The sequence below is a fragment of the Drosophila arizonae genome, chromosome 3, assembly GCF_054131065.1.
Source record: "Drosophila arizonae isolate 15081-1271.41 chromosome 3, UAZ_ARI_1.0, whole genome shotgun sequence".
NCBI classification, from domain to species: Eukaryota; Metazoa; Arthropoda; class Insecta; order Diptera; family Drosophilidae; genus Drosophila; species Drosophila arizonae.
Genome location: NC_142923.1, coordinates 16,389,056 through 16,632,848, shown reverse-complemented (window position 1 = coordinate 16,632,848; position 243,793 = coordinate 16,389,056). Strand labels below are relative to the sequence as shown.

Here is a 243,793-nt window from a genome sequence, read left to right as displayed (position 1 = left end):
TTTGTTTTGTTTCTTCTTATTTGTCGCGTGTAAAAGGTCTATAAATTTATTCGTTTTCCAAATTTTCCAAGTTTTTATAAAAAATTTATAGGCAAAATATTAATAATATAGACCAACTATATTTAATTTTAAATATTTAAATTTTTTATTTTTATAATTCTAAATATGCTTTTTAATTTTTTTTATATATATTTCTTTAAGTATACATTTATTGTATATGTACATATATCTGAAATCTTAAGGATGTTCGTCATTTTATACGAGTGTATAAGTTAGTGCTCAAGGCAGAGCTTTAAGCTTAATATATGCACTGCTGCAATGTGTAATGTGCTACCAGATAAAAGCTTTTTAAGCACACTTGCTATAACGGGAAATTGGCATAAGGCAAAACAGAAATGATTTGCTAAAGTCTTTTTCTAGTTGGCTCTCCCTTTTTCACTCACTCTCTCTCTCTTTCTATCCCACTCTCTTTCTCTGTCACTCTCTCGGTCAGTCGCTGGGCCGCTCTCCCCCTTCGCCTAAACTTTGGCTCTCAATGTTTATCCGCGCGCAGATTGAGAGCTTTTTGCATTTTGGACGGGTTGCTGCTGCTTGGGATGTTTATGCTCTGTGTCTGTGGTGCAATAGCGAGAGACGCGATATCTGTCGTCTCTGTGATTCTATATGGCCACAAGTGGCCCGCCGTCGACTGCTGCTGTCTGCTGCCTGCTGCCTGCTGTTGGCGTCGCCGTCGACGCCAGCGTCACAGTCGCTGTCGGTGTCGCTGTTGTCGTTGCCGTAACTCCGAAAAATCCAGTTCCAGTTTATCCCCAGCAGGCAGCATGTGCGGACGTTGTCGTCGTCGTCGTGGTTGTCATCGTTGTTGTTGTTGTTGTCGTTGTCGTTCTTGCTGTCTTCGTAGCTGGTCCATTCGCGTCGCGTCTTCCACTGTTGTGGATGCTGCAACATAAGCCGCAATCGTCGGTCAAATGAACAGATCGAAGTCGACTCACGATCGCCGAAATCGCACAATGTTATCAAATTGACTGCCAACATCTCAACATCTCAATAAAGTGTGAAATTTAAATCAAGTGAAATACAAATTGCTTGCGCATGATTTGATTTTAATTTTGTATCGAGTGTTTATCGAGTGTGCATTGTGCGCGCCTTCAACTTCTTAATTTCTTCATTTCCCATTAATCAGCCACACTTTTACCATTAAATATATGCAGGCGAAGCAATGAGTGAGCTGTTATCATTATCAGATGGCACACACCTTGTTGTTGTTGTTGTTATTGTTGTTATTATTATGCGTGTTGATTAGCTCCGCTTATCACTGGATTGTTGTCTATGGTTTCGTTTATGACACCGCGCCCATTCATTACCAGTTCCAAATTTTGTTTTTAGTGCAATATGCCAAGTCAATGCAGCTTACAAAATGAATGAATGAACACAGCAACAAGTTGCATTTATTAAAAAAGAATAATAAAAATAATAATTTTATTCTGTTTCGTTTTGCATGACAAATGTGTCATTTTATTTGGCATCATCATAAAAATGATTAGTGCACAATTTGAAAGCGATGAATCAAGTCTCATATCAAGATATTAACAGAATCTCTAATTAAATTAATGGCCCAAGCATTTACTTAAGCCACACAATGCTCATACGCCCCAGTGGTTCGTTGCTGGTTGCTCGTTGCTCATACGACGCGTTGTCTGCGCTGTCAAACCGTAACAATTACCAAACAGATTTGGCTCATTTGACGTCTTTATGTTCATCATCTGTAAATACTGCGAGGCCATCAAATCAATTTAGCACTCGGCGCTCCATCAAAAGTGTATACAAATGATTAGCATCGATTTACATTTATCTTTATGTGTATTTGCCCAGGCCGCCATGAAATCATAAAAGTTCAACAATTTCATGTAAAAACGCATAAAAACCAAATGTACGAAGCATTTCGTGTCACATGTACTGCGCATTAGGGAGGGCGGGAGGGCGGTGTGGCGGTATGGCTCACAATTTTCAAGATATTTTATCGCATAATTTGCAGCGTACGTGTTTCTATTGCCAAAAAAAAAACATATATATATATTTATGTGTGTAGATATACTGATGCTTATACATACATATGTGTATAAATTCTTATATAAATAATTTATATATTTATATACATATATTCATATATACAGTTTATATAAAACACAAATGCTTTAAATCATTCATATGAATATCTTCTTCGATATTCTGATGTGCAATAACAAGTTTATATAAATCTTTGAGCTGAGCTCAATCAAATCTTGATAGCTATACCTATTTTAATAATCTATATAATTTGTAGACACTTCACGATCTATCAAATACATTTATTCAATTTACATTTCTTTTAAAGTGTATAGATTTTATATTGAATGCATAATGCATTTGAAGGAATCAGTAACTCAGCCATAACTTCTGATACTCTACTTAATATAAAGTGTTCTAGCATGATCCACATCGTTCAGTTTGATTTGTGTAAACTGGATAGAAGTAATGTTAATAAATTTTCTACAAGCTAAACCTTTTATATATATTAAAAATATAAATATATATAATTTTAAACATTTCACAAATTTCACATTTTGAATACATTTCTGTTGCAATTATTTATGAATACTTTTTATACTCATTCACGAAAGTGAATCAGTATATTGGTTTTGTGCAATGTCCGTCTTGCTGTCCGTCCGTCTGTCCGTCTGTCCGTCCGTCCGTCTGTCCGTCTGTCCGTCTGTCCGTATGAACGCAATCTATTTCGGCGCTATTGAAGCTAGAGACTTGAAATTTGGAACACATACTCGTGTATATCTCCGATTTATAAAGTGTTAAAATTTTCCCGATCCGCCCACTAGGGGCGTGGCAAATCGGAAAATGCATTTTCCGATATACCGGAAATCATGTTTGTTGAAGAGCTAGAAAGCTGAAACTTGGTATGTAGGTCCGCGTTGACCACCCAAGATCACGAGCTATGGCGGATATATCTACGCCCATTGGGGGCGTGGCAAATCGGATAAAACTGTATCTCCTAAAGTTGTAAACCTAGAATGCTGAAATTTTGCACGTCAGCTAATGGTATGATTCTATAAAGTCTGAAGATAAATTATAAGTCTACGCCCGTTGGGGGCGTGGCAAATCGGACCTGAAGATATAGTGATTTTTTAAATTCTCCTATATTTTGGACACTATTGATGGCAGAGACCTCAAATTTTGTACATATACTCGGACTGATCACCCAAGACCAAAAAGTTTTGTCGGATATATGTCCGCCCACAGGGGGCGTGGCAAACCGCAAAAGTTTATATCTCCTAAAGTATAATAGCTAGAAGCTTCAAATTTGGATAGTTGAGTTACTGGTAGCCTCCTCTATCGATTCCCCAAAAATAATTTTTACGCCTCTTTAGGGGCGTGGCATATCGAAAAATACCCTGTAATTTTCACATTTTTTTAGGGTAAGCATTCAAACTTTGCAGTTAGGGTAACGTTATCTCTTTCTAAAAACTGACCAAAAATGAGGTGTCTACGCCCAGTTGGGGCGTGGCAAATCGGAAAAACCTGTATATTCTACAGTATTAGAACGAAACTTAACTACTAAATTGTTGATGGGATGTGAATGAGTATTCCGCAGTCGGTAACGCCCGACTGCAACGTTCTTACTTGTTTAATTACAAATTGTTATGTGTGTAGAGATATTAAATTTTACTAAATTATATTGAGAATACAATAATTTAATAGCAGCCTGAAATTTAACTACTTTGTTAGCTTACTACATAAATAGGTATATATAAATATATATACATATGTATATGTTCTAAATGTGGTCAAATGCTGCATTCCGTCGCTGACTGCGCAAATTGTTTGTATACAAAACCGAAAAAATTATTAAATTAAAATATTAAATTTTACTAAATTATATTGAGAATACAATAATTTAATAGCAGCCTGAAATTTAACTACTTTGTTAGCTTACTACATAAATAGGTATATATAAATATATATACATATGTATATGTTCTAAATGTGGTCAAATGCTGCATTCCGTCGCTGACTGCGCAAATTGTTTGTATACAAAGCCGAAAAAAATAGTTGCGCGGCAGTTTTTTTTTTTTTTTTTTTCTTTGCCATTTTATTTAATTGCAAACAAAAAAAAAATCACAAAAAATGTACCTCAAACGCTGATCAAAGCCAACTGCGCACCGGACGCACGCGTCGCAGTCAGCGTCGCGGCGCCGACGTCGCAGTCGCCGAAGTTGTCGGCGCTGTCCAAAAACATTTTGTGTCTAGCCGAAAATTCACAACATTTGCATTCAGCCACACACACCTAACGGATGCAATATCAACAAACGCGCACGCAGATACAAAGATACAAAATGTTTATTTCTATTGGCGCTGCGCACGTTTTCAGCGTTTACGTTTACATTAACCGACGTCACAAGACCAAAACCAGACAACGCTGTCGGCAAAGCAAAAAAAAAACATATCGAAAAAGATATAAAAAAATTGTTAATTGCCCGCATGGCAATTGTCAACCAGCTGCCCGCCACCCCCCTCCACACACACAACCCCCCACGCTACGCACGCTAAAGCTGAAACTCAAAACTTGAAAAAGATTTTTTGTTGTGATTGCGATTGCATTTGCAAAAATTTGTCTGTCTGCTGTCTGTCTACGACATGAATATTTGTAGCTGTTGTTATTTGCTATAGTTGTGTTTCATTTTTTTCTTTCTAATTTGGATTATTGTTAGATGCCAAGCCAGCGGCCAGCTCGAGATGCGTGTTGGGCCTCCACAGTATCATTCAACTGAGTCGATGCCGAGCTGCTGAAGTATGTCTTTTACAGTTGGCTTTTAGTTTTTTCACTCTTTTTGATCACATATGTGACTGGCTGTGACAGCTAATTGACAAGCCCGGGGGATCAATTAGACTGCGTTAGCGCACAGATTTGAAAGCAATGCAATTGCCCGATTTTGGTTACCCTTCGTGTGACTTTTAAGTCCGGCCACTTGGCACTCGAGAAATGCCAAAAATGCTTAACCTACATTTTAAAATTATGAGCCAAAAGCCGCAACACGAGACACAGCAGCAACAGCAACAAAAAAAAAAAAAAAAACTCATTAAATTTTATGCAATCCAGCTGCAAGGTAAACGCATCAAAATGGATACAAATGCAGCGTGCACAACAACAACAACAACAACAAATTATTGCATTCGCCGCACATCAATTTGCAATGTTCAGCCATAAACTGGACCTGGTTCCACCAAAAAAACATAAATAAAACACGCACATCGCTAAAAGATAACGGAAGACGTTGTTCCTCAAGTCGAACAGACGAACAGACGGACGGACGGACGAACGATCAGGCGCAGACACAGGCCATTTAATGAAATGCGCTTTAAGCCCTTTTTTGGGCTACTGCGGCAATTTCTTATTTCATTTCACCCAAACTGAGCTCCACGAATTGGTAAAGCAACTGGCCAAAAGCTGCAAAAATATAGAGAGATATATAGACATATAGATAATCCACTTATATCTATATTAGAGTAAAAGTATGCCACATCTAATTCGTCATAATTAGTCTTCATGCATTTTACATGCTTAATATTATTTTAGTAAATTTTAATTATTCAGTTATTTTGATTTATTTCGAGTTATTTTTATATATTCCAAAAATGTATCAAACGTCAATCACAATCAAACTCGTTGAAATATCTCAATCCCCGAACAGCTTATTAAAATACACTTATTTAGAGTATCAAAGTCATCGGCTTGTCATTCAGGCTATTCATCTTCCACTTTCGTTCGAGCGCCGAGCTCACAAAAATTATTTATATATTTCGTCGATAATGAAAGAAACCAGTTTCTGTGTCTTCAGATGGCACCCGAAAGAATGCCGATATGAAGAGCCTGGACCATTGCGAGTGGTCCCCTAAAAACTGTATTAAATGATGTTAACGATGCCCTTTGGGTGTTAATTACAAGTGCAATTTTATCTGAACAATCGACTGTCATTAAGTGTAGCGAAATGATCCGCCAATGTGCTAATGAAACTGACGAACCTTGAAATATCACAGCCAGCCCAGGCAAGAGATCGACATATCAACAAAATTACGAAGCTAACGCAGAATGAGCGTGGCAATTTTGAGACAGCAAATAAAGAAAAAACAACAAATTTTAAGAGAACTTTGCACAGATTCATTCATTCAATTAGCCAGAAACAACAGCTTTTTCTTTTACTATATTATAAACAGGCCGAATGTCGCCCATATATCTCTATTTATATATATATACATAGATATAAATGACTTTGTTTATAGATAAATTTAGACACGAGAGCGAGCATAAAAACAGAGAGCAAAACAATTGTGTTTCACCACAGAGATCGCAATCACATCTCAGCAAAATATTTAAATATGCAAAGTGAAGCAATGATCGAATGCCAAGCGGGGCTGGGAGGGGCCTAAGCGGAGTGCTTGAAAAACTCTCTAAAAATTTCATCTCTGGGGTTTCCTTTATATTCGCTTCGCATCCCCTTTTAGCACTGAAAATAAAGATTGACGAAGAGTATCACAGTTTTTGTGCGAGTGTATGTCACAGAATAAAACATGAACTCTTTAATATCTCTGTCTCTGTCGGACCTGAAACAGATATAGATATAAAAAATAGTAGTGGAATGGAGCACTACATGTTAGACAAAATAAAACTTAATGATACTCAATAATTAGAAACAATTTTCAGCAAATATTAAAAGTAACATAATGAAATATAATAATTTATTATTAATACATTTTCAATATTAATTTTTTTTTTTTTAATTTTTAAGTTTTTGCTACAACATTTTGCTGTATCTATTATATAATATATATGAGCTGTGTCTATAATATCTGTTCTTATTAAAATAGTCTCAATTTACCTATTATATTTCAGATAGAGACATAATGTACATTTCTTTGTTTGTCTAGATATGTTATACTCATAGCATAACTAATGTCGCTATTTATAGGATATCTCGTAGTCTCCTCTTTCTGCCAGTTACACCACTCTCGCTTATTTTAACTTTTCGCCGTGTAGATTTCGTATCTATTGTTTTGTTGCCACATCGCATTGTCTCGCGCCTTTGTCTGATATTATAGGACAGTCTGGGGGCGATGGGGGTGCTGATGAGCCATACAATAGCTGACAGCTATAAAAAATAAATGCCACTTTGAGCAGCTTGATTGAGTGACACAAAGCCAGTCCAATTGGGCAGGTGTCATCAGTACAGGTATGCACTTGCTATCAATCGACTAAACAACCTTTCTCCTCAAATTCGCTGGGAAGATATACAAATAATATAATACACATATATTTCAAATAGTTCTACATTTTTAAAACGTTGAAGACATTTAAAAATTAACTTTAAATATCTAATAAATTATTGCTCTTAATAATTACAGAATACTTCGGGAAAATCGAACCCACTCAACAGATAATTCTAACAAGTTTACGATATCTGTTTAGCAACGAATTTGATTGAGAACAAAATGCCACAATTATTTATTTATGACACATAAATATCTTTTATGTCAAATCTCGAATAAAATAATTTGTATTATTCGGGCAGGCCTTAAACGGAAATCTCTTATCTCAAATCGAACATAAGGGCGTTTAATAGGCTTTGCCGATCAGCCAGCTCCAGCCCCAGCCCCAAGACATCTCTCGGCAGTTCCATTCAATCTAATCTCTGACAGGCGAAGCTTACGGCAGCTCCCACCCTCTGCCATTTCACTTTGTGCTGCTCTTTGGCCACAAACTTGTTCAAACAGGGGCGAAACGCATTTCAGTAACACCTGTCCAAAAATATATGTATGTGTGTGTGTAATGATGGCAGGACACGACTTAAGCCCAGGTAGGCGTGAGTTGCATGACAAACTTTGATTAGCCGTTGCTCTTCCTTTGGCCAAGCTGTCGGGCCATAACGACAGCGCTTTAATGATGAATCGCTATTTAAGTTTACGAAGCAGTCGATGAATTCGCCCAGGACTAAATCAAATTCCCGCCCCCATTTGCCCATGTTAAGTGACTTAAGTGTCGTCGAGAAGTTTTGGCTCTTTGTTTTTTTTTTTTTTCTTCTCTCTTTATTTTTATATTTTTCTTTTGTTTTATTTTATGAGAAGACTTGGCACTCTTTGTTTTTTTTTATTTTTATTTTTATTTTTATTTTTATTTTATTTCTCTCTTTTTGTCGTCGGGCGCTTATCTAATCAATAATCACGAAAAATGTCAAAATAGCAAACGTGCAAAATCTGTGGGGACATTGACAGCAACAAGGACGAGCCCCAAAAGTCCCATAGCCGCAGTCCTGGTCCGGGTTACTGTAGTGAAAGCGAACGTGCTCGGCCCTTAAAAACAAAACAAACAAAGCAAAAATCTGACAAAAGTTCAATGTGTGTGTATGTGCGTGTGTGTGCGTGTGGCTGTATGTGCGTAAAACTTTTAAGCAAACAATTGCTGGCTGGCCCTCGACAGCCTAATAAAATCAACATCCACTAGAGCAGAGCCGAGCAGAGCTAGTAACACGCATTCGGAAATTGTCAATATTGATGGCTCTGCCTCCACTTGATAATGGTTTTGGTGGTTTTACACGCCACCGACATTTGATAAAGTTATTCGTGGCTCCTCTTCTGCATATTGCGAAATAGAATTTGGTTAATCAAAATTCGCATGTCTCGCTTTTGTATATGCAATGCCTCCTTTTCTCATTCGTCATTATATGCTTAATCTATTTCAGTTGAATACTATGAAATAGAACAAAAATATCAGCAAGGTCCTACTTGCTCTAGCGATGCTTTAGTATTATGATTTACTATTATTATGATGATATAATTGCCTCTACCTCTACCTTTACCTCTACCTCTACCTCTACATCTATATCTAAATCCACATCCACATCTACATCTACATCTATGTATATCTACATTTACCTCTACCTCTACCTCTACCTCTACCTCTACCTCTACCTCTTCATTTTCATCTACATCTATATGTATCTATATCATCTATATCTACATCTACATCTACATCTACATCTACCTCAATATCTGCCTCTACCTCTACATTAACAGCTTAAGGTAGAAGGGTCTATAGTTCTACATTAACCTTTACCTTCACTTTTACCTTTACCCATACCTCTACCATTTACTTTAAATCACCATATCATCAGCATAAACACAATTTATTCACATTTAAAGTATTCAATAACATTTACCAAATTAGCACAGTCGCATTTACTTGGGGCGTATTTGATTTGTCTTGAGTGATGCAAAGCTAAAGTTTCTTTTTGGCCAAATAACGCACACGTGAGTGCTTCTCAAGTCAAATAGAAACAAAAAACTTTGTCCACATTTACTTTGCATGGCCGCCTGTTAGCCAAGTCGTCCTCCGGCCCTGATGCACTGACAATATGTTTGCTTGGGCTCTCGAATTAGAGGCGCCATAAAACCCAACACAAATAGACACAAAAGGCCCGCCTGCCAAAAATCAAAAACTTTACCCAAATGCTCTATTTCTATATCACACACACGCATTACACAATTGTGTGTGTGTGTGTGTGTGAGTTTTGGTTTGCCAACTTTTTGCTGACAATTTGCAACTTTTGACGTCGCAAACGTTCCTTTCATTCATTGCTCTTTTATTATTGTTATTGTTTCTGGTATTTTTTGCTATTTTTTTGCATCCTCACAAAACGGTTTCACATTTCAGCACGCCTAGAGAACTATGCAGCATTGTTGGTTGCCTGCCAGGCGCATGACAGCCGCTCTAACGTCAAACCGACTGTAGCTGAGCCACAGCCAGAGCCCGAGCCACGGCGGCGACCAAAATGTTTTGGTAAACTCATTTTAAATTTCAGCCTTCTGCATTTGGCCCGCAAATTTGCGGCAACAAATGCGCCTACCCACACACTAAACATTTGGCCAGGCGGTTTTTCACAACTTTTTAAAGGGCAACCACTGTCTGTGTATTAATTAACCATATATGTATATATACAGATATATATTATGTATTCATATACAAATTGTTATCGTTTCACTGTTTTAGTTGGGCCTTTCAAAGAAACGCTGCATAGACACTCACATTGATTAAACTTTTAATATGAATTCAATTTTAAAAGCCTAACGGCAAATTAACTAAATTTCAGAAACTGTTGACTATATTAAAAGCTCATTAGCACTATATTAATATGTCATAAAACAACTTAACAGGCAATTTAGGCTTTCCAGAAGGAATGGAGATATAGCCGAGAGATATAGTTAATGAAAGGAATTTTATTTTATATATGCAAGATTTATGTATTTATATGTAAGGTGGATAATCAAAGAGGAGTGATATTATTTTTAAGAACTTGATTGCCACAATTATTCCATTTATTCATGCTGAACTTCTAATTTATTTCGTTAATGAAAAATTAAAAAAGGGAAGTTGATTAAAGATAATGAATTAATGGTTAGTTTGGTTCAGTTGAAAAACCTCTCTTTTTTTCGCTCATTTCCCCTCTCTCTCTCTCTCTCTCTCTGTCTTTTTTTCTCTCTCTCTCTCTCTCTCTCTCTCTATCTCTCTCTATTTCTCTCTGCTAGTCTCGCTCTCTTTCTCTCTCTCTCTCTCTCTCTCTCTCTCTCTCTCTCTCTCTCTGTCTCCGTTTCTCTGTCGCTTTCCAAGTCTCCCTCTCTTTTTCCATCTCTCTCTCACTCTCTCTCTCTCTCTCTCTCTCTCTCTCTCTCTCTCTCTCTCCCTATGTATATGGGACATGTGTAATGGTTGCCAATTTGTAATATTGCAAATTGCAGCGCATGTCGTTTGCGACAACATTGTCGCCTGCGCTGCAATGCAATGCACGAGAGAGACAGAGAGCGGAGCTTTAGCGATCGAGCTTTCGTTAAGCTTACGCTGTGCTCGCTCGTCGGAGACAGTGGGAGAAATACGCTCACTAGCATCCCGCGGTCCGAAGCTTCGCTGAGAGCGAAACATTGAAACCAAGAACACTGGAATGTGGGCGTATAAAAAGCGGCCACATTGCCAGCTCCATCTTTTTCCGGCCCACATTTTCAAGAAGATACCCTCAGCGTGGAGTGCTATCCAGCTAAAATTTTTGTTAATAATTATATATATATCTATCTTTATATATATATTTAACAAAAAGAAACATACACAAAAGATTATTGCCCTCCACAAAAGATTGGAATTTTCTGAATTTGGCCCACCGTGACCAGCTGAGCTAGTCAGTCATTGACTTTGGTGCGCGCAGCCGCACGCATTTTTATTCGTGGGAAACAACAAGTGTGCAAGCAGGCAAAAAAAGGTATTTCGATCAAAATTAATATAAATTAAAACTTAGTTTACAGAAACTAAGTTGGTTTTTTGTATTTTGCAGCCTTTAATATAACCCTAACCTCTCGGCCAGCAGAAGGCCACATGCACATATGCGCTGTGCAGAGGTTAGGGCTATATATTAAAGTAGCCCCCGAAAAAAAAAAAAGATTAGCCACCGAAGAAAAAAAAAGAGCCCCGAAAAATAGCACCCGAAATAAAATGTATAGCAGATCGCAGAACGGCGAGGGATTATTGACGACATATTAGTGAAAAGAAAAAAAATATATATATATAGACTAAAAATTACAAATCATTATATGTGCGGTTTAAAAAGAAACAAAAATTAGAGAAAGATATGTATATATATTTGCACGTGTGCGCAATGTGTATGTGAAGAAAAAAACATAAGAAAAAAAAGCTTCAAAGACAAATTTGATCAAAGTGAACGTGCAGCATAAAACTGCAAGTACACGAAAAAAAAAAAAAAGAACTTTAAATGCTTAGTGGTTAAATAAATTCTTGATTTAATAGACAATAATGAATATTATACATATATAGAATTATAGATATATATAATATATATAAAAAAAAAAGAAAAAAAAAAAAAAAAAAAAAAACCGAAAAGCATGATAGTATAATTCACCACTAAAATAATAATAATGCATTAAAATAATACACAATAGTACACACATCCTCCATATAGCAGCAGCAGCAGTCACCAAACGAAAGGCCTTTCAGCGGTGGACATACAACAAAAAGAACTGTGAGTGCTAAATTAACCCTTGTCTTCCCCTCCCTATCATGTCCCCAAAATGTATAACGAAATAAAACTAAATAAATAAATAAAGAAAAAAAAGAAAAAAATAGAAAAATAAAGAAAAAAAAAAAAAAGAAAAGAAAAAAAAAAGAAGAGAAAAAAAATTTGAATAAAGAATGAAATACAAACTAAGAAATAAAAACTATGAAATAAAAGCTATGAATTAAAACTAAATTTTTAAATTAATATATATTAACGAATACTCCCCAAATGTCTAAAATATGATTTAAACATTTTTTTAATATTTTATTGTAATATTATATTATTATATTATTATGTTATTATTACTATATTGCTAACCTTTTTATACATTTGTAATTTTTTCATATTATGTAGTTTTTTTATTTTATTATACACTCCAACTACATACCAAACACATGCACATACATAAATATAAATTAAAGAACATGAAGCGACAGTAATTAAGAGTAAATGAAAATGTAATAGTCTAGTTAGAGTAATTTAAAGAATAAATGTATCTTTTAGAATTTTTTTGAGTTTCCTTGATGGATTAATATGGTAGGCTAGAAGCATAGCGTTGGCCTAGAAGAGAGAGAGAGTCGAGGCAATCTTTATTAGGGGATCTTCATAAACAATTTAAAGCTGAAGATCATGGTTGGGTTTGGGTAAAGACAGCGAGAAGCCAACACCACCTCGGCTTCCGCGTCTTTCTAACTGTCCGTGTTTGTTTCGTTTTTCTTGTTGTCCGAATGTTTGTTTTGTACAGGAATCCTAAAAATTTTAAAGTTTGTGTGTATTGGTGAAGGTATGGCAAGACCCACCCCACCACCGACAGAGCTAAGGGAACCAGAGGATTCCGCCCGCCACTACCCGATCCACGTCTTGTGTATGTTGATGTATGTTGATGTATGTATGTATGTATACATGTATGTGAATAGCTATATGTGTATATATGTATATATGTAAACATGCGAATGCACGAAGATCGCTTTCATACTCGAGTACGCTCGTTACATAGATTTTATGGCGCCCAACGGGGGGCCTGAAATTCGAAGAGAGAAGTTAACGCCCGCTGCATTCATACATAAGATCGATACATTACATAAATTTTATGGCGCCCAACGTGGGGCACTGTGAGTTGTTACGCTTTCAGTGAACCGAAATCCAACGTGGGGCACTGTGAGTTCATTAGCTTTCAGTGAACCGAAATTGTTTGTGGGGCACTGTGAGTTCATTAGCTTTCAGTGAACCGAAATTGTTTGTGAGGCACTGTGAGTTGATACGCTTTCAGTGAACCAAAGTTTTCTTGTATGGCCACTTCTTCTATATGGAGTAGTAGTCATACAAAACACCCCCTTTTGTGAGAATATTAGTTGTCTCAGTAGCCTGTATTGCTGAAATAGACTTAGACTGGGTTGGTCTAGCTATCGCAACAGCGACTGCTGAGAGGAATAGATTTGTTTTCATAGGTACTACGAAGCTGCTGGATTCAAGCCTGGATCGCAGACCGAGACACCTTGAAGAATCTTTCAACTTTAAATGAATTAAAGCATCTCTGCTTTGGAAAAGAACATCTTCCCTCACAATTGTAGCTCGTTTTTGTTTGCTGTGGATGAAGCCACAATTCAATCTAGTTCTAGAAAAACTTCTCTAAATAATTCCAGAATATTGTGTATTCGGCTAGGATACCAATACTGATTATCCCTGGAGGGTATTCTTTACTTAAATGAAGAATGGTAGAAGCCTTAAGCAATGCTAGTTGTGTGTTGATAAGTTGTTGTCGTTGCGTCTTTAAGTGTACTATTGTCTGGAACTCGGAGATATGCTGCCTGTGCATTCCCTTGCCGAATAGTATAGTTTTTGATGGTAGCGATAATAAATTTGTAAATACCTGCTAGATTTAGTTTCAATAGCCCAAAATGAAACAATTCGGAACAGTTAGAACTAATAAGAATACCTCGATTTTCTCTCTCTATGCCATTTATAGTCAAGCTTAACAACACTTTTTAGTAATTATGCCAGTTATAAATACACCGCCGCACGTCGCATCTGTAGGTAGTACAGAAAATAAATGCGCACTATGTGCGACAGAAATGGATGATACATATCCTTGCTATTTATTAGCGTGTCAGCACATTTTTCATAAAAACTGCGTAGAAGCGTGGTTAACAGAAAATACCATCTGTTATACTTGCCAGACACCAATAGATAAGCAGCAAATGAAGCTAGTAGTAGGCAATTGCTCACCCTCTCGGAGGCACGAGACAGCTCCGCCACCAGCTCCAGTAACTCGTCGAGTTACAACCAGAAATCTTGCCAGAACTTTAGCACTAGCAGAGGCCAACAATACAGCTAATGTACAAGAAGCTGCTTTGTTGAATGCTAGTGGCGCACAGTCATCAGCTTTAGATGCGAGTCAAAGCCCGAGTCAGGCTGAAGCTGCGCGACCCAGAACTACTAGGGGACGACCCAGAGCAACTCGACCATTCCGTGGTGCGAATCCTCAAAGATCGCAGCAACCGGACTACAATGTTATACAGAACATGATTGAAGAAACAGTCACTAGGGTCATGTCCTCGTTAGCCATAAACAATCGCCCTTCGCCAATCGAATCATTGCCGGTAGCGAACAGTCGCGAGTCCCCATCAATAGGCGCTTGCTCCTTGAATAGTCGAAGGATCGTTGACATTATGCAAAAGTGGGGAGTTCAATTTGATGGTTCATCAGATGGATTAGGGGTTAATGAATTTATCTATCGCGTTAAATCGTTAACAGATGAGACCTTAGATAGTGATTTCACAGGCATGTGCAAGAATATGCATGTGTTATTTACTGGAAAGGCTCGATCATGGTATTGGAGATACCACAAACAAGTTGATCATATTATTTGGTCTGACCTCTGTGCATCCCTTCGTCAACAGTACGATGATTATCGGTCAAGCTTTATGAAGATGGAGATGATCAGAGCTCGAAAGCAAAAACCAGGAGAGTCTTTTTCAACTTTTTATGAATCGGTAGCCTCTCTTATAGATAAATCTTCACTCAAGGTAGCAGAAGAAGAATTAATGGAAATTTTAAAGAATAACTTACTCCCTGAAATACGCGGGAAGCTATTATATCAGCCAGTTCACTCGGTAGGACACTTACGCCGTTTAGTTCAAATGAGCGAAAACTTAGCGTATGAGACTAGTTGTCGTTTTAATCAGGCAAAGCCAGTAGTACAGCGTAGACAAGTTTATGCTGTCGAAGAAATAGCTGATGATGTAGAAGGCGATTCACTAGATGCAGAGCTTGCAGCTATACGCGCCTCTCATCAGAAACTTCGTTGCTGGAATTGCGAAGAAATAGGCCATATCTGGGAAAACTGTCTATCTGAACGTCGCATTTTCTGCTACGGTTGTGGACAGCCCAATGTATATAAGCCACAGTGCAAAGTCTGCCTACAGAGACAGTCGGAAAACCGGCAGAAGGCATCCGTCAACAGCAGGATGCCCACGAAAATGTAGAACCCAAAAGCACAGATACAGATACACCCGAGTTGCAAAACTTGCACTCGAATACGTCTGCAATTCGTTTTCGTCCCTACGAAGAACGCTTACAAAATTATGTAGAGGTTCGAAATCGAATATTTCAAGATAACCCGCCTGCTATTAGCAAGCGAACTCAAAGATTAAAGACATATTATTCAGAGGTAAAGAAAAACCGGAATTTGCAAATATCTACGATTTTCAATAATGGAACCGACTTTCGTAGCTATGCTGAAGTTTCGTTCTTAAATTATACAGAACTTGGTCTGTTAGATACTGGAGCAAATATTAGTTGTATAGGTTCGAAATTAGCAACACAAGATTTTTCGAAGCTGTCAGAGTTTAAGCCTATAAAATCGAAAGCAAAAACAGCCGGAGGAGAGAGTCAAACCATTATTGGATATTTAGACGTAGAACTGACATATAACTCTGTCACCAAGCCAATCACATTATATATTATTCCCAGCATAAAGCAGAATCTCATTTTAGGACATGATTTCTGGAAATCCTTTCGCCTTGCACCAAACATTATTAACGCTATAGAGATAGCTGATACAAGCAAGAATAATTCCCACGAACAGTCATATCCTTTAACGAAGACAGAGATTCAACAACTAGAGCTAGTAAAAGGATTATTTCCAAATGCATCTCATAGTTTGGGGCGTACAACACTTATAGAGCACCACATAGATATTGGAGACGCAAAGCCAGTGAAACAAAGATTCTATCCAGTCAGTCCCGCTGTAGAAAAGCTGTTATATCAAGAAATTGATCGAATGCTTCAGTTGGATGTGATTGAACCTTCTGTTAGCCCTTGGAGTTCACCTATGCGCCTCGTAGTAAAACCTAATAAAGTTCGCTTATGTTTAGATGCTCGCAGACTCAATGATGCTACTAAAAAGGACGCGTATCCTTTGCCCAGCATTGATGGAATATTTTCGCGATTACCTAAAGCAAATCTTATTTCGAAATTAGATTTGAAGGATGCTTTTTGGCAAATTAAACTCACTGAGGAGTCTAAGCATTTGACTGCATTCACAGTCCCAGGCCGCCCTTTATACCAGTTTAAAGTTATGCCCTTTGGTTTATGCAATGCCCCCTCCACAATGTGTCGTTTAATGGACCAGCTTATTCCACCAGATCTGAGGCATTGTGTGTTTGGATACCTGGATGACCTTTGTGTCGTCTCAGAAGATTTTCCATCTCATTTATCAATTTTAGTCCGTCTAGCAGATCAATTTCGAAAAGCGAATCTAACTCTGAACATAGATAAAAGTCACTTTTGCGTTACAAGCATTAATTATTTAGGCTATGTAATTGGAAGTGGAGGTATTAGCCCAGATCAATCCAAAGTATCTTGTATAATTAATTGGCCACCGCCCAAAAACTTAAAGCAAGTTCGTGGATTTCTAGGAGTGTGTGGGTGGTACAGACGATTTATACATAACTTCGCAGATCTTACTTGTCCAATTACTGACGTACTCTCAACAAAGTCAAAATTTGTCTGGCCTCCCGAAGCACAAATGGCTATGGATAAGTTAAAGAAAGTATTGACTACTGCTCCCATTTTAACAAATCCAGATTTTAGCAAAAAATTTTATTTACATTGCGATGCCAGCGATTTTGGTATTGGTGCCGTGCTTGTGCAACTCTCAGATACAAATGACGAAAAGCCAATCGCATTTATGTCGAAGAAATTAAATCGCTCTCAACGCAATTATAGTGTTACCGAGCGCGAGTGTCTCGCAGTGATACTCGCAATTGAGAAGTTTCGATGCTATTTAGAACTGCAAGAATTCGAAGTGGTTACCGATCATTCTAGCTTGCTTTGGCTTATGCGGCAGCAGAATATCTCTGGTAGACTAGCTCGCTGGATTTTTCGTTTACAGCAGTTTAAATTTACTTTTAGTCATCGAAAAGGCAAAGAACATGTAGTCCCAGATGCATTATCTCGATTAAGCGAAAATGAAATATTAGAACTTGATATGAACCCGATTATAGACCTCACATCAAATGCTTTTTCAGAAGATTCTTATTTAGAGCTCATAAAGAAATATTCCGAGCAAAAGTCTCGATTTCCCGATCTGAAATTGGTTGGAAACTTTTTATATGTTCGCACCGAACATGCAAATGGTCAGCAAGAACAAGAAAAACTATCTTGGAAGCTATGGGTCCCCGAGAGCCTTCGAGCAAGTGCCCTTAAACAAGCCCATAATAGTTGTACTTCAGCCCATGCCGGAATGCAAAAGACCATAGAAAAGCTACGTAGGCATCTCTTTTGGCCAGGTCTAGCAAAAGATGTGAGAGACTATATTCGTTCATGCGATACTTGTAAAGAAAGCAAAGCCCCTAATTATACATTGAAACCCCCAATGGGTGATCATATCCCTTCATATAGGCCGTTTCAAAGACTTTACATTGACCTTCTTGGACCATATCCTCGTAGTAAACAAGGTCATATAGGGTTGCTTATAGTTTTGGACCATTTTAGCAAATACCATTGGCTATGTCCATTAAAGAAGTTCACGTCTGCAAAGATTCAAGAGTATCTGCTAAAGCACATATTTCATAGTTTTGGGGTCCCTGAAACTATCGTTAGTGATAATGGCACTCAGTTCAAGTCAAAAGAATTTAACGCCTTTTTGACGGAACTAGGCATCAAACACGTATACACCGCTCTTTACTCACCACAGAGTAACGCGGCCGAACGTGTAAACCGATCTTTGCTAGCAGCGATTCGTTCATACTTGCAAAACGATCAAACTGAATGGGATGTTCATCTCACGAGCATTTCATGTGCGTTACGCTCAGGACTGCATCAATCGCTAAACTGTTCGCCATACCGAGCACTTTTTGGACTCGATATGATAACACACGGAGCGGACTATAAATTATTAAAAGATTTGCATTTGCTCCAAGAGCCAATAATCCCGATCTCTAGATCCGACAATCTGGCTCTATTGAGACACGATATCCAGATCAATATCCGTCGAGCCCATGAACGAAACGCAGGCCAATATAATCTCAGAGCTAAATCGGTTACTTTCAAAGAAGGACAAGAAGTCTTTAGAAGAAATTTTGCTTTGAGTAAATTTTCGCAAAATATTAATGCCAAACTAGGACCACAATTTCTAAAATGCCGAGTTAAGAAAAAGTTAGGAAATTGTTACTATCTGCTTAAGAACCTGCAAGGCCAAGAAGTCGGTACTTACCATGCCAAAGATATTAGAAGCTGATTCCCGCTAATATACTGTCTAACGTTGTATATTATCGGGTGGTGTAATGGTTGCCAATTTGTAATATTGCAAATTGCAGCGCATGTCGTTTGCGACAACATTGTCGCCTGCGCTGCAATGCAATGCACGAGAGAGACAGAGAGCGGAGCTTTAGCGATCGAGCTTTCGTTAAGCTTACGCTGTGCTCGCTCGTCGGAGACAGTGGGAGAAATACGCTCACTAGCATCCCGCGGTCCGAAGCTTCGCTGAGAGCGAAACATTGAAACCAAGAACACTGGAATGTGGGCGTATAAAAAGCGGCCACATTGCCAGCTCCATCTTTTTCCGGCCCACATTTTCAAGAAGATACCCTCAGCGTGGAGTGCTATCCAGCTAAAATTTTTGTTAATAATTATATATATATCTATCTTTATATATATATTTAACAAAAAGAAACATACACAAAAGATTATTGCCCTCCACAAAAGATTGGAATTTTCTGAATTTGGCCCACCGTGACCAGCTGAGCTAGTCAGTCATTGACTTTGGTGCGCGCAGCCGCACGCATTTTTATTCGTGGGAAACAACAAGTGTGCAAGCAGGCAAAAAAAGGTATTTCGATCAAAATTAATATAAATTAAAACTTAGTTTACAGAAACTAAGTTGGTTTTTTGTATTTTGCAGCCTTTAATATAACCCTAACCTCTCGGCCAGCAGAAGGCCACATGCACATATGCGCTGTGCAGAGGTTAGGGCTATATATTAAAGTAGCCCCCGAAAAAAAAAAAGATTAGCCACCGAAGAAAAAAAAAGAGCCCCGAAAAATAGCACCCGAAATAAAATGTATAGCAGATCGCAGAACGGCGAGGGATTATTGACGACATATTAGTGAAAAGAAAAAAAATATATATATATAGACTAAAAATTACAAATCATTATATGTGCGGTTTAAAAAGAAACAAAAATTAGAGAAAGATATGTATATATATTTGCACGTGTGCGCAATGTGTATGTGAAGAAAAAAACATAAGAAAAAAAAGCTTCAAAGACAAATTTGATCAAAGTGAACGTGCAGCATAAAACTGCAAGTACACGAAAAAAAAAAAAAAGAACTTTAAATGCTTAGTGGTTAAATAAATTCTTGATTTAATAGACAATAATGAATATTATACATATATAGAATTATAGATATATATAATATATATAAAAAAAAAAGAAAAAAAAAAAAAAAAAAAAAAAACCGAAAAGCATGATAGTATAATTCACCACTAAAATAATAATAATGCATTAAAATAATACACAATAGTACACACATCCTCCATATAGCAGCAGCAGCAGTCACCAAACGAAAGGCCTTTCAGCGGTGGACATACAACAAAAAGAACTGTGAGTGCTAAATTAACCCTTGTCTTCCCCTCCCTATCATGTCCCCAAAATGTATAACGAAATAAAACTAAATAAATAAATAAAGAAAAAAAAGAAAAAAATAGAAAAATAAAGAAAAAAAAAAAAAAGAAAAGAAAAAAAAAAGAAGAGAAAAAAAATTTGAATAAAGAATGAAATACAAACTAAGAAATAAAAACTATGAAATAAAAGCTATGAATTAAAACTAAATTTTTAAATTAATATATATTAACGAATACTCCCCAAATGTCTAAAATATGATTTAAACATTTTTTTAATATTTTATTGTAATATTATATTATTATATTATTATGTTATTATTACTATATTGCTAACCTTTTTATACATTTGTAATTTTTTCATATTATGTAGTTTTTTTATTTTATTATACACTCCAACTACATACCAAACACATGCACATACATAAATATAAATTAAAGAACATGAAGCGACAGTAATTAAGAGTAAATGAAAATGTAATAGTCTAGTTAGAGTAATTTAAAGAATAAATGTATCTTTTAGAATTTTTTTGAGTTTCCTTGATGGATTAATATGGTAGGCTAGAAGCATAGCGTTGGCCTAGAAGAGAGAGAGAGTCGAGGCAATCTTTATTAGGGGATCTTCATAAACAATTTAAAGCTGAAGATCATGGTTGGGTTTGGGTAAAGACAGCGAGAAGCCAACACCACCTCGGCTTCCGCGTCTTTCTAACTGTCCGTGTTTGTTTCGTTTTTCTTGTTGTCCGAATGTTTGTTTTGTACAGGAATCCTAAAAATTTTAAAGTTTGTGTGTATTGGTGAAGGTATGGCAAGACCCACCCCACCACCGACAGAGCTAAGGGAACCAGAGGATTCCGCCCGCCACTACCCGATCCACGTCTTGTGTATGTTGATGTATGTTGATGTATGTATGTATGTATACATGTATGTGAATAGCTATATGTGTATATATGTATATATGTAAACATGCGAATGCACGAAGATCGCTTTCATACTCGAGTACGCTCGTTACATAGATTTTATGGCGCCCAACGGGGGGCCTGAAATTCGAAGAGAGAAGTTAACGCCCGCTGCATTCATACATAAGATCGATACATTACACATGTCTAAATACATCATATTACCAGAAACAACCTGATATCTGAAATCATTTTGTCATTTTTTTTTTTTTTACTTCAATAACTTTTTCTATTCCTCTGAATAGCGCATCCTTAAAAAACATTTTATATACCATATCTGTCAGTCGATCATTTGTTACTATGGTAAATTTATACATTTTTTTCTATTACGTCGCTTTGCGGTCTTTGATGCTTCTTTAATTAGCAAAAACTTTGTTGTGGTACAGCTGTCATGCTGATGTTTCGTTGTTGTTGTTGTTGTTGTTGTTATTGTCCTGGGACCTTAGACAGGTGCCCGTTATTTAGCCACGTCGCTCATTTGAATTGCTAATCATTTGATTTTTTGTGTATGGCCACAAAAGAATCGCCCAGAAAAGATGCGCGAGCGTCTAAGAACTTTTTAATGATGTTGCAGCCAAAGTGTAAAGTTTGAAAGCCGAAAGTCAAAAGAGAATAAGCAGAAAAAATGTAACTCTAATTTGGTTTTAATTAATGCGACGTTGCTGCTGCTGCTGCTGCTGCTACCAAATGCAGCCGAAGTGGCGTCCGCAAGGGAAAACCTGCATGGGATTTGTCGAAACTACTTCAGACTTGGATACAAAGTTTTTGGCTGGCTGCCAAAAGGGGCAGAGCTCTGCTGTTCTGCTCCAAGGCGATAAACCAAGTAAGGCGTCGAAGCCAACGCTCTGAGTAGTGCACATAAAACACAGAGAGCGAGCGAGCGAGCGAGCGAGCAAACCAAGTTGCAAACGTTTGCAAATGCGATGTGCAATGTGTTGCAGCAACTTCTCAGCTTTACAACTGGGTTCAATGCAAAAATCATGACCGAAAACTGTTACACCAACTTTGTAGCACTGCAGACGATGCAGTCTATGAACAATGCTGCCCGGTTGGCCAGCCAGCCAGTAAAATAATTTTAATCCCTCTGCAAGCCTTTGTAAGCGAGGTGAAGCGACTGCTCGCCAGCAAATAAAAGGATTTCTCGGGGTTTAATGCTGAAGTTGATTCCATGAACAGAAAAGTGTCGCCTGCTTGAACTATTCAACTGCGCTTTGACTAGCCTGAACACCTAGTTAAGGCAAATGCATATAAATCAATATTTCATCAAGGTTTGTTAAGGAATATATTCCATAAAATTATAAAATTATACAATGAAGTCAAGTCCCGATAATTCGAAATGGCTAGGGGATTCGTTTTTTTTCAATCTACACAGAAATGCAAAATGTCGATTTTATAAGTGATAGATTTTTTCGATTTATCGCGATTTTCGATTTAGCGGGGTACAAATTATCGAGACTCGATTGTATACAAAACTCTACCCATTCAGCTGCTAAGATATCTCTCTTCAAATATTAACTAAAATATTTGCAGGTTAAAGAACTCTCATATGAGCCATTCTCTTAATAACTTGCACAACTGCATATGCATATCAAATCTAAATGAGCTAAATTGGACCTTTATTGTTTAACCTTTCTGTTAAATGGATATCATTTTATGTAATGTCTGCTCGACTACAGCCTAGGCCTCAGTTTGCGCAAACACGATTCTGCTTTCACTCGCTAATAAAGTTGATAAATGGCAAATGGCTTAGGCTTGGGTCTGGGTCTGGCTCTGGGTCTGGCCGAGTGCCTGAGTGCCGGCCCGCTTGATTCTGGGTAACCTCTGAGCGCCATTTTGAATTTCACGCCATTAGATGTGGGCAAATGTAGCAAGATTTGAGAAATTGCGCATCATTTGGGGCAGACAGGCCAAACGGTGTCGAGTGTCGAGTGTCGGCTCTCGGGTGATTCGGCAAAGTCATCAACAGCCGGTAGGCAGTGCAGGAGGCGCCATCCGCACTTGCCAATGCCTTCTCCTTTATTTACCCAGCAACAACAACAACAACAAAAAGAGTCGCAACTTTCGTAACATGTATGCTCAATATAAATACAAAGCAAATATGTGTAGCATATTGCTTATACACTTATACACAGACACAGCCACAGACATTCTGCGAAACAAATAAACGCCGACTTTTAGGCCGTAGACTGGGCAGGGCTACTCAGGGCTAGAGGTTGGCGCATTTGTCAGTCGTTTGTCAAAGCGCTCCACATACGCCGTGACGTGCTCGACTGTGACGTAATGTGCTCCTAGACTAGGCAATTACCTCTAAAGCCTCCCCCCACAGTTGAAAATAAATATGCTGCCCCACCTTCAATTCAATTCCATCGGCAACTTGATCAAAGTAACTGCAATTGAGAAAACGGAAAGCAAAAACAAAAAAAACAAAACAAAAACTGTGAAAATATTGCTGCCCATCCGGGCATGAAATATAATCAAAATTTGTGAATGTGGTTCAGGTTATTCAAAGCATTTCAACTTGTGCACAAACTTCAATTTCAGCATTTGCACACTTTCAGATTGCGCATACGCACCGTTTCACAGTTCAGCTGGCAATTTTCCAATCTAGAACAGAAACTTTTGCCCAAGAAACAGCGCACAATCAACGACTCTGCCAAACAAAGTCATTTTACCAAACAAACGTTGTGCAACTGCAACTTCAATTGCATAGAAGGGTTTGCCATTGTGCTTAAATGGTACGAGCTGATCTCTTTCATTGAATTAGAAGGTGAATGAAAACGAAGAGCCAAAGCGCAAGCCATTTGTATATGGGATAAAAGTGAATATATTTATTGTATTTATAGAAATTTAAGAGTCCAATTCCAATTCCAATTTCAGTTTAACTCTCTTCGGTTTGATTGCTGAGCAGAGACAAAATATATATTCTAGTTGCCTTACTCTTGAGCTTTCATATTCATATATATAGAATGAAGTTAATTCTAGTCGATTGCGCCTGGATGCAAGAGTAAAGCCTTCTAGCTTCTTAAGCTGAGAAGCTCGAAGAATTGAATGGTTGAAATTTAAATTCAAGTTTTTTTCAATTTGAGGCAAATCTTTTTTTAACTTAACTGCCTGTATACGAATGAATATTTTTGAAGATTTTATTATTGATTTATATTTATTTAATTTGTATTTTTTTTTCTGCTTTCGTAGTAAAATTTAATTTTATTATTTTTTTCGCTTTATTCCTTTTGAAAATTTTAAACAGTCATACAAAACTATTGACGTAAATTTTATTTTATCAGAGGCTAAAATTATTTGCTAGTTAAGGATTTTATATGTTTTTATTTTGTACAAAATATTTATTATTTATTTAGAGAGAAAACGTTGCTATTGAATCGATAAAATTTAAAATCAGTAAAAAATTGAAATTTATCAAATCGATGAGAAACTCAATTTTAATTACTTTCAGCTCGTGTCATTGCACAGGTAACAAACAATTAGACAAAGGTGCTGCCGCAACATGCCAAAGCGTTGCAAAGCCAGTGCAAAAAGTTGCAAAGCGACCTAGAAACGTGCCACATCAACGTTTCTTTGATTTGCCTGCCTGAATGTGCTTGCCGCACAAATGAACGGCAGATCGGGGAGGCAAGGTGCAAGTGCAACGGGGCGCCACTAAACATTCTCAGTCAATTGTGCAAAAACAAGCAAAGTGCTGAAGAGTGGCTCCAATGGGGCCGATAGTCCCATGAATTTACTGCAGCCTGCAGTCACCAAGGGGTGGGGGGGGGGGGGGGGGGTCACGGGGTGGTTACAGAACTAGGGTTAACCGGGCGTTGGTTAGTTAGTAGCAACAGCTGCAACTGTAAACAAAATGAGGTCAGTTCTAGCGCTGCTGCTGCTGGTGTTGCATGTTGCTCGGGCATTAGGGCAACTGTTGATAGACGTTGGCTACTAATCACCAACTCTACTGGAGACCCTTGCACAGCTACCTACACACACACACACAGTCGGACACAACGAGCAACAGACAAGCCACATGCAAATGAAGCCACAAAATGACTTTTAAGTTGCTGCTGACCCATTCACAGCGCCAACTTCTTTGCTTGTGTGAACTGGCGCCAGAGCTCTGCCAGTGTCCTCTGGCAGAAGGATATCACAGATTTGCTCTCATGTCTGTTATCTCTCAGCTAATTAGTAACCATCACTTGTCACTCTCACTCAAGCGAGCTGTGCCATTGAAAAGCATATATTAATTATATACAGGGTATATACACAGGGTATTGCCAAGTCGTCACGCAAATCTGATGTGAAATCCGTAAGTCATATAGAGTATTTTCAGCCGACTTTAAAATACCTTCTCTATTGACTTTTGCATTCCTCTGTGCGCCGACTGCGTGTGCTATAAATTATAAACATGCTGCGTCATTTTGATGCGCTGTGACAGTTTTGTCTACTGCGTTGAATACCATTCATGACTCCTGCTTGTCCTTTCTAGCAATTAATTGTCAATTGCCGCGTACTCAAACACTCCTCTAGCACCCCTCGCCCCTCGCCCTACAGCTGCTGCACATGTTTGCTGGCGAAATAAAGTCATAAAGCGCTGGCCCCAAAGTCAACAACGAAATGCGGCAGGCGACACCACAGTGGGTTAGGGCGATTGTGGTGCGAGCTGGTGAAATGCAAACACGACCTGCGAAAAAGCACGAGACAAAGTTTTTTCATTTTGCTGCGCGTTTGTAAAGTACATACAACATTTCAGCAGAGACAGAGCTCCTGCTCCTGCTCCTGCCCAGCACCCGCCACAGCCTCCTCCTGCTCCCCTCTTGCTGTAAGATGCGCGCACGCAGTGCGAGCTTTTTTTCACAATTTATTTATGTGTTTAATAACGACATCATCAACATGTAAATACGAACATACACACACACACACATACAAACGAAACACTTCCGCTGAAGTGCGGAGGCGCCTACTCCCAGGCGAGAGTAATAAAAATGTCGCTGATTTGACAATGTGCCGTATGTCTGTGTAGCTGTTAGAGGACACCCTCTCTGGTAATCTACTCGGGACAAAGGTCTATATATTATGCATTAATTTTGGATGACTTTAAGCCTGCTATACGGAGTGGCTCTCATGAAAATTACATTAATAAAGCAGACAACTCATTTAGTCAATGCCAGACTCATTTCCTGGCTTAACAGCTCCAAGGAGAGGGAGGAGGAGGATGAGGCAAACAGGACTCTCGAGCTGTTGCGTCGAGCAACTAAGCACAACATATCCTGCCAACGCCACGCCAATACGCACTCATCGCTTATGCGTCAATGCCACAAAACGGAGCAAACAAACATTGGCTATAAATAAGCAGCTAATAAGGATAATTGCCTGCTTTACAAATTGTCCCGCTCTGGCATTCAAAGTGCGCCCAGGCCCCACGCCCCACGCCCCACGCCCGTCGTGGCGACTGATTGGGAACTGAGAGGGTGCTCAATTTTTCGCCTATTTGTATTGCACACATATCTACGAGTCAAAATAGCAATAAATTGCTAAAGAAAATTGCGTGACGCTAAAAGAAAAGCGAGCCGAGCTACGCCAGCCAGAAAGCCGCAGTTTTCGCAACATATGGCGAGTGGGCAAGTCCTTTGAAACGCATATGTATTTTGACTAGCTGTCTACACACACACACACACACACTGGCACACTCACATCTACATATTTATGAGAGACAGCCTTATTTATGGTCGTGCGGTGCGGCAAATTAATAATACGACTTTCTTATTTGTTGGCTCACAGTTTCTATAATATGTAAATAGAATAGAAAGAGAGAGAGAGAGAGAGAGAGAGAGAGAGAGAAATGCACAGAGACTGGCTGAAGCTAGATATGCCCCATTTAAAGTCCGCATGCGATAAATATCAAATGAGGGGTATTTCATATTCACTCAAGTAGACAGTTTACCCATAATTACTTTTTTAAGGCATGCAAATAATTAGATTGGGGAGAGGGTAGCGCCGGCCTGTGTCGAATCAGTTCAGCTCATTTGCTTACAGAAAATCGATAAATCACTATGAGCATTGCACATTGGCTGACAATGAAAAGCATGAAAAGCACGAGAAATCAATATTTAATTTCAGAAAAATATATGATATTATGAGGGCAAGTTTAGGCATATGGAATTCTTTGAATTTATTTTATGAATTGAATTTAAACTATGTTAACTCACTGTTAACAAAATTTTTACGCCGCTATTACTTTCTGTTCGCCTGTGGGCCTCAGCGGTTACTGCAACAGCTCCTTAAGTTATGCAACTATATATTTTATCTGTTAAATAAGGAATGAACAGTTTGGCTAATTTATAACAAGAATTCTGTATTGCTTTTGAGCTGTACACATAAATGATATATTAGTATACAACCCCGATATTCTGGTTTGAGTTAATGCTTATAGTTAGACTAGGCAAAGGTTAATTTAAATTTCCATGTGATATTGCTATTAAAATACGCAGATCATACGAGGTTCAAATTTTCTCTTTGTTGGGCACATTCTTAAATGTTTGTGTATATGTGTATATGTTCATATATATATATTTATAACTATTTACATATTCTATATTGATTTCTTAAATAACCTAGTCAATATATTTTCCGAGTATTTTTACAAGTAATCCCAAGTAAACCTTAATGTTTATATCTGCGTAAATAAAAAAAATTTGCAACGATCAACATTGCCCGGACTTCTTGGAAAAGCAATTTGCAATTGAAATTCTGCTTTGATGATGATGAAGACAAATACACAAATACACAAATACACAAATACAGAAAACACACAAAGTAGACAAAACATAGTAAACTTGTCCAGTTGACTTCTGGGCCTGGGCCTTGTCACCTCTCTGGCTTCCTTTCACATGTCCTTATGCTTTTGACGGCCCCGAATGCTAATGAGCTAGCCAAGCAGCTTTCTCTCTCTCTCTCTCTCTCTCTCTCTCTCTCAACCGTCTCACATGTATATAAATATAAATTTCATTCCTTCTCTCTCTCTCTTATTCTCTTACGGCTGTCTTCCTTGTGTCCTTCGTCGACAGTTTTTACTGAGGCGAACAAATTTATTGCATACTTCCTGTTCTTAAAAGCAAAGGCCTCACGACTTTATACATTGAATGTATATGTATGCTCGTATGTATGTGTGTATTCAATTACATGGAATATCAGCTGGCTATTGTTTGTTATTGCATACATCGATCGACGCGATGGCAACTGACACGGTTGATTAACGAGTTTCAGTTTGGAGTCCTGCGCAACATTTTTCCACTGATTCGCATCTAGCGGACTTTAGCCCATTCTTCCTTCAGCCCCTGCCTTGCTCGGTGGTGGCGTCATGCTGGCGCCATACAGCAACAAAATACATCAACAACAACAGCGAAATGCCCGAGGAAAATTACAACAATTAAAAGAGAGACAGACAAGTATAGTTGAAAGGCTTGCAGTCGAGCACTGAGTGTGTGTGTGTGTGTGTGTGTGTGTGTGGAGGAGGGGCGGATGAGAGGACTTTAGCTGCATGAATGCAAATGACAACGAAGGCAACTGCAACTCGGTGGGTTATTAACGACGAAGCCCCGAAGTGGATCCAACCACTTTGGCGCACAGCTTGTGAGGCTAATAGTTTTTATATAACATTAATAAATAATAAATACTGAATAATAAATAATAAATAATAAATAATAAATAATAAATAATAAATAATAAATAATAAATAATAAATAATAAATAATAAATAATAAATAATAAATAATAAATAATAAATAATAAATAATAAATAATACAAAATATTTAATCATAGGGATTTTTTTTATTTGAATGAATTTAATATTAATTTGCTAATTATTCTTAGCTAAAATGTAGCTTGAAATCTTTGCAAATGTAGCTAATTTTAACCCGAAGGGTATCTGCAATTTGTGCATAGTTTCTATGCTCTTCGCGCTATTCTCGTTTGTGTTTTATGTATCTCACTTACCGAGTGACATTTCCTCATTTCCCTTTAGCCTTTCCAACATGCCCGCTGCAGCTACATTCGTGTTTTGCTGGTATTACAGCTACTTCTGCGCACTGTATACTTTTAATTATTTGCAGATGTTTTTCTTTTTATTATCATTATTATTCCCCTCTCATTATCCGACACGACTGCGGCCTTGACTACAGCCTTTGCCCTTGCTCATCCCTCTTACTGCCATAACAACAACGCACATTAGCCGAAGGAAGTAATTGACTTGTGCCTTGCTTGCTGCTTTCATTTATCAAATCTCTAAGAACTACTGCTGGGCGACTGTACTTGAATGGAAGCTACCCTATAACTAACGGCAGTACCTCGAGAACAACTCTGATTTTAATAGTTTTGGCTAGCAATGAGGAAGCCCAAAAACTATGCGACACAGCTCGCATATAAGTCAAGTGTGATTGAAGTGGTTTTATAAGCTTCAAAGCCTTATTTAAAATGCGATTTTAATTGCCACGCTGAAAATGGCAAGTTCAAAAAAGTCCATGTGCTTGATATAGAAGTTGAAGCATAATCTTTAATTTATTCAGCGGGAATGAATATGCAGAGACATAACCAACGAGTCAGAGATAACTCGTCATACTTCATGTTGTCTGATATGCCTGCAGTGGTTCGTCTCTTATCTACGCATAAGCATTATACCCAATTGTAGCCAAAAACAATGTCGAACTATATATACAGAGATGTGTGGCCAATGATGCTGGCTGATTAAATTGAGCAGCAGACAGACGGACGCTCTTAGTTGGCCGGGTTCAACGAAACCCTTCGACCATAACTGAGAGCTAGTTTAACTATTGATGCGGGTTGAAAAGTTTTATCGATATCATGTCACAACAAAGGACCAACCCAGCCAGATAAATGGCCAAAACTATGCGCTCTATTACTGTGCATACAAATTTTAAATTTATGCCACGAGTTCCCTGAACCCCCAACGTGCATTGACTTGTGGTACTCCTTGTGGCATCTTTATGTTGGCGCGCTGGCTCATAGATAGCACAATTTATGGACCAAAAGCATGGCTAATAACTTGCGGTTAGGCATTAATGGACTTGAGCATTGATTTCAGACAGGGCCTTAATTGTGTCGTAAATGCGTTATTGATACATCATTAGGCAAGCGATAGACATGGCGTATGCGCAACATTTCGAGGCGAACTTAAGGCCACACAAATTTAATACCAGATACATATTCCACGCTCTCAGCATTTTTGCCTACGCTCCAAAAATGAGTTTAAAGAGCACTTTATTACCATTTGAAGAGCCAGCACCATATGGCTAATAAAACAGAGCGTGGCTGGATAAATAGTTAACAAAAGTCCGTTTGATTTTATGCCGACGATTTGATGGCCCTAACAAGTGTTAAAATACCAAAATAGTCCATATTACTTTAAGCAAATATTGATTATCATTTCGAGTTTTACAAACTTCTTTAATGAAAAAACAACACCAAATTTCTTTGACTTAAAAATCATTCCTATTTGAAGGACTCACAGTATTATTTTCTTAAGACATCACGTATTCCAACTGACATTTGCTCTACTTTAAGTTAGAGACATATTTGCGTGGGGTGCAACGGGGGCATAATTGGTAAACATGCCAAAAAAAAAAAAAGAGTGAAGCAAATAAAAAAAGAAAAGAAATGAAAAAGCCTTCACTTTATACACCTATCCCTACATTCGGGTGAACGTGACGCCTTGAAAGTCTCGACCCGTTTTATTGGGCGAACGTGTCAAAGGAAAATACATGCAAAAATGAAATGAGCGCACACAAACAGAAAGGTATACTAAATGAAAAAATAAAATAAAATAAAATTAAATAAATTAAATTATTCGAACATTTCTTAAGCTACAATAAATGCGAGCAAAAATTTAAAATGGAGCAAAAATTTGAAATACAATTTGCAATGGAAAGAGATTGCAACAGTATTAATTCCTTTCATTGGCATTGATTGATTCTGATAAATGAGCAGACATTATGACGAATATGCAAATATATGCACATATATATATATTTAGATATATAGTGATGTATAAATCAATGACCAATGCATACAATACATACAAACATGCTGTCAATATTTGTGCGATAAAAATCAGAATCGAATAGTGGCCCAAACAATGGCCAGACAGTCAGACGAGGGGACAGCGGACTGTGAGTGAACTGTGTTTGCGTGTAAAGCCAAATAATTGGCAGCAGCATGGACAAGAACTGCAATTAGAGCAAAATATTGACTAACAGCTGCTACAGCACTGGCCATGCGCATAGATACAGGCTGGAGAGATAATGCTTATATAAATATAGCTACGATTATGATTTAACTCGAAAAAGTATTCAATGCAATTTATATCATACTAAAAGCTAAATATATATACATTGAAAGGAATTAAAAATTTGAAAAATCTCTCTATCTTCCAGTCAGCTAAATTTGCCTAACTAGCTTGATATACCAGAAGGATAGTACCATGAAAATATTCAATGAATGACTTACATATATCTCTATATACATAAATCAGTATATATATCGCAATGCTTAATCTAGAATCTCTGCAAAATTGTATCCAATGATCCATTTAACTGTCCAGTGCTGTATGGTCAGAGTTGAAACGCAAATGGACGAAAGCAGTGCCTCAAATAAATGTCAGCACAAAAGTAATTTTGATAGCATTCATAAAAGATTCAGCTTCAGTTTTGGATGATGCATTGTTTCTCTCTCTCTCTCTCTCTCTCTCTCTCTCTCTCTCTCTCTCTCTCTCTCTCTCTTTTTCTCTGTATCGAGTTTTTGCCATGCACAACGTTGCGTATGCTTGTTATTATTTTTTGTTACTTGTTTCATGGCTGAGCACTAAACATCTATCTCGTTAGCTATTTCATTCCCTCTCTATCTTTCTCTCGCTCGCTCTCTTTGTATCTGACAGACGTTTCAGTTTCATTCATTGCGATTCATTTCAGCGTGTTTGGTTTTAATTAAATTTTATGCTTGCGCAGATATAAATATAAAAGTGGTTCACATAAAAAAAAGCTGCAAGCAAATAAGAGTGCAATCAAAAATTTAAATATTACAAATAAAACAAAATTAATTAATCAACTGGCGTAGACGACAGCAGGCAAAGTTTTCCCCAACAAATTCGAAAACAATGAGCGCGCGTTTAATTTAAAAAGAAAATAATAAAAATAATAAATAAATAGGAAAGAAAAACAAATCGAGAAATCCTAGTGCGAGCCAAACTTTCGCAATGGGCGACACTTTGGATGAATCGCCGCCAACGCGTCGCGATAAGCCACAATCGCTGAACATTAGCTCGGAGGAGACGGCTGCAAGCGATGCAGCCCACAGCTCCTCCGAGCGCTACACGCGGGCGCGAGCACGCGATGAACCGGTTCGGGAACGCGATCACTCCTGCGGCGAGCTGAGCTCCGCGCGTAAGCGCCAGGATGAACTGGCTGGCACTGCGGCACCTCCACGACGCGAGAGTCTCAACAGCTGCGACAGGCCACAGCAGCAGCCAGCGATAAGCCCTGGCGCTGCCTTGCACAAGTCGCAAGGGCTGGGCAGTCGACCCACAGCGGCCGGCAACAGTCCACGGTACTCGTCCAGCGTGGTGGTTGGCGGCGGTGTGGGCAGCCTGGCCGGCACCACCACGCGCAAGTGCGTCCTCACGCTGGACGGGTACTCCTATGTCATAGGTAAGAGAAGCGGCCGCTCCCGCCCCCTGCGACCAGGTCGAATGTCACCTTGGGCTTGCTCCTTTGTTAGGGAAACTCTTGGCTGGGTTTTGACTTTTAATTCTTGAGCTGCCACCCAGCATAGCATAATAAATATGTATCTATTTTTCTATCATTTCATTGCAGGTAAGTCAATTCAGAGGGCAAACAGAAGCGACAGATTGTAGCGTTCGCCCAGGTACGTGGTCCATTGCAGCATTAAATTGAAAATGAAATTGAATTTTACTCCAAAGCGGGACGGGGCGGAACGTGGCGGTGTGCGACCATTGGCTATTATAAAACTTTGCTCCCTTTTCTTATCCTTTCTGCTAGGCAGCCCAGCACAATTCATTTCGAGTAGCTGTTGGAAATTTATGGGCCACTTTTAATACTGCAGCAGATTGCGTATACGACGCATGGTCAGGGCAAACATTTTAGAAAATAAATACGCAAAGTCTCAGGCACAGGCAGAGGCAGGGGCAGAGGCAACGGATGGAGTGACAGCCCTTATACTCCTTGCGGCTGGACGCACGCATTGGCCGTGCCACTCAGCTTCCGGGCATCCACAACATGTCTGTGGCAAGCCGACCCAGCCGCCCACTTGCCCAGCTAGACACTGTTTATAAATAGTTAGTTAGTGAGGTGTAGAACACGCCAGCACAGCTGTTGGTCAGTTGTTTCTGAACAGGAGGCCAGGCATTTTTTGTTTTCGGCTATGTGTGCGTGTACGTGTGAGTGTGTGAGTGTGAGTGTGAGATAAAATTCATGAATTCAATTTAAGCTGAAATGAATTTTAAGCTCAAATGAAAGGTATACAAATAATCTCAGTTATGTTATATATGAGTATGAGTGGTTGTGCGTGTGTATGTGTAGTAGTAGTAGTATTAGTGGTAGTAGTAGTACTGGTAGTAGTAGTAGTGGTTAAAGAGGAATAACAAAAATATTCTAATATGGAAAATGGAAAGCTTAAAAAGCAACTACAACTAGCTATCTGCATATGAATTTTCAACTAGATTTTCATTTGTATACAAACCAGAGAGTTTTGAGGCTGACAAGGCTAGAAAATCTGCTGAAAGTCAGAGAATGGCTTTAAAGTATGATCAACAATATAAACTTATATAATTCCATATTCAGCTTCAGTTCATAGTTGATTTACAATTGTTAGCATTGCATATGAGCAACGGCTCAGTACTAATATTATCTTAGATAATTGTAGCAGTATTAAATTGTATGCTATGCTAAGATAATTCGAAATGGCAAGGGAATCAGTTTTTTTCTTTTTCGATTTACACAGAAATTAAAGTAATCGAGAATTATCGAGAACGATAGATTTGTTTTCGATTTACGACGATTTTCGATTTATCGGGCTACAAATTGTCGACACTCGACTGTAATTATAAATTATATAAACTAAATGTGCTCGTAAAGCAATTAGAATAGTCTTTAGTAAAGATTATTCCTATTTAGAATGTATATGTCAGTATAAAGTATAGTCTTTATATTCCAAAGTCCCCCTCGTTCTTAAGTTAATTTTAATACAAATTATTTACAGTGTATTTATGATTACAATGTCCTGTACTTTCAAAAGATAAATGTCAAACACAAATTTTAATGCAAACTTATAAATTAAATTCAAATATATGTAATAGTCAATATATTTACTCCCATATAGTCTGCCGTGGGCATCAGCAGAAATCTTAATCTGTAAACAGTTTATAACTGCTTGAGCACCCATTAAAACTGATAATAAATCAAAGGGCAATCAAATTTAATATTCATAATAATCACATTACGCTTAAGTAGCAAAGCCGACGTGCCGCAGGATCGCGTGCAAGAAGAAGCAAAGCCAAACAAAGCCGTAACTGTTAAGCAGCCTAATCAATTATTCAGTTAAACGTTAAATAAATAAACATATAAAAGAAATAACAAAATGTGAGCCCGGCCAGATGGAATTTGTAGAGCTCGCTCGCCGGCAATTTGTGTGTCACGTAGTTTGGCCCAGTGGCTGGGGAGACGCCTCCAGCCGGACCAAGTCAAGTGACAATGTGCTGCGAGGGAGGGAGGGTGTGGGGGCCAACAATTTATGGTCGCTGCAATATTTTGCAAATATCCATAGCATATCCTGCGGCGACAGGGCAGACAAACAACAATGCAATAAATAGTCAAGTGTTTGTTTTTGTCTTTGTGTCTGTGTGTGAGTGTGTGTGTCTCTGTGTGTGTGTGTACTTGTTGTTTTCGAAGTGTGTCCTTCAATTGACATATTACACTTGTTGTTGGCTGTGTCGCGGCCGCTTTCAATCCTTGCCTGTTTGTTGTTGTCAGCCGCAGACAAAGGCTGCAGACGTGAAGACGAGGGGACGAGGGGGCGAGGGGACGAGTTTGACCGTCGCCTCCTCCTGTCTGGCTGATAGATCACAGGGTCTAGCCGCCTACTCAAGCAGGCTTCACTTATTGACAGCAGCCCAGCGAGCTAGCGTCTAATTGATGTACTCTTTACCTCTCTCTCTCTCTCTCTCTCTATCCCTCTCTCCCTATGAAACTGGAGGCAAAAAATAGCTGAAGAAAAAGGGTTAAGTGGCCAATTTAGCTGCTGTTCAATGATTCTTCATTGGCATTAGGCAATTTATTAAGGAACAACGAGAAAAAGCATTTACTGAATTAAGCGCCTAACAAGCTCGAAGGACACTGAAAATTTACGAAAAAATATCCGCATAATTTCATGGCGCGTATATGAATACAGAAATATACATATATGCGTGTATATGTATATGTGTATTTATGAAGAAATCCATTTTGGCAAAGTTGAGCGCATAACTCAAATGCTTTTTGCCTTTGACCCTCGTTTGGTTTTTGTTTTTGGCCAGTGCTGAGCAGGCCATGAGAATTTACATAAATTCCAGTCATTGACTTAAACGCACAAACATTTCAATGCATATTTCAAGTTTGCTGGAACGGCTGAGCAGCCAAATAACATGACAATACCCTCAGGCGAATATATCGAAGAAAAAAACAAAAAAGTTGAAGTTGAAGCAGCTTTATTGAATTTGTTTTCGGTCCGGGCTTAAAGGGATAATATATGCAACTCTTGGCTGGCAGAAAGTTTTGTATTTGCCCTAGCGCCAGCAGCGCCTCAATTGCCAATCAATTTGGCTTTTACTCTCTGCGGGCCATTAAAGCCGACAACTGTTTTCAAGTGACAGTCGAGTCGTAAAAAAGTATCATATGTGGATGAGTGTGTGCTTGACTGCCTAATACTCTGCAATTGATTATATGTGGGATGTCAGCAAAATGCTTTCGTTTTAATGCTCGATCGCTTCTCAATATTGTGCCTCAATAATATTTTAAATAGCATTCACGTGAAAATTATAAACTTTTATGTAATTATAGATACATCGATGCTATGATTCCCCTTAAATAATTGTTTAAAAAGGTGGAAATTAATTTCATAAAACACCTTTGGGCATAAGGCACATACAAACATACGCACTCACACTCACAGCTCATTATCAATGAAGTAATTTTTTGAATACCCTGCAATAATACCATGGTTAAAATGGGTAGAGTTTATAATTTCCTAGATTGACTAGGCAATCGAATCAAATTGAAGTTGATTCGAATATAATTTATTGATAGTTTATATTTACTTCTTAATCTGAGAGCTGATTAATTTAAATGGCAAGCGATAATAATGGCATATATCAGCTGACAAATAAATACCGAAATTGTATTTTTATTATTATTATTAAATAAAGAATCAATTCTACATCAGTATACACGTATATATCTCAGTAACTTGAGCACCACTAAAAATTCAATTGCCATAGCACAGATATTTGCACTTATTTACCAGGCTGAGTATCTCTCAATTTAATACAGCCGACTACAGTACTCTTATTTTAATTAAAAACAGTTAAAAGACGGCGCCAGTTTCGCGAGTGTCTGTAAAATTTATGAAGCCAGCGGCAAAATGGCCAAAATGGCTCTGCCACAAACAGAAAACGCAACACCCACACACCCACACACACACGAATGGAATGGCCGGGGCTGGGTAAAGTTGGCAACGAGAATTGTGTTTGGACCGAAGATTCCAATTAGCTGGGTCATCTACGTTCCCCGTTTCCCCGTTTACCCGTCTACCCCGGCGATCGCCTTCAGCTGCTGCCCCGCCGGGGTAGACATCAAGGTGCACAGCGCGTCCTGCCAATTTTCCCAGAGCTACTCAACATTTCGCAGCGTTAGGCTCAAAGGATTTAACCTGTACGTGTGTGCTGCGGCATGAATTTTCGCCGTAAATATCAAAGAGCAGCCGCCAGAAACTGCGACGCCATTGTGCCCAATTGCCAATTGCCCCCCTCCATCGCAATACAACACAATCAATTGCTTTGTTGTAAATTAATCAATTTTAATCAAGTTTCTAACTTTTCCTACCGACTTTTTTTTGCAAATATTATTTTCTTTATTTTACTTATATTATTATTATTATTTTTATTTTTTTTTTTTTTGGCATAAAATATAAATTGTTAATGTAAAAAATTGAAAAAAAAAATTGTTCATACTTATGATCAAATAAATATTAATAATAATAAATAATATATAATAAATAATAAATAAAAAAATAACTCAAAAGTATTTAATTTTAATAAAAAATTACACTAAGAAATAAACGTGAAAGACTTCATATTATTATAATAAATAATATTTTTTATTTATTCATTATAATAATAATGTAGCTAGAACAAAAATAAATAAATGAAGAAACAAACGTGAAATAATTTATTGTTTAGTGTTCAGAGATAAAATACATAGCAATAAATGTTTTGCTAAGTGGAATTGCTTCTAGTTTCACTTTAGAACGACTTTAATTAATTTGAGTGGAATTTAGCAATCAATTATTTATAGCTCAATTAGTTTTCAAGACTTGGGTAAATTTAGCTATCGATTAGTATCAGTCAGAAACTATCTGAGTTTACGCTGCTCTAAACAACATTTGTGCATCCAGTCGAATAATCAGATATGCGCGTCGCTTTAAGTTTTCGGTCAGCGATTAAATTTCCGTCACTTGAATGGAATAAATATTATTGGGGGCGCCGATGTAGAGCGACGGCACGCTGTCAACTTCCGGCAATCAGTGTGGCAACAAGGATATCCACTTGCCAGCCAGTAAACCGTTAAATTTACACTAGCAGCTGCCGGCTGTCATCTCCCATCTGCCATCTGGCATCTGGCGTCTGCGTTGTTCTTGGTTACTTCGTCTGCGCTTCAGTTGCAGTCGACGAATTTGAAGTATGAAAAGAAATTCGTTATTTTAACGGAATTTCCGTTTAGCAAATTGAAAAAGAATTATGGTTGACATTTTCCGACAGAGCAGCAGCACAGAAATGCATTGAAATTTTATTGCCATCCACTAGGAAACCCCAACTGCACTCGAGCTAATTAATACGATGCAATTGCGAAATGAAGCGAACTGGATATATATCAGCATTAAATTGAAAACTGTAGTCGAATCCTTAATTCTCAATTGATATGTCTGATCGATTATACACACATACATACACATACACATACATATATAATCTATACTATCTGGCATCCACTTGACAGCGATAAACGGAAACTTAATTCGTCCACTTGATGGCCGACAATCACAACTGTAAATGACATTCGGAACACAGTTCGGCCGATGCTCTTTTTCTCTCTTCCTCTTGTTGCACAGTTTATTAATGACCCAATCAATCAGTGAGCACAAATTAATGATTGCTTCTAAATGTCTAATTGAAATTCACTTTCGTCCACTTGTGACGCCACAAATTGTACATTAGCAGAGCCACCAGCACCACATTGAATGACTTGATGATCTGCTTGAGCAGCAGACGCCGCTGAGCACTGCAAAGGAGAGACAACTTTAATTGAATTACTTAAAAAATATAATTGATTAACCTCATGCCCGCTGGCCCATGGCTCAGAACAAGGCCAGCAAAAGGCGAAAGCTGCAATTGCCAATTTTTGTCACTTTTCTGACTGCTGGCCATAAATAAAAAATCACTGAAACCAAAGAGCATTAAATATGTAAAAATGAATAAAAGCAATTACCATTAAAATTTGAATAATGAATGGATTTCCAATGTCGTGCACAAACCCTCATAATGCGGCTTAGCTAATTGCTGATGCTCCATTTGAGTCCCTCAGTTGCTATGCCAATCTTCAAATTACGAAAGAATTTCTCTAATAACTTTTCACAGAACATTTTTGGATTACTTGAATTATCATTTTACATACTTTGCAAAGAGTTTTCTGACAGCTGCGAGACATCAAAGCGTGTCATAATCTGCTGGAACAAGCCGAAAGCCTCAGTAGCCAGTGATTAATTCCTAAGTTAGTTTTAATATGAACTAAAAATCAAATTTGCTACGATAAAATATTGTATGGTATATTCTATTCCAAATTTTTTTTTTCATAATCATTCACGAAAGTGTGACGAGCATATTAGTTTTATCTTCGTCTTGTTTTTTAATAGAATTTTTAATTTATTATATTGGTTATCATTTCATCAAGAAACTCTAAGGCCTCTTAATATTTCCAGTACTAAATCAGGGCAGACTGAAATTTATCAATCGGATATAACAGACTGAGGTTTTATCAATGTCTAAATCCTGTCGAGAATAACAACAGAGCAGACTAAATTACAATTCAAATTACTTTTGATCTCCTCAAAAGGTGGCTGAGCTCACAAATGCCCGAATGAGTGGAGTCATAGTTGATTGAACTACTTTAGGAATTAGAGCTCCGTTATCTGCGCAGTGACAGCGTCATAAACTATTACCTGAAAGAAACAGTTCTATTTCAGATGTAAAATTTGATGATAACCAAGAGACCGAAGCTGGCGTAGACAACCCAGTTAGTGTAGAAGCAGTTAAACTCTGTCAACCTAGGGCGGATTTGATGGCCACGTTTGCAACGTGACTGTTAAATCTGAGTTCATCACTCGCTATCAAAGTGCCAGAAAAGTCATGTACTTGCGTTTGAGATTGAAATGGAGATGCAAGAGTCTGATTCGAAACTTGAAAAATTTTCTCTTTATTTTGCAACAGTAAAATCTTTTAACCTTATCCAAACTGCCTTTAAAGAATATTTATGATGACATGCAATGCAACATTTGATGTGTCTCCGTTGCTAAGCTTCAAACTTATTGACGCTTTATGGAAAATGCTCAAATGAGTGCAAAGGAGCAAGTTTATGGTCATGGCAAATTGGACAAGGAACATCCTGCTCGTTACTTTAGCACACACAGTGGCATTTGAAACTTTGAAACTTTTGATTAAAGTGAACCTTTGTCCTCTTGTCGCTACCACTCCATGGCCCAGCCCAGCTCTGCCGCCTCCTTGGCCACACCCATGGCCATTTGTAAAGCGACAGTTCGCAAATCTGTGCGCTGTGCTTCATAAATCTTTGTGCTCGTGCGCCCAGCCACATGAAAAATTATACGAACGAGCAAACCAGAAGCGCAAAAATAAATTTCGAGGTGCCAACGACTATATACTGTTGCATTAAATAAATATAAAAAAAAAAGCAACTGTATAAACATAATTTAAAATAATTTAAACCGTCTACACTTTGTGAGCTGAAGTTATAATGTTTCATATACTATATCTAATGGAATATATTTACTAATATATATGTCGATTTATTTATCGATTTTCCTTTAATTCTATCAAAAATACACTTACTTTACACACACTTTGTGAGCTGAAGTTTTAATGTTTCATATACTATATCTAATGGAATATATTTACTAATATATATGTCGATATATTGATTTATTTATCGGTTTTCCTTAAATTTGATCAAAAATATTTTATTCTAAATATCAGCAGCTCACAAAGATTGCATTTTAAATATTGCATAGAACTACGAATATTTTCACTTCCCAAGTAGCGTATCCCCTGCCATATCTCTAATGCTCGCCAGGGCATCTAAATGACTCTACACTTCGCTTGGGCAAGCAGCCAGAGCGAAATGTCAATGGCGACGCCATGGCCAGCAGACGTTCTTTTTTTTTTAATGTTTTATTTTGCAGCTAATGTCGCAAAGGAAGTTCAGATTTTAAAAATGCATTTGTATTTGAGAGGGAGCAATTCGATTCATTAATTTTCAGTTCATTTGATGTTTTTTGTATTTATTCAGGCTCGTGACAGTGTCACATGGCAATTAATGGAGCTTGGGCGATTCCTATGCCTCGATCAGTTTGCAGATGAGACCTTCGTGGGGGGCCAGTGTGAGGGCGCTGCTGGATAGGGCTTGTCTGTGGAGGGTAAGCAAAGGGAGGAGGCATATGTATTCCGTATATGAATATCATGATTCTTATGCAATACGAGCAACACGAAACTTACCCTGGATTATAGGTGGACTCGACGCCCGCCACTTCCACAATCAATTTGTGTGGCCCGTTAATAAAGTCTGTTAGATTAATCAGCTGTTCCTTGGCGCTCACATTGATGATGGTTACGATTGTCTCATAGTCCTTGAGAGTGCTAGGTAAACCGGAAGATATATGAATGTGCTACATGCGAACCATCTATTATTACCGTTTGAGGGCAAACACGGCCCGAGACAGCGGCTCGATGCTGAATCTGCCGCGTCTTAAGGTGGGCAGCTTGCGCAGCTCAATCAGCGCCTTGTACACCTTGTAGTGACTCCTGGCTGCCTCCTGCTGTGCCGCCAGATTCAACACCAAATAGTTGGGATTTACAGGCAGCCAAGTCTTTGCAGCAGTTGAGAAATCTAGCAAATATCAGAGACAGCAAAGAGACAAATATTTGAGTATGGTAGATATCTATGTATGTTTCCCAGTTAAAGTATTTAAGTTCATTCATGTGCTCACTCACCTGCATTGCTGGCATTGCTCCACTGAAAGGGTGTACGCTCTGGATCCCTGGAGACCTTTTTATAATCCTTTTTGCCAGCATTACGAGCTGGCGGATCGACCGTATCCTCCCAGCTAATTTCACGATAGTCCTCCATGCCCAACTCCTCACCCTGCAAGGGGGAGACCATTGTAGCCTTATGCATAATACTCATTCATATATTACACAATCAGAGAAGATTTCTAGGAATTCACTTACCAATCCTGTTGGGCCTAGACTAAAAACAACGTATATGTATGTAGATATGTAGATATGTGCATATAGATATACATAAATAATTAATTAATCTATAGTTTAGTCTAAAAGGCTGTATTATATAGTACCATGAGACGGACATGATACTCAACCAATATACTCTTTTCAATTCGTGAACGAGCATAAACACAGTAATACACAGTTGCTACAACCCTTGACCTTTCGGATGCGAATGCGGACGTACTTACATTATAGGTAACTGCGATGCCGGGCAGCGTCAGCAGCAACATGTTCATGGCGTCGACACTGGCGGATCCGAAGCGCGAGGCGACACGCGGATTATCGTGGTTGCCCATGACCCAATTGGCAGCGTGCCCGCGCGGCATGTAGATCAGCCACTTTTCCACATTGTAGACGAAGTCACGAGCATCCGAGTCGCAGTCCACATCCGTGATAAAATGAAAGTTGAAGGGCATCTGAGAGCCGCGCACTCCATCGGCCGTCTCGTAGTAGTCCATGAGCACATGCAGGTCAGCGTATGCCTCCGTCATCATGATGCGTGTCACACCATCCGGATGCTTGGCGCTGTAGTCGTCCAGTAGCTGCCGCCAGTGCTGCACCATGGCCAGCACCTCGGGCAAGTCCTTGGTGTGGACGTGCTTGGTGTACTCATAGGAGAGTGGATCCGCCGTCTTGCCGCTGAGTGGCTCATCGGCCAGGTCTTCGCGTTCAAACAAATGATTCACTGCGTCAATGCGAAAGCCAGCCACGCCCTTGTTCAGCCAGAAGAGCAGCACTTCATCCATGGCCTGCACCACTGCCGGATTGCGATAATTCAGATCCGGCTGCTCCTTGGTAAACTGATGCAAATAGTATTGCTGTCGCTGTTCGTTCCACTCCCAGGCGGAGCCGTAGAACACTGATTGCCAATTGTTTGGTGGCTGGCGTACTCCCAGCTCATCCTTCTTTCCATCTGCCCAGACATAGAAGTTCTCATAGATAGGATCGCGAGCCACCGACTTTTTGAACCACTCATGCTGATCCGAGCTGTGATTGGGCACAAAGTCCAAGATGATCTTGATACCCAGACTGGAGGCCTTATGCACCAGCTGGTCGAAGTCAGCCCTGCTTCCATATTCCGGCTGTATGGCCCTGTAGTCCGATATATCATACCCAAAGTCGACCATGGGTGACTGGAAAATTGGACTAAGCCAAGTGGCCGTGATGCCTGTTTCGGCCAAATACGGCAGCTTCGAGATGATGCCCTGCAAATCCCCAATGCCATCGCCGTTGCTGTCCTTGAACGATCTGGGATAGATCTGATAGAAGACCGCGTGCTGCCACCAGTCAATAAAGTCCTCCGTCTGACTGCTCACCAAGCTGGACATACTCAGGCCGGGCGCCTCTATCCACAGCAAGCTGCAAATTAGAATTAGTTGAGTTGGTCGATTTAACTGTTGCGCTGCGAACATCTTGACTCCAGCGACTATTGCTGCTAGCCGCATGGAGCTGTGTTTTAAACGACTCTTTCTCAATTGCCCGCTGTGCAATTATAATAATTTCCAAAACACATTAACTCTTAATAACACAGCACATCTGATTATAAATAATTGAAATTGGAAAAAAGAAGACAACCAATAAAATACAAACAAATACAATTGCAAGCAAATTAAATTCTATTTAATGTATATTATTATATTTTATAATATATTCGCGCAATATTTCTATTTTATTTTAACACGGTTTTTGCATAGTTGCATTTTTAAGCATACTCTTAGCAGCACATTCAGAGAAACGATGAGTTTATATATTTTGCCGAAGCTTTTTCTCTTTCAATTCCTTTGTGCTGGCACGCTCATTTGCTAAATTTCGCTCTTTCTATTTCTGTCTCTCTCTCTCTTTCCCATTCTATCTATTATATGAAAGCAATTTTAGCATTCATATCACTTTCTTGCTCGCTCTCTCACTCTTTCTGACTCTCTCTCTCTCTCTCTCTCTCTCTCTCTCTCACTCTCATTACCTATCACAAAATATTTAAACACAAATAAGAAGAAATACGTCGCTTCGCCTTCGGCAGCCGTGATCAACTGGAAGCTGCGAGAACTTTGTGTGCTGCAGCCTGCAGCTGATAAATGCTTGCACAAGCTTACGTTCCACTTAAAGTCCACGCCGTCGCTCACAGCATCCACCATTCCAATATAGTAAACAACAAAGGGCTTTTAATTAAGCTCAACGGCAAATTTATCTATAGCGCCCAGACGCGCTGACAGTTATGAAATATATTTCGGCGAAAATGCGACGACAGCAACAGCTAAGGAGTCGTATGAGAGTGGGCGGGGCTTGAGGGCTGGGTGGGTACAGCAACAGAAACAGCAAATGCTCGCAATTCAATTAAAGCGTGCAAAACGCTTTCAAGTGTAAATAAGCAATGGAAATTATAATTCAATTGTAATTTAGATGAATTTTAAATTATATAATGCTAAAGCTTAAATTAATACAATAAATATGCAATGCTGAAGGCTCTCTATCAACATAGATTTCCTCTACAAAATATAGTATATTGTAATTTAATTACTTTTAAATGCAATTATTTTTGTAATTTGTGTTATATTTATGAAATCAAATTTATATTACATTTTTAGTATTTTTTTAAGTTTCTTCTTGAAATGTAACCCAAATTATATAGTATTAGTCTTATCAAAAATAATGATAATAATAATATGCTCAGGCTGAAATACGAAACATAGTCCGATCAAACCCGAGTGAAACCATCTGATCTATTTCAAGGCACGCTATGTTATCAGTTGAATGCCATCTAATTCATAGAGAGATTAAGTGGAATATATGTCTAATGTTGTCACTCGAGCATTCTCGAAATACTTAGATTCAGATCCCCAAATTAAACGCAAATTTGATAGTAATCAAATCAAAATCAAAATCTTCCGTCTGAAAAACTTTGATACATTTTTCATAATAACCTTTATTTGTAGCATTCGCAACACGTTAAGTTACTTGCTGGGCTTAAGCTGTATAACTAAACCTTCGTGGGGTGTCAGCCTGATTTCATCTGGCTTGAGACGTTCGCCCACTCTGTACTGGGAATTGACACCGACAACCAGGAGGGTAAGGCGATTGGGTAAATCGATAAAGTCGCTGACATCCACCTGCTGGGTGCGATTGCTCACGTTTATGACGGTCAACAGGCTGGGCTGGCCCCTCAGCTCGCTGCAGGTGACAGAGACCAATATAAAGGATGGAAATAGCACTATCAAAATCGTATCCCACTTACCGCTTGAGTGCAAAAACACGTCGATTGAGAGCCTGGGCAGTATATGTACCGTCCTTTAGCACCTTAGAGCTCCTCAACTTGATCAGGGACTGGTAGACCTTATAGTGACTGGACGGTGCCAACTGCTGATTGGCTAGATTCAATTCCTGATAGTTGGGATGCACTGGCAACCAGGTGGAATCGGCCGTGGAGAAGCCGGCATTCTTCTCGTCGCTCCACTGCATTGGCGTACGCTCGGGATCTCGTGAAATCCACTTGTAGTTATCCTCACCAGCTTCACATGCGGGCTGATCCACTGTATCCTCAAAGCTAATGTCACGATAGTCCTCCATACCCAGCTCCTCACCCTAAACAAGGAACCAGAAATCGAATAGAAGCAAATAATGAGCTGAAAGTACAGACGGGCATCTTACATTGTAGGTAATGCCAATGCCCGGTAGAGTCATCAAGAGCATGTTCATGGCGTCGACCGACTTGGCACCATATCTGGAGGCCACGCGGGGATTGTCATGATTGCCCATCACCCAGTTGGCTGAGTGTCCTGGCGGCATGTAGATCAACCATCTCTGAATAGTGAAGACAAAGTCCTGAGCCGTCGACTCGGAGCTCAGCTCGGTTATAAAATCGAAGTTGAAGGGGAAGTTGGCGCCCTGGACGCCATTCTCGTCCTCATAGTACTGCATTACTTGCGGCAGCTCCGCATAGCCCTCGGTCATCATAATGCGCGCTGGACCTCCATGTTTTTCCGAATAGTCATCGAGAAGTTTGCGCCAATGCTGAATTAGGCCGTAGTTTTCCTCTTGATTTCTAGTGTAGATATGGGTCAGATAATCAACGGAGTTGGGATCGCTTGTGGCTCCGCTCAAGGGCTCGTCGCGCAGCTGTTTATCTTCAAAGACATAGTTGACGGCATCGATACGGAAACCGGACACGCCCCGTTTCAGCCAGTATGTCAGAACAGCGTCCATGGCCTGCAGCACAGCAGGATTACGATAGTTCAGATCGGGCTGTCCCTTGGTGAATTGACGCAAATAAAATTGATTCCGCTCTTCGTGCCATTGCCAGGCGGAGCCAGAGAACACGGATACCCAATTGTTAGGCGGCTTGCGTTCACCATTCTCTTCAGTTCCATTTTCCCACACATAGAAATCCTCGTAGCCTGAGACTCTAGCAGCGGACTTTTTGAACCATTCATGTTGGTCAGAGCTGTGATTGGGCACAAAGTCAAGAATGACCTTAATTCCCAGCTGATTGGCGGTGGCAATCAGTTCATCAAAGTCATCCAAAGTACCGTAGTCCGGATAAATGTCCCGGTAGTCCGATATATCGTAACCGAAGTCCACCATGGGCGACGAGTAAATGGGACTCAGCCAAATGGCCGTGATGCCGGTCTCCACAAAGTATGGCAGCTTTGAGGTGATGCCCTTAAGATCGCCAATGCCATCGCCATTGCTGTCCTTGAAGGATCTGGGATAGATCTGATAAAAGACCTCATGACGCCACCAGTTGTCGTCCACCTCCTTTGCCTTCTTATCCTTTGCCGAATCTGCCTGCGTCTCGGCAAACAGCCAGCACAAGCATAGCGCTAATTTCAATAGTTTCCAAGCCATCCGAGCTCCGTAAAGTTGTGTACGGGTTTTCTTGCATCCGGTGGATCTTAACGGCTTTTTATAGCCCCCAACGCTGCTTATAAATATTAGATGCCGGCTTGATTATGTAATAATCTATAGGTTGCAAGTTAAATATTTTACCAGATGGTCAGATGGACGCGTTCATCAGCTATTACATTGTAGATTCATATATATTAATTATTTATTTGGCCTACACAAAGGACATAGTGCATACCAAATGATTAAACAGTGAAAAATGAAATGCATTTGAAATTATTGTTTGCTACCTTTGTGACTAGGACAACATCCGGGAAGAATAATAAGTCGCATTTGTTCTGTTTGTGTTGCTCGGCTGAATGAGAATATTAAATGCTTGCTACAGAAGCACAGTCTTAGGGGTAAACAAGTGTGCAATAGTTAACAGTGCCCGACTAAAGGATACCCTGTGAGGAGCATTTTCGACTTGTGTGTCAGAATAATAAGGAACTTACATACGTCAATAGGTCATTCTGATAATAGGCTTAGCACTTGAATATATGATCCAGATTCAAAGTCTCGTTGACTAATTAATGCTTAATTAATACAAAAAATACTAAAAGTCGCTAAAAGTCGATCTTACTCCCTCATCAACGCACATGAGAGGACATTCTACCTTCCCACTCTTAAATCATATATGCATACATATACATATACACATATTAAGCAACCAATATACCCTCTTGCACCCAGCTATATTATGTGGGGTATATAAAAGTAAACAAGTTCCGCGCAGGCTGAGCTCAAACTTGGTAATTACATACATTTGACAAAAACAATTAACAAGTTGCAGAGAAAAGTTTTTTAGCTGGCATCCACAGGGCACAGAGGGCAAGACATGCTCAGCTTTTGGCTAATTAATCAATTATGCAACATTAAAATTTAACTACAGTTGCTGACAATTTAGGAGAAACCACAGCCAGCGAGTTGTTTGTCGAAGTACTAAAGTATGTTTGAATAGAAATACTTTGTGTAATCCGCAGCTTGAATTGGACTAAATTGAGCTGAAAAGCTGCAATCATTATTAAAAAAAAAATTTTTTTGACAAATTTTGAAGAACATTTATTTACTCATTGGAGATTAGATTTAATCTCAAATTAAGACTGACTCAGACATTAAGTCATATTTGATTCGAAAAGCAATAGCAAATCAAAGTAAAAAGAGATTTGATAGATTTTTAATCAACTCTAAAACTGTATAATTAAATATAATAATTGACATTCATTTGAATTTACTACAAATATATTTTTAAACTTTGTTTAAAAAGTCTATATATAATCTAAAAACAATTTCTTTTATTATTAAACATTCTCAGCTCATCAACGACAGCTGATTCACATATTTATGCAACATTGTATAAACATTTTTATTTACTTAGAAGATACTTTAATCTTTTTTTATTAACCTGTATAAGCTAAGTAGCTTACGCAAGATAGGCTTCTTATTTATATTTGCACATGTGTTCCTTCATTTCTGTAATCACTCAAGTATTAGCTAACTGACCAATACAAACAAGTCACAAAACAACCTTTGATTGACTATAGCTACCCTGTAAATGATGTAGCATGACTTGGATGATGCTCCACTAAACTAAAAGAACTTTAAACAAAAGTGTTTTCTATGCAAATGAAAATTCCATCGATAACTTCAGAAATTCCCTTTTAAATTTGTAGCAGGTTAAGCTACTGTGTTTGGTTATGTAAAGTGTTCATGGACTTTGGCGACCTTTACCTTTTTTTTTTTAGCGTGTTTATCAGATTGTTCGTGGTGCTGTCACGTCGGCTTTTTCGCATCTCTCGCCACTTAGCACGTTGCATTTTCATTTCGTTCACCTTCCATCGCCAACTTCCGCTGCGTGACCGTGCACTAAAATGGAAAAGCCCGCCGCTTCCGCACCCATGCGGATGGAGCGCGCGGATGGGGGCGTGGGAGCTGCATCAGCTGCACACGCCCACTTTTTAGTGGGCTGCTGCCTTGGGTTGGCTAATTAAAGCATTTTGCAACACTGTTGTTCAGCAGCGCGCTGCTTGCATAATATATATACTGCTCGTAGTATAGGCCAGCTGCCTAGGGCAGAGGCGCACATGTTAGAGGCATACGAGTGGAACTAGAAAAATGTCGAAAATGTTTGCGGGAATATATGTAAAATAACTTCATATCCAGACTTGATGAAAATCCGTAAACTTTTTGGTGCTAACCCCGAATCACTTGCAGCATTTTTTGCGCAACTTATTAATTCCGTTGAAAATCGTGGAAATGACGTGAAAAGGGTTTGACATTCAATTTGGATTTGGAGTTTTCCTTATCTTGTTTGAGGCTTGCTGAAAGTGCTTCACACGTGCGGCTGTCTAACAATTTTCATACATTTAAAACAGGTTAAATTGTTTGAAAAAAATCCGGAACTTTATTTGTTGAGTACAGCCTACTAATCCCGCCTGTCGCCTGTCACCTGTCCGTTTGTCCGCCTGTCGGCCTGTCTGCCTGTCTGCCTGTCAGTCTGTTTGTCTGTCAGGGCGCCAGGAGTTGGCTTACGTTGATGTCGTACACTGATTGAATTGCGTCGGAAAACGACCAAAACAGCGCCAAAAAAATACAAGAAATTTTGTTTGCCCAGATCGGACCCTTGCCAAGGAATTTTCAGGCCGTTTTTACAATTTTTTTTTTTTTTTTTTTTTTTTTTTGAGCAGCCTGGATTCCAGCGGCCGCAGCCACATGAATAAATAGCAGCCTACGAGTACATATTTTAATATGTAAATATTTAATAATATCAAAGCAAAGCGAGTTTGGCATATCAAAAAAAAAAAAAAAAAAAAATAAAACTGAAAAAAAAGGTAAAAAAAAAAAAAAAAACTGTTCACCCGTCATCGAGTCGGCAAAAAAAAATGTGAAGAAAATACTGTGATTAATTCGCTGCGAATATCTGATTCATATTTAATATTTAATACACGCTCTGCAAACATATGTTTTGGGTCTCTTGTAAACAAACAGTTTGGCAAAGGGTATTGTAACCTTTATCGAAAAAAAAAGAAAGAATGGAAATCTAAATCAAATACAATGTTTAAATATACTGAAATTGTAATTCAAATTTCTTTGATTTTGGTAAAGGTTATAGCTTATTAATTAGTACCTCCGAGATCTTAATGTCTGACTTGCCAGCTTGCCAGTTATTTTATTTTATTTAGTTTATTTTAATGTGTGCATCGACATGGTATATAAACATAAATTGATTAGTAAAACTGACCCACACACAGCGTAAACAACAAACAAAACAAGAATAATCAAATTCTTATTTAGGCTGTTTGCTCTAGCTGCATGTAGTATAAAACTAAGAGTAAGAGCAAGCCTGAGTACATTTGAATTTAATATTATTCAAATAACTAAATTGTTATTTTTTCATAATTTTTTTTTAAATCAAACTTAAGTCAACCTATAAAAAACTAAAAAATTTTCCAAGTGAACTCTATTAAAAAATAATGTAATTTATTTAAATAATAATTTATATATTCTAGGGTATTAAATTGTCGGCCCTTTGATGTATGCATTCGAATTCGGTGCACACTCGTTGTTCTTTTTTTCGCTCTGTCTCGATTTTCATATCTATTTACTCGTATTTTATTCAGCTCCGACAACCCTTAAGCGTCAGCAAATTGGTTCAGTTCGATTCTAAGGCACACGGCAGATTCGTATTTTGATTGGTATTTGTGTAGCCATTTGATGTCGTGAATAGGTTTACGCTTATCAAACACTTGTTATCAAAATCGATTACAACAACAGCGTGCCAGCTTTGCTGTCAATCGTACAGATTGCTAATGTGTAATATGGGACTCGCTGTCTATGCAACGAAAAGGTCTATACTAGGTATTAGCACAAATACGCTCGTATTTGTATTTGTATTTGTTGTTACTTTTTTATTGCATCCAATTTACCTTGATAGATTAATACTAATCCATGCGCAAAAGCCGGGTGCACAACGTTAATATTTATTAAATATTCAAGCTTATATTGAATACTTGAACTAAACGAGGTTATGTCAATGCCAATTGTATTTTACTATTGTTTCTGCGAGAGTCCAATAATAACATGTAAATAAATAATCCTTATAAGCTTTGCGTATATATCTACCTAATTCGTCTCGAAAGCTTAGCAAAGTCATAATCCTATTTGTGTGTTATCCGAAAAGTAGGCAGTAGAAAAGTAGAATGCCCATTTGAAAAAGAAAAGATAAAAAATTATCAGACTCTGTAGCACATTCAGTAATTTATATACTATATATATATGTACTTATGAAATAATAAGAAACGTTAGCTAAGATGCACAGCTGTGTTTGAAGTCATAATGCGAAACAGCTGTTGCAAAGCCGAGCTGTGACTGATTGATAAGAATGCAAATAGAAACAACTAATACGTAACTAGCTTAGTAAATTTCTGCATTTAACTTGGCTGTTGCAGAAAATGGCACAGTGGAATGAAAGTTGAAAAATTTGTTAAAAATTTAATTTGAATTGGATATATATTTATTTAGAGACAGAAATGTTAATAGTGGAAGTAAAATAAATACAAAAACAAATGCAAATACAAATAAAGTAAAATACAAATAAAAATAAAGTAAAAAAAAAATAAAATAAGATTTAAAAAAATAATATAATATAATATAAGAGAAAAAAGAATTAATTAACCGAAAATTAAATTAAATTAAACAAAATAAAATAAAAATAATTAAAAAACAATTTTTAAAAAAATTTTAATAAAATAAAAATTGCATAAAATATATGTCATATTTATATTATATTAGCAATTTTTAATAATTATTCTTGACGTAGAATTTAAAAAAATATTTGTATATATATTTATATTTCTCCATGTTATTTAATAAAAGCAAGGCAATTTTGAAGCATTTTATCCTTTAGCGCATTCATCTTTATGGCATTGCAAATAGTTCATGTACATATTTATAAAAATATTAATAAAATAAGAAAATGACATTTGAAATGTAAAATTCAAAGCAGATGACTAAAAAATTAATTGTTCCAAATAGCAGCCATAAAACTAGATTCAGGCGAATTGTACTAATTACCGCCCGACTAACTAAGTAATATAGCTGACTGATAAAAAAAAAAAAAAAAAAAAGATGCATTAAGTAATTTTTAGGCTCGCTTCTATGCATGGCATTTCCATGCTTCCAAGTGTACCCTAGGCAACTTTTATTTTGTTTTTCTGCACAGTGATGAGCCATGAGCACATAGAGATAAAAGCACATGTCATCAACCGAGTCGACAGCGCATTATCTTTTTAATAACATTCCCTTCATTTAACGCGGCTGACAGCTTCCTGTCATAAAACAAACGGTAGTCCCGTTTTGCTCTGCTCAGCTCGGCGATGTTCGTGCCTCATAAATGTGCCCCGATTGTATTTGTTGTTGCGCGCCGAATGTTGCACGGTGGCATTTGAGTAATTTGACATTTGTGTCGCACGTATCGTGATTCAATTAACGAAACGTAGTTCGTAATGCAGTTCATAAATCACAGTCCACAAATCCGCAAATGGCAAACCCCACCCCGCACCCCGCACCCCGCTGCAGGCGACCGACCTGTCGCTCGATTAATTATGCACAATTTGATGGATGTACGTGAGGCGAGTATTTAAGCAACGCATCGAAGCCGCCCTCTCCCACTCTCCCACTCAATGGCATCGAGCTCAAACCTGTTGATGACGTAGTTGCGTAGTTGTTGGTGCTTTTAATTAGCATTTAATGGCAATATTTGCATACGGACACAACGATAAATCGACGACACGCTTCAGCGCGGCTCAATGAAAGCGGCTATCAGACCCAGTCAAATTAAGCCTGTTTCCACGTTTTAGCACATCCATCAATTTTTCCACTGCCACTTTGCATAAATATTCTTATCGATATTTATGCAAAGTGATTTATAGTAGATGGAGGGGGAGAAAATACTTGATCCGTAAATTTTGAGTCGGTCAAAATTAAAAAAAATTAAAAAATTATATTTAATTTCATTTTGTTAAAGTTTTAATATCTACATAAATTAGAAACAGTGAAACAAAAACAAATATATATATGTTTACCACTTTATCATAATTAATATATTTTATTATTGGATATTATTAATAAAAAAAAAACATTTGAATATGACATATTTTATAATATTAAAAAAAAATAAATAAAATAAAAACATATTTCTTGCAGATATGTTATAACAATATATTTTGTAAATATCTCATGGAAATCGTGTTAAAAAAAATATAACAGAAAAAACAAAATGTCATTAAAAATATATGTATATATAAAATGAGAAAAATATTTATAATTAAATATATTATATACGTTCAATAGGAAAATATAACCGTAGATGCTGGCGCCACCTTAGCAAGGTCCCATCTTCCGTATGCTGAGCTGACGACCCAGTCCCCTGTATTCTCGCTGTGTACATTCAAATTCACAACGATTCGTATAGGTAATGCCATTCGAGCCGCAGAGCTGAACCTTTTCGTTGAGGTTGCAGGGGCAAAAGTTGGCCTCGCTCTGGCCAAGCCAAACGACAGTTAGAACAAAGCTGAGCAGCAGAAGCAAACTCAGAGATTTCATCTTCACTTTCAGCTAATTAAACAGCAGCCACGAATAAGTAAAGTCTCAGGTCTGTGCACTACGGCGAGATTCTAAAAGATTTGATGAGATGCGACTCAACGAGTCGAGCGCTGAATTTACACTGAGCGTCAAAAGCAAAGCAAACGCAATCTTTTTAACTGAAAAGAGCGTGTTCCGGCGGGGCTGGGGCTGAGTCAAGTACGTCTCTGAGTATGCGTCAGTTTTGCTAATTAGTCAACAAATTGCTGACTATTTTTTCGTTTCTGATTGTGATTGTGTGTGTGCGGGAGCGTGTGTGTGTGTGTGTGTGTTTGAATAAGAGTGTGCTTCCACTTAAAAACAAAAACATCTGTGGCATTCCATCCGCCACGCTATCCTGCTCTATGATAACTTTGCCGTGGTCTCGTCTCATTGAAATTGTTTAGCGCTTTGTTTGCATTTGCTGTGCGCGCCTCCAACAATTTACAGGGCCTGGCAATTGATGATGGCCTCCGCCTGGGGTGTGCCCCGCCAGCTATGCAGCCAGAGGAGCACCAACAGCAGCAGCATTACCAAGCGGACAGCCCAAAGACTCGAAATGCGCATGGCTATGCCAATTTTGCAACTAAGACGGAACGAGTTATCGTGCGCTCAGTCTGATTTCCCCAGTGGCCGAGCTCTACAAATTGAGTGAATTACTATCAAAACTACTTAGTTGGGCAACAAAAGACTGCACAAATTGACATCAAAATAAATTAGAATATATACGCGATAAATATGGCATTCCATTAATTGAAATTGTAATGGAAATTGTCATGGAAATGCAAATTGAAGTGAGCGAGTGCCTTGAGGGCCATCATTAACGCACCAACTAACTGAGATACACCTATTATTTTAGCCAAATTACTTTTTCCCACCTGCCGATTATCAAGGGCTGTGCCACGATCGCGGCAACCCAGTGCGCACCTTTTTCCGGAGGTGTCAATGCTGATAAGAAGACAGAGAGCAAGTGTGTAAAGAGAGTGAGAGAGAGAGAGAGAGAGACACAAAGAGAGCATACATATACATAGACTGGTATTAGAGATGGGCGCGTGAGTCAATATCTTATAAGCAAAGTATAGTAAAAAATAAGACCTCAAAGACAGTTAAATATCCTATATTAATAAAAAGAATAAAATATATATTTAAATATATTTTTTGTATAAGTCTATTATCATATATGCTAAGCTTTTGCAGACTGACCTTACGTACTTAAGTTATTTACTTCAGCTTCATCAGAAAAGCTGTAAAATTTTAAATGACAAAAACTGAAGCCAGCTGGAACTTAGAATCTTATATATAATTATTTGAACATAAAGTCTAACTTTATTTAAGCTATATGACACTTTAACTAACTTTCTTTAAGTGATATGAAACCCAGAGACAAAGACAAAATTGATAATTTTTTATATATAATATAAAATATAATTTTATTTTATTATAAAATTTATATATCAGCAATAATATATAATACCAGTTCAAATATAAACTTCACTTCGAATATTATCAAAATACCTATCATTTCTGTTCAGATAGGTATTTTGATAATAGTCGAAGGAAGCTTCCATTTGAATTGGTGCCGTTATCTAATTTGACACGTGCGCATCTCTAAGTACATGAAAAGCTTGTGGCAAAGCTTTTTGGGAATGCAATTAGTTGGCAACGCGAACACGAATCAAAGCAGCAGCTGTTGATCACTGGCAAAACGAAAAGCAACAATCAGAGAGCATCAACAACTAATAATAATTAGAAAATTCCTAAATATATTAAGCAAATATGTGAGCATAAAGCTCGACCGAAATATTTAAAGCAGCAAGAGAAAAGGCGTAAAAACACTACCCAAACGACGGAGCACCTGTGATAAGATAAGAGCCATGCATACAAGCGAACCGATGGAAGTGGCCCAGCCAAAATAAAAAACCCAATTGTCAGTATCAATATTGAGCAACTAGTGGATTAACCTGCTGTACGAATACAATGAAATACAATTTATTGCTGTTGGCCCTGTGCCTGCTGCTGGCCGCGTTTGTCAGCGCCAATCCGAAGGACGAGAAGCTGGCCGCAATTAAACAAATCTGCCCGTGTCCTCGCAACTATGATCCAGTCTGTGCCAGCAACTTGATCTCCTATCCAAATCGCTGTCTATACGACTGTGCGCGTCGTGAACTCGAGCGGGCTGGACGCAGCTTGGATTTGCTCAGATCAGGAGACTGCTAAGCGGACTTTCAATCTGTTTCAAATCTGTTCATTCCAACACAAGTTTATAATCAAAATTCAAAATAAATGGAATAATATTTTATAAAGGCCGTGCTGAATCACCGTCAATGGGGAAACTATAAATGTATTTGTCTAAAATTATTGCTTATCAGCAGAGACCATTCGAAGCGACTATTGATAGTGACTAGCTTTATCTCTGCAATGTATAAACAGCTATTAATCAGAGGGCACAGCACTTCAGATACACAAGGCTCAATCGGAATAAAAGCTCATATGCAGCTAGAAATCTACTAGAAGAATATTCTGCACAATATATAATATATATTTATATATTTATTATTATGACCGGAGCAAATAAATCATCCTCTTTACAACTCTACAAAAATACATAAATATTTTGTATTTGTAATTGTATTTGTAATTCTTGTTTCCTATTATACTAAACTATAGTATAATATCTTCTTTCTCGAATTAAAGACACGTTGACATTTCTTCACGCTATTCCCTTGCTATAACGAGTTTCTTATTATTGTTAGAATTAGAATTCTTTCCACATATGTTGAGCAGTTGAATAAATAAAGCGAAGGCGGAAATCAGCACAAATATTAACATTTATTTATATAAAGTATACATATTTATTATAAAGTATACATGTATATATAGATAAATTATTTATAATATATATAAGAAAATTTCTTGATGTCACTAGCACAATGACGATATGAGACTCAACAAATAAATATAATATTCAAAGGTAAATTATCTGTCGAAAATATACATACAACAAATAAATATTTGCACTCGAGGCACCGAGAAAAATCGCAATTATCTCACGTTAGGTGCTAAATAGGCGTAAACACGTATGCTAGAATTCTGTAATTAGTTGGGAGCTGGCGAAACCGAATCTTACGTAACTTCTAATCTATAAAAATATGATATACGATTTATATAACAATATTATTTCACTATTTACACATGCCTGTGTCTCTCTCTCTCTCACGAATTAATTTTGTAATATTCGAAAATTTTGTTTTTAAACTTGAACTCTATAAAAATTTAGCTCACATATTTTATATGGTATGATCCCGCGTAGATCCAAGATCTAGCAGTGATTAACTTTGGTCTAAGTGGTCTAAATCTAGTCTAGTCTAGTATAGTGTATGGCGATAATAACGAAAAGTATTCTTGGCAAATGGTAAAATAAAAGAAATGGTTACCAAATTTGATCCTTGTTTTCGTTAAAAACTGTAATATATTACAGCTCAATAGGCATGCGAATTTAAGATCTGCTGAACTCCATTTCTATAAAGATATCAAAATAATGAGAGTCGAGTAGGGCCAACCGAATGATCAATCCAAATCAACAATTTGTGTGAATCTTCCATATTATAATGGATATACATATATTTATAATAATTGTCTATAAGCAGAAATCAGTTAGTCAAACAGGGTCCCTCATGCACCTGAGTCAAATTAACGCCGTAGCCCGCAGCTGCGACAGCGAAGCAGTTGAGTATGCACAAATTGGGATACGTTATGTTATCGCTGCCGCAGATTTCTTTGAAACTGTCGTCACATTGACACGTAGGCCGCTGAGCGTCGTTGGAGGGGGTGAGAGCGCTTAGGATATGCAAGCTGATAGCGATAATAGCGCAGATCCGCATGACGAACAATTCTGGGCAACTGGCAAACGAATGCTAAAGCTTCCAAAAGTTATCTTGAAATGTTAGCTCTGTTTTCTTACAACCTGCAAGGCGTTAATAATCAATATATTACTCTCTAATAGGCTTGCAAATTGTTAAAGAACTCGGACTGCCTTAGCCGAGAGCCCCACTAGGAAATTTCTCAGAGATAAACCGTGACTCGAAATAGTCGTACTTCATTCAAAATCAATTAGAAATTCTTTATTCACATGTAATCAAAGCAAAGAAAAAGTAATTAACTTGGATTGAATTTTGCAATAGTCGGAAAAATATTTATTTAACTTGAAGTGTGAAGTGAACAATTCACATTTTTAGATTGTATAATCTTAGTGTAACTCCGGAACCTAACAGGGCCCAGCTTTGACCAGAGTCAAAGGATTGCCGTGACGTGCTGTACGCTTGGCGGAGCAGTTTAGCTCGCACGGATTTGGATACGTGATGCCATCGCTGCCGCAGACCAGCTCAAAGTTGCGCGTACAGGCGCAAATCTCACTCCGATCCTCCGCGGTGGAGAGGGAGAGCAGTGCCAACAGGCAGACGGCGATAAGAGCGCAAAGCCGCATAACGATTGCAATTGGTCGACTGGGTGACTGGGTGACTCTGTGACTGTGTGACTGGGTGACTGGTTAGACAATACTAAAGCTTTCTACAGTTGCTAGCTTTATTTTATATTCGAATAGATAAAAGCCGCAACGCAAAGCAACAACAGCTCTAAGTGCTCTATGGCTGGCCAATCCGCCAATAACTGCCTGATAATACGTCAGCAATTAGCCAGACAATTGGGCGTATTTAGTAGTCGGAGCAAGATATCCTTAATATATCAATAAATCACAATCAGAATAGTCGAAGCGGGATGGAGATATTCGTCTCATAAACCACATTTAATTTGAAGGTCATTTCGCCATGATTACTAAATTGACTTTTTCATTGTATTATTCCTTAAATCACCATACGACATTGAAATCATTCAACATTTATACAACATTCCAGGCGTTAAATTTCAGTTTTAGATACCGCCCGACCGATTGATGCTTTTACATGACTTTTTTTTTTTTTTTTTTTTTTTACCAATCCAAAAATCAAATGCTATTTTAGATGTATTTTACACTCAAAAACTCATATTCTTTAGCAAACAGAACATATAAGGACAATCGGAAACCATAAATCTAAACTCAGGGAGAATTCAATTGAAATTTGTAGCGTACGCAAAATGTAAAAATCTCTCTATCTGCGCCACCTCAGAAAAGTAGTATATCTTGGCAGCTCCTTTTAAAAACTGATGATCGTATCACAGCACATTTATTTATTTATTTATTTATTTTATTAATAATTATTGTATTAATAATTATTTAGCTTCATATTAGAATACAATTCACTTTTAAGTTTGTATCATCCAATTTGGGTTCAACATTTAACATGGTCCATTGTGTATTTTGAATATACGGACACCGTTCAGTGCCGCCTCCGCAGCAGCACAGTCCAGTTCGCACTCATTGACATATGTTACGCCATCGCTGCCGCAGACGGGATCTAAAATCTTAGGACAGGGACATGTCGGGAAAGCAGTGACAGGATTCAGGATCAGCAGACTGAGGGCGATAACAGCGAAAAACTGCATGATGATTAACTATTAACAAGTGCTGAAACAACTTTGAATTGTTTTTCTATTGCTGGAGTGCTTTTATAGGCCTTTACCAAGCTCTGAGATCGAGTAATCCGTTAATAATTAATCCGAAACTGTAGTTAATTTGATCCATATGGGCTGTAACTATTCTTTAGCAAGTGTTGCGTGAAGCCATCCAAATTCGTTTAGTCTTGGTACTAAACTAATTCAATTATCAGAGCTTACCCACTTCTTTCTTCTCAAATAAATAAACTCATGAATTTATGGATGCACCGACTAAGTAACACCTGACATTATACAAATCAATAAGTTGTTTAATGTGAGAAATTATGGGACTATGTTTATATTTCTGTTTTAGTATTATCTAATCCCGACTTTTCATTTAGCTTAACTTCGTGCACCTGATTGGCCCAAGCTTTCATGCTGATTGTAATTCATTCACTCAAATACAAATCCTTTCTAACACAAGAGCTTCCGTCGACCTTTTCGTATCCAAATGATGGTGACTAGGCTAGCTCCAGTCACAGCCCGCTCATATGGGCACCTGTTGAATGGAGATTTATAACATGAATAAAATGCATTTTCTAAGCTCGATTTGTATTTCTATTTTCTGATACTTGCAGTTGCCAGCACGCCGGAGACTCTGCCAACTAAGCGGGAGGAGGGAATTGCCGGTGCAGGTGCAGGAGCAGGTGCAGGCGGCAACAGCAGCAGCGTCGGCGGCATTGGAGCTGCGTCCAGTGGTGGTGCAGGTGCAGCATCAACAACTGAGCCAAATAACGGTGAACAGAGTCCCACAGTCTGTGAGCTGGGCAGCAGCGGCGGCGCCAATGCAACAATAAATGGTCAAGTGGCAAGTAAGTTTACCTCTAGCCTTACATTCCTCAACAGCCGACACTGAGCGGGGGCGGGGTTGGGGGGCGTAGCTTTCTATGTGTGTCCTCAGACTCAAAATTTTTAGTTTGTACAGAGGCCCTGACTATATTCAAGAGTTGCTCAGCTTAAAGCAGAGAGAGAGAGAGAGAGAGAGAGAGCGAGAGGGAGAGAGAGAGAGAGAGAAAGAGACACTAAGCTACAATTTGAGTAGATTTTCTGTGTGGGATGCTGCCTTTGATTTTTAGCATCCTGAACTCATTAAGACCGTGAGGAGTGGCCAGTAAAAGTAGCATAAAACATTTTGCCAAACCACCACCAAAAAAAAGAAAAAAAAAACTTGAAAGCCCAGAGATCTCTCTCAGACAACAGCAGCAACTGGAGACGCGATAAGCTGGCAGAGCAGTAAGGAGTTCCTCCAAACGATACCTTTAAGCAGTGGAATCTCGAGTGTAACATAAATTTAAGTGCTGCATAAAAGCGAACTTTATGGAGCAGCAGCCACTGCTCGAGTTCCGAGTTGCTGTTGTAGCCCTGCCACTGGCGCTTGCACTGCCAAAAAAGAAATGGAATGCAGTTAACAGTCCAAGTGGGTGGCAACGTTCTTTCCCGCCTCACTTCTCTTTCGTTCGTTCTCTTTTATTTTTTCTTTATTGTGCTTGTTGTTGTCTGTATTCGTTTGCCAAATACGCCCGAGGAGCTGGCTTTGTCCCATTCCTGTGGCTGTTTATGCTCAACGCTCAACGCAGCTAGATAAATCTTTGGCTATTTGCTACTTGCTCGCAATCGTTGCGAGTTGCCTTTGCCTTTGCCTTTGCCATTTCCATTGCCATTGCCAGCCAAAGGATGCCAGGAGCCATTGACTGGGTCTTTCGTTGAGCATTCACATTTACACTTAGGGCTCAACTAAATAGAGAATTATGTGATGTTCACTTAAAGTCGTTCTATAAATTATTGATTTACTCTAGCAATATGACTGAGATGGCTCACGTATGAGCTTATACAACTCTATATACTTTTATCATTTAAATACCTACATATTCTTGCCATACCTGATTTCTTATCTAAATATATTTGAAAGGACCGTTAACCATTCGTACATACAATTCATGGAACAGATAGAAGAATTGGGTAGCCACCAATCGACTTAACTCGCCTCCGTTACTCTCTCTCAGTCTGTGCCTCCCCCCCTCTCTCTCTCTCTCTCTATCTCTCTCTCTCTCTCTCTCTCTCTCTGTCTCTCTCTCTCTCTCTCTCTCTCTCTCTCTCTCTCTCTCTCTCTCTCTCTCTCTCTCTCTCTTTGTCCAGTTAGGAGCAGTTTCGGGAGGTTAGCCTATATGTCTGTACGTATGGCTGCCTGTCTATCTGTCTGTCTCCATTTCTACCTCTGCCTCTCTGTCCACAGATCATCTAAACTGTCTATATATAAGGAAAACAAAGCTAGTATGCTTGAAGTAGCAGAGAGTCTTCTCATTGGTCACTTAAAGTGAGAGTCGCCCTATATAAAGGGAAGTACCTGGTGGGGGTCAGTTGTGCAGTGCAGTAATGTGAAACTAAGTGTGTATCGTTTAGCTAAGCTTTAAAGACTTAGAGGAAATACTTTGGGGAAATACTTGGAGAAAGTACTTGAAGGAAATACTTGGAGGAAATACTTGGAAGAAAGACTTTTAGGAAAGACTATAAGGAACAACTTAGCTGCTTAGTACTTACTTACTTAGCTAATCATGAAAGACTTAGAGGGAATACTTAGAAGAAATACTTGGAGGAAATACTTAGAAGAAATACTTGGAGGAAATACTTTGAGGAAAGACTTTGAGGAACTACTTAGAAGAAATGTGTGCTCGTTCATAGGAAAGTCTTAGATAAAATACTTGGAGGAAATAGTTGGGGGACATACTTGGAAGAGGAGGACATACTTAGAGGAAAGACTTTGAGGTAACTCTTAGATGAAATACTCAAAATAAATACTTTGAGAAATACTTGCATAACGTGTGCAAAACTCACTTCTGATCCAGTTTCTCGACTCATTTGCCATATGACGACTTAGTATACATTTTTTGACTTCTGTAATTTCAGTTTATAAACATTTGTGTATATTTTTATTTTATTTGATGTCAACTGTTCGTACGTTTCTCAACATTACGCCTCTCAAGTGTGTTCCGTTAGTGTCAGCCAGTCGATTTGTTTAAACGAAAGTCTCCGAATACATTTGAGCCCAACTGACTATCAATCTAATTGCTGCTCTTGTTACTTATAGAACACGGCTCACTTACCATTGTACGGCGCTCGAATAGTCGCAAGAGCTTCACACAGCTCGACGGACAATCGCAATCAATCGCCTCGCCATCGTCGGGCAGCATTAGCTTCTTCCAAACGCCGATCAGCGAGTCTCTCGCTGAGCGACTTAGTGCTAAGGGCTCCAACGGCAACTCATCCTTAACAGCCGCCGATAAGCGTGCGGTCGATAGCTCGTCCCGAGCTCAATCGAATCTTACTGGCAAAATGCAGCCGTCGTCGCCAAATCAAACGAATTTCGTAACCGATGCACCTGTGCAACCGACGCCAATCGAGCGACCCACCTTCGATTATAGACTAAGTCGCGATACGACCGAATATCAAAACTCCGTACTCGCCGCCCCAGGCTCGTTATTTCATCCACTAATGGATCAATCGTCGCGTCAATCGTTACAATCGGTCTCAAATACTTCCGCCGGTGATGTATGGGATACGGAAAATTTGCCACCTGTCGATACGCCAGATGCTCTCAACAAAGCAGCTGTCAGGTGAGTCTATGTTTCATTTAGAAATACATAAATATACGATTACGATCAAGTGGTTTCCTAATCAGGAATCACACTTCTCATGTCCTGTTTATTAGTCTTTCAGATATTCCTGCCCTTCTTCTCTTTGAACTATAGTTACAGCATCTAAAAAATATAGAATTACCTCCAGCTATTCCAAAAGACTTGCCCAGGCTGAATTTTCTAGAAACCATAGTCAAGTCTTGAATAGAAACTTTCATAAGCCTCCAATATATCATAATATTACATATAATTATTATAGTATTATAATGAATTATAATAGTAATTTATTTTTAATGCTAAATTAATTATATAATATAATTTAATAAGCATAATTTAGATGCTTACAATGAGATATTTAATTTTAGCATTTCTAATAAAGTAGATTAGATTCATATTGTGTCAAGATTTCATAGTAGTATATATAGAATAGAATATATCAAATATACCTATATTTTCACAATAAAATATAAACAATTAAAGAAAACATATCTTCTTATTTTTTATAAACGAAATTTGAGCACCTTGAAGAGCTATACATTTCCTTCTCAAGCTATAAATGTACTGAGCGACCTATGCAAATTTACACGAAATGTTTTTCCAATATTAAAATATGTTCTCTTTGAAAAATACACATATCTGAATTCCAGTGATATTTAAATAATTTAAGATATTTATTTAAGATATTTAAGTAAAGAATGCAATAATTGGAATAAAAGAAAGGGTTCAGGGTAACTCCTAGACTAGGCTTATTTCTACTAATTTCTCAAGGTCTGGTTGGCTATTAATTAATTGTTTTGCATTCGCAGAATACGCAGCTTGCTGCGACGGATGGACCATGAGACCGTCGCCTACGAGGATATGCAGCGGAACCTGCACTATGCGGCGCGTGTGCTCGAGGCCGTTTTCATAGACGAGTCAAGGTAGGTGGATGCATTGTATATGTGTTGATTTTGTTTGTGTACTTGAAGAACTCGAAGCTGTTCTGCACTATTCTATTCTAATCCTAACTCTAACGACGAACCGGCAAAATACAAGAATTCGCTGGTGCTTTCGGGGATCGTCTAATTCTCTCTATAATACAATGTTTTTATATAATACAATCGGTTCAGGCTTTAGCGTATTAGTATGTATCCTCGTCATATAGTGATGATTGAATTGAATTTCTATTTGGATTGCGCACAGAAGGCAAGCTTCAAACAAAGTTTCATAAATCGGAGAATTTACATACATTTCTCATTCCAAACAATCTTAACCCAAATGTAGCTATCGATAAATGTCTTGGTTTTTCTTTTTTGTTTTTGTTTTTGGTTTTTGATTTTGCTTTTCTCTTTTACAATTTTACACGTTTTTTATATATTCGTTTTTTTTTTCTTTTTTATACATGTGTGTGTGTTTGATCAGAAGCCCCACATCAGGTAAAAGTAAATTGGGGCAGATTGCGTCTTCATCCGTTGAGAGCGAAGAGTAAGTCTTTTTAGAGCCAATTTCAAAAATATTTTGGGTTGTCGTTAACTTTGTTACATTTTTTTAACTCTATCTCTCTATCTGTCTCTCTACCCCATTTAATGACCCTGCCCCAACTGCGCGCTCATACCAACAAAAAATTATACTTATCCAACACACCAACAAATACTAAATTCATATATCATTCCACTCAATCTTTTTCCTAAACTGTTCTTCTCTTTCCCTCTCTCTATCTCTTTCTAACTATTTTAACTTTCGTTTTGAATCATACTTTGTAGTGCTATTTTCTGTTCAACTGACTTTACTTAAACTATTATTGCTTTGCTCTGCAGTTCTGCAGCAAAGTTTATCATATTCAATTCATTACGATATCTCATCAAACTCATAATATAAACAGAGAACGCGTGTATTTTAGCTAGTCTAGTCAAAACATACACAACAACAACTACTACTACAACTATTACTACTGAGAATCGTGTGATAATCCCCGTTTGCAAAGCTAAGCACCGTATTATTGAAGAACTGTCTCACTCTCTATATATCTATATATTTTTGATTTTTCCAAAAACATAATATAGTTCCAATTCTCGGTGTATTGAATTATTGATGTCTCTCTACTCTTAAGTATAGAGTTGGTTCCCCTCGTGTTCTCCAGATGACAACTGTTTTCGTATCTTCTGACTCTACTATTCCCTATTCGTTACTCGTTACTCGCTCTAAACATTACTCGTTACTGTACGCAAAACGAATTCAATTCTGGGTCGTTTCATTTTTTATTTTATACTTACAGTTGGAAAGGCAACCTTGCTTTTTTATTATTTACCAGAGAACATAGTTTCAATTAAAAGCCCAAATTCCCCATGCGCCTGTCATTCACACAGTGCGCATTTAATATTGACCCCATTCAGCGCCGAACATGATGTGTGTGTCTGATGACTGCATACGGCTTAAATTATGCACAACATCCTGACACGACTGTTCGATTTGCATTACCAAGTGTGGGTTCAGTTCAGTTGGGCTTGGGTTTGGGTTCGGGTTTGGGTTGGGCTCGAGCAGAGCTCGTTCGACAGTCAAATGTATGCAACACTTTTTGTCTGCGAACTCTCGAGCATTGGTGTTCTGTGTGCGCGTTCCTTGGGCAACTAATGAACTCCTCGCTTAAACTGCCTTTTAACCCCAGCAAAAAGCCAAACAATACAAAACAAAAATATAAAAAAAAAAACTATCAACTGATGTTCTATTTATTTTTTCTTTCTATTGCCAACCATTTTTTGAAATTCACAAAATTAAAAACAAAACAAAACAAAAACAATATTTAATATGAATATGCGAAACAACGAACCGTACCATAAATTTGTTGTCTGTACCGGTTCGCTTTGACTCACTGCCAACTGCTGTGCAAAAAAACACTTGACCCCCTCCAATCGTCCAATCGACCAATCGCAGCGAGGCTGCCAACAAAAGCTGCAACGGTAACTGTAAAAATCTCAACAACAACAACTCAAATGGCAGCTGCAGCCTACACAAGACGCCTGAATCAGAAGCAGCGGCGACGACAGCGACGGAAACGTCGACTGAGCAACCAATAAATTCCACAGACAATCAAACAAAGCAAGGAGCGCTGCCGGCGTCTCTGGTGCTCTCTGAGACGCAGGTACCCAAAGCACTCGAAACAGTCAGCGAATGCACAACAGAAGAGCAAACGGCTGCAGCAGAAGCAGCAACAACAACAACAACAGCGACGTCAACGACGACGACGACGACGACGACGACAACGGCGACGACGACAACAGTTCCAACTGAGTCAGCTAGTGGGGCTGAGGCTGACTCAGGTCAAAGTGTTTCCAGCAGTAGCAGTTGCAGTAATAAAGCGACCGTTCAGCGACAAAGACGCCTGCGCACACCGGTCTGGGCGAGATCAATGTCGACGAATAAAACGTACTTGCAAATGGTTTATATTGCATAAATTAGAATATATTTATATGTATTTTCAGTTGTTTCTTTTTTTAAATCCTTAACTTTTAAGTTGTCTTTACGTTGTTACGTTACGTTAACAAACAAAAAAAAAACACAGATACAAACAAATATTAAAACAATTTTTCTGTCTTTCTGTCTGTCTCTTAATTCTACTACTCTATAAAACTTCTGTCTATATACAATATGAAAAATTGTGTGCGTTTCCTATTCTACTGCTGTATATATTTATTGTCTTGATACTGTCCCCTATTTTCTACTCTATCGCTATAACTTTGTAAATATATTCCATGTATGTATGAATGTATATGAATCCCACTTTTGTACATCCCTTTATTACCCATTTCTTCGAGCTCTGTACTACCCCTGACCCCTTTGTGTTGCATATGTACAGTCTTAAATAATTACATGCATATATTTTAAGCATTTTTGTAAATGTTATCTCACATTTCAATTCATGGCATGTAATTGTCTTTCCATATTTTCAACCATTCTTAAGCAATAATAACTATTACTCCTTAATTGGCTTGCGCATGCGTAAACTTTATTCGCGCATACTTAATTTGGGGAGCTATCGATAGGTGATTTCAATTTGAGTTTTTATAAGCGATGTGTGTATCGATACATAAATTAGCTATCGATATAGCTTGTGTTAATTAACAGCGCAATGTTATTGTATGTACCACCGCTATGACGATCGCGTTGTGGCAACGCTGCGCGTGTTTCTTGCCGCCAAAAGTGAACAAAAACACTTGTTTTCGTTACTTAAATTGTTTGCAAACAAGATAAATTGTTTATTGCCCAACGGCCGTGTGGCTGAAGTGTGTGTTGAAAGTGCCATGAGCAGCGAAAAAGTGAAAAACGACAATGAGCCCAATGAAGACTCGGACGATTCGTGCGGCGTAAGTTGAATATACAAATTGCAATGAAAAACGCGAAAATTAATCGCAACAACAATTAATTTCCGCATGGCACACACATGCAGGATGAATCGGCCAGTTTCACCACAAACAGCACCACCTCACGTAGCAAATCGCCGGCCTCCAGCACACGCAGCAAACGTCGCGGCCGCCGCAGCCACAAATCAAAGCCAAAAAGTGGCGCTGCCTACAAATACGAGTAAGTCGGAAACTAAAGAGAACAAGTAATTGGCCTTAAGCTGTAGCAATTTCACTCTTCAAGCACGCATGTTAAGGAGAACCATGGCGCCAACATATTTGGCGTGTCGTTCAACACGCTGCTGGGCAAGGACGAGCCCCAAGTGTTTGCCACAGCGGGCAGCAATCGTTGCACCGTCTACGAGTGTCCGCGCAAAGGAGGCTTGACACTGCTCCACTGCTATGCAGATCCGGATGTAAGTAGCTGCCAATGTGTCCATAACTAGACATGCCACTCACTTGCCAATTCATGCCATTTCACGCCAGCCCGATGAGGTCTTCTATACCTGCGCCTGGTCATATAACTTAAAGACGTCCGCCCCGCTGCTTGCCGCCGCCGGCTACCGCGGAGTCATCCGTGTCATTGACATTGAACAGAACGAGGCGGTGGGCAATTATATTGGCCATGGCCAGGCAATCAATGAGCTGAAGTTCCATCCGCATAAGCTGCAACTGCTGCTCTCCGGCAGCAAGGATCATGCCATACGCCTGTGGAATATACAGACGCACGTATGCATTGCCATCTTTGGTGGCGTTGAGGGGCATCGCGACGAGGTGCTCTCCATTGATTTCAATATGCGCGGCGATCGCATCGTTAGCAGTGGCATGGATCATTCGCTGAAGCTCTGGTGCCTCAACACTCAGGAGTTTCAGCACAAAATCGAGCTGTCGCAAACATTTAGCCAGGAGAAATCAACGCTGCCCTTTCCCACAATCACCAAACACTTTCCGGACTTCTCAACGCGCGACATTCATCGCAATTATGTGGACTGTGTGCAATGGTTCGGCAACTTTGTGCTCTCCAAGTCCTGCGAGAATGCAATCGTCTGCTGGAAGCCCGGCCAGCTGCATCAGAGCTTCGAGCAGCTCAAGCCCAGCGATTCGTCGTGCACCATCATCGCGGAGTTCGAATACGATGAGTGTGAGATATGGTTTGTGCGCTTCGGCTTCAATCCGTGGCAAAAGGTTATCGCACTGGGCAACCAGCAGGGCAAGGTCTATGTCTGGGAAATGGATCCCAGTGATCCAGAGGGTGCCCATATGACGACCCTGCACAACGCGCGCAGCGTGGCGACTGTGCGTCAGATAGCATTTTCCCGGGATGCCAGCGTCTTGGTCTATGTGTGCGATGATGCAACTGTCTGGCGCTGGAACCGTCGACAACCGACCGCACTCTAAGGAGCCTAAAGAGTGACCAATCCGTAGATAAACAACCACAACCACAACCAAATCTCACGTGGCCAAAATCGTAGCACAACATGCATCTAACACTGTGCCTAGTTCCTAGTACTTAGCTCTTAGTCCTTGTCTCAATTAAACCAATTATCTCATATGTAGACGCCAATGGAAAATTGTATTATAATATAGCTTGAAAAAAAACATATTCTTAACTTTTAACATTTGTATGTGTGTGTGTGGCTGGAAAGCCAATCCGAGTTCGATGTAAACCGCCAACACACGTGACCATCGATTTGGCAGTTTTCAGCGCACTCACACGTAACCACACACCTGGCCATTAAGTAGTCAGCCAGGTAATTGAAAAGGCAGCCAACTGTATGCGGCGATATCCAGAGTGGCGCAGACACAAAATGAATTCGATGGCGTTTTCCACGCGTGGCAAACCATAATTAGTGTGGAGCAGCCAGAGGCTTTAAGAAGGAGCAACATTTCAGCATCTGTCCCCAGTTGACCACTTCTCTAATCGCCCGGCCAGAGGCAACCAAACGAGCTGCAGTTAACCGCAATTTGTATGCGTTGCTGCACTGCAGCCAAGTGGGTTGAGCGAAATAAATGCGACGAAATTGAAACTGACACAGAGACTCGGCTCAACGCGACTCCACGCTGCACGGTTCGCTGGCAGACGGGCAAACCAATCCGGGCATACGAGCCATAACGGCTCACAAGGGAGTTTTTAAGCAGAAGAGTCCCACAATGATCCTTACACAGCTTACAGCTAAACGAATAGTGTAGAAAGCAGGATTGCGTGGAATTATAGAAGCAATTTGTTTTTTTTTTTTTTTTTATTATTATTTTGTTCCGCATAGACATTTTCTAATTTAGCAAATCGCAGTACTTTATTCGCATAGTAATTTCCGTTAGAGCTTTAACTTGAAAAGAAATTAAGCTACGTCAAGTTTTTCCTTAACAGCTCTGTTAAAGGGTATGTTAGCAAAAATTAAAGCTATGTTATTGCATTCGCTACTCTGTTAAAGGGTATGCAAAGTGTCAAGTATTTATGCGCTCTTTGGTTTATTTGTTTGTTTTTTCTTTTTTTTCGGGTAGTCCTGATTGAGTTTTAGAATCTGCTTTGTTTCAACGTTCGTTGACTGCGCGAAACATTGTTGTGGCTGCTGCTGGTATTTGAGTGTTTGGCATTTGGAATCCTGCCAAGCAGCAGACCATTTGGATGTGAGTAATTAGCCGCGTTGACAGCGCGTTGTTCGGCTGGCCCATTTGGTGGTTTGCCATTATTGGTATTGTGTTGTCAATTGAGTTTTAGCCTTGGACACGCAAACCCATTGGCCGTCTAATCCCAGACAAATTGCCATTTGGGTATTTTTTGTTTTCTGTTTTTTGTTATTTCTTTATTGGTGGCTGGCAAGCTTATCCCTTGCCATTGATCCGTCTGACTGTGCGTCATTTCGTTTCATTACGTTTATGGCTGATTTCATTGTTTATCGTTGTTGTTGTTTGATATTACCATTTTCATGTAGATGCAACTCAGCCACCCATTCCCTAACGTCTTCCAACGAAACCGTCTGTAGCAACAGCTCCACGCATGTCCTCAAATATGCCCGACATAGCATAATCAGCCTGAACGACAGCAGCAGCAGCAGCAGCAGTAAACGAATTATACGCTTGCGGTTTGTCCTCCCTCTCTCTGTCTCTCTTTCTCACTCGCTGTGTAGCGGGGTCTGTGTTATTATGTTGTTGTTGCACTCGCTAAAAATACAATTACCCGCACCCACCAACGCAACAGAGCAGCACAACAGTCATTTCGCAATGATTTGTGTCTTTCAACTCACACTCTCATCTCACGCTCGCTCTCTCCCTCTCCCACTGTGTGTCGCACTCGCACTCTCTATTACTAAGCACTTGTCAGCCAAAAATTAATCAAGCTAACGCCGCAGGACAAGTCACTTGTGGGGCGTCTCCTGTCATTTGAATTTAGTGTTTAACATGTGCGGATGACACCAAAAATTAGTTTAGCATGTCATTTGTCGGCCCACTCTTGGGAAGCCGCCAGGGCCACTGAGCTCAAAAGTCTTCGTTTAGCGGCATGCCTTAAGCCGCTGTGAGCAGCTTTTATATACTGCGTAAGCTCTCAAAAGCGTTACGTAAGACACAATCATTTACTTACGTAATATGTTAGAGGTACACAAATAACATAAATTACGAGCCTGGTTGCCTATAGATGCAAATTTACCTATATTTTTAACTATAATAATGTGATATGCTAGTATAGCAATACTATACTCGCATTTTAACCTAACTAAAATGGAATATATTATCAATCATTCTAAAAATTTAATACAATCCTCTTTTTTACCGAACCGTAACGTAATTAATTGCTTTGTCTGCTACGCAAATGAAAGTCTCCAATACTCAATAATGTTTGGAGTCTACACTCATTTGTAGACTTCTGACCAGCCAATGTTATCTTTCGACAGCTTTCTATTTATCTTATTTTTTCTGCTGCTTGCACAATTCACTTGAAGAATAGTACTGCCACATGGCTACACTGGTGTCCCCAAAAAGTGTTCCACCTAACCAGTACTCTTATCAGTCAACTCGCTGACGCAAGATTTCGTATTGTTTAATTATGATAAAAAAAAAATAATAATAAAAAAAATTGAAAATTCATAGCAAAATGAATGGTTCTTGCAGTGTCTTCTTTTTGTTGCCCGTCGATATCAATTGTACAAAATTCACAAATTAAACGCAATTTGCGGCTTCATTCATGCGCCGATAAGGTGGAAATCGTTTTAATGTGTTTTTCAGTTTTTTGGCTCACGCACTGCCAGACGCGTGTGCCAATATGTAAAAGTGCAAATAAAAACGCGCAATTCCAATAAATCATAATTAAAACACGCCAATTTCCTGCCATCATGCTGCAACGATCGAAGCCAACAAAGTAATTGCCACATAGTGTTGCATAAATTCAAATTACGTTTGATTTAAACAAATATTCGAGACCCACACATATAGCTACACACATATATACTCATTAAATATGCCAATGAATGATTCATTACAACATTTCACCTGCGGATCGAAATTGCAGGCAATTAAAACGCAAACTCGAGAGTGCCACGCGTACCCTCATAAAAAGGGCATGGGCAAAAATGTTACACTTGGTCAGAGTTGAGTGCGGAATACTCGTTCAGAAAGTACATACATATGTATATCGGATATGCCATATAATTTATAGACCTATCAGTGGAGAGAATTTATGGATTCCCACACTAAAGGTGTGAAATTTACAGTTTTCTTCCGGCTGGCCAATCCCCCAAGGGATTGTACCAACTATCGAACTAAATAAAACCCAGTTCGCATCTATTTGCCACGTCCCAAGATGCGTACTTTCATCTGGGTGGGTTTCCATATACCAAACTCCTGTAATATATCTCCAGCTCCAGCTCCAGTCTGAACATTGCCAGCACACCAATATCCTCTTCTCACTTTGGCGAACGAGTATTGGAATTGGAATGGAGTGAAATTAGGTCAAGCTGTTAAGTTGAAGGTCGCTCCATGATACATAGATGCCTCTAAGCAGTTATATACCAACGAAATCGTACCAGTTAGCAAAAATTCTGCGGGCAGTAGAACATTTATATGGATATAACGGTTCGCACTCATCAATCATCTTTCGCGTGAAACATTAGGAACAGCAGACAGCGGACAGCAGTACGACTAAGTGACCCAAAAAGAATATTTACCATAGCAGCAAAACTGCTTTGAAAGGCAGCAAAACACGGCCTTACAAAGGGAAAATCAATAATAAATGATGTTAACTGACAATTTTTGCCACATAAGCAGCAGCAGCAGCAGCAGCAATGGGCCCACGCACACAGACGCACACACACGCACATAGGATGTCAGTGAAATAGGCGCATTAAATTGCAAGGACCTTTCAGCTGATGTCCGAGCCATTGTTCCCTTCCTTTGACAATACAAAACAGCCGAACACAGCGAATACACACTTTAATCAGTCTGGCCATCGGTGCAAATATGCGAGGGTTGCCTCAACAATACGTGAAGTTTGCCAATATTACTAAAGTTCCTTTACCTACTCTCTTTAATATTGGAGAGATTTACATCTTTGGATATAACAAGTCACCAAAACCTGCAAATGGAGACTTGCCCATATATATAGCTCAAGCCTTGCACCTTCATTCTCTTTTTATTCACCCAGTTTCACATGTAGTATAGTCCGAATATCAGTTCCAACTCTCTGGCAGCATTGTAAAACTCACAAAACCTAATGATTTCATGCACGCAACTCGCATCTGTGTTCAGCTCATGTGATGCCGCATTCTACAGTCTGTCGGCCGCTCTCTGTGTGGCCCTTCAGGATTTCAGGAAAATCATTGGCAGAAAACAATGCTGCCAATTTGATAGCAATTTCCCGTGCTCGCTGACAATGACAACAACGCGGCGACAACGACAACAACAACAAAAGTGCTTCAGCCCGAGGCGGTAGCGGAGGCGGAGGCGGAGGTAAAGGAAATTGCACGCATAACTATTAAGTGGCATATTTCTGGAAGCTCCATTGCCGGTTTGCCCTCAAATGAGCCTTAAAATCAAGCTCAAGCATTTTAGTGTTGGCTAAAGAAGCCACAAAATGCTACGCTAGGCATTCGCTGGGCTAGGCCACAAATGGCTTTAAGCCGAAAATTGCTGCCACCGCTAAAGATTCAATTTCTAAGCAGCTTTTGTTTTGCAAAATTACACAGAGAAACTGTCCGCACAGAGAATTGAGATTAATTAAAGCTGTTTAAATAGAAATCTATCTGTGATTTCACATATCGTCTTCAGCGTAATCCAATTAAATGCGTGTAAGAGAGACGCACATAGTATATAAGCGAAATCTTCAATTAAAACGCTTTACGCTAGAGCGCCACCTGTTGCCTACATCCAGGCGTTTTCAATGGATGCTCGCGTGATTTCAAACTGCGCTGCAAGCTTGCATGCTCGTAACATGCAAATGTGCCGATAAGTGATGCTAACAAATGCCTAGCACGCAATTCGCCGCGGCGAAATTAAATGCTACAAAACTAATGTAATCAAATGAAATGAATTGAAATGCAATTGCCAACATAAACAAAAGTGCTGGCGAATTACACAAAGTGTTTGTGTGTGTGTGAGTGTGAGTGTGTGTGTGGTTGGGGAAGGGGCTCTGCCTTGAATGCTGACCTCAGGGCGAAATGTTGAGTGCCGTCGCGGTTGCGGCGTCCGCCATCTTGAGATTCTGGCAGGCATGCAAAGTCATTAAACACAATAAGGCAAACGTCAAGGCTTAAAGAGGAAGTTAGTTCCTGAAAAGCCTTTGTGCTCGTGATATTGTCGTGTTTATCAGCCGCCCAGGATATGGCTATAGCCCTGCTATTATTATTATTATTCCTGTGGTTGTTGTTGCTGCTGCTGATGCCGATGCCTTTTAGCATTTTGTATAATTGTTTTGTGAAAATAAGTTGTAAAAGAAAAATATACGCGACTGCTTGCATGCGGTTGTAGTTGCTGTTGTAACGGGCTGAAGTTGTCTGCGCCCTGCTAAGGTCGCCACAAAGAGTCCGTTTCTTTTATTGTTACTACTTTTTTTTTTATTTATTTTGTTGTTTGCTGACATAATTGATATGCCCCATACAGAGCCCTGTGCACTGTGTGCTCTGCTGCTGGCGTGTGGTCGAGTGTACTGAGTGTACGAATTACTAAAGTACATAGGGCAAGCAGCAGCAGCAGCGGCGGCACGCACAGGCTCTCTCTCTCTCTCTCTCTATCTCTGAGTAGGTGGCTTTCTGGCTTGAGCCTGGCCCTGGGTCTGTGCATGACCTGGGCCTAGGCCTGGGCCTGGGGCACAGGCACGCAATCAGCTCCAGTTTCGCGATGTTGTGGAACATTCGCGCACCTGGCACAACATTTAGTTTAAATTTAACTCGCAACGGGCCAACTACGCGCAACGCAGCAACTGCTGTCCAAAAAGGATTACTACGCTCAACGCGAAAAGGCCAAAAAAAAGGCAAACTAAAAAAACCGAATACAGGAATAAAATAAAACAGCTGCACAAATATTTGCCCACGTGTGTTCTCTCTGTCGTCCTGCCTCGCTCCGTTGTCATCATTAAAAGCGAATTTGGCGCTAATTGCAAGCTGTTGTGACACAACAACACTGGTTAAGCTCGCGCTCTCTCACACTGCCACTCTCCCACTCTCGCTCTCTCTCGGTCGCTCACTCTCTGCCGCGCGCTGCTGTACAGTGATAAATTACGGTTAATTTCGAGTGTGCCAATGCGAGCATAGATAGAGCAAAAAATAGCTGACATTGACGCAAAGTCAACGCCGCTCCATGTCTATACCAGCAACAACAACTACAACAACAAGCACAACAGTTAAAGGAATAGCAGCACCAGTAGCAGCCGCAGCAGCAGCAGCAGCAACAGCAGAGCGCCCAGCGCCTCTAGCGAGCAGAATCAGAAGCATTAGCTTCGTGATCGTTGCGATGAGTCGCCTGAGGCGTGAAAGCAGCCGCCAAAGCGTCATAACCGTCGAGCTAATACAGTTCATAATTCAGTATCGCGCCAAGGAGACGCAGGAAAAGAAGAAAAGGTGCGACCATCATAAAGTATAACTGAACAGCTAAATTACTGTTATACAATTGCTACACACAGTTGTAAACTAAGTTAAAAAAAAAACAAAAACAAAAAAAAGCAAAGAAAAAACGTTAAATAAAACAATTCATAAAGAATGTTGTGTGCCAGTGAAGCGGAGCATGCCATGAAAACGGAATGGTATTACATGAATAAATCCAAGTGAAATGACTCCACAATTTAGTAGTTATCCAAGCAAACAAAAAACTGAAAATAACTACATACATATCCATATGCAAAAGGAGTGAAGTGTATTTGCGTAATTCGTCGTAGCACTTGCACAAGTACTCACAGAAATTATGGGACTCGCTAGATAGGGGGGAGAATGAGGGGCCTGTGTCCAGGATGGCGCATACTCATATATTGCGGCCGAAGTTATATAACTTTGCCAGCGTGTGGCTTAAAAGAGCCCACAAACTATGCTCAACTATTTCTGCAACTGGCTGAAAGGCGAACGAGAAATTTCCAGACCTTCAGTTATTCCCAAGCTCTCTTGTTGGCACAGAGGAAGTCAGCTTAGAAATAAGAAGTGAGGAATGAGTCGAGATGCCATACATTTTTCAAATTCAAATGCAACTTCCAGCTGAAATAAACGGAAGCTAGATGGAAATCTAGTTATTTATATAAGATCTCTTTGACAGTAGATAGCCTAACTCAAAACAAATAAAGACATGGAGTGTTTAAAGGAATTTTCGGGTATTTTAAAGAATTACTCGTTTTGCGCCAGATGTGTTTTATATTTTTTATAAATCATATGTAGGAGAGAGCGTTAAGAGAGTGAAAATATTTTGAGGTAGCAGTGTAGTTAGCCGAACAGTAATTCAACAAAATGGAAAATGTTAAGTGGTTCCTAGAGTTCGTCATCTATTGCGTATTCAAGATAATAATATAAAAAAAATAAAAATAAAAAATAAAAAAATTAGACTTTTTCTAGGGAATTACTATATTTAATATTTATTAAATTAAAGGTCAATAACATTTTATTTTAATATTTAGAAATAAAATTTAAAATTTTACAAAGTTTTTGGGAGCTTTGAAATTTTAATTCATTAAAAATATGTGAAGTCTTTTAAGATACAAATTACTTACCTAATAAATGCTTCAAAATATAATTACTATATCTATTTATCATACAATATAAGAAATGTCTGTTTTAAATAACTTTGACTACGACAAGCTGCACTCAACTTTCAAAATTCCTAGAAAATACCTAATAATCAGCCCCGAAATATGTTTATATATAATATTTAAAATGCGCATAATTAGATATGCTTTTGCTAGCTTAAAAACTTTTGCATTGAAATCGGAGGACTAAAGCTGTGCAGTGGGCAAGCAAATACAAATACCATAGCTACATTAAGGGTAGTCCCGCACTGCGACTAATTAAGCATAATTTAATATGACGCTAATTTCGCTAAGGTCCCAGAGCAGCTCGATGGCATTCGCTTAAGTGCTGTTGCTCAGCTCAGCGCCATAACGAGCTAACCATGATATTATATTTTTTTGCCAGCTAACTATTGTGTGTATGTGTGTGTGAGTGTGTGTGTGCTTAATACTTGGAAAATGAGTGGAAATGCGTCGCCATAGAAATGCAGTGATTGCGAGAGGCCAGGCTGCCGTAGCTCAAACCTGCCAATTGGACCAATTAGTTTCATATTTCAAAATTGTTATCAATGCCAATTACGAGCATAACATAGTGCTCCCGGGCATCCAGGACTTTAAGTTCCGGACAAAGCTAAACTTTAAGTTGAAGTTGAACTCTTATCGCAGGAGGCGTCATCGTCGCCTTTGGTTCGTCTTGTTGCACGTTGCACGTTTATTTGTTGCACTTCTAGAACTTGGCATGCAATTAGCAAATGTTCTCTTAGACAACACTCCACACACACACACACACACACACACATACATACATACCAGCATGCACAATGCCCGTCTAATTCTGTTCGTTGCCTTATAGTCAATTGTTATTAATTTTTTACGATGCATCCCGTTCAATAAAATTATCTAACCAAAATCGACTTTTTGTTCCACTTATATTACACACAAACATTAATATAGAAATATATAGAAATTGGGTTTCCAAGCACCAACTCCAACAACTTTCCTTCCAACTCCCAACACAATATATATTTGATTTTTAAAATAACTTTTATGTTTTCTATGTTGTTTTTACTTTTTTAGTTAACACCAAAAAATGCTAAAGAAAAAAAAAACAATAACAAAATTGCGCTAACTCAATTTTTTAATTGTCAATTAATTTTTATTGTTTTATAAGTTTAACTAATTAGCAAAAAATAAAAATAAAACTCCAAAATTATTTAAAAATCTTATATGAAACCGAACTAATAAATTGTTTTTTCTTCAAACCCCAAACCCAAACCCCTTTAGGCGCCTGGCCGACGAGGACGATGAGCTCTCCGAGGTGCAGCCGGATGCGGTGCCGCCGGAGGTGCGCGAGTGGTTGGCCTCCACCTTCACGCGCCAAATGGCAACCAGCCGAATCAGAAGCGACGAGAAGCCCCGATTCCGATCGGTTGCCCATGCCATACGAGCCGGCATATTCGTGGATCGCATTTACAGGCGTGTGTCCAGCTCAACGCTGATGCAGTTTCCACCTGACGTAGTCAAACTTCTTAAGGTGAGTGCGTGTGGGAAGTGGTGTTAGAGTAGGCTTAGAGATAAGAGAGATGATCAAAGATGTTGCCAAATATTTTACCCACATTTGTTGGCCTAATAGTCTAGTTAGGTCTTCGATATTTGGCTCTGATTTCTGGACTGACTAGCAAGTAGCTTATTCCCCGACTACAGACGTAAGAGATGCTAAGTAGAACTTTTGGGTAATGTTCTTATCCCGAACCTATTGAAAATGGGAAATCCGGTCATAATGGGTATGTTTAATCAGAGAAGGAGAAGAAGAAGACTTAGTACTGTCCGTCTGCCTGTCTATCCGTCCGTATGTTTGAATGCGTTGATCTCAGAAGATATAAGAGCTAAAGACTGACAATTTTTGGTATAAGTCCGTATCGCCATGCGCATATCGATTTTGTTTCCAATAGTGGAATGGTTATCGATTTTTTCTGTTATCGATTAAAATCTTCTACATCTACAAATTTTAAATATAGATTCATGTGAATTTTATAGATTTTCGATTTTTGTTATAATTTTAGTAGCCAGTCTACAAATTTTAAATATAGATTCATGTGAATTTTATAGATTTTCGATTTTTGTTTTAATTTTAGCAGCCAATCCATCGGGACTCTCTAGTCGAGAGACCTCACTTAGTAAAAGCCATTGGTCATTGTTACATTAATTGAATATATAAAAAATAAAATTCTGGATCAACTAACAAACAGTTTATAATAATTTTAATAATACATTAAGTTATATATTCAAAATTGGCATCTATATGTTTCACTTCTAGAATCTAGACGACTGGACGTTCGACGTGTTTGCATTGACCGAGGCAGCCAGCGGACAGGTGATTAAGTACGTTGCCTACGATCTGCTCAATCGATATGGGGCAATGCACAAGTTTAAGATATCGCCCGGAGTGCTGGAGACATTCTTGAATCGCGTTGAGGAGGGCTATTGCCGCTTCCGGAATCCATATCACAACAATCTGCATGCGGTGGACGTGATGCACACGATGCACTATTGCCTGTGCAACACCGGCCTGATGAACTGGCTGACGGACTTGGAGATCTTTGCCTCGTTGCTGGCGGCGCTGCTGCACGACTTTGAGCACACGGGCACCACTAACAACTTCCACGTGATGTCCGGCTCGGAGACGGCGCTGCTCTACAACGATCGGGCGGTGCTGGAGAATCATCATGTGAGCGCCAGCTTTCGGCTGATGAGGGAGGAGGATGCCAATATATTGTCGCACTTGTCCCGGGATGAGTACAAGGAGCTGCGCACTCTCATCATCGATATGGTGCTGGCCACCGACATGACGTTCCATTTTCAGCAGCTGAAGATAATGCGCAGCCTGCTGACCTTGCAGGAGCCCACCATAGACAAGTCGAAGGCGTTGTCCCTGGTGCTGCACTGCTGTGATATCTCCCATCCGGCGAAGCACTGGGATGTGCATCATCGTTGGACCATGCTCCTGCTGGAGGAATTCTTTCGGCAGGGCGATCTCGAGAAGGAGCTGGGTCTGCCCTTCAGTCCGCTCTGCGATCGCAAGAGCACACTCGTCGCCGAATCTCAAATCGGCTTCATCGACTTCATTGTGGACCCCAGCATGACCATCATGTCCGACATGCTCGAGCACATCCTGACGCCCCTTGCGCCGGCCATCAAAGTGAAGCCGGCGCCATTGCCCGAGGAGAACAGCGATAACGATGCCGACGATGCGAAAAAGGCCACCTGCTCCATGACCCGCAAGAGCCTGACTACCGGCAGCAAGTTTTGCATCAACAAACCCTGGCTGGCATGTCTATCCGAAAACAAAAAGATCTGGAAGGAGCAGGCAATCAAAGGTAGGAAATACCATGCCGTAGTACCATTTCGCCTAGTTCGTAGCGCCCTACTTTAGCCAAAACTTAATTGATGTTTGATCTTCATAATTCATTACAACAATCGTCATTCCCTTACGCAGAGCTCTTAGATCGCCGAAGAAAAAGTCAGATGTAAAATCAAATCAAGTCCAAGTAAATTTATGTACTCAAAATGCCTCTACTTGAATACGACCCCAAAACTAAAATCTCCAAAATTTTGCATGGCGAGACGAGAATATTTATGGCGCTGGGAATTTTACTTAGAACAAGCATCTGTTTTATTTGTTCTATAATATATATGTATATGTATATGTAGATATTGAAATAAATAGTTTTTGTTTAGAGTTCTCAAGAATTCATTCGCTTTAGAATATTGCGAATTAGATTTCATTTACATCATAAGGAAAGGAAAAAAAAAAACATTTCATTTCAAAACTAATGTCAAAAAAAAGCCTCTATAGTGGAAATTGAAAATGTATCGCAAGCAAATTATTTCCCGCTGTCCCAGTTACAAGCAACTTTAAATTTATTTCGATAGTTCCAAAAGTTCTATTAGCCCCAGGCCTGATCTAATCCCTTTTCGCTTTTCCCCACAGATGCCGAGGCGCGTGCGCTGGCCGCCGCAGCCGAAGCAGCAGCCGAGGCCGAAGCCCAGGCCGAGGGTGGGGCCAAGCCCGCTGCAGAGGAAGCCGGATCCGAGGAGCCGAAGGAGGCAACTGCAGCTGAGAGTGCAGCGGCCAACTGAATGGAGATATCCTTGACAAACCGTTAAATAAGTAAACCCTAAGCGATATGCAATAGCGTTAAGGCAGATAAATACCTACATACATACATATATAAATAGTTTTACCTACAATCTCTGCACAGATGATACCAAGCAAACAACTCGAACAATTGTATAAACAACAATTAGAATATGTTGCTAAACAATTATTGTTAATGAAGTGGAAGGAAGAGAGAAATAATTATACAATGGCTATAAGCGTGCAGCTTCTTACGCGCAATATTTTCATGTTAGTAGATCAATCAAAACAGCAAAAACAAAAATATTTATGAATGTACTATATAATATATAACTATATATATATATAAAAAATTTGTTGAAAATAGTTTGTTTTAAAAAAGAGTTAATATATATTAGAGCAAGGCACAATATGAAAGTGTTTTTACGATTTGGTTATATAGTACACAAAATATTTTGTAAATAGTTGACATGTCTAAGAAGTGTTGTCAACAAGAAGAAGAAGAAGAAGAGGAGGAGGAGCAGAACAACAACAATTAATAAGCATTTACTTAGCTTAGTTCATAGTTTGAAATATATATTTACTTTAACTACCTTAGAGCATAACTCTAAATTTATCCAATACATATTATATTAAATATATATATATATAATTTCTTAAGTTTTCAACAGAATTTCGGAATTTATTGTACGTTTTTGTTTTTTATTTCACAACACTTCTGTATGTATCAAAAATATGTTTATTAAATTTCTATTTTCTATAAAAAAACCTTTTCATTTCTTTGCCCACTCGAAAAACTAAACTAAACTTTGCTCAATTTATTTGTATTCATTTTGGAGAGGATTTCTAGATGTTAAGTACCTAACTATAATAAAAACTAAAATGATAACTGATATGGCAAATAATACCTGAAATATTGAATTAGCTATACTAACTTGTGTTATAATCTAAAAGACCTCTAACAGACTATCTAAAACTTCTTAACTTGAATTCCCTCGACATATGCACATGGCTACCTAATCGATACATACAATTACTATAGCGTATGTACGTACAAACATACATACAAAAAAGGAATATATATATATACTATCTAAAGCATACTCGTAATGGCACATCTGCAGTCGGAAAGTGCATATTTATTTTTATACGTGAACAAAGCTTATGTTTACAAACAAAAAAACAAAACAAAAAACAAAAAAAAAAAATCCAAAAAAAAAACATAGATAACAAATAACTACCAGAGTTTATATGTTAGATGATTCTTTTCTGTTTGATTTCTTGATTGTGTGTGTTTTTTCTCGTACTCGAAGAAGAAACCAAACTAAAATGTTTTAAACGTTTTTCAAAATGTCTGATAGCGGGACCATTCTTTTAAGATTTACCATTGCCCTTTAGCACAGCGACACAGACGACAGACTGGACAGCGAGCGTTAGGGGTAGTCCCTGCTACTAGCACTACTACGACCAATCCATAAACAGCTAAGATTTCTATGTAGATTGTAGATTGTAGATTGTGCGCGCGTTTCAATGGGGCGGGCCTAAAGGACAGTGGTAAATGTGCTTAGCAGTAAGGTACCAAATTATCAGCTGAAATTGGGATCATAGCTTTATTAAGGTAGTAAATACTTGTAATTAACTACTGTAGTTGGTAAAAACAATGCAAGTTGGGCCAAAACCCATTTGCCGTATGAGCCATCTGAAACCATGCAGTTAGTTACTTACACACATACATACAAACATACATACATACATACATACAAACATACATATATGTGTAATCTTATAGCTACAGTAAATACCAATCTATACATAAATATTTAGCATATACCATATACATATATAACATGCATAAACACGAATACATATTATGTATATAAATTGAATAACAAATTAAAGGATATATGTATCGAAACAAATTGAACGCTCAAAGCGATTAGGTCAGTATATAGTCGGCTATATAAACTGTTTCTATTTGTATATCTATGTAGAACTCTGTACAAAATTAAAGGAAAGAAGAAGAAAAGCTAAAGGTGAACGCTGTATTAATGCATAAGATATAGGATACAGGCCATTTAGGTGTCTGTGCAGCTCCTTCAGTTCCAGTTGTTTGGCTCGAAAGCCTAATGAAATATTGTTATTAAAATCTGTTAACAAACATAGCGTACAAATCACTAACCATACAGAGAAATACATACATACATTTATATGTAGAGCAAGCACCTAGAATAAACAGCAAGACTTACGCACACAGGCGCATGAATGTTATTTTGCATACACAAGTGTGCGTGCGGGCTCATCCCGAAGAGTCAACGCTTTGTTCTCATTCCACAGTGAATCATGCGAAATTGAGTATGTTTGTGTGAGCGTAGCAAACACTAACACAATTACCAAGCTCTTCCTTACAACTCAGAGAGTGCGCTGAGAGTAAGCAAAAACAAAATAGTGTATGATGGAACCTAATGTCCGAATCGGACCTCTCACTCGATCACACAATGCGCCTCAGGGCTGTAAAGTGCCATAATTTGGCTAAGTGTGTGAGAGCGAGCGACACGAGTAAATGCGAAATTCAATAGGATCTGCCGCACATCTATTAATGTGAAATCAAACAACTTTTGCTCTAGATATTCCATGTATGTATGAATATGTTATATGGGTTAGTGGAACAATACATTCAGGCGTGTATGTTTTAAAAGTTACTTAGCGAATTGTAGTTTTGTAGCAAAACAAATAAATATTTAACATGCATATAAACACATATACATATAAATAAAATAATAAGAATAAAAATACAGTACGATGAATATATATACATATATTACATAAAATCAAAATATATGTTATGCACGAATTTAAAGGATTCCAACCTATTTGAAAAGCTTTTATCAAGGTTCAGATGCTGTAAAAAGAATTTAAAAAAGATCATAAATGATATTTTCCTTTTGAAATGTGCAAATCCGAAAATAATAAATTATGTATAAATATGAGTTCAAAGCAATCATTACATTTAAAGTATAAACTATTATAATGCATAATACATACATATGTTATACTTAATCAACCAAAGAAAAAAAAAGAACAACATAAGAAAGATAAAAACTTAAGTAACAAAATATAGGTTTTTTGTGTAAATAAATGTGCACAATTACTTGTTAGCCACCACAACACTTAATATACTCCTATAGCTAACATACTGCACGCTAAACTGTAAATAATTTAGTTTCATTTACTATAAAAGTCTTGCGCAAAAATTTCTTGAACTTTTCTCTTATAATTTTTCCGTTAAACTCGAAATGTTTATTACACATATTTATCAGCGGGTTAAAATTACTTAAATGAATGGCTGAACTGTGTGCTTAATACGAAAACCTTCAAGAAATTATAATAACACCATATGACTTTTAATATACTAATAAAAATATTATTAAACCTATTAAATGTGACTTTTCAATTAAAAGTTTACTTAAATTGTCATAAAATCGATAGGTTAGTATCGAAATTCAATTACCATATCATGATTCTAAACGTTAGCTAACAGTACCAGCTGAGCATAACATGGTCAGCTGATTGCTTGTAAACGTAACATGTGAACGGTACTATGTACACGTTGCGTGCTTACTGTCAGTATATTGTAAGTAGCTGCACAACAAAAACCAATTTTTTCGCTAGTGCTTTCTACCAAAAATGTCGATATAATTATTGAGATGTGCTGCATTGAGTGCACAAAATTAAATGATGCTGCAGCGTTAATAATTGAATAAAAAGCTTTTTATTAACAACACTAGTTCAACTACTCCACTGTGTACGTCAATATATAGATATATGTGCATGCATGTGTGTACCGTGTGTGTATGTGCGTGTGAGTGAAGTTTTTGCCTATGGCGTTGCCATCCACACAGCGGCAAATTGGAGAATGTATTTGTTGTTGTTTTTGTTGTTTATTTGTTATTTGTGAAAGGGCCATGATTAATGTTTAATAGGCGACACGTTTCGCTCAAGTGACATTGTGGCACACTAATCTAAAGCTGAGCTATAACTGCAAACCGCCTGACCATAAAAACGAGCCCCGCCCCATAAAATATTGCTCGTGTGTTTTTTTTTTTTTTTTTGCTTAATTTTCCTTTTACCAAATTAAGCAACAGTGCTCGACTACCTTGGCACGCCTTTGCGGCGCCGTCCACCCACATGCCAAGCGAGTGTCGTGCCTGGGCTTAATTAATTTTTTTGCACTAATAATCTAAGCGCCAGAGCTTTGTAAATAAACAGGCGCAAACGAAATCTTATCGCGGGGTAAACGGGCAGCATCGTTATCATCATTTATCTTAAAAAGAGTACACCTTATCGAGAGTTGGGTATAATTTACATTTACAGGCATATTAGATCTACGACAACAGCTACAGAGCTGTTTTAGCGATTGGCCCATTAAATCCGGGCTTATCTCATACTACTTGGTATAGTAACAACTGTTTTAATGTATTTGCAGATTTTATAGTCTTGTCTGGCGCTTGGTTGCAGGCACTTACAAGCAGCAGCAGCAGCAGTTGCAGCAGTTATTGTTGAACGATACGCCACCGCCATGCTCATAAGAAACGCTCCAAGTATCCAACCCAAACGAGCAAGTGCCAAAAATCGCAAAACCAGAGCGTGAGCACCCAATTCTGCCCCAAGTTGAGTGTAGCGAGGCGCTGTCTAAGCGACACCCGAAGAGAGCGTAAGCAAGAGCGAGAGAGAGAGAGAAAGAGGTTGGGCGAACAAAAGAGGAAGCCGGCAAACTAGTCAAACGCTAGGCAGTTGCATTTATTATTGACGGCATTTGTGGTGCATCATCATGGGCAACAAGAACTCGTGCTGCGCCTACTCGAGTCCACAGTCGGATCGCAAGTCGAAGGATATACCGCCAGTGTTTGAGGAGCGGCATCAGTTGCCGCACACATCCCAACATCAGCTGGACGGCCATCATGGAACTGGTGGCGTCGCAATGTCCGTGCATCATCACCAACAACATCATCAGCAGGGCAACAGCAATACGGACAACCTTGAGAACCAACATAATCTGCAGCACATCTCGGAGCGTGAGGCGCTCGAGGGTGAGGAGGATCCCTCAGTGGATCCAACGGCAGCAACCATGTTTCTGGAGCGCTCCAAAGTGGAAAATGGTGGAATGTCTCGCAAGCGTTCGCAGCATCAGATTGCACAACAAAACAACAGCATGGGTGGCGGTGGTGGTGGTGGCGGCGGCTCCAATACGCCTGGGGCCAATAGCTCCGGTGGCGGCATAACTGGAGGTGGCGGACTGAAAAAGAGCTCCTCGTGCTCCACAATTTATCTAGATGACAGCACCGTGTCCCAGCCAAACCTGAAGAACACCGTCAAGTGTGTTTCGTTGGCCATTTACTATCACATCAAGAATCGGCAATCCGATCGACGTCTGGACATCTTCGACGAGAAGCTGCATCCCCTAACACACGATCATGTGCCCGACAACTATGACACCCTCAATCCTGAGCATCGGCAGATCTACAAGTTTGTGCGCACGCTCTTCAATGCCGCCCAGCTGACGGCCGAGTGCGCGATCATAACGCTAGTCTATCTGGAACGTCTGCTCACCTATGCGGAACTGGATGTGGGGCCATGCAACTGGAAGCGCATGGTATTAGGTATGTCAAGGCAGAAGAGTCTGCTCTGGAAAATGTCAATAATACTGTTAATCTCTGTCTGCTGCAGGTGCCATACTGCTTGCCTCGAAGGTATGGGATGACCAGGCAGTTTGGAATGTCGACTACTGCCAGATACTCAAGGATATTACGGTCGAGGATATGAATGAGCTGGAGCGTCAGTTTCTCGAGCTGTTGCAGTTCAACATAAATGTGCCCTCTTCCGTTTATGCCAAATATTATTTTGATTTGCGCACGCTTGCCGAAGCGAATGAGCTCAACTTTCCCACTGAGCCGCTGTCGAAGGAGCGCGCCCAGAAGCTGGAGGCCATGTCGCGCGTCATGCAGGACAAGGTGACAGCCGAGGCGCTCAAGAATGGCATCAAGAAATGGTCCTCAATGGACAATGTCAGCCAGGGCGGACCGCGACGCAGCGTGGCCATATTATCGTGATTTATATTAGCTTATTAAAAACTAAACAAACAAAAACTGTATTCTATTCTGTGTAGAAGCCGTAGCGGTACCGACTTGTCCTTCCCACACAAAGAAACGAAACTAAGATATTGTAAAACTGAAAGAGTCGCGCCTATAAGTGTCAACACAATTTGTTTAAACGAACTTCAATTTATACATTTCTTATGACTTAAACTCCATTTGCTATCATTTAATTAAGATTTAATTCGTTGACTAACTTTACAAGAAAGTTGCACCAAAATCTAACGAAAGCCGCATACATAAATGAAACATACAACAAAAACAAAACAAAATTTAAAGAAAATAATTAATGTCTTTTACACACATACACACACACACACACACATCCACACACCACGTCTCGAATTAAGGACCACTTTTTATATATATACACACAATGGTATACAATACTACCGATTGCAGTCAAGGATTTGGATGTCTTTTAAAATATGCCTAACAAATACAACAGCGCGTAACCAATTGCCAAAAACAAAAATAATTAAAACAAAAACAAAAAATAAATATAAAATTGCACTGTATAAAAAGCTTAAATATGGAACAATATAATTTTTTGTAATTTGGTATTTGTAGTCACGTCAGCAACAAATCGACTTTTCTCAATGAATTCCAAAGTGACTAAAAATTTTAACAGCATCTGCACCCCTTCAGAAAAAACTCAAAACTGTTTCTGTAAATTTGTAACGAATTTAATATTGTTTGTTTATTTTACTATATTTCATTTATGTTAAGTAATTTCCTTATGGCTTCGAATCAGTTCATATATTATATACTTATATATATACTTGATCGATTCGAGGCGCAGCACAACTGTATGGGGCGTGGCATGCATCTAAATAGATTTGTTTTGATTAATAATAATATTAAAAGAGCGCAATATTTAACCCAACATTTGTGAGTACATTAATATTTAGTCATATAAGGATACGAATTATATGCAAGAAATGTATTTTATTTTGTAATTTATTTTACGATAATGCGAAATAAAAACAAATCACAAACTCAATTTTTAGTCATATAGTAATTGTAGACATTGAGAAAGTACTTTAAAATTATTACTTATTTTATAGATAAAAAAAAAAAGAAAGAGAATTTAAACAAATATCTAATAAAGTTTATTATTAGTTTATTGGATAAAGTGACTTTACGACTTCGCTTTTTTAATTAAAAATAAAATGCATTTGCCTTGTTTATTTTTTAACTTAACGAAACAATAGAACATAAACATAATAAAATATAAATAAATGGAACGTTTTCTAACATTGCATTCAAGCGATATTCTAAATATATCGATATGATTTCTTATCACATGGCTCATTGTTGCTTACATATGTGCATCCACAATATTTGTCAGCTATACAGATTTTTTTTCGTTGAATATATAATTGTATTTCCCAGCAAACTGCATTAATACAGTAGGCCTAACAGAAATAATTCAAAATAAAACGACAGTTCGTTCTATTTTAAAATCGATACTACTATCGCACAAGCCCTATCGAAATACTGTTAATAGCCAAATATCGATATGGCGCTGCTATACAATCATCCCTAATTCTACTCTCCTTGCTCTTCACATTTTGTGCACAAAAAATGCACATATTTAAAAGGTAAAAAAATATGTGTAAACGTAGTGCATAATGATCACAAAAACAGTTTATTCAAAGTGCGTGCGGTGTGAAATTTTGACGTTGTCGGTATTCGTCTAGAGCCGCCATTATAAAAGAATTGTAGCGTCGCGGTCCGGGACGCCTGCTGCTGCAACATACACAAGCATGAAAAAGAGGAGTGGTGGCAAGTCGAAAGAACTTGGATTTCTGGTCTGACCGCTGTAAGTAAAATGTGCATGTGCATATCGATGTGGATGCGTGTATGTGTATGCATGGGCTTTAAAATAAACTCGGAAATCAAATGTTCCCTTTGTATGAAAAGATAGTATGTTGTTCAATTTCGATACCATATTTGCCATATTCCAACATACAATTTTTACCGCCTTTTTATACTAAAGCACTAGCTCTGAAAAACAGCGCACACAAGCAGTCAACGACAGTCAATAAGAACAACGCAATCGCGCACACACACAGATACGCCACAATGTTTCTGTACCTCTCTCTCTCTCTCTCTCTATTTTGCTTCTTCTCCCACGAGAAACAGGAACACCGAACACGAAACAAGAGCTCTTTACGAGTACACTAGGCAGGGCAGTTCCAAACTATTTTGACTTTGAACCAATAGGAGTAAAAACTTTGTATCTTCACATTTTCCAAAAAATTTGCTTCCTTTATTTTTATTTTTAAAGATTTTCAAATAATCAAATAATTAGTCTACAATATTTTTATTATAATTATAAGATATAAGAATTACTTATGCTTATTTGGAGTGATTCCATTTCATTTTTGAAATTTAAAAGTTCTGGGGCAATATTTATTCAATAACTATCTTCAGACCAGTTTGTAGTTATAGTACTAAATATAGAGCATTCAAAAGTTCGTTCTTTGCAACGTGGTATACTAACGGCTTGTGCTCACTGTGTGTTCGTGCAGGGCACGAAACGAACGCGCCTCACGAAGAACTTTACATCGCGCTTCTGCTTCTGCTGCCTCCGCGTCTCATTCAATTTTCAGTTTGCTTTGCTCTGTACACCGTACACCACCGCCTCTCACCCGCGCGGCGTTTCGATTTTTCTACTACTGTTGCTGCTGTGCTGCCAAAGTTTTTTCCACACACACGCACCGCCACCAATACAATCAAGTAATTTTTCATACATACATACATATAATGGCGTCATAAGAACATATTTTAGCGAATGTTAATGCAAAAATGCAAACAAGCAAATGGAGGGGGATGGGGGACTTTATGGTGAAAAGTGCTCCTGTAAGTGAGTGAAAAATAATCTTATTGGAAAAATAGTGTACATTTGTGAAATTCTAATACAATATTATCAAATGACTGCGGTCGACTTCAGTATGTGTGCGAGAGTGTGAGCGACATATGCATGCCTGTGTGTGTGTGCGTTTGAATGAGATACGTGAGCTGCTGTGTGCTTATGTGTTGTATCTGTGAGACCGTGTTTGTCAATGTGTGTGTACGTAATAAATATACATATGCACGTACACACACACACATAGTTCCCATTAACGTCATCATCGTGTCATTTTCTTGTTTGCAAGGCGGCACAGGGTTGCATTTTCGAAAAATGAATTTTTCGTATTAATAAATGCAAATGCAAGTGAACTTTGATTGTATGTGTGCTTATATGCCATTGAATATATTTGACAGGAATTACATATTTAGATTTTGGGTTACCATATGTTATATTAAATTAAAGTTTTGGCTCATCGTCCCAGTATACTCTTACACTTTTTTCGGTTTAAGGTGCCTTTAGTACGTTTTTTATATTTTATTAAACAATTATGAAATGCACACTAATTGGCTGTAATGAAAATACATATGTATCGTTCCCTCTCTCTCTCTCTCTCTCGGTCGCCTCTCCCTGCTCAGCAAAAATTGAGCGACAACCAAACAAAATTAAAAATAAAAAATAAAAAGCCGAGAGACGAGGCAACAGCAGAAATAATTATAACTATGTATAACTCGAGTTCGGCATAGAATGTGGGCAAAACGCAAAACTTGTATGCGCCGCCTGTACTGTTCGCTCTTCGCTTCGGTTCGCTCGTTGCGCGCCCGCCTTAGCTTTCATTTTTTTCTCGTTTTGCTTGTGCCAGCCTTTTTCGCTTTATTTTGTACTTACGCTTTGCGATTCAATTCGTTTTTATTGGTTTTCCGCTTTAGGCGGTTGGAATTGAACGTAGCGTCGTCGTGCAAATCGTCAGAGGGGTGTGTATGGGGAAGCGGGGAGCGTTGTCGTTCAATGAATAATGAGAGGCACTGTAAGTGTAAGAGTGAGAGGTAGAAACAGCGTTCAGAAGAGCGAGAGCGGCAGCGAACGTTGTGTGAGCGGACAACGAAACAACAAATAAAGCAAAGCATAAAAGTGCACAAAGCAAGGAAGAAGAGACAAGGGCCAGGTCACACAGCAAAGAGACGACCGCAGGCCGAGAAACCAGTGAGAGAGGAAAAAAGAGAAGAAAATACAACTTCTTTTCATTTTTTCTTTTATTTTTATTTATTTATTTTTTTTTTTTTTGTTGGCATAACAGCCAAAAGCGAACTGAAGCAGAGAGCTTGAATATTTAGAAGACGGACAATGCACACGCACATACCGCAATAGATATAGCACATAATACGTACATGCTTACACTTATACATATACACATACATAGAAACGTACATTCGTACAATTAATTTGATTTATAAGAACGATATGAGTGTGGTGGAATATACATCGAATGTGTATAGAAGTATATATGAACATATGATATTTCTTCTTTAATATTTACACAAGCTCTAATTTCAATCATGCGAGCGCTGCCAATTGTCTGTCGCCCCCTGCCGTAATTGTGACGCAGCTTTCATCTGTATGTCTGAAAAAGCACGCACACACTCATGATTGTATGTCTATGTACACAACTGTCGTGTGTGTGTTTTTTGCATATTGACTGCAAATAATTTTCACTTGATTTGCTTTTGCCTTCCCTGGTTTTTGGTCTTCGGTGCGCGCTAGCGGCAAACGTTAATATAGGGAAGGGGGGTGCAACTGTACCGCGCGGTCCGTTTGATTATTTCGCGTAAACATAAACACAAAACAAACTGTTGCTCACCGCTGCTGTTATCGTTGCCTCTCTTTTTACAGGTGGCCCGAACGTAACGAAATACTGATTGAAAGTGCATTAAACGAGGCAGCCGGTTAACTGTGAAATTCATATAATATGTAACTTCTGCTCCTGGTGAGACAGAAGGGCGGCAATTAAATTCACAGCGAAGTATTGCATAAGGTAAGTAAAGTGGGCGTTGCACATTGCAATGTAGGTGTATTTACCATGCTTTACTAATTGCATTCGAAGTATCTGCATTTTAATAATGCAAAAGTTTACAAACTTTCTATTTAAGTAATTAACTAAAATAAAACTAAGATAAGGAATATAATTTTAGGCGTAATATGAGTATGATTTAGTAATACATTTAAATTTGTTATTTCCTATTTTAAATGTAAGTCATATATTTATTTTCTTATATTTTGTTGTGGCTTCTTATTAGATTCTTTTTTTTTTTTTTGCCGCACCGCCCATTTTCCCAGGGCCAGGCAGCAAAAACTGGAGTTACATACACTAATACATATACAAATATATGTATGTTTATGTATTACATACATATGTATGCATGTGTATATATTCCTACCTCACCACATAAAAAGTGGCGCCCTTTTTATGTTACATGAACTCTCCCACTCCCTGCTCTTCTCTTACACATTTGTATTGTGTTTGTGTGTCGTCTGCTCGTCTGCTTAGCTGAATTATTTGCTGGGCCAGTAAAAACAATCAAATGGAAAGACGCAAAGAGCGAAGGAGCGAGAGAGAGAGAGTTAGTGAGAGTGAGAGAACACAGCTTTGGGAGAGGGGAGTTTTTGCTGCTTAAGCGCTTACTACAGCTCAGGACCTATGCAAACAATGCGCTCTCCGCTACCCGCTGTTTATCCAACCCCCACTCATGCGCGCGCGCTTCGTTTCTCTCTTTTTGCCGCTCACTTACTTAACCCCCCGCAGGCATCACTAGTTTTTCTTGCACACACACACACACACGCATGCATACAGACACTCAAACACTTACGCTCCAAAGCGCGTTGTCTTTAATCGATTTGTACTTCTTGATATTTACATCAGCCACCTGCCTCCTCTCACACTTCACACACATACTCACACTCACACTCTGGCTCTCATACTCTCCATGCGCGCTCTCAACATTTCTATCAAATGCTTGCATTCTCTGATTGGATATCTAAATCCTGAATCCTGCTAAAACGAGGCATATCGACGGAGCCCACTTCACACCCATCAGTATCACCAGCTCCACTCCCTTTTCTCATTTCTTTGCATCCACACTTCGTTCTCTACGTATGCGAGTGTGTGTGTGTGTTTGTGTGTGTGCATGCGTATGTTTTACTTTTACAATTTATATAAAGTTATTTCATTGTGTGCACAGAAGAACGCTCCTTTTTGAGCTTTGCTACTCTTTACTTTGCTAATGGGTAATTTATATCATTTTATCATCACAAAATCAATAACTGGTCAACAGCATTTTTGAACATCTTCACACTTGGAGATTTAGTGTCTGATGTAAATGGCTTTTCGTGTATGAGTGTGAGTGCGTGTGCGTCAAGAGATGTATGGGGCTCAACTGTACTTCCACGTCTCATTGAAGGGTTAACGTTCGCTAGTCATCAATGCACCAGTTAAATTTACAATAATTTAAATAAACAATTTTTAGCTAACCTTACTAAACATAATAAAATAATAATACATATTTATTTTTCTGAATTATTTTCATTTTAAATCTTTTAATTAGAATTGAATAATATAATTAAATATGAAAAATTATAATTTATGCGTAGATATTTATCTTATATCAGCTTCACTGATCTCTAAAATATTTCTATACTTTCAGGTGAATGATCATAACTCAGTCTGCAAACGGGAATTTCAAATATACCAGTACAAGTAGATGGGCACATATCCTAGAGCAACAGAAGATAAAGAATAAGCTACATGGTAATTTGGCCAAGCGCTCCTTCTCCTTTGATCCCCACATTTGTCCATTTTCAATAACCCGAGTCAACAAATTCCACTTGACTTTTTGTAGCCACGACGGCCAGCGAAAGCAGTCGACAGCAGCAGCAGCAACAACAACAACAACAATATGTAGGCTGCATCAACAACAGATTCAGGTGCAGCTACAACAACCAATAACAACAAGCACAATTCAAGAAGCTGTAACAATCAACATCAACGAAACACGCAAAGAAACAAGATACAAAGCAAGAAATATAAATCCAACAAGAGAGAGAGGCGAAAAAATTCCGTGTTGAGTCCACTCTAAATGCAGCACGTGAGCGCTGCCAGTTCGGCACCTTCGGTGGTTTCAGCACCGGTGGTGACCACTGGCGGTGGCACCACCATCACCTTGGGCGGACCGCCGCCATTGCCCGGCAACAAGTCAGATCATAAAGAGGACGGCAGCAAGCCGCCACACGGCATTGAAATGTATAAAGTGAACATTGAGGATATATCGCAGTTATTTACATACCACGAGGTATTTGGCAAAATCCACGGCGATGTGGTGAATCATGTGGCGGCGGTGCATGGCAGCCAGTTGCCACCGCCGCAATTGCCGCCACCACCGCCATTACCACCGCAGACGACGCATTCGGCTAGCGCAGCTGCAGCTGCAGCGGCGGTGTCCACAAATAATGCAGCCGTCGCTGCTGTAATGGCATCGGCCAATGCAGCAGCCGCGGCTGCAGCGGCCGCATCGGCCGCGGCTACGGCCCAACAGCAACAACAGCAGCAGCAGCAACAGCAAGCCCCAGCGACAAGCGCAAATGCTGGAACCACCCAGCAGGGCAGCGCCACGGTGACCACAACTAGCTCCTCCGGCAGCAACGGGGGGAATGGGGGCAACAACAATGCGACGACGACGACGACGGGTGAGTTGCTAATGCCGAAAATGGAGGGCGGCATCCATGGCGTTGATGGGCAATCGAGCGTTGCGTTGGCGCCAGATGGCACGCCTATAGCAACTGGGACGCATGTGTGCGATATTTGTGGCAAGATGTTCCAATTTCGCTATCAGCTAATTGTGCACCGTCGCTGCCACAGCGAGCGCAAGCCGTTTATGTGTCAGGTATGCGGTCAGGGTTTTACCACATCGCAGGATTTGACCAGGCATGGCAAGATCCATATTGGCGGCCCCATGTTCACATGCATTGTCTGCTTCAATGTGTTTGCCAATAATACGAGTCTGGAGCGCCACATGAAACGGCATTCAACGGACAAGCCATTCGCCTGCACCATTTGCCAAAAGACTTTCGCACGCAAAGAGCATCTGGACAATCATTTTCGTTCGCATACGGGCGAAACACCGTTCCGTTGCCAGTACTGCGCCAAGACGTTTACGCGCAAGGAGCACATGGTCAATCATGTGCGCAAACACACGGGTGAGACGCCACATCGTTGCGATATTTGTAAGAAGTCCTTCACGCGCAAGGAACACTATGTTAACCACTACATGTGGCACACTGGTGAGTGTGATTTGGTGACCGGGGGCGGACAATGCGAGCGGCGAGCGCCACGACCACAAAAAAATAAAAATAAAAAATATACAATTACCAGTTACCAATTACAAAAAGAAAAAAAAAAAAAAACAGCAAAAAAAAAGTATAATTAATATTAAAAAAAAAAGAAACAAAAAATATTCATATCCAAATCAAATACCGATACCAAATCAAATTCCAGTAGAGTACAAAATCAACTACAGATAATCAACAGCCATCACATCACACCAACCAAATCAAAATCGATATCAATTGATCAATCAAATCAATCAATCAATCAAGTAACCGCAACTCATCGTGCGTACTTCCTATCGTCTGTTTCCTTCCTTCCACTGTCTCTACACTGCTTGTGCTTCCTATAGAAAAGCCTACTTATATGTAGTCCTTCAGCTTCCCTGCATTTGTTCTCACAAACCTCACTCACACTCACACTCACAAAACAAACCTTTTTGCCTGCTTCCAAAAAGTACACTTAAGAGCTGCATAACTATCGATAGTACGCCTATGTTTTCCTTATCGATAACAGATATTTGTAACGATTTTTTATAGTCAAAATATCCTTTCAAAAGGTTTTAAGACATTCAATTTTTAGAAATTTTCAAATGCAGATGAGAAAAGTAACTAAATTTTATATTTTCCAAATTATTGGTTTTGAAACATATCGATAATCGATAATTTATACAACTTTTGGTAAAAGATTACAAAAATATTAACGATATTTGCACGGCATGATAGACTGAATAGTATAGTTCAATCAATTTCAGTTTCTTCAGCTTTCATATCATTCGTTATCAATCATTGCTGTCGATTGCTGTTAAGCTCAGTGCAACTTTGCAACTCGTGTCAATACTCGCTCATACCGCTCATAACAATCCTCCCCCCAAGCCAACATCACACATACACACACACACACACTCTCATGATCACACTCACACTCACACTCATTCACTCATCAATCCAAATCTCTCCAATCCAATCCTACTGCTGCAACCCATTGAGATCGTTATCCGTTATTCCGTTATTCCTTGCTCGTGTAGTTTCCCTGTGCTCCACTTCCTTGCTCTCCCCATTTTGTCAACGCTCTCTCGCTGTCGCTCTCTCTGTTTCTATCTCTCTGCTGTACAGGGTGCTTATAAATAAAGAACCGTTCGTTGTTGCTGCTTGTCGATTGCCAACGTCCTGTGCCTGTGCCTACGGCGTTAATTGTGCGACAGAAAACACACACACACATACAAAACTCTTTACACCTAGTGGGCTGAAAAGATTCCCATTTCAGTGAGACACCCACATACACAGAGAGACACACACTTAGCTTAGGGATTTAGCTTGGCGTCGAACACGGCTTCACTCAGTAGACGAACTTAACGTTCACGCACACATCAGCATCAGCATAGCTTTGAGTGGAAAGTGCCATTAGGGGTACTCACTATTTCAAATATAAAATATATATATATCATCTGCAGCTCTCATAGAGTGACAGGCCACACACGCACACAGCCACACTTGCTCACAAACAACACGCACACGCACACGCACACACATCAACAACATCCTCATACACATACACACACACACATACGCATACGCAACAACAACCACGCCCACTGCCCACCGCCCATGCGCCACCCATTAAGCCGAGCCTCCGTTCGCTTCGTTCGAACCCAACGCAAGCCACGGCCAGTTTCACACACACATAGCGGTGCCGGGGGTTCCTTTCAAATATCTGATTTTACATATATATTTTTCATATCTTATATAAGTTTTTGTTTTCAATCATTTTGATAATTTAATTTTTTGTTTTTTGTTTTTCTTATTTCTTTGGCGGGTTCATTTGAAATTTGCAAGAATTGCTTAGAGAATAATTCAAGAAAATGATCGCGTTAAATGAAGAAAAATGTTGAAAATGCTTGCGCTAACCAGAAAAAAACTCCCCACCCTATACTTTCTGTTCTCTGTTCTGTGTACCACCAATAAACAGGTCAAACACCGCATCAGTGCGATGTCTGCGGCAAGAAATACACGCGCAAGGAGCACCTAGCCAACCATATGCGCTCCCACACCAACGAGACGCCGTTCCGTTGCGAAATCTGCGGCAAGAGCTTTAGCCGCAAGGAGCACTTCACCAATCACATACTCTGGCATACAGGTAAAGAGACAAAACAGAATCAACGAACCAACCAAGAACCCAACGCATTACCTCGACCACAATATACACACATGAAAACATAAAAACTCGCCAAGCCAAGTCCAATAACTGCATAGCTCTAGTAGTGCCGTTCGGGGTCTAACGTGGATCCTGGAGAGCGGCATCCAGGCCCACAACCCAATACACAATCACAAAAACACACGCGCGTTTGGAGCACGAGCAGCGATAACGAACCTTAAGGGATGCTTTATGCTTTAACGTATATTAATTAAAAGTCAATTTAAATAATATATGTGATTATGAGTTGATCTATTTATGTCATAGAAGTTTAGTTTAACACGTTGATATATTAGTGAAAATTGCTAAAATGCTATGTGATCACGTTGAATATTTCGTAATGTAAGATGAAAACTAGACGAATTTAAAGTCATATTTATTGAAGCCTTCACTGAATGTAAATTGTTTATAGATTTGGATATTTGATTCTAATATAAGAACATCAAGTTGAGTTATTAATTAATGAGAAATCAGCTATCTAATAATGCTATTCACAATTACCTAAATCAAAATGCGAAATACATTTGTTTCGCAACAATTTATATTATAATAATATTAATTTATATCAATCAATATAATGATGAATTTTAGTCCTCTTTTAAATAACAAAATAATTCTATATGAACTGATTGAAGCTTTAAATTAATGCTAAATTCAATATTTTATATTTCCATTCATTGACCATTTAAAATAATTTTTTGGTATTGCTATATAATTTATTCATAAAATAATTATAAATTTCAAGTTAATATTTTAAGTTTGTAGACTCATGCAATTCAAACGAATAATTTAATTTCCAACATTTGATCTATGCCAATTCAGTATTCAGCTGTAAAATAATTCAACTTGAATTTGATTTAATTAATTGTTGGCTGGCTCTAATAATTTAATGAAATTTTCGCATTCAATTGAATGTATGACTACATTGTAATTGCTTATAGTATAATATATATTGTCATAGTATATCATAGATAACCAATGATATCTAGATGATACGCATTACCATTCGTGCACTCTAAAACTGATACGACAGCTAAGCTATACTCAGACCCAGACACTGATTCATAAACAAACAAACTGATATAGGATAGGGCAGACGCTGTATTGATTTGATATATATGTAAATACGAGCAATTGAACAATGACATGCCTACGTGGACAGCAAACTGAAACGAGAATACACTGTGATTGCATAATTGTGGAATGCTTGTGAATGAATGATTTCTAATCTGTAATGTTATTGTACGATTCTTACCTTTTACCACGCAAGCAGGTGAGACGCCACATCGGTGCGACTTCTGCTCCAAGACGTTTACGCGCAAGGAGCATTTGTTAAATCATGTGCGGCAGCACACGGGAGAGTCGCCGCATCGCTGCTCCTACTGCATGAAGACGTTCACGCGCAAGGAGCATCTGGTGAACCATATACGCCAGCACACGGGTGAGACACCGTTCAAGTGCACGTACTGCACGAAAGCGTTCACACGCAAAGATCACATGGTTAATCATGTACGGCAACATACAGGCGAATCGCCGCACAAGTGCACATACTGCACCAAGACGTTTACGCGCAAGGAGCATTTGACGAATCATGTGCGCCAGCACACGGGCGATTCGCCGCATCGTTGCAGCTACTGCAAGAAGACCTTCACCCGCAAGGAACACTTGACGAATCATGTGCGCCTGCACACTGGAGATTCGCCGCACAAATGCGAATACTGCCAGAAGACGTTCACGCGCAAGGAGCATCTCAATAATCATATGCGCCAGCATTCTAGCGACAATCCCCATTGCTGCAACGTGTGCAACAAGCCCTTCACACGCAAGGAGCACTTGATTAATCACATGTCGCGCTGTCACACCGGCGATCGTCCCTTCACCTGCGAGACGTGCGGCAAATCGTTCCCCCTCAAGGGCAACCTCCTCTTCCATCAGCGCAGCCACACCAAGGGTCAGGAGTGCGAGCGTCCATTCGCCTGCGAGAAGTGCCCCAAGAATTTCATATGCAAAGGTGAGTTGGCCCATGTGCAGCAGAGTGTAGCACGCGAGACGTGGCGTCAGCATAGTAGTCATCCCAATCCAGCCGCAAATCTGCTAATGAATCAACCAACCAACCAAACCATCAATTCCCCTCCTTAACCACAGTGCAGCGAATAGTTGTTGTTAGGCATAAATCGATTTTACTTTTATGTAATTTAATGAGAACATTTTTATTTAATTTTTAAAATTAATTTTATATTTTTGATTTGTTTTATATTTATATATATGAAGTATCTATTTTTCCTATAATTTGAATTTTATAATTTTTATTTACTTATTTTATATTGACTCATAATTTAATTTGAACTGAATCTTACATTCAATAATATTCGCTGCACTGTGCAACTGGTTGAGTTGTTCCCTGACCCGCTTTTTAACCTTAATTAAATCAATGGGAAAGAAGTAAGATAACGCACGCCCGCCCGCCCGCTCGCTCGCCTGGGCTTTGGTTCGGAAAGGCTGTGACTTGTCAGCTGCTGCCCAAGTCGAATGAGCCGCCGACGTCCTTGGTTTTATGTTTGTCGAAATTCGATCTATCCTTGTCGGCAGAGATATCTTCATGTCGCTTCCATTGTCCGTTTCGCAGGTCACTTGGTCTCGCACATGCGCTCCCATTCGGGCGAGAAACCGCACGCGTGCACACTGTGCAGCAAGGCTTTCGTCGAGCGCGGCAATTTGAAGCGCCACATGAAGATGAATCACCCGGATGCTATGATGCCGCCACCACCCGTGCATCCGCATCCGCAAATACCGGCTGGTGTGCTGACCCAAGTCAAGCAGGAAGTGAAACCGATCATAAGTGAGTCGGACACAGAACACACGACAGCCAGACACGCCGCACGACCGTGTCTGTCTACGTCCAGTTCAATTACCCAACTGACCGCCTCTTCCCCCTTTGCAGTTCCCCATCATTCGGCGACGACCACAATGCACACCATACAGCAGATAACAGCGGGCGCTGCAGCGGCTGGCGCTGGTGCCGTCCAGCTGACGCCCGGCCTGGTGCCGCTCGTCACCAGCACCCTCATCTCCCATAATGCCCAGCAGTCGCAGAAGCAGCAGCAGCAAGTGGCTGCTGCAGTTGCTGCCCAGCAGCAGGCGGCAGCAGCAGCCGCTGCCCAGCAACAGGCAGCCGCGGCGGCCCAGCAGCAAGCGGCGGCGGCAGCAGCACACCAGCAGCATCAGCAACAGGTGGCCGCACAGCAGCAACAACAACAGCAGCAGGCAGCAGTTGCTGCACACCAGCAGCAGCAACAGCAACTGCAGCAGCAACAGTTGTTGCAATTGTCCATACAGCAGGCGGCGCATCATCATCAGCAGCAACAGCAGCATCAACAGCAACAACAGCAGCAGCAGCAACAACAACAGCAGCAACAGCAACAGCAGCAACATCATCCACAGCAACAAGCGCATCCACAAGCGCCGCCACAGCAGCAGCAACAGCAACAGCCACCACCGCAGGTGCCCATTGCATTGATAAGTGATCCAAGCGCGCTGGCTCGTGCCGCCATGCAGTTGCAGCATCTGCCAACAAACGTAGAGCAGCATCCGGTGGTTTACTAACAGTAGCCCCTCCTGCCTGGCTACCCGACGACAGCGGCGGCCTCAACAACAGCCACAACACAATGGTGAAGCACACAAAATCCGGCGGCCAATCGAAGCAACTGAAGGCAACAACAGCTATAAGAACATACAGCATACAGCACAGCAAGATCCCTCACATCCACATAAGCAGCTAGTTATATATGTATATGTATATACATGTATACATTTATAGTTTATAGTTTCGCGCGCTGGTTACGCCTTGAACCCGATAGAATGTCTCTCCATCTATATTCATCTCTCTGATCAGGCGCCCGCTTGCGCAACGTGCAATACAAGAAAAACAAACATCTCATAGTTTCCCTTCATTGTTCTCTAACCGATCTTGTTAGGCGCTTAGCGTCTATATATATATGATAAATACTTCTCACGTCCCTGTTACATTTATGAAATGTACGCGTAACAAAGGCGCTGAACATGGCCGTTAGCTGTGCTACCGGCCAAGTTAATGAGAGAGTTCATCAATGGGTTCAACAAGTTGTAATCAGTTTTTAATAATCGTTCACGATGTGCAAATGAAATATTGGCTTTGTGCAATAACTCCGTCTTATTGTCTGCCTGTCTGAAATTGAAATTTATGATATATATTCGCATATACTAAACCCAGATAAAACAAATGTAATCCTATACGGACTTATCATTGGAATTCAAGCAAATCGGGAACCCTAAATATTTCACAGTTACAGAGCAAGGATTACTAAGTTTTGCAGGCGGATCACTGTTAACCTTTCCTAATGACCTATGAAATATGTGGTTCGCCCATCCCATTTCAACATAACTGTTTTTGATCGTGAACGAGTATTACTCAGTCGGTTGCGCCCGGCTGCAATGTTTTGAATTGTTTATTTTTTTATTATTATTTTATATTATGGCGCATGTATTTCTTATATTATTTCTCATTAAGTTATGCATAGGAAGTGAGAGAGACAGACATACACACATACTTACATGGCATCCTCATAACAGTACACTATTCATGAATATATAAATTATACATACTTTGTATATAAAACTGCAGCAAAACTTTGAGAAATCGCCGGAACATTTTGTATTATTTTGTGCATTTTGTAAAGCAAAGTATGTTACGAAACAAACCGCTTAAACAGTTATGCATACACATATATTATAAACTACACAAATATTATACTATATATATATCAGCGCCCAGTTAATATAGAACACACCTCACCCCCTTAACCTTCAGCCCGATTAGAGTTTAAGTCCGACAAATTGTTGCCTATGGATGATAAACCTTTGTTATATACATATAGGGCAAGGCGTATTAAATCAGTTAACTAACACGATAGTTGAGGTGGAGAAGGGGAGAAGAAGAAGCTTAGGCTAAGTCAAAAGTAAAAGAAAAAGAAAAAGAAAGAACTAACAAGAAGTTGAGAAACACAAGATGAAAAGAATTATATATTATTATTATATTTAATGTTAGTTGAACTACTAAGATGAATTAAGATTGATGATAATGACGACGAGACAAGTGAGCGAAAGTGAATTAGTTATTAGTTATTACATCTACGAAATGTGTGTGTAGAAGACGATTAGCGCATGCGCTATACGATTATGATTATGATTATGATTACGATAATATGACAAAGAGAAGAGCGAGAGAGAGAAAGAAAGAAAAGCAAAGTATGAAGTTATAACCTACTCCCAATACATTACACTACACTACATACACTACACACTATTAAAAGTTAACAAACAATAAATAATAATAATAATTATAATAAAGCTAGGCACAACTCTACAATTAATTATTAATAACAATTACTGTGCTTATGTTGAAAACAGCAACAAGATATATACAAGAAGCAAAGCCCCAAGCGCCACAAGCAACAACATATCTGCTTTAAATTTTACAAACAAACATAAAAATACAAAAAAATAAAATTAAAGATAAAACTAAAAAACAAAAAAAAAACATATACTATTATTAGATGAGTCAAGTTTATTCATTTTAAAACAAACACACACACTCTCACACACACATAATGCTTCCTTTGAAATGCAACATTTTATTAATTTAATATTTTAATTATACACTTTAATTTAATAATTAACCGAAAAAAAAACTGTACATGTACACAAATAAAACAATATACACAAAAATAAAAATAGTTTTTTTGTTCAACATTGAAATATTGATACAAATTCAGTTAATATTTTTAATTATTAAGACATTTATTGGCAGCGAAAAAAGTCGAAAAACAAAAAATAAAATAAAAAAAAAAAATATGTACTAAAAATGCAGGGAACAATTAAAAATTGTAAAAAAGAAAAACAAAAATGGAATAAAAAACAAATGTGCGCATAAAGTTTAATTGTTTATAAACATTTATGCGAAGTTTTCAAAGGAAAATCAATCCGATCATTTTGTTAAGCTTCGCATAAATGTTAAATACACATACACACATATACACAGACAGACAGACCCAAGCAAACATATTATATTTATGTAGTTGTTTTTAGCCGTGTTAGTTTTTGGTGTTTTTAAAATAGATTGGTGATGTGTATAATAGAGCGCCGTATATAGAAAGCATATAGAGTATATATATATAACAAAAAAAAATATATATATATATATATTATACGATTATTAACTAATATATTAACTGATCAACTGTATCTGTAGCATGCGAATGGCAATTTTTAATTAACAAATTCAAATTGTGTTGCAATATTTAACAAAGCGAACATTTAATTTGTAAGTTGGATAATGCATTAATCAAACATAATTTAGTACATAATAACTGTGAATGATTATTATCATTCGGATTATGATTACGATTACGATTATTGTCAACAATAAGCTGCTGAAGTCGAAAATGTTTCCTAAAACGCAGCCAATTAAAAGTAAAAGTAATAGTAAAAGCAAACGCAAATAAATTTAATAAAATGCAACAACAACAACAAATGAAAACATAAATCAGTAACAATACTAAGTAAATAGAAACAATAATGTACTATAATGCAGATACAATATATACACACTATATATACCTACAATATATGCCTATACCGACAAATGAAATTGAATGAATGAATAATTAATAATAATGCGTACATTATACATACAACATAGAATCTATATATATATATATATATTGTAAAAGTTAAATGTAACTAAATACATACAAATCGATGACGTAGTAAGCACCAAACAACAAATAAACGAAAGAAAAAATAAATTAAATAAAAAATAAGCAACGCGCAGCATAAGCTATATTACAAAAAAATTGTTTAACATTTTTTTGTTTTTGGCACAAAATGATTTAAACATTTTATTCAACTGTATGCGATTGAATGCCCTTTTAGATGCCTACGTTATTTTCTAGTTTCTAGAATTATAATATATAAAAAAAAATAATGAGTTGTTTAATTTTTATTTTCCAATTTCATTTATTCACAATAATTCAAATTTTGGAATATTATTTACTAAAGTAGAGCATAGACTTTTAAGTTGCTTTTGCTTTAACTAATTTATTTAATCTTTATTCAGCTTTTTAATTTCATTAAAATCGATAATGAGCTTCATTTGATATTAAACATTCCACTGTGGTAAGTGATCAAGGCTCTGTTAAGTTTCATCTGCACAAAGCCTTTATCAGCTGGTCAACTCTGTTAAAATCATGAAATGTTAAATTAACATATATAAGTGGCGCACTTTTCAGAAAGCACTGCCAGCATAAATCTAACATTACAGACATTGAAGAAAAACACCCTGTATACTACCGTTCAGTGCAAACGCTGCAATTGCTTGATTAACTATCGCCCAGCCATCGCCGAGAATCATCGGTTTGCTCATGTGCCATCGCTAAATAAAGAAGCTATTGTAGGTAAGTTAGGTAGGTGGACTGGTCTGCCTATAAAACCACCCTTAAAGTAGGTACATTTTAGGTAGCTCTCTGGAAGCATGGACCCTGGACAGCTGGTTAGGCTGCATTTGTTTGGCAGTGTCTAAAATGCGCTGCGCCTGCCAACAACAGGACCTGGAATTCAAGCTCAGACAGTCGACAAATGACCACAACAGGAGAAACAGGTAAGTGCGATTTTCATTGCGAATGCCATTGTCATTGCCAATGTCAATTGCTGTGTCTCGTCTCCAGAGCCCCGGCCACGATCTAGCTCGCTGCTGCAGCTGAACGATGATGTGCTGGCCCTGATAGTGGCTCAGCTGAGCGTGTATCAGCAGTTCGAGCTAAGCCAGCTGCACAGTCGCCTGCGGAGCATTGTCCAGGCGCTGTGGCGCACGCGCGTGCGCAACGTGGCGCTGCAGGACGAACTGCTGAGCCGTGCATCTTCGCGACAGTTCCAGGCCTTTATGCTGGCCCTGGCACCGCATCTGGAGCGGCTCAGCTGCCACCAGCTGGATGTGCGCCGGCTGCGTTTGCTGAGTGACCACTGTCTGCCCCATGTGATTAGTCTCGAGTGGCTGGGCGTTGATCAGCAGCCGCGACGTGGACGCGTCCGCTTCGTGGACGAGGATGTGCGGCTGCTGAAGCGCGTGTTTCCATCGCTGCGCAAGCTGAAGCTGCGCGGCTGCCAGGTGACGGGCAAGTATCTGCACGAGCTGGAGCTGCTGACCGAACTGTGCCTGGACGATTGCCAGTATCTGGAGTCGCAGTACTTTCGCGATATCTTTCGGCTGCTGAAGCTGCGCAAGTTCGACATCATGGAGGACTGCGACGAGGTCAACTGCTGTGATTTAGTGGACGTGCAGCTCTGTCCCACTCTCGAGCACATCAAGATCGCCGACTACCATCTGTGCATGGAGTCGGACATCACGCAGCAGCTGCTGCGCCTGCCGCACCTAAGCAAGCTGTCCATCTACTCCAAGAACTTTGTCTTCGATGTGCTGGAGCGCATAGCGCGACCCAGCAATACCGCAGCTGCTGGCATCAAGCAGATCGAAGGCTTCCGCTTCAGTGGACTCCTGCACGACTACGGACGACTCTTTCGCGAGCTGAGCCATCTGCGCCACCTGCGCCGACTGGAGGTGCACGGCCAGTCGGAGGAGGGGCAGCTGCAGTGCCTCAGCGACCAGGCGCTGTGCCAACTGGCGGCCCAGCTGTCCGAGCTCAGCGAGCTGCATCTCTGCGGCTACCAGCTGGAGAGTCCAGCCGGTATTTTGCAATTTGTGATCAACTGTCGCCAGCTGCGCATCTTGGACATGACGAGATCGCGCTGCATTGGTAACGCCTTCGTCGGACGCTGCCAGGCGGTGCTGGCCAAGCAAAGCTGGCGCACTCAGCCACTGGAATTGTGGATCAGACAGAGCGACATTGTGCTCAACCTGCTGCAGGTAAGCGTTCACATTAATATTTAATTGATTTTTAAATAATTCACTCATTTTTTTTGCTTTGCAGAACTTCCGCTATTTGAGAATCGATACCAAACGAATGACACCCAACATGGATTATATGTCAAGTGTGCTTAAGTTTAGCTTTGTAAGATAGTGATTGATTACCTGTTCCAACTGTGCCTGAGTGTACGGAAATACACGTACACGCATGTCTTTCCGTGTATAATCTATAATACGAAAATTGAATTTAAGACTGAAACATGCATTTTTATTTACAATTTCATCATATAGCTGAGTGGCTAATGTGTTAAGATTTCTTAAAGATTATTATATATAGGAAATATTGCATAGTTTCTTATCAGTGTGGGCAACTTGACGGCAGCATAAAATACGTATTGCCATTAGAGCCGTTTTAACTTGGAAGGCCGCGTTGATGCCTAGTTTTAGTTATTGGGCATGGCCCGCCTCCTGCAAACAGAGCGCCCTTCTCTTTCCTCGATGCTCAGGTACTCCACTATTTTCATCCTGCAGCACATTTCTCCGCGTCTGATAATAGACATTGGCTAGGCGAAAAATGTTAGTTAACAGTGAGCTGCGATGTCACTGTTAAGTACAAGCACTAAAATGTTGTACGGTACGATTGGATGGACATCGATGATATGATGTAATCAAGAATATCTATGTCAACTTGAAACCAAGCCGCTGCTAAGCAACATAATCTAATTGGCATCGTTGATTTGTTTTTCATGAAGAATTCAAACACATATTTTATTTAATTCCCATGCCATTAAAAAAATTTATCCTAATCAATTGAAAAACATAGATCACGGTGTTTATGGTATCTCCTAGAGCTAAAGCTTTCCTAAAAATTTATTGCTTAGAGTTTCTTCATCAAGATTTTAAATAGGCTTAAATAATTGTTCAGGGTACGATTGGCTCTGTAGTTCCTTTGTAACTTATTCAAAATAGTTTATGTGCTTTCCTTTCTTCAGTTAGAAATGGTTAGTTCTGTTAGATTTTTATACTCATTTTGTTTAATAATCTATAGGTTGACATCTATATAGGGTTGATAACTATTATATTATGAATTACTTATGCTTACAGCATTTATTACTTACATACACATAACTATATGTGTATGTTTATATGACGGTATAAGTTGAAAGTTGTTGCTCTACTTTTACCCACATATACATATATATATCTCTATAGTATTTGTATTTGTATAATCTGTACCTCCAGTTATGGTTTTATCAGATCAACGCCATCGGGCATTGCGTCCAAGCGATTGGAACGCGCTTCTTATCAGTGGGAGTAAACGCACAAAGAAAAAAAATAAATAAATAAATAAAAAAATAAACAGGAATAAAAAAATATTGGAAAACACGAAATTTTGTTATGTTTAGTCAATGCAGCGCCCAGTCGAACTCGACTGCCCGATTGCCCAGTTTGCCGGCCAGTGCTTTTAGGTGATAACGCGCCTCGAGTGGAGCGGTGCAATTGCCATGTTGATCCCAATTCGGGAAATGCCTCTCAGCAGTGGCTAAATCATTAAAAGATAACCCTTGCCTTGATTATGGAACTGTCCCAATCAAGCTGTTCATTAACACAGCACTAAGTACAGAGTGCACAAACATAAAAATAAAATGTAAATGTAAAAAAAAAAAAAATAATAAAAATTTCATATGTTCAGTACACTGATCAAAATTGTGTATAGCCCCAAGTGGAGCCATTGACCGTTCCATGATATCAATAAAAAGGGGCTACCATTCGGGTTGAACTCTCGATCCGATAGCAACGCATCGTCTCGTCAAAAGTATGCAACACTTATTTCGCTCAGTGCATCAACTTTGAATGTGGGAATACAGTATCAATTCGTGCCTCGCGATCACTGTTGCCTCCTCCGCTGCATAGTCACTCTCTCTCACTTATTTCTTTTAATGTCTTTAGTCGTTTTTCCGTCAAGTACTAATATTGGACCTGGCTCCTTCAAGTCGTCAGTCGTTATCAAGTCGGCATTTAGCGCGCATCGGACCTCAACTCGACCGGGCAACGCAACGCATCGAGATCGAAGATCTCTGATGATCCAGTATCAACTTGTAGGACTCGAAAAAAGTACAACTAAAAGAAAAGTGCCGATGTCAATGGAATTGTAACTTGATCAGCGTGAAGTGCGCTTCTTATCAGAGCTGTACTACGACGATAACCCAAATGGACCTTTGAGACTATTCTCAGCCACAGCAGACAACAGAAGACAACTGAAAATACCTTGCGCTTGTCTCTATTGAAAACGTGATTCATACTTATAAAACTAAAAATTTCGAAGGGTAAGTGAGCGTATACCCAGGAACACCCAGGAATAATGCCTAGACGCATTTATATTATTTATAGGATTATATATGTACATTTTATTGACCATAGAAGTTTTAAATTCACTTCAACCTTACCTTACCTTTAGACTCTTTCAAATATTTTTAAATCTTCTTGTGGTATGAGATAAATAATATTTAGACTACTGCGAGGAAAGGCTATTATATTATTCAATGATTCACTTAGGTTAAAATTACCATAGAAAATTATGCGAAAATAAATTAAAAAGTGAACACCTTTCATGTCATTTACATAAAAATTAAAAATGAAAACAAACTGGAAATTTATTTTTCTTAATTGATAGATAATAATATATGTTTAATGTTCAAAAGCAATTTTAATGTATTTAATAAGTATTCTGTGTATCAATTTAAACTAAATACATTTCTAATTATTGGGGTAGTTAGTAAAAGGTTATATATGAAATATGAAGCAACAAAAGTGGAATTGAAATATACATATATAAATGCTGTTTATATACGTAAGTTGTAAGAACCTGCTTAAAAAGTAACTAATTTGAAGTACGTGCGAATATTTTGCATGTCTAACTAGAATCAACTAAGAGATAACCCATGATTAAAGTGATTAACTAATCAGAGATCTTAAAAAATTTTATAGTAGAATATTTTATCATATCAATTTGAGAAGTAGTCCAATAAAATATTCTTAACCCACGGCTCCTACGACAGAAACCTAATTTTAGACTCATTGCAGAGCCGACTATCGTGAAGTGAGGGTCATGATCGGAAAAAATCGCATTGCATTGACCAGCCTGGTGGGCTTACTGCTCGCCACCTTGGGTCTAATATCTATTCTAAATTTCGAGCGCATACAGCGACGCACCTTAGAGTGGGTAAGTCTAAGGCGTGCTATAATGGTACATTTACATGGGCTAGTATTCAGGAACTCCTAATTGTCCACAGCTTATGGTGCTCAGTCCCAACTCGATGCTAGTCAATCTGTGGCAGACGCCCAGCTTGGCCATGACGGCAAATGTTTTCATTTTCAACTGGACAAATTCGGAACAGTTCAACAATCCCAATGTCAAGCCGCGCTTTGAGGAGCTGGGACCGTACGTCTTTCGGGAGAAACAGGAGAAGCTGAATGTGGTCTGGCATCCAGAGAACTACACAGTGTCCTATATGCGCCGCAGTCACTTCTACTTTGACCAGGAGGCGAGCGCACGAAATCTCACGGACTCCATTGTGGCCCCGAATGCGCTCAGCGTGGGGCTACTCAACAAGATGCAGAAATGGAACCCGATGCTGCGCACTCTGATGTTAATGGCGATCAAAATGAATGGCAATGAGCCGACCTTTGTGAGGCCAGCCGATGATTGGCTCTTTAGTGGCTTCGATACTCCGCTGATCAAGATTAGCAAAATGGTGCCCACTCGCATGGTGCCGGAGTTACACTTCCCATACGAGCGCATTGGCTATGGCTATCCGGTAAGATGAACCTCAAAGGCTTCCAATGGCATACATGACGACTAAGGCTCTTCTCATTTACCCATTGCAGCGCAACGACAGTGAACAGATCTATGGGCATCACAATGTCTACACTGGTCAGGACGACTTCAGCAAGCTGGGCCAAATAGCGCGCTGGCGTTACGATAATGTAACAGCAGGTCAGCCCGATTGCAAGTTGAGTGGCAGTATGGGGGAATTCCATCCCATTCCGCTGCGACCAGGCAGGCCGATCTCATACTTCGTACCCGACATCTGTCGAGAGCTGATATTGGACTATGCGGGCACGACTCTCTTTGAGGGCATTCCGGCATTCGTTTACAAGGGCACTCCACGGAATATGGCAAACGGTGAGTCGGTTTCTAGAAACTCTATATATAATATTTACATTCTCAATTTGTAGGCACCGATAATCCTGATCACAGCTGCTACTGCACGGGCAACTGCAAGGAGGTGCGATCTGGCGTACTGAATTTGTCCGCCTGCTGGTATGATGTGCCTATATTTGTCTCATTTCCACATTTCTACAATGCCGATCCGTACTACGTTGATGGAGTGGAGGGCATGAAGCCCGATAAGGATCGTCATGAGATGAGCGTCATACTGGAGCCCACAACTGGCATGCTGTTAGACATCAAAGCGCGGCTTATGATCAGTCTACTGGTGGAGCCTCGTCCAGAATCGTAAGTGTTTCTGATCATTTCCATATGAAATAAAACATCTTAAAGCTCCTCATATTGCAGCATCTTCCGAAAGTCCCGTCGAACTTTCTTTCCACTCGTTTGGGTTGACTATAGAGTCCGCATCACGCCCGATCTGCTAGTCTATCTAAATCTCCTACCTATTTCTGCACTGATGGGTAAGATCTTTAGCTGCATTGCTGTCGGATTGGGCCTCGTACTATTACTCTGGTATCCGCGACAGATCATTTTGCATAAGCACTTTATGCGTAAGATCGATATAACTAACTTGGAAAGCCGAATGCAGGCCCCGACAACTGGAGATCTTAAGACCCAAGGAGTTGAGGATTCTCCGCTACTCGTGGGGCTGCAGTTTGTGCCGTCGTCCGGTGATGCGTAGATCTTTACAGGTTTATTAATGATGATGTAATGTGATAGGGTTACAGCTATAGGGTTTACACAATTTTAGTCTAAATTTAAGGGTTAGAGCCGTAGATATTTTACGGTGCTCTAGAATGAAGCTAATAAAATATAACATGCAATGCAATTTTCTATTTTTTTTCTCTTTATAACTCAGGTAATAAATATTGAAGCTTTTCAATAAAATACAGAAAAGTTTAAATATAAAAATTAGTCTTATATATTTGAAATCAATTTATGATTGTATAATTTTTTTTTGCAATCGATCACTTATTTGTATTCCATATTATGTGAATTGAGATCAAACAAAGGCAAAGTTGAATAATCGCTGGTTTAAAATTTAATTATTTCACTCTATTCTCTCTCTCCCTCACTCTTTTTCTGTTGAATTAATTCAACGTTTAAAGTTAAGTCGTGGGTATGGAATTACTTGGGCACTGATCGATTCTATACTATCGAAACGAACTCCAGGCTGTACAATAAAACTTATCACATGAAAAGCAACTCGCCTTGTTAACTGATAAGCGCTTTAAATAAAAAAAAAAGTATTTAACGAACTTGAGTATGCGCCGCGATAAATACACATACCTAAGCGTTTATTCATTTTGTGGCATAAATCCGTTAAATAAAATCGAATTCTGACCGTTTCATGTCGATAATGTGCATATTCATAGTAATATAACCGTTTCAAAGACATGGAACCGGTTTTGTCATGGGTGGGCAACGAGCATGGCCAGAGAGCAATAGAGATGGAAAGAGATAAGTGAGAGAGCGACAGCTCTTGAACAATGCGTATGCTCTGTTGCTGCTTACACGCTCATTTGTGATGCATACCCTGTCTTATTATAAATATCATAACAATTTTGTAACACCTCTGTATTTGTGTAAGAGCCAATTGTCTTGTATTTGTGTAAATAAGAAATAATTAATTCATTTCACATTTGCATAAAATAACTCATATATAAATATTTACATTAGTAGTTTGTATCCTTTTTTACAGAAAAAATTAATTTGGTGAATTATAATATTAATGTAGAGTATTATTAAGTCGACCAGCGTATGATTTTTTGTATATTTGCTTTAATGAGAAATATATGTATAATTGCTGCTTGGTGGCAATTCGAAAACAAAAAATAGTTTCAGTCACAGAACAGGCACGGTGCCGATCAGACACGAATGTTAGCGACGCGTCGCTTTTTGGCCGAGTTCAAGATCAAGTTAACGGTGCGGCGTTGTCTAGTGATTAAAAGTGATGCGAGCGAGTGAGACGGAAATATGCAAGAAATAGACGCCGCAATGCAAACAGAAGAGACATAGTCAGACACAGTCAGAGCGCATTTGAAGAATCGTTTTAATCGTAATAAATATTTATACTTGTGTAATTTGAATTGAATTCAATTAAAAAGTATTTGAAAACGAAAGCAAAGTAAACGATTGAAAAATGGCATGCGATTCAAACAAAAAGAAGAGGAAGCAGTAGAAGTGACAACTGCAATAAGTGATCAAATAATAGTTGCATACGCAAAAAATATATCGCCTTTAGAGCTAAAACGTAAGAAATGAAATCCCTACGCATATACTACGTGTTGTTTTTGTCGAGAGCCAGTGAGAGTGAGCAAGTGAGTGAGTGAGTGAGTGCGTGAGTGCGTGCGTGTGTGTGAGCGCAAGTATTTTGTGAGAGAGCACAAAGCGCGAGCGCGAGAGCCTTAATGGCAGAGCGTTGAACAGACGTTCCTTATTATCACGATTATAAAGTATAACACATATACTTTTATTTGTTTTTTTTTTCTGCTAATACATTGTTGAAGTTGCGTTTCGCAACCGAAATTATGACGCATCGTTAGTGAGTTTTTGGATTAATAATACAAATTATAAATACAAATACATAGGCTGAGGGAACATACAATGTCTATATATACATACATATATTCATATACATATGCATACATATGTATGTTTAAATGTACTTATGTTCATTTTGGCACATTGCACTGTTGTTTCGTCTATTTATAGGTATTTTATAGCAACAAGAACAGCAAATAAAGCATATGAATAAACATAGCCAAACCGCATAACATGTCAACAGGTTGCGGAAGTGACGTGCACATCGGCTCAAGGATACCTGTGCAAGTAAATCATTTTATTCAAAGCCTACTAAAACTGTTAACAATGATTGTTGCTTTTTTTTTTTTTTTAACTGCCCTAACCCAGCAACAGCGCGAGCCAACGTTTTTTTCTGTCCATGAATAAGTGTTAGGTTCGCGTGATTATTATGTGTATGTATGTATATGTATGTATGTATGTATTTGTACGTATGTATATTTTTTTCTGTAGCCACAAGTGAGTTTGCCCTATGTTAAAAAGTCCATAATCTGTGTAAATAACGCGTAAAGTAATCAGAGCGCACAGCAAAAAGAGGCTGGCGTAGGCGGTGCTGTGAAGCGCGGGGCGTTTACGGAGTGCAGCAGTTGGTGCAGGCAGGGGAAAACGGGTTTTCTCAATGTTTATTTAACCTTGCTACGTGCATCAATAACAAATGAACGCACGTACATACATACATATGTATGTATGCATGTGTGCACATATAGGCATAGGAATGTTAACATTTTATTGCTTCATCATGGCAAAAATGGCCCAAACCAAAACAACTTACTTGTGTCTCCCACGCCCACCGTCAAACGAACCGGTTAAGAGCGCTACCGCGAATAGTAAAATCATTGAAACTTTCTATAATGTTATGAATTGTAAGTTATTTTTGTTCGGATTCTCGTCTAGCTATTTATTACTTGCGCTCGCATTGTCACATACTATGTACAAAATTTGTTGGCAATTAGACATAGTAAGATTTATATTTACGGCGCAGTAAAGCTTAGTGGTGTTGCTCTACGGCGCGTCATCCGCTTAATTTTGATATCGCCTCTCTTAGGCATTGCTCTCTTTGGCCGCTCAAAGTTCCTAGAAGAGCCTTTGCCGCTTTCGATAACAATAACGATAAGCCGTAGCTCGCTTAAATGCGAACTCGCACACATGCACACGAATACTAACATGGACTTTAACATTCTCTTTACTTTGTTTTTGTTTTGCCTTTTTTTTTGCTTATCTGTATGTGCAGGCAGCGTCAACGACTCCGGCGGCGAGAAATCACAAGCGCTTAGCTTCAGTGCAGCGCAGTAAGAGCAAGAGAACAGGCGCAAAGAAGGCAACGAGAGTTGCCTGCAGAACAACAACAAAAGCAACAAGCGAAGCCTTTTGTGCAGGCACGGCCAGAGACGCTGACAGCAATCGTCATCGAAAATCGCAGCAAAAGCAAAAAGAGCAGCAGCCAGCAGAGATGACGTCACGTGCGCGCCACTGCGCCTGGCGGCTTAGTATTGTCATTCTGGGCGCTTGCTGCATAGCCGCTGGCGTTTATCTTCTGCGCAACTGGATTGAGATATTCACGCGCATGCGCGGCAAGGTAAGCTGCATATGAATATTTGTTACATGATTCTCGCATCGTCGCGTTGCCCGGCATTTCTAATCGCAGTCATCCTAATTACATCAGTCATTGCCCGCCGATCGCCATTGGCACGATAAGTTCCATCTCTAGCCATAAGAGAGTCCAGCTCTCTCACATGTCAATTTGCCGAAACGATGAGAGGTCAACTGAATGTGAACCCTGCTCATTAGCATACAATTAGTGTTGCAAGGGCGGCGGGAATGCGGGGTTTGGCTCACCACTTGTCGTCTCTCTTCAAATCAATTGGAATCAATTCCCACAAAGACAGCAAGAATTGAGTGTGTGCAGGTGTTCGAAAAAAAAATATTAAAAAAACCCTAGATAAGATACATTTTTTATGGCCACATTACATTTTTTCTATATTTTGGCAACTGACTAAGAATGCTTAGTTTGGAAGTTTTGAACAGCTGGCAACGATGTGGACTGATATATCATAATCGTTAAGTGACATGATTCACTGAAGCAGCTGCAGCTGAAATCGGATCGCTGATCATTTTTCGCAATTATGCTAACAACGGAAATATTTACGTGTGTGTTGCCCAGACAAACAAGAAAACAAACAATTCGAGTTTTTTCCGTAACAAGTAGTTTTATCTTATCTCAAAGCGTACTTATCAATCGCGCTGACTACCATTGGGCGATTAGAGCTGAGAGGTCTGAATCGACCTTGTTGTTGTTGTTGCTCTTTTCTGTCTATTCAGTTTTTACGGCTTGCATTTCCCACAAAGCGAATTCATAAAAGGCTTTACTTTTGATATTAACTCAATTAGCCCTTGACCACAGAACACCTGTTTCATCGATCTATATATACTTACCCATATGACATGGGCAACAAATGAAATAAATTTATATTTGTGCATATTCACACGTGCCATTGCCGCAAAACATACCTCTATCGCCTTTTTATCAGTTGCTCATTTCCTGAACCCGAAACACACACACACACTCACGAAGAGCAACAACTTTCAATTCATGATTATAGTTAAAAACTTGAATTTCAAAATGGCCACCGCGGATTTGTTCTAAGTGGTATACACCTAGAATCTAACTATACGATGATTACAAGTCGTGATGGATTATTGATGGCCCATCAGCCTGGCATTGCTGATAACACTAGACTCACATGACATTTGACTGGACGATTGGAAAATTGCATAGATAGCCAACAATGTAGCCAGAGGTTGTTTAAAACATTTTCAAAGCACACGCAACTTCCCAGTAAGGCTCAAAATGTTCCTCCCTGTGCGACTAATGTAGCAGCCGTTAGAGCTTAGAAAATAATTATAACATATCTGTTATGTTCCTTAAACTGAGCCAGTTAAGTCATGTGAAAATAGTTTCTGGTAGTATCAGGCTGGTTGCAGTTAAGGATAATTATTTGTAATTGCTTGACTGAGAAAAAGAATTACAATGAATTACCTTCAAATGTAATTAAACACTGCTGTGAATATTAAGTAAATGAACCATCTCTATAATTCCATATTGCAGGAAATGGCGCTCAGTCCCACATCGCCAGCGTTTGAGAGCTGGAAAGTGTCGCCGTTGCCGCTAAACTTTGATGTTTATTTATTCAATTGGACAAATCCCGAGGATTTGTACGAGGGCTCAAAGAGGAAACCGCACTTTGTGCAACTGGGGCCCTATCGGTTTCGAGAGAAACCCGACAAGGTCGACATCGAGTGGCACAATCACAATGCTTCGATTTCATTTCGGAAAAAGGCATATTTCTACTTCGATGCTGCGGGCAGCAATGGTACGCTCCAGGATATCGTCACCTCGGTGAACACAGTGGCTCACGTAAGTGTATTAATAACAATAATAATAAGTGAATAATAGTAATAAGTGAATTCCGTTTACCATAGGCGGGCGCCAAACGTTTAAGCGAATTGAACACGTTGTTTCAATTTGTGGCGTCGACCACGCTGAGCTCCACACAGGAGGTCAGTGAGACGCGGACTGCAGAGGAGTGGATATTCAAGGGCTTCGTGCATAAGCTGGTGACTCTGGGTAAATTTATTAGCCCGGAAAATGTGCCGTACGATCGCATCGGCTATCAGTACGGCCGGAATGGGAGCACCAGCTTTGATGGCGACATCAATATGTTCACTGGCGCTGATGATATTCGTAAAATGGGACAAATCCATTCCTGGAACAATAAGACACATACGGGCGCTTACAGTGGAGCCTGTGGCAACGTTATGGGCTCCATGGGTGAATTCTTTCCTCCCAATTTGAACACCAGTGACCCCGTCTACCTCTACATGCCCAAAATGTGCCGAGCCGTGCCGCTGGACTATACGGAAACAGTAACCATCCATGGCATCACTGCATACAAATATAGTGGAACTCGGCACGCCGTAGACAATGGCACAATGTATCCGGACACCAGTTGTCTGTGTGTGGATGGGCAATGCTTGCCGGCTGGTGTTATTAACATCAAATATTGCAGCTATAACACGTCCATCTTCATGTCCTATCCGCACTTTTATCTGGCCGATCCCATATATCTGGAAGCAGTGGATGGACTGCAGCCGGAGAAGGAAAAGCATGAATTTTTCATGGCCCTGGAGCCAAACGCTGGTGTGCCCATGGATGTAGGTGGTGGATTCCAGGCTAATTATCAAATGGAGCCGGTGCCGGGCGTCGCGTAAGTGTATATTGTATTACTTAGGCAATGAAAATGAATCGAAATTAATCAGAAATTATAATTTTAGACTTTATGCGCGTGTGCCACGCGTTTTGCTGCCCCTTATGTGGGCTGAAGAGCGAGTGCGTGTCACTGAGGAAATCGCTAGCAACATTGGTTTAGTTCCACTCATAGTAATGCTGGGCCAGGTATTTACGGGCATTCTCTTAGCCGGCGGACTAATTTGCACCTGTTGGTATCCCACGCGCAAATTGACGAGTCTCTGCCACAGCGACGATCCCAAAGCCAAGGCGGCGGTCCTTCGGCCGCTTACCTCAATTGCCGTTGGCGCCGGTGCCACGGGAGCAACGTTAACTGTGCAGCAGTTATTCCGCCAGAATCCCAGCCACATCGAGCGCGTGGGCGTACGCCTGTTAGATTACAGACGGAGCTCAGGGATTGAAGATGGCGACGACGGAAGTAGCCACGGCAATACCTCTAGAGATCGCCTGATTGAGGGCTGTTCAACAGATGTGATAATTAGCTAACGTAATACATAAATCGTTGCATCCAGCATTTCTGTCGATGCTATATATATATGAATATATGTATATCTATCTACCTATATGTTGCCTTAGGGGAGCCAAAGACAAGCACCGCGCCAAGTCTCGCCATTAAGACTCAACAGACCTTAGTTAAGAGTTGTTAGTCTTTAGTCGAGTTGCTTAATTCATAACATTAAATACATTAAGTCCACCACGTTCCACACACATAGAGTGACACTAGAAATAGAGACACACACATCATGCTCACATGGTTTCCTCAGTCAATAGCAGGAGTATCGAGAGAGATTGATAAGATTATTTATTAATTAGTGCCAAAAAGTGAAAGAAACCCCAAACAAAAGTCATTTAACTATTTTAGTAGGCTAACTTAACTCTGTATATAAGTGATTATCCTAGGTTGATAGCCGCCAATCCCAATGTTAAAATTAAAACTGCGCACGTCCAAAGTATTTTTATATATTATATTATAAATATTTAAATTTAATGCATAATTATTTTTGTCTTTGTAAAGCGATTATAAGATGAAGTGATATACAAAGCCTAAAGGCATATTCTTAGATCATTCTCCAGTGAATAATACATTGATAACATAATAAACGAAAACCTTCGAGAAAATAAAATTGAATTGAACAAAAGAAAACAAAAACCATTAAAAACCATGGAACTCGTTGTGTGCCTTGATTTGCTTCGTAAAGTCCTTCAGTGTCAAGTCCGAAGTGTTGATAACATTGAATTGCATGCAGTTGCCAAAGCACAAGTCTCTGATATTTAAAAGGCGCCTTTTACAAATATAGCGCTGAGAGATATAGGGGAATTATAAAAAAAATCTAAACTCATTAAAATACATATGAGTCTATATTTTAAATTAGGAGAGTCTAGCTTTAAAGATGTGGAGGATATAATTTAATAACTGACTTTCGATAAGGTTTTGAGTTATAGGATTTTGGAGATAAACATGACATCCGCGCTATATATACGAACGGTTTAAAAACATTCAAGTATTTAGCTTTTATATTTTTGAGATCGACGCGTTCATACGAACAGACAGACAGGCGGACAGGGCTATATCGACTCAGCTCGTCACGCTGATCAAGAATATACTTTGTGGAGTCTGCCACGCCTCCTTCTGCCCGTTACATACTTTTTGATAAAACCATTATACCCTGATTTCTTATTTTCAATGGGTTCAGGATATAATAAGCATGATCTAGCCAAAAAGAAGCCAAAACGGCAACACTGGACGGTTTATGAATATTAGTTTCATTAAGGCGCCGTTTACGTTTAGAGCAAGTGCTGCTGCAGCTGTAACTTAACTGCGGGATATAAACTTAAAAAAAAAAAAAAAAAAAAACAAGTAAGAAAGCTCTAGTCGAGGCTGCTCGACTACGAGATCACCTGAACCCTTCGAGCAATAGCTACTTCAATCAATTTTCGCGTCTTTCTGCTTATACAAGACACACGCACACACGCACAAACACACGCATACACACACACACAAGCACCCGCGCCTAAACACGCATGGGCGGCAGTGTGCGCGTACTATGAGAACTTAATTGTTTAATAACTTTTCTTATGGATGTACATTCTTCATGAAACTTTCTGATTCTGAATCTAACATGGATATGCATGTATTTGCCAAAGCACAAGTCTCTAGTATTTGAAATATGCTTTTTACAAATATGTGGGTGAGGGGGTGAATATAGGGGTGGGGGTAAATTTTGACAAAAATCGAAATTCTATAAAGTACATTAAAAGATGTAGCAGATATAAATTTATTACTGGCAGAACTCAAGGATTGAAGATGGCGATGACGGAAGTAGCCACGGCAATACTTCTAGAGATTGCCTGATTGAGAGCTGTTCAACAGATGCGATAATTAGCTAACGAAATATATAAATCGTTGCATCCAGTATTTCTCGCCATTAACACTCAACAAACCTTAGACAACAGACCACATAGAGCAACGCTAGAAATAGAGACACACACACATCATGCTCACATGGTTTCCTCAGTCAGGAGTATCGAGAGAGATTGATAAGATATTTATTAATTAGTGCCAAAAAGTGAAAGAAACCCCAAACAAAAGTCATTTAACTATTTTAGTAGGCTAACTTAACTAGGTCCTAGCTCGATAGCCGTCAATCCCATTGTAAAAATTAAAACTGCGCACGTCCAAAGTATTTTTCATATATTATATTATATATGTCTTTGGAAAGATAAGATTTATAAGATTTTTATTCAACGCGAATGAAGTGATATACAAAGAGCCTAAGGGCATATTCTTAGATCATTCTCCAGTGAATAATACATTGATAACATAATAAACCAAAACCTTCGAGAAAATAAAATTGAATTGAACAAAAGAAAACAAAAACCATTAAAAAATCCCATAAATTTGTTTATACGCTCTTCAACCAGCTGGAGAAGGCCCAGAAGCAAAGGCTGATGAAGCTGAAGCTAACCAGGGAATTGAAGGTGCCAGCACCGTTACCTGTCTTGTGTAAATCCAGCTGCGAGGACAGCTCCTCTGGCACATCCAAGTAGACACGATCCAACCCGAAACTGAAGATTAGCTTCCGCAGCTCTGGCACATTGACGTAATCGCCGTTAGAGGACCAAATGGTCAAGGTGCATTCATTGGTTGCATTTACAGCTGAGACTAGATTGTGTAGTTGTGTTCCGCTATTGGCTGCGATACCGGCTCTTACTGGAAAGGTGATCACCTGCCCGGTAGAGGTCACATTGTTGTCGTTGATGGCCTTCAGCATTGCATCGCACTGCGCCTGAGTGTACTCGCCCTCCCGGTAATCGGCGCCCCAATTGGTAGTCCAGCCAATCGATAGAACGGCCTGCTTGTAGCGCATGCAGCCGGCGAAAAACGGTGCTGGAGCCACAGGCACGGTGCTGTTTGCCTTCACAGGGCCACTGATAATGTCAGCGTTTATCCAGATGGGATAGTTCATCTGAAGGATTTTTTGAATATATAGCATTTGCCATGTTGCTTCATAGAGTTGCTTACCTTAGGTATGCTCTCATCCAGTATACCGAGCGACCCCTCGAATACTTCAATAGACTTGAAGTCCAATTTAACGCCCTTCTCGGCGCCCTCATGGAACTCGTTGTGTGCCTTGATTTGATTCAGAAAGTCCTTCAGTGTCAAGTCCGAAGTGTTGGCCGGTGGATGTGCCATAACCGGTAAGACAGGGCCCTCACCATTCAGCTGACCAAGCACAATGTCCGCCTCAATCATATCAATGTCTCCTGTTAAGTGAAGCGTAGATTGGTAAGAGGAAATGAGGCTGATGGAAAAGCTGAGCTATGATTACCACGAAGCGCCTCAGCCAGCTGTTGTTGACTGTTGACGGCATGGGCCCAGTGAATGGAGGTCAGGTTGGCCGCCTTGGCGATGAGTTTGCCTTTGTCGAATCGAACCATGCCCACTAAAGCATGCTGCGCCTGCTCCTGCAGGACAATATCAACGGGCGCAATAGGTCGCAGTGGTTGCGGTGCTGTCAGCTCGTAGTAATTCACGCTGGCGTTCAAAGCAACTCCATTGATTTTAACCACAGAGTGTGCTATTTAAATCAATGTATTTTGTATTACAATAACAACAATCGTATAGAGTGTCATATGCATATAAATGAGAGACTTCTTACCTTTGGGCAAAACGATTTGGAATTGACGCTCGCGGAGACAGTCACATGAATGAGGAGCAATTGTTTACTCACAAATAGAGTTCAATTCTCTCTATGTGCATGTATGCATATACAGTTTGAACAAATGTGTATGGTGTGACAGAGTCGATTTGTGTACATGTGTGTATAAATATGTGTGTGTGTGTGAGTGTAAGCACCTCCAGTGACGGTTTATGAATATTAGTTTTATTAGGGCGCCGTTTGCTGGAACAAATGCTGCTGCAGCTGAAATTCAACTGCGGGACATTAAATTGAATAAAGAAAGAGGAATGTGATTTATGTTTATATTATGAAGCACTGACATATGGATAGCCATAGTGCGCATGCGCCGTATGATGCAAGTGATGCGAGAAGCTGCAGTTGAAAGTTGTTTTTTATTTAGATAAGTTCAAGCATTATTACCGAGCATGCAAATCAGTATTGCAAGTGGCAGTGACCCTTGATAGCCTCGACGTGGATCTGCGCTATTAATTGCCATGTTCTTGCTGGAGCTACTGGAGTGAAACAATTGCATATTCCTATATTAATCAGTAAGTAATAGTAGACTTGCGATAAGTAAAAGTGATTAAATTTGAAGTACTATTGCTCTTCCTCTTATCGTTGACTTTTGAACATCCAATTAAAATTAATTAATTGTTATGATCTCAACCAACTGAATAGCTAAGGCAGATGATATATATTAATAGTGCGATTATATTATTTAAATTTAAATTTTGTACAATATTATTTTAAACATAATCTTTTGCTTACCGCGAAATTTTCCGAATTTAATAATATTAATTTTTGGATAAGGCCGATAGCTCGGCAAACTAGCGCGACAAAAGATGGATATCGATATCAAATTTGCCGTTTGCCGCTATTTTCAAAAATGATCGGCAAACCGTGAAATGTCAATTGGGCAGAAAGTTTAAGACTATAAATGAGAGACTAATAATTTAAAACCGCAACGGTAATGGTTATTCTTGGTATATTCCGAATAGTAATAATTATATTAGCAGCTTACTTTTGTGCGTCACGTGATTCACATATATGGTATTTCGAAGCTTATCGATAGTTGACTCACATTGGCACTGTTAACATTTGCAATTGAATTACCTTCAGTTTAAAATTTGTCCATTTTAATTCCTATACTGTCTTAATTGAATTTGTACATTCAAAACTAAATGAACTTGTAAGAACCAAAGTGTAATCCTCAGCTTTGAAAACTAAGCGCAACAACATCTGTTTTTTTTTTTTCAGTGTATTAATGTTCAATAACAGTGGAACACAATGTAAAGTTTATTTTGATGTCTCGCAATCAGCTGACGGCTTCTTGCACATAAAACAAAAATGATTATTTATGGAGTGTATATAGTTAGTAAATCCGGTGGTCTCATATTCAATCTGGACAATAATGTGCCACGAATAGAGCATGAGAAGACATTCACATATCCACTGGACTTGGTACTCGACTACGATCCCAAGAAAATTTCCGTGGCATTCAACCGCAAGGATGGTATCAACGGTTGGTGTTGCCTTTTTTCTTCGCGCCCCTCTGTTTAATCACAGTGTTTTGCAGTGGGACATGTGCTGGTCGCCGTCAATGGTATGACAGTGAATGGTGCCACGCTGGAGGATGGTCGCGAAGTGAAGACCATGCTGGAGTCAGCCGACAATTTTCCTATTAACCTCAAGTTTAGTCGCCCCAAGATGACAACAAACGAGAAAATATTTCTCGCAAGTATGTTCTATCCGCTGTTTGCCATTGCCAGCCAACTGAGTCCAGAGCCCAAGAGCTCGGGCATCGAGCTGTTGGAAGCCGACACCTTTACGTTACATTGCTTTCAAACACTGACGGGCGTCAAGTTCATTGTGATCTCGGAAACAGGTCTAAACGGCATGGACCTCTTGCTGCGCAAAGTCTACGAGCTGTATTCAGACTATGTTCTCAAAAATCCATTTTATTCACTGGAGATGCCCATACGATGTGAATTGTTTGACAATAAACTGCAGGAACTTCTATTGCAAGTGGAAAAGACGGGGATTAACAATATTGATAAATAAAATGTATAATTTACTGATAAAACTTTCAAGTTGTTATCATTAAGTCATAGATTTAGAGGAAATCTTATTCATGCGTACAAAATATTTTTGTAGTGGAAGTATAGAAATAGTAGTACAAGGAGAAGTAGAAATTTTGAATAGATTGATCATTATTTTTACGCTTATAATTTAATTTAATTATTTATTTTGTATTATAGCAGTGAAGACCGACTGCCATGCCTTTATTTAATATCTTATGGAATTGCCTTCGCTTCGCATATATAATTAAGTGCAGTGTCACAAAAAACGTCATTAAGCGCCGTTTCCCTCAACTCGATGCATAATTCCTGCAGATTGTTGGGCTCCCCTTTATGCCATCTTAGATAAGGCATGGGCTCACCAGTGGCAATAGAGGTCCATACTCTGTTCTCTGCTAGGCAGTTACCCGATGTCCAATATCTGCTTGATGGGATGGCCGATAGGATCAAATCCATTTCCGTGCTGTTCTCAAAATTGAGCAAGTGTCCTCCCAGTTTGCGGCAATTGTGCGCTGCCTGATGCCAGTTGGCCTTCAAAGTGGTCTGAACATGGTAGAACTTGTTGCCAATTTGAATGGGGAAGTTAGTTTGATATTTAGACTCTGCATCCACATTTACGACTACAATTGAATAATTTATAGACTCTGGTACTTTGTGAATGGAAATATTTACCCGTGCGATTCGACTCGACAAGCTGTGATGGGTCATCGCCTATGAAGAATAGTTAATGAAAATCGAGAGTTTCTGACATGATCTATTAAGGAAAACTTACCCGTCGGACTTGGCATGGCAAAGTCCCATAATTGAAGGATGATTAGTAGGAACACAAACTTATTTCTCATCGTGCTGCCAGTAGCCCAAGCTATGACCGAATGGACAGCGGGTTTCGTATTTATACTCTTCGAGTCGTAATTTTTTTAAACAATCAGCATTATAAAAAGAAATTAATCAACAATTGTGAATTGCGGATTATAAATATTTCAGCAAGGAATTAACTGTCTGATTAGACCGGAAAATTCGTAGGATTGAACCGGAAATTCATTATCTTTTTTAAATTGACGATGTATTTATCAGAAATTAATTTATTAAGTTAGACAAGATACACAAGTAAAAAAAAAAAAAGTATTTTCAAAGATTTTTATCTTATTAGACATTATTGTTCCCATTGGCTTACACGGTATTATCGGGATTGCTGGTTCTGCTGAAGATTAAGTAAGCAAGGGAGGATTAGTCATGTTAACCAAACCTCGTGTTTTTTAACTGATAACTGGACAGAATTATTGCCATAATAAGACTATATATTTGATGGGTTTAGAAAAGGTGGGTAATGTACAGAATAGTTATTGATAATATATTTATATCAGCTGAATTTAGATCATGAACAATAATAGCAGCAATCTATACCTTTTTGACCAATATATTATTCAATTATCATTTTTAATCTGTATTCTCAATATATTGGAGTTGACAACTGTATATGTGTATAGAGGGTGGGGGTGTTGCTGAACACAGCTACATATATGCATATTGAGATTACGTAAGCCAGTATCCCATATCCCAATGCTCGAACTGTAAGAATGCATCAATTAATATATTCTATGGTAAATCGTTGTTTACCATGCCCCAAAAAGTATACCTAAGGAAGTTAGATAGTATAAAAACTGTATAATTGGTAATATTCATGTATTAACATTCAACGAATTTTACAAATTATAATTTAAATATGTTAGACTCGAGTGAACCTTGCATCGTATTCCTATAATCCTGCTGTTTTAGGTATAGGTTGCCTATAATATGTTCGCTTGGCACACATAGTTGAGGCGAGTTTCGCAGGGCTCATCAGATAGTCCGGCTTTTGCCGCTTTAACGCAATATTCATTGCCAGCCAAATTGTCCGGCTGTCCGGGCTGCCAGCTGCTGTAGGGCATGGCCACACCAGTTGCTATTGAAATGAATTGCCTATCTTGGGCCAAACAGTTCGCGGAGACCCAGAACCGATCCGAGTTAGTAATCGATACGATCAATTCCATTTCAGTGGCGCTCTCGATGTTCAGCAAATATCCGCCCCACCTGCGGCAGCTCTCCGCTGCTGAAAACCAGTTCTCCTTCAACTTGGTCTCGATGTAATAAAGCTTACTGCCAATTTTGATCGGGAAATCTCCGCAACTGCTAACGCATTTGCCCAACTCATTCTTTTGAGCAAATAGATTAGCTAAAATCGAAATTGAATTAGTTCTACTTCCACATATAAGGTTTTTATGATTTACTCACGTGTCTCATGCGACATTGCAAAATGCCCCAATTGCATCGAAATCAAGAGTACAACTATTTTTACATTCATTCTGCTTGGATTTGCCAATCGGGCCAGCTCTGACTAAACTCCAAGAATGCTTTCAGTATTTATACCATTTTGCTCAAATACGAGAAGCCAGATAGAAGAACACGATAAGAAAGTGTCAAGTGCTTGCCATAAACTGCCAAAGTAATTGGCTAATGAGGTCGTAAATTCAGCGATACGTAGGGAAGTTACTCCTGAAATACAGTACCTCGATAATCTATTGCACTCACTCACATTTGCAATACATAGATGATTAGGTTAATTACCTTTTTATTTTAAACGGAAGAAAATATTTATAGCGCGGAACTAACAAGTTCCGAAATGGATTTAGAATAAAACTATATCAACATTTTTCTAGAGGCATGTACTATGTTTGATACAAAAGTACCATAAACGAAATGCATGAGTCTTTATTAAATTAGAATGGGAATGGGATGTCGCCTCAGTTGATTACTTAAGTGCAAAAAAAAAAAAAAAGACTATCCTCTGTTGTGCTTCATTTATAAGAAGAGCTCTATCATAGCTAAACACAGTTACATATTTTAAAGAAAATTAGGAATGTATTTTTCAAAGTTATCCAAATGCAAGCAATTTATTGGTTTATTAAGACCATAATCATTCAAGGGAACAACTAGTATTTTAGGATGTCCGAATTATATATTTAATCTTCATATTAGCCAATATGAAAATAAAGATCAATCGGTGTTGCGATCTTATATAGTCAAATCGTGAGGACAATAAAGATAATGAACATATTTCCAATGCAATCAGCCTATTAACTTCTATTTGAAGATTTATAATCCGTAATTCACAATTGCTGATTATTTTCTTTTTTTTATAGCTGATTATCAAAAATTAACCAGAATCGAACAGTATAAATACGAAAGCCTCTGTTCATTCGGTCATATCTTTGACTACAGGCAGCACGATGAGAAATAAGTTTGTGTTTCTGCTAATCGTTCTTCAATTATGGGACTTTGCCATTCCAAGTTCGTCGGGTAAGTTTTCCTTAATAAATCATGTCAGAAACTCTCAATTTTCATCAATTCCGGATTTCTTTATAGTGGATGACCCATTACAGCTGGTCGAATCGAATCGCACAGGTAAATATCTCTATTGGTAAAGTACCAAAGTCTATAAATTATTCAATTGTAGTAGTAAATGTGGATGTAGAGTCTAAATATCAAACTAACTTCCCCATTCAAATTGGCAACAAGTTCTACCATGTTGAGACCGAGCTGCACGTCAGCTGGTACCAGGCGGCTCACAATTGCCGCAAACTCGGAGGACACTTGCTCAATATTGAGAGCAGCACGGAAATGGATTTGATCCTATCGGCCATTCCATCTAGCAGATATTGGACATCGGGTAACTGTCTAGCTGAGTACAGAGAATGGATCTCTATCGCCACAGGCGAGACCATGCCTTATCTTAGATGGCAGGAAGGGGAACCCAATAATCTTTTTGGCGAAGAGTTCTGTGTCGAAATCAAAATAAGTTTACTCAACGATGACGACTGTCGTTTATCCTTAAATTATATATGCGAAGCCAAGACATTGTAAGAAAACTGTAAATTTGTTGTTTACATTTGTTCTATCTGCACAGAGTCAGTTTGGATAAATAAACAGATTTTCACTTTGTATGAATACGTATATTTTAATAGTTTATATAGGTATAATTTTTTTCAGTTTACTGCTAAAGCAATACAAAATTGTTATTTAAGCTACAAGTTATATATGTCTATATAACGGCTACTGGCATACTTAGAATATGTAATGTATTTATATTCGCACTAAATATGTATGTACAGGCTTTGAATATGAATATATGTATGTACACACCCATAAATGAATAATCATTTTTCATAATGCTAAAACGCACATTATTTATATTTCATACATACGTATATCTACATATGTATAGCTAGGTATGTGTGTATCTATAGTACAGACAATTCGATCTCCTGCTTAAATAGTAATTGCATGTTAGGCTAAGGAAATATAATACGAATGGTGCGTAGGCATATGAATGTTTGATATAAAAGTTAATAAGTGTAGAATTTTCTGATATAGTACATATAATAGTGTAAGGGTTACTCGTATAGTTTATTCATAATATTGCAAATAAGATTTGGGACTCTCATTTTGTTTTGTTTTGTGTTGTTTTTGAGCTATTACAACTGGGCCCCATCAAAATGTCTAGGTATACTAAATGATATTGGAAATAAACTAGTTTCGCATAGATCAGATAGTGTTCAAAACAAATCTACCCAGATGATTATACGCAGAGTTTTGCCATGAAGCGAACATTATACATAGAGAGTGTACAATTAATTTAGTTATTATATATTACAATTAATTAATTATTCTTCTCATTTATTTTGGCAGGAACACTTTGCGGTTGGTTCGTTTCATTTCATTTCATTTCGTTTCGTTTCACTACTAAACTGATCAAATTAACAATATAAACAATACAGAAGATAACAAAACATTTCGAACTCTACTCAGTCGTGGGCCTCTTGGCACCTCCTCTTGTTCAGATATTTGGTTCAGCATTATCTAATGACACATGGGAACAGAGCTTAAACTCTATTAACGTATAACCTATTAGCTGACATATGTATGTTCATAGGTGAAATGCATGTTTCTTTGCTTGTATTGTCCATGTTAATTTTCTAGTCTCTTATAAACCATTATAATTTGATTAAATTTAATTTTTTCATCATTTTTTCTTCGTTGTTTGAAATAAAGTTCTTGAAAGGCATTTTTGTAATAATTTCACAATAAACTTTTATATTAATTGCCAAGCATAATTAATTTTAACAGGCTGCTGGGATATGTTTCATAGCACTAAAGACGTTAAACAATATGGGGTGGGGGGATTGTGAGCGCAACTCTCAGATACTAATGCTAGGTTGAAGACATATTCGAAGACTAAACATAACATAATTTGCACTAATTGAAAATTGTATTTCATTCGATTTAACAGTTTATATTTGCTGCCAATTTGTAAATGATCATTTTTTGTTTTTCATTTGCTTAATGTAAATAATTTATATCACAACAATAGAGACAAAGATGGTGTCTGTGTGTGTGGGTGTGTCTGTGTGCGTAATACGTGTGTGAGCTTTGATATGTGTTTATGCGCACAGCTTTCGAGGCTCAAATAACAAAGGCAATATTTAATGAAATATTATTCAATATACACATAAATAATATATACATATACATACACACACACTGAAGCACTCAAGACACACAGTTGCACACACGCATACAACGAGATTACTGCGGGCAATTCACAGACACCCACAGACGCATACACGCACACACACGCACACATACAGACGCAAACGCAAGCGCACGCAGCAATATTCCACTGAGATCCAATACAAGAGTAACGCCCATCGGGGTCACGCCCATCCAGCGCCGATCTAATACTAACTCTTGCTGAGCGCCTTCTTTTTCCTTTGTACCAGAATATCGTAGAACGGATTGTGGCTGATGGACTGTGTCAGGCGCTTGATCCATTCCTGTTGATCCTCCTCCGTTGAGGCCGACATGCGGTAGACCGTGTGCTTGCCCTCTACCACCTGCAGATCAATCGAAGCAGATCAGTTTAGCGAGACTCGATGAGATGCGATTCAATTCACTCACCTTGCCCTCGGAATCAGTCTTGCATGCCTTGATGATATCGGCGCCGCCGGTGGCAAACAGCTCAAAGCAATGCGGCTTGCTGCGATCCTGTATCTCGCGCACCGATATATTCTCGAGCGGTATTATGCCGCGCGGCTCCTTATCTGTGGTATACTCGAAGTAATACAGGCAGTTGTCGTTCAGTATGAACCATCGTCGCTTCCACGATTTGTATCTGTGCAGGGATTTGCTATTAGAATGGCTTAAGGACTACCTAGAACGCAATTTCTTCTAGTTACCTGCCGCCCTGCTTCCAGAGCCAGCCCTCCTTGTCGGGATTGAAGAAGGTGTGCATCAGATCGTTGCCATCGTCTTGGGGTATCTTGAAGGGCTCTGTGCGTATCGACTCGTACAGCGACTCTAGCAGGCCACGGGGCAAATCACCGCCGTTGTTGATGCCACGATTCATCGAGATGAATTGCTCCACGGTGGGTTTGTCTTTGACCTGAAACCGAAATGAGAATGAAAATGAAAATTTAATTGAAATTGAAATTTGAATTGATATAGGCCCGTTGTTGTGAAACAACCGAATTGCGCAATAATAACTAATTAAGGAAACATTTTATGTGCCGCTCGTGCCGTTGAGATCGTTTTACAAGATGCCAGAGCCCAATTAGTGGCCGCTCAACGATTTCAGCTCGTGTGAAATGCGTTAGACTTGACCTATTTTTAGCCCGATGCACAACACTTTTATTTGGTTTTTCTGTAATTGCTCGAACTCAATGTTGCTCTTGCTGCTGGGAAATGGCAAATGGGAACAGAGGGGGTATGGGGGAAATGCGTCGTGTGGACCGTCAATAATTGCTGCCTGACAGGCGACAAAGCATTCAATTCCGCAGTTTTGGGTCACGCGACGTGCATTTCGCTAGCTTTTTATATTTTATTTTCTGCTTTTCTTGTTTTGGTTTTGGCACATTCAACGAACGACGAAACACCAACTACAACTTCCTGTCGCTCCCCAACACTTCCGGTGCGCAAACCATGACACTGAACTGTAATTTGCTGCTGCCAACGAAAAAAAAAAAAAACTTTAAAAAGTTCCCAAACCTTTTTTCCGGAATATTAAAACTTTCCTTAAAACGCTTGAAAGTTGCACAACAAAATAATAAGGTACTTGAAACACACAATTTAAAGGTGATTGAAGAGCAGCAGATATACATATATTCCGCTTTATAAATTTAGTAAGGAATAGTAAACACAAAGTTAAGAAATCATTTATGTGTGAGCAGCATTTGAGGTAGCAGGAGTTGGAAGGTCGAATGATCTATAGATTCATCCCTAAGGAGATTCATAATTAGTGGGGAAAATCCGCAGCTTCCTTTTAAGCTACTACAATCGACTCTAGATAAATTGCACCCTGTGAAATCGAAAATCGCGATAAATCGGAAAAATCGTTCTCGATAATTCTTGATAGCTTGATCTTCGGTGTAAATCGAAAAAAAAAAACAACTATTCCCCTTTATATTTCGGACTAGACTGTAATTATTTTTGATATTTTTTCACCTCCAGGCTCTTTCGATAATCATAAACAACATCACGCATCACTCGACTACTCACCGATGGATTGTGCAGTGATGTGTTGAGCATTATAATGGCGAAGCTGAGCACGTAGCAGGTATCCGTGTTGGTGAATATGTCCGGATTGAGCTGGCAGTAGCGCTGGGCGAATGTCTCCATCATTCGATCGATCTTCTGGGCCTCGCCGGGCAGCCGAAACGACCACAGAAATTGCCTGTGAAAAATGCAACATAGAGAGAGAGTTGAGAAATGCTGAAGTCAACTAGCTGAACTAGCAGCTGTGGCTGTGGAGGGCTAACCTTAGAGCTTGCACCAGTATCAGATTGGTGAAGTCGTGGAGGGCTACAAATGCCTTCAGCACATCCTCGTTGAAATCGTTTTTCTCGCCGAGGTAATCGCCTGGAAATTCAAACAGAAATGAGCATGAAAATTTATGTTATGCATTATGAGTTTTAATTGAATTTCGCCCCCATGCGGGCGTCGCACTGGGCCAACAATTTACGAGCTCTGCTCACGGGCCACGGGCCACGGACCACTCACCTATTGCCGTTTTGTTCAGGCCCTCGCCCTTGTACAGGAAGTGCGCCACATCCTGGGGATCGTGGCGCAACAGTCGATTCTCCACGAGATATTCAATGCCTGCAATTGATAAGAGAAGTTGTTAAAGTTCAACTGAATTGCTCAAGGACTTCAAATATTATGCACTACTCGACGGCAGCTCTGCTGCTGCCACAGCAGATAAGATAAGGACGCAGCCGGAAATTCAAGTTGCGTCGAATCAAATGCAGCCCCAGCCCCCCAGCCCCACACTCGTCATCTACCCATATAGGTCGTAATCGTCAGCGACCCGCAACATATGAACCGCAGCAATCTCAACAATAATAACGAAGAGAAGCAGAGAAATAAATAAAAAAAATAAAAATAAATAAAAATAAAATAGGGAGCGCCAAGGCGCAGACCCGACATCGATGTCATTATTTGCCAATCAAAGCGCGCGGGCCGGCAATTTGCGATAAAAGCCGGAAGACAAGACAGCAAAGAAGCAAAGCGCTCCACGAATTAAAGTGAAACGCATTAGGACCGAGCCACAACTAGCGCGAACTATGCGACAAGCGAACAAATTTGCCAATCGCGTGAGTCCTATGCGATCCAACGATAGCTGGCGCCAGACAACAAGAAACAAAATATATTCGCGTCGTTTAGATGGCAAAGACTTTGATTGTTACGTGTCTAACTATGATGGCATGGTAAGTATATAGAACTGGAGTAATCAAAGTGAGAAATGTATGGAATTATTGATAATAGTCATCAAAAGAAAGAGAAATTACAACAGTTTAAATTTTTGCAGAATCAAAGTCTTTAATCCTTTTTGAGTTATTTATAAGTCATATAATACTTATAAAGATTCATTTCAATTAATCTATAAATAATTCATTAAAATATTGAATATTTACTGGGATTAATTATTTATAGACTTACTGAGTGAAAATATATTTATATACATATCCCCCATAGGAAAAACTATTTAATATATTTATATTTTTTTTATGCAAAAAAACAGTTTGGGTTTCATTTCAGCAAGAAACGATTTAAGAATATTTTTTAAATTTATATACATATTTTTAAACATATTTTAATTTCAAATTATTTATTAAATATTAAAATATTGTTAGGAATTTTATATTCAGAATTTAATAACATTGCATATAAATGTTAAATTTAATTATGATTTTATTCACAAGCAACTACTTCAGGCAACACTATAAACGCCCCTCGCCCTGCCCACAAGTAACAAGTTTTTCCTTTATTTTCGCTATTGCTTCAATCGCTGACAGATTGGCTTTTCAGTTTGATGTTTTTGTTGTGCGTTGTTGGCAATGCGAATTCATCCATATATGGAACAACAACAGCAACAACAACAACAACAACAGACAACAGCAATAATAACAATGACAACAATAATGCGAAATGACAACGGATAATGACAAAGGAGTCGCGCCCGTAGCAGGAGTTTGTCAGGCGATGGCAAAACCATTTCTGTTTTTTTTTTTCCTCCGTGTTTGTTTGTCAGCCGCGCATCACACGCGATTAGCATCAGCAAGTTGGCGGTTGCCCAGCCTTAAGCCACCAGCCCCGCCCACTGCCACCTACCAATACCCTCGATGCGTTATGTATGGCACATTTGTGGGCTATTAATTTAAGTGTGTGTGCGTGAGTATGTGTCGCCCCCTCCCGCCCGCTCCAAGAGCTCGGCTGTTGATAATCGGGCGATAAAGCGACAAATGGCGATGGCCTGTAAAATATCCGCATTCAGCGGGCCACCCGAACCACCCGAGCCACCCAAACCACCCAACAGGGAATGTTTCACATGTTTTTAATAAGCGCCTCGTTTCCCGAAGTGGACTCGATTCCCACTTTGTTATTGCCAGCGGTCGGTCGCTGACTTCACGCCACTTACTACAAATACTTCACTGTGGATTAGCATTTTTATTGTTTTGAGTTTGACGCAGGATGCGACATCGACTGAGGCCCGATGCCTGTCTGTCCCAATTTGGACTAGTCAACGCTAATTTATGGCCAAGAGGTCGATGAAAATATTTGATTGGCTCTTAAATTACGAGACGACAGCGACGGCATCGAGGTCGCATTTTAGAGCAAAGATCTTTCTGGGGGGCTTAGGGGAGAGAGTGCTCGATAAATGGGTCACCAGGGATGCGATGCGTAGAAGGTTAAGCAAGTACAAGCTGCTATTTATATATGTAGCTATTTTTACATTCTCATAACTCATCTATTAATATACTTATATGGAAGAAAGGTTGGGAATGAGCCAGCCTCTGTTGGCATATCAAATTTCATTTCTCAATTGAATCGATTTATCGATAATTGTGTAATGGAAGAGGGATCTCAACTAAGTAAACAGAAGTGCAAGTTATAGCCCATAGATACGCATAGAGAGGGAATGTACTGCCAACTCTCAACTGCTACCCTCTGTCTGCCCCATTATTCACTTTATATATTGTGATATATCGATGACATTGTGTGCTTGTAATCTTCAACTGTGCCGCCCGCATCTTTGGCCTTGTCCGGTCCGTCGCTCAGCGCGCTCCGCTCGGATCTCAAGAATATTGCGACATTGACATTTCCATTAAATGAAACGCCACGGCACTCACTCGTCGGTATCCCGGCTGCACGTACGACAAATGTCAACGAACTGTCAAATTTGTCAGCGTTTTAAGATTGCGCCCGGGTGGGTGAAGACTTCCACGAGACTCTCGCTGCATTGCGCTGCATTCGCTGCAGCTCATCATTCGGGCTCATTACGTTATTAAATTAACTTTGGAATTATCGTCATTGGGCGAACGTGCCCGATGCTCAGCACCGCCCTGCCACGCCCCGACAGCAATTATGGCAGTGTAAATTCGCCTGGCTGTTATGCTCTTTGGCGCCGTCACGCCGCGCCTCGCAGCAGCCCCCCTCCCATCTGAAACAACTCAATTATAAAGCACTTCAGTTCCATGCGTTGCTCGAAATTGCATTGAAATTTCATGTAAATCATTCGCACATTAACATTTCCCACCCGATTTGTCTCTCGGGTGGTTTGTCCCAGCCAACGTCTTTGACTTATTCGTGAAATATGCAAAATTACTGGAATATATTGAGCATAATATATTATTCCTAATTTAGTGGATTTCTGTTGAATTGAAATTACTTCAAGTTCTGTGGGGAATTTTACAGAGTTCTTTTTTTTTTTTGTTTTTAAGCAGGTGAATTCCCAATAATTTCATATGAGTCATTTGAGTTTTTTTTGTAGCTAATTTTAAATTTCCGTATAGAGCTCCGTTCCTTAAACATAAATCTTGTCTTGCTTGTATATTTCTAAGCCTTAGCTTATTTTTTTTCTAATCTATATTTGCTTCAAGCTCACCTTTCTTGGGATCCATATTGAACTTTTTGCGCCCAATCGACATTTGTTTATCTTTGTTGGAATGCTTGTCCTCGGGCACATCGAGCGCTTCCATTTCCGATACGACTTCGCACAGCTCATCTTTGATTTGCTATAAACGAAAGCAAAGAAAACGAAATGAATTAATTAAATGAAACGAAATCGAGAGTTCAAAAAAACTTTCACACCGCACAATTTTGTATGTACAGCAGGCAGAAGCTGAAGTGCCTCCAGCTGTGCCCAGCCGCATGTGAGACTAGATAAAAATAGTCGGGTGGAATGCATCTGCAAACACTCGTATAATTTGCGGAAATGAGCCAGTGACAATTGTTGCTAAAAATACAACAACAACAAGAAACAAAAACACATAAAAGTGTTCACAGCATTTCCAGCAAGCCTCGATCATTCACAATTCACAATATTCGCATTCACAACAAGTGCGAATCATTTGCATGCCTCCACTTTGGCTATTCGATTTTATTTCACTTGAAACAATTTTGGCGTGCTAAAAATACAAATGCGCATAGAGAAATGAAGCGAATTTGATTTAATTGAATTACGCTCGCCGAGACGAGTACCTGACACGGCCTGGGTCCACTTGAGCGGGGTCAAGACACAGCCAGCGACAGCGACAGCGACAGCGACTCGCCTGTAATACGATGTATTCAAAGGGGCGTGACAAATTTGTCAAACACACAATTGAACTGAGGCGAACGAGGCCATTCACTCGCCGAGCACGATGTGTCTATGTATCTGTGTATCTGTGTATCTGTAGCACATATGAGATACAGTTGCTGCTACTGCACTCTAGTGTCTAGTTATTTGTCAGCCTGTTGACGCTTGACTTGGCGAGAGCGCCACGAGACCGGAACATATCAATTGCCCCTCCCCTGAACTGCTCCTCAATGACCTTCTGACTCATTTGCCAAGTCTAACATATACCACATATATACTCTATATATATATATGCAAATCGCCTGTGGAATGCCAATTAAATACGCTGAGAAACAATTGACACGCCGAGCCAATGATCGTTCACAGATTCGTCGTCAAGTCTGAAGTTATGCGATGAGCTCATCCACTTGGAACTCCACACAACGCAACGCCGTGACCCCCTCGAGAATCTGCCAGTTTTGGATCGAGCTGCGGTTTCTTTCTGACTACATTTCATTTGCCAATCAATTCAATAGTTTTTCGACGTGTGATGTTGCATTCTCTGCGGTTCTCCAAGAGAAGAATTTTACAGCGAATCGACAGTGGAATGACTAATCAAATCATCATTAAAAATATGTATATTGATATATAATGCATGATATAAAGCCTTAGGTATGATGTTTTCATTATATAATAACTCGACAGTTTTATGGCTTTTACTTCAGAGTTTCAAATCCTTTCCCATGCTTTACGAACCCTGAGCATACGCCACGCCATTTCCGCTGCACACTTTAAAAAGATATAGCAATAGAAATCAACCATTCAATTAGTGAGCAGGCCAGGCCTGAATTATGTAAATTTTGGAATTTCCAATAGAGTTAAATGCCCAACAGGAGTCCCCCATTAACTGAATGCGAGCTACCAAGCTACGCCCCGTGAGCCAACAACAGACATTTGAGAAATCATGGAAAAATCACATCAAATTGAAGAAAATTGTTAATGAGAAGCGCGTAGAGGGGCATCAAAGACAGGCAGAGAGCAGCGCTCGAGGGCTATTGGCTTAAAGACGGCAACGCTAATCAAAGAGCAACAAAACAGAACCGAGCCGAGCAGAACAGGTGGACAAGGGTCATTGATAGTGCGCAACAGACGTAAAGCTAATGAACGTCAAGCTTTAAAAATAACTCACACTGAACGCGACGCTGGCGACAGGTAAACAACGAAGTCAAAGGTGTGGGAACGCGGCGCACGAGGAAATACAACAGAAAGAGAATCAATCAAGAAACCTGTTTTGATGCAATGCAAATTGTATTGAAGCAGCTGAAACAAAGGCGAGCGAGCTTGAAGCTACGTCTCGAGTGACTTATCAGAGCATATTTTAAACTAGAAATTATTTAACTGTCAATAATGTGGCGTTAACATTTGATAAGACATATTGGCATACATAGATGTGTATGTATTGAATATTATATTTGTTATTCACATTAACTTCCTTTTGAGAGGGCTGTGATACGCAGCTGATTGCAAAGTATAAAATTGATCAGTGAAGTTGAGCAGAGAAATTTCATTTGAATGTGGCCAGAAAACCTTCACAGCTATATACATATTTAAAATATAGATTTCAACTCTATCAGCATTCACTTCAAAACTTTCTTTCATTTTTAGACTGAATGCAACTCCAACACATTTCCAAACACTTGAAACACTTGTATTTCCCAAGAAGACTATTACGTATACGATATTCGATATGTGATATACGATATACGATATTCAATATCCATTTGCTTGGCTCATACCTGCGGTCGCCTCAGGATGGCGACATTGCTCTGCTCCGCATTGTTGCGATTGCGCTCCATGAGCGTTCGACAACTCTCGCAGAGATTCGCCTGTTGGTTGTTATTGTTGTTGTTGTTGCTGCTGCTGCTGTGATTGTTGTTCAGCTGTTTGCTGCTGTTGTTGTTGTCGGCAATGCTGTTGCTGTTGCTATTGCTATTGCTGCTGTTGTGGTTCTGGCTGACTGAGTTGCGTTCGGATTCGCTTTGCGAATTGGAACTGTCGTCAATGAACCGCAAATCGCCCGCCTCTGGCGTCAGCGGTGAGCTCAGGCCCGAGTTGACCATCTCCGACTCAGAGTCCAGCTGCAGTGCCTCGTTATCGATGCCGTCCTCGGCAACGTCCAGCATGCAGCCGAGCGAGTTTGAGCGCGTCTTGCGCGGCGCCTGGGGCGGGCGCCTCGAGATGATCTCGCCCCGCTCATTGAGCAGCAGCTCGACGGGCCGCGATATGATGAGAGTGCGTGTGGTGGTTGTGGTGGTTGTGTGGGTCAGCTCGGAGCGCCGGTTGAAGAGCTGCGTGTTCGGCTCCTCGCTGGGCAGACGCAGCAGCTCCACCTTGCGGCTGACATCGCTGCAGCTAACGGTCTCCGTGCTCAGCGTGGGACTCGCGGGCGGCGGACTCTCGGCTCGCAGCGAGGTCACCTTATAGGTGGCCACGCTGGTGAACGGCGACAGCGAGGGCGAGCGGGGCGAGCGTGGCGTGGAGATGGCCGCCGGCGAGGGCGGAGGCGGCTTAACGTCCACATGCAGCTTCTTCGGCTGCTCCTTCTTGCCCACCAGGCTGCCCAGGTTGCAAAAGCAGCGCGCACAGACGCCGCTGCTGATGGTGGTGCTGCTGCTGTTGCCGCTGGAGCTGCTGCTGCTGGTATTGCCCAACAGTCGGCGGCGATCCTCCTCGGCCTTGCTGGGGGGCGCTGTGATGTAAAAGGTGCTGCTGCTGCTGCTGCGGCTGCCAGGCAGCTCGCTGCCATCCCCCGTGGGCGTGGCGCCACCGACGGCATTGATGCTCAGATCAAAGCAGCTGCGCTGCAGCTGCTGCTTGCTGCCAAAGCTGCCGACGCTGCGGCCGCCCAGCGAGCCGCTCTTCTTGCTCTTGGGCTGGCGGCGCAGCGAGCTGAACCAGTTGCTGATGCTGGGACGCTTCTGTTGCAGCGACGTCGTCGTCATGACTGCCAGCCAATTGCCGACTTCCGTTCGCTCAGTCTTTTATGGCCTTTTGATGGTTGCAGCCCGAAAACGGGTTCGTTCTCTCTCTCTCTCTCTCTCTCTCTCTCTCTCTCTCTCTCTCTCTCTGTCTGTTGTTGTGTGTGTCTTTTCTCACTTGTGCTACTGTTGGCCTTTGACTCTGATTCCTGGTTAATTATTTTGGCTTCTTCATGGCGCAACTCTGAAAATGTTGTAGAGTTTTGTTTCTGTTTTTGTTTTCGTTTTTGTTTCTGTTTCTGTTTCGGGCGCAGAACTCACAGCAATTTACAAGTACAAAGACGCGACGACGCACTGAGCAATGCTTGATGCCCATAAATTCATTAGCTAATTATTAAGATGCCGCGGCGCAGCTCAGCCAAACAAACCCAGCAAAGCCCACCAAGTGCCCCTGACAGGAAGTGCCAGACAGGACACGACCTCAGAAATTGAATTTGCTGTCGGCGCACAACATTTTTCGGGTTTCCCATGCTGCGGCTGCCACTCGAAAGAAGCGCGCCGTGGCGACACAAAACAAATTACGGTAATGGCGCGCAGGTTAAGAAGGTGCTGGCGTTTGTTAATCCCTGCGACAGGACGACAACGAGGACAACAACAACAACAACAACAACAACAACAACAACAACAGCAACAACTACGCAGTTTTTACCCGCCATATCTTCACGTGTGATTTGTGTAGAGCTGGCAAACACTTTAAGGCTTTTGGGCGAGTCTAGCGACAGGAACAAATGGAGACAGACAGACACACACACACACACACACGCACACACACACACATATATAGCCCATTGTTTCATGTTCCATGTCCCGTGTCCCGTGATTTATTGCGTTCCTTTTCTAATGTTTGCTCTCTTTTCTCCATTTACGTTTCGTTACGTTTCGCTTTCGCCTAACGGAAGGAAGTCCGTGCGATAAAGCCCGTGAATTGTTTTCGGACAGCCAAACTCTAATTGGAGGCATGCTGGCCTGGCCATGTGGCACAATCTCCATGGCAAATAATGGATGATGCCTGGGATTAAGTCGGTTAGCCAGCAAAAGTCACTCAGCCATGTGCAGCAAGCAAACAACATTTGCTTGGCGAGACATCTCAGCTCGCAGCTTATTATAATTTATGACATTTATTCTATGCGAGAACATCTGTATACATATGTAGAGCTTCGGGCTGGAGCATTTGTCACGAGCGTGGAGCAGGAAAAGGAAAGTTGTCGAGTAGCAACTGCAGCCACGAATTAGCATCCAACAGATGGCAACGATGCCACAGGATATTTGAGAAAACAAATTCAAATAAATTGAAAATGGGCAATAGCTAAATTTATGCAAGTCGAATCATGTAGGCTTCAGTTACTTTCCCACCGAAGATCTCAGGAATCAGGAAATTTTACGGAAGAAACTACTAAAATAAAACTTTAAAAACTTTTCAAAAAAAAAAAAAAAAAAAAAAAAAAAAAAAAAAAAAAAAACAACTACTGAGATCCCATATCTAGAAACTCATATCAGACTATATATCTACGTGAAGAACAACTTGATTATAGACTTTAAAAGCAATGGGAATATCTACTCACTTCTATAGTTCAAATTATATTTAATTATCGGCTAATTGTAGCATACTTAATAAACCATTTACGCCTCAGCACTAGCAATAATCTGATTTAACTTGAATTTAAATTGAGATTTTATAATCTCCTTTAAATGAACTGAAATTATATCTTAATTGAAGCACGTACACTGAGTTCATATATGTAAGTCTAACGATCGTTTATGCTAAATTGGACAGTTTGGCTTCTTATATTATTGTTTGCGTGACAGCAATATTATTTTTAGCCCCAAAAATTTATGGCCTTTTCTCTTAACACTGTTTATTTAGTTTACCAATGTCAAAGCTCTTGAGGTCCCCAGGGAACCATTGGCGGCCGTGACTAGGCACAGACGACGCGATACCAGAGGGAATCAAAAGAACCAACATGAACAACAACAATTTACCTGCCACGCCCACGCTCATAGCACTGCCAACTTTAAATTACGTGTAACTCGGCATAATGTGCCCAGAACCTGAAGCCTTCAACCTGCTCCATGCATCCATGCATCCTTCGCCAGCAGAGAACGTGATTGGATTCCACAAGCAACAACAATCAAATCAATCTCAATCTTTATACCTCTCTTCATTTCCAGCTATTTGTGCGGGCACATATATAAATATATATGTATATGTAGACGTACATGTCTATGTATGCCGCAATAAAAGGCGCGCCGGCATTCGGAAGATGAGAGAGAGAGAGAGAGAGAGAGAGAGAGAGAGAAATAAACGAATAAGACGACAAACAGAACAAACGCAGCTCAGGTGAATACCGCAAAGGTATTAACAAGAGGCAAATGAAATTTGTAAACAAACTATCAATCAAACAAATGCGCTGAATAAACACGGACAAACGAAAGAGATAGCGAAAGAGAGAGTGAGAGCGAGAGACAGATAAAGACTGAAGAGATGTATATAGTCAGATAGAGCGCTTCTCGGATGCAAAGCAACAGATAAAAGACGACAGACAGCTTCAAGTGCTCAAAACAAAGCTGCGCTTGCTACCTGTTCAACTTCTCTCTCTCTCTCTCTCTCTCTCTCTCTGTCTCTCTCTGATTTGATCTTTCAGTGTGTGGGCAGGAAATGCGCTTTGGCTGTGCCAAACTAATATGGCATGTAAAATTCTCCCGGTTTGTGTTAAACTTTTGTTCATCCATGATGAATGGCCAGAGTGGAAAAGCAAAGAAAATAAATAAAGAAAATTCCGCCTGTCAGACGGTAGCTGGTAGCTGCTAGCTGGCAGCTGGCAGCTGGGCGTTGTGCCGCAATGGGCGTGGCGCATGCAATTTATCTTGACATTTTAATCTGGCCCATTGTAAGCACTGAGCACTAGAAGCGCACAGCCACAGTGCCAAGTGTTACCAATATGCAAGTCCAGTGTGGCCAACGCCTTTGGGTTAACACGCTCTTTAAAATCTACTTTGCCCCACGCCCCGACTACGACGGGGCCACGTCTTTTTCCCGAAATCCAATTAGACAATCAGACACATAAACAATGGCTACGTAGCCGAAAAAAACAAAAAAAAAAAAAAACAAGAAACAAAAACAAAAGAACATTAAATGGCATATAGATGCAGCATTGATGTGCCATGCTCAACTAGCACATATCCTGTATTTAGTTTAGTTTGCTGCAATATATATAAACTTATATACAGTCGAGTCTCCACAATTTGTACCATGATAAATCGAACAGATTCTATGCCCTTGAAAAAAATTAGTTCTCAAGCATTTTCGATAATTTGAATTTCTGTGTTAATCGAAAGAAACTGATTGCTTTGCTATTTATAGGATACGTAATGATGGGATATGATATGTGTATAAGAATATACAGTAGAATCCCGATAATTCGATAATATCGATAATTCGATAATATCGGGATTCTACTGTATATTCTTATACACATAGCATATCCCATCATTACCTATTCTTCCATTTTCCATTCCATACTTCCTTGCACTCAACTGCAATAGTTACAGGGCATCGCTTATTGCCCAGCCGCACTTAACTAATCGGGCTTAGATTCGTCTACGGATTTGGCTACGACTTTTTTTTGGATCTACTGCCATTTGCTGCTGCAGACTTTCACTTTCGTCAGCAGAATGCAATTAAAGGCAAGCTTGGCTCGCCACATTTGCGACTGTGTTTTCCTTTTGTGCTGTTTTCTTTTGTCTGTGGCCCTAAATGTATCTCAAAGTTTGTGTGTATCTTGGAGTACGTATTTATACATGTATATGTGTGTAGGTGAGCAGGCGCCGGATGGGTCATTGCACGTTGTCGTCTAGAAGTCGCATTTGGTCGGGAAAGTGTGAAAAATGCTCTTTTCCGCAGCGCATTTTCTTTCTGCTTGGCGTATTGATTGACCGACTCGCTGCTCTGTGTGCGCGTGTGCGTGTGTGTGTTTGTGTGTGAAAATATGCGAACACTTTAACGAAGCTAAGAGGAGCTTTTCATTCACTATAAGCGCCTTACAAATTATGTTTTATAGACGTCTTCTCCAAGACTGTTCAGGCGTCTAACTATTCGAGTGCACTTAATTAGCTTGGATAATTGATGGTAAAAGCAAGAAATGCCTTCTGATCACAATGAGATATTTTTGTACTCCCAATGCTTGTAGAAGCAATAGATGAATCGTTATAATCTATACTATACTTCTGACTAAGCTTTAGTGTTTTAATAAAGATACAAAAATTTTAAAAATATATATAATCTTAAATAAATATTTAAATCTCTCATATATCGCAAACTTATCCGTTTTCTATTCCGCTAATAACTTGGATTGATTCGTTCTTTGTTCCGTTAAAAATGAAAGCTAGGTCTTAAATCTATTTGTACGATTATGGATATTGCTCATTAGGCTGATGGCTGCCAAGGCAGCATCAAAGTTTGCTTATTATTATTTATTTATCCACCCCAAACAGTCAGCTAATTTCAGCTGGACGGATGGACTGACTGACCGCATGCCATTTATGCGATGAGAAAAATCTCCAAAAACTGCCAAAAAGATTTTTGTTTGCTGTCAGTTGCTGCGCGCCATTTTTTCACTGTTTCAGCGTCAAATGTAAATGGGGAAACGAACAAATACAAAACAAAAACAAAAAACTAAATCGAAAATGAAAGAAAAACAAAGCCACAATTTGCATCTTGCCTGTTATAGAAAAATGACGCAACTAGACAAAAATCGAAACTAAAATATCAACAAATATGTACGTCCATTTCCTACATATGGCAAGCAAATTTAATGTTTTAGCAACGGCGAGTCCGTTGTTTTATTTGGCATTTGAAATTTTCCTCTTTTATACCCTGTGCAAGAGCTGAATAGAGGGTAGCATGAATGTATAGTGCCAAAGCTCTTTTACTTTCAACAAAATGTTAAGATTAGAATAAGTCAAACCAAATTTGAATTTTAAATTGCCTCTCTCTTATACAAGTTAACAAGTTGACTGTGACAGAGTATTATGTAGTCGGTCAACTCATTGTTATTGGCAAAAGTAAAAGTTAGATCATTTTTGACCTCAGACAGAATACGCATTTTTGCTTTTAAACTTGGATATATATATTATCATTGCTAAATTAATTGAGATCTACAGAATTAAAAAAAAAAAAAAAAAAAAAAAAAAAAGAAATAAAGTTATACCATAAATTATCAAAGATAAAGTACTCAGAGAACTAGAGAAGCTATTAAAAAAAATTAAATAAATATATTTCAAACCAAATTTAACTTACGAGTTGTTAAGATAATTATATTTTAAGACTTCGTTATTTAGAAGTGGAATAGATACTTTCATAACTGCTGCAAATCTTGCTAGGCCAAATAGGTGTTTGACTTGCTGACCTATTTTGAAATATGAAATCAAAAATAGAAAATGTGCAAATTGCATTAATTATGGACAGTGGAGAGGCGCATGTGTTGGGACTACAAAGAACACGCATTTTCCCCCAAACTCAACGAACCATCAAAACACGAGTTCGTTGGCCCAATTTAGCAACAGGCGACAACAGACAATGGCCAAAAAAAAAAAAGAACATAGAACAACAACCGAGAACCAAAAAGTCGACGACGGAATGGCTCTATGTAAATGTGTTTTTAATTAAATGCCTTTTGTTGTGGGCTCACCAAAACTATTTCTATTTCCAAAGACAAAGCAAAGGGAGAAATAAGAGCCCAATCAGCTAATAGCCAATGCGGGCATAGCTTTGCTTTACACATTACCTGCACTACCGCCTCTACCTTCGAGTACCGCCATGCCAGACTGCTGTCTCCACTTAATCCGTTCGACTCAACTGAGAGCCGACTACGACTACGTGCTGTCCACTCTCAGATGGGAATCTAATTATTTTTGGCGGGCATTTCCCACAGGTAATTTCAATTCATACAGATACAGTCACTCGCATTCCCCGGCCACACAACAAAGTACATCTTTTGTGGAATACTTAGAACAAAAAACTAGCTAAAAAAGCAATGGGTATTGTTGTTTTCTTCTTCTTTTTCGTTGTATTTCTTTGGAATTTCTATTGTGTACGATAAAATGGCAGTTACACGCATTTTGCATATTAAACAAGAAACATACTCTCGCACACACACCCACACACACGTATATACACCTGATACTCGCGTATCTGTGGGATAGCAGCACATGGCAGCCATGCGTTTGTTTTTTTTTTTTTTTTTTTTTTATGGCGCCTGGCTTCGTCATTGAAGCAGCAACAGGTGCAGTGACTCCTATAAGCGCACACATTAGGCGCTCCACCTGAGATCATCTGCTTTATATACATATATTTATATATACATATATACGCATAACTTATCAGCTTTTGGGGCTGTTTATTGATTGGGGCTTTCCGTTTCTGTATCGTTGTATCCGCATTTCAGCCATCAATTGCGCCAAATTGTTCATGTCATTTGCCCTAATTGAGTTGAGCTTAAGCGTGTCGCTGAAAACAGTACGGTCACATTGGCTTTTCTTGACTACCTAGTATGTCTACAGGGGAATGAAAATTCATAAAAATTCGGCTAAAATTCTAAATAAATTCAGCTTTATCTCAATTTCATTTTCAGTTGAATAAAGCTCAATTGAGGTATTCAAAATATTGATATTGATATAAAGCAGCTCGATAACAAAGCTTGTCTTTGTTGTCTTTAATCAATCAAAAAACATATGCATACGCTTGATCAGTTCATATATCTGTTCATAGTTCAAGGTGAAGCCTAATGCAATCAATTCAAACGGAATTCGCTAAATAGAAATACATTGATTGACGGGCTAAAAGGCAAATGCGTTCAATTCGCTGTGCATTAATAACAGTTGAGACACACACACATATTTATAAAACATATACACATACACATATGGTAATACCTCCTCCCTGTATTAATTAAAGTAACATATTTAAAAGACACTCGAAATAATTAAATTTTGCAACTTTCCGGAGCAAAAGTTTCTTTCAGAAAGTTTGGCAAAAATTAATTTAAAAATTAAGAGTGGGAGGGAGAGGGTCAGAGGGAGAGGGATATACAGCCTGCATATTCCACATTCAACTCTTGACATCTTTGCTTGATGGGGCCTTCTAATTCGTTTTGCTTAATTTTATAGGCTGAAATAATTGGCATTCGAATTTGTTTACAAATTATCGAAACAGGTTCAGACTGGCATTCAAAAGGGTGTTAATAATCAACTATTTAGCATATACGCAAAGTGGTGTGACCAGTTTCTGATAATACAAAACGAAAGACAAAAACTGAAAAGAAATCCAAATCCCATATATAATGCTGCTAAGCAGCGTGAAGAGGAAGAGCTGACGATATGATTGTTTCCCAGAATCAGCGTATGTCATTAACGTTTTGAGAGCGCGCAGTCTCATTTCCCCTCCGAGCACGATTTGATAGCGAAAAAGTTGAAATATTCATGCATTTCAAGTGCTATAAAATGTCGGACTTTACGTCCGTCCGAGTTGCCCGATAAACCGAGGCGAAGCGGATGCCTTTGTTAGATATACGAATTTGAAATACATTATTTTATACTTATACGTATACTATACATGCTTATGCTTGCGAGCTTATCAATTCAACAAAGGCTAGCCGCAAGCGAACAGCACGCAGCTGCGACACTCGCAAGTCGTTGACATTGCAACATACAAGAAAATTCGAATCCGCAAGATAAATATCTGAAATCTACTGCTAAATAATGTAGAGCGAAAAGTCAAACGCAGACGTGACTGTGTGCGAGGGTGGCTCCATAAGTAATCATTTATTGACTAAAAATGCGCTATGAATATTTAAAAAATGTGACGAAGTGCGACTTTAGCAATAAGTATTATTAAGTCTATGAAATATGTAACTTTAAGTAATCAAGATCAGACTAGATCCAAATCTGAAATCTATACCTAACTTTCATAAAACTAAAATTTTAATCATGTTATTTCGTGATATTGGCAAATATATTTTTGTAGATTATTATTATTATTATTATTATTTTTTTTTTTTTTATCAAAATAATCAAATTTGACATTGCTCTTAGCGTAAAATCTATTTGCACTCAATGATTTATATAATATATATTTTATTATTTATTTATTATTTTATATTTTTATATATTTAGATCACACAATAATAAATTAAATTTTAAAATCCTATAAGATTAATATAAAAAATATTTAAAATTTGCTTATGATTATATATACTTTATAATATATACAATTTAAATATATATATTTTGTACATACTTTATGTAAAGAGCCCGCCCTCACCATATCTTGTGGAACACTTTCCATTTTGCATTTGAAAATATGCGTCAAGGAACAAAGCAAAGAAGGGCAAAGGCTTCAGCTGCAGACAGGACAGTGAAAGAGAAAGAGAGAAGGGGGAGAGGGAGAGGGAAAACAAAGAAAGAAAAGTGCATATATATACATAGACAACTTTTGCCAAGAGTCTGGGATCTGTGCAGTTACACTTGCCACGCCCCGCCCCAGCACGCACCGCCTGGCCGCTCCGCCCCACTGGCGAGACAACGTGCCTTGTCTGCGACGTGATTTGAACACGCAAGAGATATCCGCACTGGGTTTTTGTCTCTCTATTTGCCACTTTTTCTTTCAGTTGAGTTATTTTTTTGGTATTCTATTTTGTTGTTGTTGCTCTCTTTTGCCTAACTGTGTGCAAGTGTGTGTCTGTGTGTGTGTGATGCTTCCTAAATGTGTTTTTGGCTGGGTCTGCAGACACGCGCGTCTTTTGCTTACATTTCTTATGTTTATAAATTTGAGCATTTTATGGCTAAACCCAAAAACCCGAACCGCACAAGCAGCCAAAATGGCCTTTTTTTCATCCTATTTTAAAAACTCAACATGTGTGTGTGTGTGTGTGTATCTCTGTGTGTGTTTATGCTGGTTTGGAAAGTGAATTGTGTATACGTTTGGCTGGAAGAGTCCTTGAAAATAGCTGTCAGCAGTCAGTTTGAACTCCGCGTGGCGTGTTAATAACGGCAGTGCACATTTAAGTTGTTTCCAATTGCGTCTCAGATACTTTTGTATCTTTTGACTTGTGGTGCACTTCCATGCGCTGCTGTTGCTGCTGCAGTTACAGTTGTATCTCTCGCCTCTCTTTCTCTACGTGTGAATTGGTGCATTTTTATTTTTGGCCATCGCTTCCGACATATGTTTTGGATTTAGAAACTCATTTGCTTCTGTGTCAATGATAATTTCGTGTCAAGCGACACTTTTCTGTTTTCCAGATTTTCCCAAATATTTTTGTTTTCTTTTTCTTTGCCTATTTTTTTTTTTGTGAATTTTCCCTGGCTATAGATAACATTCGGCTGCCAGTTGTCTACCAAATTCCCATTCAATATAAACATTATCAACTGATTTACACACACATATCTATAAATAACTTATCGTTTGTAGATAATAATATTGATTGCTATCGCCATAATTACTCGATATCAATTGTCTTGTATGTGGGTGTTCGCTTAGCTATGCTAAAGATCTAATGGCTGATAAGAGATAGCATTTATTGCCAGAGATACAGTAATTCTTAATATTTATAGGGTATTCGATATTCGTACATCCAATTGGTTTAACTAACTGTAATTATAAGCAGTTCATCAATTCTGCCAACATTTGGCTTTCTCAGCCATTGCCAATTGCCAAAAAAAAAAAAACAAAGAGCAGATCTCAAGGTCGTCGAATGATTCTCTTGATTCCCTCTGTAGCCAGTGCAATGTTCTCCCCCGATGAGTCAGACAGACGATGCTCTTGCTCTTACTCTTGAAATACATTCCAATGTCGCAGCAGACTGAAGTGCCGACGGTTTTAATTAAGAATAATACCCGAAAGCGACAAGTTTCAAAGCCAATGCTAATGCTAAACAAATAACCAAGCGAAAAGATTGCCAAATACCAAACACAAATTGTGTTTCATTTGATTTTTCTTAATTTTTGTTTTTATTTTCAAGAACACGACACAAGTGGAATTTTCATTCGAGTTAATTAATGAACATAAATCATAAATTTCTTTTGATTTTCCAAACATTTAGTTAATTTTTTTTTTTTTTGCCACATTTATTTGTTTTTTTAACAAAAAATAAAAATAAACAGGAGAAAACAACAGCTAAAGGCAAAGAAATTCAACTCGATTCAACGGCGAATAAACTAAATTCATAACAAGCCAACGGTATTCGGCGCATATACATAGAGACATTGAAATATATATATATATATATATATATATATATATGTACGACACACAATTCGTAATGCGTCTATGCCAATATTATTTTAAATACAAATTATGCAAGAAAATCGAATGGCTAATGCCTTTTGTAATACAAAAATTTATAAATTATTTTCCTTAATTAGTTTATTCTCTTAATGTCGAAAGACAGTTACTCTATTGTGTTGATAATAAAATTGTATTCGAGGTATATATTTAGCTTCGGCACTATATAGCTCTTGAATGCTATAATTTAAGGATTTTTTTTATACCCTGAACCCATTGAAAATGGGAAATCAGGGTATAATGGTTTTGTTGAAATGTATGTAACAGGCAGAAGGAGGCGTGGCAGACCCCACAAAGTATATATATTCTTGATCAGGGTGACGAGCTGAGTTGATTTGGCCCTGTCCGTCTGTCTGTCTGTCCGTCTGTCCGTCTGTCCGTCTGTCCGTCTGTCCGTCTGTCCGTATGTTTGAACGCGTCGATTTCCGAAGATATAAGAGCTAGAGACTTCAAATTTTTTGTAAAATGTTCGTAATTACAGCGCGGATATCGAGTTTATCATTAAAATTCGATAACTCATCCCGATCTTTTTTTATCGATGAAAAACCTTATCGAAAACCAGTTATAAAATTATATCTTCTACATCTTTATTGCTAGAGTCTCCAAATTTTGAATGTATGCTTATATGCAATTTATACAATTTCGGTTTTTGTTAAAATTTACCCCCCACCTCTAAATTCACCCCCTCACCCTCACTTTTGTAAAAAGCGTATTTCAAATACTAGAGACTTGTGCTTTGGCAATTACATGCATATTCATGTTATAATCATAATCTGAAAGTTTCATGAAGATCGTACGTAAACAAAAAAAGTTATTAAACAATTAAGTTCTCATAGTAAGCGCACACTGCAGCCCATGCGTGTTTATGCGTGGGTGCTTGTGTGTGTATGTGTTTGTGTATGTGTGTGTGTTTCTTGTGTAAGCTGAAAGACGCGAAAAATTATTGAAATAGCTAGCACTCCAAGGGTTCAGGGGATCTCGTAGTCGAGCAGTCTCGACTAGAGCTTTCTTACTTGTTTTTTATTATATTTTTGAAAATAAAGGACTATGCTAATATTTTACATATTTGCTAATATTTTATGAGCTATTAAGCTAGCAAATATTTAATTAAATAATATAAGCAAATATTTCTTTACTATCACTTTCTGAGTTTTTAAACTGGAAAATATGTATTTATTTAAAAATTATAAATAAATAATTGTTTACTAATATTTTCTGAGTTTTTAAGCTGGCAAATAGTTAAGTAAATAATATAAATACTTTTTTCCTATAGCCCAAATTCCCATTTACGGCTCGATAAACTCTCCCGAATATTCAAGCATAGAGTACAAAAGTAAATATTTACAAAATATGTATATTTCATTTGTTATTTCGCTCGCATCGATATTAATGGCTCGATAGTTTGTTCAAGTCCAGGTGCTACAATTTGTTTGTTACTAATGGGCGCTATATTCATTTGAATTTGCGAATAATGGATAATTTCAGATGCTGCTGGCCATTAAATAAATACAACTAACTCAAGCACATAGCACGAGTGAAACATTTAAATTGTATATATATACATATTTTCATATATGTAAAGGAGTGTTGGATAGTTGTGAATACTATAGTAGATATGGCGATTGATATGGCCACAGAAACCGCACTGAGTGTGTGTGTGTGTGTGTTGAAGTGGTGCACAGTTGCAACTGAAATTGTTTCCCACGTGCATTTAAACAGTTTCACCTAATTACGTTTTTGCGCTAACAAAAGGTGCCACCCCAATGGGCGGGGCGGGAAGTGACGGGTTGTAGCTGAGGTAGAGCAAATAATCAAGCTACCAAATGCAGCACAATCCCACACACACACACACGCACACACACAATGGGATTTGGTCAGACCATAAAATGTGATGCTCAGGTTAATTTATGACTTTTACATGACCAAATCGCAGTCGCGCCGAATGTATCTGTATCTTTAGCTAGCTGCATCTGTATCTCTATCAGCATATACGTATATGTGTGTATCTGCATCTGATTGGGCCTAGCTGTTTATCTGTGCATCTGCATATTCAGCTGATTCTATGGCGACACTGGATTAGTGTCACACATGAAGCAGCACAGCTACAACATAAATCACAAACACAACAAGCTGCAACAAAAGCAACAACAAGCGACACGAGTCGCACTTTTGGAAACACTCTAAATAAAAACAAAGAAAAAACGTATAAAACAAATTTAATGCCAAATCTCACGTTTTTCTTTCCTTATTTTCGATTTTATTTATATTTTCCATTCAGTCGCTTTTCAGGCAGCGAGTGGGCAACTGTGGCAACAGCTTCTCCCTTTCGCATCATTTTTTCTCGTTTAGCTGTAATGCATTTTTGTGCGCTGCTGTTTTTTAGAAGCTGTCCCACATTTTACCTGCCCCATGCATTCATTCAGAAATTCCATCCAGGCAAACAGTTATGCACAATAAAAGCATTCTTTTGGGGCTCTGTGTCAAGGATGTTTTTATAGTCTGGCGAATCGGTATCTAAATAAGTTTTCAGCTAAGATTTTAGCTCTTAAATAGTCAAATATTGGGGAGTCGAGTTACAAACTGTAAATGATGAGTTTTTATTTAGTATAGTCGAATTCTATTGAATTGCATTTTAAGATGTTGAATGACTTTTAACTATCAAATATATATATATAAATTCTGAAACTCTAGACAATCATAGTTTGGCTCTAGCTTTTGGCTTTCAGTTTATACAACCATAAAGCGCTAAGCATTTACTCCTGACCGTGTGCCTAATGGCAAAGCCATTTGCAGCTCTTTGCATGATGAAAGCTGCGGCAAGTGAGGATATCCTGCCGCAGGAGCAACACCAACGCAGCAGCCACTTGACACAGAAAAGCGACTAAAAGCCTTCAAGGCAACAATTAAACAAGAAAAGTAGAGAAATAATGCCATTGTGAAAGTAACACGCTCCACGCCCAACGCCCATATACGATATATAGATGTGTTGAAATATAATGGACACATGGTTTGGCTTTTGCCCATAGAGTAAGTTCAAAGCGTGAGTCAACTGCTGCGCGTGAGTCAGTGGACAATTTGCAATTGGGCTCTTTGGCCGAAATTGGTATGCAAAATGCGACACTTTGAAATATATACAGCTATACATGTTTCATTCACTCAGTCAGTCCAGGGGAATTGCGCAATAGACGAAGGCGGGGTCAATGCAACTAGATGGAATGCAAAGACTAAAGTCTAAAGACTGCGACGCAAAACAAACTAAACTCTGGCTAATTACGCGTGTCAAGTCAAGTATCTGTAAGATACATTCTGCATAATTATCATCGAGATGCAAATGAGCTGGCACAACTTGGCGCAAGTGCAGCCAAATGGGCAAATCAAACAAAGACTAAACACAGTTAGATCAACAGCAACAGCAGCAACAAGTTGTTGCCTTGCTCCTTGCTGCTCTGAGTGCTGCCTCATTGTCGTGTGGCATGCCGCACGGCTCTTCCCCTCCTCCTTCTCCCCCTTCTGCTGTGGCGCACTGCAGCTTAGATGAAATGGCCAGAGATAGAGACGAGAGACACGCCTATGAAATGCAGCGCATTCATCTGCTAGTTTCTTGCCTGGTGTGAGTCATCAGCTTCCATTTATAATTTTGCATTCGCGCCTATGACACACGCAGCCACTGGAACGAGCTAGGGAATGGCAATGGAATGGGAATGGGAGCAGAGCAGCCTTGCCTAGAAACAGAGCCGCGTCGAGTTGAAGGCATAAATCAGCCGTAGATAAAGAAAATCGCAACAAAACACTAGATAAGTGAGTGTGCATATACATATAAATAAATATACAGTAAATATAAAGATACTCATATTAGAGCTTGTTAACTAGGCTACACACACAACATACAGTTGAGCCTCCATTTGATGTAAGGCAAGGCAACAGCTACCGATTGCCACTAGCGTCAACGGATGTTGACACTGTGCAAAAAACAGCCAGTGGTGTGAAGGGCAGCTGCGTACAGGGTATTCCTGATATGTGTACAATGCGCGTCTATTGTAATCGAAGCCATTCCAAGAGTCAATAGCCAGTTGCCATGTTAATAGCAAACAAACAAAGCAGACAAACAACACTGAAACCCACACCTAAAAGCATTTTTACAACTCTCAAGCTGTTTAGGCTTGCATCTCGCACTTCAAGGGGTTTCCAGGTGAGCATTGAGCTCGAACATCGAGCTGAATAGATGAAAGAGCTGAGTTTTGTCATAGATCATATGGATGAAATGATAATGATGATGAAACACAGTTTAATAAAATAAAGTGGAATGTTAACCTATATATAAAATGCTAAAGAAAATATTTTGCTGCATTGATATTGTTAAAATAATAATATGAATTGTTAATAAATGATACTTATTTTCTAAATTCTAGTTGAATATGTCTAATATAAATGCCACACAATCAAATCATTAATTACAAACAACAACAATCAGAGCAAAAATAGAAAGCGACAATTAATTTATATAGAAAAGAAAAAACAAACTCTTATCAAAAAAAAAAAAAAAAAAAAAAAATATATATATATATATATATATATATATATATATATATATATATATATATATATATATATATATATATATATATATATATATATATAATAATTTTTTTCCTCTGTTTTGCTTGCCATTAAATTAATTTATTTTATGTATATATATATACACACATAAAATAAATTAATTGAATAGCAGCACAAGCAAAACAGAGAAAAAAAAATATTAATAATATAATAACAATAAATAAATATATTTTAATTGTGGGCTATGCGACAGCAGCTGCCGCTAGAGTAAACGCAGCAAAGGCTGATTCCAACCTCCAAGCCCAAGTCAAAGTCTCTGACTCTCTCCCTCTCCCTCTCTCTCTCTCTCACTCATTCTCCCAGCGTGTCTCAGTGGTGCGAGTCATTGATCTTCGTCTGGCCTGACAAAAGGCGACAGCAAATGGACACACGCCCCAGACGACAACAACAACAACTACAACAACTACAACGGGCAGTTCATACAGCAAGTGCAAGACATCAAATCCAAAACCAAAGTCAACATCGAACATCAACGCCAACGTCAAAGTCAGACAGAAAGGTCGAAAGCAAATGTTGCCTTACCCAAGGGTTAAGGTCGCCCAAAGCCCTTTTTTTTTTATTATAATAACAAATAGTTCAATATATATGTAAATACCCTATAATTGAAAAGTGAATGATGCAAGGGATATATATATATATATATATATATATATATATATATATATATACATATTATTGCTGAAATAATATTATAATATATATGTATATACACATTTGTTGTGTATATATGAAATTTGGCACAATTTATTCATAATAAGAATAGTTTCATAGCACATCCACAGACTATAAAGATAGAGCTTATAGATACTGTGTGAACAACTTATGCATATCATCATTCATAATCACAAGTTTCAGTTTATAATTATCATTTTATAGCTCTCTCTACACAATACACAATATAATCTCAGGTCAGCATTTACAGGGTATCTACCCTGTTATCATATGCATATGCCTCGCTTTTAGTATGCGATTTAATAGTTTAGTTCGAGTCATATGCGCGCCTGAAATTCGAACCCTTCCAACTAGGCGTCATCTGTATGCAAATTCATTTATGGGACTGGGCGAATAGAATCAAAGAGCTGACCGCCCCAATGCCTCGTGGGTTGTGCTAGGGTCGAGGGCTTGAAGGTATTGGTGTGCTGTTGCCACGCGAGCAGCCAAATGTTGAAAGTATAATAAAATTGCTGTTCGCTATCGTCGTTTTGTTATATAATTAGCATTTGCCGCATGCCAGCAGCTGGCTGCAGGCGACCCACCCAGCCTAGTCCAGGGGCCTGAAAAGGAAGTCCCTAAGTTCGAGTCATAAAACCCGAGTTAGACGCCATTTGGTGGTCGTTCGATCGCTTGCAGTTTGCCAAGTACCAAATGCATTAGCCAAATAATTCACAATGCCAGCTGCACTTTACTCAAGGGTAGCTAAACTCTAACAGAGTGGTGTGCGTATGTGGGTGTGTGCAGAGAGAGATGAAAGATAGAAATACATTATAATACAAATACACATTTCGTATCAAATGTTTATATAATAAATGTTGTTATATTATTGATCTTAATGGCTTTAAATACGTTTATAGATTTTTTTTCAGAATATGCATTTGATTTTTGCTGGGTTGATAACAAAAACATTTTAGGAAAAAATCATATATAATATATACATTTATATTCTTATTTCCATTGCTTCTCAACTATACATATATTGTAGATAAATATTATTTCCACATAATTTCGAGTAAAGCTCCTTGACTGATAAGCCCAGTAGCAAACTCCTAGATGGCTAATAAAAGCACAACAATTCTATTAGCAATTCTAGCTCAAGAATTCATTTCCAAATATAACTATATTTTCCTCACATCTAATAGGTATGTTCCCTCCCTATCCCTACCCTATAGAGTATATTGAAATATTGTTTTCCCTTCATTCATTGCACTTTCAACAACTTAATAGTTTTAATTTTTGAACAGCGCAATCGGCCCCATCTGCAGCCACCCTCTTTTATTGAATAAGTGCCACATGAGCCATTATTTGTGTGTGTGTGTGTGTGTGTGTGTGTGTGTCTTGTTGCCAAGGGTCTGCATGCACACACACAGTCATGCCCCCGCTCCCTCTGCTGCCGTCACGCCCTCACGTTATGGCACATGCAATTAGCCTGAGACGAGCGGCTGTCGAGTCTCCGTTCGCCTTGCCCTTGGAAAATGGAAAATATTGTTTCTGTTTTTTATTGTCTAGCTAAGTAAAGGCACATTAGGGCCCTATATACAAGTAATATACAAGTATAGATACACTCATCTCTCTCCCTGTCTCTGTCTCTGTCTCTCTCCATATGCAGTTGTGCCTGCTGCCAGCTTGGCTTGTTTACCTTTGTGCCGTGTCCGGGCGCTATTAAATTAATTATGCCCGCTTTAATGGCACTACCTTATAGATTTATGAAAAGGCGCCACAATGTTTTTTTTTATCTGTAAATGTTTTTTAGCATGAAGACTTGGCAAATTTAATAGATCTCGGCTCGCTCAGGCATATACAACTTCTATGTGCGTCTACTACGAATAATTGTATATTTAATTTCATTATTATTACTTTAGTGATAAATGTAGTTAAAGTGTTTTATGATCTCTTTTGTATAGTCTAATCACAGTATGCCCTGCTTTATAATTTTAGCGAGGCATTCACTTAGACAAAGCCCCATTTACAACCTTAATGAGTTAATTTATTTATAATTAACAGCTCACGATTCCGTTGTTAAGATTTGATTGAATAACTTTTCGCTATAGGCTATAGCTATAGCCTCAGCTAGGAAAGCTCTGCCATCTATCTGTTTAATCATCTTGTTGTGCACTTTTCCATTAGTTGCGAATTGGGGTGCACATTCAGTAATCGCAAACGAATCGCAATTCGCAATTGCGATTCAACTGCAGCCACTCGACATGTGACTTGGGTGTAATGGAGTCTGTCTATCTTGCCCGGATGTCCACAATTTATGCCAGCGCTACGAATCGTTGGCGTTTTGTGGTTGCTGTTGTTGTTGCTGTTGCTTTTTCTCCTTCTTAATTCCAGAGAGTAATTTTCACGCCTTTTGCTCTCAGCTGCTTGCAAATTGTTTGTTGTTTTGCTGTCAGTTTTCGCAGACCACTAATAAGCAACAACAACAACAACAACAACAGTAACAAACAACAACTGCGTATTGCATTACAGCGCAAACTTTGCTGTTGACTTTGGCCTACAGAAGTTGGCACTTCTTAATTCGTGCCCGAAATACGAAATACGAAATCCGAAATCTGAAATCCTCACATTACACTGCGATCCACCCAGATACGAATAGAAACAATAAACAGTTGAGTTGCATGCGCCATGTTGCGCGCTCGGCAACAATTTCAGTTAAGTAATTCCACAAAATATTAAATTTCATTAAATGAGAACAAAATAAAATTTTAAAAACCTTTAAGCTTGTCCGTGCGAAATTTTTATTTGCTCAAGGTCGTTTTCCCTACAATGTCAACGCTTTCAAAGTGTTCATATTACAAGAAATTTTTAAACAAACTCTTTACTTTAAAGTAAGTTTTACTTGCTAATTTTTCTAGCATTATTAACTAATTTGTTGAGAGTTGTTTTAATTATCAATGAAACAAATAGAGATCAAGTTATACAAATAATATGTCAACATAGCAATCTCACTTTAGTTTAGCCCTTTTTTTTAATATTAATTCTAATCTCTAAGAAATAAATATATATTATATTTACAGGACCGAAAAAGTTCACATATAGAAATTCATATTTATAAGTATTTTCTTCTTTAAGATTCGAGCTTTGCACTTGATATCTGGTGGATACACCCATGCATCGATTATATTAGTTTTTCTTTTTTGTAGAGCATTTCATCTGATATTTATTTGCGTTTGCATCAACAGCAAAAAAATTTCCAACTAATTTCAAACAAATAGCATACAAAATAGGGAAAAAACACAGAGAAAGAGAGAAACATTTCAAAATAAAAACTTTGTTGAAGTAAATGGCAAATTGGAAAAAGTAAGAAAGTGGAGAGTTGAAACTAAAGTAAAATTGCATTAACTATGGAAATCCAAAAGCAAAAGGGAAAAATAGTAAAATACAATATATTGTATATATAAAGCAAAATTGATACAGCTGTCGCTGAATGAATGATATATATGTATGTATGTGAAAGGGTGCCAAGAGAGAGGAAAGAGGCAGGGAGGAAAAAACATAATTATAGACACATATGCGCTATTGTTGAGCCCATTTGAATGGGCCGTTGAATGTCATGTCTGCGGTTACCTGGCGACCGGGACAGTGTCTACTTTTCGCACCTGCAACCGATTATAATCAAGCACCAGCTCTCCTTCCCTTTCATATAGAGTTGACCGCACGCGCTCGTTCATTTGGGGTCGCTTGGCTAATGCAACGCTTTGCACGGCGGCCGGGCCAATAGACATGCGAAATGCAATTATTTTTAGCGCATGCAACGACCCAGCACGGGGCACGCGTTGCGCATGTTTGTTGACAATTAATGAAAGTTGTTGTTGTTGTTGCTGCTGCTGTTGTTGCGGTTGCTGGGCGCACCCAAAAAGCGTTGCTAGCGCTGTGAACTGCACTTTATGCATTAATTTCCGCATAACTCGAACACACAGCCGCAACTCAGCTGCAAGCAGATACAAACAAGAATCACACACATACACAAATATATTCATAAATGCATATTATATATATGTAATGCTTTTATCGAAAGACCCCCAAGCACCATACTGACCAATTGCATGAAAATTCTTGCACGGCAAACTGTAAATTTAATGAACGCATCCGCTCTTGGGTCAAATCCCCAACCCGTTCACTTCTTTGCACGTTGACACAATGTGCAGCCAATCGAGCACTATAAAAGCCATGTCAACCCATCCTCCCCTAGCCCCTGCCCCTATCCCTATTCGATATCTAGACGCCTTCAGCTCGCTTCAGCTGCACAGAAACGGATCTCACTTTGATGTTGTTTTAGTGGCTTCTCGCTCCCCTCCCTCTCCCTCTCTCTCTCTCTCTCGCACTCTGTTGGCGTTGCTGCTGTCAACGGCATCTCACAGAGTTTTTTATACCCTGTTAATAAACCGCAAATTATGCTGGCTTCTTCTTCTTCTCCTTCATCTTCTTTCTTTGACTCGACAGCTTTGTCTCTCATTTTTATTGCATTTGGCAATTGTAACCAAGTCGCAGACCTTTGACTCGCACAGAAAAACTCTTGTCAGTCTCAACAATTTGTTGACTTTTCTTGTGCTTTAAGAGCATATACATATATACATGTATGTAATATACCTAAATATATATATATATATATCAGAATAGCTGCTAGGAAACACCCCACATAAGGCTTGCTAATTACTGCACAAGTGCTCCATTCCCAATTGCTCTCATGCCACATTTCCACTGGCCAGCATTCTCATAAACTTTTCAACAAATTGGCAGCACTTTTTCTGTTTAAGAATTTATTTAATATATGTTAAAAAGTAACAAAAATTCAAATACAAATTGCAGATAAAATATTGCAGTTGTAAATCTTGAGGACCTCAATGGAGCAAAGCTGAAACAGTTGGAATTTAATATTATTTAGAAAGGAATAATCAATAAGCAGAATTCTCTCTCATTATAATATTAAAGAAAATAAAATCTACATAACACAAATATTAGTATTTGGTTCACATATTTCGTAAATGGAATGTAAACTAGGTCTGCAAAATATACACATATATCTCTGTTTAGCTTTAAGGCCATTTTCGAGTTGACTTTTACACGATAAACAAGTTTTTCCCCACACACCCCCCCTTATAGCAAGTCTTTAATTTAACATTCAGTCAATCAAGCATGCATATGTTTAACTTTCCGTTAGAAGAAAGAAGAAGAAATCTATTTGGTTTCATTGGAGCAATAAATTGTTATAGCTGGCAGTTAATCAGCTATGCATTACATTGAGTTCTAGGCAAACAGAGCTCAGCTCAATGCAATGCATGAATTTTAAAGCACAGTTACTCTAGTTTAGCGTTGAACTTTAATCAAATGATACGCCGGCACTCCTCCCTCGCCGCATGCCCCGCAGCTGCTGCTGCTGCTCAATGCAATTCGTGGCCAGACAAAGGAGCAACGCATAATTCCAGTGTCACCAAACCAAGTGGATGCCCCTGCCCCTGCCCCTGCCCCGCCTCGTCCACTTTTGTCGCTAACAAAAAACGGAGTGAAACGCGGTAAATGTGGCCCACAACAGCCGTGGAATGTCGGCGCGTCATTTGCATTCTTGGCATAAAAGAAAAATAAAACGGAACAACTGAAAAAGTTGGCAACACTCAACGTCCGACCAATTGAGATGCCCCTGCAATGTGCCCCCGTCGCAGTTGTAGCTGTAGTTTTATTTCGATGTTTTTTGGCATGTTTCATTGGCAGGCGCGCTTAAAATATGCAGCGAAAGACGCGCAGCAGGTGGAAGGCCAGCCGGCTTGGCCTCTCTGAAAGAGCGAGAGAGAGAGAGAGAGCGCAGTGGGTAGGAGCCGAAGATGGCGGTCTAGTCACAGGAGCTTTTCCGCGCCCGCTTTTCAATTGCTTGTGCGAGACGCGCGCGGCAAACGCCTGATAAAAAATGGCAGCACTAAAGGTTGCCAACGCGTGGCAATTGTCGTCGCATGTTTCTACTCCTTGAGCAGGGCAGACTGACGGACTGACAGACAGCCGGCGTTGCAAGTTCTCAATTACAGAAAATCCAACAGTTTGCATTTGTGATTTTCGTTAAAAGTTAAAGAGGTAGAAAGGTAGAAACTCTACTCATTTATAGAAAATCTGAGAATTTCTTACTAATATAAATTCTAGTTTGAAACAATTTTAATAAAAACTGTTAATCATTATAAATCAACAAAAATTGATGATTTAAAACAACTTTGAATTGTAATCAAAATAAAACATCAGGATCCTTGGAATATTGAAAATAAATATAATAAAGGAAAGCTTTTTTTGGGTATATTTAAGGCTAACATAATTTTTTATAGTCAAACCAATCTGATGAAAATTCTCTTCACATCAAAAATCCTCTTCAAAAAATTTAAAATTATCTTAATTTATATATTTCATTATTTATATAGACTAATTCATTACTCCTATAAAGTTAAATTTGAAAAACTTTTACAGAAAATATCCAAAACAAGTAAATCACATGTGAGGCTGAAGACAAAAGTTTTGAACGTTTTCGTTTTGGGGAACATGCAGGACCTGCAAAATGTCACCGCCAGGGGTCGCCACCCGCTTCAATTGTGCGCGCTTTCGATAAACTACTTGCAGACACACAAATAAACACATAAACATATAGATAAGTGTATGGGTGTGTGTGTGTGCGTGTTTATTTATATAGATGTACGTACGTACGTGTATAGAAATATATTTATAAGTCTGGTAACCAGTTGTACAACTGCTGCAGCCGTCATTTACGCTTGCCTTTCGGTTCTGTTCTATTTCGTTTTGCTTTGCTTTGTTTTTTGGTTTTTTGTTTTGGCGCAGTAAATTTGTTTTGAATTTATTTTTGGCAAACTTTTGGCCTATTGGGAAAATGAAGGCAGAAGCCAGAAGCTACAAGGCAGAGCAGCTCTGTTTGGCTATTTGGCCATTTGGCAAACGGGTTAGTATGACCGTAACTTATATTGCTGGGGGTCCCCGTCGTTATGCGGTCTCCCAACTAACTTTCATCTGTCTGCCCGCTGGGCCGTATCCTGACCTTTTTCCCAACAATTATATCTGGCGTTGAGTCCTTTCTTCTTCTTTTTTATTTTTTTTATTTTGGCAAACAAAATTTCACATAAAATTGGTTGCGCTGCTGTATTATTATCTGTTCGGACAGTTTATTTATATAAATATAAAAAACGAGAATTGGAAAATTGATTGTTTTTTTTTTATTTGTTTAACGTGTAAGCGATAAGGTGGGACTACATTAAATATGTGTATACGTATATACATTTATATAGTTGGGCAACTGTTTGCTTTAGCTTTCCCAAGAAGCCGCTGAGTCACAGTTGAAATATTATCTTGAACAAGTTTCTTAAAAGTTCAAACTTTTTCGGTAAACAAGCCAATCAAAATATTCCATGCCCCACGATGCCAGTCCACATTTAATCCATTCCATTTCAAGAGTTATTTGCAAATCAATTGCCTAACTTAATGCTAATTTCGTCAATCAAGAAATATTCCATAAATGTTTATTACTCAAATAATGTAACAATCTAAAAAAATACAATTTCAAATCCATATTCTGACTGGCAGGCAATAATTGATAAAACCAACTACAACAAAGCGGAAATCTGAAACTGACGTCACGAGTGACGCGAATTTGTTTTTATCGGGCTCAATGATTAAGCGCAAAGGTAAATATGAGTTTATAAACTTATACATACATATATATATTCACATATATTGCCTAGGCTAATAGAAAGGGAAATATTTCGACCTTGTCTCAAGTATTTCTCATATCAATTTTTGGCATAAATTCTCAGTTAAAAGTGACGCGATTCTTTGTACTTGTAAATTGCTGGCAAGTTGAATAAAATAAAATAAAATAAGTATTATTTATATTTACTTGTATAAAAGGTATTCAAATATTCACTTTGTTCACTTTTTGCTAAACTCTTCTTATTTAGCTTCTCAACTTTTTGTACAATCTGCACGATTTTTAATATATATGTATATTTTTTTATTATTTTGTGATTGATAAGAGACGTCTTATCAGTTAACTTTCTTACGCGAAATTCACTTCAATAAGCACGTTTGCTCTACAATTGTTGATACCATTTAGTTTCACTCTTTTTTGCACTAATTCCTTTATAATTTTTGTGATGCTTTTTCTTTTGTTGTTGCTTTATAAAATATACTATAAATATCTAGAACCGGGCGCCGGGCTCATTAAATCTTTTGTTGTTTTATTTTTATAAATTTTTTGGCACTCACACGCCGAGAATATGCAAAAAATTTTCGAGCGCGCACAAAAATAAATCGAATTTTAATTTTTTGTTTCTCTTCTTTCTTTCCGCACGACGCCGACGAAATTCGTCCGTTACGTTGACATTTTGTTTTGGATTCTCGACTGTTAATGCGCGTTCGGCAACAACAACAAGTGTTTGGAGTGAAAAAGATCTAACAGCGGTAGTAAATGTTATGGCTCATTTCATGTAAACGAGCTGTTTCTTTGCTGTTGTACTCAAATCGTACTGTTCGTCCACTGTTATGCTCAGCCTGTGCTGTTAATCTGCTGTTAAATTTAATTTAAGAGCGAGTTTTACGCTCTTTGCTGGCAACCACTTTGCCAGAGGGCATTTCTTTGCTCTTTGACGACAGCTGATTGCCGCTCACAACAAGTGTCTTTGTATGTTAAGGGAAATAGGATACTCGCAACTTAAGAGTAACAAAAAAGCAATAAATATAAAATATATTAATAAATGTTAAGGGACAAAACAAATCATATCATTTTTTTTTAACTGCATTTAACTATTTAAGCAGCTCAACAAATACTAAAACAAGTCAGGACAATCCTTTAGGCTATGCGTGCAGAGGACAAGCTAGAGTGCTTGAAATCGAAATACGTGCATAAGTGAAGCCATTTGCATGCAGACACCATAAACTGCAAATGCTGCTCACATTTGCGATGCTTGGCCACTTCGATTAGCTGGCCATTGTGTGTTGGATGAAAGAACAACAAGTTAGCCAGAAGCTGGTCGAACATCGAGAGGTAGAGGTAGAGATGGAGATGTAAATGGAATCGGTCATTGTTGCCACTCGACGTTGCCTTTGTTCATCGCTTATATCCTCAAAGCAGACGCCATAAATCAATGTACAAATTTGCACTTCAAGTGCGTTTTCAATAAGTTTTAGTACTCCGACTCTTTGTTGCTGTTATTGTTGCCTGTGATGCTCACATAAATCATAATTTAAAAGCTTGGCAAATGCAGACGCAGGAGTAAAGTCTAACAACAACTTAATGAAGTAGAACAAACCAAAACTTTGTAATTTTCCTTTTTCGTAAAGAGAATCAGCTAAAGAGCACGAAACAGAGAGAGAGAAAGCTTCAGAGCGATCACACGATGACTAAAGGGTAAGCAATTAAAAGAAAAGAATAATCGAAAGTATCAACAACAAAATCGCAGTGAAGCGAACAACCTATTGGCAACGGATCTTTGACATCAGCGTATTAAAAATTTGATACACTTAAGTGCCAAAAGCTTCTATCAGCATTTCTGCGAGCAACTTAATGACAGTTCATCATTGTACGACAACGTGATACGCGCGGGATTTCTTATTATGATAACGGCCAACGGCCAGAAGTTCAGCTGCTGTGAAGCCAACAGCGGCAGAAAGAGAGAGTGAGCGAGGGAGAAGGATAGAGGAAGCACAGAGAAGAGACCGCAAAAATCTAGCCCCCTTATCTTATCAGCTGCTAGTGGAGATTGAGAAAAACGAGAATAAGAGAGGAACAGAGAGAGAGAGAGAGAGAGAAGGAGATAGGGAGAGAGTGGACCAGAAAGAGAGCCATTGAATGACGTTTGATCGTCACCCCTGGTAATGTTAATTATGCCGGCGCAACTAATTCATATTATGATACTCTGTTATCAAATAATATATAGGGTATATATAACTTTTATTCTGAAACTGCGTTGTGGTTTGTCTGAATGATAAGCGACACGAAACGGTTTCAGATGTTTATAGATATATTAATACATATACATAGTATATATTAATAGAAATCGTAAGTTTATATATAAACTACCTGAAATAGTTTGACATAGAAAATTTCATTTATTTTACTGTTTTTATTTTTTTATATATTACGTAGTCCATTATACCCGACTCAATTATTATCAAACACTTAAGGAGCTCACAAGCACGCACACAAATACTCATTTACGCACACATACATATATACTTGACCGACTTGCGATTGTGATAGGCGACACTTGAGAATGATTCATATGAAGCATCTGCGCAAATTCAATTGCAAATATTGAATTATTTTTCAGGAATTTCTTGGCATTTAATAAAATTGATGGAGACGGAAGTTGCAATTTAATCATCAAGTAAAAATATAAAGATGAACAAGCGCAAATTTGATGTAGAGATAAATGTATAAATTTTCAATTATTCTTTATAGTGATATTATTGATAGCAGAGACGGCAGTTAAAATGGAGACGTTGTATAAGTTTATATATGTTTGTATTACATTAAGCAAATATTTACATTTAAATGTGCATACATACATACATATATCAAATACTGAAAGCTGAACTCTTATTGTTTATTTATTTATTCTTCTTCTAAACAATTATAGAGCATAATTATAGGCTGAAAAAGAAAATGTTCTCGATCAACAGAGATGCTCATTTAGCTTTTTTAATGTTAAGTTAGCTAACTAACTACAAAGATACATATGCAATATAGAAATGAATGAAAAGTGTTTTAGAATTCTTCCCAATAGACCAGATGTTCGTTAATTAAACGCACGCTTGAAGTAATTAATAATATACCACGTGTCATATTTCATTTATTATTGTTACAACAACAACCTCTGGCACCACGACTGCCATCGCCGTGCGGGCATATCAAAAGCAAACAAAAATATCCCAAGCACGAGACAAAAATGTATAAAAAGAGGGTTGGGCAGACCTCAACCAAGAAAAAACACAGAGAAAGAAATAAATAAAAGTAAATAAAAAAGGAACGCAACTTAACCCGAAATCTGAACTCGACTAATTGCCAAAAAATTGAAATAAAAACCCTTCGCTGGCAGTCAACAAAATGAAGTGAAGAGGAGGAGGGCTGCGATTATTTATGCATTGCGGTAAGTGGAAGCACAGGTAAACAAGAGGATCGCGGACAGAAGCCAGCGAAACAGGATCAACACACAGCAAGCGCTGAGGGTCGGGTAGGTGTCATAAAATACCCAAGAAATTGAGCACAAAATTATGCGTAATATAAATCTGAATAATGGAAATTTTCAAGCAGTTGGCAGGAAAACTACGCGAATAGCGAATTATGATCTGGCATGACGAGCAGATGAGACGGATTATAATATGCAGGTAAGCTACCTGTGGCTCTGAAAAATGCTTTGACAGTATTTAATTTATTTATATTCGAATATATGCACTTAATTTAATAGGAAATCGTTTAACAAAGAGATATAGGATCGGAGTAATTTGTAAATGTTCACTTAGAATACATTTTAAAATTTGTTTTCTATCATAATATAATTAAAAATTTGTACACAATTTAAGAAAAATCAATATTTCAATATTAAACACCAGACTAAATGTTGATCTCAATTTAATTTCCATTATTAGTTTTCATATAGCTTTCATATACAATTTATATAGAGTAACTCTTGCAAATATACAACATACATATATCTTTTCGATTATTTCCATTTAAAGATTAAACATTTGTTGCTTATTAAATTGATAAGACTGCAGGAATGTACATATTTCCTAACCTGCTCAACAATTGCGAATGGCTTTCAGGTTATCACATGGCCGCATTCATTCATTCAGTTATTTTGCGATAAGCAACGTGAATATGATTTTGTGAGTCAGTTGAGGGAAGACTCACCTTAGTTTTGGTTTTGTTTACGATTTTGCGATACAGAAACTTGTACATAGCACGATAGCAATTGCAGCGACGACAGCGACAAACATACATCCAACTCTGCTCACGTTTTCACTCTATGAGAAGGTCTCTATTCTTAATTTGACACGCACGATCTTAATTAAGTAATTATAACAAAGAACAATTAACAAGCGAAATTAATTTATTTAGACAATATCGTATTCGATTCCGATTTTGAACGCACTGCGTCTCATATATCGGCAGTCGGTGTTTGTCTGTCTGATATCTGTCTGCCTGTCCGTCAGTCGGTCGGTCTTTGGTCTGTGGTGTCTGCCGCTCGAAACGTCATCGATGACTAAGCGACGGTGTGAGCGAGCTGTGATTGAAGAGCGCAGCGTCTTTTGCGAATTTTTGCATGCGGCCGCACACGAGCAGCACGCAGGTAAATACTTAAATGGGCCTATTTGAAATTAGAGTTTGAATGAGAGTTTTGGTATAAATCAACATAGACGAAGAAAAAACAATAATTAAATAATAACTATACCTTTACTGAATTTAAGCAATTTAGTTAAATATGATAATATTTCATCACTATTCAGCATTCATCACATTAGTTTCGCTTTTATTAGTATAAAACTAAAACTACCCGAGAATGCGCTCCTGTTGTCAGTTTTGTTTACAGTTGCTTTTTGATGCCGCCAAATACAGTTGCTCTCACGTTGTTTTGTCCAGAACAACAAAAGCAACAATACAATAAGCTAATGTCAACGAAAAGTTCAAAAGCTGGGCACACTTCAAGTTAACGGCACTTTTTATTGATGCTTGCATTGTTGCCATTGCCTTTGGCGTTGTCGTTGTCGTTGGCATAGAATGCCAATGGGAATATTGGACAGCAGAATAATGAGAGAAAGAGAAGCACCAAAGTCATTAAAAACTATCAAATAAATTTAACAACAAAATAAACTCCAACTAGCAAATTAGACGTGGCAAAATGTGAGCAAACTAATTAGCCATAACGAACAGATGGAAGAAAATGGAAACGAGAACGAAAACGCGACTTAAAGGGGAAGAGCAGGTGCGGCGATGCCCTCGTTGGGTGCTTTTGACATTTGCAATTGCCAAAGGTGAGAGAGACGGAGGGAGAATGATGACGGTGAAGAGATAAGAAATGAGTATATTTTTTTTAACATACCTGTATCTCCAGTAAAAGCTCCTGTTTTTTTCTGCGCAGCTCAATCACCAGCTTTTGCTGCTCCGGTGTCAACTCTGCAATAATAAAACATAATTCTTAAGCATTCGTTTGCTTTTGTTGTTGGTGTTGCTGCTGCTGTTGATTTGGTTAATTGGAACAGCGACATTCCACTTACACACACACACAGACACACGAGCCAAGCGCACGTAAACAATACACACCCACAAGCACACGCACGCACACACACATTATTTTCCATGCACATATGTATAAGCTGCACTGCCAGCATACGTATGCGTACGAGCGAGACAGAAGATACTGACAAATCAATACAAATATCACAATTGTGCGCATGTATTGTTGTTGCTTTTTTGATGCTGTGGCTATTTAACAACACGCTGTGTAGATGTATTAATTGTTTTATTAGTTTAATGCCGCATTACGGGATTAATTCAATTGAAGGCCAGTTTAATAGACACACAAACATATACACACACAGCCACACATCCACACTCGTCACGCACACGCCTACAATCAGCGTCGCTTGTTGCTTCCACACTTTTCATTTGGCCTCTTCGCCCCACTCGCACACAATTTGCATTTAGCATTCACACAATTTCACTTCAATTGCAGCTTAAACTAATCTTTATTGCCGTCGACCGTCTGGTTGAGCTTCTTTGTTTTATTGTTTACTCATTGCCCATTGCGTCGTGTTTACCTGGCATTGAGAATTCACTGCGCCCCTTGGATATCGCACCGTACGATCTGTTGTCGAAATTGTCCATTGCGCTTATCATTTTGGCGGGCACGGTTATCACACACGCACACACGTTGCACTAGTTTAACATATTTTGTAACTTTTAGGTATTTGCTAACTTTTTCATTTATTAAACGCAATTAAATTTATCATAAACAAATCAACACAAAAAATTCTTTCGCCTTTTTCTTTCCCACTAGGGATGAACTGAATAGCGATGCTTAGTGATGACCAAATCGATGTATCGTAGCCAAAAGTGTTGCCACTTTGTTAGAAATGCACTCAGTTAACAGCACTCATATATAAATAAAATTTCAACTTGTATTTACACTTAACAGTTTTAAAATGTATAATTGTCAATAATGTATTTTATTGTCATCTTATGTTTGTTACACTTCACATTGTATAATAAATACAATATTGTTACAAAGTAGCAATGTAACAGAGATATCGACGGCAATTAACAGAGTTGCTCCACTAAAACCGTATTGACTCCTCAAAAACAAAAGCTTTGTCCTGTAACTGTTACGCGCTACCTTAAAATCTCGTGACTGTCTCGCACCGCAAAATCACTCCTCACTAACACAGGCTGACTGCAAAGACACTGAAGCGACTCCAGTAGGGCTGCAAATCCATCGATGGTGGCTCCACTCGATATTTTCTCCATCGATGGAAAAAACTATCGAATATATCGATGGTTCCATCGAAAATTTAAAAAGCTGAAAGGGAACATTTCATGAAATTTGAGTACTTAACTATTCAAATTTTTATATTATTTACATTTAAATAATTCGAAATTTATGTTTTGAATTATCAAAAGTGTTTGTTTTTGTGTTTTTTTTAAACAATATTGTATTTAATTCATTTTTTCAAACATAATTCTTAGTATAAAACAATAACAAAAACAATAAATTCATTATCTTAAACATAATATAAAATATTATAAAATAAAATAAAAAGTAGAGATCCATTTGTACTTTTTTGACTGGTAATAAAAGCTATTCATTTGAATTATTATTTCTGCTTAATTTGATCTTTCATCATCATCATCAACCAAGCTCATATTTTTGTTTAAAAACAATAATATATTTACATTTTTCGGCTTCAACGCCGATCTCCGCTGAGAAATTATCTCTCCGGCCTTACTGAAAATTCGTTCAGACTCAGTGGAGCTAGCGGGAATACATAAATATTTTGTTGCCAATTGTGCAATCGCGCCAAACTGAGACTCATTAATCTGGAAAAAAGTTAACGTTTTATATTATGCATATGTTCAGTTAGCAAACTTACCTTCCAATAAGTGAGCGGATCAATATCTTGTGCCGCATTTTGCTGTTCCAAAAATTGGCGCATCATTAAAATTGCGTCGGCTCTTCTGTTTTTTTGTTTTTGTGTATTATTTAAATTGTGTATTTATTTAAATTAGATGACTCATTTGATCTAACTGGATGAGCACGTTTTAAATGCTCCAGCAAATTGGAAGTATTGCCACTTGTTTTATATTCTTTGCCGCAAAGGCGGCACTTGGCGAAGATTTTGTTTTGGCACTTGTCAAAATGTGTCCATACCTCCGATGTCTTCTTTCGCTTTTTCGCCTCATCGGCACCAGGCATGCTCGGCTCATTGGTCGCTTCTCTCTTATCTTTAATATTTAATAATTATTAACAAAAAAATTACTTTGCATTGCTTTTTATTATTACTTACTTGACGGATTCAAAAATTTGTCCATATTGCAATCTTGCAGTGAAATGTCGCAAAGAGAACAAATATATCGATGGTGCAAAAAAGCCATCGATCCATCGGACTATTCAAATTCCATCGATAGATCGGTAACAGCCATCGATAGATTTGCAGCCCTAGACTCCAGATTTCTAGAAAATTCCAAATATTTTCTTAGCATAGTTAACAAAGCAACGTCAGGTAACAGAATAAAGCGTATAGCAAATAGTGCCGATACGTCGTGGATCAGAGAGTGCGAAAATTAGTTACATTTTAATACAGCAAACACGCAATAAAAGCAGCAACAGCACCATGGCAAAGTGGGGAGAAGGTGATCCACGCTGGATTGTTGAGGAGCGACCCGACGCAACTAATGTGAACAATTGGCATTGGACGGAAAAGAACGCGACGCCCTGGTCAAAGGAGCGATTGACACAGTTGTTCATTGACTTCAAAATAGGTAATGATTGTGGTGTTCTAATTGCTGTGCAAATTCTAACCTTAATTTCATGCGGCTGTTGTGCATTGCACGGCGTACAGTTCAAAGTGACATTGAGTGCGTAGTGAATAAAGTGGAGGAGTGCACCGGTGAGGCGACCGTCAACAATCGCAAAGGAAAATTGATATTCTTCTACGATTGGGAGCTAGTGCTGAAATGGTCCGGCCGTCTGCTAAAGAACAGCAAGCTGAGCCACAACGGCAAGCTGACCATACCGAATCTGTCTGAGGAGAATAATCTGGAAGATGTAGAAATAACGGTTACCATTGACGAGTCCAACGACGAGTCAGAGACACTCAAACAATTCATGTACAATGTGGGCCGTGACCAAATTCGCAAACAGCTGGGCGTCTACATCAAGGAACTGAAGGAGGAATATTCCAAGAACTTGATACTACCAAAGAAGGATGCCAATAGCAGCGAAACCACGCCAGGCCAGGCCAAGGATGTCAACAATGCTAAGAATGCGGCACAAAAGGCTGCGGCGCAGATCCCTACGGCTGCCACGCCCATATCCTCCTCCAATAACAATGTGACGAGCAAGCCCGTCGGTTGCAAGCTGGACGTCCGCTCGCTCACCATGACCGAGGAGTTTCATTGCAATGCCAATGATCTCTACAATGCGCTAACCAAGCCCGAAATGGTCACTGCATTTACGCGTGCGCCCGCCAAAGTGGACGCCGTACGCGGCGGCGAGTGAGCATCAAAATTTGAATTTCATCTTAATTAGAATTTCAAATGACATTCGATTTAAATTCGCAGATTTGTGCTGTATGGCGGAAACGTGCATGGCAAATTCGAGGAGTTGGTGCCCGAGAAGAAGATCCAACAAAGCTGGCGTCTGAAAAACTGGGCCTCTGGCCACTACTCGAATGTGATCATTGAATTGGAGGAAACTGTAAGTAAAACACTATATGCAAATATGTAGAGAAACTTGTGTTCTCTAAGCTTTCTTCTTTAAGACAATTCCCTTCTTAGCCTCATATTTTGAGAAGAAGAACAATATATTTTATTATACAGTATATCTGATAAATCAAATCTAATAGACTACACACTGACTGTTCATAAGTTGGAAAACTTATTTTTGTTGTATATTTGCATATAGTATAAATTAGATTTTACATAATCAAAAGCTGTGTTCGGGCAGCATCTGTTACTGAACTCCATTTGGGATTGCTGAATGAAACATTGTCAATTGTCAAATGAGGATAGCAAACCCTATAGAGTTTGATCTTTCTTGCATTAGTTAAGGGTAAAGTCCCACACACATTTCAATGCCAGCATTTGATAAACTCTGATGTCCAGCTGTTTAGCTTATTTGAATAAAATGCGAACTGGTTTTGAGGACTCTCCTGATCTCCACCCCATTTGCGGATTCTGTTAGAGGCTGCAAACCAGTTGAGGCGGCAGTTAGTTTTCTAAGAAATTTTATTTGGTGACGATTGTCTGGAATGGCCTCATATCAAACTTATTTGTCAGCGCTTCTTCCAGTGAATCCAAATTTTCAGTAAGCAAACGTTCAAGCAAATTCGAATATGAATTTGCTTCTGAGTTCCGATTTCTCATTTATATTGCAAATTTCGATCTACCGAGTTGCACTGAATATTCACAAAACTGTCAATAAGGGCAATTAAGTTATATGAGTATATATATTTTGTCAAGCTTTTTTATTTAATTTCCTCAATTTACCTCATTGCTCGCTTGGAACTTGTTGATTATTGATTTTCCTCATCTGCACTCAGGGGTTTTTTGGCATATTATGGATCATATATTTAAATAAATAACAGCTAAGAAAATTTAGCTACTACTGTCTACTGAAAAACATTTTGTTATTCTTAGATTGTCTCGAAAATTTTTTGTTAGGTATATAAGTTATCTAATCGTGATTAATATCAAGTATATAAATTAAGTGTAACTTTAAAGAAGCATCATTATCCTCTAGTTCTTCATTTCAATTTCGAAAATCTAATATAGACTGACAGATAGGTCACTTGACATTGATAAAACGGAAATATATAATGTTTATGAATTTTAGACATGTTATTCATAGATCTATAAATTATATACACAACTAGGTATTCGCGTTAAGTATATATTTTTATATATTTATTAATAATTATTTTATTGCCTTGCAGTCGTCAACCACAAAGATGACGCTTCACCAGACAGGTATTCCCGCCTCCGAGTACACAGGGATGAAGAATAACTGGTACCGATACTACTGGGTCAGCATAAAGCAAACCTTCGGCTTTGGCGCCTCCTGGCCACTGGGACAGTCCTAAATGCGAATCATTCGACTTCAATTCAAACGTGCTGCAAATTGATTTTCACCATCCTTTTAGCTATAATTTCTGTGCGGCTGCTTGCCAACTGCACTCTGTTACACACTTAAATATGCTATTTAATTATATATTTATATATAAATAGATAAACTGTTCGACAGTAGCAGCAGCATCAGCAGCGTCTACACTACACAACTACAATATAATTATGTCATTTAGTCAGTTTCAAGCTATGGCACACACTCGACATGAATTCACACACCTTGTATATGGCGAAATAAACGAAACATCTTAATGAACTGTAATTCGAGTTTCATTGCAAAGACCAAAACCTGCTTCACCTGCTTAACATTTTATTAATATTGGTTAAAATTATATCTCTAGTTCACATAGCTTAGAGCTAGACTAGTCCGATCTAGTCTCGCAGCAAGCATCGGTGGTTCAGTGGTAGAATGCTCGCCTGCCACGCGGGCGGCCCGGGTTCGATTCCCGGCCGATGCACATTTTACCCTTTTTATTTATTTATTTTCATATAAATTACAATTAAAGTGCTTTGTTACAAGTAAATTATGTTATTAAAATAAAAATATTAATAATTATAAAGGGGACTCAAGGTTTTGCACTTTAATATCAATGACAAATTTCATAAATATGAATACTTATATTTTTATACCCTATCAGCAAATTATTGTTTCAATTACTTTACGACTTCAAATTTAGGAATTGTAAAGAAATTGCTTATCAAGTAAATATTGATATGATAATATATTTTTTTTTTTAATTTCTGCGAATTTTAATACACGTTTTAGTTAGCTTTCTGCGTATGACGATTTTTCGTTTTGGCTTCCCGGTCACACAAGCATCGGTGGTTCAGTGGTAGAATGCTCGCCTGCCACGCGGGCGGCCCGGGTTCGATTCCCGGCCGATGCATCAGTAATTTTTTTTTAATTTTTTTTTTTTTTTTTATGTTTTAAATGTATATTAACTTCCTAGAGATACACAGGTATTTTATACATTTAGTTAAATTTGTTTATACATTTATTGGTTTAGCCATAAAATCATCGTCTATTTATACTATGCACTCTAATTTTTTTATGTGAGCATAACTTTAAGTAGATAACTTATAAATATGATTTTCTTATTTAGACAACTATTACACGAGTACTTGGCAAAAATGTAATCAGAGTTATGCTTTTCCTAATAAATATTTTACTTTTCCACATAAACCAGGGTTGTACATTTCATACACATAGAGAAACATTTCATTTTGTAAATAATTTTTTAATCAATGCGGTGTGGGTTAGCCCTTAATTTAAAATTAAAAAACAGAATTGTTTAAATAATAAGAAATAAAAGTTTAGTTTAATTCTAGCTTAAGTGCGGAACTTTTGAAACGAATTCCATATAAGCATCGGTGGTTCAGTGGTAGAATGCTCGCCTGCCACGCGGGCGGCCCGGGTTCGATTCCCGGCCGATGCATAAATAATATTTTGCTTATTTTAAGCTGTGAATAATATATTTTATAATGAAATATCTTTATAACTTGAATATTTCTACTATCTTATGTAGCCTCATGGATCTTCCGCTTGATGTGTGCTCGAGTGCTGCTGAAATTCTTTAAAGCTGTTGCTCTTGAATGTAGTACAGGTAGAGCACTCGTAGATGAACTTGCCCGGGTGTTTGTTCGTCTTAGTGATATGCTTGCGTAGATTGTCGAAGCTGCTACACCGGAAGCTGCAGTGGGGACATTTGTGTGGCTTCTCTCCGGTATGTTTGCGCATGTGACGATCTAGGTGACCTTTGACCAGTGCCCTGAACCCGCACTGATCGCATTTGAGCCATTTGCCGTCGTCAAGCAGCGCCGGAACAGTCGCGTGCGATTTGAGGTGCCTGCAAAGGAGTAGAGTAGAGAGTAAAGTCAATTCGCCATTCGCTGGGCGGGTGAGAAAGCTGTTAAGTGTTTGTACACTGCGAGGCCATATTTAAAATCTTCGGCTTGATTAGACGTTAAATTCCAGTGGCGGCTGTCGCCCAAGCAACGCAGCCAACAACTAATTGCTAATTTCGCATTCGAATCGCACGCTCGAAATCAAAATACGAAATACGAGTAAGTTGGCAAAGTCGCGGCTTTGGCTGTGCCACTGCCATTGCCAGCGACTTTTGGGATGCCACCGATCTGTACCGGTAACGGTAGCAGTAGCAACTACCTCCAATGCCCAGCCGCACAGATGGAGATCTGTTTTGTAAACAGCGGCAAAGCGCATTCACAAATAATCGCTCACACGAGTCGGGTCATTGCGGCTTGAAATGTTTTTCGTCAAGTCAGTCATTATCGAGCTATATATACATTTATGGTTGAGGATACTTTGCTTTCTTATGCACATTCCACAGTTTGAATTCTAAATAATTTTTAGCGCTTCTCTCGCTGATCGCCTAACCCATATGCCCAACTGCAGCGTAGCGATACACGACTGAAGGGTGCTCACAGTTACGCGCCTTCAATTACGATGCCTGCTGCCCGGAATCGAGTTTACGAGATGAAGCATACACCCCCACCCCCCCGTAGCTGGGGCCAGAAGCAAAGCGAATCGAGGCCGGCCGCTCATTTGTAGCCGCGGCTCCTTCTCCTTCTCCTGCTGCTGCTGCTGCTGCTGGTGTGTTGTTGTCCACTCCCCTTATCAGCTACTGTCCGAACCGAGGACTCACAATTAATTGCCAATGTTCTGCGTGGTTGCCGAATTGGAATCTGTGTGAAATCTCAGGCACAGCCAACGGAGCCAACGGGGCCAGCGGGCAGCCGGCACACGGTTCGATCCGACTGCGCTCATGCGCATTCGGTAGGCTTAATTAGCGGCAAGTAATGTTTGCCGCTGTTGCTGTTGCTGTTGCTGTTGCAGTTGCAGTTGCAGCTTCGTGCTTGCCAGCAAGTTGTAGGAGTTAACTTCCACTGTGCCCTGTCCCCTTCACACACAACCCCGCCCACGCCCAGGCGTCGCTTTGAGCTGCGTCCGGCAATGCCGACAACGCGTCGAACGTCCAAAACGAGACCGAAACTGCGATGCGTTTTGGCCAGCCTTTGAATTCCTGCACAGACCGCGCTCCTTCCTCTTTTTTCGCTCTTTTTTCTTCGATAGCTAATTGAAGATCTCGACTGCCAGTTAAGCACATCACAGCTGAGTGTCTGTCTTGCTCTCTCCCTCCCTCTCTTCCTTTCTATCCCTCTCTTTCTGCCTGTTTGCAGTGCAAAACAAACAGTTTTTAATGAACTCAGCTTTATTTTGGTTCAGTCAGATAAAAGTTGAACTTGAGAACGTAAAGCTGGTCAAGTTTTATGCAGATTTTTAGAAAGCGAGACAATACTAAAACTAAACTGAAAAACATACTCTCAATTTTCAATATGAAAATTTGTCAGTATTAGCCTAAATACTTATTTAGATATTACCAATAACAAATTCTTCATTTGCAGACAAAATTTGCTTAAGCAAATTAAAGATTTTATATTAAAGGTATCATTCTTGCTAGGTCAGCCCAAGATTGTTACAATCAATTTAATGATATTATTCTTATTTTTAAATTCATGATTAACTAAAAAATCCTTTTGAATATTTCAATATTAATTTTTGATTAACATGATGGCAAATCCTAAATTATATTTACATAGCCCAATAATTTAAATGTTGCTAAGCTAATGGTATTCGCTAAGTTCCTGATTAATCAGTCTACATTTCATTGACACTCATATTTCTACTACAACTTTCTTTCTTTTACTTCTTTTTCTTATGCTCATATTTCTACAACTTCTTTTACTTTTACTTCTACTACTTCTACTCTACTTCTACTTCTACTTCTACTTCTACTGCTACTTCTACTTCTACTTCTACTTCTACTTCTACTTCTACTTCTACTTCTACTTCTACTTCTACTTCTACTTCTACTTCTACTTCTACTTCTACTTCTAACTTCAACTTCAACTTCAACTTCAACTTCAACTTCTACTTCTACTTCTACTTCTACTTCTACTTCTACTTCTACTTCTACTTCTACTTCTACTTCTACTTCTACTTCTACTTCTACTTCTACTTCTACTTCTACTTCTACTTCTACTTCTACTTCTACTTCTACTTCTACTTCTACTTCTACTTCTACTTCTACTTCTACTTCTACTTCTACTTCTACTTCTACTTCTACTTCTACTTCTACTTCTACTTCTACTTCTACTTCTACTTCTACTTCTACTTCTACTTCTACTTCTACTTCTACTTCTACTTCTACTTCTACTTCTACTTCTACTTCTACTTCTACTTCTACTTCTACTTCTACTTCTACTTCTACTTCTACTTCTACTTCTACTTCTACTTCTACTTCTACTTCTACTTCTACTTCTACTTCTACTTCTACTTCTACTTCTACTCTACTTCTACTTCTACTTCTACTTCTACTTCTACTTCTCTTCTACTTCTACTTCTACTTCTACTTCTACTCTACTTCTACTTCTACTCTACTTCTACTTCTACTTCTACTTCTACTTCTACTTCTACTTCTACTTCTACTTCTACTTCTACTTCTATTGCTACTTATACGGCAATTCGAATGTTGTCTTAGATTAAATAAAATGAGCCGTGCAAAGCCGCTTAATATACGTTAGTCAAGCAGTGCAAGTAGTGTAGAATTGGCCAATGGGTAATTCACTGAAATCTGTTCAATATAAAAATATTCAAATTCTGTGCCATATGAACAAAAGATGCCAAAGTTGTGCCCGCCATCAAAAAGCGATCGCAACGATGCGTTCGCAAAGGCTCCACGTTTAAGTCGAAAAAACTCTCGTGTGTGTGTGTGTGTGTGTGTGTGTGTATGGGGCGGACAGCTGCACAGTGGCAAGCAACAGTGGCAGTGGCAGTGGCAGTGGCAATGCCAGCAATTGGCTCAGACTCTGCTGACTGCTTGAATGCAGATCGATGCTGTCGATGCACCGGCCTGCGAGGAGTGAAAGAGGGAGTTGCAGTTGGAGTTGGAGCTGCAGTTGGAGGTGGGTATAGCTGCTGCTGCTGCTGCTGCCGCTTCATACTCAAATGGCCATTGGAGAGCCTTGGAAATATTACAAGAATTCAATGCGCATATCAAAGGCGATCGATAAGTCACGATTTTGTGGTACGACTCGGTTGACTCTCAGCCGCCTCCTGCACCTTCAGCGCTTCCTCGAGCAGCTCCTCGTTGACTGCGATTGGCATTGGCCAGCTCAACAGCTTCTTGTTGGCTTTTGTTGCTATTGATGTTGTTGTTGCTGTTGTTGCTTTCATCAATTTATGCAATTGCAGTTCAAAGTCTGCAATTATGGATGACATTTTTGCTCTTGTTGCTTCTTTTTATTGCCATTTCCATTTGCTTGTTCGTTTGTTTTGCTTTGCTTTTCTTTTTTTTTTTTTGTTGCAGTTTGTTTTTTGTTTTGTTTATAGAAATTCAAATTCGTGTAGAAAAAGTCGCTCGTTTATTTTGCGCGACTTGGCAATTGTCTGTGCTCGACTCCATTGGCAAATCCTGATTAGCATTTTGTAGATTTGTAATAACGCCGCAACATGACATCCGCAGTTAGTCTCGACCTCGCCCCATCGAATAACGATTTCCAATGGAAATTGAAGTCGATTATCGATTATCGATTATCGATTATCGATTATAATTAATCATAATTGGCAACAATTGAGCATTTTTCAAGACGTATATGAATAAATACTTAGACATAATAACTATCGCACTTACCGCTTCAAGTGCAGCTCACTTTTGCCCACATATCTGCAGTTCTCGTGGTGGCATTTGTGTTGGCCCTGGGAGTGGGATTTCATGTGGGTTTTCAGGCCTTCGTGCGTGAGACCCGAATAGGAACAGTCCTTGCGAGGGCAATGGAATTGAGGCTTCACCTTGGTATGGGTCATTTCGTGCAGTAAAAGTGATTGTCTACAAAGTGGAATGAAATGGCAAATTAAAGTCTGATTAAAGAAAAGTTTCGAAAATGTTGGCCAACTGGAGCTGGGGCAGATCCCTGTGACACTCGACGTCACTTTGTTTGCTTTTATTTTTCTGTTTTGCATTTTATTAGAAATTTTTATTTTATTTATTTTATTTTATTTTTTTGTAATTACATTAAATCAAAGCAAAAGTAATTCGCAGCAAAGTCACGTCGCTCGTCAGACAGTCGGCACGTTCAATGAATGCGGATACGGGACAGCGGCCCAGGCTTGAAGCCTCAAGCTGAAGCTGCCGGTCCAGGCCACGTCCATTCCAAAAAGGACCAAGCATACAACTCGTCGCCCCACAAAACCCAAATGCAAACTCGTTGCTAAAAACTTTTGTGCACATCAATTACGGATGCTAATTAATCGAAACAGCTGAGAGAAGTCGTCGTCGTCGTCGTCGTCGACGTTGTCGTTGTCGTGTGGGACTCTGTTGACTTTAAAAATTGTCCAGCATTTTTAGATTACACTAAAACAAAAATCAATTCGGCAAGCGTTGACAGAGAAGAAGCAGAGATTGCTTAGCGTAATTAGAGACACATTAGCTGATGTAAAACAGGAATAAATACATATTGAACTCTCCCAATGAATTACAAAGATGTCTCTATATCTCGCAAATATTGCTAAAAATATACTTAAAGGCTGATGTAACAGGAATAATAAAATTAGAACTTTCCTAAAGATACAAATCTTGAAAATAATACTAAAAAAATACTAAATAGCTAGGGTAAATCAAAAATAAATAAATATTAACCTCACCTAATGAATTACAAAGATATATCAAAAATAATACTAAACAAGAAAGCTCTAGTCGAGACTGCTCGACTACGAGATCCCCTGAACCCTTGGAGCAATAGATATTTCAATAATTTTTCGCGTCTTTTAGCTTACACAAGAAACACGCACACACACACACAGGCACGTACGCACACACAGGCATACATACACACACACGCATACAGACACACATACACACACACACGCATACATACACAAACGCATACACACACACATACACATAACCACACACATATACACACACATACACAAACACAACACACACAAGCACCCACGCATAAACACGCATGGGCTGCAGTGTGCGCTTACTATGAGAACTTAATTGTTTAATAACTTTTTTTATGGACGTACGATCTTCATGAAACTTTCAGATTATGATTATAACATGGATATGCATGTAATTGCCAAAGCACAAGTCTCTAGTATTTGAAATACGCTTTTTACAAAAGTGAGGGTGAGGGGGTGAATTTAAGGGTGGGGGGTAAATTTTAACAAAAACCGAAATTGTATAAATTGCATGTAAGCATACATTAAAAATTTGGAGACTCTAGCAATAAAGGTGTAGAAGATATAATTTTATAACTGGTTTTCGATAAGGTTTTTTATCGATAAAACAGCCTGACAGAAAGACGGACAGGGCCAAATCAACTCAGCTCGTCACCCTGATCAAGAATATATATACTTTGTGGGGTCTGCCACGCCTCCTTCTCCCTGTTACATACATTTCAACAAAACCATTATACCCTGATTTCCCATTGAAAATGGGTTCAGGGTATAAAAATACTAAGTAGCTGATGTAAGACAGGAATAAATAAATATTAAACTCTCCTAATGAATTACCAAGATATCTCAAAAATAATACTAAAAAAATACTAAATATCTGATGTAAGACATGAATAAATAAATATTGAGCACTCCTAAACAATTACAAAGATTTCATGAAAATAATACTAAAAAAATACTAAATATCTGATGTAGGACAGGAATAAATAAATATTGAGCTCTCCTAAACAATTACAAAGATTTCATGAAAATAATACTAAAAAAATACTAAATAGCTGATGTAAGACAGGAATAAATAAATATTGAGCTCTCCTAAACAATTACAATGATTTTATGAAAATAACACTAAAAAAATACTAAATAGCTGATGTAAGACAGCAATAAATAAATTTCGGGAAAATAATACTTAAAAAATACTAAATAGCTGATGAAAGACAGGAATAAATAAATATTGAGCTCTCCTAAACAATTACAAAGATTTCATGAATATAATACTAAAAAAATACTAAATAGCTGATGTAAGACAGCAATAAATAATTTTTGAGCTCTCCCAATGAACTAAAAAGATATCTCAAAAATAATACTAAAAAATACTAAATATCTGATGTAAATCAGAAATAATAAACATTGACTTCTCCTAATGAATTACAAAGATATCTAAAAAATAATACTAAAAAAATACTAAATAGCTGATGAAAGACAGGAATAAATAAATATTGAGCTCTCCTAAACAATTACAAAGATTTCGTGAAAATAATACTAAAAAAATACTAAATAGCTGATGAACGACAGGAATAAATAAATATTGAGTTCTCCTAAACAACTACAAAGATTTCATGAATATAATACTAAAAAAATACTAAACAGCTGATGTAAGACAGCAATAAATAATTTTTGAGCTCTCCCAATGAATTACAAAGATATCTTGAAAAGAATACTAAAAATATACTAAATAGCTGATGAAAGACAGGAATAAATAAATATTGAGCTCTCCTAAACAATTACAAAGATTTCATTAATATAATACTAAAAAAATACTAAATAGCTGATGTAAGACAGCAATAAATAATTTTTGAGCTCTCCCAATGAATTACAAAGATTTCATGAAAATAATACTAAAAAAATACTAAATAGCTGATGAAAGACAGGAATAAATAAATATTGAGCTCTCCTAAACAATTACAAAGATTTCATTAATATAATACTAAAAAAATACTAAATGGCTGATGAAAGACAGGAATAAATAAATATTGAGCTCTCCCAATGAATTACAAAGATATCTCGAAAATAATAAAAAAAAATACTTTTCTTAATATGGAAGAATTATAGTGACCCTTTAGGCAGTTATATCAATTTCTCATTTCTCACAGTTTAGGTTTCTTGTTTAAATACTCAGATGGCATAGCGTAATGCCGCTAGAAACTAAACAAGATTAAAATGGATAGCTCTCAGCGGTAAGAGCATTAAGAACTTGAATGAACGCGACGGCATTAATATGAATGCAAAAATGCAGATCTGAGGCAATTTTCTCCCCCCTCAAGAATAGATGTGCAGAGTCAAGGGTAGAGGCTAGTGGCTAGAGGGGGGCATAAGTGCAAGGGTGACATTTAACGGTAATTTCCGGCTACGATACTTGTGCAGTGACATCAAGTTTTCTGGCTGGCAGCCAGATAAGCAAATGGAGTTAAGGTGTTGGGCACTTCCCTAATTACACATGGCCCACGCCCAATGCCAAGCAACTAATTTCACATGCAGCACGGGACGAGCCATCAAAATCCAGCTAATGTCGCACAAGCGAACAACAACTTGCAACTGAAAAGGCGGCACAAGACTTACGTACCAATTACATGAAAGTTGGACAAGAAATGGGGCGCTTAAAGGGGGTGGGGGACGGTGGTACTGGGTGGTATGGATATGAAGTTAAAGCTATTGAGGCGAACTGGCAGTGTGTGCGGGTGGGGATGGGAGGTACGGGCAGGAGTGACAAAGTTGAGCACATCCTTGTGACTGACACCGGAAGCAGTCGCTGCAGTCGCTGACTAACACCCGCGGCACAGAACTTGAGCAGGATCCGGGACAGGCAAGACACGACGACAACGAACAGCAGCCAGAGAGACTGTCATAAATATTTATGCGAGTTTTGGGAACAACAATGCCAGCGCAACAGCAGCATTGACTGCGCCACGGCCAAAATCGCAAGCGAATCCCCAACCAGCGACACATGCGATTGTCTAAGACATGCCACCAGCACAGAGAGACAGAGAGGGAGAGAGAGTGAGAGAGAGAGGGAGAGAGCGAGAGAGAGAGACGTGCAGCCAGTGGCACCTTCGCATGCAGCTGACAATGAGCAGCAGGATACATTTGCACCTGCACCACCACCCGCAACATGTTTGCTCAGCGTCTTGAGCTTCCTGCATCAGGGCATCTTCAGCTGCCCCGCCTACCGCCAACCGCCCACCGCCCACCACCTCCCGTCTTCCGCTCGCCTCTAATGGATGGCGTGTGCAAAAGTTGACACAACACCGCCAACAGCCAAAGCCAAACAGCTGCTGCTCGACTCGATTCGGCTTCGACATTGAAGCCAGCCAAACCACCCAGCCACCCAAACCACCCAGCCACCCAGCCACACAGCCACCTGACTGCAGAACAAAAGGGCAAAGTTTTCGTCGCCAGGCGTGAAACGTTTCGTCAACTAATCGCAACGTAGCTACGCAACTGCATCGCAACTACCACCCGCATCCGCATCCGCATCAGCATCCGCATTCGCTTTCGCATGGGCGTGTTTAGCTCTTAAGTGTTTTGCCATTGCTTCAAACTTCAGCTGCTTAAAGGCTTCAAGCAAAGTCACATATGTGCAAGAAAATCCAAGTTTAGCCCATGACAAGATCAGTTTCGGCTGGAGCTTGTAAAGTTTTATCAACTATATTATAATTATGCCAATGCATTGGCAGTGATGTGAGATCTAAGTATTTTCCCAGAGTTGTGATTTGATAAATCCATTGGTATGCACTGATATATAACAGATAATGTGTAACAGAAAAACCATCCAAAGAACTGACTTCAATCTCAATATTAAAATCTCATTGCGATATGGATTCACCAGAAGAGATCTTAAGATGTGAAGATTGTGATAAGGATATCTTAGCATTAGGATTAAAGTCAGGTCTTTGATTGGTTTTTCAGTTATATATCTTTAATGAGACTACTTGACTATATTTATATAAATGTCTATAATATATGAGCTTATAGCTGGATCTAAATCACAATGATGTTAAGAGCTGCTTGAATATACATATATACATAAATGAATATATATGTTAATAGTCTTTAATGTGCAAACTGATATCTGTGAACTGGTTTAGTTCACAACGTGATTCAATTTCAGTTAATGTCCCTTGGGTTCTGTATAGGAAAAATATCAGAGAAGTGAAGAGTTAAAGCTAAGGTTCCGCTTGAGTTGAGGAAATAACTGTAAGGTGTTCTTGGCGGAGTTAAAGAGAGAGAGAAGGAGCGAGCCAGCTGGCATCATGGTAAAGTGCAGCTGAGGAAATAAAAGTTAATGTTATAACTGCAAAATACAAGGCGTACGAAGAACGAACGAAGCGAAAGATAATTTTGCTGTTTTTGCTGTTGCTGTTGCATCAAATTCGCTTTGCTTTTCTTTCAGCATTATGTTGCTGCTGCTGCTGTTGCTGGCGGCGCCATTATCCCAGTGAATGGCAGCAGCAACAACTATTTACGGCAAACTCCTGCAGGTGAAATGGCATCCTTTTGTCAAGTCTCGAACGGCGGCAGCAAGCATCTTGGACAAGCCTCGAACAACCAGCAGCAGCAGCAGCAGCAGCAACAACACCGTCTTCTTGCCACGCCCATCAGCCTCCGTTTGTCGTTGTCAACGTCGTTGCTATTCAAACTCTCATACAAACTGACATTTCACATATCAACGCCATCGCCGTCGCCGTCGTCGTCGCCGTCGTCGTCGTCGTCGTCGCCGTCGATGCTGTTGTTGCTGGCCGCCCACGCGACGGCATCATTAGAAATGCATGACAATGTTGCCAACACCACCATCCGCTCAGGTGCCGCTGCTGTGGCCACGCCCAACCATCCAGCCGCCCATCCGCCCACTATTTGTTATACACCCATATCTCTGGCGCTCTGTTTTCCTTTTCCTGGCATTGTTGTCGCCGAGAGGAATTTAGATTAAAGATTGAAACTTTGTTAATGTTGCGCATTATTAAGAAGAATCTTTTTTACAAAAGCCAAGCGACGCATTAATTCCAAATGAGCACCGGAAATTAACACTTTCAATATTCATGCGAATGGATGAGCTCTCATTGGCCAACAGACAAACGGTATATATCAGCCAAGAAGCGCACTTTGTGGCCGAAAGATATTGTTTCTTGTTGAAGTATTAGGTGCATGAATATAAGAAAATATTTTCGATCGGAATGGATTTTTAATAGATTTAATAGATTCATAAAGAAAAAAATACTTTCAAAATTTGTATGTTTCGGAAATAAACATATGTGAATTTACTTTTTAATATGTACAAAAAAACTAGAATATTTATTATTTTAATGACAATTAATTTTATTTTTTAATTCATCAGGTGAATAGAAAACTTAAATAATTTAACTATAATATTGAGCTTCGTTTATTTTTAGTAAATTTAAATCATTTTTTTGATTATGCCAAATATTCTATGAAATGATATATTTATTCTCCATATTTGAGAAAAAATTCCTGCTCGATAATTCTCGATAAAAACTAATCTCCTTGCAATTTCGAATTATCGGAACTCGACTGTATCTATTTCTGTTCTAAATAGAGGATTCCCACTAACAAAACAAAAGTGCAGAGTATATCTAAGCAATTTGTTGTCCATTGCGCTAATTAAAAATGCTGCAAACAATAAACTGAAAGATGCCTCAGGAGCTGGCGCAGTGCATCCGAAATATTTGTGTGCTGCTCATATGGAAAATGTCATCCAATTTGCTGTGGACCCTCCGCCTGCGCCCTCTCCATGTTGCCGAAATAGTTTGTGGGTCGGGGCTGTGGGGGGCGTGGCAAAGAAATGCAGCACAAGATGCGCCGCAAATGAGAATTGTTTTCAATTTTTGCGCGCATTTTGCATTAATTAAAAATACCAAGCGAAAAGCGATTGCTGCAAGTGCAAAATAAGTAACCAAAAATAACTCATTAAGTGCTGGACATTCCGGCTATATTGCCCCAAAGGACCCACACACATGTGGCAGGACTGCAACTGGACCGGACACCCGCCACAAAGTATGCAATGCACTGCAAATCAAGCCTGCGGATATGCCACGATAGAATGCAATTGTCCTGCCGCGCAGAAATACGAGCAGCATCCATGGAAGATAATGCTAGAGCACACACACACACACTCTCTCTCTCTCTCTCTCTCTTTCTCTCTTAGTCAACCCATATCTTATTCGAATATTAGACTTTAGCTTTACTTTTGTTGTTATGTTTAGCATTTTGTGATATGCCAAAGGCAACTACGTCGATTGTGACTTGGCTAAGTTGGGATAGACTTGATTTTAGGATAGGATAGGAACTAACGAGGCTGTCTGCATTTTAAGTTGTAGTAATACTTGAGGAGAATAAAGATACAAAATCAGGAGAAGTTGATTCTTCTACACTTCGTATTATTTCAATTAATTTTTAGGTATCTTAACATTTATAGTAAACTCTGATAATTCAGCTGAGGCTTTAGCAAAATGTAGATCTAACATCAAAAATACACATTTCACTCTGCATGGATTCAATTGTTTTCCAAGCGTTGATGTGTTTTATAAACTTTGGAAACTAGAAACTTTGGAACTCTGGAAACTATTTAACCGTTTATAAACAATCTATAAACAATTGATTTGAAGATGTGAAATCTCCTTTGCGTTGTATATAAAGTTAATGGATACAAAGATTTTGTAATATACAGATTTTGAATACCACGCCCCCTTTGCCACCAATTTGTAAAAAAGCATTTCAAGTACTAGAGAGCGCTTTGGAATGTACACACATTTTAACCATATGATTACGCTCTGAAAGTTTCATAAAAGAAGTCCAGAATGATTAGAATATCAGCTTGGAGGGTTCAGGGTATCTCCTAGTCGAGCAGTCTCGACTGGAGCCTTCTTACTTGCTTTAGTCTTGCTGTTTATTACTTCAATCATCAGAGCAAAGCCAATCAATCTAAGGCGAAGAAACATACAAAATTACAAGAACAAAACCTTAGAAAAGAATCAATTAGAATTGGTGTTAGCTTCCATTGTTTGAATTAATGTTTATTTCGCTTCATATCTAAAACAAACTATTGGAATTCAATTCAATTCTATCATCCAAGCTGGGTCCAATATTTAACATGATCCATTGTGTACTTTGAATATTTTGACCCAGTCCAGTGCCGCCTCCTCAGCAGCACAGTCCAGTAGGCACTCGTTGGCATATGTTATGCCATCGCTGCCGCAGACACGATCTAAAATCGGAGGACAGAGACATTCCAGGAAAGCAGTGACAGGATTCAGGATCAGCAGACTGAGGGCGATAACTGCGAAAAACTGCATGATGATGACCAACTATTAACAAATGCTGAAACAACTTTGAATTGTTTTTCTATTGCTGGCGTGCTTTTATAGGCCTTTACCAAGCTCTGAGAACGAGTAATCCGTTAATAATTAATCCGAAACTGTAGTTAATTTGATCAATATGGACTGTAACTATTCTTTAGCAGGTATTGCATAAAGCGAACAACATTTTGTTTAGTCTTGGTGTTTATTACTTGAATCATCAGAGCAAAGCCAATCAATCTAAGGCGAAGAAACATACAAAATTACAACAACAAAACCTTAGAAAAGAATCAACTAGAATTGGTGTTAGCTTCCATTGTTTGAATCAATGTTTATTTCGCTTCATATCTAAAACAAACTATTGGAATTCAGTTCAATTCTATCATCCAATTTGGGTCCAATATTTAACATGGTCCATCGTGTACTTTGAATAATTTGACACCGTTCAGTGCCGCCTCCATAGCAGCACAGTCCAGTAGGCACTCATTGTCATATGTTACGCCATCGCTGCCGCAGACAGGATCTAAAATCGGATGACAGAAACATGGCGGGAGAGCAGTGACAGGATTCAGGACCAGCAGACTGAGGGCGATAACAGCGAAAAACTGCATGATGATTAACTATTAACAAGTGCTGAAACAACTTTGAATTGATTTTCAATTGCTGGCGTGTTTTTATAGGCCTTTACCAAGCTCTGAGAACGAGTAATCCGTTAATAATTAATCCGAAACTGTAGTTAATTTGATCAATATGGACTGTAACTATTTTTTAAGTGCTGCATAAAGCGACCCAAATTCTTTAATCTTGGTGTTTAGTAATTTAATTATCAGAGCAAAGCCAATCAATCTAAGGTAAAGAAAAGACATAAATTAGAACAACAAATTGTATCAAAAACTCGCCACAAAGGAACTCAGTTCATGCCATATATGACATTATGATAATATTACAATCATTATTCAACTAATTTATATATGAATCCAGAAACTTTCTCATTTGATCAAAGAAACCTTAGAAAAGAATCAACTAGAATTGGTGTTAGCTTCCATTGTTTGAATTAATGTTTATTTCGCTTCATATCTAAAACAAACTATTGGAATTCAGTTCAATTCTATCATCCAATTTGGGTCCAATATTTAACATGGTCCATCGTGTACTTTGAATATTTTGACACCGTTCAGTGCCGCCTCCCTAGCAGCACAGTGCAGTTCGCACTCATTGTCATATGTTACGCCATCGCTGCCGCAGACAGGATCTATAATCCAATGACAGGGACATGTCAGGAGAGCAGTGACAGGATTCAGGATCAGCAGACTGAGGGCGACAACAGCGAAAAACTGCATGATGATTAACTATTAACAAGTGCTGAAACAACTTTGAATTGATTTTCAATTGCTGGCGTGTTTATATAGGCTTTTAACAAGCTCTGAGAACGATTAATCCGCTAATAATTGATCCAAAAATTATAGATCTGCAAATCTGAAATTTAAAGCTCTCTATAATCAATTTGTTCCAAATGGGCTTGTTATTGTTTTTAAGAGGTACTGCATGAAGCGAACTAAATTCATTCGCAGAGCATTGGCAAAAAATTACAAAACACAAGTAATGTAAATGTTACGGTCGGGGGTTAACGGGGTGTAAAATACTGATTCATGTGCCAATCGCTGTGACTGCGATTTAGCGTAAATTAATAGAGGATGTCAGCTGAATGAAATGCTTACAAAATTGGTATTATAGTAACCCACATTTTTATTATTACTATATCTCACAATGTCAATTTCCAGTATAGTAATAATCCGTCTAGCCTATCCACCAGCTAAGCGTATTCACTTCTGTCTGACTCCTGGGACTACTGTCGGCAGATCCAAATCTGGCCATCCAATTACGTCTCGGCCATAACTAATCATAACTTGTGCAGTCTGTGCTGCCAAGTTGCTAGCAACTAATTCCTTGAGCAAACATTAAGTTGAATTGCAGCGAGTCGCCGGAAGAGGCGTACGGATCGGAGACTGAGACGAGCTGGGCTAACTGAATGCATAAGGCAAGCGAGCAGAGACAGAGGGCACTGAGACCGACCGAGACGAAGCTGGCTGAGAGTTTTCCACTTTTCAAGTGATTATTTGAAAAATTTATTAAAATGCTCATTTGAAGTTATTGTCGGGCGCGCTTGATGTAGATACTTTGCTTTTACGACTAACGAGACCGAGTGGCCGGCAAGGAGACGACTCGCAGATCAACTCACAGACAGCCACAGAGACTGAGAGAGTGTGAGTGTGCGAGTCTGTGTGTGTGAGTGTATGAGTGTGAGCCAGCAAAGTTTCAGCACGCCCCAGTCAAGCAAAGGACGCGACGTCGTCAGTCATGTCAACAGCGCAGCGCAGCGCAGCTCACTTCCGGAATTCCAGACTTGAACTAACTCAACTTTTACGGCCCGAGCAGCTCTGGCTGCTCTGCTGGTTAGCTAGGTCCTCTGCGGATACTTTGCCAGCATCAGCATCAGCATCAGTCTAAAGTTTGTGTCGTCGCCATCGCCATCGCCATCGTCGTCGTCGTCGTCGTCGTCATCGTCGTCGTCGTCGTCGTTGGGCAATTCACTTTTATTGAAATGGCGTGCAATGCTCTGTTCTGTTTGGCTGGATACGGAATCCGATTCTTTTGGCTTGGCTTGGCTTGGCTTGGCGCAGCGCTGCGCTGCGCGACGCGACTTGGCTCTGCTTCGTTTCGGTTTTTCGCATTTCCAATTCGCTGTTGCTTCTTCATTTCTTTTTCTCTATACTCTATACAGCGGGTATTACAAGTTTTATGTTACGTTTGTTAGAACTTTGATATCTACATTTTTATCAGAGCTTAACTCTGCTAGGGCAAACTTGGAGTTTTTTTTTTTTTTTGTCTTAATGTATTCCTACTAAGGACTCATAGTAAAATGTCTCAACTGACAAGAATTTGTATACAGGGTTGTTCATATTCGACGTCGAATATTGGCATCCCCATATAAAGAAACTAGCTTTAATATTGTAAAAGCCTGTCTCTTATCATATATATACATTATATATTTATTATAATATATATAGTGTAGATATAAGGATCGAAAGATTTATATACTTTTTATATATTTGTCGGTATTAAATTCAACATTTTTTTTTCATATTTTGCAAATCGAAATTTTCTCGTAAGAGCATTGCATTTTCATCCTTCGTAGCTTTTCCCTTTTTGTGTCTTTCATGTCTGCGCTTTTAGTTTATTTTATTTTGTATTTTAAGTCATTCCTATGCTGCATCATTCGCTGTCCGGGAGTTGATTCTGTTGATGGCACAAAGTGCAGTGCAATTCATTTTAATGGTTACTCCCCAGACCCACTAACAGTCCCAGTGCTGTACCAATTCCACTCGTACTCGTACTCGCACTCTCACTCGCACTCCCACTCTCATTCCTATTTCCATTCCCAATCCCATTCCCTGTCTCAGTCCCAATCTACCCCAATCGTTGGTGTCCAGTCCAGCTATTCGTTCCATCACTTGAGAGTCAATTTCAGCAAACTTGATTTCCCATTTCCAATGGCAGCAGAGTCAGCAGCAGCAGCAGCAGCAGCAATCCGACGATTTAAGGGATTGGCATTCCTACATTCATTCATTTTTATGAATCTGCGATATTGAGTCGGACATTGTTCGGCTTGTGGTCGGAGCCAGAAAAACACACACTAAGTGGTACGTGTTGTGGGCTGCCTCTCGCCTCGCCTCGTCTCGTTTCGTCTCGTCTCGTTTCGAAGCTGCCTCCATTTCCCAATCGCAGCTGCTGCTGGTCATTGGCAAGCATTTGCCTGCCTGGATGTCTAGATTCCTGCTACTGGCAGCCGCATTCAAGTTTCCTTCTTTTGTTGCTTGTGGCATGCACTCATGAGCATCACGTCACACTGCATAACATAGTATATCAATTCGCCCGAGGGCGCAGATGAGATGAGCTGAGCTGATTTTGCTAAGGGAACTCATGGAGCGTGATGGAGTCAGAGTGCAATTGAAAAACATTTCGAAATAGAAATATATATACAAGAATCCTATGCTACAGCATATAGTCGAATGGGGATCGATAGAATTAGAGATAATTCAGGATCAGCAGACTGAGGGCGAAAACAGCGCAAAACTGCATGATGATTAACTATTAACAAGTGCTGAAACAACTTTGAATTGATTTTCAATTGCTGGCGTGCTTTTATAGGCCTTTACCAAGCTCTGAGAACGAGTAATCCGTTAATAATTAATCCGAAACTGTAGTTAATTTGATCAATATGGACTGTAACTATTCTTTAGCAGGTATTGCATAAAGCGAACGACATTTTTTTTAGTCTTGGTGTTTATTACTTCAATCATCAGAGAAACATACAAAATTACAACAACAAAACCTTAGAAAAGAATCAACTAGAATTGGTGTTAGCTTCCATTGTTTGATTTAATGTTTATTTCGCTTCATATCTAAAACAAACTATTGGAACTCAGTTCAATTCTATCATCCAATTTGGGTCCAATATTTAACATGGTCCATCGTGTACTTTGAATATTTTGACACCGTTCAGTGCCGCCTCCTCAGCAGCACAGTCCAGTAGGCACTCGTTGGCATATGTTATGCCATCGCTGCCGCAGACAGGATGAAAAATCTTAGGACAGGGACATGTCAGGAGAGCAGTGACAGGATTCAGGACCAGCAGACTGAGGGCGATAACTGCGAAAAACTGCATGATGATTAACTATTAACAAGTGCTGAAACAACTTTGAATTGATTTTCAATTGCTGGCGTGCTTTTATAGGCCTTTACCAAGCTCTGAGAACGAGTAATCCGTTAATAATTAATCCGAAACTGTAGTTAATTTGATCAATATGGACTGTAATTATTTTTTAAGTGCTGCATAAAGCGACCCAAATTCTTTAATCTTGGTGTTTAGTAATTTAATTATCAGAGCAAAGCCAATCAATCTAATCGATAGAATTAGAGATAATATATATATTCTCTACTATATTAGGTAAGTATATAACATATACAGTCGGGTCTCGATAATTCGTACCCCGCTAAATCGAAAAAAAAATTCTATCTCCTTGACAGAAATTCGTTCTCAATAATTCTCAATTTGAGTTTCTGTGTAAATCGATCCCCTGGCCATTTCAAATTATCGGGATTCTACTGTATTTAAACAGACTTGAAATTAATGAATATATCTAATTTGAAAAATCTAAATATAACTTACTTTTTAGCCAACATTTTGCCACACGTGCCACATTCAAATTTCGGCTTGGCTCGCATCGTCGTCGTCGATGTTGTCGTTGTCTTGGGGGCATTTTCTGGATTTTCCCGTTGGCCATGAATGTTGGCCATGTGGCTCTTGAGATTGTGTCGCCTGGCGAACTTGGCCTTGCACTGGTCACACTCGAAGATGCGCTCGTTCGTGTGGTTGCGCAGGTGGGCGCGCAGCGAGTGTTTGCGGAAGCGCTTGGGGCAGCGCGGACACTGCAGCAGCTCGTCCTTGCCAATCGTTGGGCCGCGTATGTGAAAGAAGCGATGATAGAGCAGATCCGATTCGTATTGGGCACTGAAGCCGCACTGATCGCAGGGCCAGTCATTGGCGACCGCGTCCATGGTGGAGGAGATCGAGGTAATGGGCTGGCAGCTGCGCGTGTGCCGCCCCAGGGCCTGGGCCGTCTGGAAGCTGCTGCCGCAGCTGAGGCAGCAGTGGCTCTCCATGGGATGGGCCTCGCTGCGATGCCGAATCAGCGCCTGGGGAGACTCAAAGCTCTGCTGGCAATTGGCGCACTGGCTAATCCACATTCGCCTCCGGCCGGTGCCTGAGCTCGTTGTTGGCTGCTCGGGCTCGGACAGCGGATCGTCCAGCACCTCGCGCAGCATGTGCTCTATTTCGGTCTCCCCCTCTGGCTGCACAGAGCTGCTGCAGGGGCCACCATCCTGGCGAAGCATCGCATTCTGCTTATGGCTCAGTAGACTGCGATGCCGACGCGCAGCCAGCGGCGTCTCGAACTCCAGCTCACACACGGCGCAATAATATTTACTGAGGCGATGCTTGTGCTTCTCGTGGCGCTGCAAAGCCACGCGCGATTTTTGCGGCGCTCCGCAAATGTCACAGCGGAAGCGGCACTGATAGTCATCCGAGGCGCTGCCTGTGGGTGCCACGCCCCCGTGCTCCGAGGCGAAATGGCGTCGCAGCTGGGCGTTGTAGAGGAAGCCGGCCTGGCACACAGAGCAGTTGAGGTGCCGACGCTGGCCAATGCACACGGGCACCGATCGATTGATCGCATGCAGCACCTCCATGTGCCCATTGCCCAGGAGATGCTGCCACATCTCCTCGTTGCTGCCGCACTCGAACTGGCAGTAGCTGCACCAGAAGGTGCCGCCCAGTCGACCGGTCAGCTCGATGTGGTCGGAGGAGCGCCAGTGGGCCTGCAAGGGAAATGTGTTTAGTCGGGTGTGCTGGACCTGGCAGAGTGCGTCATGGATCTCACCTGAAAGGCCTGCTCCGTGTTGGCATAGAAGCGACAGGGCAGACACTGGAACGGCGCCTGCCGCACAATGCTGCCCATGTGCTCCAGGATGGCGTGCAGCGAGGCGCTCTGGCTGCCCAGCTGCGATTTGAGCTGCATGCGCCGATAGTGATAGTGCGAGATCAGGTGCTTGCCGATCAGATGGCGCGCCATGCTGTGCCGGCAGAGCTCGCAGCGCAGCAGACGGGCGCGACGACGACGCCGCTGATGCATTTGCTCCTTCGCCGATGGCGCGGGCGGATGGGCAAAGTTCTTGTTGACCTTCAGATGGGCGGACTGGAGATTGGCCTGCTCCAGCTGGCACTCGGTGTCCGCGCGCCGCTTATGGTAGTTGCTGCGCAGATGCTGATCGTAGATGAGTCGCGTCTTGAGCCGGCGACAGCAGATGTTGCACCAATAGCTGGCGCTCGGCTGCTTCAGCTTGGTCAGGTCAATGTTTTCCCGGTACTCCAGCTGCTTGCTGCCGGGCACCCATTTGCCGTGTGTGTGCTCGGCGGGCGGATGATCGTGGGCGTCCTCGGCCGGCTCATCCCAGCTGGGCGAGATGCGCTCCAGGTGCGTGTGATGCAGCTGTGGCCGCTGCTCCGGCCTCCACTTGCCGCCAGTGTGCGTGGCAGGCACAGTCGGCGGCGAGTGGCGTCGCCCATCGTAATCTTCATCTGGATGGAGCTCGGGATCGAAGTCTGGCTCCTGGTCATTTTCTGCCTCATCATCATCGCCATCCGACTCATCGGGCTCCTCCTCCTCGTCCTCCTCCTCGCTCGCCTCCGGCGAATTGGCAAAGTTCAGCGTCTTGAACACCGGCTCTTCATGCTCCCGCACTGCCTTCAGCAATGGATCGGAGCACCGGCCCGCCGAATGCCAGCTCTGCTCCTCCTTAGCGCCCCGTTCGGGTCGTGCGCCCGTCTTGCCGCCCGTGGAGACGCTCTGCAGCTGCAGCGAGGAGAAGAAGACGTCTGCACCCAGCTCGTAGCTCGTCGGATCGTACGCCTCAGTTAGGGCTTTCGACGTCTTGCCCCCATGGCTGTCCGTCGTCTTGCGCAAGTAGCTGCTCGGTGCTTCCGCCTCGCCGAAATTGAACCCATCATAGCTATGCTCCAAGCTGGAGCGCGTTATAACTGTGCGCGTCACGTGCGCAGAAGTCGCAGATGTCGTTGCCGTGACCTCCAGTTGCTTCTCCTTTCGACTACCTCCCACCATGCGCAGACAATGCTGCTTACGATGATAAATGTATTTGCGCAGACCCACGATCGTCGCGTGGCACTTAATGCACAGGTGCACATCCTCCACATCATCCGATTGCGAGTTCATTATTGCGGGATGTCTGTGCTGGAAAGTAAACGGTCAGAGAGTTATCGATGGGAATGAGACGGGTATCTGATATGATAATATTCTAAAGCTGAACGATCAGGTAGTCATCGAAAGGTATGGGATAATTAACTGATATGATATTATTCTAAAGCTTAAGCATTAGAGAGTTATCAAAGGGAATGGGATAAATATTTGATATGATATTATTCTAAAACTTAAGCATTAGAGAGTTATCAAAGGGAATGGGATAAATATTTGATATGATATTATTCCAAAGCTTAAGCATTAGAGTTATCGAATATCGAAAAGGAATATCGAAATGAATCATATTTGAAATGATAGTACTCGAATGCTTAATATTTAAATTGGTTTTATACTAAGGCTCAATTCGATATATTTTAGATCTACGATCTCTTCAGAAGAGATCTCATAGTTGCAATGCACGATTAGAAAGCCTTCAACTTCGATAACAATAATAGCTTGGACCGTTATTATTATCGAATTCTTAGCACATAGCCATACTAATTTCTATACCTCTAAATGGACGATATTAATGCATATAATTAGTATAAATGAACGATCCCATATTTACTATGTTCAATTTGTAAACCTTTAATTACAAATACATTGGACAGTTATGGCCCCTCGATCGAACTTCTGGTTCTTAGCCATACCACTTTCTATACCTTTACATCACCCTCTTGATGTTTACTATTGGCCTAAAACAACAAGCGCTATTCGTCTATGTACTTGAGCTCGATTTTGATTGAGTGCACCAAATGGACTCTGTGATTTATTGAGATCTCGTCCAAGCAGACTTTATGCCACAAGCAACTAAGCGCTTTGGCCAGCGCTTCATTGGCCAATCGGTAAATAAACAGAGGTCGTCTATAGGCTGGCCAGCAGTGCAGGCAGCGCCAGTCGGCCAGGGTCATATTTCAAGCCCAGTTTATTCATTAGCTGGCTGTGTGGCACCGGTTGGGGTAGCCAGCCAATCCTGTTGCCCACTCCCATTTGCATCAACATCACCACAGCGTTGACATGCCGGCGCGCCTGTGCGTATAACAGCTACGTAGTGCCAGTTCCGTCCCCCAACCCGTACCGTTGCCGCTCCTGTTCCCGCTCTCGTCTCATTCCGTTCCGTTGCCGTTTCTGTTTCGTGTTCCTGTTTATGTCCGTGTCCGCCTGTTGGCATTGCGGCCTGTCAGAAATGAAGTTTATTGCGTCTGTGTAGCGTACGTGTCGCGCTCTATGCCCCTCTCTATCTCTATCTCCCGCTCACTCCCATATGCACGCACTAGCTCTTACTCTCTCTCTCTCTCTCAGCGTTACGCCTCGCGATGCTAACTGTAAAAGTGTCATTTCCGCCATATGTGAGCGCGATGAACGATGCGTCGCTGTCGCTGTCGACGTTGACGGCGACGTCGACGCTGGCGCCATTGTTGTCGTTGTTAATAATTTCACAGTACAATTGCAGCAGCAGCGACAACAACAACAGCAGCAACAGCAACAACAGCAACAATCAGCGGCAGCAGTTGGCAGTGGCTGCTGTTGGAATTTATACAAACGAGGCCCATGTCTGAGGTTAAATACGAAAAACATAACAATTCTCGCCCACTTTCGCCCTCCCACCCAGTCACCCACTCTCTCTCTCTCTCTCTCTCTCTCTCTCTCTGTCGCGTTGCATGTGCGTGGGCGGATGTCAAAGCATTTGGCGCTGCCGTTGACGATATGAATGTGAAACTGAATGTGAATGTGAATGTGTTGGAATATGGAATACGCGCATTGGGCAAGTGAGAGCGCAGCCAGCGAGGCTTTCATCCGTCTAACGAGCCAACGACAAGGACAATATTGGGAGCAGACGGTTCTAAGCGTAACGGGATGTGCTCCATTGTTGTCGTTTTTGTTGTTGCTGTTGAGTGATAAACGCGCGTTTGTTTAACAATTAACGTGCTTGAAACACATGCACAGTTATTTAGACAATCGCTCTCTCTCTCTCTCTCTCTCTCTCTCTCTCTCACACTCTCTTGCCATCTCTTAAGCCAGCTAACTATTGTGACTCTTACCAATTTTTATATGCCTAATTAGTAGGCTGTCTAATTTTCAGCAGCATGCCAACAACACTTGTGTGTGCTAAAGGTGTGTGAGTGCGTGTGTGTATGTGTTTGTGCGTGTCTTGTAATTCATGATAATTGCTTATTACACATACAAATATTTACATCGCCTTCAGTGTGCGTTGTAAGCGTTTAAGCAACTAATTGCCATCTAATTGCACATATCCTGCAATTCATTTGCCAAGAACCAAACTCAAAGGCAAAGCGAAGACAAGTGTTACGAAATTAGTAACACACCTGGCGAAGCGCTCACAGCTGATTATTAGTGAAAAGGATTTGCAATAAAAAAGTAAAGCCTTTATGACAATCTAATTGTGGGCGAGCCTAAAAATATTTTTCAGAAATACGTTTATGTTCAACTTGTTAACCTGCCAATTAGGTAGTAAAAAGCCTGTTTAAAAATAATAAAAAAAAATAATAAAAAAAACGCTCGAAAGTGTGCTATAATAATTTTAGTATTTTGATTTTAGCTTAATTTTATTATTATTATTATTTTTTATTATAGGTCAAATATGTGAAAATTAATTAAAGTTATTTACAAGTCACAGTTTTTAATATTTTTTTTTATTGGATTAGTTTTTTGTTTTAAAAAATTTTTGTTTAGGTTTGTTTTTATTTTGTAAAATTACAAAAGCAATAGTTTTTAAATTATTTATATATGTTGTATTATATTTATTAATGTTCTATTAATATACAATTTTAATTTATTCTTTTTTTTAATCAGTTTTAATTTAAAAAAAAATATTTACTTAATTTAAAATTTTTTTATTTTTTTTCTAATTTACTTAAAATAAATTTTAAATATATTTTAATTTTTTTTTTTAAATTTTTTTATTTTCAGTTAAGTTTTTAATTTAATTTGTATTTTATTTGTTTAAATTTGATCAACAATTTGAACAAAGGTAATTTCTATTACATTTTCACATATATATTTTTTTTTTTTTTAAATTTTCACTATTAGTTTGTCTGTTCAACCATAGTAAATGTATTAAAGCAATAAAAGATTGAGAGGAATGCTTTACAAATGCCGTATGCGAATGATTACAATGTGTGTAACACATAAGTGAGTCTCTCTGAACGTGTGTGTGTGTGTGTGTGTGTTTGTGTGTATGTTGTTAGTGGCACATAGACAATCATACAGCGCACTTATATTGAGGAATTAAATAATAAAAGCAGTTAAGAGCTGCACAAGCACAATTGTGCCATTATTTGCATTTGTGACAACGTCGACGGCCAAAGGCAATGGGAACAGCAGCAGCAGCAGCAGCAGCAGCAGCAGCAGCAGCAACAGCAAAGGCAACAGCAACAGCAACGGGGCCCATCAACAACAATAAAACCAATGGCAAACAGCGACAGCAACAGCAGTAGCAGCAGCAACAAAATAAGAACAACACACAACATTGTTGAGGCCATATCATCAGGAAAAACAGAGCAAAGCGACAGGCTGGCAAATTCCAGGGGCAATATGAACGGTGGGGAGAGAAATCCTCGCGTGGTTGTTTGATTCGAAAATTGAGTTTTAGCGGCGCAAATAAAAATAAAACTTAGAACAGAGCAGCAGCAACAGCAACAGCTACAACAACAAAAGCTTAACCATTAAAAAGGAGTTATCACCCAATTTAGCACCACAAGCGCGAAATAACACACACACACACACACACACATGCACACAGAGATGGAGCAGCGGGCTCTAACTCGACATGTTTGTGCAACCAACCCATCGGCGTCAGTTGAACAACAAATAGACATACTGTACAACATGGCATTTATGTCAGACCCAAGCGGTTCCATATAAATGGCTTGTGGGCGTATGGCAGGTGGCTGGAGCTCGGAATGGTTGGAGAACGAAATCAAACAAAGAAATATGCATGTAATATAAAGAAAATATCAGGCAAAGAATGTGATTGGGATGAGTGAAGAGGCTAACATCTGGATTATCATATTTAGTTGAAATAGATTAGAAATTATGATAGCTTAGTAATATAGCCAATCAAGTAAAATACAAAAATTATATGAGCTAAAAAGTCTTTAACAATTTGAATTTTAAATTAAAATATGAATAGATATTGAATACAGAGTTTCGATATATATATCATATGAGTTTACAATAGAAATTCTTTTCCAGTCTTTGGAATGGATGAATTATGAGTGAAATGTAATGTCTTTTAAGCTGGTGAATGGAATATGAATATGTATTGTTATATGTGTATATCATAGTTGTTTGATTGATTGATTGACTGATAGATTGAATTGGCTGATTGATTGATTGATTTGTTTGACCTTGATGAATCATGTATGAATGAGATGATGATGTATGACGTGATTATGTGATATACATATATATATATATACATTATTTATAGCTATTCTTCTCCAGTCTATGTTATATAGTTTAAGTAATCATTGATCATATTGGACAAACTCTTGGCCTCCTCCGCTTCGAAAGCAATTTCACGCAATTTGCTGCTGATTTTGCGCACATCATCGATATAGTTGAAGAGCAGCTGCAGCAGGCGCCCTTGGATCCACTGGAACCAGTAGTCAACCTCCGAGCTCTGCTCCGACTTCCGATGATCCATGAGAACCTTGACACAGGTCTGCGCAATGTTCAGGAGCAGACAATTCAAGTCTGTGCTCTGATTGTCCTCAGTTATACGCATATGGTACTTGGTGTATCTGACGGTCAGGTTCAGCAATTCCCACAAATACATTTTGACCAACTCCGACTTGAGCGAGGGATTGAAAACCCAGGCCACCACAGCGTGGTTGCTCACAATATGCATTTTCAGCAATTTGTCGGCGACCACCAACTTGACGTGCTCGTTGTTGGACCAGACCTCAAACAAAGCCCGCAGCATGGCCAGCTGATTGGCATCGTTGTGGGCCAACATCTGTTGGATAGCATTTGAGTGGATATATCCGCTGAGTGGGCAACTGCTCACAGAAACTCACCTTCAACACGGGCTGAAATTTGCTAAGCAGAGAAAAGATATGCGTAAAGGACTTGCAGCCCAAGTGCAAGAGGCTCTGCATCAGGACATTGATCTTCAGCCCTTCGTCCAGCTCTGTGGTGGCCTCCAGCAGGCCGCCCAACAGCTCCGGTGCACACTTGGAGCGTATTGCATCCAGCACATGCTTGGCCAACTTAGCTCCAGGCAGCAGCCCATCGATATACTTGAAATTCGGATCCGGCGAGGCAGGCAGCAGCGGCGCATACGAAGCCGGCACCAATTGCACAATGTGCTGGTGATAGCTGAGTCTATGGGGCAATTAGGAGTCGTATCACTTGATCGAGAGGGTACTTTGAAGGGAGTGTAGGCTAGTATACTTTTATAAAGCGTACATCAGAGGTTTGTATGATCAGATATTTATCTAGCATCTATAATCTATGATAGATTTCAACTTGAGTTGGAGGAGTCTTAGAGCCTAACAGGGACTTTTTAACACTTGATGGTCTCAGTTTATAGAATTTGCTACCTATGTTGTAATAGACTTTAAAATTATTATTCAGATGCTAAGAATATAATGCCAGAGACTTCAACATCCCAAGAAATGAATTATTAATATAAACGATTTGGCATTAGCTTCTCTCATAATGTAAAGTCATAGAAATTAAGCTTAATAACAAGAAATGCTTCGACCTCGGTCCCTGCCTCTGCCTGTGGTCATTTCTCTCTCTCCCACACACTCTTACTTTTGTTCACATACTCGCTCCCTCTCTCCTGCACACATTTTCTCTCTCTCTCTCTCTCACTGTCTATCTTCTATCACTCCTCTCTCTCTTTCCATCTCTCTTTTTCTTACATACTCTCTCATTCTTTACCACTCTCTCGCTCATTCGCTTTCCTTCTCTCTCAAACACTCCTTCTTTCTCTCTCACACAAACACTCTCTCCCATACACAGTCTTACTCACTCTCACTCTCTCTCTCTCCCTCTCTCTCTCTCTCTCAAACCTAACTAGATTCCAGACTCAAAGCAGTCGACCATAGCCGACTCCAAACGCTCTTATAGACCAATTTACAATATTACCCACCGCATGCACTTCTTGAGGAGTTCGCGTACAAATTGACGGGTGGGATGAAATTCGGGCAATGTGATGCTGTTCTCCCAATCCTGCCAGTTCCATTGATAGCGAAAGTTGCTCAAGTGGTGCGAGAACCAATTGACAAAGCGATCGAAGCTGGAGGGATTCATATATTCCAGCTGCGTGTAGAGCATATCGGCGGCCTGGGCAACAATGCGTGGAAATTTGTCGGGCACCAATTTGCAGAGCTCAATGATGAGAGCGCCGTAGTTGATGGTCAGCAGCGGGGAGCTGGGCAGCTGCAGCATCTGCCCCAGCAGCACCTCGATGATGCAGTGCTCCATGGGCCGCGTGGGTTTGGCCACGCAATAGGCCATCAGGCGCTCGGCACAAATCTTGCGCTCCAGATGGTGCAGCCGCACCGTCTCCATGATGTGCGCTTCAATGATATGCCGTCCAATGTCCAGTTCGTCCGGCATGCGCATGTGCGGCGGAAAGTCGTTGGCCTCGAAGAGGCGAAAGACTAGCCAGGGATGCGGATAGTCCGCCGAGTCGTCCTCATGGCAAGGCGGCTGAAATGGTGGCAGATGATGCTGCAAGGCGGTGCTCAAGTTTTCGTCGAAGGCGGCATAGGGACGTAGCAGCTCCTTCTCGATCCATTTGGCATGCATCAGGCGCTTGATCTGCAGCCACAACAGCTCCAGATAGTCGAGCTGCGGCACATCGCAGTTGTTAAAGATGCGCAGCAAACGCGTACCCTCCCCGGGGCTGCGCTCCCTCTTGATGTAGACCTGAAGACGCTTGAGCAGCGTCTGCAGCACTGTCTCCTTCTTCTCATACAGCTCGCGACCCACGAGCGGCAATGAGCTGAGCACCAGGTGAGCGTAGAAATCGCGACGCCTATGGGACGCATCCTCCTCCTCGCAGACATCGACCAAGGAGTTGAGCAGCTGCAGCATCGAGCCAACTGTCAACACATTCGTATTGACCAGATCGGCCAACAGCAGCACCAGGCTCTGCGCCTTCAGCCACTCGCCCTCGTACAGCGCCTTCACCAGCTGCTGCGTGACGCATTTGAGGCACTCGCTGCCAAACTCGTAGTCCTGCACATTGACCAGGCCCACGAAGGTGGCATAGGCGCCGCACTGCATCGGATACTTCTCGACGCAGTCAACCAGAGTCCGCAGTATATCCCATTTGTAGATGTGCAGCGTATCCGTCACATAGTAGCTCAGGTCCTCGATGCGTCCCTGCACCGTGGCGCTGTTGTAGTCGCTCAGCTTTATCATCAGGTTCTCAATGGTGGCCATCACCTCCTTGTGGTCCGGGCGCCTAGCGCACTTGGTTGGACGTCCGCCTGCTTCCGCTGGCAATGGCTCCTCTGGGCTTACCTCGCGACAACGTCGACGCGAATTCATTTTCACAACAAAATTAATCAATTCAATTCAGTTTACAGAAAAAAAATATGAAAATTACAATTTTAAGAGCTCTGAACTAGCCGCATCGAGCTGAGCCAAGCGAATGACTTTCCGTTTGCTAAAACATTTCCAAAGCCAACAGAAGAATTTCAAAGCCTTCTATGATTGTGTAAATTTTTCGCATTTATTGGCACTAGATTAAGTTTTTAATAATGACATATTTTTTTTCTTTCTCAATATTTCCTAATATTTTCTTTACAGAAATTTTAATATTTTACTATTTTTTTTCAGATTTATTTTTACTGATATTGTTATTAGTTTTTAAATAGCTTTAAAATATCAATTTAATGATTTTATATTAATAAATACAAACTTATTATATAAATAATCACTCTGCATGTTTAACTATATTTATTATTAAAATGATTTTACATATATATTATATTCCCTTCAATTTTCGCATTCGCAGTCAATAATTTGTAATACTTGTTAATTAAATTTACCTACTGAGCTTTAAAAATATATTTTAAATAAGGTCAATTCGTGAACTGATCGAACTTCACAACGAAATATCATAAAATATGTAGTTTTATGAGAGAGCGCGTAAAAAGCGCATATAAAATTGAGTTTGTGATGCTGCGGAAGCTGTGAGCGAGCAAGAACCAAGGCAAGACAAGGCAAGGCAACGAACGACAACTGCAATTTGACGAACGTCATCAAAAATTTTACGATGCTCTTATGAACGAACCAAATAAAAAAATTATATGCCACATAAAGCTGATGACTGATCCAGCCACAAGATATTTTGCCGCCAGATCCTCGGCCAGCGGACCAGGTAAACTGGCAAGCAGTCTGGCATCATTATGGCCCCAGCCACAGCAAATGACACATGGTCAATGGCAATGCCAATGGATCGGACAACAGCCAAGAGCGGCAGAGAGACAGAGAGAGAGAGAGAGAGAGAGAGAGAGAGAGAGAGAGAGAGAGTGAGAGGAACAGTTGCGACAATAAAACAGCCACAAAAGCCGCCTTGCAGCTGATGGAGAGAGAAATCAAGAAATGAAATAATAATAAATTCTGCATTGGTAAATTACTCGAGGTCGTAAAAGAAAATATGCAAATCGATTGCATTCATTTCATAATGATGAACATAATTTTTGTATTTCTTTTTGTTTATTCGAAATGATCGACAACGACTGAGCTGGGATAGCTAATTTGCTTTAGTTGCTCGCAAACCTGCGAATATTCAAAAATATGTGATTATGAGTGAAGAGAAGAGTTTTAGGAATAGCTAGACTTGTGACTGAGGGACTGAGGGTATACTGAATAGCTGTGTATATATAAATACTCTAAAAATTTAATAATTATAATAATAATAGTAGTAATACTAGAGAAATAATATAGGAAATAAGCAGATTGATATAGTTGCTTTAAAAAATATGCACAAAATATAAATATATATAGAATATAAAAATATCATATATATTAAAGCTGAATCAGTTACTCCTTGGTATAGACATATTCCACTTACTTAGGGAAAATTCTATGTTTATTTATAAAGATCGACTCTCTTGAATAAATGCATTTATTTGTAAGACTTTATTATACCCTGAACCCATTGAAAATGGGAAATCAGGGTATAATGGTTTTGTGAAAAAGTATGTAACGGGCAGAAGGAGGCGTGGCAGACCCCACAAAGTATATATATTCTTGATCAGTGCGACCAGCTGAGTCGATATAGCCCTGTCCGTCTGTCCGTCCGTCCGTCCGTATGAGTGCGTCGATCTCAGAAGTTATAAGAGCTAGAGAGCTGAAATTTGGCATGCATACTCGTGAGTACCATACGCAGTACGAGTTTGTTTTATTTTTTCGATAAATTGTCCGATAACTTTTTTATCGAGAATAATCGAAAAATTGATTTTGTTTTTTCAGCCTAATTTGAACATTTTTAGACTTGAAGTCTTCAAATTTGCGTTGTATATAAAGTTAATCGATACAAAGATTTTGTAATTTACAGATTTTGGATACCACGCCCCCTTCTCCCCCAATTTGAAAAAAACGCATTTCAAGTACTAGAGACTTGTGCTTTGGAATGTACACACATATTCACCATATGATTACGCTCTGAAAGTTTCATTAAGATCGTATGTCTACAAAAGAAATTATTCAACAAATAAATTCTCATAATATTGCCCACACTGCAGCGCAGCCCAAGCGCAGTCGCTGCTTACTTCGCAGTTAGCAGAGCGCAGGCTTATGCGTGCGTGTGGATACATATGTATGTATGTGTGCATAAAAGAAGTGCAGAATGATTAGAATATCAGCTTGGAGGGTTCAGGGTATCTCCTAGTCGAGCAGTCTCGACTGGAGCTTTCTTACTTGTTTTAATCTGTACTTTAATTATCTACTTAGCCTTTTTTTTCGTTTTGCCTTTCGAATGGACTAAATACGCTTCTTCTTTTCCTAGATGATACTATACTTAAGTATCGATAGCCTTGTGGTTAGGTATCGATAGTTGTAGCTCTAGTGATATCTAGTGATATGGAGCGAACTAAACCAAAATCTTTGACGCCTCAACTGCAAGATTACCAAATCTATTTTAATGCTCCCTTCTCCGCTAGATCACTTTTTTTTACCTTCTATAATAATACGCTGTGCTTAATTGAAATCCAATTCTATATCTACATTTAGCTTAGGCACTTTTTGTAATTCAGTTCAAGCTGAGACAGTAAAACTAGAAGACAATACAATTCCCCGACAAAATAACAATTTGTGTGCAATTCGCAACCGATCAACTGACAATATGTCACTGATGGACTGATCGAGCCATTAGCATTCAAAATAAAGTCAATAAGAGCCCGGCCGTGAAATCGAACTGAGAAGTTATGAACAGAAATTAACTGCAAATCGTTAACAATAACTCAGCTCTGGCTCGGATTGGGGTGGGATTGAGTGGAGCCACGTTTGGATTTGCTTTTGCATTTGCATTTACATTTGCATTCGAGGCGAGCCGAGGCGAGGATCTTCGCAGTTACGTTTTATGTGCATATTTCACGCCAGCTCCAGTCGCAGTCCAGCATCGAGTCCAGGTCCCAGGCGATCGCAGCTCTGCCTGTTCGCGGCCCACGACGAATTCATAAAGTATCTCGCACTTTTTAATGATTTCTGAGTTACAAGCTGAGCCGAGAGCTGGAGCTGAGAGACTGGACTGAGACCGGCTGGCAGCTCTGCTCGCAGCAGGTACAATGCAACAATTTGGCGGCAACTTATGACAGCACAACGATCGCAAATAAACTCAAATGGCGGCCGCTCCAACTGATCCTGATCTCAGTTAGCTCCAAACTCCAAGCTTCCAGCTTTAGTGTGGGGCGCGAGAATTTATGCGGCTCTTTGCCAGCGACGACGTCGTTGTTGTTATCATCGTCGTCGTCGTTGTTGTTGCTGTTGTTGTTGCTGTTGTTGTTGGCGCTGTTGCGGCGGCTTTCGTGCGCACTTAAATTATGAATATTACCAAATGGGTCAATTCGAAATAAATAAGCAAACGTTGCCGGCCTCGCAATGCCTGGCAATACCGCCAAATAGAGTTGTCTCTGTCGCAATTTCTCATTGAGCTGTCGTTCGGCTCGATCGTCGTTGCTTGGCCCAAGCCAGGGAACAAGCTCCATCCAGCCAGCCGATTTGGCATTGGGCGGCGTTTAATATCGCTCATGCATCTGGTAATCTATGCGCAATTAGCTGCGTACATCAGATTTAGTGTTCTGATTGCCTTTGCCTGCCTCTCTTCTCTCCTACCACCTCTCCCTCACTCTTTCTCTCTTGTCGCTTATTGATCATAAATATGATATGAGTTTTTTTTCTCATATCCCATCTAGTAAATATTTAAGAGACAAGCGGAAATCTATTTAATTTTCCAATAAATGCAAAATTTGTGTCGGCAATCGAAGAGAACGAGATATGCCTAGGCTGGAAAGTCAAGAGCATTGGCTACAATAGTATAATATAATATATACATATATGTGTGTAGAGATATCCCGAACGAGTGGCTGATATTATTGTGATACATTTTCTTTGTATAGACTTGAGCTATACCAATATTAGATTTAGCTTAAATGTTTTGTTTAACATAAATAAGCAAATAAACCCTTAGTTTATTTGTCTATATATAAAGAATTTTGATGAAATCTAAATATGTATAACACATATTTATCTATTATTAACCAGGAGAAGAATATTACTATTATTAGTATTAAAATACTTTTTCTCAGCATTACAGAATTTGTCATTCTGTACATTCAAATAAAATCAAAGTATAATCGTGTATTTCTTGAATATTATCAAACAAAGAATTCTACTACTAATTCTTAGATTTTACATATTCCTAAGCATTACAGATTCTGTCATTCGGCAGTTAAATTCGACTAGAATCGACTAAATATATTCATGGTCCGTGCGGTGCCATTATCCATAAAATTTTTAACATATTTCTAATGGTCTTAAATCATTTAAACGGTACCTCACAGCATAGCGGATAGATCGTAAAACGGAAATGTTTGTAGTCGTCATTAGAGTCGTAAATTTCGGTAAACGCGCTTAAGTGATTTTCACACTAAAAACAGCGGGTCCCTTGGACCATACGAAATGGTTTGGCCACAAGTCTCTCCTCCTCTCTCTCACAGTCAGTCTCTCTCTCTCTCTCTCTCTCTCTCTCTCTTTCACACACTCTCTGGTTCATTGCAATGGCACAATGGCTTTATGCTCTCACATAAAATTAAGTTTTATGGATGCGTATGAAGGAACACAGTTCGACAATTAAAGAACAATAAAAGCCACTTTGATGATAGCCTCCACTTGGATGCTGGATGCAGCCACTCGCCCTCTCTCTCTCTCTCTCGCTCTCCCTCTCGCTCTCTCACTCGCCGCTGATTCATTTATGACCGTCAACAGTTTTGACATCTGACAAGTCGGGTCAACAATGAGGTGCAACTGCAATCTGGCGGTACGACAAATCTGTCACGCCTGCTCACCTGGCCCCAGATGCTTGTTTATTGTCAAATGATGGCTGAGCTCGTAAAATTTGTAATTTTATGGGCTCGTTAAACCTTAGGACACGCCGCAGCAGCCTCAATGGCGTTCGGTGTTTATTTAATTAGAACTTTTCATGCGACCCTCCGGCAAATAAATTCCAGCTTGAAGGTGTGAACTGAACAAGCTATCCTTAACATTTGAAAGACATGAACTATGCGCATGTATAAATATGTATGTATGTGTATGTAAGTGTATTTCCACACACTACTACAGTCAATTAGCCCGGCTGACGCCCACTTGGCCGCGTTGATGATAAAAATTTATGGCATTTGGCAACTTAAAACAAAGCGCAGCTTCAGCAACAAATTGTGATATTTACGATCTGGCTGGCTGCCCTGGGGATCCCACGCGTCACGCATGCGCCCCAAACGGAAGCGCTCCAACCAAATGCCGGACAACTTTGAGTCACGACACACGCTCGAGGATCATTAAGTGTGCACTTAACACGGATTTATTACCTCCACCCACAGCACGGCTCGCACAAGAATATGGGCACTAAAACCACAAATTCTGTGGGCTGCACTAACCTTTAATGGCAACTGTCTCTCCTCAGCTCAGTTCTCAGTCTCTCTCTCTTCTTTATGCTCATCAAATTGATTATTTTTACATTAAAGCAATGAGGGCAAATGTATGGGTAATACGAGTGATACGCTTAATAGGCATATACTTTATTTTTACAGCTATTTTCTCTTTAGTAGCTAACTAAGTAAAAGCTGGCTTTGCATATGCAAAAATTTTTTTTTAAAAGTTTTTTTTAGCTATATTAAGGCTTTATTGAAATGTGATATGATCTCTGCTAAGACTCTTCTTCTTCGTTATATTCATTTATTATTCACTATATTCACTTTCATGCATTTCACTCACGCCTTTGCAGGCAACTCTAAGCACATTAAAACCTGAGCACATATCGTTTTAATGACCTTATTTATGGCAAGTGTATAGCTAATGCCAAAATGCCACGCCCCCTTCTTTTCTGGGCACGCATAATTTCAGTTAATTAAAATCCTTAACATTTTTAGAGCCCCCGCCCCAAACAGCAAACATTGTATTGGCATATGCAAGTTCTCTGCTTGATTCGCAATTGTCAATCTAACATAAATCAGGACCACAAGCAGTTGGCCTTAATATGAAGGCCGCTGCTTGGCCAATAAATCAGTCAAGTTGGCATTTTCAGGCAACTATAAATACTTGTGATTGACGCTCGGCGCACCATAAAAAGGGAATTAAAAATGCATAAAATTTTGTGCACATATTTATGAAACACACCCTGGTTATGCATATGTGTGTGTGTGTGTTTGTGCGCTGATAAGGCGAGTTGCAGATGTTACGACTCAGGGAGTGCCTGCTTTGTAGGCAGACTGTTAACAAAATGAGGAAAAGGCAGCACCTACAGAACGAAGATTTAATACCCTTTGGGGTGATAAATCAAAAATATATATTGAGCTCATTTTTACTGATTTATACTCGCTCAGTTTATATAGTCGCGTTATATATTTTAGATGATTCAAAATTAAATATTTTCTTTTTTGAAACTAACAAGAATTCTATTTCAAGATCATTCTGCTTTGAAAACATTATTTCATACAAAACGAATAAGATTATTTATGATAATAGAGTATAAAAAGATTCTGAGAAAAAGGGCTAGCTAAAATTTACAAATTGTTTAATTACTATATTTTAATTAATAATATTTATATGACATTAGAGAAAGAAACTTTGTTAAATGATTTTTAGAATGATTTTCATCTTTATCGAACCATTTTATGAATATATGTATGCAAATAAATCAATAAATATCTTCAAGAAAACAGTATTATTATAAAATTACAGTAATAAATATATTATATTGCAATAAAACGTAACGAACTGCTAAATCAGTTATAATTAAATTAAAATATTTTTACTACGCAGAATGAATTAATAATCCATGTCTAAAATAGATCAGGGATCAGCATTCATTTATAAAATGCTTTAAATTTAGGAATATTTCTACATAATGAGCATAAATAAATAAAATGCTCAATATATATTTTAAATAGTAATAATAAAATGCTTTATACATTTATGTCTTAAAGGACAAACATAAATAGTTAAGTTCTTTAGCTAGAAATATACTACATAAAATATATAAATTTCATACGCCTTGCCAATCGACGACCCTCTATAAAGGGTATGGGCATAAAAAGTGTCACATTATCAGGCGCATGTCCGGCATTTACTCTCTTCTTTACACTCTCAACTGGCAACTGCCGACTGTCGCCTGTCTCTGACACTGACACCGACACTGACACTGACTGGATGCCATCATAAAAAGCATAATTATAGCATTTGTGTTAATGTGATTTTCTGGCCGCAGGCACAGCACAGCACAGCAGAGCAGAGCACAGCAATCAGTTGTTATCAAGGCGCAGGATGTGGCTGAGCGAGAGTGCTGGCTTCACTCTCATGAGTTTGCAGCAGCATCCAGCAAGCAGCATCCAGCATCTAGCACACAGCGCACAGAACCCAGCAGAGCTGAGCTCGCATAAATCACTTATTATGAGGCGTAATTAATGCGACTATATGGCGACCCAAAATTTCTATAAATCATCAGATTAGGCTGGCGCATCCTCGCATTCACATTCACATTCGCAAAAGCCGTCGCTCTCGTCCTGTGGCAGCAGCAGGAGCAGCAGCAGCAGCATATGATGATGTGGCAGGCGTGGCTAAAACTGTACACGCTCCACGCTCTCAATTGGCAACATGACTGAAGATTGTCTAATAATGCCGCAGGAAATACCTAAATGGCTGCCGAGATGATTAAGCTAGTGGAGCGGCCTCATTACGTGCATGATAGACTGCAGCTTAAGTGAGTTGCCTCACTGAGCGCCCGGGCTATAAAAATTTGCTAAATATATGCTCTAACAACATTAGCAAAGGTCTTAGCGACCGCATTTAAAAGCACTTTACATACAATAATAAAACCCTAAGATAAAGCTACTAGTGAAAAATTGAGATTTTTCTTTTACTCACAGATTTCAGTTAAGTTTTGTTTCACGATCGAAGCAAATGCTTTCACTAAAGAATACTTTGAACTTATTTCAATTACTAAAACTTTGATATATTCTAGCTAAAATAGATATATAGTTTATATGGTTTAATCTATTATTTTATTATTTTAATATTCAGTTTATTTGAAGCTTCCTGCTTTAGCTTTCCTGATTGCAAAAAATGTTTTTTTTTTTTTTTTTTTAAGTGGTTCGTAGATTGCTAAAATATTTATATAAGTAAGATGTTAAAATGGAAATACAGAAATATAATTCCTTAATAAATAAATAAATCTTTTAAAAAATACAAAGTTTTCCCATACTTTTTCAACACACCTCACACAGTCTGAAACCCAAAAGAGACACAAACAGTTTCTCTCCGGCATATTTATGGCCTTATAAACATAGTAGGGGTCTAATGGTGCTCGGTAATCCATGAATAATGTCCAGAGCGCAGGAGTGAAAAAAAGTGTGGCCAGAGCTTTTTCTAATCCCCCAAAAGAGAGAAGAAGATGTCAGAGTATTCAGCTCGATTGGCCAGCGGGTCCATCAAAGCTCTAGGGCTGGCCAGGCTGACGGCGTTACGGACATTTCGTAATTATTCGAATGCTGCTGCTGCAGCAACAGAATGGTCAAATGAGCGCTTTGCTGCTGCTTTAAAATAATAATAAACTAAAAGGTCCAGTCGTGCATAAAGCATTCACATTTTGCACTCCACTCCACTCCGCTCCGTCCGGAGCCCAGCTCCAATTCCAATTCCAGCGCCGGCCAATGGGCCAACGGGGCTACGAAGCGGGCAGCGGCGTTAATTTATCACTTAACCTTCTTTAGCAGCCAAGTTTATAATTTCGACGGCAGTGGCAGTGGCAGCCGAAGCCACGTTGACGACGAGGACGAGCCTGGCGACGCGGCAACACTTGAACGACTAGTGCCCATCAGGACGCAGCGACGGCCGAGGCGCAAACAAAATAAAATAACGAAAAAACTGGTCTGAATCTAGGAGGGGAGGGCTTGGAAGGGGGCGGCGCTTGGCTTTAGCCATTTGCCAAAGTTCCATTGTAGTACTTAGCCGAATGGGCTGACGGCCTGCCTCCATGACGCCGTCGTATTTCTTTAGCTTACGCTTAAGCATCCCCACCAGCCCCAGTTCGAGCCCCAAGTCCAGGCCCAGTCCCAGCCCCAGCCCCAACCCCTATGGCTCTATGCCTCATCGCGTCTGTTGTCCTTTTTTGGTGATGCTTTACGCTGGCTGGCGCTCTTTGCAAAATGAAAATGTAAAAGGAATATTCATGAGGAGATTAGAATTATTTTTCGTGCTGTCATTTTCATTTTCACTCCACCTTCTTAGCGCTCTCGGAGTATTGCTCTCTCATTCTACCCATCTCGCTCTCTTTCTCTCTATACTTTAGTTCTATCTTGAATACACTTGATTAAATGAGCTATTCAATATCCATATATCGAATGTAATCGATACTTCTGATTATAAGCTTATCTAATCGTAATGCGAAATTTTATTTTTATATACAAACTTTATTTACATATAATAAAAGTTAAATATTTTTACATTTTTATTTTATTCATTTCAAATTTATAAATAATTTTTGGAAATTCTTTCTGTATTATAATATAGAATGAATAATAAATAATATAATTTAGAATTTATAGAGGTACAGTTTCAGAACGTCAAAAAATATGTTTTTAAATATATTCCGATTCAGCTGTGCAGAATTTTACAAAAAAAAAAAAAAAAAAAAAAAAAAAAACAATTTAAAATAAATATATGATTATAAAATATAGAAAAATTGTGAAATTAATTAAAATTTGATTAAAAATAGTTTACAGTACATATATTTTCATTACATTATCGGTTATTTTTCTACTCAACTCTCAGCATAGCAGAGTATTCCCAAGTCGGCTATACCCAAAGCTACACACATTATTTTAATTTGTTTCGTTTCGTGTACTATATCTTACATTTTTTGTTGTTTATTTTCGAGTTTTCGTTGGAAAAATATGATTTTGGTGCCAAAAGGGATTAAATTCACGCGCGTTTGTCCTGTTTATGATGAGTTTTGTTTGCAGAAAATGTTTAATCAAACACACTTACTCACTTACACACACTTTTTCATATGGGTAGACAGTCGGGGGGAGGGGCGGGAGGATGTTTGGGGTGATGGTGCTCTGACATGAATCACACGATGGCAGGCGTCGCGTCGCTGTCGTCCTTCGTCCTTCGGGCTGCGCCTTTGCGCACTCGTTTAAAATATTTTGTGAAATTATTATGAAAATGCGTAAAGGGATTTAATAAATAACTGTAACTGCTTCCCGCTCGCTCATTTGCCAACCGTTGTACCGTTAGTCATGTTGTTTTCTCTTTTTCTGCTTTTTTTCTCTCGTCCTGGCTGCTCCTTTTTCTTGTGCATCTGTGTGGGCTGCCGTTGCTGCTGCTGCTGCTGTGTGGAATTATGTTTTATCCTGAATTATGGATTTTGTTTTGTTGTTTTCTGTCAAAATCATATTTTGTGCCACTGGCAGAGCCCAACCCCCGACCCCCGACCCCCGATCCGCAACCTACAGCCACCCCCGACCCAGCCCAACCACCCAGTCATAACCCAAGCGCGGACTCATTTACATGCTCGCAAAATCGCTTTGGGTACCATTCCGGGCAACTCCCGACTGCAGACTTTGTGCGCCATTAATGAGAATTTGTTTGTATCGACGTCAGTCTGGATGGGATGTTGTTGCCACCCCAGAAGCGGGCGGGGTCAGGGGTTGGCTCTCTGGAGCTGGGCTTTGCTGAGCCGTTTAGTTGTAAATTTTTGGAGAAAGTTTTTCAAATAATTTCTACTTAATGTTTAGAATTATTTTTAGCCGGAATTAGAAATTATGAAGAATAAATATATCACACACTCAGGACCCGGCTCCAGCACAAAGGAATCACATGAATCTTTCGGCTTTCGCCCCCTCTCTCTCTCCTTCGCTCTTGCTCTGTCTCGCTCTGCTTCTAATTGCAAAGGGCAATCGTAAATTCTGCACTTAGCAAATGAAATTCTCAATTAAATGGCAAAGGTCCTATTCGGATTACATCATGATTACTACATGGAGGCCATAGCCTAGAAATATTTTGCTTGATTTTTGTATAAACTTTTTTGTTTTTGACTGGAAGTAATCTATTATGCTTTGATCAATTTGATAGTACAGAAAAAAGTAAAATAAATTTGATCATAATGCAGAATATCTAGAAAAACTTGTAAAAATAGAAGTGCAATCAATTGATTTGCCAACACTTCTAATATACATATTCTTTTTTAATTTCCTAAACCCAATTTCAGATAATTACTTTCTCATAGATTTTAGTCTAAGATTAAGTATTTTCGTAAGTCCTTCACACAAAGTTAAATAGAACTGTCACTGGTTGGCTCTATCAAGCTCTTAAACAAAGCAAATCATTTCAAGGACCTTCAACGAATGTCATTCCAAAGCCAACATAGAGAAAGAGAGGGAGTAGTGGGAGAAAGAGAGAGAGCGAACGGAAATGCCAGGTGCGCCATTTTGTGTGACAAATTAATGTGAAGCTCATTAACGCACTGAATAAGGATTACGGCTTTGATTGAAGGTCCTCTGGGCATAAGCACAGGCGCAAATACACACACACACACATACACATATACATAAACTGACACACCCACACACACACACAGACAGATGGATATTACATGCATAAGCAGATAACCGATACAAATTCACACTACAACTCCCATTCCATGTGCCTGTGTGTGTATGTGTGTGTGCCCGCATATCTCGCCCCCATTTGCAGCGAAAAGTGTCATTATATGTACACACAGCGGTTTCCAGCCCTGCGCCATCCTGGCCCCGACACAGAGCCGAGCAGCAGCAACAGCAACAGCAACAACAACAACAGTAACAAGCAGAAAATGTGTACATAAAACAATCTCGTTATGTCGGCATTATCCTGAAGAATTCTGGTTCGTCCTCGTCACTCGCAGCGCCATAAATCACTCACACGCTTGGCATATTTGCCCTCTCGCTCTCTATCTCACTCACGCTCACGCTCACTCACTCACTCACTCACTCAGGCTGTAGTCCTGCTCGCGCACTCTTTGCGCGTCGCCTGTTCCGTTTGTTTGCGCTGGGAGCGCGTGTCCCTCTCCCACCAGCCTGCGCTCTATGTGGCCCACTTACTCTCACTCTCTCGCTCTATTGTTGTCCCGCTTGCACTCAACACTTACGCAGCTCGAGCTAGCACGCGCTTTTGTTTCACATTTTGTTTTGGAGATTTTCGTCCATTCTTTTTATGCTGTTCTTGATACCCTGTAAAGGCGGCTGTTAATGGCTGAGTGTGTTTGCAGCTGCCTAGATTTATTTAGTTTTTTAATTATTATTTATTATACTCATTCACGAAAGTGAATTAGTATATTGGTTTTATTTTTATTATTATTATTTATTATTTTTTTTTTTTTACATTTTTAAATGCACTAGGTGTAGATATTCTCTAATTGCAGGATATATTGTGAGTCGAGCTGCTTTGCATTAGTGCAATATGCCGTCTTTGTTTTTCGTTTCTTGCTCTTGTTGTTGCTGTTGCTGTTGTCTTTTTATTTGTTGTTGTTTGCATTTTTGTCCTGCCAGTATTTCACCCCGCGGTGACATTTTGGTGTGACAGACAAGACGTGTCCTTCGTCCTTAGCATTTTCGTGTTTTGTTTTTTTTTTTTTTTCTTTTCTTTTCTCGCGCACTGCCGCTGGTCTCTGGCAAGTTTATCGTTTTAATGTTGATACAAGCGAGGGTCGCTCGCTCGTCCGTTCGTCCGCCTGTCCGCGTCTCATTGCGTTGCAGGGATAATAGGATGTTAAGTAAATATTTTTAAAAGCTTCACAAAGGCCGTACACAATCCCAGCTCCAGCCCCGCCCCCTGCCTCAGGCCCCATGTCCTGCGCCTAGACACTCGCGAGTCCCGGCAAATATCGTAGGGGAGTCCAAAGTTTCTGCCATTGCTCGCTCATTTACGGTATGTTTCCGGGGGTAGGGGGTGGTTGGCTGGTCGGGAGTGGCTCCTGGAGGTGTTCGGCTTTCTGGTTGGACTTGGGACTTTTGCATAGGGAATGACTCGCTCGCTCGCTCGGCTCGACTGGCACAATCTAATCCAGTTTCGCTGGCTGCCAAGCACTTTTTGGCATAAATCATTTGCATACAAAATGAGCATCGCCTGCAAATGAGAGCCCAAGATGAATGCTTCAGCAACACAAACAACAACAACAATAATGAGAGCAACAACTCTGGCTTGTGGCAAATGAGGTGCCTCTGCCAAGCGGCAAAAATCCTTTCAATTTTCGCACACATTCAATTTATTAATTAAAACAATTTTTTTCCTGTTTGTGATTTCCATTTCTGAACATTTGGCCAGAGCAAGGAGCAGTGGGGCGGTTGGGTGGGTTTGGGGGGTAATCCTGGCGAGCGGATTGGGCAATTAATTCCAAACATTCACGACGCTTTTTCTTTGTTAAGTTGGTGAGCGCACTGGGCGCAAATTATCCTTGCTATCCTTGCGCGAAATAAAATATCACAAACAGTTACGGCCCCATAAATAATGGGAATTTATGCCTGGCATAAACTGTGCGCCTCCAACCGCGCCCCTTCCGCCCCGCGCAACACAAAAGGGCGGCGCAAAGTTTTCTCTGAAATTACCATTCAATCATTTCGTAATTGCCTCAACTACCAATCCCCAATCCCCAATCCCCAATCCCCTACCCCACATCTCCAATTCCAACCACCGCCCACTCAACTCGTTTCTTGCGCTCATTTACTTTGCAGCTTAATTCGAACAATCTATTTTAATAAGCCTCCGTTTTCGCTGGCAAATTGGATAGCTGGGCTATGGAAATTGGAAATTGGAAAATGTTCGTGTCCCTGCACCGACAGCAGCTCCTACTTCTCGTCAGCTACACCTGCCCCGCGCTCAGCCACTGCCAATGCCAAATCGGGGGCTTAAAACTATTGATTTTCCGCTCAAGCTACGTTTAGCAAATTTAACAAACTTTTCCTGTCTGTCATAAAGTTTGTAAGCGTTCCATCAAAAGGGGAAAAATCTGGATGAAACTTCTTTACAAGTTGCTATAAAATATACATGCTATAAATATATATTTATATTTAGCTATATAAATAAATATATACAATTTATTCATAATAGAAAATATATACAGAAGTAAACACATAGAAGGAATATATTCTATGTTTAAATTATAAACTATAAATATTTATATACATATATAAATAAATTATAAATATATAAATACCCTTTTAGCCGTGCAACGCCTGGTAATGCCATCTGTTGTATATCTGTATAAAACGTGTAGTTACTACAATCTCTAATATCCCAGCAACTAACGGAATTGATGGCCCCTTTCAGCTGGGCCAGGACCAACCTATTCCAAAAACCCCTTCTAGGGCGGTTTCTATTTCAGCGCCTTTGTCTAAATGTTTTTGCTTTTCTTTGTTTTGTTTTTTTTTTTCTTTTTTGGGAATTTATTGAAAAAACACTCCTGCTGAAAAGGCGCAATGAAACAGAAGCGAAACACAAATAAATAAGGATAATAACAGCGAAGCAAAAACTGCGATAACCAACGCAATAGAAAGGGCAAAGGGAGGGCTGGCAATTTTATTGTTGCTTTTGTTTTGCTGCTTGGGTTGCTTGGCCAGGTTAATGGGTATCTTCTGCTGCTTCTTCTTCCTCTTCTTCCTGCAGGTCGAGTGCCACAAAAGGCAATTAAAAAATATTTAAACTGCCAAATGGCTGACTGACTGAATGAAGCAGCGCCCGAAGACAAAACTTGCCTTTTCGCCTCGGTTTGAGGGTCAAGAAAATTTATGCATAATTTTGCTTTGTTTCTGCAGCTGCCCCCAACTCGCCCCACACCCCGCCTCCTTTTTTCAGCTGAGTTGTGTGATTGTGTACGTGAGCATAACGGTAAAATGGCCAAGCTAGACGCCTAACCCACGTCCAGGGTGCACTCGACGGCCCAAGCCGCCCCCCTAAAGCTTGGGGTGGCTGCTGTCAGAATTGATTGATTGAATTGCCACTTTATGAAATTTGTGAGTCTTCTGAGATGTGCGTGAAATTCGTGCGCTTCGCTCAGCACGACTCTGTTTGTGTGTGTGTTTGGGTGTGGGTGGGTGGTTAGATTGAGCTGCTGTGCGGGTGGTTTGGGTTGGCTGCCCAGATCGAGGGTTGATGCTGCTGATTTGTGCGCATTTCGGCTACCATTTGCAGCATAAAATACATAAAATTATGTGCAGCGCTGAGGCGGCCATTAAACTTGATAGATTTATGACAGCAACAGCAGCAGCAGCAGCAACAACAGCAACAACAACATCAGCAACAACAACCATCTGGTATGGGACCCTGTCGTCATGCCCACCCACTTCCCGCGCCATTCACATAAAGATAAAGCTGATTAAAATTGCAAAATTGCTCAAATGAGATTTGGGCCTAACGGTAAAATGTCCTTCATATGAACAAATTCAAATCCCATTTCCCATTCATTTTTATCGTTTGTTATTATGGCATATCCATAAATATATACATATATATTTTGATTTTCTGGAACTTAATATTCAAATTACTTTAAATAGTATGGAAAACTGTAAAGCCGCCATGAAATGAAATATTATTTAATAATATATGTACATATGTAAATTTATTTGACAGTATTTTGTACTGCATATTTTGTGATGAATACTCTATTATTTTTGCGTAGGTAATAAATAAATATATTTCATTAAAAATTATATTTATATATTATATTTGTATTTATTTAATTAATACATTAATGCAACTCTTTCATATATACAAAGTATCAAAGGAAACGACTCAATTATTCGAAAAAAGAGAGCATGCGAAAAATACTCCATTCAATACGAATGAGTTTTTAGTGATGGTTGCTTATATTCGAATTTCGAGCTGCCATTGCTCTGCGCGCTACACAGACAGTGATTGTGTCTGTGTGTTTTTGAGTGTGTTTGTGTGGACCAGTGAGCGTGGCCAAGTTGACAGGTGATTGATTGACAGGCGGATGAATGGATGTTGCGCGCGTATGAGCGAGCGAGCGAGGTAGTTGAGCAGCGAATGGTGGAAGAGTCGAACACATCTAAATACACACAAACGCTGCTCCGCCCCAGCGAAGAAGGAAGCAATGAACAAATTGAAAAAGAAAACAAAAACGGTAAAACGAGTTTTTTTGATGTAGCTGCTTGTTCAAGTTGTGAAGCACATTATTGTGGTACAATATATCGATCATTTTTCCAACTGGCTAAAGTTAATCAACGTACAAAATTTCCTCAAGAGAAAAATATATTAAAATAAAATATTATATTATAATTTTATATTTAATGTTAAAAATACATTTAATTTTACTATGTTCAATTTTCCTATTTTGCATTATATATTTATTTTTATTTTATATAATATGTATATATAAAAATTTTGAAATACTTTACAATTATTTTAATTTCATTTTAAAATTGTAAACAAATTTCATCATTCAACGGCCAGGTTAAACTCAAGAGCACGTTAGAAAGCAAACGACTCAAAATTCGAATTCGAATAACATTTCGCACTCACACAACGACCAGAGCAACTCTCTGAGCGGCAAATTTCGAAATGAGAGCCGACCATGTAAATCAGCTGATTGTGAGCGGGTTGCTTTTCGAAGACGCCAGCAATTGCAACAAGCGTCCAAATTTGTGCAAACCAAATGCAATCATTTTAGACAAATACAAAGCAGCAGATGTCTTTTATATTATATGTAATTGTGCAAGCACAAAGGCTTAGGGTGATATCTACACTATTATGCTTCACTTACCTTGAAGTGCTAAGGTAATCGGATATTTTCAAGCGAGGCGATCATGCCTTGAGGTTTCACTTTTCATCTCGTTGCACTTATCATTTCTGAATCACTTATCACTCATTTATCAGTTATCATTTACTTAATTATTATTAATTTTATCAATTAAACATCTGCTTACATTTGTTAACTGTTTTTATAGTTAATATTCACTGAATTTGTGCACAGCGCACTTTTCGACAACGTGCGTCAATTGACGCTCAACAGCTGGTGGTCGAAATTCGAAAAGCAGCTGCCGCGAGAGCGTGAGTGCTGAGAGCGCCGCGTTGTCGATTTCGAAATTCGAATGCGCACTGAGCGCGTGAGAGCATTTGAGTGGCTATTAGTCGAAATCGAATTCGACTATGCTGAGAACGAACAAATGAGTGCAAGAGCAAAAAATACTCAATGTAAGAAAACGCTAACTGAAAATACCTGACCCTGTAGTTGCTCTTAATATAAATAGTATAATTGGTTAATGAATAATTAAGATAAAATAAGATAATGTAAAATACTGTCGCTTAAATAATTATTTAAATAAATTCATATTCAGTCTATTGATTATAAATGCATACACTGGAAATAAAAAAATACTCATACATATACACATGCATACTTGCACATGTATAGTATAATTGTAGAACTTCTGATTAGAAATTAAAATCTAATACACTGCATTACTTTAATAAGTTTAATAAAAATAAATTTATTTCATATGAGTACATTTAAAAATTGTTTATAAAATTAAGATTACGGTTGATTAAATGCCATATCAAAATAGTTTCAGTCTAATAACTTCTTCCAGCGCTCCAACTCCAAGCTAATTGGAACTCCGAGTGGAAAATCAATTGGAGTCATAAAAGCCACATCTGTGCATATCAATGATAATTATAGCAATAAAATCTTTAAAAGGAAACATCCTCAGTCATTAACCAAAGGAGAAGAGGAAGACGAAGAAGAAGAGAAGAAGCACCTTGCATAGCTCGAAGACGATTTCTCAAATGTCTCAACTGCAATTTGATGTAAAATTTCTTGGATTCATCTTGGATTTTTAAATGTTTTTTATGCTCTGCATGTTTTTCTTGTTTTTGTTTTGTGCATGTTTCATATGAGACTAGAACTAATTGCGTGTTCACTGCGAAATCGTTTCAATTTATCGCCTCGGGTTGATTTTATGCCACAGATTCACATACATATTAATGAAGCCGCGCTCCAGCGACTCTGAGTGAAGACTGGACGAAGCTGAGATGTGAGACAGAGGATTGGCTCTCTCTCTCCTTCTCCCTCTCTCTTTCGCTCTGCCCGGCTGGCTGGCTGAGTGAGCTCGGGCTGGCAGCGGTGCGGCGTTGATTTATACGCTTCAATCCCACATTTTTATTTTCTTTGGCTGCCATTTAGCTAAAATATTTCATATCTGCGCCATCGCACAGCATTCGCCCAGCTTCAGGCTGGATGGCAAGATGGAGCTGGAGTTGGAGCTGGAGCTGGAGTTGGCGTTGGCCTGTTGCCTGGACAGCCGTTTGCCCCGTAATTATGCGATTTGTTATTCGAGATTTGAGGCGATTGTGACTGTGAATCATGTGCGCCGGGCAGAGCAGACGGCAGAGCGCAAAATGATTTAAAATGCGATTTCAATTCTGGCATTTCTGATTCGCAATTCTCAATTCTCTGGCAGCAGCAGAGGCAGCGGCAGAGGCTGCCTGTGGCACGGGGCAATGTCCAAGGGGCAAGGCTGACCATATCGGCCATATACGTATTGCATGCGGATCCTGTACAGAAGGAGGCGAGGCCATGCCAATCCAAGCCAAGCCAAGCCATTGCATGTGCAGCATAGAGAATGGGCCAGAGAGCACAGGTATTCGCATTCGCATTCGCATTCGCATTCGCTGACTGAGTGACGTACCGCGGCCTGACTGATATGGGAGGGAACCGGCAGTTGGGCCTTCAAGATGTGCAGCAAGAACAGCTCAACATGCGCAATCGCTGTTCGCATGCCCAGTGCACTGAGAGAAAAAGTTGTGCATGAAGTAAATGCTGAGAATTGTCGATTTTTTGCCTATTAAAGATATATATGATCTGTGGAGAGAGCGAGAGAGTGAGACTCTATAAAAATACTTAAAGGAGGTAGAAGGAAAGAGAAAAGAAGGTGAGCTGAAAGGTAGAGAGAGACAAAGAGGGAGATAGTAAGTGTCTGATAGTGAGGGAGAGAGAGAGAGAGAAGAGAAGGTGGGATAATGAAAATCCAACTCTCTTTTTGCATATACAAGTTTGTGAAAGATAGACAGGGAAAGGGAGAGAGAGGGAGAGAGAAAGAGAGAGAGTAAAAGTTAATAACCGACAGAGAGACATAAAACTTAAATGACAGACCTCTATATGTGATAATAAGATAATAATACCTTAATCTCACTTAGATATTAGTTTTAAATTCACAGAGATTTATTTGTGATAGAGCGCAAAAGAGAGAAGAGAGTGTGAAAGAGACTCTCTTAAATTGTGATTCGCATTCCAATGCCACTTCATGGCAGCTTGAATATTAAGTCTCATAGTCAATTGCTAGAAATTCCAATTGGAATATTCCCAGCTGAAAACTTTACCGTCCCCACGGACAGACAGGTTCGCTCTCCTACAGATATCGACAAATTTGTTGCAGTGTATTTGAGCTGTTTTTGGTGCTGCTGCTGTTGCTGCTTCGGCTGCTGCGGCTGAGTGTTGGCTTCGGCTTGATTGCATTGCATGAGGCATGAAGCTTGAGGCATGAAGCATGAGGCATGAGGCCCTCGTCATTTGGCATCGTCGTCCATCTTGGCACAGCGTCAGAATGTGCGATTCGTTAGCTTTGGCGGTTGCCTGGGCATAAATCACTCCTTGGACCCGGCTTGATCGCTTAGCCGATCCTCCTTCAACTTCAGCCTCAACTTCAGCTCCCGCTCCTGCCTGCCCGCCTCCTGCTGCTCTGCCTCTGCGTCTGCGTCTGCGTCTGCGTTTCGTTGATTAATAATTAATTTGCGTCTTTTCGCCTGGGGTCTTGGCTGGCCGTTGCCAGCGCTGCTCACCTGACGACCTGACTCCTTTATAATGAACGGTTTGTGTGTGCGTGTGTGTGTGTGTGTGTGCCAGGACATTCATCGTACATCATCGAAATGTGCGCCCATTGCCCAAACGTCGCTCGGCTGATTGCTTTGGCTCACAGGTTGCTGCATGGCTCCGCCTTGGCTTAATGCATAAATTCTTCTTGCTCTTCTTCTTCTTCTTCTTCTTCTCTTTTATTTTGGCCAGGCCTCTTCATCTAACCGGTATTTAATGCAACAACAGCAGCAACAACAACAACAACAACAGCATAAATTAAGCAAAAGGTGTTTATACATTCGACAATAAATCAATTAGTAAATTTTTTTATTTTTTTTTTTTTTTTGTAATTATTGTGTTCATAAATCTCAGCTTTGAAGGCCGCATCAATGGCTTAAGATCACGATTAAAATATTTTGATAGACACGCCCCCAATGGCCGCCGCCCCATAAAATATGATTATACAGATATATTCGACTTGATCTTCAGCTGGCCTTAGCTGCCTCTCCCTCTGTCGGTGTCGATCCTCAGATGGTATTAAGAGCTCCGCTCGTAAATCAAGCGACAAATTGTTCAGCCTCTGTTTAAGTATACAATAGGTAGATGAATATACATATACATATATAAGAGGAAAGCATATATAGTCGAGCATGTATACACATAGAAAATATAATAAAGCTTTTATAGAATCTGTCGAACTTGAGTTTTTTTTTATTCATTTTACTTTCAAGCTTGGTTTTATCTCTATATCATATATCATATAATGACAAAGACCATATTGACAGGGAGTACGAGAGATAGAGAGAGAGAGAGAGAGAGCGAGAGAAAGAGAGAGATAGAGAGAGAAAGAGAGAGGGAGATGAATAAAGCTGGAAATAAGCAAGTCTATTAAACTTTGAATTAAGAGTGTTGATATTATCAGGAACGGAACCTCAAATGATACATAGAGGGACAAAGCAACACATTTATATATACAGTAGAATCGGATAGTAGATCTATACAGTAGAGTTCGTTTATTACGAATGAACCGTCGTTATATCCGGAAGTCGTCTAAACATATAAGTGTGCTCATATATAAAATCACATTAGTTTGTCTGGGAATCAGAATTTTCGCCGCAAAAGTCCTACGGACGTTTCAAGCGAAGTCGTTATTGCCGGATTCTACTGTATTTATTTTCAAGCACATCCACAAATTACGCTTAGATTCCCGATTCTTAGATGCCCTTAGATATATCTATATATACATCAAGTTCTACTTTGCTCATTCCATATTCGTATGATCAAGAATATTTACAGCAAGTCAAATAAACTCAACAAGTTATACAAATTGTTTTTTTTTTTTTCTATAAAAGCAAACCTATGCCTATTGTTTAGCTTTTGTATGCTCTCAAGCCCATAAATCTCAAAGATGTCACAATAAACCATAAAAATGCTCAAGAGTTTGTAAACTTGTCTAAACTGGATGCTGGGTATTTCCTAGTCGAACACTCTCTCCACGCTCTGCTTGCTAAGACTTTTCGTGCTGTTCTTTTTCACTCTTCCATTCAATTAAGAGTTTTTCGTTGCATTTTACGTTTTTTCTTGTGCGCCATTTGAATGGCCATCAACCTGTTAACCGACCGGGCAGCCGCCGGGGCAGCGCCAGTTCCCTGGCAGGACTCGCACGTCAGGTGGCAGACGTCATCATCAACGAGAGCATCGTCAAATTTGAGGGCCTGTGCCCCCCATTTAAAATCACTTTGTGGCAATGGCCACGCCCCCGTCATGCTGCTGCGGCAGCCCCAGCGTCGTGTCATGCATAAATAAACGCCCTGACTCCAGCACCTACAACTCCTGCTCAGCTCAGCCGTTGCCCCGTTGCCCCGTTACCCCTTCGCCCTTGGCCTTAACTGCGTCGTCATTTGCTTATCCTTTTCGACTCTCGACTCTCGCCGTCATCGTGATTGATGGCAACTCTTGGCGCTCCTCGCTGGCCTCTGTAATATGCCAAGTTTTCGGCAACTGCCGGCCCCAAGTTATGACGTGTTAATAATGGCGCATAAACACACCGAGCCGGGGGCGTCACCTGCTCCGCGTGCCTCGCTGACGGATGTGCGAGTCGGGAGTGTGTGGAAGGCCAGCCATTAGCCAAGCGCCAGCGGCAAAGGCCACCGAGGCTTCAGGATTGCCTCATTAGGGTGAGAATATTATTGCGGTAAATGTGAAATGAAATCCATGAGCTTGCGTATTACATATGTATGCATATTGCATATATTATATATTTTATTTTTTAATTTATTTTATTTTTATTGATTTTATTTATTATTCTGTATCTACTTTTATTTTTTATTTTTATTTTTTATTTTTATTTTTTATTTTATTTTTTATATTATTTTCTATATTTTTTTTATTTATTTTATTAATTTTTTTTTTCATTTATTTATTTAAAAGTTTCTTTTGATATAAAAATTAAAAATAACTTGTAAAGTAATATATATATAATTTATATTTCTTCTATTTATATTTCTGCATCTGTTTTTATGTATAGTTAGCAGAAATTTATTTAAATAAAAAGTGATTGTTGATAATTTTTCTTTAGCAAAAAATGTATTTGTCATTTTCTGTTGTAAAGTTTCAATTTTAAATATTATTTAAATTAAGTGAGAGTCTGCACTACTTTTTATTATCATTTGATTTTAGCAATTATTTATTCAATCTTTCAAATTCATTTTCATTAGTTTTCTTGCTAATTATTTTAAAGTCAATTCAATTGAATGGCAGGTAACTCAAGCCTGACGGAAAAATGAAGTGCCCCCATTATCGATCAGATTTGTTCCTTTAGGCTCTATAATATACTCTTAAAGTTTCTTCTCAAGTAGACTCTAGTTTTGTAAATAACTTTAAATAAACAAATAAATAATCTTTTTACAATAATAATTATGACAAAAGAAGTTCGACAAGGCCTTACTCACATCAAGTTATTTCCAAACTGAATAAATATTTAAAATAATTGTCAGATACTCTACTCAAATGAATTTGTATATGATTTTTGTTTTGTTGTCATTATATTTTAATAATATTGTTATATTTGAATAAATAAAATATTTATTTTATTTTTATAAAGAAAAACTTGAAGTCTAATTAAATGACTATTAAATAATAATAATATAATAAAAAAAAATAGATATAACATTTAGCTCGATTTACGTTGAGAGAGAATAAGTTTTATAAAAAAAAAAAAAAATTGGTATCATACATATCTCATATATATTTATATTTTATTTATATTTAAGCAGAATCTTTCTAGACCTCTATTCAAGTCTTCACAAAGCCACGGCAATTACTTAAGTGCATTCTCGAGTCTGCAGGGAAGAATCAATTTAATTTTCCTTCATCTACAATTGGCTTTTCACATATGGCCTGAAGGTCAACTGGACTGCGTTGCTTTGTGGGCGGATTTGGCAAATTGCAACGGTATCAAAGCGATGCCCAAGGATAATTCAGCGAGCGTCGAACTAATGCAATTTTCTCTTAACAATTACGGCAAAGGGCGGCGCTGGAGCAAATCACATGCACAACTTTTGTTGCCAAATTAAACTGAAAGCCAAAATCGGCGACTTTGTTTGCGTTTTTCCATTCAAATTCAATTCGTTGCGCCAATGCCAATTGCCAGTGCAGAAATGGCCAAAGGAAATGCAGCAGCCAGAAATCTCCTTCTGCTTCTCCTGCTCGCTCGCTGCTCCGATTCGATTTGCCAATGGGGCAACGAATACACTGAGAATAAACAAGAGCTCGAAGTTATGGCAATGCACTTGTTTTAGAAGCAGCAGCTGCTCCCCCTGCTGCGGCGCCTGTTGCCGGAACAGGAGGACCAGCTCCGCGTCCTTCTTATATTGCTTGGTTGAATACTATTTCTTCTGCTGCTGCTGTTGCTCCTGCTCCATCTTCTGCTACTGCTCCTACTCATGCATCCTGCTCTCGGCCCCCTTTGCTACTGGGAAGGCGTGGTGCGCTTTGAACACCATAAATTGATTCCTGTACCTAATCTAATTTCGATGGACAACTGTCTCTCCTTGATTGCCAACATTTTGAGGATTTCAGCAGGAGTTTGTACTGCACAGATTAAATAGTGTTGACACAGTGGAGATTTTCATCAGGAGAGGAAGAGATGGAAAAAGAGAAGGGAGAGAGAGAGAGTAAGAGATAGAGAGGGGGAGGGGGGGGGGGGGGAAGTAAGAGACAGAGATCTTTAGATTCATTATTTCCGAGTTACCCAAAGATGGGGAGTATAAACAGACCCTATGTAGAATTTTTCTTGGTTTTGTATATTAATTAAAAATATGTACATAGTTCATGCTTACGCTTCATACATCCAAAATCTCCATACTAAACTCTAACTTCATATAAAATAAACTTCGATAGAAACTCAAGAACCAATGTATGCAAATCTCTTACAAATCAAGTAAAAATATATATAAAATACCTGAAGTAAATATTTTGATTTAATTCAACTTGAAATTCTAGCACTTCAAGCCTTCCAATCCCATTTAAAGACAGATCCTGATCCCTACTCACGCCCTTTAATTGAATGCTACAAAGTTCGCATCAAGTTAATTAAAACCAAAACGAAATGCCGCAGTTCATAATTACGAGCGTGGAGCTAGGGCGCCTGCCCCAAACCCAGCCCCTCCGCGCCGTGATGCCGTTACTTTAACCAAATTTGGCTTAGATTCGGGCCCAGTCCATTTCCGGTGGGCATCGATGGCGATGGCTCCAGTTGGAGATATTTGCCATTTCAATTGCAACTGCGTTTCGCTCGAGCATCGTGTTGCCAATGTGCCATCAACTACTCTGATTAGTCGTCCTGCCTGGGAGAGGCATCATTTCATAGCCGATTGGACAACGGGCCCAGCCGGGCTGGATTTGTTGTTGTTGTTGTTGTTGTTGCTATGCTGTGTGGTGGAATCTGTGCGTCTGCTGTTTTTAGAAAATAAAATTGCATTTTCATGAACCTTTGGCCAGGAATTTATCTGGCGCACAGATTTTCCCAACCGGGCACTGAGGCAGGAGCAGGAGCAGAAGCAGGGGCAGAGACAGAGGCAGAGGCAGAGGCAGACGTAGGCCTACCCCAAATAGGCACGCACGATGCATAAAGCGCATAAATAGCTGCACAGGCTGAACACAACTCGACCTCATCCTGTTGCCTGTTGCCTGGTGGCATCAGCAATTGTCCCAGCTATGGCCAGGACATGCGTGCATATTTACGAGTCGGCTGTGGTGGCATCAGCTGCACCAAAAACTCGATTGCCTCCGCCTGGAACCCGAGTGCGCTCCTCCTGTGCGCTGGTGCACAACACTGTGGTTGTCCAGGCTAACTGTGTGTGTGTGGGTGGGTGGTTGGTTGGGTGGTTGGCGGCTGGCGTCACAAAATAATTACCAGAGCTGTGCCTCGCTCGCTCACTCGGCTCGGTGATTGAGTTGGCAAAGCGTTGCACTCGATTTGATTTTTTTTTCAGGAATGGGCTAAATGGAGCCTTGCTCTCTATCTCCCTCTCTCTCTCTCTCTCTGTTCCTCTCGCTCTGCCCACGGCTGGAATTTATGCGTGTGCCATTGGGCCCAAAGTTTGTCGGTTTTTAAGCTAATTTGGCGAGCATCCTGCCTGGCCGACTGGCTGGCCGGCCGGCTGGCTGGTTGGACGAGCAGCATTTGAGTGAGTGAGCAAGATTTAGTGGCACACATAAATGCCAAAACCGAAATGCTCCAACAGCAAATCACGGCCCGACTGACACGCCCACCTCGATTGCGAACGCTTGCAGATTTTTGGCACAGCCGTGCAGACAGATGGGTCTAATTTGAGGTGGCCAGAGGGGGGAGGGGGGTGGCTGGTGGAATGGGCAAGTGCGGAGTGGGCAGACAGCTGCACTGAGAGCGATTGGGACTGGTCAGTGCCGAGTGCCGAATGCCATGCAGCGAGCAGTGCAGCAGGGCACCTCATGATTTGCCCATAAATGCAACAGCAACAACAACAACAGCAGGAGCCGGAGGAGGTGGGTACTTGGGTATATGTGACCATGACATGTTTGTGCACCAGACAGGCTAAACGAAAATTTGAATAAAGCTGCAAATGAGCGGCTCCAATTGTGCTACACTAAAATGATACAGAAAGGACTTTAGCTGTAGCTGGACTTAGCGGACCTGAGGTAAATGTGGAGATGAATGGGAATAGATAGAGGTATAAATGGGAAGATATATAGATATAGTTTAAAGTTGATTGGAAGATAATAGCAAAGACTAATGTGATTGAATAAGTACAGAAGCATGTAAAAGAAAATATGGGAAAAGTTCGAATTTGGTTGGAAAATATCATTTAGTAAAGATCCATAATAGCTGAAAACTTTTACTATATATACCAATATATATTATAATAATATTATAATACATACGTATTATATATGTATGCGTGCATTTGTAAGGATAGAAGTATAGGTGAAGCTTAAGAGACGCCAGAGTTTGCTATCACCTGCTGATAGTACTGCCTATACTGTTGCTCATATGCAGAGCGCCCAAATGGTCTCGAGCTGTCGTCTATTTTATTCGTAAAGCTCCGAAGTAACTCGATCGTTCTCATTATTGCTTATTTCCCTCTGAGCGACAGAGCGAGTTTTATAAATCTCTTGGAGTTTTACATATCACGAAATTATTCAGTCTATCTGTTCAGCTGCTGCGCGAAAGAAGCAGAGACTTTGTATATACAGTAATACGAGTGAAGAAGTGAACACTATTTACTTTACTTACTTATTTTACATTTTCATATTATTCAAATTAATAGAGCTTTTTATAAAGAAGTCAGCCTACGCTACCGTTTATCATGTAAATAGGAACATACATACATACATACATACATGCATGCATACATACGTGCACAAATATTAAGGTAGTTTTCCACACATTACGGTGGTTGAGATCAGAGCCAATTATGTATCTAAGACAGCTTTTAGGAAAAGCCTATTCAGTCACCTTTCGTCTTCTACTCCCCTCCACGGATCATTGCCGTAACTTTACTCTGGCATTCAACATCAGGCAATTACTAATGTGAATTATATTTTGAGTTTTTCTTTTTCTGCAATTTTCATTTATGCTGCAGGCAGCGCATCATTGTTGTCATTGCCATTAGCCAATCGGCTTACCAATTGGCCAACTGGGGACGCAGCAAGTGGGCCTGTCCGACTGCCAGCTGCAGCTGTTGCAGTTGTTGCTGTTGTTGTTGTGGCTGTTGCTGCATGTGTCACGCGTTATCGTTGCACCAGCGCTTCACACTGAAGAGACAGCCCGTTCGGCCCCCGCTCGGCCCCCCCGCTTGGCCATTGTCTTGGCCAACTCTTACGGCTTATGGCTGGAGGCATCTCAGTGTTTCGCGTCGTCGTCGTCATTGTCGTCGACTCCAATAAATCAGTTTGATTTATTCACCTTCGCCGATTCCTTTTTTTTTTCTGCTTTTCGATTGTTGTCGTCGCTGTCGTCTGTTGCTCTGGCTGTGGCTGTGGCTGCCCCATTGCATTTGTCGTTGGCTCTTCACGCGCGTGCTTGCATCGCGCTGGGCTCTGCTCTATGCATCGATCGGCAACGGGCATAGCCGAACTCTCGATCTCAGTCTCCCACAGCCAGGCTGATCGCGTTTCGCTTAAAGATCACCTGAGCCGAGACTGTCTCTCATTGGAGTGTCTAATTCAATTTAGCATGCGACTACAACAACAACTACAACAACAATATCATATGGCAAATATCCAATTCGTGACATTTGATTTCATATTAAGATTAGTTGTATTCGCTAAAAAAAAAAATATCAAAAATAAAACGAACGATTGCCTCGAGCCATGACACCGGGCGCACTGGCTTGCAGATCTGGAGACAATTTGTTTTGGATCTACACGAACTTGACTGAAGATTATAGAAGTTTTCAGCAGAGGAATGTCTTACAAACAAACAAAAAATAAATAAATAAAAAAATAATAATAAGAATTTAAATATCTTAAATTAATTTTAAGTACATTTTTAGAAGTTCTATTCATTAAAATTAGAAAATTCAAAATTGAAAATCAATTTATAGGATGAGTAGTTATATATCGGGCATTAATAGGGTACTATGGGTAGATCTTGGACCAAATTTAACTGCAGTATAGTGCAGAAAATTTAAATACAAAATATTGAATATTGATCTACTTATGTATATATGTATGTATATTAACTAATCTAAAGATAAAATATTAAAAAAAAATAAACTTGTCAAAATTAAATTATTCTAAAGGTAAGACCTATTTTAAAAAAAATCCCTTTGTTAATTTCCAATCGAGTCTTTCAAATCTTTTGCCTGTAACCCTTTACTTCCTTTTCGTCTGCCTGCGCCTTACCTCTATATGAACTATATTCAAGCTGAAACTTAAAATCAGAATTCATGACAATCTGCTGAACAATGGGCTCTGTCATAATAAAGACGACGACATTCATTTACTTCATATGCAAAAAGTCTTTGGTGTAGGAAGAGCAAGCAGCACTTGTAACGCTTCGTGCCAGACATTTGGATGACATGAAATTTATATATTAATTTATTACAGTTTTCAACTGACAGAGAATTAAGCGACAGACAATTTATAGCTTTGTTTTCATCGCATTAAGTCGAGAGCGAAAAGAAGAAGAAACCAATTATGTAAATGTGAAACGATGTTCTTTTGTGGACTTTAGGTTCATCAATCGCATCGGCTGAGCACACGACAAATTGCGCAGATTCATGGGGCCAGAGGTGGGAGTATTGTATAGAAATGGGTTAGTAAAGCATCCATAACGAAATAAGCGATAGAATTATCGAATGAGCAGAAGTCATTGGTGCTTGATAGTTGATGGAGTAGGTCGCATTGATAGTTCGAATAATTGCTAATATTGTCGTTAGAAATATTCTCAGTACTATAATGGAAATTGAGAGAATGGAGAATTTTCGGTAACTTTCTCATTAGGAAAATGATCGATATTATTGATAAAATAATTGAAAGAGTAAGAGTGGATAGTAGAGAGAATGCACAAATTTCGATAATCTCCTCATTATATATTATTATTGATCTTGTCGATCAGGCAATTTGAAGAGTGGATAATTAAGAGAATCGAGAATTTTAAATTTACAAAAGAATCGAGCATATGAATATTGTATTAAAAATAGTCAAATTTTCGATTTATACAGATTATCGATTTATAATTTATCGTTATCGATATAATGTTTGCCATCTTTAGAAAAGCTTTCAACTGGATTTAGTTGCAGCTATTTGCATGTTCAGGGCCAATGGCTTAATTACAACGACCCACATTCGGAAAGGCAGCCATCCGCTCGTCACTCATCCGCTGGCAACAAGAGACAGAGACAGAGACAGAGACAGCAACAGCGACAGCGACAGCGACAGGGACAGCAACAGAGACGAGAGCGACAGCTAGCGACAGCAACATTTTGTCGCGACAACATTTCGGCAGCGACGGCAACTGTCGCCAACTGTTTGGTGTCTCCGTGTCGCCAGCTCTGGCTGTGACATCTCTCGCCGCTTGATTTGGATACACACTCGGTGCTGGGAGAGAGACAGAGACAGAGAGAGAGCGAGAGAGTGAGAGTGAGAGAAGGAGAGGGGGTCACTCACACATTGGCATCATCATTAGCAAAGAGCTGCGGCGACGCGACGTTGATGCTGGCTGTTGGCAGCCTTGTCGCAGCCTCCGCTGTCAAAAATTGATTTACCGTTTTAATTTTAAGTTAAAAACCTGTCAAAAATAAATCATTCAATCGCTCGCAGCCTCTTTTTTGCAGCAGTAGCAGCCAGTGCCCCGCCTTCACGCCCCAAACGCCTCCCCCTGCCCAGCCGTTTCGACTTCATTTCGCATATTTACGCATTTCGTAGCGCCAGCAAATGACCCAGTTGCCTCTTTCACTCAGCCCAGCTCGAGATCCAGCTCCAGATCCAGCGCCGGCCCTCTCTCTGACTCCGACTGACATACCAGTAGTTTGCGTCTCCCTTATTCGCCTCGCTTCCATTCATTAAAGTCTGGCGGAGTCGCAGTGTCTGCGACCTAGCCAAAGGTCTTTGCATTCATTCATGAATCGTCGCTCTAATTGAAGCTCTAGACGGCTCTGACACTTTTTAATTGAGCAACTAATTCTAGTTTTTTTTTTTTATAAATAGAACTAAAGACATTTGGGTTTGTCGACGAATGTGTATGATAAAATTGAGTTTGTTTTTAATTTCTCAAATTTAAGCGCAAGATCTAAGTATTAATTTTATTTGCTGCAATGCTATCTTTACGTTGCCTTTAGTTAAAGAAAATTAGGAAAAGAGTTATTCAATAATAGAAAAAATAATAAAAAATAATTATAATAGTAATAAATAGTGTGACATATAAATAACTTGAAATTAAATATAAACTTTAAAAATTAAAGAAACATTTTTTCTATATTTAAACAGAAATTTAAAAATGAATTTTATTTGCATGTATGCAATGGAAAGTACTTGGAATGAAATAAATTATAATAATAAATAAAATGATAATAATACAGTAATACAGTATTTTTTTTCGATTTACACAGAAATTAAAATTTTTGAGAAAGAATTTCTCTCAAGGGGATAGAATTTTTTTAATTAGCGAGGTACGAATTATCGAGGCTCGACTGTATATATAATAATCAATGATAATGATATCATATAAATGACAATTAAAGTAAGATCATTATACAAGAAACTTGCTAATAGAGATATAGATAAATATCGAAATATAAATATGATAAATGCCATTCCAGCAGATATTCTAATTTGGCAGGTTCAAATTTAGACGAAATAAAATATATACATATTCATAAATTCTCAAAAAATCGATATAAATCTTTAAGGCTTTGGCTAATGTAGATTCTTCAGTCAGTTATAACAATATGCTAACTTAAGCTGATACCTATCTAATGCTAATCAATATAGTATATCATTTTTCGGTATTTATACCTATTGACGTCATAAACTAACTGACAATCTCGAGTGTGTTGACAAGGCTTATTTATTTCTTAATCAAACTATAAATTATATATGTATATAATGAATGTGAGCTAAGCTTTTAATTCAAGGCTAGTGCAATTGCTGTAACCGGATATTCAATATCAATATCAATATCACTTCAGTCTCTCAAGCTACAGAGAGACAGACATCGAAGCTCACAGTCATGTCCATCAATATGCACACACATAGATATACGTATATATATATATTTATATATGCATATAGATATGCATATAGATAAGTCGGGACTGGGCAGTAGCGAATGTTCACACGCGCCCAGTTCGGACGATAATTGATGCATTATAATCGCAGCACGATGTGATTGATTATGACAGGTGTGCACAGTCATGTGAAAACGCAGCGAATTCCAATGCCGCCAAAATGATTTGCTTGATTGACAAGCAGGTCAAGTCCAGGCAGCACACATTCAGATCATTCGATCACGCCAGCTGCATTCACTCGAGGGCAGCTGCATTGTCTCTCCACTCTCCACTCTACACTCTCCACTCTGCACTCTCCAGTCTTTGCTGGCGACAAATTTACGCATGGCCCGACAGGTTCATTAATTGATGTGCACACTGTCGCCGCACGAGCTGGCCAAACGGGACGGGACGGCTCGAAGTTGGAGTTGGCTCTTGGCAGCTGCGCAGGCGCCAATGCCGGCTGCCGTTGCGTGCGGTGGCCGCTTTCTGTGGATATTTCTTAATCGATATCGAAATGATTTACGTTTGCTGCCTAATGAGTTCGCATACACAAACATAGCCGGCCAGCTGGGAGAGCTGGGCCAGCCGGACGGCCAATTTTCCTTTCACGCAACACTGCGGCGGCTTTCAATTTTATTTTATTTTATTTCATTTTTTTTTTTTTTGAACATCAAGACGGCGGCTACCGGCTATCAATCTCTGACATGATGCGGCTAAAACTTAACAGCTTTTTCTTATTTTTTGTATTTTTAAATTTATTTTGATATTCATTTGCATCTCTGCTTTATTCTGTGCGCCAGTTGATTGGCATTTCAATTTACAAATTAGTCAGTTGCATGCTTTGTCACTTGACGTTTTTATTGACGCAGCTTCCTGCTCAAGCGAGTGCTGCCATCTTATCTCATCCCTTTCTGCTCAGAGCGCAGACCTTGTACATCATTGGCCAGACTTCACTGTGGCTCACTTCAGTTCAGCTCAGTTTAGTTCAGCTTAGCCCAGATGCTAATGACAGCAATCCATCAACTGTTTTGAGGGTTGTTTGGCATCTACAGTGGATTCTCGTATCAAGTAAGGGTTGATTCTGATTGATTTCTGTGATGGCAGAAAAACATAAAATGAAAGAAATGTCTATTTTTGTAAGCATATTGATTTGCCTTTTCAATTTTCTGACTCGCTTAAAAATTTTAATTTTAGTTTTCAGCAGACTAACATGAATATGTACAAAATGGTTCATGGGTGGAGAATAGTTTATAATGATAATTTTTATAATAATTATTTAGCAATATCAACAGCTTCTAAGTTCGCATAACGAATTGAATAGATTTTATATGTGTGTATAAGCTGAAGAGCTATGATGCCAGTACATTTATATGTATATCGACATCTAAGCCTCTCCCTAGCATCCTCTGTCAACCTAGTTCTCTATCTCTCCGACTATAAGACTTATCGGATTCCTTTACTAGAATCTATTCTTGAATCTACTTTGGGCCTAGGCAAAACACTCAATGTTGGCTTTTAATCTTGCTTACGTCTTTAAATCCCTAGAATTCAGTTGAGTAGCAAATGTAAAGTACATCTCAACTCCTTCACAATCAACTGATATCGTCAGTCATAAGAGATTAATAGACATCCTCTTATACTCACAATCTCTTATATAACTAATGCTTAAGCATTTCTGTAATTATAGTCTAGCATATTCTAGCGCTAATAACTCGCACCAAGTGTAATGAGGCAGAGCTTGCAGCTGTTACATGCACAAACACAACCACCGTACAATCATGCCTTCACTCTCTCACCATCTCAATCTCTGTCTCACTCACACTCAGAGTGTGCTGAATTTCTTTTCATTTGTCGGTGCTCAGGACTTCAACGCATTTTATGCTGAGACGCGTTTCATGTGCGGGTGCTGTGGACATATTTATGTCGCTTTTGGGAACATTTCATCCTCATAAATATTATTCATGGTCTCGTTCACTCTTTAGGGCTGCCTCAACCCCTGGAACGACCCCCGCCCGCGACCCTTTCAATACTGCTGAGCTTTCAAATTGCACAACACGAAAAGTTCGTTACTGTGCTCAGCGTTCTGGGCACATTGGGAGTGGAAATCAACGGAGACGGAGACGGAGACGGAGACGACGACGACCGGGACAGCATGTGAAGACAAAATAGCAAGGAATCCATCAGATAAGTGCGAGCCAACAATGTCTACATCTCTCCCTCTCTCTCTCTCTCTCTCTCTCTCTCTCTCTCTCTCTCTGTCACATCTTAGCAAGCTCTCGCTCTAGCTCGCTTTCAGCGCTTGGTTTTAGTTTTCTGCTCTTTTTTTTTTTTTTTTTTTTTTTTTTTTTTTTTTGGTAGTAAATTGTCAATGTGACAGGCAAAAAGGAATCCCGGCCATCATTTACTCGGCCTCGCACACCTTCCACGTCCACGTCCATGCGGCCCAGCAATTCCTTGGGTTTGATTTAATGTTGCGTGTGATATATCACAGTCCAGCCAACCACAACAACAGCAGCAGCAGCAACAACAACAACTAGCTAGACGTCTTTGCCTTCATTTTACGCTTATCGAACAGTTCCTCCTTCAGTCCTGAAGCCCTCAGGCCCGTATGGATGCCTGCCTGCCAACCACTTTGCCACATTTAATTTTTTGGGACGCTTCCATCGAGCTGCAGGGGTGGGCAAGGGTAGGGCTAGGGAGTGTACTATGGCGTCGTCGTCAGTCAGTCTGTCCGTCCGTCGGTCCTTCCGTCCGGACGACTGTCTGTCAACGCTCACACATCTTATTCACTGTTCAGTCTTGGCTCCTCCATATCTTTGTCTCATTTACTGCCCTGCCCAACTTGTCTCTCTCTCTCTGTCTCTCTTCCACTCTCTCTGGCTCTTTCTCTCTCCCTCCTGCTGTCTTGTCTTTTGCCATCAACTTCAATTCAATGGCCTGCCAATAAATCACTCATTTCGTCGTAGTCTCGTATTCTCCTACGCTCATTGACCGAACGACGACTACTGTCTCGGGCACAGTGGACAGTTGAGTGGAGATTGAGAGCTTCGATTATAGGACAAGTCTTATTTCTTCTTATAAAACACATATTTTATTCATTCGAGTTCCACTGTGCAGTGTGTCAAAGCCAGCGAACGCGTCATCGGACTTCTTTGCGCTAGTCTGCTCTGGTTAGGGCTCGGAATGGTCGTAATACAAAGTTGGTTTCTTGTACATTCGTTGGGTGGTTCGATTTCGTCTTTGATTTGTCACTTTGGGGGCTCTTGGCTTCGTTTTGTATCGAATGCGGCCGGCGGCGTAGCCTAGCTTTAAATTGCAATGACGTCAAGTTGGCATGCTTCACGATTATGTCGGCTGTCCCATACCCGACTCCCATTCCCATTCCCATTCCCATTCGCATTGCCCATTCCCCTTCTCAATTGCTGTTTGCAATCCCCAGCGAGGACCCGGGACCCGAGGAGCGCCTCACTCTGTGTGGCTCTGGCTGTTGGTGTTTGTTTGCAACTTCTGCGCGATGTCTTCGACGTGCCCGAGTTGATTGTGTAAAAGTGCGAAAACGAGACGAAACACTCTCTTATCTGGCGGGGCCCATCGATAGATGTCATCTTGAGTGATTTACCGTCAATTGGGGATGTTGTCTTCAATGAGTTTTTTCTCCATTCTCTCGGCTCTTTCAGATTTATGTTTATATTTATTTACGGTACGATTCGCTTGGGTCGTAGTCCTCCTTCTGAGCCCAAGTATCTGTGAATGTATCTGTATCTCTGTCCCAGTACATCTGCATCTGTATCATTCCATCACGCCGCGGCAAGCCAGCAGTGAGCAGTGTAGATGCGACGCCATTAAGAAAGCGAGCCAAAAAATTAATCAATATTAAATGTCTGACTCGAAATTAAATTGGGCGCATTTCAATTTATGCTCTGCCCCGAATTCAATGGCTGTAACTTAACCTTGTCACAGCTGGCGATTGAGGGAGATATCGTCCAAGTCATTGTTCTCCGGTCTGCCATCAGATCTAGATCTAATGTGAACTCATTTTGTGTTCTCCAATAATATATATTGCTCAAGTTGCTCCAACAGCGCCAATGCCAATCGAAAACTTTCCACAACATCAACTCCTCTGCATACAGTCAGTCTGTGTGTTGAGCTGAGTGCAGCTCTGTATGAGCTTAGAGCTTGGAGTGATCGTGCAATTATTGGCTCAGCTGTCAGTTGGCATTGACAGGCATCATTATTTAACGCGAAAACCAGTCGGCCAATAATTTAGCATGGGAAAAGCGAACAGCAGAGATCGGATGACAAGTGGACGCCAGATCGGAAAAGGCGGTGTGGTAGAGCCAGATATTTGTACCGGCAAATAGAGCTTGAAGAGCTATGTCGATACACCTGTCCAGCTAAATGCCACATTCCACAAATGTAATAGGCCACGCTGATGGATTGAAATCAAGTGTGAAATGAGCAGCCGGTGCGCTGCAGCCAGGAAGCCTTTAGAGGCGGACAATTTGGTGCATCAATCAGCAATCGGCAGTCGACAATCGGCAGTCGGCAATCGGTAATCGACGACGCACGAGCCATTTAGGTGGATTCAAAACACTTTTAGCAGACTATTTGATATTCATAGCCAATTTACATGACGATTATTAGCATTGACATTCCTCCCAGTCGGGGTCCCCAGACAATTGTAAGCACAATCAATTAGGCGTTGAATTGATACAAGATACACACACACGCACACACACACATACATACAGAGAGAGAGTCTGGCATTCACATGTGCAACACACATGTTGCCAGAGACGTGTGGTCGTGGGGCCTGTGCCACAGCCACCCACATGAATATGCAATTGCAAGCTCGAGCACTCGATGCTGCATTCGTATTTGTGCAACCAAATTGATTTCCACTCACTTGCCGAATGAGATAAAGTCAGCCACGAGCATTACTCATGTGATTGCCCAGCCCTGCCCTGCTCTGCCCTCCCGGGGCACTTGATACAGCTCGGCGACTGCTCTTAAATTGTTTAATTGCCAGCGTGTACTTATTCAACGCAAACGAATTAATCGACTCTCCGTTTCGATTGATTATCTAAATCATAGATCTACTCGGTTTCTATAGACTAAATAGACTTAAGACTCACCTGGTGATTTTTCGATTGAGCGCCGTGAAACGAATGTCGCGCTATGAAATGTGATTCGTTCAGCTAGCTTTACAGATTAGATTTAGATTTAGATTTTGCAAATTTTAATCTTATACCGCAAGGCAAGTATTTTGGCTAAAATTTAGTTAACTTTTTGGCCAGCTTTGCTTAGTAAAATTTGTTTGAAATATAATTTTACAATCATCTCCGGCCTTGACTGGAATATATACATATACATATGATAATAATAGACAGTCAGCTGATTGCTGATTGATGTAGCAGATTGATATCCTCTAAAGACTTCCCAGCCGCACTGTTTAACATTTTGACTTCATTTGAATGTATCAAGAAATTGGCAGCATTTGTGAAATATGTATAGACTATGTACTGCACATCAATAAATGAGATTTCCTTTAAATGTTAAGTAAATTATATAATACAATCATAATATCTCAAGAGACATAGTATATAAATAATCCGCAACATACACAAACTGTACTCCCAGTATAACATTTTTGTAGAAGAATATATTACTGAAGTAGGCGTAAAAGACTCAAAGGATAAGACTCATAGCACTTACCGTATCGCTTGCTCTAATTTTCATCTGAATAACGAAATCATCAGGGACAAATAAGAGTTATGAATGACACTTTTTCATCTGTCACCAACTTATAATTATTTTTTAAAATTTATTATTACTATTATTATTATTATTATTTTTAGATTTTTATAACGCAAATTGAACACAAAATTTTTGATTTGATTTTTGTATAAAAGTTGATGAGTAAAAATTATTAGTTTATTTTTATCATATAAAATAATAAGAATAATTATATATATTTTTTAATAACTTAACCAAGATAATTATTATTTCGTATCCTTTTTTTTTTTTTTTTTAATACAAATTATAATTGTTACGGCCCTGGAAATCGTTCCTTCAGTTCTGCTAAGAGCCTAGTCTACATGGATAAACAAGTCTAGGTTTAGCAGCAACAAATGAAATTTAAAAATAAAAAATTTATAAATTTAAAACATTTAGAAATTTATAATTTTAAATTAAATAAATAATATAGATTAACTTTTATAAAATGAAATTAAATAAATAATAATATAGTATAGATTTTACTTTTTATAGAAATTATTTGTTATTTATAAATTTAAAAATTCTTTGCCATTAACAATATAATTTGTCTCTGTCAAAAATTGATTGAATGTGTATAAAATGTCTTTATTATGGTGACTATGATGAGTAAGCTTAAGAGTTTATATAAGATGGCACTGCACTCATACAAGCGAACCCAAGTGGCATTCGAACATCTGCCAAGGGCTCCGCTGACTGATTTGTATAGAAGCTGTTCTCACATGCGACTCGCAGCAGTTGTTGCTGCAGCAGCAACACGAACAGCAGCCAACTGCGATTTGTTTATTTGCCTTTCGTCTGCGGTCTGAAGCTGAGTTTGAGTTTTATGATGAACATGCAACGGCGCTCTGGACAGTGAGGCCTCCTTAAGTCGTTCATTGCATCGATGTGTCGCATAAAACTTGATTATTTATGGCAATTTGTTGTGCAGCGAGTTGTTGGCATTGCTTTTACTTTCATTGTGAGTCGAAATCTTGCATGCGTGCATGTTTGCCAATGTGTGCCAGTATATGTTGGTGTGTGTGTTGCTGATTAGCCGCCAGCAACAAGAGTCAAAACTGCATGTTGCTGCTGCTGCTCGGGCTGCTGCTGGGCAATTATTCAAAAATCGCTTAAGTTATGGCATCGCAACATTTTTGTATGTCGAACGTGTTGTTTTCTAGTTTGTGCGCTTGTAAATTTAATTTTTGTACTTATTGCGGTTGCCATTGCTGTTGTTGTTGTTGTTGTTGTTGTTGTTGCCTTGCTTGCAACCCAGAAGCGTTTTTGCAGCCACGCAGCAACAACTTCCATCATCAAATCAGCAACAACAACAACAACAGCAGCAGCAGCAATTGCAGCCACATGGAAGATGCGCCTGCCCACATCATGTGCACGCAATCGTTGCCGCCATCAGCCGCATCCACATGGCTTGATCTCCTCTCTTCTCCTCTCCTCCCTTCTCCTCTCTATGCCAGTTTGGCTGCCGTTGGAGTCTGCGCCCCATGAGGCCATTTGCAGCAGGGAATTGTGTTAATCACAGCGCCCAACGGTCAGCAATCGATGGCTTCTCTTTCTCTCTTTCTTTCTCCCTGTCTCTTTCTCTAAGGCACAACTGACATTTGAATTGAGAGTCAAAAATGTGGAAGCTCTGAGAATAACTTCAATAGGCGCCAAATGCTGTCTGTGATAGTCATAATTTGCACGAAATAATGATAGAGCTTAAGGTATAGAAAATCAAATTAATGCTAATCATAAACTGGAAAGAACAATTCTTATGGCAGAAGTTTTATTTTACCATTTAACAAATAAATTCAGTTTAATTTTTTGTATATATATAAATAAAATAAATAATTTTTGTGAAGCACTTTAATAAAATAAACGTGCCAAAATAATTAGTTATATTTTAAATTTTTATTATATATATTACAAACAACATTTTTTTTATTCCATATATTTTTTAAGTGCGAAAATAATTTGTTTTATTTTAATTTTAATTTTATTAATATATATATATATATTTTTTTTTTAATTTTTATTCGATATATATTTTATTAAGATGTTATTTTAATGTCTAAAAATAATCTACCTAAACTTAATTTTATCTAAAAAATTCTAAAATACGTATATGAAATAAATTTTAAAATTTTTTAAAATTTTATATAGTATAAGCAAAAGCACAGGAATAACCAATCGGATTTATTATTCTACTATTTACTTAATTCAAAAATGTCGATTTTTTTTTAAATTAATATTAAATTTTGTATGTAAACCATGAACAAAGCTTAAATCTTGAAATAACAAGATAGTCTATTATGTTCATAGACTTCAAGTTGATAAAGTCGTTTAGATTTAGGAGCATCATCTGATTAATATTCATATTTTTGAGACGCAGACAATGGATCCAAATTAGCGCCATGCCTACATACAGTTGTCACATATTTGCATTACAAATGGAATAACATGGAATTTATTGAAATTTCGTAAAGAAATCAATTTAAAGCTCCATCGAATTGAGCGCAACGAAAATGGGAAAGAGTCAAAAACTTTTCGGCCAATTCGACAAAATGCAAATGTCAAAATCAGCAACAAAACGTTGATTAGAATTATGCATAAACGTGAAAGCTATTCTCGTTGCAATACACACCTGTCCCGACACACACACACATACATACATAGAGAGAGAGTGTATAAGTCACGAGCAATTTGAATGCATTTGCCAGGCACACAAGCTCGTAATTTCGTACGCTGTCAATTTCAAAGTCAATTTAATGCAAAACCGATATTTTTGCCTTCTTTTTTGATTAACAATAAACTAATCTCTCAAAATGCTATGTACTGGCCATGTCCACATCGCATGTCTGGCTCCACACAATGGCCACAGCAACCATAGCTGAGGAGCAGGAGGCGAAGCAGCTTCTAGCCGGATAACAAGTTCGAGCATTTGTTGCCGTCACGAGTTTATACATTTTTCAACTGCAAATCTCAACCTCAGCAGCAGATACGATTTGCCCAACAAAACAGCTCATCAAAGAGCCACAGCAACAACAACAATTGCTGCTGCTGTTGTTGTTGTACAACAAAAATGTGCATCAAACGGTGGGTGGTCCATGGTCGAGAGCTCCATGGTCCGGCTGACCGGCTGACTGGCTTGTAAAAATATGTTTATTTAGAATATCAAAACCGAAAGTAATCGATTTAATAAACTGTCACCGACATGTGGCCAGCTGTCCATGGTCTCGGGCCCAGCAGCTACTGCTAGCTCAAGTCACGATAATTGCAAATGTATATCAAAGATACACACACACACACAGAGAGCGAGAGAGAGAGAGAGAGAGAGAGAGAGAGAGATACACAAAGCTGACTGCATTGATGTCCTGCATTTCATAAAGGGTTCGTTTTCTTTTCTTTTTTTTTTCTTTTCTCTGCTTTATATTGCAAGTGGATGCTGGGCGGGTGGGTTATATCGTCAACGATATCTACGTGTATCTACGTATCTTGTTAAGCACACACACACACATGTATATATGCTATGCTTGTGTGAAATCCTTTATGTTGATTACATTTCTGGGTTTATTTTATTAAAAATACTCGCATCGCATAGCATTGCAAGAATACATAAAAAAAAGATGCAGCAGCAGCAGCAGCAGCAGATCGTTGGCTCAGTCACAGTCAATATTGGCAGCGTCTGTGGCTTCTACCCCACAACAACAGCAGCAACAACAACAGAGAGGGAATAAAGTAGAAAACCCCTGCCCATTGCTTACATCTGGATATTGTGCTGACTGCCAAATGCACGTTGCATGTTCGGCTGCAAATTTGCAATGCAACCTGCCAGGCAGCTCAGCTCTCAGCTCTCAGCTGCTTCGCTTTTCAGCCAACAATAAAAAGGTAACCATGTCCGCACTTATGCTATATCCTGACTACCACCTACCACTCCTCCTCCTGCAGCTGCTTCAACTCATATGCTCGCATGATGAGTGCACTCGACAGCACGATATGTAACCATTTTACCCGGCCAGCGTTTGCCTGTTGGTTTGCCAATTGAAAGCGCACTTGATAAGTTCAAAAATTAATTCCCCAACCACACACAGCAAGTGAAACATTTCAATTTTATCAGACATTTGACCTAATGCAGCACACTCGTATATTTCATACCTGCCCAGGTGGTTACATTTTCACTTCCCCTGCTCCTGCTGCGCCTCCTCCTGCTCCATTTTCTCGGCTCACTAGAAAAATCGTTTGTACTTTGTAGTCGCCTGGACATTAGGTTCAACTGAATCGAATGCATTCAAATATTTATTAGCAAATTCACTGAACAAGAAAATTCCTAAAGCACTCGATTATAAATTTCACTTCAACTCAGTGCCAGCGTTTCTTTAAATTTGCCAAAAAAAAATTTGCTTTAAAATTTAAAATTGAGTTGCTTGAATTGACATGTGAAAAAAGAAAATAAATACGA

The 243,793-nt window shown here is 39.4% G+C and overlaps 24 protein-coding genes, 2 long non-coding RNA genes, 3 other non-coding genes and 2 pseudogenes across 69 annotated transcripts; 14 read left to right on the top strand and 17 right to left on the bottom strand.

The window, feature by feature from the left end:
• Positions 1 to 232: 232 nt before the first annotated feature.
• On the top strand, positions 233 to 84,000 carry Pde1c (Phosphodiesterase 1c). Of its 12 annotated transcripts, none has more exons than XM_018002104.2 (10): positions 233 to 1,052; positions 32,249 to 32,947; positions 59,805 to 60,038; positions 62,312 to 62,837; positions 63,665 to 63,778; positions 64,260 to 64,322; positions 65,769 to 66,260; positions 77,709 to 77,958; positions 78,742 to 79,801; positions 80,416 to 84,000. In XM_018002104.2, the coding sequence occupies exons 2-10, from the start codon at positions 32,497 to 32,499 to the stop codon at positions 80,562 to 80,564; spliced, it is 3,339 nt and encodes a 1,112-aa protein (XP_017857593.2). In that variant the 5' UTR covers positions 233 to 1,052; positions 32,249 to 32,496; the 3' UTR covers positions 80,565 to 84,000. The 12 variants fall into 12 exon arrangements, with proteins under 12 accessions (XP_017857593.2, XP_089321584.1, XP_089321586.1 ...); XM_089465458.1 differs by having other exon boundaries at positions 32,213 to 32,947; XM_089465460.1 differs by having other exon boundaries at positions 233 to 1,070.
• On the bottom strand, positions 38,615 to 44,254 carry LOC108610181 (maltase 2). 3 transcript variants are annotated; one of them, XM_018002116.2, is made up of 6 exons: positions 42,330 to 43,621; positions 41,848 to 41,998; positions 41,548 to 41,743; positions 41,353 to 41,493; positions 38,903 to 39,007; positions 38,615 to 38,848 (listed from the first exon to the last, which is right to left on the bottom strand). In XM_018002116.2, exons 1-6 carry the CDS (start codon positions 43,584 to 43,586, stop codon positions 38,734 to 38,736), a joined length of 1,965 nt encoding a protein of 654 aa, XP_017857605.1. In that variant the 5' UTR covers positions 43,587 to 43,621; the 3' UTR covers positions 38,615 to 38,733. The 3 variants fall into 3 exon arrangements, with proteins under 3 accessions (XP_017857605.1, XP_089321612.1, XP_017857607.1); XM_089465486.1 differs by lacking the exons at positions 38,615 to 38,848; positions 38,903 to 39,007 and adding exons at positions 41,010 to 41,264; positions 44,102 to 44,254 and having other exon boundaries at positions 42,330 to 43,500; XM_018002118.2 differs by lacking the exons at positions 38,615 to 38,848; positions 38,903 to 39,007 and adding an exon at positions 41,010 to 41,264 and having other exon boundaries at positions 42,330 to 43,618.
• On the bottom strand, positions 45,037 to 47,041 carry Mal-B1 (Maltase B1). The gene is made up of 3 exons (XM_018002119.2): positions 45,784 to 47,041; positions 45,371 to 45,717; positions 45,037 to 45,306 (listed from the first exon to the last, which is right to left on the bottom strand). Exons 1-3 carry the CDS (start codon positions 46,978 to 46,980, stop codon positions 45,090 to 45,092), a joined length of 1,761 nt encoding a protein of 586 aa, XP_017857608.1. The 5' UTR covers positions 46,981 to 47,041; the 3' UTR covers positions 45,037 to 45,089.
• Positions 53,091 to 53,964, bottom strand: LOC108610196 (testican-1-like). The gene has a single exon (XM_018002135.2). It carries the CDS (start codon positions 53,617 to 53,619, stop codon positions 53,398 to 53,400), a length of 222 nt encoding a protein of 73 aa, XP_017857624.1. The 5' UTR covers positions 53,620 to 53,964; the 3' UTR covers positions 53,091 to 53,397.
• On the top strand, positions 55,299 to 55,940 carry LOC108610195 (serine protease inhibitor Kazal-type 2). Its single transcript, XM_018002134.2, has one exon. It carries the CDS (start codon positions 55,615 to 55,617, stop codon positions 55,852 to 55,854), a length of 240 nt encoding a protein of 79 aa, XP_017857623.1. The 5' UTR covers positions 55,299 to 55,614; the 3' UTR covers positions 55,855 to 55,940.
• Positions 57,803 to 58,208, bottom strand: LOC108610197 (protease inhibitor 2-like). The gene has a single exon (XM_018002136.2). It carries the CDS (start codon positions 58,118 to 58,120, stop codon positions 57,902 to 57,904), a length of 219 nt encoding a protein of 72 aa, XP_017857625.1. The 5' UTR covers positions 58,121 to 58,208; the 3' UTR covers positions 57,803 to 57,901.
• Positions 58,846 to 59,228, bottom strand: LOC149269749 (serine protease inhibitor Kazal-type 1 pseudogene; annotated as a pseudogene).
• esc (extra sexcombs) lies at positions 66,508 to 68,790 on the top strand. The gene is made up of 4 exons (XM_018002120.2): positions 66,508 to 67,198; positions 67,282 to 67,415; positions 67,479 to 67,650; positions 67,721 to 68,790. The coding sequence occupies exons 1-4, from the start codon at positions 66,974 to 66,976 to the stop codon at positions 68,630 to 68,632; spliced, it is 1,443 nt and encodes a 480-aa protein (XP_017857609.1). The 5' UTR covers positions 66,508 to 66,973; the 3' UTR covers positions 68,633 to 68,790.
• A 199-nt stretch (positions 84,001 to 84,199) lies between the features above and the next one.
• Positions 84,200 to 87,714, top strand: CycY (cyclin Y). Of its 3 annotated transcripts, none has more exons than XM_018002122.2 (3): positions 84,200 to 84,364; positions 85,046 to 86,219; positions 86,287 to 87,714. In XM_018002122.2, the coding sequence occupies exons 2-3, from the start codon at positions 85,391 to 85,393 to the stop codon at positions 86,667 to 86,669; spliced, it is 1,212 nt and encodes a 403-aa protein (XP_017857611.1). In that variant the 5' UTR covers positions 84,200 to 84,364; positions 85,046 to 85,390; the 3' UTR covers positions 86,670 to 87,714. The 3 variants fall into 3 exon arrangements, with proteins under 3 accessions (XP_017857611.1, XP_089321615.1, XP_089321616.1); XM_089465489.1 differs by lacking the exon at positions 84,200 to 84,364 and adding an exon at positions 84,403 to 84,421; XM_089465490.1 differs by lacking the exon at positions 84,200 to 84,364 and adding an exon at positions 84,694 to 84,914.
• A 453-nt stretch (positions 87,715 to 88,167) lies between these two features.
• crol (crooked legs) lies at positions 88,168 to 101,330 on the top strand. Of its 11 annotated transcripts, none has more exons than XM_089465473.1 (9): positions 88,168 to 88,315; positions 88,373 to 88,536; positions 91,459 to 91,600; positions 93,267 to 93,370; positions 93,462 to 94,899; positions 96,911 to 97,078; positions 98,406 to 99,146; positions 99,762 to 99,974; positions 100,077 to 101,330. In XM_089465473.1, exons 5-9 carry the CDS (start codon positions 93,699 to 93,701, stop codon positions 100,736 to 100,738), a joined length of 2,985 nt encoding a protein of 994 aa, XP_089321599.1. In that variant the 5' UTR covers positions 88,168 to 88,315; positions 88,373 to 88,536; positions 91,459 to 91,600; positions 93,267 to 93,370; positions 93,462 to 93,698; the 3' UTR covers positions 100,739 to 101,330. The 11 variants fall into 11 exon arrangements, with proteins under 11 accessions (XP_089321599.1, XP_089321604.1, XP_017857585.1 ...); XM_089465478.1 differs by having other exon boundaries at positions 88,234 to 88,536; positions 93,462 to 94,815; positions 98,406 to 98,576; positions 98,661 to 99,146; XM_089465475.1 differs by having other exon boundaries at positions 88,235 to 88,536; positions 98,406 to 98,576; positions 98,661 to 99,146.
• Positions 101,331 to 102,852: 1,522 nt separating this feature from the next.
• On the top strand, positions 102,853 to 106,350 carry LOC108610184 (uncharacterized). 3 transcript variants are annotated; one of them, XM_089465487.1, is made up of 4 exons: positions 102,853 to 104,625; positions 104,687 to 104,828; positions 104,896 to 106,091; positions 106,156 to 106,350. In XM_089465487.1, exons 2-4 carry the CDS (start codon positions 104,807 to 104,809, stop codon positions 106,243 to 106,245), a joined length of 1,308 nt encoding a protein of 435 aa, XP_089321613.1. In that variant the 5' UTR covers positions 102,853 to 104,625; positions 104,687 to 104,806; the 3' UTR covers positions 106,246 to 106,350. The 3 variants fall into 3 exon arrangements, with proteins under 3 accessions (XP_089321613.1, XP_089321614.1, XP_017857610.1); XM_089465488.1 differs by having other exon boundaries at positions 102,853 to 104,638; positions 104,691 to 104,828; XM_018002121.2 differs by lacking the exon at positions 102,853 to 104,625 and having other exon boundaries at positions 104,645 to 104,828.
• On the bottom strand, positions 106,338 to 107,971 carry LOC149269748 (uncharacterized). Its single transcript, XR_016269451.1, has 2 exons — positions 107,328 to 107,971; positions 106,338 to 106,654 (listed from the first exon to the last, which is right to left on the bottom strand). It is a non-coding gene; the product is annotated as an uncharacterized LOC149269748 (long non-coding RNA).
• A 76-nt stretch (positions 107,972 to 108,047) lies between these two features.
• On the top strand, positions 108,048 to 111,154 carry LOC108609588 (protein peste). The gene is made up of 6 exons (XM_018001308.2): positions 108,048 to 108,418; positions 109,176 to 109,314; positions 109,385 to 109,909; positions 109,980 to 110,277; positions 110,331 to 110,610; positions 110,671 to 111,154. The coding sequence occupies exons 2-6, from the start codon at positions 109,201 to 109,203 to the stop codon at positions 111,005 to 111,007; spliced, it is 1,554 nt and encodes a 517-aa protein (XP_017856797.2). The 5' UTR covers positions 108,048 to 108,418; positions 109,176 to 109,200; the 3' UTR covers positions 111,008 to 111,154.
• Positions 111,155 to 112,157: 1,003 nt separating this feature from the next.
• On the top strand, positions 112,158 to 118,382 carry pes (peste). 3 transcript variants are annotated; one of them, XM_089465483.1, is made up of 6 exons: positions 112,158 to 112,579; positions 113,041 to 113,157; positions 114,140 to 114,484; positions 116,015 to 116,323; positions 116,389 to 117,173; positions 117,241 to 118,382. In XM_089465483.1, exons 2-6 carry the CDS (start codon positions 113,104 to 113,106, stop codon positions 117,698 to 117,700), a joined length of 1,953 nt encoding a protein of 650 aa, XP_089321609.1. In that variant the 5' UTR covers positions 112,158 to 112,579; positions 113,041 to 113,103; the 3' UTR covers positions 117,701 to 118,382. The 3 variants fall into 3 exon arrangements, with proteins under 3 accessions (XP_089321609.1, XP_089321610.1, XP_089321611.1); XM_089465484.1 differs by lacking the exon at positions 113,041 to 113,157; XM_089465485.1 differs by lacking the exon at positions 112,158 to 112,579 and having other exon boundaries at positions 113,035 to 113,157; positions 114,144 to 114,484.
• A 1,553-nt stretch (positions 118,383 to 119,935) lies between these two features.
• Positions 119,936 to 122,456, bottom strand: LOC108610187 (protein FAM151B). Of its 5 annotated transcripts, XM_089465491.1 has the most exons (6): positions 122,417 to 122,456; positions 122,164 to 122,340; positions 121,816 to 121,931; positions 121,045 to 121,293; positions 120,738 to 120,979; positions 119,936 to 120,681 (listed from the first exon to the last, which is right to left on the bottom strand). In XM_089465491.1, the coding sequence occupies exons 3-6, from the start codon at positions 121,925 to 121,927 to the stop codon at positions 120,118 to 120,120; spliced, it is 1,167 nt and encodes a 388-aa protein (XP_089321617.1). In that variant the 5' UTR covers positions 121,928 to 121,931; positions 122,164 to 122,340; positions 122,417 to 122,456; the 3' UTR covers positions 119,936 to 120,117. The 5 variants fall into 5 exon arrangements, with proteins under 5 accessions (XP_089321617.1, XP_017857612.1, XP_089321619.1 ...); XM_018002123.2 differs by lacking the exon at positions 122,417 to 122,456 and having other exon boundaries at positions 122,164 to 122,397; XM_089465493.1 differs by lacking the exon at positions 122,417 to 122,456 and having other exon boundaries at positions 121,816 to 121,904; positions 122,164 to 122,216.
• Positions 121,804 to 123,478, top strand: Trs23 (trafficking protein particle complex subunit 4-like protein Trs23). The gene is made up of 3 exons (XM_018002128.2): positions 121,804 to 121,943; positions 122,653 to 122,917; positions 122,972 to 123,478. The coding sequence occupies exons 2-3, from the start codon at positions 122,743 to 122,745 to the stop codon at positions 123,454 to 123,456; spliced, it is 660 nt and encodes a 219-aa protein (XP_017857617.1). The 5' UTR covers positions 121,804 to 121,943; positions 122,653 to 122,742; the 3' UTR covers positions 123,457 to 123,478.
• Positions 123,479 to 123,605: 127 nt separating this feature from the next.
• Positions 123,606 to 124,372, bottom strand: LOC108610190 (C-type lectin 37Db-like). Its single transcript, XM_018002130.2, has 3 exons — positions 124,246 to 124,372; positions 124,146 to 124,184; positions 123,606 to 124,093 (listed from the first exon to the last, which is right to left on the bottom strand). Exons 1-3 carry the CDS (start codon positions 124,313 to 124,315, stop codon positions 123,690 to 123,692), a joined length of 513 nt encoding a protein of 170 aa, XP_017857619.1. The 5' UTR covers positions 124,316 to 124,372; the 3' UTR covers positions 123,606 to 123,689.
• A 746-nt stretch (positions 124,373 to 125,118) lies between these two features.
• Positions 125,119 to 125,894, bottom strand: LOC108610192 (C-type lectin 37Db-like). Its single transcript, XM_018002132.2, has 2 exons — positions 125,745 to 125,894; positions 125,119 to 125,685 (listed from the first exon to the last, which is right to left on the bottom strand). The coding sequence occupies exons 1-2, from the start codon at positions 125,812 to 125,814 to the stop codon at positions 125,261 to 125,263; spliced, it is 495 nt and encodes a 164-aa protein (XP_017857621.1). The 5' UTR covers positions 125,815 to 125,894; the 3' UTR covers positions 125,119 to 125,260.
• Positions 125,895 to 126,644: 750 nt separating this feature from the next.
• On the top strand, positions 126,645 to 127,453 carry LOC108610189 (C-type lectin 37Db-like). 2 transcript variants are annotated; one of them, XM_089465494.1, is made up of 3 exons: positions 126,645 to 126,809; positions 126,876 to 126,914; positions 126,970 to 127,453. In XM_089465494.1, the coding sequence occupies exons 1-3, from the start codon at positions 126,740 to 126,742 to the stop codon at positions 127,371 to 127,373; spliced, it is 513 nt and encodes a 170-aa protein (XP_089321620.1). In that variant the 5' UTR covers positions 126,645 to 126,739; the 3' UTR covers positions 127,374 to 127,453. The 2 variants fall into 2 exon arrangements, with proteins under 2 accessions (XP_089321620.1, XP_017857618.1); XM_018002129.2 differs by having other exon boundaries at positions 126,669 to 126,809; positions 126,967 to 127,453.
• step (cytohesin steppke) lies at positions 127,448 to 168,396 on the bottom strand. Of its 4 annotated transcripts, none has more exons than XM_018002113.2 (9): positions 168,130 to 168,396; positions 167,412 to 167,485; positions 134,950 to 135,079; positions 131,565 to 131,663; positions 131,324 to 131,423; positions 131,064 to 131,238; positions 129,746 to 129,951; positions 129,468 to 129,681; positions 127,448 to 129,403 (listed from the first exon to the last, which is right to left on the bottom strand). In XM_018002113.2, exons 1-9 carry the CDS (start codon positions 168,206 to 168,208, stop codon positions 129,251 to 129,253), a joined length of 1,230 nt encoding a protein of 409 aa, XP_017857602.1. In that variant the 5' UTR covers positions 168,209 to 168,396; the 3' UTR covers positions 127,448 to 129,250. The 4 variants fall into 4 exon arrangements, with proteins under 4 accessions (XP_017857602.1, XP_089321607.1, XP_017857599.1 ...); XM_089465481.1 differs by lacking the exons at positions 167,412 to 167,485; positions 168,130 to 168,396 and adding exons at positions 137,418 to 138,843; positions 162,209 to 162,813 and having other exon boundaries at positions 129,468 to 129,696; XM_018002110.2 differs by lacking the exons at positions 167,412 to 167,485; positions 168,130 to 168,396 and adding exons at positions 137,418 to 138,843; positions 162,209 to 162,775.
• A 304-nt stretch (positions 168,397 to 168,700) lies between these two features.
• LOC108611962 (activator of 90 kDa heat shock protein ATPase homolog 1) lies at positions 168,701 to 172,968 on the top strand. The gene is made up of 6 exons (XM_018004815.2): positions 168,701 to 168,787; positions 170,036 to 170,088; positions 170,170 to 170,347; positions 170,428 to 171,082; positions 171,149 to 171,284; positions 172,522 to 172,968. The coding sequence occupies exons 3-6, from the start codon at positions 170,200 to 170,202 to the stop codon at positions 172,666 to 172,668; spliced, it is 1,086 nt and encodes a 361-aa protein (XP_017860304.1). The 5' UTR covers positions 168,701 to 168,787; positions 170,036 to 170,088; positions 170,170 to 170,199; the 3' UTR covers positions 172,669 to 172,968.
• On the bottom strand, positions 169,161 to 170,000 carry LOC108609589 (uncharacterized). Its single transcript, XR_016269450.1, has 3 exons — positions 169,873 to 170,000; positions 169,459 to 169,810; positions 169,161 to 169,405 (listed from the first exon to the last, which is right to left on the bottom strand). It is a non-coding gene; the product is annotated as an uncharacterized LOC108609589 (long non-coding RNA).
• LOC108611701 (uncharacterized) lies at positions 171,370 to 219,476 on the bottom strand. 4 transcript variants are annotated; one of them, XR_016269447.1, is made up of 6 exons: positions 219,236 to 219,476; positions 193,339 to 194,706; positions 192,072 to 193,276; positions 178,423 to 178,617; positions 172,076 to 174,558; positions 171,370 to 172,000 (listed from the first exon to the last, which is right to left on the bottom strand). XR_016269447.1 is itself a non-coding variant. In XM_018004468.2 (5 exons), the coding sequence occupies exons 2-5, from the start codon at positions 194,686 to 194,688 to the stop codon at positions 174,240 to 174,242; spliced, it is 3,069 nt and encodes a 1,022-aa protein (XP_017859957.1). In that variant the 5' UTR covers positions 194,689 to 194,706; positions 219,236 to 219,476; the 3' UTR covers positions 171,370 to 174,239. The 4 variants fall into 4 exon arrangements, 2 of the variants coding, with proteins under 2 accessions (XP_017859957.1, XP_089321597.1); XR_016269448.1 differs by having other exon boundaries at positions 193,339 to 194,701; XM_018004468.2 differs by having other exon boundaries at positions 171,370 to 174,558.
• On the top strand, positions 173,099 to 173,169 carry TRNAG-GCC (transfer RNA glycine (anticodon GCC)). Its single transcript has one exon. It is a non-coding gene; the product is annotated as a tRNA-Gly (tRNA).
• TRNAG-GCC (transfer RNA glycine (anticodon GCC)) lies at positions 173,528 to 173,598 on the top strand. Its single transcript has one exon. It is a non-coding gene; the product is annotated as a tRNA-Gly (tRNA).
• TRNAG-GCC (transfer RNA glycine (anticodon GCC)) lies at positions 174,077 to 174,147 on the top strand. The gene has a single exon. It is a non-coding gene; the product is annotated as a tRNA-Gly (tRNA).
• Positions 186,539 to 186,892, bottom strand: LOC149269746 (bdellin B-3-like). The gene has a single exon (XM_089465497.1). The coding sequence runs from the start codon at positions 186,836 to 186,838 to the stop codon at positions 186,632 to 186,634; it is 207 nt and encodes a 68-aa protein (XP_089321623.1). The 5' UTR covers positions 186,839 to 186,892; the 3' UTR covers positions 186,539 to 186,631.
• LOC149269745 (leech-derived tryptase inhibitor C pseudogene) lies at positions 187,148 to 187,501 on the bottom strand (annotated as a pseudogene).
• Positions 187,877 to 188,231, bottom strand: LOC108611700 (turripeptide Ici9.1-like). Its single transcript, XM_018004466.2, has one exon. The coding sequence runs from the start codon at positions 188,179 to 188,181 to the stop codon at positions 187,975 to 187,977; it is 207 nt and encodes a 68-aa protein (XP_017859955.1). The 5' UTR covers positions 188,182 to 188,231; the 3' UTR covers positions 187,877 to 187,974.
• LOC149269744 (leech-derived tryptase inhibitor C-like) lies at positions 191,263 to 191,618 on the bottom strand. Its single transcript, XM_089465496.1, has one exon. It carries the CDS (start codon positions 191,565 to 191,567, stop codon positions 191,361 to 191,363), a length of 207 nt encoding a protein of 68 aa, XP_089321622.1. The 5' UTR covers positions 191,568 to 191,618; the 3' UTR covers positions 191,263 to 191,360.
• Positions 198,811 to 202,459, bottom strand: LOC108611699 (nuclear cap-binding protein subunit 1-like). The gene is made up of 3 exons (XM_018004465.2): positions 200,837 to 202,459; positions 199,755 to 200,061; positions 198,811 to 199,693 (listed from the first exon to the last, which is right to left on the bottom strand). Exons 1-3 carry the CDS (start codon positions 202,243 to 202,245, stop codon positions 199,181 to 199,183), a joined length of 2,229 nt encoding a protein of 742 aa, XP_017859954.1. The 5' UTR covers positions 202,246 to 202,459; the 3' UTR covers positions 198,811 to 199,180.
• Positions 219,477 to 243,793: the final 24,317 nt, after the last annotated feature.

Coding starts and splice junctions, on each gene's coding strand:
- Pde1c (XM_018002104.2), top strand. CDS start 32,497: ATGGGCGACACTTTGGATGAATCGCCGCCAACGCGTCGCGATAAGCCA. Junction 62,838..63,664: donor CTCAACAAAGCAGCTGTCAG/GTGAGTCTATGT, acceptor TTGCATTCGCAG/AATACGCAGCTTGCTGCGAC. Junction 64,323..65,768: donor TCATCCGTTGAGAGCGAAGA/GTAAGTCTTTTT, acceptor GACCAATCGCAG/CGAGGCTGCCAACAAAAGCT.
- LOC108611700 (XM_018004466.2), bottom strand. CDS start 188,181: ATGCAGTTTTTCGCTGTTGTCGCCCTCAGTCTGCTGATCCTGAATCCT.
- pes (XM_089465483.1), top strand. CDS start 113,104: ATGTCAACAGGTTGCGGAAGTGACGTGCACATCGGCTCAAGGATACCT. Junction 114,485..116,014: donor TCACGCGCATGCGCGGCAAG/GTAAGCTGCATA, acceptor TCCATATTGCAG/GAAATGGCGCTCAGTCCCAC. Junction 116,324..116,388: donor CGGTGAACACAGTGGCTCAC/GTAAGTGTATTA, acceptor CGTTTACCATAG/GCGGGCGCCAAACGTTTAAG.
- LOC108610197 (XM_018002136.2), bottom strand. CDS start 58,120: ATGCGGCTTTGCGCTCTTATCGCCGTCTGCCTGTTGGCACTGCTCTCC.
- LOC108610184 (XM_089465487.1), top strand. CDS start 104,807: ATGACCACAACAGGAGAAACAG. Junction 104,829..104,895: donor GACCACAACAGGAGAAACAG/GTAAGTGCGATT, acceptor TCTCGTCTCCAG/AGCCCCGGCCACGATCTAGC. Junction 106,092..106,155: donor TTGTGCTCAACCTGCTGCAG/GTAAGCGTTCAC, acceptor TTTGCTTTGCAG/AACTTCCGCTATTTGAGAAT.
- LOC108611962 (XM_018004815.2), top strand. CDS start 170,200: ATGGCAAAGTGGGGAGAAGGTGATCCACGCTGGATTGTTGAGGAGCGA. Junction 170,348..170,427: donor GTTCATTGACTTCAAAATAG/GTAATGATTGTG, acceptor CACGGCGTACAG/TTCAAAGTGACATTGAGTGC. Junction 171,285..172,521: donor TCATTGAATTGGAGGAAACT/GTAAGTAAAACA, acceptor ATTGCCTTGCAG/TCGTCAACCACAAAGATGAC.
- LOC108610187 (XM_089465491.1), bottom strand. CDS start 121,927: ATGCAATTGTTTCACTCCAGTAGCTCCAGCAAGAACATGGCAATTAAT. Junction 120,980..121,044: donor GCTGGCTGAGGCGCTTCGTG/GTAATCATAGCT, acceptor TTCACTTAACAG/GAGACATTGATATGATTGAG. Junction 120,682..120,737: donor TGGATGAGAGCATACCTAAG/GTAAGCAACTCT, acceptor AAAATCCTTCAG/ATGAACTATCCCATCTGGAT.
- LOC108610196 (XM_018002135.2), bottom strand. CDS start 53,619: ATGAAATCTCTGAGTTTGCTTCTGCTGCTCAGCTTTGTTCTAACTGTC.
- LOC149269744 (XM_089465496.1), bottom strand. CDS start 191,567: ATGCAGTTTTTCGCAGTTATCGCCCTCAGTCTGCTGGTCCTGAATCCT.
- LOC108610189 (XM_018002129.2), top strand. CDS start 126,740: ATGAGAAATAAGTTTGTGTTTCTGCTAATCGTTCTTCAATTATGGGAC. Junction 126,810..126,875: donor TGCCATTCCAAGTTCGTCGG/GTAAGTTTTCCT, acceptor ATTTCTTTATAG/TGGATGACCCATTACAGCTG. Junction 126,915..126,966: donor GGTCGAATCGAATCGCACAG/GTAAATATCTCT, acceptor ATTCAATTGTAG/TAGTAAATGTGGATGTAGAG.
- LOC108610181 (XM_018002116.2), bottom strand. CDS start 43,586: ATGCGGCTAGCAGCAATAGTCGCTGGAGTCAAGATGTTCGCAGCGCAA. Junction 41,744..41,847: donor GAGCAATGCCAGCAATGCAG/GTGAGTGAGCAC, acceptor GATATTTGCTAG/ATTTCTCAACTGCTGCAAAG. Junction 39,008..41,352: donor GAGTCCACCTATAATCCAGG/GTAAGTTTCGTG, acceptor CTTTGGTTTCAG/TGATTTTTTATTTATGGCCA.
- Trs23 (XM_018002128.2), top strand. CDS start 122,743: ATGATTATTTATGGAGTGTATATAGTTAGTAAATCCGGTGGTCTCATA. Junction 122,918..122,971: donor CCGCAAGGATGGTATCAACG/GTTGGTGTTGCC, acceptor AGTGTTTTGCAG/TGGGACATGTGCTGGTCGCC.
- LOC108611699 (XM_018004465.2), bottom strand. CDS start 202,245: ATGAATTCGCGTCGACGTTGTCGCGAGGTAAGCCCAGAGGAGCCATTG. Junction 200,062..200,836: donor CTCCTCAAGAAGTGCATGCG/GTGGGTAATATT, acceptor ATTGCCCCATAG/ACTCAGCTATCACCAGCACA. Junction 199,694..199,754: donor AATTTCAGCCCGTGTTGAAG/GTGAGTTTCTGT, acceptor GCTATCCAACAG/ATGTTGGCCCACAACGATGC.
- esc (XM_018002120.2), top strand. CDS start 66,974: ATGTACCACCGCTATGACGATCGCGTTGTGGCAACGCTGCGCGTGTTT. Junction 67,416..67,478: donor GGCGCTGCCTACAAATACGA/GTAAGTCGGAAA, acceptor TCACTCTTCAAG/CACGCATGTTAAGGAGAACC. Junction 67,651..67,720: donor ACTGCTATGCAGATCCGGAT/GTAAGTAGCTGC, acceptor ATTTCACGCCAG/CCCGATGAGGTCTTCTATAC.
- Mal-B1 (XM_018002119.2), bottom strand. CDS start 46,980: ATGGCTTGGAAACTATTGAAATTAGCGCTATGCTTGTGCTGGCTGTTT. Junction 45,718..45,783: donor GCATTGGCATTACCTACAAT/GTAAGATGCCCG, acceptor TTCCTTGTTTAG/GGTGAGGAGCTGGGTATGGA. Junction 45,307..45,370: donor CGTGTTTTTGCACTCAAGCG/GTAAGTGGGATA, acceptor TGTCACCTGCAG/CGAGCTGAGGGGCCAGCCCA.
- step (XM_089465481.1), bottom strand. CDS start 138,623: ATGACGACGACGTCGCTGCAACAGAAGCGTCCCAGCATCAGCAACTGG. Junction 131,664..134,949: donor CAATATGGATCCCAAGAAAG/GTGAGCTTGAAG, acceptor TATCAATTGCAG/GCATTGAATATCTCGTGGAG. Junction 129,404..129,467: donor AGACTGATTCCGAGGGCAAG/GTGAGTGAATTG, acceptor ATTGATCTGCAG/GTGGTAGAGGGCAAGCACAC.
- LOC108610192 (XM_018002132.2), bottom strand. CDS start 125,814: ATGAATGTAAAAATAGTTGTACTCTTGATTTCGATGCAATTGGGGCAT. Junction 125,686..125,744: donor TGCAATGTCGCATGAGACAC/GTGAGTAAATCA, acceptor TTTCGATTTTAG/CTAATCTATTTGCTCAAAAG.
- LOC108609588 (XM_018001308.2), top strand. CDS start 109,201: ATGATCGGAAAAAATCGCATTGCATTGACCAGCCTGGTGGGCTTACTG. Junction 109,910..109,979: donor GCATTGGCTATGGCTATCCG/GTAAGATGAACC, acceptor TACCCATTGCAG/CGCAACGACAGTGAACAGAT. Junction 110,278..110,330: donor TCCACGGAATATGGCAAACG/GTGAGTCGGTTT, acceptor CTCAATTTGTAG/GCACCGATAATCCTGATCAC.
- crol (XM_089465473.1), top strand. CDS start 93,699: ATGCAGCACGTGAGCGCTGCCAGTTCGGCACCTTCGGTGGTTTCAGCA. Junction 97,079..98,405: donor TCACATACTCTGGCATACAG/GTAAAGAGACAA, acceptor TTACCACGCAAG/CAGGTGAGACGCCACATCGG. Junction 99,147..99,761: donor CAAGAATTTCATATGCAAAG/GTGAGTTGGCCC, acceptor TCCGTTTCGCAG/GTCACTTGGTCTCGCACATG.
- CycY (XM_018002122.2), top strand. CDS start 85,391: ATGGGCAACAAGAACTCGTGCTGCGCCTACTCGAGTCCACAGTCGGAT. Junction 86,220..86,286: donor CTGGAAGCGCATGGTATTAG/GTATGTCAAGGC, acceptor TGTCTGCTGCAG/GTGCCATACTGCTTGCCTCG.
- LOC108610195 (XM_018002134.2), top strand. CDS start 55,615: ATGAAATACAATTTATTGCTGTTGGCCCTGTGCCTGCTGCTGGCCGCG.
- LOC108611701 (XM_018004468.2), bottom strand. CDS start 194,688: ATGAACTCGCAATCGGATGATGTGGAGGATGTGCACCTGTGCATTAAG. Junction 178,618..192,071: donor GGCAAAATGTTGGCTAAAAA/GTAAGTTATATT, acceptor TCCACTTTGTAG/ACAATCACTTTTACTGCACG. Junction 174,559..178,422: donor AGTGAGCTGCACTTGAAGCG/GTAAGTGCGATA, acceptor ACTCCTTTGCAG/GCACCTCAAATCGCACGCGA.
- LOC149269746 (XM_089465497.1), bottom strand. CDS start 186,838: ATGCAGTTTTTCGCAGTTATCGCCCTCAGTCTGCTGATCCTGAATCCT.
- LOC108610190 (XM_018002130.2), bottom strand. CDS start 124,315: ATGAGAAATAAGTTTGTGTTCCTACTAATCATCCTTCAATTATGGGAC. Junction 124,185..124,245: donor TGCCATGCCAAGTCCGACGG/GTAAGTTTTCCT, acceptor TATTCTTCATAG/GCGATGACCCATCACAGCTT. Junction 124,094..124,145: donor TGTCGAGTCGAATCGCACGG/GTAAATATTTCC, acceptor ATTCAATTGTAG/TCGTAAATGTGGATGCAGAG.